Source organism: Pygocentrus nattereri, chromosome 17 (assembly GCF_015220715.1).
Source record: "Pygocentrus nattereri isolate fPygNat1 chromosome 17, fPygNat1.pri, whole genome shotgun sequence".
In the NCBI taxonomy this organism is placed as follows: domain Eukaryota; kingdom Metazoa; phylum Chordata; class Actinopteri; order Characiformes; family Serrasalmidae; genus Pygocentrus; species Pygocentrus nattereri.
This window is the reverse complement of record NC_051227.1, coordinates 26,889,195-27,177,552: the sequence shown is the minus strand read 5'-3', so window position 1 is coordinate 27,177,552 and position 288,358 is coordinate 26,889,195. Positions and strand designations below refer to the sequence as shown.

Below are 288,358 nucleotides of genomic sequence, written 5' to 3'. Positions count from 1 at the left end.
GCAAACAATGTTATTTATATTTGCATTTGTACCGGAAATGTGTTTCATCTGTTCATTTAGCCCATACAGTATGAACTTTGGATTAAAAAAGGTTAATAAAAATCAGCCATCAGGTTATTTGGTTGCATAATTGGTGCATCCCTACTTTTTATAGTTACTATTCATATATCCCTACACTATACCAATAAGGGTCCTTGGGCAAGACTCCTAACACCACCTTGGCCTACCTGTGTAAAATGATCAAATTGTAAGTCGCTCTGGATAAGAGCGTCAGCCAAATGCCATAAATGTAAATGTAAACGTATATTAACCATGATGTATTACATTCTATTTAGACTCATAGCTTATAAGAAAGTGTTATAAGTGTTATTCCTTAGATTTGCATTATAAAAATGTGTTTAAATGATAATGGTAGATGTAACACATATTACTTAGTCACAGATGTATTGTAAATATTATAGTTGAAATGGGCCATTTTTGATTTGGGGATGTTTTAATATTCTGCTTAAACTGTTTGCGCAGTACATCAAAAAAAGACTTTAAATGTTCAATAAATGCAGTATAATATCACAAATCACCCAGAGAAATACACATTAAACAATATTATTCAACACAGGATCTATAGACAAGTTTAAGATTTCTGTTTTGGTGTGATGTTTTATCAGTAGTGAGCCATTCATTTCCTCAGACACAGGAAACTGAAAATTCTGGTACCCTCGCACCTATTTTTAAAATGCTCAGGCATGTTTTAAGTGCTGAGAAACTGATGAAAATAAAGACTGGTATGTGGACCAGTGGTAAAGGGGTTTCATTTTCCTCTGCAGATGCAAAGTAAAGAAGTTGTTCTTGTTCATTCTTAATGTTTCTAATGTTTATTCTCATAAGCCCAGTGTTTTTGACAGTTTTGAACTAAAACATTAAATTGAGTATTATATACCATTGAGAAGCTGAATATAGAACTGGATTGTGATGTATATAAAAATGCAAATTAAAAAGCAGTTACAGGGGTTAAACATGCTTTTCTATGTTACTGACTACGGGTTCTTGCACTCAAATCTTTTAAGCCATAGCGAAGGATTTTAAACCTGACATGTTGAGAATAGGCTGCAAACACATTCCTTTCTGAGCATTCATCAGTCTGAGATCTTAAAAAGTTAACATACACAATAATCAATGTTTCTGAGCCACGAAGTTAAGTTTGAAAGCATCTATTTCATTTACATGTGTGCATAATTGCTATGTTGTAAATAATTACAAAAGTTTGAACAGCCCCAGTCAAACGACCAGTTTTGTTAACATTCCAAGCTAACACTTCATAAGCAACCAACTTAAATATGACACTTTCTCATTTTAGTACGCATTTTCTATTTATATGTGACTTTAACATACTCACAAAACCAAACATGAAATATAAAATGTGCCATAACTTTTGCCAAGTCCACATTTTATGTTTTAAATTTCCCCAAATATATTAAATACAGCAATTTATCACTAATTCTTCATGAAAATGTGCAGAAGTGCATTCTCTGCAGAGGATATCTTAACTCATCTTCGTTTAGAAAATCAACCTTTTTAATTTATCAACCTTTTCAATCTTTTTAATTTATTGTAATGTTCATGCAAAAATGTACACCACCTACAAAAGCAATCTAAATCCTAAAACAGGTACAGTAGAAAGCACACTTACCTGTCAAGTGCAGCAAAAGCTTGATGCTTGCATTCAAATCTGAATGAGGATTAACTCAGGGAATCTGAGTTGAAGTACAGAGCAGTGAAAGTGACGACAAGCAGCAGCTTCTCTCTTTGCTGTTAGCGGAGGCTCTGTTACATTTTCCTAGCCAAAAGCTCCACCCCATCCACTGCCCATGCCGAACCCACTGTTCAGTTGTAACATGGTAATTATACAAACAACAGCCTGAAAAATGTATTGTGACCATGTTCTACCATTCTACTGAAAACAGTGCGCATGATGTTTCCAATATAGATACATAATAAACTGTGATTTTCACTGGCCTGGGAGTGAAGTAGAATATGTCCAAAATGTAAAGTAATAAAAACTGTATTTTTAATGAGTACTAGTATGAATACTACAACAGTCCTGTCTGTAGTAATTGTTAGCTGTTACTTGCACCACGTAATTTCCTTGGAAAGAGTTTAATATTCACATCTGGTATGAGCTTTCTGTCTATAAAAGGTGCGTGAATCACACATGTTCAAGCTTGCTTAGGAATGCTTTCCACCACCTGAAGCTGTGATACTGGATCTCTCTCTCTCTCTCTCTCTCTCTCTCTCTCTAAAACAAGTCCAGAACGTTGTGACCATACATGTGCTGGTTTTGGCTCTCACTGTATGACAAATTGCACTGCTGGAGAATAATGTGGCGCTGTGTATACAAGACTTTGTTTTAAGTAGATGCATTGAGTGTACACAGTGCCTTGTAAAAAGTTTCACTCCCACATTTGTTAACATTTTCTGTATTTCAAATGAAGCTGATTGCCAATCTGTATTTTGACTGTGAACTCATGCGCTCCAGGTATGAACGGTCAAAGTCCAAAGTCAAATAAGGGACATCTAGATAAACTGGAAAAGAAAAACAGGACTGAGCTATTTACATAAGTATTCAACCCAAACAAGGATAAACAAGGATAGCCTTGATATCATTTCTACCTGCAAGCCACATTTTCTAGATGAAAATACAAAAAAAGGAGATGAAATAATTTAAAGAACATATTATAAAAGTTAGAGATAAAGTCATACAAAGGCACAAATTAGGGCACAAAGTAACATCAAATGTGATCTCCTGCACATATAATGCATAATCCAAAAGAATCTCGATAATGTTCAAGGGGTTGACTACTTTTGCATGGCACTGTAGCATATGGAGATATCTGTGTTTGTAAAAATAGAAATAATATTTATACTATGGAAAAGGGAACACTTAAAGAACACAATATATCCAAGTAAATCAAACTTCTGTGAAATCAAACTGTCCACTTAGGAAGCAACACTGATTGACAATCAATTTCACAGCTGTTGTGCAAATGGAATAGACAACAGGTGGAAATTATTGGCAATTAGCAAGACACACTCAATAAAGGAGTGGTTCTGCAGGTGGGGACCACAGACCACTTCTCAGTACCTTTCTGCTTTCTGGCTTATGTTTTGGTCACTTTTGAATGTTGGTGGTGCTTTCACACTCATGGTAGCATGACACGGACTCTACAACCCCCACAAGTGGCTCAGGTAGTGCAGCTCATCCAGGATGCCACATCAATGCGAGCTGTGGCAAGAAGGTTTGCTGTGTCTGTCAGCGTAGTGTCCAGAGGCTGGAGGAGCTACCAGAAGACAGGTCAGTACACCAGGAGACGTGGGGGAGGCCGTAGGGCAACAACCCAGCAGCAGGACCGCTACCTCCACCTTTGTGCAAGGAGGAACAGGAGGAGCACTGCCACAGCCCTGCAAAATGACCTCCAGCAGGCCACAAATGTGCATGTGTCTGCACAAGCGGTTAGACACTGACTCCATGAGGATGGTATGAGGGCCCGACGTCCACAGATGGGGGTTGTGCTCACAGCCCAACACCATGCAGGACGCTTGGCATTTGCCAGAGAACACCAGGACTGGCAAATTCGCCACTGGCGCCCTGTGCTCTTCACAGATGAAAGCAGGTTCACACTGAGCACATGTGACAGACGTGACAGAGTCTGGAGACGCCGTGGAGAGCGATCTGCTGCCTGCAACATCCTTCAGCATGACCGGTTTGGCAGTGGGTCAGTAATGGTGTGGGGTGGCATTTCTTTGGAGGGCTGCACAGCCCTCCATGTGCTCGCCAGAGGCAGCCTGACTGCCATTAGGTACCGAGATGAGATCCTCAGACCCCTTGTGAGACCATATGCTGGTGTGGTTGGCCCTGGGTTCCTCCTAATGCAGGACAATGCTGGACCTCATGTGGCTGGAGTGTGTCAGCAGTTCCTGCAAGATGAAGGCATTGAAGCTATGGACTGGCCCGCCCGTTCCCCAGACCTGAATCCGATTGAGCACATCTGGGACATCACGTCTCACTCCATCCACCAACACCACATTGCACCACAGACTGTCCAGGAGTTGGCGGACACTTTAGTCCAGGTCTGGGAGGAGATCCCTCAGGAGACCATATGCCACCTCATCAGGGGCATGCCCAGGCATTGGAGGGAGGTCATACAGGCACATGGAGGCCACACACAATACTGAGCCTCATTTTGACTTATTTTAAGGACATTACATCAAAGTTGGATCAGCCTGTAGTGTGTTTTTCCACTTTAATTTTGTGTGACTCCAAATCCAGGCCTCCATTGGTTAATACATTAGATTTCCATTGATGATTTTTGTGCGATTTTGTTGTCAGCACATTCAACTTTGTACAGAACGAAGTATTCAATGAGAATATTTCATTCATTCAGATCTAGGATGTGTTATTTGAGTGTTCCCTTTATTTTTTTGAGCAGTATATTTACTATTTGTATTTAACTGACTATTTTTCTTTTTAACTTCACTTTTCTCCAAACTGAATGCAGCCTGTAACACGAAAATATCATGAGCTTTGTGTAAAACTGGCCTGATGTGAAGGCAAGATAAAAGCTATAAACGAATGAGAATCTTTAACTCCAATCTTGATTCGTGGGAAAATCTGCTAACAGATAAGGCCAAAATAGAGTTTTTTGGCTGTGTAGCACTGTGTAGGCATAAACAGTAGGACTCAGGAATGCTATGCATCAGCAGGGACTGTGTTCAATCCTGTGCAAAAATGGGATATAAGTGGAATAAAACACAACATGAAAAACCTGTTTCAGTCTGCCAAAAAAAAGCATGGGAAAAGGTTCACCTCTCGGCATGATGATTATACCAAGCACAAGGTCAAGGCAGCATCTGGGACTGACCCCCAAAATCATGTGAATCATGTGACAGTCCCCAAAAGACTGCTGTTTCAGCACAAGAATGCTCTGTCATTCATGTTTGTGTGGTTGTATGTACAAAAATGATTGATTTTTACATGGAACGAGTTAAAATATTCTTCTCTGAGACACTGTTTTGCTGTTTGGGGGTGGAATACTTTTGCAAGGCACTGGTAGAATCTCTAATTTATTGATGTTGGAATGAGGTTAGTATTAAAAGTGGAAATGACATTTAGACTGCTACGAAATAAAAAAAATTACACATAGGCTACATTAGCTACTGAATTTGTATTCATTCTACGAATATATGAATATATGAGCTAGCTATTGAATGAATTTGTATTCACATATTGTACAAATAACTGTGCATTTACTTGATACGCTGGCAGCCTCAGCAGAGTGCCTATGATAATGATGAATCCCTCCGTCTTAAATGGTATAGCAGTAGCATTCACAGTGCCAAATCAGAGGCCAAATTCAGCCTCATACTAACGTGTATGAAAATGTAAAAATGTTAAAACTACATTTGATAAATCAAAGAGGTGCATGCAGATGCCCAAGCCAGCCTACATAAAAACCACCAACCACTAAAATGAATTTCAGAATATATTGTCATATTAAATAAATATATTTAATAAATATGTACATATATTTATTTTAAAATGTATGGGGTAATATTACACATGCAGATGTATAAGTGAATTCAGTAGGTTTTAATACTCAGGAAAAATGTAGTTTAATGATTTGATATCTTGTTTATTTGACATACATTTTGTATGAGCTCTGTTGTGCTGCATACCTACATAGTTCATGCAAGGTACAGTGCAAAACCCAGAGGTCAGTACCATTCATTGCAGTTCATGTAGATTTAGTTATGTCTGTAACCTTTGTTGGAACTACATGCAATTAAAAATATAATAAGTACAAATGCATTTTCAAAATATATTAAACAAATTCATTTTTGGCCATTTTCATCCATTGCAAAGATATATTTTATAAAGATGTTGGGAGTATATATATTTTTTTCCCATATGGGAAAAAGTGTTTTGGGCTTTGAGCCATACTTAGCAAATCCATACTTTGGTGCCTTTGCAGCGTCTTATTTTTATTTATATTTTCAATGTTGGATCGACAGATGCATTTACAGAAATGTTCTGCTGTCTGTTTGGAAAATTTACTCTTATGCTAGTCCATCTATGCGAGACCCTAAAGATACCATCAGACTGTTAGACACTGGAGTCAGTGCTGGTACATAAACACAGAGAGCACAGGAGAGCTCTTCTGCTGACACCACCGTGATGACAACATAGAGAGAGAGAGAGACTTCTTACTATATCATTGCTCATAGCCTAATTACTTTGATCCCAAAAAATAGAAAATATACAACCCCTGGCAAAAAGTATGGAATCACCAGTCTGGGATGAGCACTCATTCAGACATTTTATTCTGTAGAACAAACTCAGATCAAAAACATGATGCAATAATAAGGTCATTCCAAAGTGCAACTTGTTATCTTTCAGAAACACTAAAATAAATAAAAAAAAGACATTGTGGAAACAAAGTAAATGTTACTTTTATTGAGCAAGCACGGGAAAAAAATATGGAATCACTCAATTCTGAGGAAAAAAATATGGAATCATGAAAAACAGATAAACAAAAGAACATTTAAAATACATCACTAGTATTTAGTTGCACCACCTTTGGCTTTTATAACGGCTTGCAGTCTCTGAGGCATGGACTTGAGTGACAAACAGTATTCTTCATCAATTTGGTGCCAACTCTCTTTGATAGCAGTTGCCAGATCAGCTTTGCAGGTCGGACCATTTTTTTCAATTGGGTTGAGATCTGGACTATTTGCAGGCCATGACATCGACTGAATGTGGCGTTCTCCAAGGAATGCCTTCACTGTTTTTGCCCTATGGCACGATGCATTGTCATCTTGGAAAATTATTTCATCATCTCCAAACATCTGTTCAATTGAAGGGATGAGAAAACTGTCCAAAATGTCAATGTAAACTTGTGCATTGATAGAAGAATTAACCACAGTCATCTCCCCAGTGCCTTTGCCTGACATGCAGCCCCATATCATCAAGGACTGTGGAAATTTGGTTGCTTTCTTCAGGCAGTCCTCTTCATAAATCTCACTGGAACGGCACCAAACAAAAGTTTCAGCATCATCACCTTGTCCAATGCAGATTCTTGACTCATCACTGAAGATAACTTTCATCCAGTCATCCACAGTCCATGATTGCCTCTCCTTAGCCCATTGCAGTCTTGTTCTTTTCTGTTTAGGTGTCAGTGATGGTTTTCTTTTAGCTTTCCTGTATTGAAATCCCATTTCCTTTAGGCGATTTCTTACAGTTCGGTCACATACATTGGCTCCAGCTTCCTCCCATTTATGCTTCATCTGTTTAGTTGTACTTTTTCGGTTTTCAAGACAAATGGCCTTAAGTTCTTTGTCTTGACGCTTTGAGGTCTTTCTTGGTCTACCAGTACGCTTGGCTTTAACAACCATTCCATGCTGTTTGTATTTGGTCCATATCTTGGATACAGCTGACTGTGAACAGCCCACATCTTTAGCAACCATGCGTGAAGAGTTACCTTCTTCAAGAAGTTTCACAATCCTCTCTTTTGTTTCAAGAGACATTTCTCTTGTTGGAGCCATGGTTCTTGCCACTCCACTTCGTCCAGCAGCCCTCCAAGGTGTCATGACTGCAGGTGTTTTTAACTGCAGACTAACAAGCAGATCTAATCTGAGGCAGGTGTCCATTTAGGGAAAGGAAATTGACTGGGTGTGTCCTTATTTTCTATCTCCAATTTGAGTGATTCCATATTTTTTTCCTCAGAATTGAGTGATTCCATATTTTTTTCCCCGTGCTTGCTCAATAAAAGTAACATTTACTTTGTTTCCACAATGTCTTTTTTTATTTATTTTAGTGTTTCTGAAAGATAACAAGTTGCACTTTGGAATGACCTTATTATTGCATCATGTTTTTGATCTGAGTTTGTTCTACAGAATAAAATGTCTGAATGAGTGCTCATCCCAGACTGGTGATTCCATACTTTTTGCCAGGGGTTGTACTCTCCTGATAACTGGTGTGCTGGCTTTGTTGGAACATGTATTATACTCTTATAGGTTTAGACATCTGGCTATATGTCAAAGATATCAGTATCAGTATTATGTTAGTCTCTCAGCTATTTATTTGTACTGTTATTCAGGGTTTTTGAACCTATATAAAATTCCAATTTGAAAGGATCTATTAGGCCACAACCTCTTGCCTAATTTTTCATTAAACAGCCATATGAGACAGCAATGAGGAGCACTTGTTTCTTAATCATTGTGTAAGAAACAGAAAGATTAGTCAGCAGTTTGAGGAAAAAGTCACCTCTACCCCATGTTTTATTTCTAACAGAATTAACTTGTTCCCAGTGCTCCTTGGAAAATACCTTTAGCCCCATCATAAGTCACCAATAATGCTAAAACCATATCTTCTAAGCTGTACTACTACACTGGTCTTATCCAGTAGAATTCTATCATGACATGTGTCCTAACATGGGCACTCTGTTCTTTCTGTGGCTGTGGGGTAAAACTGCCTCAAATCTCGTCTGGTAACATAAATCTAGAGGCTTATTTGGTCTTATTTGGTTAGTAGAGGGCTACTTAGTCTTTATATGTAATGTTCAGCTTTTCTTATTATACAAAGATGTTCTAGTTTGTTTCCATCATTCTGACCAAAGCATAAAGAATGTGTATTTTATTTTAATCAGCCTCCTTATTATCTTAGCTGTGTTGTTTTTTTTTTTTTTTTTTTAATAAAACGCCATTTTGTCCAGTTTTTTAGGATTAACACGAAAACCTATTTGGACTATTTCAATTTGTACCAACTATGAAATCTTTTTGCCATTACATAGTATTACTTTTATTAATTTATTTTGTTATTTGTACGAAAATAAAGCATTGCTCATAGCCTCGAAAATTTGCATTTTTATTTTATACCCCTTTAACAAAAATGGAATGTCTCATCAGAAAATGTTTTTCGAAAAGTTAAATATGTCTTACTCTTGATCACCATTGTGACTACACGAAACAACTGGAGCTAAATGTCTTATCAGGTAAGCATTCAGACCCGATTTTGCAAGAAAAAGTAAGTCATTGATCTGATGGACAGTGAGCCATGTTACCATGCATACTGGCACTGTAATGCTGGAAATATGGCATATGCTCTTTATTGTGTGAGCATGTTTTATCATGTTTAAAACCTCATACAAAGTAAAGCTATATAAAAGAAACAATTGATTTAGGATTATCAACAGCAAAATGTAAGCTGCTGTGCTAAGCCAACAGTTTGCAAAATTATGACTGAATGCTTTACATGCACTGAATAATCCGTTGATTATCGGATTTTGGCAGTTACCTCAATTTTCAAGTGGTCTTTCTTAGATCAGATTAAGGCCTAGAAATCTGATTACAGTGAGCTGGATTGTAGCTCAGGAATTGGGTTTTTCATGTATACACTGTGATTTCTTCTATTTTTCTCAGTTTGCACATGCACAAAAACTGAGCGTTGTCCCGGAAATAGCAAGTAGCCCTTACTACAGCATCCACAAGACAGCAGCAGAACACTTTTGGAGCGACGCTGAAACTGATCACTTCCTGACAAAATGAAAAATTTTTATATTTGTCACGATTGGCCCTCCCAGTCCTGTCCATGTGCGTTTGTTTTGGTATCTGTAGTCCTGCCCCTTGTTTCGTGACTCAACCCTTGATTGTTTTCACCTGTCCCTCGTTTTCCCTTTGTTACTTAAGCCCTACGTTTGTACTTTCAATTCAAGTTTCAATTCAAGTTTATTTATATAGCGCTTTTTACAACAAGGTTGTCACAAAGCAGCTTTACAGAAAAAACAGGTCCACGCCTCTTATGAGCATCACCACAGTGAAGCCAATTTTGTGGTGACTACAGTGGTAAGGAAAAACTCCCTTTAAGAGGAAGAAACCTTAGAAGGGACCAAGGCTCAGTCCGAGGAACCCAACCCCCGTGGGTCGACCCGCACAGAAGAAACAGAACAGAAACAAGAACAACAGTACAAAGAGAGTGCAAAAAGATGGCTGGAACGCTGGAACCACGAATGGGGCACCTCCAGACAGGCCAACGGGGCATCTCGACACATGTGAGAGAGATAGAGAGAGAGAACGGAGTGGGAGGGAAGAAAGATAGGTTAGAAGGGTTGTGTTAATCCCTGTTGAGCGGGACAGGGCCGATTCCAGAGTGCTGCAAACACGAATCGGCACCTCCAGACAGGCCAACCGAACATCTCGACGCATGCGAGAGAGACAGAGAGAGAGAACAGAGTGGGAGGGAAGAAAAAGAGGTTAGAATGGTTTTATACTATGCTGAAGAGCGGGGCACGCCTGTGAAAAAGCACAGGGACCCTGGATGGACACCTCCAGACAGCAGCTCAGGACATGAGGGGAAAAAGAGAAAGATAATGATTAGAACAGGGTTTGTGTTTGGTGTGTGAGCTGTAAGAGAAATCGTTAAAGGGAGACCAACAGTACAGACTAAGTTTGTGTGCACTGGACAATAGTAGAATAGCTGCAGGCTACAGCTAGAGAGAACCGCTATGATAAATTTATCTAAAAGCTTGTTCAAAAAGAAATGTTTTGAGTCTGGATTTAAAGACTGAGAGTGTGTCTGAGTCCCGTATATTAATAGGGAGATTATTCCAAAGTTGCGGAGCTTTATAAGAGAAAGCTTTACCTAATGCGTTGTTTTTTCTAATACGCGGGACTGATAATAAGCCGGCCTCTTGCGAGCGGAGTGTACGTGGCGGGTTATAAGGGATAAGGAGTTCCGCCAGATATTGCGGGGCCAGCCCTTTAAGAGATTTATACGTCAAAAGGAGTATTTTATAGTCTATACGGAATTTAACAGGTAACCAATGTAGGGATGAGAGGATTGGTGTAATATGATCAAATTTTCTAGCTCTGGTGAGCACCCTAGCAGCTGCATTTTGAACCAGCTGGAGCTTATTCAAAGATTTACATGAACTTCCAGCCAACAAAGCATTGCAGTAGTCCAGTCTAGAGGTTATGAATGCATGCACCAGCTTCTCAGCATCTGCATGAGAGAGTATGTTGCGGAGTTTAGCTATATTACGTAGATGGAAGAATGCGGTTTTAACTATGCTGCATATATGCACATCGAATGAAAGAACTGAGTCAAAAATGACTCCTAAGTTTCGCACCGTTTTACCTGGTATGATTAGGTGACCATCTATTTCTACTACAATATTATCGATTTTATCAAGTTTGGGACCTAGTAGGAGGACCTCAGTTTTATCTGAATTTAGTAGGAGAAAATTAAGTGTCATCCACTTTCTTATTTCTCTAATACAGTCAGTTATTTGGTTTAGACAGAGGTCCTCATTGGGTTTAGCTGATATGTAAAGTTGGGTGTCATCTGCATAACAGTGAAAGTTAATACCGTGCCTACGGATTATTTTACCCAGCGGTAGCATGTAGAGTGTAAAGAGTATTGGGCCCAGAATTGACCCTTGTGGGACACCATATTTAACTCTAGACTGATAAGAGCATTTATTCTTTAAATGAACACACTGGTAGCGATCACTAAGATAGGATTTGAACCAGGTGAGGGCGGATCCTTTAATTCCTATAAGATTTTCTAATCTATTGAGCAAAATAGCGTGATCTATAGTGTCAAAGGCAGCACTGAGATCAAGGAGCACAAGAATGGCAGTGCTGCCCCTATCGAGTGCAGAAAGTAGGTCATTTGTTACTCTTAGCAAGGCGGTTTCTGTGCTGTGATTTTGTCTGAATCCTGATTGGAAAACTTCATGAATGCTGTTGTTTTGTAAATAAGAGCACAGCTGCTTAAACACTATTTTTTCAAGAATTTTGGCTATGAAGGGGAGATTGGAAATCGGTCTATAATTAGCCAGCTCACAGGGATCCAGATTTGGCTTTTTTATGATGGGCTTAATGACTGCCAATTTGAGAGAATTAGGTACATAGCCCAAGCTGAGAGATGAATTGACTATATCTAGTAATGAGTTCCCAACCTTAGGCAGTGCCTGTTTAAATAGATGTGTAGGTACAGGATCTAATAAGCATGACGTCGATTTTAATGAGCTAATTATATTAAGCAAATCCTTTTCTATAACTGGGATAAAATTCTCTAGGTGTGGCTCAGAGCTGGTGCAGCATTCATCTATGTCTATAGGTATGTTATGTGAGTGACACTGAATTTCTAGTCTAATATTATTAATTTTATCATCTAAGAACTTCATGAAATCGTTACTATTAATGGTGTCAGGGATAACGGAGCTAGTTTGTTTTTGATTTTTAGTAAGTTTAGCCACAGTACTGAACAGAAATCTCGGGTTGTCTCTGTTTTTACTTTGTCTTTGCTGGTCTTTGTATCGGTCTTTGTTTGATGTATTGGTCTATGTTGGATGTTTGTTTATATCTCTGCTGTGTTGTTTGAACCTGCTTATAGTTTGTATGTCATGTCTACCCCACGATCTGTTCGTATTGGCTCTATGACCCTGGACCGTCTTGACCCTGACTTTGGATTTGCCCTCAATAAAAGTCGCACATGCGTCCGTTACCTCGCTCCACGTCACAATATTCTACATCTTCTACATGACGTATATTCATATTTTCAGCTAAAGGGACGACGTTAAAACAAAAAGCAGAAGCATGACATTTGATTTTTACATTTGATTGTCACGTCTTATTCTGTAAGTTTATTGGCTGGTTGCAAAACAGAAATCCGATTATTGCTTGATGCATGTAGACCCAGAATTTTCCATCTTATCTGTTTACCCAAGCACACATAAACGCAAATGCATTATACATATTACTGACAAAATCAGATTTTCTGCAGTTATCAGATTATTACGTGCATGTAGATGTACACATTGATATGCCTCTCAGGCAAACATATCATCTCTAAACATCCCTTCCTTTGTCAAGAAAGGGAAAACTTTGGCAAAACTCATCAAAACAAACCTGCAGTGAGAACAGTGGTGGCAGTAAATCCATCAGAAATATTAGACTAAGAAATGATGAAAAGGTGTTACTGAGGAATGTTTAATGCCTGACATAAGCCATTCTGATCATCTTGGGGGTAGTGATGTTTTTATTTCATTCTTGAATGTTTTAGATTAACATGTGTGAAAGATCACACTCACAGTTCAGTGTCAAAACTATTACCAAGCATTACTAGTCTGGTAGTATGGTAAGCTAAACTTTATCTAGGTCACTGTATTTGCTAGAAATAATTTTAATATGAAATCTAATCATAATTAACATTAGAGAGCAATGTTAAGATCAGTTATTTAACTGGGTAGCTTTAGCCAATTAAACCGAGTGACTGAATACAGTGTAAACGTGAATATTAATGCACTTGTACACAGGCCTGTCTTTGTGTTATTTCATTAGTGTTTGCTGAAACGCCTGGTATAAAAGAAGACAAGTCTTCCTCAGCATATAACATTGCATTGACTACCTCTCATAGCTTTAGCATTGCCTCATTTAATGGGGTATCTACCACTCTCACATTGTGGGAACAGAAGCATAATTTTCAGAATTCACTTTTTGTTTGTCTTACATAAGCATACATGCATATTTTATCAGCTCACAAATGTATGCCTGCAAGAACATCTTGCAAAGCCAGTTATATTAATGGAAAAAAATACATATACCTTCTATGTGCTTTTCATGTTTCCTTTGCACTATTGAACTTTTTAGTGTTACAGGTAGCCTGAGCAGAAAGTTTCACTGACTTAGCAACAACAACTAAGGGACTTTCTCAGAATTTCGCAAAAGGTTAATTGTGATTGTTCATATATTTGCATCTACCATGTGCATGACAAACATCAGGGAAGTTCTATTGTATTAAAATATCTACATAGATCCTTTAAAGATCATATGGTGGCTCTACCTGTATTACAGCACGTGTATTTAAATGCTGTCATAGATCTCTGATAAGCATCTTCTGTCCCAGGTGCACACTTGAGGTAAATGTCTCTGGTCATTTAATCTAGTACATCACCCACATAAAAATGTTCCCATGAAGTCAAGACAACCTATTATTTAACTGAGCATAAATCATTCAGTAGAAAAAAACATTGACAACTCTTTTTTAGGGATGAACCTATTGTCTACTATTTTGCAAAAACTGTGTGCGCAAAGGTGATGTTGGGTCTCTAACAGCAAAAGCGAAAATTCATTCATTATAAAATTAAGTAACGAAAACTTAAACTTTAGCTTATACTAAAGTAAATACATTAAGTGATTTCTGCAATTCCCTCCTTTTAGAAAGGGGAGTTCCACAGATTTTTCAAAGTTTCTGCATAATTCATTGGTGAAGGTAAGTGCATTGTGAAATTGTTCAACGTGGAGAAACATATGAACTCTGATTTCTTTACAGTGGAGGTAACAGGAACCAGAGGTCACAATGTCTACAACATAAATATAGCCATTTTATTTACTATCCAAAAACACCAGTGATTCTACACATATTGAGTTTTTATATATAAAAATAATAATAGTCAAATGGGAGGTGTCACAGGCAAGGCCACCGGGGAGGAGACCCCGGGGAAGACCCAGGACACGCTGGCGTGACTATATCACCCAGCTGGCCTGGGAGCGCCTCGGAATCCCTCCCAGGGAGCTAGTGGAAGTGGCTGGGGAAAGGGAGGTCTGGGCCTCAATGCTCAGAATGCTGCCCCCGCGACCCGAACCCCGGAGAAGCGGAAGATGATGGATGGATGGATGGATGGATGGTAAATTTTGTACTATTTTGCTTTACAGCACTCTACCTCTCTGTCATTAAATGAGTTGAGATGGATTTTTAAGATGCATTTAAAGCTGAACCCTTATCAAAACTATTCTAAAACAATCTTTAAGACTTCAGGCAGCTTATCTGTAACCATTTCATGTAATAACTTCCTGTGAGGGAGCTTTTAGAGGAATTTAACACTTTGAATATCTGGCTCCTGTCATCACCATTGTGAACAATTCTAACTTGGCACGTTTCTCTAGGAAAAAGCTTTTTGCATCAAACCTCTCTGAGTAACTTTGTTTATATCTTATCATTCAATGTCAGCCTGTGACACTAGAAAAGTGAATAAGTGGTTCTGATTTAACTAACACAAGTTCATAAAACCCACATAATCACCTGAAATGCATGATTCTTGTCATCTTGAAACCAGTTGCTCATTGCATATGGCACAGTCTATTCTTACAGAAGCATATGCAGAAATTTCATCACAACAGCAAAACTTACTTTTAAGTAGCTTAAAAGTTTAAGTTGAAATGCTTAAATGAGCTTAAATGTTTTGCATAAGCATTTATGTGTCCATTTATAACATTTATAATCTGAGGCAATCTGTTTCCACAAAATATTTAAGATGCCACTTATGTAATTGTTGTATTTACTTTTAAGACTTTGATCATATTGAGTTATAGAAATAAATATTTTGAGTTTCATCAACTAAAAATATTTGTCACCTTTCTCAATAATTTACTTAATTATACAACTAAAATATTAATGTGGAACTAACCCTAACCTTCTATGTATTCTACAAACCTCTGACTTTTGATTTTATGAACTTCAACTCAGGTCATCAGTTTCCTTGATCTTTCTGACTTCTGATAACGTATGCGTGTTTACAGAGCAGAATCAAACCATGGCACAGAGAAAATTCCTCTGTGTGAATAAAGCCTGTGATAATGAGTGCACCCTTATTTACCACCTGGCTGGGGAATGAATATCTTTGGCAACCATGCTGACATTGTGAATGCCCCCCCATCATACCATTTGGAATGTTTTATCCCCCCACAACATGCAATTAGGAGTGCTTTTTTCGCACCATGCCCTTTTTTTTTTTCACCACTGAGTCACTGTAAATATTGATGAATCCATGCAACTTTTGGTACTGACAACCCATTTCTGACCATTATTCCTGGACACACTAGCATAGGAATGGACCAAGTCAAGTGACAAAGCAAGCCTCAGGATAGGAAGAACCAAGCTTTCCCAGGCCATCAGAGGCTAAGCATGCCTACTCAAAGAAAATCCACAATCATTTTCAAAACACTGCTGACACATGGCACATGTGGCAGGGCATCCAGGCCATCACCAACTACAAGTCACCTCCACCTGCTTGTGACAGTGATGCCTCCCTTCCAGATGTGCATAATAACTTCTATGCTTGGTTTGAGCAACAGAACGGCACAACGGCGAGGAAAACCACACCTCCTCCAAGTGAACAGGTACTGTGTGTGTCCACTGCTGATGTGCGGAGAACTCTACAAGAGTAAACCCACGAAAAGCACCAGGCTCTGACAGCATACCAGGCAGAGTGCTTAGAGAATGTGCTGAACAGCTGGCTGATGTTCTCACGGACATATTCAACATCTCGCTGAGCACTGCAGTTGTTCCAACATGCTTCAAGTCCACCATCATTATCCCTGTGCCGAAGAAGTCTCCAGTGCCTCAATGACTACCGTCCTGCTGCACTCACTCCCATCATCATGAAGTGCTTTGTGAGGCTTGTCATGAGGCACATTAAAGACCAGCTTCCTCCTTCATTGAACCCACTATAATTTGCATTTCGCCCCAACCACTCAACAGACGATGCCATCTCCACCACACTCCACCTGGAACTCACCCACCTGGAATCCCTCTGTAACTGGATCCTTTATTTCCTGACTGAGTGACCTCAGTTAGTCAGGACAGGTAATAACATCTCCAGAACCACCATACTGAGCACTGGTGCCCCTCAGGGCTGTGTGCTTAGTCCACTGCTGTTTACTCTGCTGACTCATGACTGTACTGCAAAGCACAGCTCAAATCACATCATCAGATTTGCTGATGACACGACTGTGGTGGGTCTGATCAGCAAGAATGATAAGTCAGCAAACGAGAGAGGAGGTGCAGCGGCTAACGGACTGGTGCAGAACCAACAACCTGTCTCTGAATGTAGACAAAACTAAGGAGATGGTTGTTGACTTCCGAAGAGTGCAAGGTGACCACCCCCCACTGAACATCACTGGCTCTGCTGTGGAAATCGTCAGATGCATCAAGTTCTTTGGTGTCCATGTCACAGAGAACCTCACCTGGTCCCTCAACACCAACTCCATAGCTAAGAGATCCCAGCAGCACCTCTACTTCCTGTGGAGACTGAAGAAGGCTCATCTCCCCCCTCCCGTGCTCACTATGTTCTACAGGGGGACTGTGGAGAGCATCCTGAGCAGCTGCATTATCACCTGGTTTGGGAATTGCACCGCCTCGGACCGCAAAACACTACAGCGTATAGTGAGGACAGCAGGAGAAGATCATTGGGGTCTCTCTCCCCTCCATCATGGACATCTACACCACATTGTATCCAGAAAGCCACTAGCATTGCGGACGACCCCATCCATCCCTCAAACAGACTTTTTTCACTGCTGCTGTCTGGCAGAAGGTACAGGAGCATCCATGCCACCACTGCCAGACTCTGTAACAGCTTTGCTCCTCAAGTGATCAGGTTTTTAAACTCATAAGGACTGAACTAAACCCCCCTCACACACATCTCTTTGGATGCTCTACCTGCACTGGATCGTTCCTGCTAACACTGTGTTTACACTGTTTTACTCAGGTTTTTCTATCCCAGTAACTGCTGTGTTTATGTATGTCATCTGACTGCGTGACTCACAGATCACAGCATGTTAAATATCTCTGCACCTTATTCTCACTACCTCATGTCCAGAAATGTGTGCTGTGTCAGTGCTGCACTGTCATGTCTGTTTACTGTGTCTAATGTCTGTTTAATTTATTGTATTTATTTTTAAGTTTTCCTTTATTATGTTGATCTGTAGGTCTCTGTTCATAAACATAAACTAGCCCAAACTAATTTACTATAAAATGAAAGTGTTTGTATGAATTCAGAAAAAAAGAAACACGTCACGACTGCATGTGTGGACATATTTCTATATTGTGGTCTATTTACACAAAGTTAGGTTAGTTCATCATTTAGGTGACGCATGTGCTCCCAAATTTTTACACTGCTGCACTGATGTTGAACCGTGTGCTGCACTGGGTCGGTATGACCAACAGGTCAAAACCAGCTCTAAACAAAATGACCGCTGTGCCCTGATTGGTGCTCTTGCTTTGCGCTTCTTTTGTTTTAACATGTTACACACAAAAATCAAAAGGAACGACAGATTTCTCAAAGTGTAGTGGAGTAAAAAGTCAGATATTAGACATTGAAATGTAGTGGAGTGAAAGTAAAAAGTCGCCCAAAATGGAAAAACTTAAGTAAAGTACAGATACACGAAAAAAAACTACTTAAGTACAGTAATGAATTACATTTACTTAGTTACTGTCCACCACTGAATAAAAATAACTACTTTCACTCACGCGCAGTGAGTTGGCAGGTTGTTCATCACTATTAATGACATGCAGGTTCAATAGAAAACTGGGCAGCTCAAGTGGAGCTGAGCGAGGGCTCTGACCACAGCCGCTGACGCAGGCGTGGTGTTTTTGTGAGGGAGAGTGGAGTGGAGTGGAGTACAAGACTTCAGCTTGTAATGAAATCACTGCTACTGTGGATAAGAGAGGATGTTGTAGGTGTTCCCTGACAGATCATCCAGGGCTCATCAACTACTGAATGCTTTTAAGAAAGGCCTGAACGTTTTTTTTCCTCCAGAAGCTGTGTAAACTTCTCCATCCTGCTACGGGCATGCAGCCAGCAGTGTGAGGAGGAAACATGCCTCTCTTCTCCTCTCCTTTCCTCCTCCGCAGTGAGATGAAGGCTTCAGCGGGCTGGAAATGACAGCAGGCGGCTAACATTAGCAAGAAAACTCGGGGCAGCTGGGCGAACCAGTTTATGTGAATGGAAACGATTTCGAGAAAAGAAACTAACGTAGCTAGACACCCTCTCGATGAAGAAGGCACTGGCGTTAATTTAATAGCACAAGGTAACGTTAACGGTTTCTTCCCTTTTTGAAAAGCACTGATGTTTGTTTACTGTTCCTAAGTGATTCACTGTAATCCTAACGAAGCCACCCGCTAACTTAGGTAGCAGCTAGCTAGCTTGGCAACTTAGCTGAAGTTACACAGTTAGCTAACCTAGTAGTAGAACTTATCCAATCTTGTAAGATAAATATTGTGCTAATAACTTGGTTTTAGGCTGATGTGACTAAAGTAGATACATTGCTGGTATCCTTATAATGACCATTATGGACGCCGCACTGTAAAACATGCTCCGGCTAGAAGCTACTTAGCTTAGCTAACTACACTACACTAGCTAGCTTAGCTAATTTAGCTGGCCAAGCTAAGATATACATCTGAGGTTAAATGCATGAAGGTTATTGCGATACATTAACGCCCAAACTGTGTGAAAAAATGTTTTCTCTCTTTGTATTATTCATGTACAGCTCTGGCTAGCTAAGACGGTAATAGGCTGCACTTTCGTCCGTCACTTGTTAGCTAGTTAGTTAACTAATTTAACTATCTCGTTTTCCATTTCTCTGCTGTCAAAGTTACGTATAAGATAGTGAATCAGATTTTATGAAAGATTGTGGTTCAAAAAACAGGAGGGTATAAGCCAAGCACATACCAGCGAGTTAAACATCAAGCGCAGCTCTGTAGCAATTAGTCTTACGAAGGCAACCCTGTACTCACAGGTGTTCACTTAAAGCACCAGCTTTCACTTCTTCCTTCTTAGATCTTATCTAGCAGACCTTTACTCCTCGTTTTGGATTGCCCACTGCTCTACACCTAACTGAACGTCTCTGAAAAAGGCAAAAAGCTCCAGGGCCAAGTGAAGATCTATTTTCCTGCGAAGTTTAGTTCCAGCCTGTGTCTATCATGCTGCCCTTTTCCTTACCTGCACTAACTTTTCAGTCAAAAACGTTTGAAGAAATATATTAGCTGGAGCAGGTGTGAAAGATTGTGGTTTGAACTACAGTCCACAGGAAGTTAGATGTCCAGGACCAGGATCCAGGATTGGTGACCACTGATGTATCTCAGTGTGATTTGCTTTTGCTGTACATGGGGGCTGGAGGAGGATGGGGAACCAATCCTGTGACCAGAAGGTCGCTGGTTTGATCCCCAGAGCCGACAGAACATAACTGATGTTGAGCGAGGCACCTAACCCCAACTGCCCCCCGGGAGCTGTGGATAGGGCTGCCCACCGCTCCGGGCAAGTGTGCTCACTGCCTCTAGTGTGTATGTGGTGTTTCACTTCACAGATAGGTTTCCCCTTTGTGGGACTAATAAGGGTCAATTAATCTAAATAGTTTTGCATATTGTGGACTCTTCACCATGATACGGTTTTTACTTAAACCGGTCTGACATGACAATTTTAATTAGCCCTTATATTCTTCCATCATCAATTTAGCTTGCAATTGAGATTTTACAATTGATCAAGACTAGATAAGGCCCAAGGTCTTTGGTGTCCACTATGTACTTCTTGCAGCTTGCATGATGATGGAAGCAGACAAGATGAGAATGAAAGGTATAAGCAATGCACCAAAATAGGACCTGTGAGTTGATACCTGTATCCAATATTTTTCATGTTCATATCTGCTAATGCTATTTTAGAAATAATTGTAAAATCAGGAAATTACTGGGAAATTCACTGCATCTATTGGAGTAGCATTACAGAGAAATAGAATATTTATTTCTGTTGCGTTATAAATATAAAATAAATACATTGCAGAAGTTTTAGCACAGGTGCACAGCGTCATTCTGCTCTTCCAGAGTACTATAAAACACAATTATCGGTCAATTCTAAACATCTGTCCGGTCATCATAGTGTAAGTGTTCAGAAGGCGTTGGTCAAATCTACTTCAACCCAAGTCTACCCTCAGAAGGCTGGTGTTGTGATCGATCTGCAGCCTTGTATCCTTTTCCCCCTGGTTGAGGAAAGCGTGTATGTCTGTTTATCCTGTTTGTTGCAGAGTAGCATGCTAGACGTGGGAAAGTGGCCAGTGTTTGCACTCCTGCCTCCTGAGGAACTGCGACTCATCCGCCAGGCCTGTGTGTTTGGCAGTGCTGCTAATGAGGCGCTTTACGTTACGGTCAACGATGAGGTAGGCTTTGCTCACTAATAGTGTGCTGTAGAACCTTATTAAAAGGAATTAGTGAATGGATCATTTGCAGTACATAATTTGTCCTAGAGAATGCAATTTGGATACAAACTCAATGGGTCATGTACTCAGTGTGTGGTCAGGAATTGGGAGGAGGGAAAGTGACACAGACTGAGGGTGATAAGAAGTAAGCTATATATAGGCCTGTAATACAACACAAGCCTTGTTTGTATCCTGAGTAGAACAGTGTGTGACTCTGGAGTCAACCCTTTTCCATGATAGGATTTTGGAGTTTCTCTGGTTGTTACTTGTCTTTGTCACATATATATGCATTTTACAGAGAAACAACTGAACTTGGTTGCATATATAATAAATAAAGTCTGTCTTCTTGATGGGATTTCTTCCATTTGTGTCTCCTGAATCTTTAAGGGGAATTCCATCAAAATGTCTGCACAACTTGGTTATTGAGATATAAGCTCTCATTCACACTCTCATTCAAAAAGTGGTCTGATGTCAAATGTTGCATTGTAGACAACTTGCTGATTACAGATTTCTGTACTGTGGTGGTAGGAGTGGGTTGCAATGTCTACTGTCTACAAAGTTTAGCCATTTTATTTATTATCGAAAACAACCAGTGAACCTACACCAGCTGGCCACTTCCTTAAGTACACCTACCTTATGTCTACAATCTTTGTCTATTTTATCAGCTCCACTTGCCATATAGGAGCACTTTGTAGTTGTACAATTACAGACAATTGTCTGTTTCTCTGCATACTTTGTTAGCCCCCTTTTGCTGTGTTCTTCAGTGGCCAGGACCCCCACAGAACAGGTATCATTTGAGTAGTGGGTCATTCTCAGCACTACATGGTAGTGGTATGTTAGTCTGTGGTGTGCTTATATAAACAGAACAAACACAGCAGCTGCTGGTGTTTTTTTCCCCCTTTAAACGGTGTCCAGTCACTGTCCACTTCTACCTTGTTGATCCACCTTGTAGATGTAAAGTCAGAGACAATAGCTTATCTGTTGCTGCATCTGTTGGTGTTGGTTATTCTTTAGTCCTTCATCACAGGTTGCTGCCTACAGGGCTGGATATTTTGTTTGGTGGACTATTTTCAGTCCAGCAGAAGCACTGAAGTGTTTTAAAACTCTGGCAGCGCTGCTATGTCTGATCCACTTGTACCAGCACAATACATGCAATATTCCTAAATTTTGGTTCCTGTCGCCACTGCTGTGAACAGTTCTGACTGAATGGAGCATTTCCCATCAAACCACTGTCACCGTGTTTATATCCTAACAATTAAGCCTGTAGTAAAAAATCAGGTTAAGGTAAAATAGGCCTATGCCAGTTTACCTTTATATTAATTTCCCATTCCCATTCTTTTGTGTTCACCCATTTGTTTTTCAAAATCACTTGCTGTGGTCACACTCAAATTCACTGTTTCGCTTTCAGATATACCTCCCACACTTTGTATAGGCTTATACTACCTAAACTTCTAATTTTCTTTATGATATTTGAAATCTTATCTTTGCTTGTTTATTCTGTTTCAATTCCAAAGAGCTCTAGGTATCCTGGACTAGGTATAATATAACCTGAACATCATTAAACATCAGCAAGTGCTGGAGAACTTCAAAACAATAGTCTGCTGTTCATTTAAGACAAAAAAAAATCCTGGTAACCACAGCACCAAGGTTCAGGACAGGCACACACTGAAATGTAAACAGTTTAAAAGTTCCTGGACTAGGTATAATATAACCTGAACATCATTAAACATCAGCAAGTGCTGGAGAACTTCAAAACAATAGTCTGCTGTTCATTTAAGACAAAAAAAAATCCTGGTAACCACAGCACCAAGGTTCAGGACAGGCACACACTGAAATGTAAACAGTTTAAAAGTTCCTGGACTAGGTATAATATAACCTGAACATCATTAAACATCAGCAAGTGCTGGAGAACTTCAAAACAATAGTCTGCTGTTCATTTAAGACAAAAAAAAAATCCTGGCAACCACAGCACCAAGGTTCAGGACAGGCACACGCTGAAATGTAAACAGTTTAAAAGTCGTTGTAACACTCCCATTCAAACATTTGGCATTGGCGTGTATATATTGTGGCTATAATGTACTGGGCTGTTATCAACAAAACTGTTGTAAAAGGCTCATTTATGGGTCAATAGAAAACAATTTGCAGGCATTCAACAGCAGGTGTGTTGCTGCCATAGGCATACACAGATGTGTTTTAATAGTGAATTGTCCTTTGCTGTACAAAGTGTTTAAGTGTAGTGCTTACAGTGGTGGTGCCAATTGTTCTTGCATCCAGTGACGCAGTCTAGCGTCTATAAATCGGCTTTAACAAGTAGTTAGACAGTTAGTCTATATATCCTTTTGGGACAAAGGGTTTTTAAGGGTTTATTAATTGTTTTCTCTTTTAATGTTCCCTAAAAACCTTTATGTATTTAATATATAATAATAAATGTATAAAATATGTTTTTCTTTTTTTAAAGTTTGTTAAAAAAAGGCTCTCAAAGATCTATTAAAACATTTGTATTAATTAACATAGAAAAATCAGATCACAAAGAAGCTCCACTGAAAAAATAGCAGTTTTGGAATACAGTGTTTTATGTATAGGTTTTATTTATTTAATTATTGGTCCCCTATTAGAATGACTTTTTTTTTTTTTTTTTTTTTTTTTTTTTTTTGGTTCTCTATAGTACAAAAGTATTAAAGCTAAATCCATTTGACTGCTGTTCAGCTGTAGCTCAACACTTTCTCTGTGTGTGTTCACAGGTTTTTGCTCTGGGAACAAACTGCAGCGGTTGCTTGGGTCTGGGGGACATGCAAAGCACCATTGAGTCAAGAAGGATTGATGTCTTATGTGGGAAAAAGATTGTATCTCTGAGCTATGGCACAGGACCACATGTGGTCATTGCAACTGCAGGTGTGAAAGAGGTTTACTAAACTTGTATTTTATAAAAATAGTTACTTATGTTATTTGAAGAGCAAAGCTATGACGAAAAGGCAAAGTGACACTTCGACAGTAATTTTTGCTTTAGGGCTAAAAAGCCAGAAATATGGCAGCAGAAAAAAGGCTCATAAGACTAATCGTTTTCTAGGTAGACTTGGTGAAGACACTTTGATTTTGACTCTGAAGTGTGAACTTTGTGTATGTCTTTTTTTTTTTTCCCTCCCATGTAGAAGGAGAGGTCTATGCCTGGGGCCACAATGGCTACAGCCAGTTGGGGAATGGCACCACAAATCATGGCCTGACACCTGCTCTGGTCTCCACTAACCTCATTAACAAGAGAGTGACTGAAGTGGCCTGTGGTTCCCATCACACCATCGCTCTCACCACTGAAGGAGAGGTGCTGTTCGTTACTAATGATATAATCAGTAGTGCTAAAAATTGTTCCCAAAAAGAGTTGATTCTCTGATTCCATGCATTTTGGGGAATTGAGAGTAAATTCTTTGGACTCGATTCCACAGAGAGACATTCACGCTTGCCTGCACCCGTGCCAACAAAGAGTGAGAAATTCTGTTGTCGGTGTCTAGACAGCCTGTCTGAAAAGATCTGTCCTACCACAGCTCACACATCATTGTATTTTGCTCTGGAAAAAGATAAACAAATAAAATGCATCTCAGTCAAGACCACTTTTTTTTTTCTTTTCTTTTCTTTTCAAGAAAATATTTTGTTTCCATCTGCAGTAAGTTGTGTTTGGCGGTATGGCTCTGTTCTGGCCCCTCTGTTTGCCCTTCATGTGCATACGTGGAAAGCTTAGGGCAGGTAGAGCAGCAGTTATTTGGCTAGCATTACTCTCCAGAATGCCCTACTAAGGTCTAATTGGTCTTAAAATTAAGCTGACATCTTGTGCTTTTGGACTGAGTGAAACCATGTTTACGTCTACAGAAAACTCACCATAAAATTGTTGAACTGAACATTTTGTGAAGAAAACTAAAATGTGAACATTGTGGTCTGTGCATATGTTTATGCTTTTTTGTTACATTAAATAAATAGGAATTATAAACAAAATTCAAATTGCAAAAGAAAATGTTTTCAGCTGTTGGATAGTGCAGTGCAAAGCTTCCTCAGGCAAAGGAGGATACTCAATTTAAAAAGAAGATATATAGATATAGAAGATATATTGATGCCTTTTTATTAATAAAAGAAATGGAAAATGGTAATAACAAAGAAAAGCCTGCTGCGGTAAAACTTTTGACTGGTAGTATAATTTTATTTGTCTCTTCTGCTGTCTGTTTACTTGATCCTTTGCCTACTACTCCAATAGTAAAAGCGTAACTGTTTCTTTTTCAGGTGTATGCCTGGGGCTACAACAACTCTGGCCAGGTGGGCTCTGGTTCCACAGCCAACCAACCAACCCCACGCAGGGTCAGCAGCTGCCTGCAGAACAAGGTTGTTGTAAACATTGCCTGCGGACAGCTCTGCTCCATGGCTGTCCTGGACAATGGGGAGGTGAATAGTCTGTCTTCTAATTTTGAATTGCATCCATCTAATTGATATGGCATATCATTGTGTAGCAGTTTGTTTGAGCTGATTTGGTTGTACCCACTTCAGGTTGTTTGAGGGTCATATGTATCAAGTGTGTGAAGGGAAATATATGGTTGTTGTAATTTTTCCCCTTCCTTCATTCTGCTGCAAATTAAAGGGTATCATTATTCTTCTCAGTGATTCTGTATAGCTGCCATGTTTTCTGACTGAGTACTGTGTTGGCAGACCTACGGCTGGGGCTATAACTGTAACGGGCAGCTGGGTTTGGGCAACAATGGCAACCAGCAAACACCCTGCCGTATCGCAGCTCTGCAGGGAGTCAACATTGTGCAGGTGAGGAAACAAAGTGCGCAAGGTGTTTCAAGCTTCTTGTTGCTTTTGTTTGTTCACATTTAAGCTCTTAAAAGGCTGTGCACATGTGCGTGACCTACGCAATGGTCTCCTTGCCAGACCACAAATGAGACACATTGCAGTAACAGGCTATATATTTCTAGTTTTTTTATTATACAGTAAAATATCATAGAATTGACAAATAATCCTGTAAATGATAAGAGAATGGGGAAAGACAAAAACAAGAAAATGTTTTCTTAAAAAATTTAACCTATTAAAAACGAACGAAAAAAATGTATTAGGGTAAGTCGGTAACCTTGGGTTAAAAAAAAAAATGTTCATTATTACTGTTTAAGACATTACAAGGCTCAAACTTACAGGCCTGACATTGGGGGAAGTCTTTTCACTGCTCAGGTGGGCTGATAAAGCATGTCTATCCAGTCAACATGCAACATTAATGGAAAAGTAAATGTTTGCTGTTTGCAGGTGGCCTGCGGCTATGCACATACACTGGCACTAACAGATGAGGGATTTGTTTACGCCTGGGGTGCCAACTCTTATGGGCAGTTGGGCACTGGAAACAAGAGCAACCAGGCATTACCAACACTCATCAACATGGACAAGGAGAGGTGACAATAAGCTTGTAATGTCACAAAGATTTCCCACTTTGTTTATTTCTGCATTCCTTTTACCTGTCAGAAGTCTAGATTTTTCAGGTGTAGCTTTGTTTTGTTTGTTTTTCTTTTTTTTTTTTTTAAATAGTGTTTGAATGTGGTGTATCTGGGCTGTGTATCTGTGGGTTTTGCTACATTGGAATGTGGAGACTGTAGTTGAGGGGTGCTTTTGTTGATGAATATGAAGTTATATATTTGCAGAGTGCAGATACATAATAAATATGTATATAGTTGCTGTCGTATCAAAATATTGTGTGTGTGTGTGTGTGTGTGTGTGTGTGTGTGTGTGCGTGTGCATATATATATATATTACACACATACATATATGTATGTATAGCACTAAGCAATATATTGTGTGGTTTTTTTTTTTTTTTTTTTTTTTTTTTTTTTTTTTGTTTTTCCCCCCTTTTCTTGACTTGAAAGTCACCATTGTATATTATTTTCTTAGCATTCTCTGTAGGCACTTTGTTTTTGGTGAGTTTACTAAAGAGAATGACTGCTCTCTGTCTGGGAAAGTCAACACTGGGCATTAAACCAGCTAATACAAATAACACTTTCAAAATAAAATGCCAGTGTTCGTTTTTCATGGAGCTGCTCCTTTCCCAAAAAAGGAAAATAGCTCATTGCTACTTAAAGCCTCTTCTGGTATGTAGAGCTGCTAAATTAGCTTGTGTTCTAAGCATTTCTCTCTGTTTCTTAGGATGGTAGAAGTGGCAGCATGTCACACCAGCCACACGTCAGCTGCCAAGACACAGAGTGGCCAGGTGCTGATGTGGGGTCAGTGTCGTGGCCAGGCGGTTCCTTACCCACACATAACGCACTTTTCCAGCACTGACGATGTGTTTGCATGCTTCGCCACTCCTGCTGTTACCTGGCGTCTTCTCACTGTGGGTAAGAAGTGTAGAAGCTTTTAGTCTCTGTCTTCACTTGCCAGTGAAAGTTGTCTGACAGCTATGCTGAAAATTCTGTTTGTTAGATGGAGATGACTATCTGACTGTGGCCCAGTCCCTCAAAAGAGAGTTTGACAGCCCAGAAATATCAGACCTGAAGTTCCTTGTTGATGGAAAATGCATCCATGTTCACAAAGCCCTGCTTAAAATCAGGTATTATGAGAGTTCCTCCAGGCAATATGGAGTCTTACAGGAAGCTTGCCAAAATAGTTTTCCAGCTGTTGCTTGCCTTAATTCCACTGAAGCATTTCCATTTCTTAAAGCAAGTATGTTGCATACTTGGTCTGGGCTTAGCATCTTAAAAGCAATCATTTCTAACCTGGTGCTTGCACTTGACAAGCTGCTTTATATAATGAGCACCGGGCATAGATATAACTTCCTCAAATTATGCAGGATTTTTTTTACCGTTGGAAACGAGGGGGCAGATGTTTGTATTTTTCTCGGATTTGTTGAAGGTGTATCTGGCATGTTGCTGGAGGCAAGACAAAACAAGGAAATAAAAGAGACATTTGCTCTGCAGTGTAGTAATTTAACAGAAACATGCCTTAGCCTGCTCAAGGAAGTAAAATGTAACAGACTACAGACAAAATATATGGTCTGTTCAGGTTGCACAATAACAGACATTCTTCATTTTGTATTTGTGAAGGATCTCAAGGCTTCATTTTCTAGTGTTGGGAACGCTGGTAAATTACCTAAGTAAATGATAAGGTCCATATGGTGAGGTCACATTGAGCCTTTAAGATTTTAGAGAAATGTTTTGAAACATTTTTTTGTTTTATAGAGAGATCCTTGTGCAGCCACTAATGTGAAGTATGTGTACAGATTAGCATGTTATCCTTTTTTAAACAGCGAAAGGATCATTTCTGGTTTGAACAGAATTCCCAGAAGGAAGTTTAAAAATTAACACTGTTTATCTAATTAGTCATTTCTATGTGTGTGTTTGAACATGTTCAAGAGAATCTTGAAAAGTGTAATCTGCCTTGTTTTCAGACATATTTCTTGTATAATTGTTTTTTCTGTTAAAAGGTGTGAGCATTTCCGAGCACTGTTGAACGAGACTGATGAGGAGGCCATAGAGATCCATCAGTTCTCCTACTTGGTTTATCGCGCCTTCCTTGAGTACCTTTATACAGACACCATCAACTTGCCACCTGAAGATGCCATTGGTAAAAAGAAATTCTGACATTTTAAATGAGACTGGAGTAATGCTGGTACTTTGTTATATTCGTAGAAGGAAGTGATCATCATTCATATTTACTTTGTGAAATTAAGCATGATTAATAGAGAATGCTAAAGCCATTACCATCTTTCTAATGAAGTTCATATTTTGATAAAATGAGATGAAGATCCATTCACTTGGATTTCTCTGGTGTGAAGGTCTTTTGGATCTTGCAACATACTACAGAGAGACCCGCCTGAAAAGGTTGTGCCAGGAGACAATCAAAAGGGGCATTTCGGAAGAGAATGCAATCACACTGTTGTCTGCTGCTGTCAAATATGAGGCACGGGTAAGCACACAGTCTCGTTCACTACTACAACTACAAGGAAAAAACTGTCTATCTTTATCCTCTACGGACAGGCATGCCAGTGTCAGAACACTCATATGTTGTTAAATTGTTTAGTGAAAGTGTTATGGATATTCTGCTGCTACTCTTCAGTTTCATAGGAATTGACTCCACACTGACTAGTATATGCAGGATCCATGTGAACAGCAAAAAAGTGTAAATGATTTGCTCTAACAATTATTTATATTCTATCTAAATGGAGGCACACTGAGTAAGATGTCATTTTGTTATTCCCCACTCATAGAGCCTACTTAGAACAAAGCGTGTCTTGACATGGTACATTCAGCAAATTGGAATGAAGCATAGTTTTCCTTTTGTTGATTTTGTGTCACAACAGGATGCATCAGACAGTGGATAAATGGATGTACTTCTGTGAAAAAGATGTGTATATTTTTCACTGTGGGGATGAGGCCTAGGCTGTTATTATAATACTGAAATGTATAGCTCTTGGGATTGTTGAGACAAAATTTCTACACCTTGGTACTTTTTTTCTTTTTCTTTTTTTTTTTTTTGCTTTTCATTTGTTTGAGCTAACCAGCTGTCTAGTTTAGTTGCTGATGCTGTGACAAAACAGTTTAAGTGAAAGTTTGGGTTCCACACTAAAAATTTTTGTGTATAATTATAACTGGTAAGCAAAAAATGACTACACACATCCTGTACAGAGAACACACTTCTGCATATTTTATTTTTGTTTAATTACTGTTTATTTACTGATTTTAACTTTTTGGGAAAGCAGATAAAACAATGTGGCTGTGCAAAAGTTATGGTGCGTTTATATTTATTATAATGTTAAACTGAATAAATATATAAATAAATATAGAAATATCTGAATAAATAAATAAAGTGAATAAATAGAAATTGTGCAGAAAATTCTAAAATAAGTGATGTGGTAACTTATTTTTACTTAGAATATCCACAAAACATGTAATTTGGGGGTGTTTAGATATTCATATATGACTGTCTACATTCTGTAAGAAGGCACCTTAGAAAATGAAAAGGGAAACTGGGCCTTCCCTCCTTTTTTGCCTTCACATGGCTTATTGCTTTATTATGAAATATCACAGGTGTGCAGTTAGTTTACATTATCAATGCCTGAACATGTATTTTTTATAGAATGTAAACTTCACTTTGACTAAAGTGTCACAAATATCACACGTGTCGCAAATCGTAATCTGAGGTGCTTCATTTGCGGAAGCTTGTGGCGCATAGGGCTCTAAAGTTGTCTCACTCGCACTCGTTACTTGCTCCTTCATTTTCAGGACCTGGAAGATTTTTGCTTCAAGTTCTGTGTCAACCACCTTACTGCTGTGACTCAGACCCAGGCCTTCGCTGACATGGACCATGATCTGCTTAAGAACTTCATTAGCAAAGCCAGTCGCTATGGGGCCTTCAAAAACTAAGTGTGGGACCAGATCATAGAGTTACTGCACTGACTGACCTGTAGGTCCCAATGCTTTGAAGCTCCACTCCCGAAATGACACCAAAATTATTTTAAAAAGGGTTTAGAGATGGAGGCCTACCAGGTAGAAAAGCCATTAGAAGTTCAAAAGGGACTTGGAAGTGGGCTTAAGATGTTCTCATAGGTATCTGATGGTGCCTATGAAAGGGATTAATATCATTATATAGACTTGTAATAAGGGAAGAACATTCCACTAGTGCAAAAGTGTAGAAAGATCTTATTCACTTATGACCTTCAGATGTTTCAAGACATGTTAATAGATGCTTGAAGGTTCGAAAATGTCTGAGTGAACTTGAAAGATATCAAAAGAGAATGAACATAATAGCACAACAGTACACTGACAGCATAGGACAGTTTTCAGTAGAAAGGTTTTCATTCTATAGATTACACATGTAGACTACTCATTTACTCAATAATTGAGTGTGTTATACTGTATGATACCTTATGAGCTATTTGTGAATAGTGGAAAGAATGCTTAAGGTTAACTTAAAATTACTTGGTAATTCTGAAAGTACTGTTCATTAAGTGTCAGTGGTTACTTGCAAGTTGTGTATCCCTCTATTACTAACTTTTGGATAGTTTTACCATAATCAGATGCATGATGCAGACAACAAATAACCATTTCACCAGCAGCATCTTAACTGTTTTAGCTGTAATACCTGTAAGGGTATTATTGTTTACTCTGAGTAAGTCAAGATTCAACCAACACTAAAAGACGTTGAAGCTTAGTGCTATTAGAGTTATATATGGTTATTTTTTACCTTTGCATTACACCATGTTATTTTTAAAAACAGAACTCGATTTGTATTTGCAATTATTCTGCCATTCTTTGGGCTTCTAGCTCTCCTTATATGATTATACTTCGCAAATGTTTGTACATTTTTCTGTTTTGCACCATTTTCTTTTTCAAAGGTCAGTATTTACATTGTGTATATTACTGTAGTTTTGCACTTATTGTTTTACATGCACCATTTAGTAAGATATAAGATTATTAAGGCTATTTGGATAGTGTTTACATAAGGAGGTAATAAGAGCCTAGTGTGCTCTTTTAGTCACTTATTAGTTTTTGTGAGCAGCTGAATGCATTGCTCACTATCTCTGAATATAAAACATTCACTGACTGGAAGGTAGTCCTTAAGAGTCGTTTGAGTGTTTGTGACCACTTTATCATGCCAATAAAACATTTACCTTGTAATAGTATCAGATAATGTTATAGAGAAATAAGTAAGTATCTTTTCAAGCTTACATCTTGCAGCATCAGACTCAACAGGGCTGTCTTTACTAATGGAACTGAAATGTTTAAATGCAGAGGTATAAATGGGTTCCATTAAGTTGTCAGCCGTCTTGTTTACAGTTAAGTTATAAATGTCACTTTGTGGGAAAGCCTGGTTACATAACTCCCTTTTATGGCTTTTTCTGACATGAGTCAACAGGATATTGGCACTGCTATCCCAATCAATTGTCAACAGAAATGTTTACTGTTACAGAAGCTCAGATTCGTAGTTGGAACTGGTCATTAAGTTGTGCTGTTGTTGTAAGTTTTAAAAAAGAAACTTGCTCCCTGTATCTATGTTGCACTCAGTGTTGAAATAAAAGTACATTTAAGTAAAAATAGCTTGTTTTTTTTCCCCCTTGACACAGGTGTTGCAAAACTTTTTTTTTCCTTTAATAAATGCAATGATAAACTAAAAGCTGCTTTGTTTCTTTGTGTTTTCCTTGTCTTACACCACATTTTGTACAAGGATCTGAAACAGTTTAATGTGACATGCAAAAATAGTTATAATGAGGAAATGCGGTATTGTGCAAAATAAAATTTAATTATATGGCTTTGAATGAGAAGTGAGGCTTGATTTGGTCTGGGATCCATTTGTTTGTTTTCTTTGTCATGCAGTGTACTCTCAACAGCCCCAGAGTAAGCATCAAGATTAGAGATGGGTATCAGACTGATATCAACAGGAAATAGTGGATTAAATATTGTAGGGAAAAAGGAATGAGTCTGATCCAATCCTACAGCAAATCTGTACTGAGTGCACGACACGTGTGATGCCGTTGTGTTGTGTATTTTTTCCCTTAGTTTGAATGTTTGTGTTGCTTCAGCATGTTAGCCTGCTTTTTGATGCTCTAGATCTTTAATGAAAAATGGGAGTGTTGTTGTTTTTAAAGACAAAATATCACACTGATACTGGTGTTTTCAACGCCTGTATAAGAAAAGAAAAAAATAGTTCCATTTGTATTTTTTATGTGGGAACCAGCCTTGTTTTGCAAGGGCTAAGAGTTCAAGCTTAGTCTTACCTCCAGATGGCAGTGTCTCACTAGAACATGTGCACAGTTTGCTTTATCTTGCCAGATTCTCAGTGAATCATTCAAGTGCTACTCTTCTGTGCTATTTCATATTAATTGAGATAAGACCATCTTTTTTTTTTTTTTAATAACTTTCTCAGGAACCTGCAGAGATGCAGATAAGTTAAAGCTGGGTGGCCTAATACAGGAAAAGGCGTCATTGGCAGCATTGAGTGTCTTGCCTATTGGTACATAGTATGATGTGACATCAGCAGTGGCCTACCTCTGTGCTCATAGACTCTGGGACCCCACTAAAAGAGATGGTTATTTCCATTAGTGGAAGGTAAAAAATAGTAACGTATCTCGTATCTTTTTATCTGTTCTCTCCAGCCGTGGTAGCAGCTAAACACTCGCGCTACCTGTCGCAGCCTTTCCCTTCTCGACTCTGTCCTGAACTGTAGTTTTGAAATTATTTTGGTGGAGAAAATGAAACTTTTCCTATACAACTTCCTATACATATTCTATCTCTGTGTTCTATCTCTATTGTTATGGTAACAATAGCTTGCAAGATAAGTTGAACACCTAAAGATACAAAATAGCGATAGTCATAAACAAGCAACACTACACAAAAAGCCTTATCTAAAGCCCCCCCCCCAAAAAAAAAACTTACATTTGTTCCTCTTAAAGGATGAACAGTGAAGAAGTCAAACTTGACGCAGTATCCATGAATGCATTTACATGCAATATTAGTCTGCAAAAAATCTGATTTTGTCTGTAATTGGATCAGTGCATACACTTGTTACTCAGACAATAGGGAAAACTCTGGGTCTTGGTCTACATTAATCAGTTATTGGATTTCTGCTCAACTCGAACTTCATGCTGCTGCTTTTTTTGTACATTAAGTCACTTTAGTGGAAAATATGAATATACATCATCTAGAAGATGAAAAATATTGAAATGATTAATTTCTTCAAGCATATAGTTGGTTTCAGCATCGTTTTCATGCTGTGTCGTGGCTGCTGTGTTAAGTGCTATTTCTGGGACAGCGCTTGGTTTTCGCACATGTGCAGACAGAAAACCGAAAGAAATCAGAGTAAGGGTGTATGTTATGTACTAAGAAATCTGATTAGTGAGCTAAAAAAAAATCAGAGTATGCTGTTCACATGACCACTTGAATAATCAGATATCCAAAATCCGATAATGAGCTGTTTATTTAGTGCATGTAAACGTTCATTGTAGCCCTCTGCAGGGGTGTTTGAAATTGTTTTACACGTATGCTCGTCTTTACTAATAAAATTATTTTCTACATATAATTGCTAAGTATTTCTTTGGTTGTTGTTTTTTTTTTTAACTTGTCATCGATTTAACCTTCTAAACGTCTAATCAGAAAAAGAGTGATTGTATTCCAATTCAATACAATATACCAGCACACATTAATGAACTTTTGTCACCTTGGCTAAGCTACACAAAGCCCAATAAGAAATGTTTCCAACAAATATAATTTCAAGCAAAATGCAATGCTAGAGACTTTTAACTTTGCTTCCAAAGCCATTTGTTTTGGAAAAGCAATGGCCTTAGACTTCAGTCATGAATCTTCTTACCACACTTTGTTATTGTCACTACAAGTAATAATTGAGTAGATGCTGGAAAACATTCATAATAATACACTGAACAGTTTTACTGTATTTAAACCCATATCACACGTTCTGAAACGATGATGTTCTTGGAGAGAGTGAAAGCATATGCAGCACTTTTGGTGGCAACTGCAAATGAAACTGCCAATCATGTGGTAGCAAATGGAAGCCTTTTACGATTTTTTGTGAACGCAAAAGATAAGGAGGTGCTTGCAAGTCACACAATCATGTAACATCTAGTACTGTGTGAGAGTCAGAGACTCTTCATTTATTTCAAGTTAAAAAGTTCTTTCAGCAGATACATTAAACAAAACCAAATACACAGAACCCTAAACTACATACACAGTATTTAGTGTATCTACCCTTTGCTCTTATTACAGCTTGTAATCTTTTCAGAAGACTTGCATTCAGTTTTTCCAAAAAATCGGAAGGGATGGTTTCAGTCTAAGTTGGTTGCTTTTCCGCTTCTCATAATGCAAGTAATCTCAAACATAGTCAGTGGTCTGGACACTGGGGTAGCCAGTCTATTGTTCTGAGCAGCTTCTTTGGCAGCTTCTTAGTTTGATTTGCAAGTTTTATTTTTTTTGTCAATTTTCTTTTACATTTATGACATTTGGCAGACACTTTTATCCAACTTACAATTTGATCTTTTTACACAGACAGACGAAGGTAGTGTTAGGACTCTTGCCCAAGGACGCTTATTGGTAAGGACTCTTATATGAGTGAATTATATGTAATCTTCTCAGAAATATCTCAAGGTTAATAACTTGAGTGCTTCGACAGGAAGATACATAATGGTCCCATCAATATAAGTAGCACGACTTCATAATTTGTCAGAGTTTAAAGGAATGCTCCCCCAAAAGAGGCTGAGACACCTTTAGATCCGAGACTTGTGAGAGACAAGATGAGGTAATTGATGAAGTTGGAAAATTGACGGAGTTACTCCACTTCCTATTAGAACTGCTTAGGAAATCACTGACAGACAAACTAAGCACAAACATACCCAACAAATAAAACACACCAGGGCCAGTTTACAGTACCAGTGTCCACAATACAATAGGTATATTATTAAAATTTCCCCCTCATCCAAACACAAGTCTTGCATATGTGGTTTCTGACACTGTATGGCATGCTGCTGTCTACGAGAATGGACAAAAGTTGGGGCAGAATATAAGCTTCAGATAGCTGCTACTGCTGTTTTTAGCCATACCAATGCACTTTTGACAGTGTTTACATTACCTGTACCTTTTTATCCTGTTTATTTGTATATTTCTTTCTTTCTTCATTCTTCCAGTTTCTGTGCTTTTTGTTTGTACAGAGTGTGAAAGTATGGTGCCTCTTTGAGTTGTGGACTGACTGAACTGTCAGGAAAAAAATCATAAAATGAGCTGTAAAGTATGCAGATTTAGAACCCGACATAATCAGGCTGTTCTATATTCATTTATTAAGATCACAATCAAGACCAGCTCATTCATGCAGTTGTGGTAGTAGCCAAAAACAAATCTGTTTAGACATAAAAAAAAGACTAACTCAGTTGGGAAAGGCCCATTGTGGATCTGCAGTGGGAACGTTCATACTTTGATGACTGTGATAAAGCACTTGCTGTAAATAAAGAAAAAAATCACGATGGGTTTATGGGACATTGAGAGTAAACTCTCTCTGGCTTTCAAGCAAACTAATGATGTGTTGTTAAATGACTGGACTGTGACAAGCAGCACTGCCTAAAATGTATTTAATTTGAAGTATCCACATTCTACACTTTGCCTGTATTTTATTTCCATGCCAAAGCCCTCCTGAGGACATATGAACAACCACTTAATTGAATAGCTTTGAATTCCTTAATAGGCTTTTGTCCTCCTGTATCTTTTTTTCTTTTGAGAGATTTTTGTGAAAGATTATCGAAAACACACCATACAAAACAACTTAAAATCTGGATTGGGTACTCATTTTAGGTCCCACTTTGCATGTAATGAGTACTGACAGCCTTTAAGGTACCTAGGAATCTTTTTACATCAGCAGAAGTACATTACAGCACATATGTGAGGCGTTAAGCAATACAATGTTGAAATGCAGCAGCTATATGAAGCACTGAAGTAAGATGCTTTGGAAATTGTTTCTCTACTAGGCTGCTCAAGCTGTTGATAACTTTTCATGTTTTTAGTGAACTGGCTTAATGTAAGCGGAACACAGGGTGGAAGTGAAGACATCTTTGAATTATTTCTGGCCTGTGGTTTGCAGAATAGGCTTCACTCACTAAAGATTTGACGTTTAACTTGGCAGCAAGTTAACTTTGGTTGAGTAGTTGACATTTAGCAGCTTTTTTTTTATGCTCTAACCAGGCAGGGTTTTCCACTGCTGATCAACATCAGCACACAGAACTGTGATGATATCAGATGTCATTTGACTGTGGTCATTATCAGTACCTCAAAAGGCTGCTCACATCTTGTGATTTCACATTGTCCATTTGAGCTCACCTCAGAGTGTGATGTCTGCAAGTGGGACTTAAAATTTAAAGGGGAATTCCAAGGTTTTTCAGTGGCTTGATTGGTAACGTTCTGTTCTAGTGAAATGTATCGAGTCAGAATTGTTCACTGTGGTGGTGATAGAAACCTGACATCTGAAGAATTTAATACCTTTAAAAACTCTGCCACAGAAAGGCATGACATTATATACTTACTAACATGCTGCCTGATGTCACGGACATTGTTTTACAAAAGTTTTACGGTAAGGATTTGGCTTAAAATATTTTTAAAAGCCATTCATGGTGGAGGGGTATTTGTATGATATTATGAGGCCAAACAGTTTCCAAATCTTATTCTTCTAGATTTACCACTGTGTTAATGTTTTCACCAACACATATATGAATCAGTACATTAGATTCCTTTGTGGTTTTAAATAGTAAACAATTTTTGCATTAAATTGTGAGCCCCAGTTTCTATTACCATCGCTGTAAATTTGGCATGTTTCTTCACAATGAAACATTTCACAGTCAAGCCACTTTGTAAGATTTTATTTACATGTCCATGACTGAATTATACAGAAATTTTGAAAAAATCTATGGAATTTCCCTTTAAGCTTTGTGAAGCCCTGGACTTAGATCTGAGACGTAATGTGTGTGTGTGTGCATGTACATATGTGATGTGTGCACATTTGCCTTGCAAATAGAAGATGAGGGTGAACAATGGCAGGCAGTAGCTGATGGCTGTTATACTACTATGGTTATATCTGCTGATATAAACTGATAGATTAAGGAGTTATTAAATGGTGCGGTACTGATAAACCAGGCGTGTACAGTACTTGCTGACAAGTTGCCCTAATAATGAACTCACTGATGCATTTTCCTTAGGTACTGTACTATATTCCTGAGTGAAATGTACTTTTTTCTAATAATTAGGGGGGTCTCTGAATTAGCTGAGCTAGGTCTGTGATAGAAGGGGTTGGTGGAGCATGACATTATTGGTTAATATTATTTTTCCCCACCTGCTTGTATGTGGCAATGATTTAATCAAAAATCAGAATACATTTAAGAGCCAGACAAAAGTCTGTACATTTTAATGGACTATGGACAAACAGCCTTTTAAATAATACAATATGATGAAACATTCTTAATATGACTAGGGGGAAAGAACTAACAGAGTCAAAAAGGTCAGCTTTGATTTCAGGATGGCTTGATCACCTCAGTGGAAAACTTAATATGAACTCTTTTTCTTCACACTGACATTCATTCTGATGGGCAAGCAGGAATAACATTGGCCCTTACAGTAAATTCCACACATTCTTGCCTCCCACCACTGGCTGACTAATGTGACCTTAGTAAAACATGCAAAACAGTCCCAAATCTGAGTGAATGAGCACATTTGAGTTTCTGGAAACACCTAGACAAATCTTTGCTTACATCTGAATTGCCAATTCAGAGGACCAGTGAAAGTTGATAATACTGTAAAAATCAACATTGACATGTACTCTAGGAAAAGTGAGAGGTCTTTTACAGTGATGCACTTAATGTATGTTAATATTAAACACAGTTAGCTGAAAAAAGTATATACATGCTGTCTCATCACATAAATAACACCAACAAAATCTGATGGCAAAAACTAGAGCAGTGTCTGGAATGATGCTGTATATTCCATTACAGTTATCAATGTAGATTACTTTCATACAGAACTTAAAGCAAACCATATAGTTTGTTCACATGAATGTAAGAGATAAAGTGCCTGTGAGTGGAACATGCCCTACAGCACCAAACACATTTTCCATTTAACACTTTTCTCAGCTAATGCGAACGTTTATTTCTTTATTCCAGCAAGGTCTTCACAGAGTAAATTCGTGACCTGGGCTGGTGTCTTGGCCTTGGCGTTTCCTGCCATTGTAGGTGGTTTAACTGATTTGGGACTTCAACCACATGTGTTGTATTTAATGGTCACGCTCAGCGATGTTGTAGGGTTTAGGGGTGACATTTCCTTGACCCTGATGGTATGTGTTGAGCGGAAAGCGTCGCGAGAAAAGGAACAATGGCTGTAAACATCTTACATGTTTCACATTGTCAGCAAAGACTTCAAAACAGCTGTTATTCTGATTTATGATGTCACCACATATGCTGGTGGCCGGAGTGTGTAAGCAACCCCCTCCTGAAAAGAAAACAAACATCTGGCGTATACAACGTTTTGAACCTTTTTTCATTGTTTGGATTTCTATGAACCTGAAGGCTACTCAGTACCCAGACAGGGAATAATATGTTTTTAAGGGTCAGTTTTGCTTTTTGCTCAGTTTTAAATTCACATCCATTTATGATAAAATGTGAGGGAAAATATTCTAAATTGACTAGCAATTTAATCTTAAAAAAAAAAAAAAGACAAATTGCACAATGAATAGATCCAAAGACGTTCTGTTTTGGAAAATAAAACAGAATTGGAGTAGCTCTTGGATTGTTATGTTGTTTGCAACAGTAATATGTTAGTGTGCCAGTAACATTTGAAGAGTTCCAAAATTCTATATCTCTATCATGTTTTAAAGCCGGTCTTAAAACCTATCTCTTCCAGCTAGCATTTGAGTGAGAATTTCTCTCGAACTTCTATTTATTTTAGCTAAGTCTTTTATTATTGTTTTATTTTTATTGTTGTTATTTTATATATTTTTTTTCTTTTTCTTAGTTTATTTTATATATTGTTATAAATCTTAATGAATTTCTGTTTTACTTTTTTTGTATTGTACAGTGTCCTTGGGTCTCTTGAAAGGCGCTTTATAAAATAAAAGTATTATTATTATTATTATATACATATATTTACATGTACAGTTACAGCATTTAGCAGATACCCTTATCCAGAGTAACTTACAAGAAGTGCTTTGTCTATCTAGAGAAAGTATCTTTGCTAGTTACCAATAGGTTAGAGAGAGCCAGTCCTGAGCTCAGATACTGCTAGAAACAAAAAAGTTACTGTAGATACCGAGAGAAAAGGAACAGACTTGAACACAGAACAGTGCAATACAATAAAACACAATACATAAGTGCAGTACAATACATTACAATCAGTACTTAATTCAGTGCTCATTTAAGAGCTGTGTAAAGAGATGTGTCTTCAGTCTGCGTTTGAAGACAGCAAGAGACTCTGCTGTACAGACAGCCAGTAGGAGTTCATACCACCACTTGGGTGCCAGTACAGAGAACAGTCTTGACACCTGTCTTCCACGCACCTTGAGGGATGTCGGCTCAAGCGAGCTGTACTCAAAGCTTGGAGGGCTTGTGGTACAGTTCGAGATTTCACCATTGTAGGCAGGGACTGCTCCATTTTTGGCTTTGTAGGCAAGCATGCTTGCAGCTACAGGAAGCCACTGAAGGGAGCGCAGCAGTAGGGTGACGTGGCTGAACTTGGGGAGGTTGAAGACGAGCTGCGCTGCCGCATTCTGGATGAGTTGAAGAGCCTTGATGGACTGCATGGGAAAACCAGCCACATATATCACTGATATTCTTAATTTTTTAAAGGCCACTCCCAAGCTATATAACAAAAACAATTTTTGAAAGTGGCCTGTGATGCATTTTGGATCCTTATTGATTTATTACATTTATAAAAGTATAAAACTCTGTGGTGAACCATGACTATTAGAGCTAGTCCTTCAGTGTCTGCCATAAATATCCAAACTCAAAGAAAAAAAAAAATAGAAAAAACAAACCTATTAGATAATGTTAACATCTGCCAGCCCCTCTAAAAGTGTGTTATTGGTAAGTTAATGGCAATTCACATGAAAATCTGGACTTTATAGAGAAGAGAAAGACATTTGCATGTTTCCATGTTTTATGACATTTTCCATGACATTTTCTTTTTGATGCTTCTGAAGTCCTAACTAGATACTGCAGAGAAGGTGATCCTAACTGGATAATTTTCTTTTGCATGCTTCAAGAACAGAACTCGTTTTCAAAACTTTACAATGAAATAAGAGTATTACTACAATACTTGCAGAGTTTAACCCATTAAAATACCAGGTTTATTACATATTAAGGGCTTATTTTTCCATAACTACAGGGACCTCAATCCATTCTTGGGGTATAGATGGATGTAATAAAACTTTGGGCTCTGGCCATTTAACAAACATGATGCTTATATTAAAATAAAATTTAAATAAAAAATTGGGACAAAATTACAGATGTGCATTTTTTGTTACATGGACGTCGTTATGCTTTCTCTGAAGACCTAGAATGCCTTATAGGGCTACCAATGGATAAAACTGGGGGCAGTTTTGTCCTCTAAGTGGCACAAATGTAAATATTTAAACTTGATTATTTCAAACTAGTTTTTTCACATGTTTGGTTTCACTTATGACCATAACCAGTTTCCAAAGAACTGCTGAAAGAGAGAGCCAACGGCCCAGACTGGCTGAATGAGCAGATGTTGGCACGGGTTCAAATTGCACTGAAAGTGAGTCTATCAAGAACAGGTAGAGACACACCCGTAACATCTGCAAGGGCAAGTCAGAGCAGTAGACTGAGCTCACTTCACTGCACTGTCATCCCATTGACACAAACAGAACTTAACTCAATAACATAGTATTACTAATACTACTACGTATCCTAATGCTTGGTGGGACTACCTGATGAGTGGCATAACAACCAAGTGGTCAAACAGCTAAAGTGTTTGACTCATGAAAGATGGTCTAAAGTCCAAATGAGGATGCGTACTGCTGAAGATTGTGCTGACGTTGCTTCTTGCTGTTCCGTTTTCTTTGGACTCAGACATGAGCAGTGACGGGTGTTAAGATGTTTGAACGTCTGTGTTGGGAGGAAGTCTTACTTTAGGTGTTTTTCAGGGGGAGATTTCAGAGCTGCAAATTTGACAACGTGCTTTTAAACATTGTTTTCTTAAGCGAATGAGGTTTTTGGAGGGGGTGTGGTGTTAAGATTAGGCTTTTATTTACAGTAAGGCTTAAGGTTTGGTTTAGAGGTTCAGGATAATAATCAGGGTTCTGCAACTCTAGATTAAACATAAATGCAGAGGATAAAAGTGTATTCGTGTCTGTCCTTGTATCTGTCTTTATAGTATGTGCCTCTGAAGGTTTGTACTTGTGCAAGCTGCAACTTGTCATAAAGTGTGTGTAATATGAGTCCAAACTTGCTAGATGCCATTTACTCGTTTACACGTCTGATGTGTTAGCATTCCCTATTGTTCTGGTGGTCCGAGAATTATAGGAAATGGATAGTGCAACAGTTTGTTTTTTTCTGCTTCAGAAAATAAGTAACATGTTTTGGAGACCTGAATTTTCTTTATCTTTTAATTATAAAGGTTTGACCTACAATGTAAATATTGTTAACTTTTCCAAACATATTGTTCAATCCCCAGTCAACACAACCCATACATGGATGGGAAGCTGCTAAAACAGCCTGTTTTCAATTCACTCTTTCTGTGATGTCATGAAAAATAATGCATTCAAAGCACAAATACACACCTACCCAGTCTACATTTTAGCCCTGCCCATTTATGCTGCCCATCAGACCAGATATAGTTTGTGTGTATCAGTCTTAAAGGCACAGCTTGCTTAATTCTAATAGAGGTTAGAAAATAGGAAAAATGTAGGAAGAAAAATAGGAAAAATGTAAGAAATGGGCTGTTGAAGATATTCCTTTGTGCATGAAGATGCTGGTGGAGTTTAATAAATGTACGTTTGTGGGATGTGCTAGCAAAATCCTCAACTCAAATACAAATAATAAGAACTAAAGTCTTCTTCAGCAAATTAAATTAAATCATATCCATGGGTTGGTTTGGCTAAAAATATTACCTCTAAACCAAACAACCTAATTTATTTTATAAATGTAGTAAAACTAAGTAAAGTTGTTAACCAACTAACTTCACAATGGCACAATTATACTTCATGATTTACAGGTGAAGTATTATACTATCCTTTTCTCCACGTTCCAGTCTTTCTTAAAGCCATTAATAACAAAAGTGGGGACTGTAGAACATCAAAGAAAGCAGCAAAGTGCCATGATAAAGGCAAGTCAGAAGACAAAGGCTTGCAAACAACTATTTACACTTCTCTCCTACAAGTCCTTAACTCTTCTTTCAGGCAGCTCAGCTCATAATCCACACCCGAGCTACAGAAGGCAATGCTGCGGTGAAGACGTTTCCGCTCTAAGCAACTCTTTTTAGTTCCATGTCCACCAGAAGGAAAGGAAAAAACTGAACTTTGCCCACTGTACCACATGCTCCTACCCTTCAGTCTGATCCTTCAGTTTCTGTTTATACTCCAAATAACTAAAGGGAAGACTGTATGAAATGTGGTGGGAGGGGCCATGATGAAACTCAAAAGCACTTGATGAGATAAAGCTCCAGCTAATGACCCCATCCCCCCCACCTTCACCCCCGCTCAATCTTTGCACCCCCACACACATACTTTCAACGTACAAACCACAGAATGCCCCTCAGGCTGTTGCAGGCGGAGATACCAAGGCAGAGAGAGAGAGAGAGAGAGAGAGAGAGAGTGAGAGAGAGAGAGAGAGAGAGAGAGAGAGAGAGAGAGGGAAAGGAGGGGGCAGGAAACAGCCTATGGAGAGAGGCTGTACCTTCACACCGTCATACAGTCAGGGAGTAGAAGTGAAGCAGCGTGTTGGATACATGCTGTGGTCACAGTGTGCTGGACTCCACAGGTGCTATGAGTGCCTGTGTTTAAATAGAATCAGCTGTGTGATTCCAAAAACAAGAGGGACTGCTTTCAGTGTTGGAATATTTCAGATGTCCACTGGGGATTGACAACTTCTGGACCATTTTGGATTACTTTCTCCAGTGATTTTTAACAGCATTGATGTTTTTCTTCACGGGGATACATTTTGAGTGGATTTCAAGTCAGTCAGACAGGAGTGACTTGTGGATCTTGGTTCTCAAAGACAGAATTAATCAGCACGGACAAGTTGTGTGAGTTTCTGAGTGAGTACGGACCTCCCTTACCTTTGGGCTGGGGTCCTCTGGGGTGGCTGGGGAAAGGGCAGGAGAAGGGGGAGGGTAGGAGGAAGCCTGAGCTTGTCTTCTGTCTCTGGGGAGGACTGCTTTCACCATCAGCTAACCCCAGTGGCTCCTCTGGACAATCCCGAAGGGAAGCGTTCAAATGCTTGCGACTAAAGAGGGGAGCACATAAAAGAGACCTCTTTGTCCCGGAGAGAGCATTTTGACAGAGACACCTTAAAGGAATGCCTGTGGTACCCTTTGTTTTATGTTGCATTGACCATTCCTGTTGGATTCAGGATCGAGGGAAATCCTTCCATTGTGTAACTTTCACATAACTTCTATGAAACACCATACTCTTGTTTACTGGAGAGATGCACAACATCACCTTGCAGATGGGCAGCAGTAATAACAGTTACAGCAATCCCATGGATTTGGTGGAATGCCAAAAGAACGACGGATTCAAGTATCCACTCTATAGCATTGTGTTCAGCATTGTCTTTGTGGTGGGACTCATTATGAACGTAACAGCCATGTACATCTTCACCTGCTCTCTGAAACTCCGCAATGAAACCACCACTTACATGATGAACCTTGTGGTGTCAGACCTGCTCTTTGTGCTCACGTTACCATTACGAGTCTTCTACTTCATCCGACAAGACTGGCCGTTCGGTCATTTGCTCTGCCAGATTTCGGTCTCCCTCTTCTACACGAACATGTACGGCAGCATCCTCTTCCTCACCTGCATCAGTGTGGACCGCTTCCTGGCTATCGTCTACCCTTTACGTTCACAGGGGCTTCGGACTAAACGCAACGCCAAGATTGTGTGCTTGGCTGTGTGGGCACTGGTGCTGTCGGGGAGTCTACCTACAGGGTTCTTGCTGAACTCCACCACATCCCACAGCAACTCCTCCGTCAAATTCTGCTTCGAGAACTTCTCCTCCAAGCAATGGAAGGCACATCTCTCCAAAGTGGTGATTTTCATAGAGACAGTTGGTTTTCTTATACCACTACTCCTCAACGTGATCTGCTCTGCCATGGTTCTCCAGACACTGAGGAGGCCCCACTCAGTCGGTCGAGGAGGGAGGCTGAACAGAACTAAGATCTTGCGAATGATAGTGGTGCACCTTTTGATCTTCTGTTTCTGTTTCATCCCTTATAATGTCAACCTCGTCTTCTACTCGCTGGTACGGACCAAAATTTTGGGAGGCTGCATGGCAGAGTCTGTGGTCAGAACCATCTATCCAATCTCCTTGTGTATAGCTGTAACTAACTGTTGTTTTGACCCTGTCGTCTACTATTTCACCTCAGAGACTATACAAAACTCCATTAGGAGGAAATCGCAGGGTGACCGTTTCTACGACACAAAGTTCTCAGAGGCTCTGCAATCAGAGACCAGCTCCAGCCTCAGTTTCAGCCTGAGGTCCCTTAAAAGCAAGATTTTCTTCAATGAGTCCAATGCGTGAAGAGACTTTAATGATGGCAGCTCACAATAATACAGTGTGCAAATCAAAAATGACATTACTTTAATAAATGTGCTGTATGTTGCTGAATTCATGCTGTAAATTCCTAAATGTTGACTGCAAGGGCAAACTGCAGTACATTGACTGAAAAGATCTAAGCTGTTGGATGTCATTGGATATTTGATACAAGAGCCATTCAATTAATGGATACTTCAAATTAGTGTTTGGAAGAATCTATGTGACTTTCTTAAGCATCGAGCAATTGATGGACTCTGCCCTGTGACAGGTGTTTGTATACCATGCAAGACATGCTTGAGATCAATACAGCATGTCTTTTTATGGATTTATCGCTAAGTGTCTCCCTTTGGAATAAAGTATTTAGCTATTGAAAACCTTCTTTTTGTCTAGATACATGAACTGTAATTATTTGACTGTGAAAATGACAAACTGTGGTTGCTTCTTGCTTGAATCCTGATATGTAAGGCTACATAACCATGTCATGGCACATGGCAATTTACATCAACCATGACATGTTTATGGCATATTTATGCCAATATTATATAGCAGGGTTCAACTAAAGTGTTACCATTATTTCTTACAATGTAAAGGTTAGTGCGCTTACTTTGCGTTCACTGTTTATTAAGTGAATGCACATGTAACATATTTATCAGTAACATATTATGGACATTTAACAAAGCTCATACCAAGAAAGAAAGAAAATGGCACCATCATCTAAGTCCTAGTCATAAATGTCTACTTGATTTTTTGACTTGTGAAACAAATGTACTAAAACATGGCACTGATTCAATCATTTTTTATGGAACCTCATCATTTTTTTTGTTTTTTTTTACTAAATATCAAAGATCACAACTTCCTGAAGTGTCATAGTGTTAATTAGTGAAAAGACTTTCAATGGCACTTTATACAACCATTTAAACTTTGCACTGATATTAGTTCACTTTTCACTGTACACTGTTTTTCTGTTACAATACCATATTTGAAAATAAAAATTTCTCTGCAGAAGTATTAGTTTCTTTTCAAACGAACTTCCTCTAATTCATACTCAAACCCTGCTATGAAGCTGAAGACAATTCCTTCAAGTTTTTTTGAATCTATCATAAAGCAATAATATTGATATGGCACCTACACAGGGATACAATTTCACCTTCCTCGAAACTTATTAGTTATGTTTTATATCTTATTTGTTATATATTATGAAATATTGAAGAGCTCAACATAAAAGCCAAAGCAAGATCACCAAATATGTAGGAAATATTTTCTAGATGAGTTTTCACAAATTATTTATTAACTGTAAATCACATGTTACTTAAAATCCAATAACTAATCACACCTGAGTATCTTCAGCAGTTCTTTAGCAGAATAATACCAGATTTACTTAGTTCATTGTTGCCCATTGTTTCTCCTCTTTTAGAGATCTGTCCTGAGCGAGGTCAATTTATCCTTCCAGTGGAGCAGTTTAGAAGCTGACAGCAGAGTGCTAGTTATGGCACCATTTTACATTTACATTTACAGCATTTAGCAGATGCTCTTATCCAGAGCGACTTACAAGAAGTGCTTTGTCAAGCTAGAGAAAGTATCTTTGCTAGTTACCAAAAGCTTAGAGAAAAAGACGGTCCTGGGCTCAGATACTGCTAGAGACAAATATGTCACTGCAGACACCAAGAGAAAAAGAAACAGAGTTTAACGCAGAACTCTGTGCCATTCAATGCAATACAATAACAATAAGATACAATACAATAAACTACAATACAGTTTTTAGCAGAGAGTGTCTTCACTGGCAGACTCAGTGCCAGTTCTTTCCTCTAAATGGTTGGGTTTAATTTCCCTAATCCTTCAGCCAGAGCAAGCATATGCATTTGGACACTTTGACATGGATGCATAGACAGTAGGGCTTCTCCATTTACTGCAAACTTTGATTGCAATATTCTATGTCTAAACATTGCTCAGACATAATGTGCAGGAAGTCTGCAAAAGAGGAAACTGAGGAAGCTGCTGCTATTTACACAACAGTAACTGTGAGGTGTATATACTGCCTGTCATTAAATTTAGCATTTATTTAACTGTCAAAAGCAGAGCTGGTGGCTCTTATGGTTGTTCACTGTGTCTAGTTGTAAAGGTTAGGGTTCGTAAATATTAGCAGCCTGAGCCAACCATAACAAGTCCCATATGAGAGTGTAGGGAGTGGCTGGGGAAGCAGAGCCATGCTATTTAAGTCCTTCATTTATTGCCCTTGCTATCTGGTTCAAATGAACTCCAGTCTGTAGGAGGTCTGGGTCAGCAGACGACCTGCCCTTTAGGAGTGATCACTTTGTAGTAGGGATCGCAATATGACTGTATTTACAGTGATAATCTGATCATTTACCTCACATTTCATCAAAATATACATTTTGGGCACATGGATATTTTCTGTTCTCTCACCAACTGCATTCCTCATTACAGTTTCAAGCAGCATTTGAAGTATTCCTGTTTTCCTGGATTTAGTGCTACACAGTATATGAAATATTGAATAAAAGTCGTTGTAATGATCTTTGTGATAGTTTGTTTTAAATTTGGTTCTGCTAAGGCTTTTATAATTTTATAATAAGATGCATCTAGTGTGTTGTTAAAATGTTTTGAAGTTTCATAATGTTATATTTTTCTATATCGTCCATCCCTACTTTGCAGCCACTTTACAGGTATTTTCCAGCTGTTTAGTACTCTGATCAATGTTTAAAGGTAAAATTTTTTTAAATGTCAGTGTGATTAGACTGTTAAGACGTAAACAGAGTCATTTAGAGTGGTTTGACGCGAAATGCGCCATTCTCGATAAACGTGTCAAATCTGAATTGTTTTACAGTGTTATGGTGATAGGATCGAAATGTGCAAAGTGTTTTTAAGAGCTAAGGTTTTGGCCTAAAACATATTTTTAAAAAGCAATTCATGTCCATTCTTGTAAAAAGAGCATTTGTTTAAAAAAATACAATAAAATTTAAAGAAAGACCTCAATAGATCAGTGGTTAGGGCTAGTAGAAACCAAAGAAAGTGATGAAAGGAAATTTGATGACATTTGATGGCTCAACATATAAATAACCCAGGGGGACATTTCCCTCTTTAACACTGGTTATCGCTTGACTCTGCAAAACCCTACTGTATAGCACACTAGAAACTCAACCCTGCAGGTCTCATGCATCACATCAGAGCCCTGTTTGCTTTCTTGGTGCTGCTCACTGTCTTATTTCCTGCTAGGTTTTGCAGAAACGTGCTATTGTTTTTTCTTCAGTAGTGCTCTGAAGTTGTTTGGCCATTCTGTCCTGTACTTTGTTGTGCTGTGGCCTTCAAAAGCTGTGGTTCCTGTTGACAGACCAGCAAGGCCATTTCTGCCACAATCACAGTTGTGAAGAATTTTCATCCAGGCACTACACTTGTCTTTACACTTTTAGTCATTACACAAGTATTGTTCAGTTTAGTTTTAGGCAATATCAGTATGAATCAGAGGATGAGGACATCAGTTCAAAGAATATGGCACAGGTGTGCAATAACTTTTAAAGCGCTGCTTTTATTATATTTATTTTATTTTTAGGATGTAGAGCCTATTTGGGTGCAGCCACAATGCATTGCACAATGGAAGATTACTTGCAGGGGTGTGGATGGATGTGTAACCAAACAAAGGGCCAGTCTGAACATGAAGGCGACCTCTGAACTTTAAGGTCATCATTGATCGTCAAAGATCAACACGAGTGTTCTGGCTACACCCTATGAAAGAAAAAACAGTCCCTCTCTAAAAGACTCGTCCATGCTGCTGAGCTGTGTTTCTTGATTTTGGCTTTCTTTAATCTTTAATAGGAGATTAGGGAGTTTATTGACATGTACTCTGTGTGAGAACATGCAGCTGAGTAAACAGCTGGATGGGCCAATAGATGCACAAGGCTGCAGAATTCAGTTTCACTGCCACCTGTGACACTGATTCAGTAATCATGTGACAGGAACTGGAGCTCAGACGAGCTCAGTGCAGACTGCAGACTGAAACTAAAGCACATCACTGAAATCCTGTTTCCTCAATCAGTGCTCTGTTCTTCTTTCTGTACCTCATGGGCTATTTTTTTCCCACAAATGCACTGGAAGCAGTATAATTTGATAACATTATACAGCAAACAAAACAGATGGTGCCAGTGTTCAGTCTGAACATGGTACAAGACTAAGTGGAATAGAAATACATATGTTAGAAAACTTTTTTCTTCTTTACTCTGATCCTACACTGGTAGAAATAAGACTACTATGCAGGTACATGTTTCATATAGATAACCCCTTGAGGTACCACCCCAGTAACAAGAGGGGTACTGTCCTAGTGACAGTTTCATACCTTTTTTTCCTGAGAATAGACACAGTTAAGGAACTTGACAGAGACCTCAATGAATGTGAACTGAAGTCAGAGGGTGAGCTGTTGTCTGGCAACCAAGTGCATGAGATGCCTTCTGACTAAAACAGACCTCAGTAAAGGGTTCAATTAAGACAAGATAGCTGTATTAACTCTTTGAGATGTGTAATTGTAACTTCATGAATAGAATGCAAACTTAGTCAGCAATATAAACTGAAGTGGTAAATTTGGACACAAAACACCATCAAAACAAAATGCATCTAAACTTTTAACATAAGACTAACTGATCTTCCTGGCCAGATATGATCTTATAACGAGTATACACATCTAGAGACAACCTGATAAACGTTAGTCCTGGAATGCAGAATAATATGCCGCTGACAAGGGTATGCAAACAGTAAATGCTCTTTTAACACACAGCCTACAATTGCTAACACAATCAAAAACAAGTCGGTAGTAACTAAAGGTGTCTGGTTTAATGTTTTAAAACAATTCTGTGTACCACCCCCCATACCTTTTGTCATGTCCAATATTCAGGCCCCTCCCAATCACAAGACTCTACAAAGCTGATGTGGTGAAGGCTGGCACACGTTTCCTCCGAGACACATGAAGAGCTCTCGCATGTTTTCGACCTGCTGCCAGTGCAACATTATAAGACAGCTCAGCATGCTCAGAGGAGAATACTAAGTGCCATTTGTGACACGTCTGCTAACAGAACACAGCTTACCGGTGCCACACTGAGTGATGGGAGAGGAAGGGCTATCCAATCTTGGAGACAGAGATCATTTGTGCTCTCTTGGGCTGCAGATGGCTATTGCAATGGAAGGTATGTTAAATGGGGCCACCCTTTGGGCAGGCCCTGACTTCTACAGTCGTATGGAAGAGTTTGGGTACGCCTTGTCAAATGACATGTTTTGTTGATTTCCTAAGTGTCTATAGGAACACATCCTCTACACACAGCACACTTTTGCACATTTTAATGCAAAATTAACTTTCATTTGCTGAAATAAACATGTTGGAAAAAAACGGTCTGTGCAAACGTTATGGCACATTTTATATTTACCTTTTTCCATTATATTAAACTTAGCAAATAAATAGACATTGTGAAATAAAATGTCTAAATGCCATATTTCAGTTTGTTCTCTGTAGAAGATGTGTTAGTTCATTCTCACTGTTTTACGTATTTCATTCAACAAAATTGTAATTTGACCTGGGGTGTTTAAACGTTTGCATATGACTGTAAAGAGTTTTTTGGGAGGACTTTTCAGTCACTACTGTGACGTACAATTTTCAGTTTGTTTCCAACCTAATAAGTGTATAGTCCCACCCTTATTTAGCCCAATATGTCTCATGGTTGTGCCCAGATGTTCTCGTTACAAGGTCACATCACAAAATTTCTATGTAGAAAACTGAAAAACAATTACCATAATTTATATGTATTTTATTATATTTAGATTTTATATTATTTGCATTATTTTATATACTATGTATTTTCTTATGTTATTTATTCAACCTAATACTACTATAATAATATCCCACCTCACCCCCAGGACTGGAGTTGGGGAACATGGAGCCATATAATGACAATACTAAATAATTCAAGCCCTATAAATGTACCTTTGCATGTAACAAAAACTAAAACACTCATAAAGAAGGTTGCATGTTGTAGGGCTGTGATGAACTGCACAGTTCGGTAAATATTCTCTTTGTTAAAATGGTATCTGTGCAACATCAGAGACATCTCACAAGAACCAAGAAGACTGCTCTGCGTACACAACTCTTGTCTTATCATCCTGATAGCGCTCCCCCAGGGCAGTGAGAATAACCAGAGCTCACGCACTTGCACACATCCACACTGGCCTAATACACAAATCACACAGGCAGAAATGAACTTAGTGTTCATCGGGGGTCTCAGGGGCAGCTAGTACGCAAACTTAGTGTGACATGAGTGGCGTGGTGGCGTATTCGATTGGTTAAATCACAGACATAATATGGTGCAATGTATCAGACTGAATTTGAATATGAAGAGTTTGAAGACATATTTGTATCAATGCTGTGGAGGCAAGTAAATCATAAGAAGAGAACATCTTGCTCCACTAGTTGGGTAATATTCCTCTGTACCTGGGGTAAGTAGCCCCACTGATAAATCTTGCCTCAAATTGGCATCCCCAACTGTCCCAGCTGTCAACAGGCGTAAGGCAGGACACACCCTGGACAGGTCGCCAGTCTATCACAGGGTCAAGTTGGCATGTTTCGCAGAATTTCAAATGTATATGTCAGTTTTAGTCTTTGCAATTTTCAAAACTTGTAAAGTTTTACTCTATCACATAGTAGTAGTAATAGCAGTTGCATTTATAGTAGTGCTTGTTTTTGTTGTAGTTATTGTAGTAATTGTTGTAGTTAGTAGTAACACAAGTAATAACAGTATTGCTGATAGTAGTTGTTTTAGTAGTATTAATAGTTGTAGGTGCAGTGGTAGTTGTGGTAGCAGTAGTTTTAGTTGTAGTTGTTGTAGTTCATGTAGTTGTTATAATAGTAGTGGTGGTAGTTATAACTGTAGTAGCAGTAGTAGTCAAAGAATTGTAGTTGAAGGTTGAAGTAGTTGTGATGGTGGTTTTAGAAATATTTCTTGTAGTTATGATAGTGACAGTGGTAGTTAATAGTAGTAGTAGTTGTAGACATTCTATTAGTTTTAATTGAAGTAGTGGTAGTGGTAATATTTGTAGTAGTAATTTACATTTATGGCATTTTGCTGACGCTCTTATCCAGAGCGACTTACAATTTGATCATTTTACACATGTGAGCGAAGGTGGTGTTAGGAGTCTTGCCCAAGGACTCTTATTGATATAGTGTATGGTGCTTGCCCTGGTTGGGGATTGAACCCCAGTCTACAGCGTAGAAGGCAGAGGTGTTAACCACTACACTAACCAACCAGTAGTTGTAATAATAGTAGTGTAGGTAGTAGTGTAGGTGGTAGCTGTTGTGGCTGTAGTAGCAGATGAAGTAATTATGGTAGTAGTCTAGTAGTACTTGTAGTAGTTGTGATAATAGTTGTTTAGTATTATTTGTAGTAGTTTTACATTAATAATAGTAATAACAATTTCAACAAAGCAATAGCATTCAACATTTAAGTACTCTTAACTTAACACTCTTAACTGTATTTCTACAGTCTGATAAAAAACTACTTTAATTAGCCCTAAAAACTTTCTTGGGAAATAAATTCTAGGAAGGTTGTCACCCAGACAAAATGTCAGAATTTGATGATAGCCATTCAGCAAATATGTTGCGATTAGGTTTGGATTATACATTTTAATAACATATTTAATTGCAACAAAGTTTATGAAATAGAGTATGTTTTATAAACACATTTAATCCTTGTGGTGGCCCATTCCTCCAGTACAGTATGAATACTCACAGCAGATCTAGAGTTGGAGGACTCTTTGTCAAATGTCTCTACACAGCTATTGCAGTTGTGTGCGATTAGCTGGTGTACTGTCTTCTATAACAGCTACTCTTGTGATTTGTTGGTAGCTCTAACTAGTGAAATACTTGTTGCCTGGCTCAGTAATTCTTTTTAACGGTCTCTAACTGAACTTCCAAAAGTTCCATGAATGCACTATATGAATGTATCACTAAATGGTTTTCTGTTGTCTTCTGGTCTCATTCTCATTCCAGTGGACCATTTTTGTTGGACGGTCCAATGAATTAAGCTTTTTTCTTCTCATCACATTCTTTAGATCATTTGATGCTTCACTACTATTAGTATAATCATGGGAAAATATCAGAAATAACAGCTAAAGTGCTGTTTTTTTAAAGAGATAAAAACCAGATATAATCTATATTTGTTTTTTTCTCTTTTTTGAAAATACTCAGTGAAGTTGCAACATCAGCTGTTGAAACATCTTTGTGGTTTGGGTGAATAAGCATGCTTCATGTTCAGAGAAGAAGTCCACTCTCTATCCTCAATAAGTTTCAAATTATTCAGTCAACTTTCTAACTCAAGTGGTTAACTACAATGACCGATGTTTATGTCGAATTGGGGTCTTTCATTTTGTGCAAAATCTCACATTATACAAGAAAGACTGAAAGTTGGGGGGGGAGTGTATATCACCACTAGCATAACCATGATACTGTATACACCAGGGCTGTATAATATCGGTTATACCGGTACTTGTTTTTATACAGGTGTACCATCCACTCTTAATATATATACAGCACATTACACTATGCAGACAGTGTGCAATAGAGAATGTTATACAAGAAATGTTGCTGGATAAACAGGCTTTCAAAGGTGAGTGGCCAACAGAACATCCGGTATCAGGCCACAGGAAATGCAAGAGACACAGGAAATGCACATCATCAGCCTGATATGAGAAAATGGCAGTACTTTTACCTCAATTTAGAAAGACTGACGAACATATCTGTGGTAGAACATCAGATAAAACATCAAAGCACCAGAGTGAAATCGAATACACACATTCTGTTTTTGGTGGGGCAGAATTCATAATTTGACATTTGCGGTAAATATCAGCTTTTCCTTCACTTGCAGCTCATTTGTTACATCACTGAGGGCTTAAAACATTTTAAGGGATGGTTTCTGGCTAGTACTACTAGATGTGTGTGTTTATGTTCAGTAGTTTCGCTGTCAAGGGGATGTGACACATCAACGTTTGCTACTTCACATTTCCCAACGCAGTTCAGTTCTTCACAAGAAGTGACTCTGTTACTATGGTGAACAAAACTGTGAAAAAGTCTCACAAACAAGAGGCTGTCACACAAGGCAAGCTTGCTATTATCTCGCAAGTATGCAAAATCTCTTTCTGTACCATCTTAATAAAAACCTTTTGATCTGAAGAGCATATAATTGAGTGAGAGAAGATGATGGGAGTTCTAGTTCACAATCTCCAAACTCGAATAATAAACCCTGCCTTATCATTACATTACACTAGTTACATAATGCAGGGCAGAACTAAAACACAAGGCTCCAGCAAAATCATGAGCTATCTCCCTGTACGGAAACACTCTAACCTACTCTCAGAGATTTATAGTAACAACTTAGCAACACTGCTGGTTTACAGGCTGTGGGAGTTAGTCTGGTGTATTCCTGCCATTTTATAACAATAAACAACAGAACATTCATTTATTATGGAATTTACAGGTCACTCTTGCCAACCATGCAGATGGTTTATGGTGCTTAGCAGTTAAGTATGGCCAAGAGACTTGGGGAGGAAGATAGTGGAAGACGGAGGAACCAAATCCATTAACTTCCAATTCAGAGCCAAGATCTCTAACCATTAATCTGCTATCAGGTATTATGCAAGCATTCAGCTCTGTGGATGACTGACAGATTGTATACTCACAAGCCTACAAATAACTTATGTTAGTTAGTGAACATACATTATAATAGAAATGTTTGATTTAAGGAGCTTGTAAAAGCTCATTGTTATTAGTTTATTTCTATTACATATGTTTCTGAGGTGCTGTTAACAGATCGCATTTTCAACTACACTAGACTGGAAAAAATGCTTAATGTATAAAAAAAATTTAAATGCACGTGCTAAGTGGAACCAAAAAGCTGTCTTTGGAGTGATGTCAAAAAAGGACCACATTTATAGTTCCACAAAGAAGCTTTGAAGGATCTTCAAAGAACCATTTTTGTTCTACAAAGAACTTTTAATGGTTTTTCACAGCACCATTTCCAAAGAGGTCCTTTACTGAAGCTCTCCTTAAAAGGTTCTTTTTTGGATCTCTAACTGTTTCCTGCAAGAACCAAAACCACCCTGTTCTGCTAATTCAGAAGGTTATTTAATAGGTGCTATGAAACCAGATTTAGAACCTGAAAGACATATAAGAATAACTAGGCTGTACAATAATTCAAGATAAACAAAGTTTAAGGTTTTTAAATTTCATCAGCTAATGCACATTATTAGTTAGCTTGGTAGCTAATGAGCCAGCTAACAGTAATAAATTAACTAACAACTTTCTAATTAGCTAGATTTAGCTGGTTAACTCACTAATATTTATTTAATTCAGAATTGTAATTTTTTCATATAAATGAACAAAGGTGTCTGGAGGCATAAACATTCTCCACATACAACGCCTGCTAAAGTTGACTAAATAATCACATGCTCAATCAGCAGGTTTGTGGCTTTCTCTAACAGGGGGTGAAGGTGCAGGAAATAGTGTAAGGTGCAAAGAGCTGAAATCAGATGACTATGGTTTTATGGCATGGTACGTTATGAACACACTTGTGTGTGAGAGGTAACCATGTTCAAACTTGTCTGTGTTTTATATGTGAGTTTCTGAAGGCTTGGCACGCACTTGTTACTGCAGCAGGAATTGACTCTCTGCTATCACATGTGAACAGAATTTCCCTGGAAAATCCACAATAATTACATCCTGTAATCCAAGGACGTTACTATCCCACTGTTATTCAAATGAATCCTAATGGATTAAATCTATATGTATGTTAAAGGTGGAAACATGGATTTATAAGCTCATGTTTATGACTATGCTTTCTCACTGTGAAGTCAAATATGAAACATTTTGTTGTCATTTCTTTTACGGACAGAGCCCGTATAAACACCATTCACAGCTTTTCAATGAGGTTCTTTGAGATAATGACTCTCAGCACTTTGCATTCAAAGACTTGATGTGTCCAATTGCTCCTACAGTGTTTCAGAAGCTTCAGATCCAGCTTGCTGATCCTGGCTTTATACACCTTGACTTCTGTATTTCACCATAGTAGTAATGAGGTGGGATGTTCCCAGACAGTTACACCTTTGGCAGGAAAAAATGACTGGAGTTTCAGTTAAGGAGTGTATAGTTACTCCCTGGAGCGGAGGTGTGTGTAGGTGTGTGTGTGTGTGGGCATTATTGATTGACCAAAGTACATAAATAGGCTGGCCAAGACAGACATGGTTGTGGAGAACACCTCACTCTTTCAGCTTGCAGTTGATCTGTCACGTGTCATATAGAAGTTTTCACTTGTAAATGACTGGGGAGGCCAAGTCAGGTCTTGTGGTTGGTTACACCAGCTCTGCATAAGTTCAAATATAGGCTAGTTGTAACAAAAGTGTTTACTAAGCTGTTAGTACCATCATTTTAAAAAGCTGCATATGTTCCTCAAGTAAATGTTAAAGAATAAGCCAACAATGGCTGATAATTAGTTTTATTCAGTTTAAGTATAATACATCATTCTCTTTTATTCTGTACAGAGCTCTCGACGGGATGGGGGTAAAAATAAAAACTAGATGTGCATTTCCTAAAGAAACTGCGAGAGTGCTTGAAAAGAGCTGAACACGTGTGTGTGTTTGAGTGTGTTTGTGTGTGGTGTGTGTGAGAGGGAGAGATTTATGTGTTTGAGGGGGGAGGGGGGAGGGGGGGGGAGAGTGATTCAGATTAACTGTCACTCTGTTATTATGCAGCTATTAGTGGGAAACCCTTGTTTGAGGCCGATTTGCACCCTCTGAACAAACAGTCATAACTTGGGAATTGTTTACTCTATCGCTTAACCGGATAGATGGTGTGAGATAAGACCCCTTGAGGATTATTTTGGTGTAATGTTGTGAGTATTGAGAAGAAAACGCCTGAGTTAGGACACGTTAAACACAGAGAAAATCTTGAAATAAGCAAATTCTGATTTTGAGAAATTTACATGGGAGTGAATGGGTGAATGTTTTTTAAACATATCTTTGTTTATGCTTACAAACACAAGTAAGACTTTATCTAGAGTGGTCCTTTGTAGATGATTAAAAAACTCTTGAAAGATTCTTAATAACAAATCAACAACATTTTGGTGATGTGGTGCAGCAGTCTGAATACATTGAATAAATATCTTGTAGATGTTCTATTGATACACTTACATTAAGTAGCTGTGTTGTTAATAAGTTACTTCCTTAACACAACCTTACCTAAAACCTAAACCTAACCCTGGCCCTAATCCTATTCCTAACCTCAACCCAAAACCTACTCCTAACTCTCATATCACAAAACCTTGTATCTCCATTTTTGTTGCTTTTCAGTTTTTGACATAATTTGAAAATGCATGTTATCCTTTATATTGTGGACCAAAATAAATGACCAAAAATGACAAAAAAGTCTGGTTCCATTGACTTACATTAAAAGTAATGTCTGTTTTTTCCTTCTCCTGTAAAGTTACCATTTTGGAGATACAAGGTTTTGTTCCGACAGCGGTGATAAGTTGTTGACACACGACTGCCTAAAGCAGACTTCATGGTATTTGTGTGTTTTCACAGCAAACCACTTTGGACTATGCACTGCATTGACTTCAAGATAAGAAAAGTGACTAATAAACACGAGTGAATAACAAACAGGAGCACTCCTAGTTCAGATTACAGCTAGCACACTTTCTTAGTGTGACACACCCTGCCATCATGGCGGCAGCACACACCCCAGCACCACTCTGAGTGACTTTAAGACATTGTTAAAAAAAAAAAAAAAAAAAAAAGAGGTGTAGCTAAGATGCTGAGTCGTCGGTTGGTTTCCGGGCAGATTCCGTGACAGTGCGGCCTGCTAGTGGAGGACAGGCCCGATAAGCAAGAGCAACATGCTGGCTCCTCTCCAAAATACACACAATATGGGAAGACAAACGTGAGCAAATTCAGCTGAAATGTCTCCTGGTGTGCTATCAAAAACAGTCAGCTATTCTTCCCTTTTAAACTGATAACATGAAGGAGAGATCAGCAAGTCTTAACAGGAGCTGGCGCCACCAGATCCCTCTCTGGGTGTGTAAAGATGCGTGACACTTCCCGAAGAAGATTTCAATAACAGGATTTAAGCTCTAAGTTTAAACATTTGTGTGTAACTGGTCGGACTCCTGTGCATGCTTTATCTCCATATTGAACATTTATGTGTAATAAATAAAGGTATCCTGTCAACCACAGGAATGTTGGCAGAGTTCACTTATTTTAATATTGCTTTCATTTCCAAGTAATAGATAAAAGGGGAGTACTGAGAAGGTACATGTATTTTGCAAAAACTTCCAACAGGAAACCACAAGCAATAAGACATTATCTCCACAAGAGAGCAAAGTTAGATTTGAAAGTACATTTTCCCATCTGCATCATTAGGCTCTGACAGACAGATGGAGCAAAATTTTCCAGACACATCATTATGATCCAACGGTGTGAAGGCACATTGAGCCAGCAAACCTTCCAAGTGAGTAGGTTGGTGTTTACTGTCATTCACTGAGGCTTTTTATTTAAACATATTACATAATGTAAGCACAAGCAATGAATGAAAAAATTGTCAGTGTAATCACCTTTTCTTCACTGATTGTGGTCTTAAAATAGGCATGGGTGACAAGTTAAAAGAAAAAAACATGAATAAATGAGCTGAAAAAATATAAAGAGTGCAGCTATCAGATACAATTTAGCAATTAACATCCCACTGTCCAGTCTGGTATGTATGAAAGAGCTGAGAAGACCCAGTTGACATAGATTTGGACCATGATGCCTCAGACCAACATGATCTGCTCAACTGGCTCAACTGCATTTAGATCTATGGGAAAGACATCAGTAAATAAGGTCGTGTCGCCACCTGATTTGATCTAGAAAACTGATTTGGGTTATTAAAGGTATGTCAATGTTCCTGTGCATACTTAGTCCAAATCAGGTTGGCTGACATATACTTTCACACATACATAGACCAAACCCAACTGGGTTTCTGGTTCAAATCGGGTAGTAACAGGTCAGAAATAGTGGCCAAAAGTGTACATTTAATGACCATGATGCCTGTTCATTAGTGTGATGCATAAGATGATTGTCAGCAAGAACCACAACCACACAGAAAGGGATGTTACAGTGGGGTAACAGTATATAAACCTCTCATTACAAAGTCAAATGCATGTTTGAAAGGTCACTGGTGCAAAAAAAAACCTTAAAAAAAAACACCTAAGCTCTGGTCTACAGAGAAATGGAAAAAGTGATATTAGTCATCCTTCACCATTTTCTTCTCAATAAAATGGCACAGGCCTCAATGCTTGACCCCTACAGTGAGGGTGTCCTGTGACTCTGTTATGCTGTGAGGGGGCATTTTTCTGCCATGGGTTGGGTCCACTCGTTCCACAGGGAAAGGTCACTGAAAATCAAAACAGCGTTATTCTGGTGGGTCACATTTATCTTATAGTGTAACATTTCTATCCTGATGTGAGAGGTCTACTCCAGGAGGGCGATGCCCTCCTCCACAACGGGAGGATCATTGAATGGTTTGATGAGTATGAAAATGATGTAACTGATGTAATCGCCTTCACAATCACCAGATGCCAACCCAACTGAACACCTATGAGAGATTTTGGACTGGCATGTTAGACAACACTCTACACCACAGCCATGAAACAGGTATTCCACATAAAACATGTTTCTTGTGCTATTTCCACTAGAGATGCTTTCAGGAATGAGGAAGGAAAGCAATCAGAAAAGGCTGAGATTGTTAAGTTCTTACAGTGATTGATCTTAGTAATAAACTCCCTTAAAAGATGAGACCTGTTTATAAAGTCACCATGATGTGATTAGCACACAGGTGTATTTTTAACAAAGCAATATTTTCATCTGTGTCAAAGAAAAGAGGGAATTAAAATCAGTGTATAAGCAGGGACGGAGGAGTAGCTAAGTAGTGTGCTACTTTTTGTAGTTAGCTACAAATAGTAGTAGTTAGTAGCTGTAGCTGCTACAGTTGTATGAAATGTAGCTAGTAGGTGTAGCGCCTACAGATTTTTGTGTAGCTATAATGAACATTTTCGTTACAGGCTTCAATCAATTGGTGCAAAATGAACCACAGAGCGCGGTCGTTCACTGGGCTGGTGGCAACTGTGCAGTAATGACTGAGCTGTGGACAGTTTGAGCACTCATGCATGTGCTCGCCCCACGCGCTGATCACCCCTAACTAGGAGGCTTAACTCAGGGGTCGCCACTGAAATGTTAAGAAGAGCCGTTTTGTCCTTTCAACAAAAACTGAAACCACCTTTGGAGCCACAACATTTTATGTCCGTTTTACCCTCTTGGCTGTAAGTATGTCTCAGTATGTGCTGATGTTCTACTGTAGGCTACTATAGAAATATAAACCCAAACTCAGACTTACTTTGCTCTGCTTTAACCTTTTACTCAGCTGAAATTTTGGTTGGTTATTTGAGTTACTGTTGCCTTTCTATCATCTGGAACCAGTCTGCCCATTCTCCTCTGACCTCTCACATCAACAAGGAATTTTCGTCCACAAAACTGACCGCTCACTAGACATTTTCTCTTTTTCTGACCGTTCTCTCTGAACCCTAGAGATGGTTGTGTGTGAAAATCCCAGTAGATCAGCCGTTTCTGAGATACTCAGGCCAGCCCGTCTGGCACCAACAACTACACCACGTTCAAAGTCACTTAAATCACCTTTCTTCTCCATTCTGATGCTCAGTTTGCACTTCAGCAAGTTGTCTTGACCACCTCTACATGCCTAAATGCATTGAGTCATGTGATTGGCTGATTAACTATTTGTGTTAACAAGCAATTGAACAGGTGCAGCTAATAAAGTGGCCTGATAAAATAGACTATGAACGTCAAAACAAAGAAGTGGTCATAATGTTATGCCTGATCAGTGTATCTTGCCAAAATGTTTAAATTGGAGCAGTTTTATTTCAACAGTAAAAAATGTTTTTGCACAAAATTCTCTGGTTTGTATTTGTTTATTTCTGTTAGTAAAAACTTGGAATGACTGACTTTGCATTTAGTCTTAATGTTTGTTGGATATCACGCCTTTGGGTGTGTAAGTTTGATTGTTGGTCACTTAAACTTACTTTTTGGTGATCTTGTATATTTTTTTCAATTGTGTGTTTCTTTCTGGCACATCATTAAATGCAGTGCCTTGTTCACACTGTCAGTTGGGCTTCTTTGGTGTGTCAAGTGGAGTTTCACTACATTCTGACAGTCACGCTTTGAAAGTAGCTAAAAAGTATCCACCACTTTTTCTGGAAAAGTAGCTAAGTTGTAGCTAGCTACACACTTTGGGAAAATAGCTACAAAGTAGCTAAATACTAATTTTTCATTAGCTATCCCAACCCTGCATATATATGTGAGGTCATACATACAAAGACCTACGCCAAGTGAAACTCTGTTTAGCTGTCAAAATGGACACGATGCATCAAATAAAACAAAATTTTAAGGGGAGAAATGCTGGCATATAATAGTAAATGTTTTGGTAAAGATGCTTTTAACATGTAAATAAGAAACAACATTTCTTTATCAGAAAATGTTATTGGTGCTAGAAATAACATATTTTAAAAATATCATTCCTGCTATATAAAATGCTATATTTTAACATACAATTTCTCATTGGTAAGAATGAAAGACTTCATTATAAATCGAGTAACAAGCTTCACTAACATAAGTTTCCTCCACTGCGTAGTTTTTTGGTTGTTTTTTCCCATGCTATGTGAAGCGACCTTGGGTTTGGGAAAAACGCTATATAAATGTAACTTTAATGTAACTTTAACTTTAACTAAAATTTAGCATGATCTTTACAAAAAATGGCACTTGTAAATATTAAATTTCTTCCTTCATAAATCTGTTGTAAACTGAAAAATAGGATTAAAAGCTAAAACAGCTTGAAATAAAATTGATTTGAACACTCAAAATCTAACCTCAGATTACTCTTGATTTATTTAGATTACAAACTAAACCTATTTTCTGTAAAAAAGGAGGGATGCAGATGTCGAAATTGGGTCATGGGGCCTGAAAAATAATATTTTGTTCCAATGCCTACAAGCTATAATAAGGAATATCAGTATAGACCACTTGACTTGATGCAATGTGGATGCCAGTTGCTGAATGCTCTTACTCTTCAACTGGAGCCTTCATAGCTCTTCCATGAGTTCATAAAGAAGACACTCTATTCTGGGTCCAGAAGAAGGAAAGCCTGAGGACAGATCCAATCTCTTCATCAGAGGTGGCAAGAGCTGTCAAAAAACAAGGGGGGCCTGATGACCACAACAGTGATCAAGCAGTCCAGCTAACCCCTTGAGCCCATAGAACCACTTTTAAGAAAGCAATTTCCGCAATGTCCATTTTTAGCCAGGCTTGACCTTTAAGCAGTGAACATGAATTATACTAGCACACAGGAAAAGTGAGGCCTAACATGTCATCCTCTATTGTTCCAGCTGATCCAAAAACAGTATTTGGAGACAATAGGGTGAGACACTGAATAATAACAATGTCAGCTCTATATAAATAGTTGCTAAATGACTTTGTCAGAAGTGCTGCTGAAGGGTTCTTTATGGGAAAAGCCACTTTCGCTTCATAATGAATATAACAAAGGGTACTAGATAAAAGTTCTGCCTTTTCAGTAACTCTATTTAAAGTACTTAATGACACACAACACTGAACTGTTTATGAGCACAATAACATTTCCAGAAAAAATTACAGTGTTGGCAGCAGATCAGCTTTTGGAACAACACAATTCACACAGTAGCCACTAATTACAGTACCATGGTGTAAACTGTGGCAGAAGACAATGTAGTAGTGTAATCTGATAATTACAGGGTTTTTCCCCATAGTATAAGAGTATTCCAGGCAGCATGGAAGTAAACAGAGAATTTTCCTCAGCTGCTCAATTACATCTAAATTCAGCTGCACTGTTCACAACTAGAAATTTGATACTTTTAGTATTTCCAACTAAATGACTTCAATACAACCTATAAGTAGAGAAGAAAAAAAAACATTTGTGCCATTATATGCCAAATTGTAATACATACATGGTCAGCATTAGTGAGCAAACACACAAAAATCATGTTTGTTTTAAAATTACACTGCTGACTGGACTTAATAGTGTAATATTATTACATTGTTATGTGCATTACATATATTACGTTATATGTTAATAACACTACCAGTACCTCGGAAGACAGCCTTACAAACTCCAGACCGCTCACTATGACAATGTGTTGTTTTGGAATTTTTTTGTAACCTGAGTTAAAAACAAGCCTTAAAATAGGGGTGGAAAACTAAGTGGGTCCACACGGTTTGGTGGTTTCGCTGCTCTAACAATCCAAATAAAGATTTAAATTAACTGATTAGCTGACAACTGAGTTGAATCATGTGTCTTTGAGCAGGAACAAAAGTGAAGGACAAGATATGCTTTAAAATAAAGAAATAAGTAAACAAACAAAGATTTGCACAAAAAGAGCACATATGTAACTGACTTTTTATTCTTTCAAACTGGATTTTTACTATAGATATAAAGAGATATGGTCTTCTTCTTCTTCTTTTGGCTGCTCCCTTTAGGGGTCGCCACAGCGGATCATCTGCCTCCATCTTGCCCTATCCACTGCCTCCTCTACTTTTACACCAACCATCTCCATGTCCACCTTCACTACATCCATAAACCTTCTGTGAGGTCTACCTCTTCTCCTTCTACCCAGCAGCTCCATCTCCAACATTCTTTGCCCAATATATCCACTATTCCTCCTCAACACATGTCCAAACCATCTCAACCTGGCCTCTCTGGCTTTATCTCCAAACTGCTCCACCTTCACTGTCCCTCTGATCTGCTCATTTCTAATCTTGTCCATCCTTGTCACTCCCAAGGAAAATCTCAGCATCTTCATCTCTGCCACCTCCAGCTCAGCCTCCTGTCTTTTAGACAGAGCCACAGTCTCCAAACCATACATCATAGCAGGACGCACTACTGTCTTGTAAACCTTCCCTTTCACTCTTGCTGCTATGCTTCTGTCACACATCAGCCCTGACACCCGTCTCCACCCACTCCATCCTGCCTGCACACTCTTCTTCATCTCTTTTCTACACTGTCCATTGCTCTGGATGGTTGACCACCTTTACAACCTCTACTCCTTGCATCTATACCTTTCCACCTGCCTCCCTCTCATTCACACACATGTATTCCGTCTTGTCTCTACTGACCTTCATTCCTCTCCTCTCCAGTGCAAACCTCCACCTCTCCAGATTCTCTTCCACCTGCTCTCTACTCTCACCACAGATTACAAAGTCATCTGCAAACATCATGGTCCATGGAGCCTCCTGCCTGACCTCATCTGTCAACCTTTCCATCACCAATGCAAACAAGAAGGGGCTCAAAGCTGATCCCTGATGTAACCCTACCTTCACATTGAAACCATTTGTCACTCCAACTGCACACCTCACCACTGTCTCACTATCCTCATACATGTCCTGCACCACCCTAACATACTTTTCAGCTACACCTGACTTCCTCATACAGTACCACATTTCCTCTCTTGGCACCCTATCATATGCCTTCTCTAGATCCACAAAGACACAATGTAGCTCCTTCTGACCTTCTCTGTACTTCTCTACCAACACTCTCAATGCAAAAATTGCATCTGTGGTACTCTTTCTGGGCATGAAACCAAACTGCTGCTCACTGATCTGAACCTCTCGCCTTAGCCTTGCTTCAACAACTCTTTCCCATACCTTCATGGTGTGGCTCATCAACTTTATACCTCTGTAGTTACTGCAGCTCTGCACATCACCCTTGTTCTTAAAAATGGGGACCAGTACACTGCTTCTCCACTCATCAGGCATCCTCTCACTCTCCAGGATTTTGTTAAACAACCTGGTTAAAAAGTCCACTGCCTTCTCTCCTAAACATCTCCATACCTCCACAGGTATGTCATCTGGACCAACTGCCTTTCCATTCTTCATTTTTTTTAAAGCTGCCCTCACTTCCACCTTACTAATTCTCTGCACTTCCTGATCTGCTACCTCTCCCCTGGTTGTCCTCCTCTCTCTCTCGTTTTCCTCATTCATTAGTTCTTCAAAGTACTCCTTCCATCTACTCAACACTCTCTGTTCACTCACTAATGCATTTCCCTCTCTATCCTTTATCAGCCTAACCTGCTGTACATCATTTCCAGCTCTATCTCTCTGTTTAGCCAAATGATACAAGTCCTTTACTCCTTCTTTACTGTCCAGCCTCTCATACAGCTCATCATAGGCCTGAGCCTTTGCCACCATTCTTTTCGCTATGCGTCTAGCCTCACGGTACTCCTGCCTACTTCCTTCATCTCTCTGGTTATCCCACTTTTTCTTAGCTGCCTTCTTCTTCTGAATACTCTCCTGGACTTCCTCATTCCACCACCAAGTTTCTTTGTCTTCTTTCCTCTGACCAGACGACACCCAACACATTTTTGCCAGTTTCTCTCACCACCTGTAGTTTCCCAGTCCTCAGGTAGCTCCTCACTGCCCCCAAGGGCCTGTTGCAATTTTTCCCTGAACTGCCTGCAACCATCCTCCTCCTTCAGCATCCACCATCTAATCTTCGGCTCTGTCTTCACTCTCTTCCTCTTCTTTGTTTCTAATCTCATTCTACAGACAACCACCCTATGTTGCCTTGCTACACTTTCCCCTGGTACCACTTTACAATCTCCAATCTCCTTTAGGTGGCATCTCCTGCTAAGGATATAATCCACCTGTGTGCACCTCCCTCCACTCTTGTATGTCACCCTGTGTTCTTCCCTCTTCTGAAAATACGTGTTCACCACAGCCATTTCCATTCTCTTTGCAAAATCTACAACCATCGGACCTTCCGCATTTCTGTCTTTCACACCATACATACCCAGCACCTCTTCATCCCGTCTGTTCCCTTCACCAACATGTCCATTGAAGTCTGCACCAATCACTAATCTCTCCTCTCTAGGGACACCATCTACCACTTCATCCATCTTACTCCAAAATTCCTCTTTCTCCTCTAACTGACAACCAACCTGTGGTGCATATGAACTGACCACATTCAAAATTACACCATCAACCTCCAACTTCAGGCTCATGATCCTGTCTGACACTCTTTTTACATCCAGAACACTTTTCACAAGCTGTTCCTTTAGGATTATCCCTACTCCATTTCTCTTCCTCTCTACACCATGATAGAACAGTTTGAATCCACCTCCAATGTTCCTGGCCTTGCTTCCTTTCCATCTGGTCTCCTGGACACACAGAATATCTACCTTCCTTCTCTCCATCATGTCTGCAAGCTCTCTGTGTTTACCAGTCATTGTCCCTATGTTCAGAGTCCCTACTCTAACCTCCACACTCCTGCCTTTCCTTCTCTCTCGCTGCCTTCTAACCTGCCTTCCTCCTCCTCTTTGATGGTCTTCGACCTACAGTAGTCCAATTTCCACCAGCACCCTGCTGGTCAACAGCCCCGGAGGCGGTTATTGTTAACCCGGGCCTCGACCAATCCGGTATGGCAATCATATTTGTGATCCACATGATAGTTTTGGCACAACTTTTACGCCGGATGCCCTTCCTGACGCAACCCTCACCATTTATCCGGGCTTGGGACCGACACCAGAAGTACACAAAGTACACCCCTAATGGCTGGTTTATATGAAGAGATATGGTAGTGTATGTAATATGTTTTGTAATTAATTGAAGCTATCAAAAAAATATTCGTTAGAAAGTGGTACTGAAGTCAAGATATCTGATAAAAGATAAACTGCAGTTCACTATGACGCATCATTCCTTAAACTCTAGAAGTGCACACATCTGGATTTGACTGAATTTGATTGTACATTAGATTAGATTTTATTGTGATTAACTGACACTGTGATACTCTAAAAACTGGCAAGAAGCTTCTATGAAGATGCCATTAATTAATTCAGTCTCAGTCATTTAATGCCAGTGGATGACTCCAGGATATAAACTGTAGACCATTTCAGAAACTGTTTTAGAAAAGTTTGGAAGTGGTGGGAAACGATATGGCTCATATCCTCTGTTTTCTGTATATTTTTTCTGGCTGTTCTGTGTTCAAAAACCAAGTCCATGCTTGAATCACTCCTTATCACTTGAATGGAGAAATGGTGAGCTAATTTGCTGTAGGCTGAATTGGAGGATATACATAGATTGATAATGAACTCAACACTGTTTATTTCAGCCTGGTTTGTATGGATTGTTTTGGCTGGGAAGTGAACAATACATTTTGAAGCTATATCAATGTTTACTATATCAAACTCTTATTTCAAAAATAGTTTTTCCATTATATGGGCCCTTTAAAAGTGTGTTCTGTCATCTCCAAAACGTCTGACAAATTCAAGCTACGAAAGAAACAACTGACAGTTTGGATTATCAACAGCAAAATGTGAACTGCTGTGTTGTCCTACCAGTCAAAAATCTGACCTCATGTCTATATCTCCTTTGAGCATAATATAAATGCAGCAGTATAATCTTATTAATATATCAATAATAGACTAAACATTATATGTACTAAATACGGTGCCTGTATCTGTATTTCATACGTTTTATTTCTAGCCTTTTTGTATAACTCTGATATTTCATAGACACATGCTTGAAATACATCACTCTCACCATGTGCCTTACACACACATAATAGTTCATATGAAATATGAATATATAATAAACATATTGGTTAACACTTTATAATACATCTACCCCTATGAAGTGCTTTTGAATGGGAAATGATTGAATTAGGTCAGAAACGCCTTAAAATCATTATAAAGCAGTTATAACAACAGTGACTATCCACTGAAGCTGACAGGGTTAATGCTGAATGATAGAGAAGAAAAAGTAAGATAAGTAGATATTCAATTTTGAGTGGTTCTTCTTTATTAAAAAACAAACAAACAACAGACACTCAGTAGCATGTTAAAACATATGAGGTTTAGGGTTAGGTTTTGAGTTGAGGTTAAGGTCAGGGTTAGGGTTAAGTGTTGGGTAAGGTTTTGCGTAATGGAAGTAACACTTCCAAGATACTTACTTCAATATTCAGACACTTCACTACTGCTACTTCACTGATATGTTGTTGATGTGTTACTAATAATCTGTTAAGAATGTATTAATCATCCACAAAGGATCACTCCAAATAAAGTTACCCCAACAATATCTGAGCTTTAACAGTATAGATGATTGTGGGCACTTCTTGGCAAGCAAAAAGTCAATGATTCCTTTTTTATTTTTGTGTCATAAGTGTTTCTGTTTTTGATAACCATTATTAATAACCATTAATAAACCATTAATAAACCACTGTAGCAGCTCTTTCAACGCTTGAACATTGCTGCAAATTCTTTCCAGTGTGGGGTGATTATGACTGAAGATACATCATTTAAAAAGGTCAAATAAATGAAGTGGGAAAGAGCGACTGCACTCTGCCAGATGTGCCAAGGATGTGGTTGACGCCAATGTACTTTCCATTATGTATGAAAACTGTGAGATACTAGCAGGGGCTCCCCTATTCACTCTAAAAATATGTTTCAAAGGATTACAATAAAATAAACCTGTTTTCAATCAGTGGTTTAATCACCTGCTCAACTCTTGCCTTTCGTGTACTGTATTCCTCTAACACAGAAAAGAAACTGGGGTGCTATGACTATAGAGGAACATGAAAGAGATAGAAAGTGCACAGTGAGGACAGGCCGAGGTGCTGTGTGGGATGGGATCGCAGGAAGACATTGGGGATGGTGCATCTCACATGTCCACAAAATATTAAAATCATGAGTATCTTTCAGTATTATCAAAGAAAACTAGACTAGACACTAACATCTACAGTATAACTTCAGTTTACAACAAGACACATTAGGTAACGGTTTCGCTGAGCAACTGTCGCTTCTGAGAAGCTGAATTGAGAGGAAATCCTTAGCACCGTGTTCATACAGAAACCCTTGCATGAGTAGTTTTGACAGTTCTAGCACAGATGCTTTAGTGGCTGCAACAGCTTATTTTAACACATGCACCTTTCAGCTGTAGTAATATCTCTTCACACCTTAAGATTCAGATAGCACTGTGGTCTGAACCTTGTACAGAAAACCTGTCAAAAAACAACATTCTGAGAACAAAGGAAGGAACTCAGCAGCACATCAGAGCACTGAGGCTCCAGTTAGAAGACACATATTGTTAGTTCACAATGTGTGTCCACTGTGCATCTAAATAATTTGTACAATGGGACATTTACAGACTGATGTTTTTGTTATTCTTGAGACATAGCAGACATGACTTCATGTCCCTTTCCTGAGAGAGGAAATGCTCTGTAGTTGCTCTGAATTGAATTTGGATTGCTGGAAATAACAGCAACACTGTAACCTATGGAAAAAACATCTCAAAACATCATGGTGTAATGATTATAGCACGAAGCGTGCATGTGATAAATATTATTGTGAAATTTTAATTAAGTCTAATTGTATCTGAGTACAGGTTTCTTTAAGGTTTTATTTATTTATTCATTCATTCCATTGTTTATTCTTATTTATAATGCGAGCACACATCACTAATTTAGCATTATGTGCAATGCCCAATTATATACCATTAATATGTATGTGGAATATTTGTTTGGTGTATAATTTCATCCATTGGTAATAATGAATGATGGCTAGTAAACTGCACAAAAAAATATTAAACATTTTTTTGCAGTGTAGAAACTAACTGATTTTTTTAGGAGAGCTGTATAAGCATTTCTAAGTGAAGCGATCCTTCGCGTTTCACTGTGAGTGTGTGACATCTTTCCTCTCCACCCAGTTGACTGAAGCTTAATCTAATGAGAATAAGGCTAGACATTTTCTGCTCTACTCTAATTTGCTTCCAGCAGACTGGACAACAGTTCGAATTAGACCCAACATGTCTGATTCATTCCAGACACTGGCGCTAACAATGTCTGATGCCTTAAAAACAGGCTTTTAATTCTTCCTTCCTGCCCTTAATTCCATCACTCCCAGTCAAGCACCAAATACAATAGCCCAAGACCACATTTACCAAAATAGGACCTTCCCTGTGAGCAAACAGGCCACTATCGTCCTAACAGCACTAGTCCTGTCTGCCATTTCATTTTTATCTCTGCTTCTCATAAGACAATGGGCTTAGACTGAGGTAAGAAAGGAAAAATAAAAAAGGCCAGGGGGCCAAGTATGAGTCCCGGGGCACTACATGTGTCTTTTAGATAAGGCCTGAATGCCAGCCCTGTGTTTCCTCAATTACACAGCTAGGGGCTATTTATCTCCAACAGACCCCGACAGTCACTGGAGACCACTTGAATGCTAGAAAGCGCTGGCAAGACTGGGCGTTAACTATTTTTGTTACAACACTGGTAAAATTCAAGGTCAAGACAGAGGCAAGGTCTGCCAGTGTTAATGAGGCTACTTCACAAGTGTTAAAATCCACTCTAATAATGACTAATGACTGTATATGCAATAAAAGTCGACAAATACTAATATTAAAATTTTGTTCATACACACACACACACACATACATACATATATATGTATATACATATATATATATATATATGTATATATATATATATATATATATATATATATATATATATATATATATATATACATATATATATACATACAGTCAGGTACATAGTATTTGGATATCAAAGAAAGTTAGATTTTTTTTTTTAGTTGTCTACCATACTACATTGTAGGTAAAGTTTTAATTTGGGGAAAATTACTTCCAAATTGGATTTATGGTGTAGGAACCTAGGCCCTCCTTGCTGTGAGGCGACAGCGCTACCCACCATGCCACCGTGCTGCCCATTTTTTTTTCATACATATGCTCCCCATTTTTGAGTTCTCAAATGTAATTAGACAAACTGACAATTACAAATTAATCAATTTTAACATTGGTTGCAAATCCTTTGCAGTAAATGACTGCCTGAAGTCTGGAACACAGACATCACTAGATGCTAAATATATTTCCTGGCTCTGACAGGACTTCACTGCAGCGGTCTTCAGTTCTTGCTTGCTCTTGGGCCATTTTACCATCAGTTTAGCCTTCAATAAGAAATTTTGGTCATGTGACTGATTTGGCAATCGCAGAACAAGTTGTTTCCTTAAAAAGTTTTGGGTTGCTTCAGAGAATTGTCCATATGTGCTGTGAAGAGACCAAAATGTTTTGAAGCTTTTGATTTAATCTGAGCAGATATATAAACCTATACTCTTCAGAATTTATCCAGCTGCTTTTGTCAGCAGTCACATCATTAATAATTACAAGGGAACCAGTTCCACTAGCAGCTATACACACCTACACTATAACACTACCTCCACCATGCTTGACAGATGAGGTGGTATACTTTGGATCATGAGCAGTTTCTATACTTCTCCGGACTTGTCTTTCCATCATTTTGGTACAAGTTGATCTTTGTTTTTGAGTCTTTACAATGGTTTAGATGTAGGGATAAACCCTCTGTATTTTCTGTATTTGACTTACTACCACCTAGAGGCTATTTTTTTACCTGCCTAACTGTAGTGAAGGGGATTTTCTTCACCAAGAAAAGAATTATTCTGTCATACACAACACAGTTGTTTTCTATAGTCTTCCAGATCTTTTGGTGTTTCTGAACTCAACAGTGCATTCTTTCTTTTTAAGAATGTTGATTTAGCCATGGTTTTTGCTGTCTTTCTGCAGGGTTTGTTTTGATTTTTCACAGTAATGGTGCAATTATAGCTCTTTGGCCTGGAGCAAAGGATTCCAAATACAAATCTGGAATCATGAAGTGAAATGCTGTAGTGCTTAACTTAACATTTAACTTGACATGTAATAACAATTCACCACTGAGTGTCTAAGTTTTGATATTTTTCTGAAGGTCTGAATTTCCCACCACCATTCTATGTATAATCATTAAAATCTGGACACCACCTAGTGGATGGACAGGTTAAGGCATCCTGACATGTCCAAAAAGTAATGTTACTACTTTCAGATGTACCTGTTAGCATATACAATTATGTTTTAATATCCATGCAAAACAACTGTTGTATGGATGGGGGTAATGCTGGACATGTTTATGTATTATTGGAAATAAAATTGGCTAATTTTGTTTTCTTGATTTCAAAGTTGACTTTGAGCTTGTGAGCGGCTCCCACTGTTTCACAGGACTCTTGTGATCTACTCCGCTTTCTATACAATTGCACAAGAGATTATAAGACCACAGTTTGATTAACTGACAGCAGAGCTTTAAATACTGTGAGGGGATAGTCAATATTTACCAAAGGAAAAAGCTAAAGGCTAAGTCATACACAAATCACAGGAGATGAGAATCATAGAAACATTTAGTTTACTGTATTTGAAAACATTTACCAACCAATTATAAATTACATTAAGGTAGTTATGAACATAGAAAACCTCTGTACTACTTAAATAAAAACATGGAATATCACTGCAGTTCCATACATTTCTAGTGCTCTTCCACCATTTTTTCCAACTCCTCTGTCCAGTCAAGAGGGCAATCATCCTCAAAATCTCTGTAAAGAAGAGAGAAGAAAAGATAAGAGAGAGAAACAGAGAAGCAAAGGTTTAAAAGAGAGGTAAAGACATTTTAGGTCACTCACGTGTCTTCATCATCTGAACGTGGCTCCAGTCTGCTGTGGTCAGTGTGGATGTCCTCTGGGCCATCTGTAGCAACATCATTCCTCTCTTCAGCCAAAGGTCCAAGCGGAGGATCATCACCTACACCACATCACACACAGGAGTACAGCCATGCTGATAATACCAGCCTTTTTATTCATAGCTAACTTCACAAACACAACATTTTCACTTTTATTCACAGCTACTTTAAACAAAATATCAGTGACCTGGGGCCTCATTCATGGTGCTCTGCTTATTGACTGACAGGCTCATTTACATACAGAAAGATGGATAGATATGGTAATCAATGATGGCTCTGATAGATAGATATGGTAATCAACTTCCCTTTTAAGGCCCCAGTAGCCTTTGAAGCAAATAAAAAGTTGAATTACACTCACTGGCCACTTTATTAGGTACACCTGTTCTATTCTGTTCAATTGCTTGTTAACACAAATAGCTAATCAGCCAATCACATGGCTGCAACTCAATGCATTTAGGCATGTAGGGGTGGTCAAGACAACTTGCTGAAGTGCAAACAGCATCAGAATGGAGAAGAAAGGTGATTTAAGTGACTTTGAATGTGGCGTGGTTGTTGGTGCCAGACAGGCTGGTCTGAGTATTTCAGAAACTGCTGATCTACTGGCACAGCTTCCCATTCTGACATAAGTTTTTAATTATAAATATTCTTAATACTACTACTACTACTACTACTACTACTACTAATAATAATAATAATAATAATAATAATAATAATAATAAGTAAATCCTAATTGCATGTCTGAACACAAATTTAATAATGATTATAATTTTTTTTCTTAAAACAGAATGGAAAATGAACGTATAAGGACAACATCAAAGACACCATGATCCTTAAGTTACTATTATTATCTGCACTCAAAAGACCTCCTCCTCTCACACAATACACTTACTGCATCTGTGGATAGTGTAGGTTTCAAAGGCTTTGCTGAGGTGAGCTTTCTCCAGGAGGCTCAACAGCCTTTCGGGTGGATCTCTGTCCCATTTCCTTCTCTCTTTCTTTCTCTGTGTCTCAATACATTCCTCCTCTGTAATATGTCATTGGTACAAAAGAAGTACATACAGAAAACACAAAGTTAATATTAATTTTGTTCATTTACATACATACATACATCTTTTCCCTATTGTTACAGATGATTTCAATCAGATATCTGCTCAGGTCTTAAGAATTCTACATTCTTATACAAATAATGCCACAGCAGGGTCACACCTTTCTGAGTCGGATACAATCTACCCTCACAATGTGAAACATTCATGAGAATAACAGGTCATTTGTAAATATACGCATGTAATTTCAGTTCAGCATATATTTTTTTTACTTGCTTTTGAGGGCTTAAATTTACATTCGGTTTCAGTTACACTGACTTGGCAAGTGTAACCATTGGTTACTAGTGCAAGAGTCACCATTAAGTGGCATGCAGGTGGGTTTTAACAAACAAGTTGAGATGGAAAGCAGAAATAGTATGGTACCTTAAAATTAGGCATATATTTATACATTTGATTAAATTAAATATCATCTGCTTAACATTTGCACAGGGACACAGGTTGTCCCTGGTTTTGCTTATGTATTTCTCTCATTCAGAACTACAACGTTGGCTTGGAGAGTTGCATAAAATAAGTAGGGAAAATGAGAATGTTGCTCAATGATTAGTCACAGGAAAAGTAAAGAAAGAAAAGAAAGGAACCTGCTGAGAAAGAAGTGAAGAAAGGGGAAGTTAAGTGCCCCCTAAAGAAGCTCAGTTAAAGAGGCTGAAGAGGGGAAAAAAGCAGAAAAGGAAATAGAAGATAGTATTAAAACTGGTGAAGGAGAGGAAATAGTGGGAAGAAGGTGAAGTTAAAGCTATAGCACTGTGAAAAAATGATGCCAATTTACAAAAGACTTTCTTTATGTTTTGATCACTGTTTTAATTATTTTTACGCATGCTGTACCTGATCTGGAGTCAGATCCCTCTGTCGCTGCCATGCCAACAGAGGAAATTATGTCAGCATTGCCAAGGACCTTCAGCACTGTGTTAGGAGGACCTTCTGCCCACTTTTTTCGACGACCAACATTACCACTCTGACTTTCTGGCAAAGATGACCCACAAGAAAGAGTGTCTGGTGGGGAAAAAAAAAAAACTCAGTCTGAACCTCGTTCTCCAGGTCAGTCTATTACCTCACAAATAAAAACAAATTCAATGGTGCAATTATAACTGAATTATACAAGTTAAAACAGTCCTACAGATCCTGTTGGTACTACATATACCTTTGGTGGTAGATATGGTTAATAAGCTCTTCTGACCCAGAAACATGGCTACTTTCTCTCCTTCCTCTTTCTTCCAGTGGTTTATTGGTTCCTCCATCAGTTCTTTGCTCTGTGTGGCAACAACATTGTTTTAAAGAACTGTGTTACTGAACAAAAAATTGCTAACATGAAAAACAGACACTGAAAGCTACTGAAAGACTGCATGACTCATCTGCTATTCACTGTGAATCATGGTAATGTTAGCATTAGTAAGAAGTAATACTTTAAATTAGTCCCTCATATGAAAATAAAAAAAGTGCTCTCTGTGGTCTAGGATGGCAATCAAAATTTAGGGATACCTTTTCAACGCTTTCATTCAAAATGCTTTCCATAAAAGAGAATGATTTGGTTTGCAGTAACTTCACATCTCAAACACTGCATAGATATACAGTACTATATAAAAGTTTGGTAACACTTTATTTGAAGGCTACCTACATAAGCGCTTCATAACACATTCATAAGCACTGAATAATGTGTTTATGACGCACTACTTGAACATTTATTAAGTGCTTATGTCGGTTCTCGCAATCTGACATAAGATGTTTTATAAAATAAATGACATTGTACTGACATAATAAGAATAAACATTGAACTTATTTACACCACTAAACACATTTAAAACACTATGCATAACTATGTCAGCATTCTTAAGATGACATTGTACTGATATCAGGTGAAATATGCCTGGAAACCACCCTTCTTCCCACAATGGCATGGATAAGATGATGGATGCAATTTTCTATCACATCAGAAGGTAGATTATGACAGAGAACAAAAAGGGATGAATACATAAAGGTTGTTTTTACAGTTTGTGTGTGAAGTATTGTTTTTGCTTCATGTCATTCTTCTCCTCTCTTAAACCACATATGATATCAATACAATTTCATAGTGGCCATGAAGGGCTTGACAGCAGTAGGTGTGTTTGGGCAGGGATCAGTTGAAAGCATGTCCATTGTATCCCTGGAGAGAAGAAAATAATGATATCTGTTTTAAAGGATGGTCTGGCAGCACTGTACCTCTTCAGGCAGGTGTTTGTGCAGCAATCTGGATGCACGGTGGGAGTTGAGGATGGTGTGTATGGAAGGCCTGTCTTTAGGGTTGGTCTTGAACATGTGTTTGATCAGGTAGTGAAGCTCATAAGGAAAGTGAGCGGGTAAAGGAGCATATGCTCCACGACACACTTTCAAAATTAGAGTCTTCCAGCTGCGGGCCTGGAACTAAAGCAGAAAGAACAGACCGAATAAGTGACCACGAGACTGGACCTTATATATTGCATGCAACATAAAAAGCCAAGAATTGTATATACTGGGTGGCGCAAGGTGCAGAGTTCATACAGGACACAGCCCAGAGACCAGACATCACTGTAAAAAAAAAAAAAAAGACATAAGCATGTTTTCTTTTATACGTTTTCTAGCTATTAGGTGGGAACAGTTTTAAATACTCTCTTAGTCAACAGTCAATTTTTTTTATGCACAGATTCATCAAAAACATATAATAGATGCCAATACAATACATTTGTTCTGTGAGACTAAACTAAGGCTCTGTACCTCTTGTTATTGTATGGTTGGTTGTCCCAGATCTCTGGAGACACATAGTACGGAGTTCCAACATAAGTCTGTGCATAAGCTCTTGCACTGCAATAAAGAACAAAGTGCATATCAGACAACACTGATTTAGGGAAATTCCACCAAAGTGATACAGCTTTACCTGTCCATCAGTATGATAATACAATGTTATTTCATACTGATAAACATTTAATACACAAATAAGTTATTTCTACAACTTATAAATGACACTCTTTGATCTCCAAATGCATAGTAAATTTACACCATCATAACATCACCTTTCTGAGTAGTGCCTGTATGCAAGATCTCAAACAGCTCACAACACAACATCTGGCTGTATAAGATTACTGGCTGGAGAGGATTCAAACCAGTTCAGATGCTTCCAGGCTAGAGTAGCAATACACAACTGCATGAAGTGCTTAAATTTTCACAATATAAATGATAGCATAGAGGATTAATGGTGCATCTAATGGTGCATCTAAAGCTGATGATGGGGACAGAACTCATTACAGTGCACAGTGGATGCATAATAATCACAGTAATTGTAATACAGAGGAATTTGATATTTAAATCAATATTTTTCCTTTGAATATGATGTGTTTCAACAGATTACCTGTTAAGAGTGCATGCTGAGCCAAAATCTCCCAGTTTGATGGTACCGTTCTCTGTGAGGAATACATTCTAAAGAAATAAAAGGGAAAAGACATGGATTTAAAGTTGAAGTGCCATCTTGGAGGACAAACAATAATTATTTAGTCTGCAGGCTTTCAGCAATGGTTAGTTTTATAACAGGTTTTATTAGAAATCTCCTTACTACACTTTCAGTAGTGTAAAGTAGAATACATCAGTAAAATGGCTTGAATGGCCAGATCCCAACATCTAGGCATATAAGATCACAAACTAGATGGTGAAGTTCTTGCTATGCAATTCAGAGCATCTGCATTAGAATATTTAGACTGAGACTCTCTACCAGCCCTAAAGGTTTAAAGTATAAGGAAATTTGCACAAGGGACTTTCAGGGCATCTACAGCCAATTTCAAGATGCGAAACTTTTATCACTTTGTAATTTAGTCAGCTGGAGAATGTTCTTCCACAAACAATAAATATACACACCAAATGAATGTCCACTGACCACAATTATTTTTTACCTTTGATTTTAAGTCTCTGTGAAGCACTCGCTTATCATGGATGTGTTTCGCACCCAGACACATCTGTGAAAACCACGTGAGTATCTGAGGAGACAGATCATGAATACACAGCAAATCTAGCACGTCAGATTAATCTTATGAGGTTGTTTTTTTTTTTTTGGTAAGAATTCATATGATTTTACCACATCCTGAGAGAACAGACAGCCCTTTTGCTGGTGTATCCTTTGGAGAAGATCACCTCTACTGCAGAACTCCATTACAATGTACAAATGGCCATCATCTGAACAGATACAGAGAACGCGTTTGTCACAAGGGAGAATATGGGGCCAGAATCGTCAGGTAGTAAAAGAGAGTTAATCTGAGAAACTGGATGGCTTGCAGACACTCTACACTTTAATCTAGATATGAATATAATCAAACGGAGGGTAGAGAGGTCAACCATCATGTAAGGTGGAATACAAACTGGCAAATGTTCAGCATTTAATATTAACATGTCCTATCTGTTGGTGCTCAAACACAGCACTATGGCATTTTAATTCCAGGGATCGTAATATGTTATGTGTGTTCATAGAGATGAATGTAAAAAAGAAACAGCCCTTTCTTTTGAGAGTACACAGACAGGATACAGACCTTCAAACGACTCCCTGAAAGCAACAATGTTTGGGTGCTTCATTTTTGCCAACAGCACAGCCTCTCTCCGCGTAGTTCTCATTCCACTTTCGGCCTGTTTGGATCGACAGTCAATCAGAAGAGGGAAGTCACCTAAACCCAGCCAAATAACTTAGGTGAAGTTAAAACACAAGTAGAATTTAATCTTTATTAGTATCTTTCCCGAAAAACAGCCTAAGCAGAAGTAAAAAGGCAACAGGTGTAAAAACGACTTCTACATAAGTCAATCACTGAGATGCCCTTTGTGTTTATGTGAAATGGTTGATTTCAGAGGAATACCAACTCAGATGTCTTTGGCCATTTTATTTACTATCCCAAACCAACAGTGAACCTGAATATGTCTTCTGAGTTTTAGACGTAATATTGATGATGCTAAAATAGTGATAAAGTTGAAACAAACACCCTGCATATACCCCTTTGGTATGAATCAGCTTTAAAAATATGTTTTAGACCAGAGTCTTGTCTTCGCATACAAAGAATTTGGTTTTGGTTACAGGAGCTCACAGTGCACAGTATCAGACAGACATTCACATGTAGAGAATAAGATGAAATAAATATTAAATAACAAGATAAAATAAATGTTAAAATAAAACATGCATTCCTACCATCACACACTCACACACACACACACACACACAGTCATACCTGTAAACCTTACAACGTGCAAAGTATGGGTCTAAAGTTAAAGTGCTGAGTGCTGCAGCAGTTAAAGGGTGTATAGTGGTGGAGAAAGGGATCAATGAGGTGAGTCAGATAGGTGGGGTAATATGGCAGGTAGGCAAGTAAACATGCAGACTCCTGGTTTCTATCAACACCACTGTAAACAGTTCAGATTATGTTTCCATAGAGCAGAGTATTTTACATCAAACCAGTCTGAGTGACTTTGTTTACATCTGAACTATTTCAAGATGCAGGAATTTTGGAAAATGGGTGGAAATCCCCTTTAAGTACTGAATAATAGGGCTTATCAAACGTTTTATTATTGACTAAATGCAGGTGTTTCCGAACATCTGAGAGCCCTTGGCGACACTCTTCAGTTATCCCCATCACACTGCTTTTATAAACGAATAACTTGATTTTAATCAGAAAAAAACTAAAAACATGTACAACGGTTTGAAAAAAGAAAACATGACCTACGGGGCCCCCTGCTGGTCGGCGGCGGTAAGCGACAACGTCTTAGAATAAGATAAATCCCTGAGTAAATGTATAATTGAACACCCGCATCTGTTTTCAGTGTTAAAAACGCCAAGCGTTATAAAACGAGAGTGCTAGTGGATATTACCTTTGGTAGTCGTATTTCTTTCATAACCCATTTCTCTTTGCTGTCTTTGCTTTGAACCAACAGAGCTCGGCCAAACGACCCTGTCCCGATCACTTTGACCACGGAGTACAGGTCCATTTGGTCAGTGTACCCGCTCGAACACACGCAGGGGGCAGGAGTTACACACACAGTATGGGACCAGCCTCTTCAGAGGGAAACGGGTCAAAGCCAGACGACCTGGTTTTATGATGGTACCGCTAAAAGTGATGAAAGGCAGAAAATCAGGTTACTCGGGTTCCTGTCCGACCGGCCCAAAGACAGTAAAAAGAGAAATGCATTAATTAGCGAACAGCCAGCGAAATTAACCAAAATAACACGTTTGTTGGCGACAAATCCACTCGTTATAACTCTAACGTTACTGAAATCATTCCGAGAGACAAAGTCCACCACCTGGGAACGTTACTTCCGTGTTATTGTGTGACGTGATGATGATGCAGCCGCTGTCAGAGCTGCGGACAGAGCGAGCCGCCTTATTTATTATATATCATCTGATCATCACAGTGAGATTAATGTGACGTTTAAGGAAAGCAGTAATCATAAACTACACATTCACACTTTGGCTTAAACGTAATCATGAACGCCGATCAGAGTGATCAGAGAGAGAGAGAGAGAGAGAGAGAGAGAGAGAGAGAGAGAGAGAGAGAGAGAGAGAGAGAGAGATCATGCGCATGCGCAGGAGAAACGAGACTCCAGTAGAAATGAGACCAGCAGCAGATGTTGCAGTGGTTTTCCATTTTAAACACAAGAAAATCCTCCTTACAGGTAATGCAGCCTATCTTGAGCTAATAAAGTACTACAGTTAGTATGGGGTTAATTTTGGGGGGCAGGTTTGAAATGCTTTGAAATTTTAGAAGCTAGGAAGTTGAATATCTTCTTGCCATAACTGTAAGTCAAGGCATCATTACACTGAACGGAATGGACCACTCAAAGTACAGAAATGATTTGTAATTTGTAATTTGACATGCAGTCAGGCCAATTGGACATGCTGAATTGCCCCTGGGTGTGAGTATGTAAGTGTGTGAGTGACTGTCTGTGTCTGTCTGTCTGTCTGCCCTGCAATGGACTGGTGACCTGTCCAGGGTATATCCTGCCCTCCGCCCAATGACTGCTGGGATAGGCCCCCAACAACCCCCCCCTACACCCCCAACCGCGACCCTGCGGGAGAAGCGACTTGGAAAATGGATGGATGGATGGGCTATAACTCTGCTATACAGATTACTATGTAACATTGAGCTCAATTTTTACCCTAGAATGGCTCTTTAAGTTAAAATTAGGACCAATGGACCTTTATCAAGATGACAAACGTAGTCTGTTTAATCTGCTCCAAGAATGTTATGATAGTCTGTTCCTGCTTCATAGAACAAACAAAGTCAATCATAAAGAAGCAGAAATCAAGTGAAGTTTATTTTGTAGGCTTAGTATGCCTATAAATGAGGTTTAGCTTCTTTATTGTCATTCAGCTAAATGGTCAGGGAAATATTTCTATAGCAGGAAAATATACGCAGTAAAAATCTGGATTTTGTACAATGAGAGGCTAGCAAAAGTTCTTTGGCTTGTGGCTACTTGAGTTATAATGGCACCCCTGGTGAAGAATCTTCAGCCTGGTAAACATGAGTGAGTTTACTGTTTCATACTTCTGTACATCTTTGATCTTGTGGGGGTATTGATTAGTTTTAACTAGCCTATATTGCTTAATTAACATGCATTTAACTAAAAAAAAACAAACAAAACAAGCAGGATGTCCATAACCTTTTACATACAATACTTAATACTCCTTCATGCAGAATTGAGTATCCTTGCGTTAACCAGGTTGTGCAGTGTAGCTTTGGAAAGTAAACTGTAGGTTTATCTGATTACATCCTGACCTGCTGGCACGGTGCCATTAAACCTGATATTAACCAAATATTCCTGCTGCATGTCCCACTGCTAAACAACCTAATCCAGTGTGTCTCTGACTTTAGACAGCCTGAAAAAAAGAGCATACACTACATGTAGAAGATATGGTTTTTCCCCAAATAAGTCATCCCCTGACCACTAGATGGCAGGACAAGCATAAGAAAATATCAATTGGTCTATTTTTCCTTATTACCTGAATTAGTTAGGATTTTCAAGGTACTTGGATGAGTTGGAGAGATGTTTGAGAACTAGTCATCCAACATCAGTACTTCACCTCACTAAATCTCTTGTGGTTGAATGCAATCAAATACTTGTTCCATCAGCAATGTTCCATCTGGTGAAAGCCTTTCCAGAAAAGTAGAAGCTGTTACTGGGGTAAAGGGGGAACAATCTATGTACTAACACCATGGACATCCGGTGTCTACAATTTTTTGGACATATAATGTAAGTTTTATTGTTACAGAGTTAATAGGTGTATAAATGATACGAGATCCATAACAACAGAAGAATATGAAAATCTTGACTGGATTGAGATTTGGATTAATAGGCATGTAAGGGATGGTAAAAAAAAAAAAAAGATTATTTTTGTATATTCATCTTAAGAGATGATATCAGGTAATGTTTAATTTGAATAAATTATTAGATTATTGGATTATTTCTAGGTTGTTAGATGATTATGCAAAGTATGTACTGAAGTGAAGTGTGGGCTCTTCAGTTAATTCAAGCAGAAGTAAATTTACTCTGCACTCTAAGAAATTTCCATGCCACATAAAAAGAATATGAGTATGAAATCTGTTCTGAAATTATGAGTGAAATGCTATGACTACTTCTTATCCAGCTTTCGCAGCCTAGCTCCATCCACTAGAGCAAAATGAATAGGTCAGGCTACCTCACTGCTTTTGGAAAACTCCATTACTTGCATCTTCTTACAGATGAATCCCATAGCCTACGTAACACATGGCTTTTTAGGTCATGGTATGTCACTGCCTTATCTACATGAATGTAATGCTGTGTGAGAGTAGATGATTGTGCTGTGACACAACCAAAAATGCTTCTGGAGCGAATAGATTGCTTCCCCTCATGCTGCTAGCTGACAGAGGGGATTGTGTAGCCGCAGCTGTGTTTGCTCAGGGATTTACCTCATTTATTAGCCTCACGTATCCATCCAGACCATGTCTGTTGATGGTAACAATCACATTGAGGTGCATAATCACTACCTGACGTTGTGAGCTAGAAGAAATGCTATATTATTCATGGAAATACTGGTCTGACCGCCTGGATGGTTGATGAGTGCCTTTTGTGTCCTTTCTGTTTGCATACAATGTGTTTCTGGCTTTCGTTTTATTTAATGAGAATCACATCAAATGACGCACAATGAAATAAAATGGAATAGAATGAATGGGGCAGGTGTGTTTTATATATGCAGTACTGTGCAGACACCATTCATCGTTTAATTAATTTCCTGTCAAAACAGCCATTAGGAACAAGTAATTCATTTTTCAGCATCAAGGAAAAAGCCAAAAATATATTTAACAGAAAATTCCTCAGAACAAAATATTATTACTATTAAATGGCATCATTTAAAATGCTATTGTGTGCAAAAAAGTTTGAACACCAGATTCCACAGATTTCCTAAATGAGAAATAAGTTAACACGTCCAGGGAACAGACTTAAAGATGGCATTGTTTTCTGCTTATTATAATTTACAAATACAATTACAATTTCCTTTTCTTTTAAGTTTAGCATGTTGGGAAAAATAAAACCAAAATATAAAATGTGCTATAACTTTTCCACAGACCATGTTTTATGTTTTATTTTTTCCCAGTATGTTAAATTCTGCATATACACATCCATCCATCCATCCATCCATCCATTTTCTAAGCTGCTTCTCCCTCAGGGTCGTGAGGGGTGCTGGAGCCTATCCCAGCGGTCATCGGGCGGAAGGCAGGATACACCCTGGACAGGTCGCCAGTCCATCGCAGTCCAAGTTAAATTCTGCATATACACAGTAATTGTGTATTAAAGAAGTGTGCTCTCCACAGAGGACGTGTAACTTATTTTCACTCTGAAAATCAATAGATGTAATTTAATCAGTGTTGCCCAAACCTTTGTATACGACTTTATCTAGTCAAGAGTAAAATGTGCGTTGGAAGAACGATTTACAATTCATGAAGCTGCACAGGTGGATGAAAATGAGTGCAAATTTACAGCTCAGAGGACAGCTTGTCCTTGAATATAAGTGCATCAGGGGTCTTTACTGGGGCGTAAAGAGGAATTGTGTAAATGACCATCACTGCAGAGGGTTTTGCATATTTCAAAGAGTGATTGTTGGCGAGGGGGCTGTCAAACGGATTCCTATATCATTATTATACTGTGAAAATAGCTAAAGGAAAATTGCATTCATTCTGTCTGTATCAGCACCCATAGTATCAGGACAGATAATGGCAGTACGGGACTGCTCCTCTACTGAGAGGTTAAGTCATATTGGTTATGACCTGGATCTCTGTGGATCCTGCTTTGTGACGATGTCTGCTGAAAAAAGCTGCTGTACATATAAACTCAAATAGAATTCCTGATGTACAGGATTTTTCTACGCATGAGAAAGTGCTGTGTCTCTAATGGAAGGCACAAAATCAAATAGCCTGTTTAATTTGAAGGCACAAAAAAGAGGTATGAAATGGTCATTTAAAAATGAATTATGTTTTTGGAACATAAGCCCACATAAATCTATTACATGGACCTAAAAAAAAAAAAAAACATTTTTCATATGTTCTTATATATATATATATATATATATATATATATAGGGCGGCACGGTGGCGTGGTGGGTAGCACTGTTGCCTCATAGCGAGGAGGGCCTGGGTTCGATTCCCCGGCCGGGTGATCTGGGTCCTCTCTGTGTGGAGTTTGCATGTTCTCCCCGTGTCTGCGTGGGTTTCCTCCAGGTTCTCCGGTTTCCTCCCACAGTCCAAAGACATGCAGTCAGGCTGATTGGACATGCTAAATTACCCCTGGGTGTGAATGTGTGTGTGGCTGTCTGTGTCTGTCTGTCTGCCCTGCGATGGACTGGCGACCTGTCCAGGGTGTATCCTGCCTTCCGCCCGAAGACTGCTGGGATAGGCTCCAGCACCCCCCGCGACCCTAACGGAGAAGCGGCTTAGAAAATGGATGGATGGATGGATGGATGGATATATATATATATATATATATATATATGGATATATATATATATATATATATATATATATATATATATATATAAGAACATATGAAAAATGTAGGATATGTGCCAAAGAAGTGAAGCTTTTTTCCTTGGCTTTTGGAGATATGGGGGGTGGATAGATGAAAGACTGGACTGAAAACACTTGGAAGGTAATACTAGGTTGAATACATCAAACCATCCGCCTGATTAATCATATTCTATTTAAAATTCTGATGAATAGTCATAAAGTTTCAAATAAGCATAAATCGTTTATTAAAATAACTGACAGAATGTGACGGATTATTTGATCACTGGGTGAGTGTTTGAAGTGTTCATAACACTGTCAACATCACTATCCATATAAAATCTCTTGCATGTCATTATCACTCACGGGAGATCTCACAGGAGCACAGCAGGCTATGAGAAGTCAGGCTGAGATAATGGGGAAGAGCCAGTAACCCTCTTCACAGACCCCAATATGTCACGCCACACTACTATTCAGATGTCTGTCTGGTGCTCAGTAACAATCACAGGCACAAAATAAAACGGAACAGAGCTAACATGACTGAAGGAGAAATAAACTCAGAGGTTCTTCAAGCATGAGTGAGGAGGAGCATCATTATGGTGGTATCAGCCTGCAGATGAAGCTGCAACTCACCATAACGGGTAGCAACCCTAGAATTCTAAATATAACAATGCTGACTATGATTATTACATGGAATTCCAGTGACATACACTGGTTTACAGAGAATGTTTGCCCACTGGATTGCTTAAGGAACACTTCCAAAAGTCAGTACATCCAGCTTACATTGCTGGTAGGACTGCAGAAAATCTTTCTCGTTAATCGTTACTGTGATAATAGCTTTGGCAATGTTGATGTTGTTGAAGGCTGCATTATGCAAAGAAGCTTCTTCAATATTGACATTCTTTCTGTTACTGTGTGCTGGAAGCATCTTGACCAATCATGATTCTTGTGTTTCAGTAGAAATTTTGATGAATGAAGGTATTCATGTAATCCAGCAAAAGTAAAAGATTTTGGTCAGTACAGCGCAGGCCAGTTTTTAATCAAGCTTCATTATTGTTTAATGTTTCTAAGGGGATGTTCCAATATTTCTGCATGATTAATATTTAAGATGAAAACGAAGTCATTCAGAGCGGTATACATACTCCATTCCAGAATTGTTTACAGTGTGAAAGGAACCAGACGTCTCACGTGTTAAATGCCTCTAAACCCCCCTCTTACAGAGAGTTTTTACATGAGACGGTTAAAAATACACTACCTGAAGCTGAGATTGTATCATAATTTTGCGATATGGTTTTGTTCTTTGGATTTAAGCTACTTGGTTATGTGCATGCATGGCCTTTTAAAAAAAGAAAAAAAAAGTTCTTAGAGAAGATTTCTCAGATGTATCACTACTTTACCATTATCAGCATTACAACTAAAAGTTTATAATACATGTGTAGATCCATTTGTCATTTTGGAAAGTAAATAAAATGGCCATGCACTGTAGACATTGTGACCCCTGGTTTCTCTCACCACAACTTTAAAGAAATGTCAGTAGTTAACTTTCTCTACAATGAGCCATTTCACACTAACTGACTGTTTATATCTCAAAAAATTCAGTCATGCAGAAATTGTGAAATATTGGTGGAATTCCCCTTTAATACACTGCAGGGCATTTGGCCTTCACAGTATGTAGTAATGTAATCTCAATACTGGTATGTTTTATAGCAGCAGTTCAACCTCTTTTGTTTAAATATCATATCTGAGTGAGAGCCAAAGGTTCCTTTTTGGCCGAGTCTTGGTTGAATGGCAGAAAAAGCTTTTTATTTATTGGGCTGTCATTTGTTCTCGTGTGTACGGTTTGCTTAGTGAGTACCTACACTCCCATTCAAAAGTTTGGAATCTCAGTCTTGGGTTTTATTAGAGGAAAGCCTTCCTTTCTTGGACATATTATAGACATATAGTCATATAGTGGTCTTAAACTAGCGTTTGTGTGTTTGTAAAAGATCTGTGTGACTATGTTTACATGTCTGTTAGCCTTTAATCAAAACATGATGTAACAGTTGGAACTGGATGTTCAAGTCCAGTATCATCAAGAATTCCTTTGAAAGAAACTTCAGGCGCATATACCGTACAGCCTGCCAGGGATCTGTATGAGATGGATGCAGGGCTGTCATACTAGCTTTAGTCCCAGGGTGCATTTGTAAAGCTAAAAACTCCCCTGAAGGATTAAGGCTACAATTCTGCATTCCATGTGCTATTTATGTGCTCTCCTCTCTTGCAGCACTGGCTGGATTTAAAGATTTGCATTTTTGTGTGGAAAGTTGATTTTTTTTCCCTCCCGCTAAGTCTCATTTAACTTGCATTTGCACTGCAAGAGTGACTTCCTGAGACGGGCTACTGTACTTGAACTGGTTACATTTAGATGCTAATAAGGGCATCAAGTGTGGTTCTATATGGACCAGAAGTTGTTGCATTACTGGAGCGTGTAATTTATATACTGCATAAACTGTAGTGCCCTTCACTTTTAAGGGAACACTTCAGTTAAAAAAAGATGAATGCCAGAAAAAGGATAAAATAGCTTTTATCTATGGGCTGTTAATGTTCAAGTGATATGAATTCATTTTTCTCATGCCAACTCTTTGCTCAGTGGGTACTTACAATACCAGTCAAAATTTGGAATCAAGTTTCATATTAGGCATTTCTAATATTTTATAGGCAATAATTTATACAATGAAGTTTCAAATACTCTAAACTAGACAACTAAAAGTACTTTTAGATGTGTCATTCAATTTTTCAAATATTTTAGCAACAATAAGCATTACTAAAGCTTAAAAGATATACTGTAATTATCTATTTATAGGATTTTTATGAAATTGTCTGCCTAGAAGTGCGTTGGTCACTTCTGAAATACAATGTATTATAGATATTATACATATTAAATCACTTCATTTTAGAATCTTCAAAGGCTTTGTTCATCATTCTGAATAATTCTTACTGGCCCCTATGGGCCATCACTTTCAAATAGGTAGCAATCTTATTACCTTGCAAATTTGAGATGAGACTCCATCTGAGCCAATTCCATATTTGATCTTTATGGCTTGCAACTGTTAACGGACTTGACCTTGGTCAGCCACCTATTACCTGAAGACACTTCTGACCCTTTCCTGGTTACTCATTTCGTTCTATTTTTTATTTAGATGGTGTTGCTACCTCACCATGAGCCAGTCAGACCAATCTAGAACACACAGAGCACTGAGAGCTATCCTGAAGAACTGTATTACAGTAGGTGGCACTGGAAACAGTACAAAATGGTCTGAAAGACACTGTATGTGTATAGATAAAAGTCAGCAAATATACTGTTTATAAACAGGTTTTATTTACAAACATAAGATGAATAAAACAATACATGGTTTGGATATTTTCCTCTTCATAAAACATGTATGTCAATGAAACATACGTTGTCCATATATTCTCCCATGTGGTATACAATGTATATACTGTATACTGATCCTATAGCATATACTGGCATTAAATTATGAAATGCATTAAGTCTTTTGAAAATGCTTTTTTGACCGTGTAGAGGGTGAATATGACAATTATTGCATTTCAAAGTGTGCTGCAAAAAATATGCTGAAATAAATGTATATGAAGCTATAAACAATCAATAACAAGAATGCATATTTTCTTTTTCTTTCTTTTTTGTAACAGACTTCACTAGCACTAACACATCACCTAACAGAGAAGAAAAAATAACACTCTCAGGATTAAGAGTAGACATAAAAAAGGGAAATTGGTCCTTCTGAGTTTTCCAGTAATCATTCTGTAGACAGACACAACACAAGTTAATAACAGTCACTGTATGTGATCAAGCTGTCAAAATTCGATCACTGGATGTCCATCAGAGCATATAGCCCACTGACTGGGCAGTGGAGGATACTGCAGGTGAAGAAGTAATAGATAAAGTGTTCACGCCTTAACTGATCGAGTGTGTCTCTGCTGTTTATATAGTCCACACTCTGGCATCTGTCCCTCTGCTGTGTGCTGTTGGCAGTAGCTCTGTGCTTGAAGCTGGATTTGAAGTGGAAGGTGAAGCAGGCTCTCTTTAATAAGGGTACTGCTTCTGTTTCTTCCCAGCAAAGCAAGCCAGCCAGGTGCACAGCAGCATGGCAGAGGCAGCGCCCGCCCCGGTGCAGTAATATGCCCAGCCAATCTCACACGAACCTGTAAAACACACACAGGTAAACCATTAGGACCAACTCTCATTCATGACTAGATGGCTGTTCACTAGAGGTGGAGACCTGGACACACCTAAAGCTGTTTCTCTGAATTAGGTCATTAAAAATTAAACAGGGCTCTGTAGTTGCTTACATCTATTTTGAGTTTTAAGTAGCTACAAGGCTACTGTTGATAAACACTAGGGGTCAATAGTCACACAAATCTTTTCTGTAAATACATCCCCAAAACTTCTCTCAACACTCTCAAACTGCACCCAGGTCCCTTAAGGTTGCATCGACTTATCTACGTGATTTAAGATACAATATGATTTACTTTTAGCTTTGAAAGTAACAAATCTTCACTGAATATCTAATTGTAGCTGTTACCCACTTAAGACAACAGTAGTGTTGTTCCATAATCTGCCTCACTATCAGATTTTTGCAGATCTTGTTCATGATGTCTTATGTTTCTTTTTATAAATAACTTTAATATTGCATTTTCAAACTGAAGATTTTTTTTAAATTAGACACAATAGAATTCCATATGCCTGTGTGATGTGCTCAAAGTGTAATCTGACTGAAGGCCTGGATGTGATTTGAGCAGATTGTGTGACCTGACTGAAGGCCTAGATGTTATTTGAGCAGATTGTGTGACCTGATTGAAGGCCTGGATGTGATTTGAACAGATTGTGTAATCTGACTGAAGGCCTGGATGTGATTTGAGCAGGTTGTGTGACCTGACTGAAGGCCTAGATGTTATTTGAGCAGATTGTGTGACCTGACTGAAGGCCTGGATGTGATTTGAACAGATTGTGTAATCTGACTGAAGGCCTGGATGTGATTTGAGCAGGTTGTGTGACCTGACTGAAGGCCTAGATGTTATTTGAGCAGATTGTGTGACCTGACTGAAGGCCTAGATGTTATTTGAGCAGATTGTGTGACCTGACTGAAGGCCTGGATGTGATTTGAGCAGATTGTGTGACCTGACTTAAGGCCTGGATGTGATTTGAGCAGATTGTGTGACCTGACTGAAGGCCTGGATGTGATTTGAGCAGATTGTGTGACCTGACTGAAGGCCTAGATGTGATTTGAGCAGATTGTGTGACCTGACTGAAGGCCTAGATGTGATTTGAGCAGATTGTGTGACCTGACTGAAGGCCTGGATGTGATTTGAGCAGATTGTGTGACCTGACTGAAGGCCTGGATGTGATTTGAGCAGACTGTGTGACCTTACTGAAGACCTGGATGTGATTTGAGCAGATTGTGTGACCTGACTGAAGGCCTGGATGTGATTTGAGCAGGTTGTGTGACCTGACTGAAGGCCTGGATGTGATTTGAGCAGATTGTGTGACCTGACTGAAGGCCTGGATGTGATTTGAGCAGGTTGTGTGACCTGACCGAAGGCCTGGATGTGGTTTAAGCAGGTTCAGAAAAGTTCTGGGGAAGAATTTGCAAAAAAGATTTTGGTGGCTATTGACTTCTAGTGCTTGTTAGCAATGTTAGCCTTATAGTTGCAGAGCTGAACTACAGAAGTAAGATTTGGACACCAAGCATGCCTTGGATTATTACATCTGTGGAAAGTGGTAAATTGTGTGTTAGATTTTCACTGAACTATTTTTTCAAGTCTTGTAATATAAATATTTAAGATGTTTTATGAAAGCAACCACTGGTCCTGGATCAGCACTCCTTGTCCAAGAAGATACATGAAAACAGGCCCTGACCTCACAATGACGAAAGACATTTTGCTTAGTATTCTTCAGGAAACTACTAAATATGTCAGGACGATTTAACAAAATCAACTGACAAAATGGAATGATGGAAGCATTTATACTGGCGTGTAATACAGACAATATAAATAACACCCCAACATTTTATTATGTTTGCCTCTATAGTCTGACAATTATATTCTAGCCAAAAAGTGAGTGCATATGTTATTTAATATTATTACAGTCAACTTAAAATCCAAACTCAAGGCACTTGAACTACCACCTTCAGATCAATACATTTGACACCCTATTATACTCCTTTATTCACACGCTCCACAATGATAATAGCATCATCATACAGCCTTCAGGGTGTTTCAAGGAAAGGAATGAAAATGAGAGGGTGTAACTATTTTTGGACAGAGATTAAAGAGACCTGCTTTCTGTCTTGGTTTAGATAACACAATGCCTTTCACACAGAGGATAAACTTTACATAAACTAACAGATAACCGAAATCTACAAAAAAAAGAATAAATGAGAAATTTGCTCTGTACAAATTAAGTTATGTACTTTTTCACATGCAGCTCATGAGCAATGTCTACTCTAATGCTTCTCGAGTTTTAGTGCAGCCAAGAAATAATAGAAACATCTGTTCAGTATCTTAAACTGTCAGTCCTCGTTGTGAAACAGGGTCGATCATGCTGAAAGCAGGGGAGCTAAAGCCCAGTGAAGCTCATTTTAAGAAGTAGAGTGGTGGAGCTGATGGATGTCACTCAGCTAAGTGTGACACTTGTTTTTTATGCTATGCCAAAGACTTCAGCTATGCCTGTCAGAAGCTTTTGAGTTCTGCGCTCTCTTACAGACAAATAAATTACTTTGAGTAAGAGCAGAAATGTTAGCAATTCATTCAGAATTCTTGAGTATTCTGAGTTCTCTAGTAAAGTTTTAAAGAAGTGCTTGATGTTGCACTATGAAGATCGTCTGAGCTCTGTAGACTTGCATCCAAGTAGAAGTAGTGCTGTTTTAAAATAGTGTCTTTTTGAACAAACAGCATAATAAGCCAGACATTGGCTGGAACAAGTTCCATTTTTACAGAGATCACTTACAGAGGAGTTCTGGCTGAATGCAAAATAGGCTGTGAAACCACATTCTTACAAGTGAACTGAACAATTTTAGCCAAGTATGCATTTCAAGAGAGATACAAAAATGTTTTCCTCTTATCCCAAGTGATACCGTATCCCAACCTGATCTGCTGTACCTCAGAAACAACAAGAACAACACATTGCTTCTCAACATAAATTATGTTAATTCTAGTGGCACCTCTTAAGGTTCTTTATGGGCACTATGAACAACAGGGCATTAACTTTATTGAGTCCACAGGCCTGAAGTCTAAAGCCTGGCCAATTTAAACAGGATTCCTGACTTTTCAGCTTTACAAAACATTTATAATGGTGTAAAGCAATGCTGTCACCATTCCTAGCCTAGTGGTGCTTATTGGAGATACAATTTGTTCATATTTTTACTATCTATACAGCAGGATTAGTTTCCTACACTGAAGCACACTATTTTTCACAAAAAAGTAAGTCACCTCTGATTGGTCAGGAACCTCGCTCTAATAAGTTCAAGAGCTGCTCATGATCTAAAATTTTGAATTTCTGAAGCAGGTTAGGCACATAGCATAGGTTTTCCAGACAATGTTGCCCTGTAAAAAGTGATCCACCATTGTGAGAGCTTATTTAGCTGGCTTAGTTAGCTGGCTTAGTTAGCTGGCTTAACTCACAAAAAAATCAGAATATCTATTACAATATTCAAATGGCTGTGTTTAATATACAGCTGTCATTTGGTGCTAATATAACGGTGCAAATCCTTACAGGGTGCTAGTGGAAATTAGTAATATGCTTGAAGGGGGTTATCGGGTGCACAAAGCCTACGTATTAAGCAAATTATGCTATGAAAATCTATTTCTTTTAAAGTATTAGATCAAATTTGTAAAGTTCATGATGACACATTGTTCCTTCTCTTTAAATTTGACCGTACTCATGACCTTCCTTTAAGTCACTATGACTGTGTCATGATAAGAGAACCTTCAGCACTTCATCAAAAAGTCAGACTTAGCCATTTGTTCCATGCTGCGCACTTGTCACTGCATGCCTTAATATGAGGAATAGCACCAGTGCTTTGGGACCAAATCCAACGTTCTCTCTAGGGAAGGTTTTATATTTATGAGGGTGTGAAAAATGAATAAAATAAAATGAGAGTCTACACCACCATCTATTATCTCCACATGCTCTGCTGAGCTTTTAGAAGTTTCAGCAACAAAGGTTCGAGTAGTGGTTCACTTTTGTACAGATGCACTGATGGACATAAATCATAGATCATAGAAATCATAGAACATTCTTAATTGAGAAAATCACTCATTAGTCAGTGACAGTATATTTCCTTTATTAATGTCGTCTCAAATTATATTAAATGCTTTAGTACCTTAATTCTCATTCAAAAACTGCTGACGAAGTATGACCATGTCACAAGGGAAAGGTCTAAATAAAATCTTAGAATAAATGCACACTGCACATTTTTGTGGTGCAGTCCAGCAGTGCTGTTTTTGCTCAGGTCTTTGTTGTGCCAGTACAAAAACCATTCCTGACAGTAAGATAGCGTGCCAATGTTGCTCATGCACAAACTGTTAGTCTTTAGTGGGTATTCTACATTAAACAGCACGTTTAATTATGAAGAGATTGGAACAAATATTCAGGGACCTTGAGTGGGGGAATATCAGAGGCTATTACCAGTTTTGAAATTCATTATATTCAACTAGGAATCTACCAAATAAATAAGAAAACTCAAACGGTGCATCATTTCTTTTCCATTGGCCCATGACATGGGGAGTTAGATGACAAGAGTGCTTCAGTAAACAGAAAAAGATGAACGAATATAAATACCAAGAAAGAAAGATATAAAACAGAAGAGAAAGCATGCCTTCACTTGTGTATTTGAATTAGCTGTTATTCCAAATGGGCCAGTAATTTGAGCTTGTAGAGCTAAGCATATACACAAATCAATCACTACCACCGCTGGGGAACTGATGATTGATGTTTAACTCAATATCTGTGAAGCCAAAACCAGAGAATGGGCTACTTGTACAAATGTATTGCTTCTCCTGACCACACTGCTGTAAATCTGTACTGACAATTTTTAGGAGAGTTCAGTAGATTCAGAAGATTTTCATGCATGACAACATTGACAGAAGCTAATGTGGATGGTGAATAATGAATGTGTTCTTTTGAATGGTTTAACTGTATAATGGTGTAATAAAGGCTTACCCAGTTGAAACTGGTCTGACCTGTTGTCACAGGTCTGTCTGACCTCCTCACTGTCCCAGCCAAGGGGGTAGAGGGCACATCCTGAGCCAATGAGCAGACCTACAGAAAGAATAATAGTGACAGTGTTTAGAGAACTATATTCTATTACACAGAAGAACAAATCTGATTCCCTGAAGAACCTTTAACAAACCTATCAGTGGATGATACATAATGGAAGGTTCTATACAATTTAGGTCTTTTCTTATAACCATACAACCATTTAGAACCTTTTATGTGTGTAAATGGGTAACACTTACTTGAACTCTGCTACATTTCACTGAATTAACATTACATTAACATGTCACACACTGTAATATAGTAGTGTCGTGTTACCATTACTGTTCATTGTCAAGATGTTTGTCATAGTGATGTCGTAACAGTAAACTAGAAAATATGACACAAGCTGTTTTGATATCAAATATTATGACATATGTCACGACAGTTACATAATGGCATCATGACCTTATTATATTAATGAACCAAACTGATCATGATGACTTATAACAGCATCGGACATCTGCCATGACATGCTTATGCAACAGTTATGTCAATGTTATTTAGCAGTGTTACAGAGGAAATTCTAATGCATTTACATTTTTCGAAATGTTACACTAGCCATCTCTTCTATTCTCCCTTTCTCTTCTACCACTGCATGATGCTCTGTCCAGTGGTCAGAAAGCTACATGTGATCTCTACCTGGAAGCCTCTCTTTAGTCCATTAAATATTTAACAATGTATATCACAAAAACTCAATCATGTATCAGAGAAGAGAGGATGGTGAGGACCTCTGAGGTTGCAGCCAAGTGTGAAGCACCAAATGCACCTGGTTTGTAACTCACTCACTCATGTTTAGCAGGCTGAAGATTTTTCACTGGGGGTGTCATTATTACTCAAGTAGCCACAAGCCAAAGAACCTTTGCTAGCCTCTCACTGTTCAAAATCCAGATGTTTACTGCACATCTTTTCCTACTGTAGAAATATTTCTTTGACCATTTAGCTGAATGACAATAAAGAAGCTAAACCTAAAAGCTAAATAGGCATACTTAGTCTACAAATAACACAATAAACACATGACAAAATAATCACCACTTCATTTTTGCTTCTTTATGATTGACTTTCTCAAAACAGTGTGTTCTATAAAGCAGTGACAGACTATCATAACATTCTTGGAGCACATTAAACAGACTACATTTGTCATCTTGATAAAGATGCAAGCTACAGTGACTGCTTTGAAAGAAAAGGAAGAGAACATAAAACAATACCACAATTCTTCAAATCAAAGCAAGTGGAAGAGGCAACAGTGACAACAGCACTGAGGGACAATTTATTTTAAATCCTGCAAATGTTCAAGGAGCACTGGTGTGTAATTGTACACTGTTAAAAACTGTTTAAAGATCAGACAGTAAAGGTTCTATTTCACAAAAAGAGTGAACCATATGTCTAAGCCAAGAACCATTTAGGAACTTGTTCATTCATTTTGTTTTCTTGATGTTAGTGTGGTGGTTAGTTTCATAGCACATGCTTCAAATGTATAATGATGCAATATCTTACACTTCTACATGAGGGCAGGTGATGCTAAAAGTAGTATAAAAGAGCTCTTTTGCCTTAGTTCTACTAGAAGCCCACTCGCTGGTGTCTCAGGAGGATACTTGCTGCTCTTTGGAATTTGCTGTTTGCCAGGTCGCAGCATTGAACTGCAAGGCCATGGCTGCTCTGCTTTAGATGGATATTAGCCCACAGACCTTCAGCTAAAGGGCTTTGCTATCACATTAGCTTAATCTCTTCCAATTTGCCTCTCGCTCGCCTATCAGTTTTGGCCCAGTTGGGGAGAGGGAGAGAGAGACACAGAGGCACAACTGCACTAACCCCGTCACATACTGGGGCAGGACGAGATAACGGGAAAAATTAATCCCCACACCAGCGCAGTGTGAGCTTCAGAAATGAGTGAGTGAAGAATTAAAGCTGAACAGATATAAACAGGGCAAAGTAGACACATTCATACAGCTAGACTCCTCTAAAGTCCTCATAAACATGCAGCTGCTTCCATACTTAGATATGTACATTACAGGAACCTGGCTGGATGGAAGAGAAAAATAATTGGCAAAATATTATCTTGTAAAAAAAAGACATGTTGATTATATCAACATTCAATGTTTTTTTCTCATTTAGGTCTTTTCGGTTATTATTGTGGAGACATTAAATTAGGTCTAGCTAGTTCTCTATCAATGTTCTTTCCCAATATGGATGATTATCAATGGGCATCAATACTGCCATATCACCAGCCCGATGAAGGAATCAATATGAGGATCAGAATGTGCCGTATTGTAAAAAATCAGAGACCAGAAATTTAAAGCTGAATTCCAGAATGTCTCCACTATAATAACTGAAAAGACCTAAATGAGAAAAAAATGTTGGATGTTGATATAATCAACATGTCTTTTTTTACAAGATAATATTTTGCCAATTATTTTTCTCTTCCATCCAGCCAGGTTCCTGTAATGTACATATCTAAGTACAGGATGCCTCCAATATAACTACAGAAAAATTCCCATTAATTTCCCATTAAGGACAATTTATTAACTTTCTAGTTTCCAAAACTGGAGCTAAAACAAATTGAGGAAATTGGATTACTAACAACCATGCATAATCTTGTAGACCGCCAAAACTGTCACCATAAGATTAACAGAATTCAACGTTCCCATCTTTGAGAGAGAGGAGAAAATCAAGCATCATTCTTGCTTCAGATCTGAAAACAATCCACAGGTATTTCTGTCCATCCTTCCACTGACAGAAGACAGCTCAACACTATGAGTCTGGAAAGATGTGCAGCTGTCAAGAAGCTTACTGAGAAAAAGAACATTTTAAAATTAAACAAAGAAGCTGCGGGTGTTCTCAGAACCCTGAGTGCCCACCAGAGGCCAGACCTCATCATCACTGAATGTGTTTAGGATTACTTGGAAGCAAAAGATACTACCAGCTTTTAAAACTGAACTGCAGGTTTTTTTGAAAACTGAAAGCAAGTGTCCAGAAGAGAAGCTGTGGTAAAAACTGAGTGGACACACTAAATATTGAAAAACCTGATATTTACTTATCGAGGCTTTTGTGTAATTCTCTGGTAATTATTTTTTTCAGATGTTGAAAAATGAGTAACTTGTACTTAATGGCTATTTTGACAGGAAAGTAAATTAATGAAGGGTGGTCTCTAAATCTTGCACAGTACTATTTATAGGGGCAAATCATCGACTTCACTGAAGGATTCATTGGTCTAATCAGAGTGGAAAAGAAATTGGTGCACAGGGAGAAACAGTCGTGAACATGTGATTTTCACAAATGTCAGCATTTATTTGCACCTAATAACGCACACACTCTTCTAGGCCTCTCCTCGCATTTTAATATAAAGAGTAATAAGTAGAATATCTTATTTAAAATTTGATGAAACATTATGAAAAATGAATATTGCCCAGGTGCCAGGTGTGCATGGTCACACAGTGAAAAGAAGGTTCATCTTAACATTTCTAAGTCCATAAACCTCTCTTTTCTCCAGATTGCCTCCAGTTTGGTGCAGCACATGACCAGAAACATGCAACAAACAAAATGAAAGAAACATGCAAAAGCCCCACATATCGCTCTTTAATCGCTAGCGCAGCTTCAAACACGCTAACCACGTCTGACTTAAAGTATGATTAAAAGAGCAGATCAGAGATGTGCTGCCTCTTCAGATGTAGCAGAGTCTTTCTCTCCAGTCTGTTCCGTCTGTAAATTGCTGCCCCACTTTTCTAGTGTGGGTGGGTCTGTGCCACACCGAACACTGAAAAGACGAGACCTAAAATATGCTAAATCAAAAGCTGCTAGTCTTCTCTTCTGGGCGCTACCAAAAACCTAGAGGCTGAAATTTCTCTGCCACAATTTGGAGATGAGATAAGCTTCTGATGCATTGCTGCAGCTGAAGCCAGGATGCATAGCTCTTAGAAACCATGTTGTGATGGTAATGTATTCATGCTGAATTTTAAACAAAATCATGAATTCTCTTTCAAGTCACAAGTAATGTCAAGAGATAAAGAGGCGTGTAATGAGCTCGCAATGCCCTGCAGTTCTTAATAAATGAAAACAATAGGAGGACAGTAACGCTTTCCTCCACAACTTGGGTGAAAAGGAGGAGGCAAGTCTTTCCCCCTGAGTTTGATTTATCTAATGGCTATTTTGGCACAAATTTAGTGCAGTATCTATTTACAGGAGAGTGAACGTAAATCCCTTCTCTGTTCTATTACAGAACTACAAGGTGGTGATCTTCGTGATTCCCTTTTAGGCAGCTTGAAGGCAAGAAACAGTCATTAGTAGTGTGAAAATGTCCTCAAGTCCTAATTGATTCATTTAAATGAACTTCATTTGTACACAATAGAAACATTCATCGTTATAGTTTTAGACTTTGATGGGACAAAACATTGCTGAACAATTAAGACACCCAAAAAATTGTCATAAGGAAGAAGTGTAACAATAATGCTTCTACAAAAAAAACGAAACAATTGCTGTATTATAAAGCATTTATTAACTGTAAATGGTATTGGCTTTTGCAATATTGATCTTGAGAAAGGCTTCCATGCTGTCAATGTCCAAAAAGTGTCTCCTTTTTAATTGTTTTACATGATTTGAGCAGAAAAACTGCCCTTTACAATATGTGAAAATTTCACAAAGAGTAGATCAATAGAAATGCTCCAAAACTGCATTAAATAAAGTCTCTTTACATTGACTTCCACTAGAAGTATGAACATATTTGCCCTGTCCTGTTAAGCTGCCATTTTGAAGATAACTGTAATGCTAGTCAGCAACTCTTGAAAAAGCTGATTAAAACTAATTTCCAATCTTGCTTGGAAAAGAGCACATTAGCTTATGAATGTGATGACATTTACAGCTACTTTGCGCATGCATCTTGAAATGAATCGACTCCCAACAGCAGTGGGAAACATGGATAACGATGTAAGACAGTCCTTTCTGTACTCTTTTCCTTCCTCACAAACAGCTGGATGAACAAAAAGCGAGGGAAGAAGGCGGCCTACTCCATCTCCATTCATCATTAACCTAATGTGCAGCTTCATTCTTTCATCTTCTCCCTGTCTTCTCTGCTCCTGCATGCTTTATTCATTAAAACTTTAGCAAAGCGTCTTATTAACTTGAATGTGGAGCGAACTTGCTGCAGATGTTGATGACATTTCTGCACATGCCTTCCTTGCAGGAATGTAATGAGGTAAGAGAACACTGCAAATCACTGCAGGTCCTGGGAAGGGAAACTGTTGCCCCAATGAAAAGGAATGCAGTGACGTAATCATAAAGCAGGCTCATTTTATGCCTTGTTATTAAGGTTGCAAAAGAACCTGAAAGACTTAAAGGCCATTCTTCTCCAAACTGTAGCTCACATCCTTCCATAATGCAAATGCCACCACAGAGCCCATTACTAGCCTACATTCTTAGCATTCTTAGTTTCTTCTTCATAGAGGCTGCACTATAGTAATAAAAGGCCTCACAATGACAATAAAAATACAAAGCAGAATATAATACTTTCCTAAAAAGCAGCATTCCTCAGGCTACATGACACTTACATAAGCCAGACGAATTTGATCACAACTGACATAAACCTATGTAGACACTTAAGGCTTATTGACCTTAACCTATTGTAGACCTTAAAGGCTTATTGCAACATGCGTCACTTATCATAATTGACAAAAGCAGCTTTTGTATCAACTGACACTTGTTGGAACACATGTGGGTTTATGTCAATTATCATTTACACTCTTAAAAAAGATGGTTCTTCACAGGTTCTGGCTGTATATGGTGCCATGAACACACAAAGAACACTTGAATTTCTGTGAATGGTGAAATGGTTCTTCAAATTGATGGAGAGTGTGAGTGTGATCGTTATATACAGAACATTTTTGAAAAGGGTCCTATATGGCATCAAAAAGTGTTCTCCAACTATTTCAACCTTGATATTGTAACAAAAGAAAAACCTTTTGGTTCTTTATGTAACCATTTTCTTTACTGAAGAACCCTTGATGAGCAACGTTTTTAAGAGTGTAGCCTTACAAATGCAGCACTACTACTTATAAAACCAAACCGTCATAACTTTGTGGACGCAACTGAATTAGAACTAAAGTGGCACACAAAAGGAGCCCCTGAAGGCCCCCTCTTTTACCAAGCATGCGTAAAAATATACAACACAGAAATAGACACATACAAACATAGTGTGCAAAGCACTTAAGCTAATTTCTACACAATGTGCTCTTTCCGTTGCATCTTTGTTTGACTGCCTTTTGCGCTGAGTGTTTTGGAAGTTAAATCCCATCCTCCACACTCCCTATGTGGGTTATTGAGTCTGAGATGGATGGAGGAGGGGGCAAGAGGGTGGGCGAAGATTACTAAGAATGGAAACTGCTACTGCACATTTTGTCTACATGCCAAGATTCCGAGAGGGAAGGCAGACTTATGAACGACAGCTTGAGGCTGGAGACAATCTCTGGTGTCATGGAGGCAGAAATGTGTTTGTGTGTTGCTAAACTACAAAGGCTATTCTGGAAGTTCCTGAAAGTGACAAGATTATTCTTTGGGTCTTATGAGCATGAATGTCAGGAACTATTAGACCCAGGCAGACAAAGCAAAACAATCAACACATGCACTGTAAAACGTTACTGTTTTAAGTTGCAGTCAGTTTCTGGGCAGCCTTAAAATTTCAGTAATTTAACAGAACAAGTATCTGTGTCTTCTGTTGTAAATAACCATTTCAAAGTCAAAGGTATTGGGCCAGATTTTATGGGAGTTTTCAGACCACATTGTACGTCTTTACATATTACCATCACATGCACAGGCTCAAAAGATCCAGCTCAATGTTTATGTCTAAAATGCAAAATCTACAGTATCTACAGTAGATAATTCACTTACATGCTTGGAAGACATGTCCTTCACCAAGTTCTGACTGAGTTCACTTTAACTGTTCTTTCAACTGTTTCTTTCAGATTCATCCACTTGAGGAAGGGGTCTGAAGCACAACCGAAATCCGAATCCCCAAAACTTACATAGTTTAGCTTTAAAAGTAATTCCAGTTTTTCAGTTTTACTTTTTTTAGATCTGAAAACATCAGCCATGCTTATCCTAGAGTAACCGTTTCATGACAAATAGATCAACGGAAAACAGCGAAAAGCATGTGAAATGAAAAGTTACATTTACGTTTACTGAAGAATGTTTTTTTTCTCCCATAAAGACGACATTTTCTTACAACAACAATGTGTATCTTTAAGAAAAGACTGCACCTCCTATATCAGCTTTTTTGCATTATTTCAAGAATTTTGAGATTTCAAAAAGGCTGACATGCCACAGACATGTCACTGAGCGAGGAAACACAAAAGTTCTCCTGGAAAAAGTAACCAGCATCCCAGGAAGGGAGCTGTCAATTCCAGGTGGAGATTTTAATGCTATGACTGACAAGGAAGTCAGCTGCCTGGATCACAGAACAGATGTCAGAATATTAATGACTGTTCTCTCTCAGCAGGGAAGCGGATGGCCTAGATGTTCAGTAACAACATGTGTGACACACTCTACTTAGCTTACTCACCTAAAGAATGCAAGCAAATAAAGCACCCTTAGATGATTTGAGGGAGACGTAAGGGTAAGACGCAAGGCAGGTTGGAAACAACAAAGATAAAATTAGCCTCATTAGCTTACCAACAATAAAACTATACAGCATGACGTTTCACACGCCTACAAAATAAGTGTCATTTTAAACTGATAACACACTCTAAATGCAGGAATATTGACAAAAACTTCAACTGTGCACTATAATTCCTCATTCTGTAAATCTTGTCCAACTTGTTAACAGTTGCTACAAAACAATGCATCTGTGAGCAGAGCATAGATAGAACTCCTCTGCTCTAGTTTTAGTCTGAAAGCTATTTGAAACTGCCAGTATCTGTTTAAATATCAGCGGTACAAAAGGCCTGAAACCAGATCCCTTATTACTGTCACATCAACATCCAGATGTATGTGTAATTACTTGACTGAAGCGAGAGAACAGCACAGCTGAAATCACTCACACCAACGCTGTAAACGTGTCATGATGAAATACTTTCGAGAGGCTCTGACAAACTGTGAAGCGGTGCTTCTGTTTTAACCATGGCCCTCATGGGAATGGAAATTGGTTAGGCCTGTTACGAGCCCACAGACACCTACTTCACAAAAACGCTGCACACTTGCTGGGTGCCTCTAAAACTGACCTAACATTTTTTACTGGAAGGCTGTAACAAAGAACACAGCGTGAATAGCCTCTTTACTGAACGACTTGATGCATAACCAAAGCACTGCAGCCCCTTATCTGAATGAATTATGCTAACAGTCTGACTAGCTAAGTGTCGTATATCAAAACTGCATTATCTTTGTTTGTTGTTTTATGATTGTAGTTTAAAAGTGCCAGCTTTACATTATATATTGAACGTTTTGTGATAAATGGGCCAAGAGAAATGTCATTTTGTTACCTTAATGTACATTAAAGGGGAATCCCACAAGGATTTTTTCAACATTTCTGCATAACTCAGTCATTGAGATGTAAACAAAGTCAATCAGAGTGATTTGATATAAGAAACTTACTGACTTTCTGAATTTTTTACAGTGGTAGTGATAAGAACCAGGACTTGCAATGTCTAAAATGCACGTATAACCCTTTACTGGCTTATTTAATGAACGAATTCATTCATTCATTCGTTCATTCATTCATCCAAAATGACCAGTGAACCTACATGCTGTTTTGAGTTTTCACATATAACAAGTTAAACACTGGTAAATTTGAAAAAAAGATTTCTTTGGGTACTGTTTTGCCTCATAAGGCCCTCAGGTACCTTCACCATGATGTATTTTTAAAAGCAGGTTTTAGGCTAAAAAGCTCCCTCAGGACTGTTGTGAAACAATGTTTCAAGCATCAGACAGTGCATTCATTGCAATTTTTATCACTTTCTGTGAGGAAGCTTTTAAATGCGATGTGCTCCAGATATCTGGTTCCTATCACCACCATCGTGAACAATTCTGACTTGCTAAGCTTCTCTAGATCTTTGCAAATCTTAAGGGTTTAATTATGTTGATTTTTTTTTAATTCAGTGGACTTTCCTTTTACAGTTAAGAATGTGTAAAGATATCATTTCAGAAATATTAGAGCACAAGCAGGAGTGGGACTTAATCCTTTTAATTAAAATCATCTACAGAAATGTTTTGTTTGAGTGTTGTACTTTTTCTGCTGCCCTATTGAGACCCAACTGAGGAACCTTGACAATGATGGTGTCAAACTATAAAGGTTGTTGGCATGGAAACCAGACAGCAGAGCTGGTGGGCAGCTATCAGCATGAACCCAAAGGCTCCTCTGCACCCCATAAGCTAAACCTCTAACTTTCAGTACCTTTGACAAACTCTGCCTGGTTATTTGGATGAGAATCATGGAGTGTAGAGCTTGTCTATTACAGACTGTTACTACTGTGCTCCATTAGGGAAGTGTTTAATATGCGGTCGTGAGTGGGTACTAATGAGCCCTCGCCTACAGTTAATACTTCCGCAGACTCTCAGTGATTACCTTTTAGCTACTTATTCAGCAAGCAAGCCTCGCATGTCCTTACACGTAATTAAAGATTTAAGCTGCTCCCCCCAAATACAGACTAGGTTTAGGAGTTCAGCAAAAAGGCCAGTGGATAAGCCCTATGAGACTGGCACACATTCAGAACCTTTAACACTAAAAGGGTACAGATTACAAACCAGGGCTAAAGCATATAGTGGGATTTACAACCATGTGGGGAATTCTGAATCTATTTTCTTCTCAGCAAATTTACATCTCATCTTTATTGGGAAGTCACGCTTAGAAAATTCTTTTAAGAAACTTCACTTGTTTGTAAAGTGCTTTGGGCTACTACATGTACAAAACATGATCCAGGCTCCTCAGCGTTTTCCACTTTATAGCACATTAAAGCACATAGAACATGAAACACACTGCTTGGCTGCTCTTTTAATATATGCTATATAGAAAGAAAAATACTGAAGCAATGTAACAACAGATGCTCGAGAGGCCATTCTGCAGGCAAAATGGAAATCAGTCAGATTTCTTTAATTTCCGCCATCAAATAAAATATTGCCTCTCTTTGTGTGAAATGTTGTGACTTTGTGTTGAGCTGCTAGTGAGCAGTGAGGGATGAAAGGGGATGAACAAGAACCCCCTGCTGTGATGACAATTCACATCTCTCTGCAAAGATGGCTGTGCTGAGATAAAATGTACATAACAACTGGAGCTTTCCTGATGTTACAAAGTCAGGTAGAACTATCACAATGAAAATCAGCATGTGAACACAATAAAATCACAATAATATCTAAATATCGATTTGCCTGCTCACCTATGAAGGCAAAACATAGTTTTGCAAATCATACACATTTATATTTTAATATATAAATGAATTATATTCCAACCTAATATATTCGAAGAAAATAACGCATAGTTCAACTGATAGAACTCCAAAGCAGGAGAAAAAAGCTTGCAGGATCATAAAGCCCATACAGAAATAGTGTGGTTGTGATTTTATGACTGATCACATTTGCGACTTTCATTCAAACCTATTGTTTCCTCCATATAATAGAAATGGCTTTTCTGATTTAACTGCCACAGATGATGCCATAAAAGTCTCCCACTCTGCCCCTCTGACAGTACATACACATTTACATATATAGTATATATTTTTTTAACATTTACATTTTTCATATATATTCATACCACCATTTATACTATTTTATACCATCTCAACAATAAGTATGCCTAGGAGCAATGACTTAGAAGTACTCAGAATCACAAAAATACCACAAGAATTAAAGATTACCTTTTGCATTGCTGGGCAGTTTGAAAGATGAAGAGCTGGCCTGTATTTAAGCATGTTAAAACTGCTGGCAGGTGAGCTCTTAATCTAGTCACTGGAGGTTTCCATAGACTATGTGAAATCCCTTCAATTCAGCAGAAGCAAAAGCAAGCCCCTCTCTTTCATCTCCCTGCCATGCTACTGTGTTGGGACCGCTCGTTTTTATGTCTCCCTTCTTGGTTTACCTTAATGGGGATTCAGAATTACTCTCTTGGCCTTCAGTGCCTTTCACGTTTAGCATTCAAAGGGTGGAGAAAGAGAGGAGAGAGCAAAAAAGAAATAAAGACTGGCTGGGTTTTTCAAAGAGAGTGGAGAATAAAATACATGAATAGGTCTGGGGCTAGTTTTAAAGGGCCGGACAATCATTCTAAGAGGAACAAGAGATGGAAAAAAGGGGAAGAACTAAAAGAAACAGTGTACCAAGGTAGACGAATGAATCTTCTGGACAGGATATGTTTCCATGATGCACTACAAAGAGAATGACTGGAATGAGAAGCAGGGCAGTGTACTCCCAAAATGAACTCTTAAATGCTTCTAAGTTTGGATGTAAAGTCTTTATCTGGTATAGATTTTTTATGTGGATTGTGAATCATAAAAATATCTTCAGGTATCATGATATTTTTGCAATATCGTCCACCTCTAATGTGGAGGTTCTTCAGAAAGGTGCTTCACACAAATATGTTTCATTTACAAAAATGGTTCTTTAATCATCCAAGGAAAGGCTGTTTAGGGGACAAAAGTGGCTCTTGCATGGAATTCCTCCAAAGGACACCTTTTTGGCGCCTTTAGTTTTAAGAACATAAAGTAAAAATGTTTAAACGACCCCTATCTTACATTTTTCATGTTTTTTTCTTTGAGGTCCAGATCAGACATTTGTGTGGTTTTATGTACCAAAAACAGTTAATTCATGTTTACATGACTGTTCCAACCACTTCACCTCTTAGAATTAAACAGCTTTTTTGATTTTGTTGCTATGCCTTTTAGGCCTTTATATGTAAACAACCTCTTTTCTGAATGGCTTCCCTGTGTTCCCTGTGTCCCGGCAGATACATAAAACTGTGCAGGTTCTCATGACATTCCAAAAAAACTAATTCAAAACATGCTAATTTTAAAGCTCAACTTCCATGTATGGATGGATGGACCCAGTAATTAATGGTATGTTTTAAAACTTTTAACAATGTTTTCATTTTACTTCCTTATTATATCAATAAGAAAAGATGGGTTTTTCATGGTCTGGGCCCTAAAACAACTGCTGATTGCTTTGAAACTCCATCTCTCTGATTCTAACACTGTCATTTGGTGAAGCAATGGTGGTGGAGTATTTGATATTTTTTTCCCATAATGTTTTCTCCTGAAAAGTAAACAGAGCATGGCTTAGTTCAGACTAGAGGAAACAACTCTGGTTTATTTTCAGAAGGCAGTTATATTTTATTGCTTGTTCTCTTTCTTCATTTTCTTCTGCGATCTGATTACTTGTGTCACAAGCACTGAGTGCTTAGCTTAGTCTCCTAGCTTTTCCTACACTGTTTCATCTTCTTTTAAAACTCTAACAGGATCAGAGCAGAATTTCTCAGAGGAGCTTTATTCCATGGTGAGCTTATCGATGGAGAACGCTTCCCTTAATCCTGTGAGGGGGCGCAGGGGACTCTAGAAAGCCAATGAAAGGATCTATAGCATAGCTGTTTGGGGGAGGAGAAACTTAACTGGGAAAGTTTGAATATTAGAGTTCAGCAACTGAAGTCCAGAGGGATAAATATCCTCTGGCATTAAGACACTGAAACATGTCAAATGGTGTGCCATTCAGATTAAAACTGCTGCCTTCAGAAACCTGGGAATAAACTTTAGGAATTCTTGACAGAGAATATCAAAGGTCAAATGGCGACAAATAGTAGGTTTCTATATAAATAGTAGGTTTTTTCCTGTCCTGGACGTCTAGGAAAAACCTTTAATTGGTATATAATATTTAATTAAGGGTTGGTTTTGGAAATATTAATTCTGAATACTGTGTAGTTGGAAGGAGTAGTAGGAGTACGCTTAATCCTTGTCCAGCGATTTGCCTCAGTGTGTAGTTCTTTGAACTTTGAAAAGGTTTTTCACACTCAGACTTCTCATTTACAAAAAAACAGTTCTTCAAAAAATCATCCATTGAAAGGTTCTTTAGAGAGCGAAACTGTTTTGTCCATGGCTCCGAGTAAACTTTTGTGGCAACTTCATGTTTATTCTCGTTCTGGGGAAAAATCCATATCTATCTTTGACTTTTCATTGTAGAGCGAATATTATCTATATGTGAGAACAAGAAAACTAAGCAGGTCTCATCTCTGGATTTAGGTGCCACTGGGTCAGGCCGAACTCCATATATCTTCACGTGCACTGACCTCAAAAAGACCATGGTCAAAGCCTAATTAGATATTCTAGATATTCTTTAACTGGAAACCTTGTTGAAATGCTCCAAAGCATCACCATAGAACTGGCCTCAAGAAAACAATGAGCTGAGTTGTGGCAGTACCACATTTTGCCTAAGGCTCAGTTTCAGAAGACAATGGTAGCTTTTCAAAAGCTGAACTAGAATTGACATGTCAAGCAAGTGCCATCTCTACTGCTTCTTTCAGCCTTTAACATCTGCTTGTCAACAGGGCTAAACTACAACTACACTGAGCTGTGCAATCTGAAGCTAGTTATGTTACATAGTACAATTTTCAAGACCCAGACTGAACCTAAGCTTAGACTAAATATAAGCTTTCATGTTGAAAAAGCAATGGCATTCCAATTTTGTCTAAGACAGGACTATTCATGTCTGAGAAACTGACTGGTACTGCTGCTGCTGTAAGAAAAATCTCCATTGTCAAAGGAAAGGAAAAAACTTTCTTAATGTCTTTTCATAGTAGCCATACAATGTGATTCTGCCCATTGTGGAGGAGGTCTCTCAGTTGAACTATGCTTTTTTTCTTCAATAATGATGATGGTATATATTTCAAAGGAAATGTGCTTGATTTTTCAAAAAACAGAGGGTCCTTAGCCCTCCCATTTCACCCCTCATTGCTCACTAGCATTCAACACAGAGTTCTCTCAAAGAGAACGGCCGGACTGGAAAGACCACAAGGGGACTTGCAGAAAGAGGATCCCTTTAATGTACGTTATTGTAATGAGATTTTAATGCAATTTTGAAGCATTTCTATTGGTCCACTGATGATGAAATGTTTTCACAACGTAGAAAGCAGCTTGAATTTTAAACTGAATAACAAATTAAAAGAATGTTTTGAAAAGACACCAGATATTAAGCTAGCTGTGATGTATTCAGCTGAGCCGTTGGGTGCTAGTGGCCAATTCCCACAAGTGAAATCTTCAGGGCTCTTTGACACAAGGTCGATTTATTCTATGTCCCAATGGCTGTCATGTCAGTCCCCCACCCCATACCCGCCACACTGCTTTTGTTCCTTGATCAGTCTTCTGTTAGTCTGATGACTTCTGTTAGCATTTCAGAGGTCTCCAGTCAACCAAAGCTTTTATCGGATTACATGCATAATAAACCATGCAATGCTATTTATTAGATATGATAATGAATTAAAACATGAGTTAATGTTGTGGAAGCAATACTGAAACATTTAGCTTGGAGAAAAGCCACCAAGTCAGCATGTGGTGTTTTGCTGTTCAAATTCTGCTAGGCTCTCTTTATCTTGGGAAAGCACTGAAACCACTTAGAACACACTGGATTCAGCATGGTCTCTCTGAAAAACTTTAAGATTAGCATCAAAAGTTCACAGGTCTGGCAGAAGCCAAACAAACAGAGTCCAAAAAAGAGCAAGGCTGAGGCATTTATCCCCAACACACATTTCTTGAGGACTATCTCTAAAAGAGTTTTCATATTGGCCGCAGCTCACTTTTCTAAAGATTACAAATTGAAAAGCTTTGCTATTTCCAGTTGAGGCTTAGAGGAGCAACCACAAGTAGAATGAGGGGAGGAGACCTTTGAGAGGAGCTGCAGAATTAAGGAATGCTCTAGTGCCTGTGAAATGTCCTGCTTTTCTAGCTGTCCCCCTTTTAAAGATGCAAGCGGTCCTTCCCAAAAACTGTTGCTAAAACTCTTGGCACAACATTTCTCAGACACCAAAGAGTTGCTGTGGACTTGTATGGCTCTTAAGTTAGTGGGGTGTTCTTTGATGCGTGAGAATTTTGAAAAGGAATATGCCCTGCGATTTTGACTGACATAATCACAACAGTGAGCAAGCAGAATGGTCAGTGCAGCACAGTGATGCACTTTCTTCAATTGCTCCTCTGAATAATTAATGACACTGAGCATGTAGTAGAACACTGTTAACAGTGTCAATGTTAAAAAGTTTCCTCCACTTTAAGGACATCATGCTCACTCAGGGATCTAGCCTACAGTGCGTCTTCTCAATTCCCATGATCCCACAGCTCTCAGGGAGTAGACTGAGTTTGAATTAGTGATGTGAAGGCCTTGGAGAAAGCAGTGCAGTCTAAGCATACATAACTAGATATGGGAAAATCTCATACTATGGAACCACACATAATTATAAGGAAATGGTTCTCGGCTTGAAGACATCCCAAAATTTAGACATTTTATATAGTTTCTAGTCCGAGATTTGGTAATTGTCACGATTGGCCCCTCCCACTCCTTCATGTGCTTAAGTTTACTTCCCAGTCTTGTCCATGTGCTTTTTGTTCTGATTCTTCCCTGTCTTGCCCGCTTGTTTCATGACTCTGCCCTTGATTGTTTCCACCCGTTTTCCACCTGTGTCTTGTGAAACCTCGTTATCCCTGTTTGTATTTAAGCCCTGTGTTTTCCTGAGTTTCTTGCTGGTCTTTGTTTGATGTGTATGTATGGTTTGTGCTGAACGTATTGTTTGATATATATTCTCATGTAGTGTGTTTACAGTCTGTGTTTATTTAAGTCATGTCTGTCCCTCCTGCTCTCCGTGTTGGCTCATTGACCTTGGGCCGTCTCGACCATGACCCTGTATTTGCCCCCAATAAATCTTGCTTTTCTCCGCATATGCGTCCGCCTCCTCATCGCTCCTCGTTACATTAATCACTGGGAGTTAACTGAATTATATAGAATCTTTACACTACGTGAAGGGTCTGTGTTTCTTCACAGTCACACATCTCATTAACAATAGTTGCTCTTTAAAGTCAACCTGAAATCAAAATGGATCTTTTTTTTACCTTCAAGTAAGTGTAAAGTCAGATGTAAGGGCTCATATCACAGAAAAACATATTTCAAGATGTGCCATTTCTCCCAAAGAAAAGTGTTGCCTAAATGACTGCCTAAATGACTATTGCCCTGTTTCACTCACCCCAATCATGATGAAGTGCTTTGAGTGAATAGTCATGACTCATATCCAGGAAACCATTCTGAACACTATAGATCCTCTCCAGTTTGCATATCGTCGGAACTGGTCCACAGATGACGCAGTCAACACTGCCCTTTACACAGCCCTCACACACCTGGAGGGCAAGGACACGTATGTATGTCAGAATGCTCTTTGTTGACTACAGCTCAGCATTTAACATTTAACACAGTCATCCCATATAAACTCTCAGAAAAGCTCCTCACCCTCAGACTGACACTCACCCTCTTCAACTGGATGCTGAACTTTCTAACAGATAGACCCAGTCAGAGTCAGCAGCCACACATCCAGCACAAGAACAGTGAGCACAGGGGTGCCCCAGGGCTGTACACGCTCTTCACTTATTACTGTGTGGCCTCCCAGAACAACACCCAGAACAACACCAGCATCATCAAGTTTGCTGATGATACTACAGTTGTTGGACTGATCACTGGTGGGGACGAGACAGCGTACAGGAAGGAGGTGGCTGAGCTGGTGGCCTGGTGTCATGACAACAGTCTTTCCTTCAATGCAGACAAGACCAAGGAAATGATTGTTGATCCAAGGAGGAAGCGAGAGCTGCACACACCCCTGTACATAGGTGAGACAGAGGTGGAGAGGGTGATAACAAATTCCTTGGCATCCACATCAGTGAGGATCTCACCTGGTATCACAACACACACCTCTTCATCAGGAAGTCCCAGCAGTGAATGTACTTTCTGAGAAGGCTGGGGAAATTTGGCATGCCAGACAAAATTCTCAGCCCCTTCTACAGGAGTGCGATCAAGAGTGTCATTACCAGCTCCATCACGGTCTGGTATGGAAACTGCACTGCTCAGGACAGAAAGGCTCTTCAGCGTGTGGTCAAAACTGCACAGCCCATTTCAGGAGCAGCCTTCCCCTCACTACAGGACACTTATCACACCAGGGTCATCAGGAAGGCCCACAACATCATCAGGGACAGTGCACACCCCCAGCACAGACTCTTCACACTCGCTGAATTCATAGCTTTAGTGATGTCATGAAAAAACAGATCATTTAAATATATTTGCTCAGTACACCTCTATCCATTTAGCCCCAGCTATTCACACTAAAGTTATAAGAAGTGTTTCAGATGACACTTCTTTTTGAATGAAGCGCAGTACAGGGAAGCCAATTAGAATGAAGCTCATTTACATGTATCACCCTTCAAGTTTAAGTCTAAAATTCAGTATCAGTCTTGGCAGTTATGTACATGAAAATATTACATATTAACAGTGACCCATAATTCCCATATCTGTGCATCTCTAATAATATTGAACAATAAAATCATGTTTCACCTCCACTTCCCATCACTCACACCAGTCATCAAGTGAAAATGCTCTACTATCTTAGAGACCCTCCCTAATACCACGTTTCACTCAGAAATACCACACAGTACAGAAAGCAAATGTGATATGATTTCCAGTTTAAAATGAACTTTAAAGAACTATTTATTAAATTATTTAGGAAACCAAATGTGGTTCTTTTATGGCATGTTAGGCACCCTTATTTAAAGGATATAATTAAAACAACATACACTATATTGACAAAAGTATTCACCCACCCATCATGGAATTCAGCTGTTCCAATCACTTCCATGGTCACAGGTGTATAAAACCAAACACCTAGGCATGCAGACTGCTTCTACAAACATTTGTGAAAGAATGGGTTGCTCTCAGGAGCTCAGTGAATTCCGGCATGGTACAGTGATAGTCCAGTTGTGAAACTTCCTCGCTACTAAACATTCCACAGTCAATTGTCAGTGGTATTATAACAAAGTGGAAATGATTGGGAACAACAGCAACTCAACCACGAAGCGTCAATCATCCAACATCAGTGTCTAACCTCTCAAATGCGCTTCTGGAAGAATGGTCAAAAATTCCCATAAACACACTCCTAAACCTCGTGGAAAGCTTTCCCAGAAGAGTTGAAGCTGTTATAGCTGCAAAGGGTGGCTCAACATCACATAAAACCCTATGCATTAAGAATGGGATTTCACTCAAGTTCATATGCGTATGAAGGCAGACGAGTGAATACTTTTGGCAATATACTGTTATGAACTGCAGAATTTTATTAAACTGTTTTCTGGGTCAATGTTCACTCAAGACTATAAGCAAATCTTGGGCCCCTATTCAAATGCCTCTTTCTTTTGTCAACCCACAGTAAGCCAGCTGTTGCATCACAACTAAACACGTTCATATCAAGCTGTGCATGAGTGGCAATTACATATTTTCTCTGGCACAAACCAGGCTGTGTTTTCCCCTGAGTTTTGTGTTTACATTGCCAGTGCATAGCACAGTTCAAAGAATTCACAATATGGTGGAATATTGTTTTTGATATTGTTCCAACTATGATGAGTAACACATTCATGTTAGTGCAGTAGCAACATATTCTGTGGCAGAACAACCATTTTTATCCATGATGCGAAATGTGTGGTAGCCTCATTATGCACAATAAAAGCTGTAATCTGTGAAAACGCTGAAATCAATGAAAATTATCTCCACAGGACCAGTCACTCAGCCTATTAGGCATTAGTCAGGAACTGCAGAAAGTTCTTCAATTATTCTATTATTTCATGAAGGCTGGACAAAAATTCTGTTGTTACAGTTTCAAAAAAGGCCTGCCACTTTCACCAACTCTGGGCTGAAGATGTAAATCTGTGGGTTCTGAATCTCCCTTCACTACAACCATTTACTTTTTGGCTTTTGCTTTTCCCTTCCAAAGTCTTTCTGGTTCCTCAACATTTGCGCAGTGCATCACACAGCGTTCTGTTCACGCTCTGAGAGAGAGGTAACAGCTAAGACCAAGTAAACTTGATCACCTCACAGCCAGTCTCCAAGGATTAAGGAATTAAAAGTGTAGTAGCAGCTTCTATTTGACCTGAGATGACTTCAACCCACTTATCATAGTGGCTGTAGATTTAAAAGGAGTATGTTCTTAATGCATAATTCATACACAGATTAGGCCACTTAGAACAAAGAAAAACGTAAAATAATAAGCAATATATATGCCAATGGATACATAAAGACAACCGTTGACTTCTCAAACCCTCTAAACCTGTCATGGTGATGAAAGCTGTCAGCTACATGCCCCTGGGCTTTCCCAAGTCAAATCTGATCCCAGTTTATTTTGGTTTCTTCTTTTTTTCTGCTGCTGTTTGATGTGCACTAGCCTCTGGGTTCATGACTGACAGCAGGTTTCTTTTGCTTTTATGAGATGTATCAATATACAGTAGCGGAACACCTTTGGGGTTGGCAAGTGATCTGTGCTCCAGCAGAGATGTCCTTTAGCCAGACTGTGGGAAAAAAAAGCTTAACCTCAAGTTTTCAAAGGCTTCAGCCAAAGAGGTATGACAGTATTAAAACTGCAGTACAAACAGAGTTAGGCGATAAGGAATACAGGGTGTTACAGAAGCTGTCAAGGATTATTTCTGGTTAAAGGTGCTTTATATTTTGCTGTATTATATGTGGTGTATTGCCAGTTCCTTTCACTAGCTTGTTGGGGAAAATGAGGTGCTGGGGAAAACAAGATTACTGTACTGTTATGGTTCTACATGTCAAGCTTCAAGCCTCAGGAATTGTTACACAGTAGTTGATTTATTATGTTATTATGCAACAGTTAGTTCCAATCACACATTATGTTTGGTAGAATAGCGTTATTTCTTGCAATCAGTCTGGCTTTTTTCACTATAAGGGCCTTCATACACCAAACTTATTTATTTGATTTTTTTTTTTTTTATTTGGGCGTCAGTAAATTAATTCAAACATGTTTAACTGCTGATTACTTGCACATCAAATGCAGTTTTTTAGGGCAAAAATGCAACACTATTTTATTCATCCTTTGTTTCCTTTTGCAAACGTTTGCAGGCTACATGAACTCTAGCCTCTCACAGTTGTCTGTGGTGTTAGCATGGTGACAACCAAGATGATGATCAGCTGTGTCTCAGCAAGCAGAACATGACATATGTATGCTGCTAGCATCTCTTTAAACAATTCAAAGTGAATGAGTAATTGTGTGGACAATTCCAGGCACAGTTAATTATGACCTTGTAATTCAGAGAATCCTGCAATGTTTAGTGGAAAAATGTACATAGGGCAAAACTTATGGACGTATGAGCACAGGGCGTGACAGATGTGGTTTTTGAGAATGCCATTCATAAAAAGACTTAGATACAAGACTAGTTGGTAAGTAGTTGGTAAGACAACACTAGTTGGTAAGTAACAACAATGTATATATATACATATATATACTATATACAGTATATAATGAATATATATATATATATATATATATATATATATATATATATATATATATATATATATATATACAGTATCTCACAAAAATGAGTATACCCCTCTTTTCATGGGACAACACTATAGAAATGAGAATAGAAACTCAACATGCAGCTGTTAATGTCTAAATAGCTGGCAATGCAAGTGAGTACACCTCACAGTGAACATGTCCAAATTGTGCCCAATTGTGTCATTGTCCCTGCCTGGTGTCATGTGACTTGTTAGAGTTACAAGGTTCCAGTTGTGAATGGGGAGCCGGGGCTGTTAAATTTGGTGTTTTGGGTACAATTCGCTCATACTGACCACTGGATATTCAACATGGTACCTCATGGCAAAGAACTCTCTGAGGATGCGAGAAATAGAATTGTGGTGTGACAAGACCGAGATAAACTTGTTTGGCTCAGATGGTGTCCAGCATGTGTGGTGGTGCCCTGGTGAGAAGTACCAAGACAACTGTCTCTTGCCTACAGTCAAGCATGGTGGTGGTAGCATCATGGTCTGGAGCTGCATGAGTGCTGCCACCACTGGGGAGCTGTGGTTCATTGAGGGAAACATGAATTCCAATATGCACTGTGACATTCTGAAGCAGAGCATGATCCCCTCCCTTCCGAAACTGCGCTGCGTGGCAGTTTTCCAACACAATAACGACCCCAAACACACCTCCAAGATGACAACCTTGCTGAAGGTAAAGGTGATGGACTGGCCAAGTATGTCTCCAGTCCTAAACCCAGTTGAGCACCTGTGGGGCATCCTTAAGTGGAAGGAGGAGGAGCGCAAGGTATCTAACATCCACCAGCTTCGGGATGTCATCATGGAGGAGTGGAAGAGGATTCCAGTAGCAACCTGTGCATCTTCGATGAATTCCATAGCCAAGAGGGTTAAGGCAGTGCTAGATAATAATGGTGGTCACACAAAATATTGACACTTTGAGCACAATTTGGACATGTTCACTGTGAGGTGTGTTGCCAGCTATTTAGACATTAATGGCTGTGTGTTGAATTATTTTCAGGGGACAGTAAATCTATGCTGCGATTCAAGCTGTACACTGACTACTTTTAAGTTATATCCAAGTTTCATTTCTATAGTGCTGTCCCACGAAAAGATATAATAAAATATTTACAGAAATGTGAGGGGTGTACTCACTTTTGTGAGATACTGTATATGCAGTATATATGCACCATCTTTCTCTCTTCCTCTCTCACTTATGCACAATTTTCAGTGTTTGCCTGCATTTCTTGCATTGAACTCCCTCTGTTCTTACTTCCCAGAAGCCCTTCGGCCTACTGCTGCTGCCTCCGCACTTCCAAGACCACCCGTCCAGAGAGTTAATTAATCCCGCTGCAGATCGACTGTAGAGCCCTCCATCTCCTCTCCCTGTCCAATACACCACTGTGTTCAGCTGCCCACAAGCCCTCTGACAAGCATTCAGCTGGGATCAGAACTTCGTTACACTACATCCTCCCAAGGTTCCTCCATCAGCTCCACACTCGCTGAGATATCTGTGTGGAGTGATGTATCCTTAAAGCTCAGCTGAACAACACCAGCATCAGAAGCAGATTTTGCTAAACCCTCCTAAGATCTTTGAAAGTCTGGTTTGTTAACTATATTTTTATTGTTTGGTCTATTTGAGAACATCAAGTACTTGAGTAATCATCAAAATAATCAGAAGATTATTCAATTTACCATTGTATGTATTATTAGCTCTGTTTTAACATACCATCTTGGATATGCTGAATTAATATAATAATTTTATTTTCAAATATTTCCCCATGACTCTGTGTTGAGCTGTTAGCAAGCAATGAGGGGCAAAATAGGAGGGGATAGAATCTGCTGCTGTGAAACAATTCACACCTCTCGAAAGACAGCTGCAGTTTTCCTCATATCAAACAACCATGTACAAATACCACTTTAAACAAAACATTTCAATAGTTCTATCATCAATACACAATTTAACCTAATGAAAAATGAATACTGGGTTTTAATGAGGAGAGGTTTAGCAAACACAATAACATTTATAAAATCACTACTTATTGTATTAATATTGTTTGTATTACAATATACAAATTCAAATACAAATAGCTTTTTAAATGTTTTTTAGCTGTACTACTAAAGAAAAAAATGCAAGGTGCAAAAACTAAAGAACACCCAAAGCAGACAGAAAATGCACTTTGTGGCAACTGTGAAACAAGCTGAATTCTCACATAATTGTGTCTCCTCAGACCAGCATTTGTAGACATTCTCATCTACATATGTTCAGATACTCACACATCTCTTTAAGCTTCTCTTACGTCGGCCCTTCTTTATTCGTTCTTATTTCCTATTCTATTTACTGTGTTCTTATTTTATTTGTCCCTTAGTTAAATATATGTAACTAGCCTGTGTGCTTGTCTGGTTTGTTCAGTATGTTACATCATACATGTGTGCACTCACCAAGATCAATTCTTTGTATGTGTAACACAGTTGGTGATTCTGATTCTGTCAGTACAGTGATCAGATCATGTTACAGAATCATAAATATTCATATCCAAGTTCTGCATAGCAGTATATCTGTCTACCCACTGACTTTCACTGACTTCACAGCATGCAGCCCCTGCTAGGGTTTGAGAAACCTTATAAAACAGGATGGAGCCGTTTGTGTTTCTCAATACGACATCTGGAACAACACTGTAATTTATTACAGTGTGCAGAAAAATTCCTCATGAAACATCTGGATGCAATTTAGCTAGCCAGAATCATGAGAAAGAAGGTATAAACACACCTAGAAACACATTGGAGTCCAAGCCTGTGAGTTTACAGGGCTCTGTGGATCACATTAAATGCCCGCATTTTCGATATGACTGTGCTAAGCTGACTTATGCTAACTGAAAGCTCAACAGAAACCCAGCGGTTGGGTAAAATCATGTCCTAAGTTTGTAGCACTATGAATAGTTAAAACAGCATTAGTTCATCTGTGAATTCAATCATTTTGCTTCAGTACGACACAGGCAGCAAATGTTAAAGCTGCAGGACTGGCTTTTTTGAAGCTACAAGCTGACGTTAGATGATGTTATTTATGCTTTGGGTAACACACCCAGTGGTTAGGTAGTGCAGTGAATTTTCCTAGATTTTATCTGTAAAACATATGCAGATTCAGGGCATTCACCACAACAGCCAAAAGCCAAAGTTGTATTAATATTAAACACACAGGCCTAATTAAGATGTGCAGGGTGTTAAGGAGGTTCTAAGCAGGCAAAGGAAATACTATTGTATGACCGATGCAGACACTGGGAGTATGTTTGTGGGGTGTTTGAGCCAGGTCAAGTGAAGAAGGCATGCTTTTTGCTTGTTTAAAGCTAATTTTTGGGTTGGGTTTGGGATGTGGCTTGTTCCAGGTTTAGTTTAATGTTTTTTTTTTTCAACACTGTTAAAGTTTAAAAATACAATACATAGAAAATAAGCAGCATAATGATCTGTTTAATATTCAATGTTTTTTGTGATTTCACACTTTGCATATATCTACTTATTCAGCCTTCAGCAGTTTAGCCCTGCTCATTAATGTTAAAGCTGTGTGTTATGGCCTAAAATGCTTTTGAATGAGGCACAATACAGAGCAGCCATTCACAACAGAGGTCATTTACCTATTTCAGTTATAAAGGTGCAGCAAAAAAACAGCCTGTTTTCATTCAATGGGATAACGAGTAGATCCAAACCTGACTGAACTCCTCACATAAGGTTCAAATGAAAATTCTTAAATATGTGCTTTGCTCTGGTTGGGTTCAAATCCCACATTTAGGTTCTCACAGCCTACTTCAAATTCTTCAAACTGATTTTATTTGACAATTTGGGTGATAATTGACTGCTTCTGGTCAGTTTTCAGGTTGGGTCAGGTGCGTACAGAGAGTTCTCAAGCTGTAACTGAGTTCAGATGACCATTTCAGGTATTATAAAGCTCTAATAGAGAGAGGTTGTAAAAATGCTTAGGTGAAAATGACTGATGACTGAATTAGCTGGATTTGAGGGTAAAGAACATTTTTAAAAATCAGAAAAAAGCAGGATACAGCCACTTTACAGGTGAAAAATGCCAAAAATTTTAAATACAGAAAATAGAGTTTAATGAAACATAAATACACAGTACGTACATCAGTGAGTACAGCTATCTGGGCCTGTTTGGTGTTTTGTCCTTATATGTGGTGGGCAGGTCTTTAGTTTCTGAGCTGATTAGTGCAGTGGTCTGTGTCATTCAGACCATGAAAGCACTTGTGCACACAGTCTCTGCCTGAGACAAAGTACATACATTAAACGGTTCATATATAATACCTAAACTATCATTGACTTGAGATTTATTTCAGTAATATGTGACACCTGACAGCATTGAAGAACTCACATCAAGTTATAAAATGCCTCCACTTAATCGCTGCTAGTTCACATTTTGTATTTTCAAAGTCATAATAAAGTGCTTAAATGCAAGCTGACTTTCCATGTCTTTCACTGAATATTTTACAGTGCTTAAAAGATAATAGATTGCAAGGAGACAAATTCCTTTAGACATTCACCGTGTGTATGTGTGAGTGTGAAAGTGTCGTGACTCCAGCCCCCTCTTTCCCACACCACTCATCAATATTCAATGCATTCATTAGCACATACCACACATCTTTGGGAATATACCACCCCCCTCACATGTGCACTCACACACACACACACACATACACACACACACTGGGAAAGCCCAGGATTGTCCACATTCACACAAGTGAGAACAATACGAGGTGCCACCATGCACACACCCACACATCCCCCATACATCTCACACACATCCCCCACCCAGCCCACAAGCTCAATGTCAGTGTGTCCTAAGCAGCTCCATCAATGTGCTGATGATTTGAGACGGAACAGTCAGGGTTCAACATATTTTACCACAGCTATAAACACGACAATGTATACGCTGTATACAGAGCATTTCAGTTTTTGCTAAACATTGTTTTACTTTTGTCAAGTCAATTTATATTCCCCAGTATAATTTGAGTTTTTGCTGTTAACCCATTAAAGAGTATTTTTCAGTAAACTGATAAGATGTAATTAAAGTCATTCAGAGTGGTTTGATGTGAAATACATCATTCTAGAGAAACCTATTGAGTCAGAATTGTGGAATTGTTCACAGTGCTGGTGATAGGAACCAGATATCTGAAACATTAAATGCCTCTAAAAGCGACATCACAGACAGTTATTACATGAAATGAGTATGAATACACTGCCTGAGGCCTGAGACATTGTTTCATAATATTTTTCCAATAAAGCATATGTTTAAAACACATTCATTATGGAGAGGTACATGCAGGTGCTATAAGGTAAAATAGCCAAAGAAAAAAAATTTTCACCATCATCAGCATTACATATGAAAACTATGAAAACGTGTAGGTTCACTAGTGGTTTTGAATAGTGATTAAAATTATATTAGTAAGATTAGATTAAATAAAATTAGTAAATGACCCATTATACATCTGTGACGTGGAGTGAGGAGGTGGATGCATAAGCTGAGATAAGCGACTTTTATTATGGGCAAATCCAGGATCATAGTCGTAACGGTCCAGGTTCATGTAGCCAACACGGAGGGAATATGGGTCAGACATGACGCAATAAACACAGACTGAAATCTACATTGGAGAAACGGACCAAACAAACCAAACAGCATGAGCATACAAACTGTACATCCAAACAATTCAAACAACAATAAACAAAGACCAACACAGACCAAGGCAAACACAGGGCTTATATACACAAGGGCTAACAAGGGATCACAAGATGGAAACATAGGTGGGAACAATCAGGGGTGGAGTAACCAAACAAGGGGGCAGGACAGAAAAACCAAAACAAATGCCAGACCAGGAAGTAAACACGAGCACATGGACAGGACAAAGGTAAACACAAGCGCATGAGGAGACTGGGATGGAGCCAATTGTGAGGAGCCAATTGTGACAACATCAAAACCTGACACAAATACTTTGAGTACATTTCAATGACTGAAGTACAGTGACATTCCGAAAGATCTGTGGAATTCCTCTTTTTTTCAAATAGATCAAAACGTGTCTAGAAAGTGAGATTTTCTAACTAGATTGTCATATTAATGTTTTCTGTCACATGGGACGGATTAAAAAAAGACCAACTATAGAAAATCCAAACTGAAAATGCAATAATATCAAATGACTACTGTTAGATCATTATTATTACATGAAATTTCATCTATTTAAACCAGTCAGAAATGCAGTGGCATTTTTTCTTATCCTGCACAATGTAGTTGTTAGACACGATTGGGTTAACTTACTATTGGAGTCCAATTAATTCAGTGTTTTAATGCAACCTGATTGCTGGTTTTAACTTTAATCATTTTAACACCAAATCATTTTTACAGTGCAGTAAGCCATTTTGGCTGGATTTATAAGCAGACGGAGTGCCTCCATTTACCACTGAATCATCCTAATGTTCACAAATCATGTGTCTACCAGGCAACATTAAAGAAAAAGAGCTTTTATGAATCACAGTGAGCCTGCAGTAGAAAGCGACTTTAAGTGGCACAGCAAAGAGCCTGTACACACAATGACTGTGAAACACATAGTTTGAGATGTTTCTGTGGTTGCTTGGTTTTATAATCCACACAAAATAAAGGGGTTAAATGCAGTTCATGGAAAAACAAAACCATTCCATCCTCAAGCAACTATGGGAACCATTTCTGCATTTTCCACTCTTTTCCCACTGCAGAGCATCGATCACCTGCCAACAATCCATCTACACTACCTTAAAAAGTGCTTTGCCTCGAAGGTCATAAAAATTATAAGTGAGATTCACAATTCTAGCCATCTAGTTCATCTATTTCTGTTCATCTAATCTTCTACAGCTACAGAAACCTTCAACTGCATCTAAAATCGATGTGGAGATTAATGAATAGCTGAAGATGAGGGGACACCTTTTCGAAAACTCCCTGGTGAACCCTCTAATGGTGCATAAGTTACACCATGAGAGTGGGCAGCTTTCTTAGCATTGACCCATCCATCATTTTCTATGAAAGACACTAATTCAAGCCAGGTTCAAAGCTTCAGGAAGAGCAATGTTTTCCTCTTGTGCATCTCACAGCCTAGTTACTATCACACTTGGAGAGGAAACAACCTCAGTGCCTGCACTGCAATACACCAGAGAGGTAACATGAGAAAGGCCTAATGATTTCTCGGAGCTGAAAACCCTTGGCTGTCATTTTAGTTCTGTTTAATTTAAGCAAATAATTGTAATTATTGTATTTAAACTTTGCTGGTATTGTAGTAATACCTTTACTTTATTGCTATGCCAAGCCATCTTTATTATCATTTCAAAGTTAAGTCAATTCCTCAGTCCTTGGTCTTCATTGTCATTCCTCAATGTAAGGTTCCTCAATGTAATAGTCTTCAAGCATTTTGTTCCAATGTACACAAGCTATATAGATGAATAACAGTAAAGACTGCTTGTCTTATGTTTTGGTTGGAAATAAAAGGGTGAAAGTCTTGGAAAGCTTAACAGTCCAATTACATTTTATTCCTGTGATGTCTAGGTGGATACAGCAAAGCTAGTTCTCCCATTGGTTGGAACTTCAGAAGCTGGACAGAAGGCCTTACACTTTAGATTAACTACTAAAAAAAATTAAGAACTGACAGTAGAATCAACCATGTTTTGATTACCAATATGTGGGACCAAGTTTGTGAGAAAAAAGTCACTCTAGGCCTTCTAGAGTGACTAGATATTTCACTGGCTGTGAATACAAGCCATAGCCTAATCAGGTTTCAGTCAATTGTTAGAAATGGAAAACAGTGGCAGCTCTATGCCAGGACTCTTAACCATAAGAGTCACTGTAGAACTGTTAAAAACTGTAGCCTTTTACAAGCTTCAAATAAAACGTGGAACATTTTTAGGAGCACAGTTGATTTTGTTTAACAGAAAAGTGCCAAAAACGTTAATGTGCACCAGCATTACGTTAGCACAAACACAGGGTGCCACTGGGGCTCCAGCAGAAATCAGCATTAAAAAAGAAGTGTTTTTTGATCAGGTTTTGAATTTTATGGCCCAGATTGAAGCTGGCCCTAAGGGTCACTGTTTACCCCTAGTACATACATGAATGGAAAGTGCTTTTGTGTGTTTCCATGGAGACATTAAGAGAAAGTCTTTACCTTAAATCAAACCACATGCTCTGTGGTTTGACAGAAAACTAAAGCATATTCCAATAAATTCTTGCTTAAAATGCTAATACATGGTAACTTTGTGATATGACTCTCTGTGTAGAGTTGATAGTGAAGGCACATGAAAGAGAGCTTCAATTCCCTCCCGTGCTGACAATGACAATGAGATGTGTTTCAGATCAAATGCATTTATGGGGCCAATTCAGTTCCATGCACCCCCTGTCTTTCTGTGCCAAGAGTGGCTAAACCAATATTGATTTTTAGTGAGGGTTATTTAAAAGCTCACTGTGCTATAGAGGAGGAAGGACAATTCAGAAGAACAACTGACCAGCAAGCTGTCTGAAAAACACGCCTTCCTGAGATATTAAGGTTCAATCCCGAAGCTTCCCTCTATATTATCCTCCATCAGGAGAAGAAAAGGTTCTTTGATCTTTCTGTGGCACTCCTCATGGGCAGAATGGAGCTTGGAGGGCAAGGAAAGGTTTCTACAGATGAAGTGGCAAACAGATGAAGAGGGAAAGAAGGTGCAGAAGGGATAGAATGTTCAGAAAAGAAGAAAATGGATTTGATCTAATCTCTCAGGATAAACTCAAAGAAAGAAAAGTCAAGTGTTTGAAATCATGTCCAGCACCAGACGGAACATGCCGTAAAAAAACACTGAGACAACAGTAAAAGCAGACTCTTAAAAGCAAAGGCAAAGAGGCACTCAATCAAGTGTTCTTGAATAAGAGAGCAAATTGAAGTCTTCAGAACAAGAGGACCATAACTGGCCTCCAAGGTCAACTGTGGCGGAAACAGGCTGTGCGATTAGGTGTCAATGGCCGGTAAATCTACCGTCTTTAATTCAGGCTTCCTCTTCTTGTGGATTCCTGTGTTCTTTTTCCAGGGCCTCGTTTTGCCTCTGTTGTTTCGCCAATGCTAAAATAGGATTCAGCTCAGTGGGGAGCAAGCTTTTCTCTTTCAAAAGCAGACATCATGTCCCTTATGATGCCAGACATGACACACAACAGAAAGGCATGAGGAATATGTAAACAAACAAATCTAGACAGCACTCTGTGGGCACGCTGGTGCATCAGGGCCAAGGCGTTTGGCCCACTTCAAACATTTCAAAGATTGAGTCTAGGGAAAAGAGAGTGGATGCATTTAAACTTGAGAAATCTAGTATTATTTTGCTATACTTTGTAAAAAACTATTTAAATATGTAAATATGTCTGCTTCCCTCTATTTCTTATTCTTCTTATAACTATATTATCCATTGCATAGTTTTGTAATGAAATACATTTTTATTTGATTTTCATTTTCTGTTGGCAGATTTGAAGGAGAGCTCCACCTTATTCTTAATTGTCTGTATAAGTCTATTGCTAAGATGCAATCAGAGTTGCTCAGAGGGGTTTGATATGATATGCTCCATTCTAGAGAAACTTACTGACTAAGCCAGAGTCGTTCATAGTGGTGGCGAAAGGAACCAGACATTTGAAGAGTTTAAATCCCCTGAAAGCTACTTTACAGGAAGCTATTACATGAAATGGTTACAAATTTGCAGCCAATTGGCTGATGCACTGGTTTACGATAGGTTTGAGAGGGTTTTAAAACATATATATTTGTAAATGCATTAATGGCAGAGAGGTACATTTAGGGTATAGGTAGGAAGTAGGAGTCCCCAATGAAAACTATTTTTCATGATTATCAGTGAAATGGCTTTACTTGCGGTGTAGACTTTGTGGCCCCTGGTTCCTATCACCACCATTGTAAAGAAATCTGTTTAGAAATTTTTCCTCTATGCTCCACTTCAAATCAAAAGACTGACTCCTCAATGATTAACATGTGCAGAAATCCGTGGAATTCCCCTTTAAGCCTGCTCTTCTGACTTTTTATACAGGTGTTTTGATTTCAAACAACAACTAAAACATGGCAAAAATGTAAACAATGTTTTCTTTTCTGCAAAACAAGACATGCGCAACAATAACGTTTTCATCAACCTTCAGTTCAAATTTCAACAGAAATTCTTGAGCAACAAATGGGAAATAATTTATACAAAAATCACATTAGACCTCTGAAGATTAAAGGAATATTTGACCCATAATTTCTAACACACTGACATGAGTAAAAGATACAGTCAAATAAAGAGCAATGTAGCACCCAGCAGAAAAGCCATGAATGTTCTCAGTATCTTTCCACAGCAGGCACAGAGGGGAACCTTAATCACTGAATTGATGCTCAAATTGAAGGCAGTGATGGAGGAAGGATGCAACACTGAGAGAGAGAGAGCCGAAAAAAGACACTGGCATGGTGCCAATGTGTGGGCACCAATTACTGTTGAGTGTGGTGGCAGAGGGATTAGAGATGCCCAGTGGGCACAGATGGCACCGGCGCCCTGCAGGTTCTACTCAAAGGTCACCCACTACACAAGGACCCCTGAGGCCCCTTGGCTCTATTAATCATTTACACTAGAAGAATCTATTTTAGCTCAGAGAAAGCTTGATGCACCTTCAATACTTTCACTTTTGAAATATTGTTACATTATGTTTTTATGTACAGCTTATCAATGCAGCAATGAACTGAGACAGAACAATAAATGTACTTAATATACTTTAAGTGAAACAAAGCAATGATAATTCAATTCTGCCTGTGTACACACACTACAGCAGTGCATCCAACAATAAAGGCAGCATCATGCTTCTTTTATATTGGGATAGAACATACTGTAGCACAGAAAAAGCTTGATTTCCACATGCTGATCCATTTTACTTTGCACAACATGGATATATGTGTCCAAACTTCTCTGGTAGCAGATTTCAATGAACTAAAATCATCACCAGTCTCTAAATGTATTGTTGATGTATCATTAGGTAACTCAAAGTTAATTTGATATTTTAAAGCAACGAGGTTACTTTTTTAACCTTAAAAACATCAGGCCACTCAGCGTTCACCCATTACATAGGAATACCTGTGGCTCATCAGTTCTATTCATAATTTACACCAAAAGATTCGATTTTGGCTCAAAGAAAGTCAACCTACTCTCTTTCATCCCTTACTCCCACTTCATCGACAGCCCTTTCACAAAGCATGTATATGTTATCTGACAACAAGGCAGTGATTTGAAAGCCTGTTATATCCGTGTGAGTCCAGCAATGTCACTTCAGAGTTGCTGGCTCAAGCACAACTCAATAAGCTGGTTGTGTGGGCTGCTGGAAAAAAGAGAAGATGCTATCGGTGTCTTTTGTCAAGACGCTTCATCAGGACTGACCTGGCCAAATGCCACACTCCGAGTGCGCTACACTATAAGGGCATCTCTTTCCGGATCCCGCCGGCCAAATGAAATGCCTGTAATTTGCTTTTAGAAGGTCATTTCTGACACCCGCTCCACTCGTCTTTCCCAAGTATGAGATGAGATTCGCTTATTTCCATTTTTTTCCATCTTAAGTAGGGGTGTAAATCTGAGTTGACAATGATTTGATCTGACTACAGTTCTTTATGTTATGTTCACAAAGCTAATGGCTTCATCTTAAGTTTCCTGCACAAAAGTTACAGTTTACAAAAACACTACCAACCTTGTTGTAGCTAAACAAAACAGAGGTTGGAAAGGAAACTACAAAAAATAGCTACCATGCAAAAAAACAACATCTGGTGTTTCCTAACTGACAATTCATATCCATTTTAAAAACATGGAAATAGGCTCTCATGTGGCGCAACTGTCTAAGTGTTGGCAACAACAGGAGATCGCAAGTTCGATTCCCAGCGTTGCTACAACCTTCCACAGACCATAGTCCACAATTGCACAATTGGCCTCGCTCTCTTGGGGTGAGCAGGATAGCCTTCCATCTTCCCCCATCACTCAGCATGATGCTACCGTTAGCAGCAGTTCAAAAAGATGTGGTGGCTGGCTTCACATGTCTTGGAGGAAGCTTGTGTTTGCCTTTGCCCTACTAATGCTGATGATGACCCCATTTCTGATGTCTGGTTTCAGTGTACAAATCACAAGAATTTCTCTTTTTACATTTGTATGCAAAAGTTTGGGCACATCTGGTCAAAGTACACTTTTTGTAAGTGAAAGTAAGTCTCCTCTCCTCAAAGAATATTAGCAGTGCTGGTGGTACTGATCTGATCCTAACTACTAATCCTAACTAATCGGATATGACTAAATTGGAGAGAAAATTGGAAAAAAATGCAGCCCCACAAAAAATGAAAATAACAATGCATTTCATATAAAATTATTTTTGAGTTGTGGGCTATAATTTCTTTACAATTTAAGCAGCAGTATGCAAGATTTTTAAGTTGAACCTGAAAGAAGTAGCATTACTAAGTCAGGAGAAGAAAAACACATTTAAATGAGTTGTGTGTTATGGTGTGCATGTGCTGCTGTGAATCACCCTCTAAAGCCTGAAATACAAATTTAGGTTAAAAAAGAAGGTGTGACTCAATGTTCAGGTCTCAAAGGCAAAATCAACATTTTACTGATGATGAAGATATGATGGCAGTCCTCTGGAGACACGTTCTTCACCAAGTGTTGACTCTTTCAACACTCAATCAACATGATTGATGAACTGGTATTGTGTGGTATGCTTTGCCTGATCAGGGAATTGAACAGTCTGCATTCAAGCATTTTTCCTCCAGGTGTTGAACCAGGGACCTTTGGTATATATACAATGATCATGATAACCACTACCCAACAGAGGCCAAAAGTTAATTAAAATAACTGTTTACACAGTAGTGTAACACGGAAAATAGCCTCCGACTTTTACACTGTCCAAAAAACGAACTGAGATGAATGTTACTAAAATTGATTATAATCAATGATAACATTCCAGCAGCTGAATCACACTGCATTTCCATCCCTATTCCTTGGTGGTTATCGCTGTTTTTTGTTAAACACTGTGCTGGCTCTGCAAGAGCTTCCTGACACCATACGGCTGACACCCCCACAGGCGCTGGCTTCCACATCATAACCATATGGCGTGGCCTGGGCCCGGGCTCCACACAAGATACCAGGGGAGTTCTCTCTCTTTCCTCTATCTCTCCTTCATCCCAACCTCCCTCGTCCCTCTCTCTCCTACTCCTCTCTTTTTGCTGTTCTTGTTTTCCACCTCCGGCTTCTCTGCCTCTTTCCAAGTACTAGAAGAGGGGACTCTGTTTTGCCAACTGGGCTCAGCTCCAGGCTTACAAAGTCCTTCTTCACACACTGTCACAATCCCTTCACACTCATCTTCACAATGCTCCCTGATCTTCACATCCAGTTTTTTGGCTTTTGTTTTCAATTCATATTCTGCACTTATATAATTGGTGTAACACAGTAGATGAGGTTTTATTGCCATTCCAAGACAGCAAATGAAAGCCAAGATCAAAGAGGAGGATGCTTCAAACGGCCAAATGCTTCCAACATCTTTCCTACCAAAAATTCATGAAAGTCAATGCTATGTCATGTGTTTTTACTAATCTTCAAACGTCTGGAACTGTTTCAAAACCAGTTCCACTGCAGATACATGCATGACATTATTCTAATCTGATGCTAGTTCTGCAAAAGATCATAAGTTTCAACTTTAACCTGAAGGAGGCCATTAAAAATGCAGACATTGTAGACAAGTTCAGATCGATGAACAGTAGATGATTCCATAATTATTGAGAAAGCTGTAGAGAACTGTGAAAATTTGTTTCATTTCCACTCAGAATGACCATTGCATTCCTGGTGTCCATTTTTCAGGAGATATTTGTGAGATAGTGGAAAGTAAAAGGAAAATAAGGGAAAAGCAGAATTTCTAAACTAGAGTTAAAGAATATAAACAAAATGTAGAAAGTGGGACACCTAAAAACCATGCAACACCTGGTAGACCACCAAAATAATCCTGGTCACCATCAAATAAACAGTACTTTCATCTTGGAGAAGATAAGAGAAAAATCAAGCTTCTCTGCTGAAAACATCCACAGGTGTTTCTGTCCATCCTTGTACTATGAGAAGACAGCTTGGGATATGTAATGATGCAAGGATGTGTAGCTGTCTTGAATTCACTACCCAGCAGATGTTGAGACTAAGTACTACATTTACTACTGCTACTAAATTTTCATTTTGACTGGAAATTAAAGAATCAAAGATCTCTCACTGTTGCACAATACTGTATAACACTGAGAATAAAATTATTTTAAAATTGACATCAAGAATTCTTCGCATTTCAAATCCTGAAGTGGATAAGGAGACAAGTAAAGTTATATGTATAGATATATTAATATGTATGAACTTAAATAGAAACTTTCTGTATCATTTAATAATTTTATGTCGTATCAAAAATGTATCAGTCTAAGGGGTGTCACGTGACCTTGTGGGAAATGGCCACTTGAACGCGAGCTCTGCTCCAGTGAAGTTTTAAGTTTGTTTCAGACCCTGTTGGAGTCGTTGTTTTCCAGATATTCTCTGTTCACCTTTGAGACAACATATCAGAGACTCAAGAAGTGCAAGATTTCCCGCTTTTCACATCCTCCAGACCCCAAAGAAGCACAAAGAAAAGGAATGTTGACCAGGAGGAGGCCGCATCGCAACCTATAGCTTCAAGCGACTTGCTTACTGAAATTCGATAGGTCGGGTCTCGCCTGAACACTACCTCAAACCGCTTGGATGCTATTGATGGCCGTTTAGACACCATTACAACTTCTCTCTCATCTATGCAAACATCTCTTGCAGGGCTGTCCGATAGAGCGGCATCGAATGAGACTCGGCTAACTGAAGCAGAAGCTAGAATCTCTATAGTCTCTGAAGACGCCACTTGGGCTCAAGAAGGGCAGCTTTCTACGATGAAAAGCCACATCACGCAGTTAGAAGCTAAGCTGGACGCTCTGGAGAACAGAAGGCTGCATAAAAACCTCAGAATAGTGGGCTTGCCCGAGAAGGCTGAGGGAACTATGACTCTCGCCAAGTTTTTGAGTTTGAAGATACCAGAAGGGCTGAACCCATCCTCCGAAGTGCACCCACCTCCCCCCACCTGGAGCGTGCTCATTCACTTTCTCTGTTACACGGATAGGGAATCAGTCTTCCAGGCAGCACTCAGGAAGCGAGATGTCTTCTACAAAGATAACCGCCTGAGGTTCTACCAGGATGTCTCATCCGAGGTGCTAAAGAGAAAGCAAGAGTTCAGTGCGGTGAGGAAGGCCCTCGTGGATCTCAAGATGTTTAGAGGATTCAGCTACCCAGCGAAGTTGCGTTGCTTGCATAAAAATGAGATGCTGGCGTTTTCATCACCAGACGAAGCACAAGCTTTCCTGAACTCTGTTAAATAGACTACCTAAACTGCCGACACGCTGATCTCACTGTTGGGGAATTTATTGACTTTTTTGTTCAACAGGAAAGTGGAATATACCAAGATGGAACAATGACAGGCTCAACGAGTTTTCCTATGTGTATACATTTGGTACGTGCAATGTCATACAAGTAATGTGTAATCAGATTTTCGTTTCTTATGGTCATTTACTTGCTCTGTTTGGGACTCAAATCGAATATGATTAGTCACCTGTTGAAATTCTGCCTATTTTTGTTACTGAATAATCTAAAATTACTTGGCCTTTGATATTATTCTCCGGACAATATGCAAATGATTGCATCTTTTCAGTTCTTCTGGAGCAAGCTGCACATAGCTCAATTTACGTCTTAATTGAAAGGTTTTTTTTTCTTCTTCTTTTGTTTCTTTTTCTTAGCTGTTTTCACAGACCACCTGTGAATTGATCAGTACTCTGATCCTGATGGTGACAGGGCACTGTGACCAGTATTACTGTTGGGTTCCTTGCTGTTCAGGGACGGGGCTAGGGTTGGGGTGGGGGGGTTGTTACTGTTCTTGTTTTTCTTATTTACATTTAAAAGCACATCAGATTTGCAATGTTGTACAGAAATATTCCCAAAGTCATTTTTGTTATTTTTATAGGAGTTTTTGATATATATGGAAAATGTTCTTAAACTTGTTACCTGGAATGTAAGAGGTTTAAGACATGATCAAAAGGAAAAGCTCTTAAGAAAGATAATGTAATGATAGCCTTTCTACAAGAGACACATTTATCAAGACAAGAACACTTAAAGCTTAACAGGGATTGGGTTGGATAAACATGTTTTTCATTATACAAACTTAAGTCTAGAAGAAGAGGTACAGCCATCTTAATGAATAAAAAACTACCATTTATTCTTGAACGTCAGACCGAAGATACTGAGGGCAGATTCATTTTAATTACTGGTCACTTGTATGAGCACCATGTTGCAATGCTTAACGTTTATGCCCCAAATGAATACACTCCTGCCTTTATGTCTGATGTCATCTTGCGATTTAATCAGTCATGTAAAGACATTGGTATATTAGCTGGGGATTTAAATTGTGTTCGCAATCAGAATTTAGGTAAGACATCTGTTTCTCCAGTGAACATCAAGTCAACCTCCACTGTTATTCAGTTGAGCAGTGAGCTTGGCCTTACAGATGTTTGGAGAGAATTAAACCCAATTGCCAAAGATTACACATTCTATTCTAACCCTCACAATTCATATTCTAGGATCGATTATATTTTTATACCAAACAGTTGTATTAATTTAATACATTTGTGTAAAATAGGTTCAATAGTGCAAATCATGCTCCAGTTTTTATGGATATTAATCTCTCTTCTTTTAAATACAGAACCAAAGGTTGGAGGTACAATTCGTCTTTGCTGTCTAACACTGGATTTGTCGACAATGTACGACAGTGGATAATTAATTATTGGGAAGACAACAAGAAATCTCCTGTGTCACCAGCTACTCTTTGGGATGCTGCAGAAGCTACGGTACATGGACATTTAATATCTTACACATCATTCCATAAGAAGCTTTTTCTACTACATTTACATTTATGGCATTTGGCTGACGCTCTTATCCAGAGCGACTTACAATTTGATCATTTTACACAGGCAGGCCAAGGCGGTGTTAGGAGTCTTGCCCAAGGACTCTTACTGGTATAGTGTAGGGTGTTTTCCCAGGTGGGGATTGAACCCCAGTTTACAGTGTAGAAGGCAGAGGTGTTAACCACTACACTATCCCAACCACTACTAAATCGTAGAAATTTGGAAACTGAGGTGAGAAAATTAGAACAATTACATAAAACAGCACCTAATCAATCCAAGTGGTTTCCTTTATGTAGAACTAGAGCTAAGATAAATTTAGACCATACTAATCATGTTAAGAAATTGTTATTTCTTTCAAAACAGAAATATTATGAAACATGGTAATAAATCAGGAAAGTTATTAGCACATCAAATAAAAAAGGAACAAATTGAGAAATCTGTGAAATTGTTAGCTGAATCTGATGGTACTAAAATTTATGAACCTGCAAGGATAAATAATCTGTTCAAAGATTTTTATAAGTCTTTGTATACATCACAGACTACAGCTTCTGATCATGAGAACCTATCCTTTCTTGATAATATACCCCTACCCACTATTTCAGACACAGAGAGAGAAAATCTTAATGCTCCTATTTCCCCTGATGAGATCTGGGGGGGCAATTCAGTCTCTGTCTTCTAATAAAGCACTGGGACCAGATGGTTTCCCAATTGAATTTTATGAAACATTCTGGCCAGAACTCCAACCTATTCTACTACTGGTTCTGCAAGATCTGTTATATCAAGGTTCCATTCCAGAGACTTGGAAAGCAGCTTCAATCTGCTTAATCTTAAAAAAAGATAAAGATCCCAAAGTCTGCTCATTGTACAGACCTATAAGTCTTCTCAATACGGACTGCAAGATATTCGCTAAAGTTTTATCAAGAAGACTTGAAAATATTTTACCTCAAATTATTCATGCTGATCAATGTGGGTTTATCAGAAAGAGATACAGGTCTGACAATATTCGCGATGAGCATAAAACATCTCTCTATGCTGATTAGACATTTATATGTCTAAACCAACCCAGTCAATCCCTGTTCTTTTAGAAGGCCTCAACCAATATGGCTGACTCTCCAGATACAAGATAAACATCTCCAAATCATCGGCAATGCCACTAAACATACATATAATGGATTGTTTTAATTCTATTTGCCCTTTTACATTAGTGCAAAATGGTTTTAAATATTTGGGCATATTTGTGTGTCCAAAACTAAAAGAACTTCATAGCAAAAATTATACCCTTCTTATAAGTTCAGTTAAGGCAGAACTTAACAACTTTTGACAAGAAAATTGAAGATGAATATTCTTGTACGATTTCTTTACCTGTTCCAGTCTATACCAAGCTATCTAGACGTTTCCTTTTTTGCAGATCTCAATACATTTTACATTTTTGGCATTTGGCTGACGCTCTTATCCAGTGCGACTTACAATTTGATCATTTTACATAGGTAGGCCAAGGTGGTGTTAGGAGTCTTGCCCAAGGACTCTTATTGGTATAGCGTAGGGTGTTTGCTCAGGTGGGGATTGAACCCCAGTCTACAGTGTAGAAGGCAAAGGTGTTAACCACTACACTAACCAACCAATCCCAATCAATAAATTATTATCCAGGTTTATCTGGAACCAGAAGAGACCCAGAGTCAAATTTGCAAATTTAATGAAACCAAGAGACAGAGGTGGAGCGGGGATACTTAACTTTCAAATATATTATTGGTCTGCTCAGATAAAGAACATGTTCACTCGGTGTAATGATATGAGGGAATCTTTATGACTAAATGTTGAGTCTGGTCTTTATTTGCCTTTACTAATTAAATTCCTGACATTTATACACAATTTCTGCAGGCTACGGTGCCTCTCAGAGAGTTCTGCAGTCTCCAATACACTTTTAGCCTGGAGAGACATTAAGTTATATCTTAAAATCCCCCCACATCTTTCAGCGTTATTGCCAATTGCTTATAATCCTGACCTTCCTCATCAGCTCTTGAATGTAGGACTTTCTAGATGGAGTTGCTCCGGTATCATCCAAATATCTGAATTTATTTTCAGGCAGCATTCTGAAATCTTTCTCACAGATTCAGGAGCAGTTTGGTATTTCAAAATCTGAATTTTTTAAATACCTACAAATTCAACATTTTTTTAAATCCCTGCAAGATGCAGGTAAACTGAGAATAGAGCTGACTGAGATAGAGGAGCTTCTGAAAGGGCACTGTGACCTGAAAGGACTCATCTCAAAAATATAAAACTTATTGTCTGGTGTATGTACATTCCTTCTACCATATCTGAGGGGTATGTGGGAGCGAGATCTGGGCCTGAACATAAGTGATGATGATTGGAAATTTGTTTGGGAAGGCTTACAACCTAGAGTATGCTCGACATCCCTTCAAGAAATGAATTTTAAGTTCATCAATAAGACTTATCTTATGCCAGTTTGCCTCCATAAGATTTCCTCAGATTACTCAAATCTTTGCTTCAAATGTAAACAGGAAAGAGGTACATATATGCACTGTTTTTGGTCATGTGATAAGATACAATTTTATTGGAAGGGGATTCACCATGAACTGGAAAAAATACTGAAGATTCGCATGGTCTTCTCTCCTGCTATGTTTCTTTTAAACCTCGGTATGGAATCTGTACTTGATTATAAAACAAAGAATCTGTTTTTTATATTAGTATCTTTGGCCAAGAAATGTATTTGACTTTTGTAGTGAACTCCTCACATTCCATCTGTTGATCTATGGCTTTCCCAATTTATAACAGTGCTTCCATTAGAGCAACTGACCTACAGCTCAAGTCAGAAAATGTATAAGTTCTGGCAAATTTGGCAATTGCTAATGTCTTATCTTGAGGCACAGAATTAATCATTTAATCTTCTCCCATTTTTCTTTCCTCCCTTTTTTTCCTTTTTTAAATTAATGTATTTTCCCCTCCCTTCTTTACTTTATCATGCCCACTGTTAAGCATGAGTATGTACATTCCAAAGTAACTGTAACTGCAAACCTGTATGTGCAAATAAATTGTTAATTGTTAAAAATGTATCAGTCTATACAGAGCCAGTTATTCTTGAAGAAAATTACAGAAAACCATTTTTTATCTGACCTGCAAATGTGTGTATGTGTGTGCTTGGGCCCCTTTGTGGGTCCCATCTCTCGTAGCATGGGGTCCATACTTGGCATGCATGAGCGATCACCTCCCTTTAATGTTCTGGTGATAAATGTTGGCACGCTAGCATGGTGATGGATAGGGCACATTTCCCCTTGAGATCTGAACCCTTCATTACATCTCTTATTACTGTTCCCTTTTTGATGGCTTAATTGATCCTCATGGCTTTTCGCCTTGGTCTTATAGTGACCAAAACCGAGGGAGGGGAGGCTTTTACACTGTGAAAAATGAGGCCCTTCATCCACAGATCCCAGCCTTTGATAAGAGACGCTGAGCAATGTTCAGGACCACCCCAATTCTACATTCAATCACCCGCCTGTCAGACAAACATAAATCCAGTGCAGATTGGATGCTGCGAGGCCACTGCTGTTTGTGTAACATGCTGTGCTACATTTCCATCCCTTTTCTTCTTCACTTTTCAACATTATTAGATTGTATCGACACAATAAATAACAATATGTATTCATGAACTACAGAATTTCATAATGGGACACCTAGTAAGAGCAGGAGTTCCAGCTTGCATTGCTGTGGTAGGAGCTGAAATAACCCGTGAGTGTTTTTTACGCTCCATCTAAAAGCAGAAACACTAAGTATGTGAAAACAGCCCTTTAAACCAGCCGCAACAGTGGGGCAGTGCTCCCGTGGTGTTGTGCGTTTTCTAGCTTTCGTGTGCTTTTCCAACATATTTATAGCGCAGCTGCTTGATTTAGACACTCCATCTGCTCTTTCAGGATGAGGATGTGTGCTGAGGCGCTTTCTTTGACTGCCTGCTCCTGTAAGTCTGGCTTTTAAGAGAGAGAGAAAGACGGCAGTGCATTATTCATCTCCCCCACATAGTCTTAAAACAGATCTGTGTGTATGCGTATGCTTGTGTGTATATGGTTAATTTGACCTAAAGCGATAATGTAGCCTGCCTCTACAGCCTTAGACGTTAATGTAAAATGTAAAGTGTGCTTTATAAGATAGCACACAGAAGACTCCCCAAACATATTTACCATTATATGTGAGAAGACTTGTCACATGAACGATCACATGGAGTGTTGAGAATGTTCTTCTTAGAGCTGTCAAATGCATTCATGAGCCAAACTACAAATTTTTTAAAATGTAGTTTACACAGCTTTCTTTGTTTGACCCTTCCAACCATCCATAGTAATGCAGGCTGAAGCCCAGCTTCTCACAGTAATGCATGTATAGTAATGTGGGTTGAAGCCCAGCTGCTTGCAGTAATCCACCCATAGTAATGCAGGTTGAAGCCCAGCTGTCTGTAGTAATGCATCTACAGTAGTGCAGACTAAAGCCCAGCTGCTTCTGCAGCCCTATCATTCAGACACAGCTTTTAAAAAAGGTTCATTGATAGTTGGCTCAATGAAAATGATCCAGCTGCTGCCATAGTTTGACACTAAAGTACATCAAGACTGAAGTATCATTTACAAGCAAATCTTTCTTTATAATGAAATTTGAACAAATAAGACAAACGTGATTGATCAAAACTAAATACACAAAATAAGGCAAAAATGTACACTTCATTGCTTGAATTCAAAAATCAGCACAAAACCTGTCATCTAAATTGGAAAGTTTTATTCATTTTTTATAGTTCTGTTATTTTTATAATTCTGTTACTGTTATAGTAATAATACTATCCTCTAAACTACATCAACAAGTCTTAATGAAGACCCGGATGCATTTCAGTGGGTTGAGAGATGCTTTGGGGATATATTTATGGAAAGATTTGGAAAGTATATTCACTTTGTTATATTTTTCTATCATAGTACATACAATTTGACATATTATTGCTATTGTTTGTTAATATTGTTATTGTGTTTTTGTTAGCTACGCAGGCCTCGTAGCCCCTGCATTAAACTAAAGAAAAAATCTGGGGTAAGTGGAAAATGGTTCAAAGTAGCTACATTGATTATTTAGAAGGCATGTCTGGGTACTTTTGGACATAATGTTTGGACATATAAACACTGACTAGGAGTGGGTGATATGGAAAAAAAATGCATCGTGATATTTTGACACACAGACAAAATACACCAGTTGGGTCACATTTAAAAACTGCTATCAAAACTATAAATACAATGATTTTTATTTATACTATTTTTATATATACTATTTTATTTATATCATACTAAACAGATCCAATTAAAGAGGACTAATTATCCTGCCATTGGAATGAAATATGCAGTTGGTGTCCTTTAAGTATGAACGTTATCCACAATATGCTCCGAAATGCGTATTGTATGTCAAGATAAAAAAAAAGGATCATGATAATGATAAAATATCATCATGTTGCCCACCCTAACACTGACACACTGTCTCTCTCTCGCTCTCTCAAACGCACACTACCCTCAGGCTCTGACACTGCAGATCCTCGCTCTGCCTCTCCTGACACTGCCCTGTGTTAAAGCCACTCCTAACTCAGATAACAGCTATGTTGAGTGTTTGAACAAGAAGAAGGTGTGAGTGTTTATTACAGCCTGTACACTCCACTGTGAGTGTAGTTTATGTAAAAGCTTATGTTTATGTAAAAGTCTCCACACTCTCTCACACATACACGACTAAGCTCAGAATCATGTTGTTGATGATTTATGGTGTGAAGTCTTGCCAGACTGGCACCCAAGTCTGCAATATTGAGATTATATATATATATCGTATGTATATGTATTCGTAAAGTGGACATGAAATCTTCTCTCTTCTAAAACACAATTTATTAACGTTGTCCAATCCCTGGAAGAGGAAAAGTCAATTTTATGAATAACACAGCTTTAACTCAAACACAACACCAGAACTCAGACATGCATTAGCATTTTTAAAAGATTACACATAAGCTTCAGAGTGCCACAATCTCCCCTCATTCCTCTTCATTAAGGAGTCCCCTCACCAAATCAACCGCAGTAGAAGCAATTTCTCTTGGATAACCACTCTCTGTGTTCAGTAGCATGAAAAATCAGATTTTTCTTTCCTTCTCTGTACTTGTGCAGTGATATGGGCTTTAGCTCCAGTAGTTGACACTTCCATCCTGCAGGAACAGACGACTAACCAAACTCCTGTCAGAAATGAAACGCCAATCAGTGTGTTACATCTGCTTTGTGTAGTAAACAGCTAAATACAGAGCTCATCTTCTAAAAAAAAAAAAACAACATGCCTTCTGTGAACCTGCCTAGCTTGAATACCATATAAAATACCATATAAGAATGGTCATCGGCTCTGCTTCTGACTTACATATGCCAATGGACATGGGGCTGTGAGTCCTTAACCCTAAATGAAACTTCCATTGTATCACACCATCGGTTAACAATACGTTCAAAACATTTCCCTGTGCTTAGAGAAGAACTAGCTCCTGTTTACTCAATGCTCACTTATAATAGAAGCTTGAGTTGCTGAATTCCTTAAATAAGCATTTGAAATAATGCTGTGCAAACATTTTAGGCTCCAGAGAAAATTAGATTTAAAAAGCCATTCACTGGGCAATAAGCATTTATTTGCTCCAAAAACAGTAACATTGGAATAAATGCAAATAATATTAACACATTAAGTTGCAATGTAACACCAACTTCCTCTCCTCGAGAAAGCCCAGTATTACTTGTAGATGCCATCCAACACCTGGTTTGGCTAATCAATGCTTCAATTCATGTTAAATCAGGTGTGCTGGTGATGAAATTTAACAAAGTCATGTGATGGCTGAGGGCGGCAAGGATCAAATCTGGAACCAAATTCAAACTAGCAACTACTTGAAAAAAATATTGTTACATTTTACCAAATTGCTTTTTTTTTGGTTTTTATTCTAATGATGTACATTGATTTTAAAAGCAAAACTCATGCATTGGCAAGACAAGTGCTTTATATAATGTACCTATGTGCCTAAACCTTTTGCACAGTACTGTATGTAAGGCTATATTATGCAAAATCTAAAATTTTCAGCATGTTATATTCTATCAACACAGGTCTTCAGAAGAGACAGCCAAAAGAATGGTCTACCTAAATTTTCAGAAAGTCTGGAGAAACACTTTTACTTTCACTTTCTCTAAGGTTTTCTGGTAGCCATGCTCAACATCTTTCCTCTGGAAAACTAGTTCCCTCAATGAAAGCAAAACTATGATTTGCAGCTACATTTACAAATACTTGATTTACAAATTTGTAAACTGGCATCGATTGTATGTGAGTTTCAAGATACATTTTATAATAAGTATGAGAAACACATCAGTTATTGTCCATCAACCACACAGTAGAAAAGGAGTGCGTCTTTAAATCTTACAATGGTGATATCTCAAAAAAGTCCTCACAGCATCACATAAGTAGTATTTCAAACCCCAACAATTTGTTCTGCCTTCTACATTTACTAAATCGTTTGCTTCAGAACCACATTATAAACCACTGACCTGTTTGACCAGTGCACTGGTCAGGGAAATATCCACACATAAACTATCTGTGCTTCCCATAAGCCTTCATTATCTAAAAACAAAGAGTAAAGAAATGGCTAAACAGAAGATAATAGGGGTCTTTGTTTTCCCAGTAGCACAGCATAATGGAGAACAAATAGGCTGATGCCTAGCTTGAATACCATATAAAATACCATATAAGAATGGTCATCGGCTCTGCTTCTGACTTACATATGCCAATGGACATGGGGCTGTGAGTCCTTAACCCTAAATGAAACTTCCATTGTATCACACCATCGGTTAACAATACGTTCAAAACATTTCCCTGTGCTTAGAGAAGAACTAGCTCCTGTTTACTCAATGCTCACTTATAATAGAAGCTTGAGTTGCTGAATTCCTTAAATAAGCATTTGAAATAATGCTGTGCAAACATTTTAGGCTCTAGAGAAAATTTGATTTAAAAAGCCATTCACTGGGCAATAAGCATTTATTTGCTCCAAAAACAGTAACATTGGAATAAATGCAAATAATATTAACACATTAAGTTGCAATGTAACACCAACTTCCTCTCCTCGAGAAAGCCCAGTATTACTTGTAGATGCCATCCAACACCTGGTTTGGCTAATCAATGCTTCAATTCATGTTAAATCAGGTGTGCTGGTGATGAAATTTAACAAAGTCATGTGATGGCTGAGGGCGGCAAGGATCAAATCTGGAACCAAATTCAAACTAGCAACTACTTGAAAAAAATATTGTTACATTTTACCAAATTGCTTTTTTTTGGTTTTTATTCTAATGATGTACATTGATTTTAAAAGCAAAACTCATGCATTGGCAAGACAAGTGCTTTATATAATGTACCTATGTGCCTAAACCTTTTGCACAGTACTGTATGTAAGGCTATATTATGCAAAATCTAAAATTTTCAGCATGTTATATTCTATCAACACAGGTCTTCAGAAGAGACAGCCAAAAGAATGGTCTACCTAAATTTTCAGAAAGTCTGGAGAAACACTTTTACTTTCACTTTCTCTAAGGTTTTCTGGTAGCCATGCTCAACATCTTTCCTCTGGAAAACTAGTTCCCTCAATGAAAGCAAAACTATGATTTGCAGCTACATTTACAAATACTTGATTTACAAATTTGTAAACTGGCATCGATTGTATGTGAGTTTCAAGATACATTTTATAATAAGTATGAGAAACACATCAGTTATTGTCCATCAACCACACAGTAGAAAAGGAGTGCGTCTTTAAATCTTACAATGGTGATATCTCAAAAAAGTCCTCACAGCATCACATAAGTAGTATTTCAAACCCCAACAATTTGTTCTGCCTTCTACATTTACTAAATCGTTTGCTTCAGAACCACATTATAAACCACTGACCTGTTTGACCAGTGCACTGGTCAGGGAAATATCCACACATAAACTATCTGTGCTTCCCATAAGCCTTCATTATCTAAAAACAAAGAGTAAAGAAATGGCTAAACAGAAGATAATAGGGGTCTTTGTTTTCCCAGTAGCACAGCATAATGGAGAACAAATAGGCTGATGAGGTTGTTTTTCATTTGGCCAGTGCCTGTGTGTGTGCTTTTGTATTTGGGACCGCATCATCATCAACAATAAATGAAATAAATACATAAATAAATAAATAGGCTAAACTCTTTCTCAGTTTATCTGTCTTGTTTCCATCAAACTGACACATAATGATTAATAAATTTGATATGATGATGTAACGACAGAATTTCTTGCAAAAAGCTGCCACAATAGTTTTGCTTTATCACATAAAAGAGACACTGACTTGCTTTTGTCATGATTTTCTTGTATATCACACATACAATTGTGTACACAATTTCTTTTGTTTGGCTTCCTTGAGTTTTCCATAGTCTATTGCTGCCAAAAAGGACAGAAAATACAAAGAAAAGTTTTTTATAACATTTCTTACGTCTCAGCTAATCAGCATAATCAGCAACACTGGCAATCAATTTATTCTCTAAAGCAAATCATGAAAAAAACATTTTGCTGAAATTTATGTTACCACTTCAAGTATATCATTTATGCTTGGCTATGCTGCAAGTTGTTTTTCACATTTAAGCATTTTTTGCATAAAATTAGATACACATCTGTCTAAGCACTGGAAACTTCTGTTTTTCATGCATATTGAATTAAATATGGCAGCATGGGATGTGCACAAATGCAGCTCAGTTCTACTGTCAGTCGCTTCAGGTAAGCAATGGTCAGCAATATTTGACAGTCTGTCCTCTAAACTCCAAGGACTCCCTTGTGTGCTGAAGATAGATGGAGTAATACAGAGCAGCCTAAGGCCACCCTGGCCCCTCCAGGGAGCACGGCCCCAGGCTGGTGGATTAGGCTTGGATCACTGCTGACAAGACCAGGAGTGGTTGAGCGTTTCAAGGGGTCTGGGTGGGGTTACTGCTGGAGCAAAATGTCCCAGTGCCCCACAAGGACAGGTTTTAGTGGAGTCTAGTTGGGGGTGTACATCTCTGACTTTATAGTGGTTCAATTCAATTGTAATCTTTAGGAAATGTTTTAATGCAAAATGCAAAAAAATAAATAAATCTATTCAAAAAGTTTCAGATGCATTGCTTTTGCACCATTTACTGGCTCTAACTTCAGGTTAGGTGCTGCTGCCACATGAACACTGAATAATGTTGCATGCACAGTGGAAAAAATTCACAATATGACATAGAACCACATATGAATCTGATTTCTAAATATCACATTTGCATGTGTACACAGCTCAAAGAAATCAGATCTGTGATTTGTGCCACTTAAGTCTGATATTGTGAAGACAGACTAAGACACACACACACATAAAAGAACTAATTAAAAAATATCCTGTAACTTTCAGTTTGTCTAAAGATGAGCATGTACATTATTGAATATTATTATTACTGCAGGCTGATGCACTGATGCATTTTTACCCTCCTATAATTCAGAAATGCTGCCATTTGCTTGCAGTGAAAAATTTTAGCAGGACCTTGTGGGAGTGAAAGCTGAAAGAATTGTTTATCCTTTCTTTTTTACAGAAACAAAAGCTGTGCCTTCTTTTCTCCCATTGAGTTCAATTCAGTATCAAACCATGCTCCTGCTACTAGAGCTGATCTACACCTCCTTGTGACAAGATCACTTTAATGCTCAGCCAGGCGTTTTTTTTTATTCTGTAATTCTGTTTCCCCTTCCCCACGCATGGGTAACTAGCCATCAGCACTGCTGTAAATCACTGCAATAACTTCTACACACGACATCCGCCCTTGGACTAAAAAGAATTAGCATTCCATGCCGAGCTGACGGAGGGCTAATTGCTGTGGACTGTGGCACTGGAAGACAGAATGGACGCCTCGTCTGCTTGACCCAGACATGGGCCAGCCTCCTATAATAGGACAGAGACACACAGCAAGAGCCATCCAATTAGGAGGCCAAGGAAGTTCATTGGTAAAAGCAAGGTGAATGGGATGAAGGTTAATTGCCATTTTGCTTGATAAAAGAGGTGGGGAGAAGTGCAAACCAACAGCCTTTCACACACATATGAGTTTGTTTTTATAGAACGGTAACTTATGGAGTCAAATTCACCTCCCATATGTATTTTATACTCATATATACAACCCCAATTCCAATGAAGTTGGGACGTAGTGGAAAACATAAATAAAAAACAGAATATGATGATTTGCAAATCCTTTTCAACCTAACAACACTCAATAAGCGTTTGGGAACTGATGGCACTAATTGTTGAAGCTTTGTAGGTGGAATTCTTTTCCATTCTTGTTTGATGTACAACTTCAGTTGCTCAACAGTCCGGGGTCTCCGTTATCGTATTTTGCGCTTCATAACGCGCCACACATTTACAATGGGAGACAGGTCTGGACTGCAGGCAGGCCAGTCTAGTACCTGCACTCTTTTACTACAAAGCCACGCTGTTGTAACACGTGCAGAATGTGGCTTGGCATTGTCTTGCTGAAATAAGCAGGACGTCCCTGAAAAAGACGTTGCTTGGATGGCAGCATATGCTGCTCCAAAACCTGTATGTACCTTTCAGCATTAATGGAGCCTTCACAGATGTGCAAGTTACCCATGCCATGGGCACTAACACACCCCCACACCATCAGAGATGCTGGCTTTTGAACTTTGCGCTGACAACAATCCAGACAGTCCTTTTCCTCTTTGGCCCGGAGGACACAACATCTATGATTTTTTTAATGCAGTGCCGCCTGAAGGATCGAAGGTCACGGGCATTCAATGTTGGTTTTCTGCCTTGCTGCCTACTTGCAGAGATTTCTCCAGGTTCTCTGAATCTTTTGATGATATTATGGACTGTAGATGATGAAATCCCTAAATTCCTTACAACTGTATGTTGAGAAATGTTGTTCTTAAACTGTTGGACTATTTGCTCACGCACTTATTCACAAAGTGGTGAACCTCACCCCACCCTTGCTTGTGAATGACTGAGCCTTTCAGGGATGCTCTCTTTATACTCAATCATGACACTGACCTGTTTCCAATTAATCTGTTCACCTGTGGAATGTTCCAAACAGGTATTTTTTGAGCATTCCTCAACGTTCCCAGTCTTTTGTTGCCCCTGTCCCAACTTCTTTGGAACTTGTCGCAGGCATCAAATTCAAAATGAGTGAATATTTGCAAAAAACAATGAAGTTTATCCATTTGAACATTAAATATCTTGTCTTTGTAGTGTATTCAACTGAATATAGATTGAAAAGGATTTGCAAATCATCGTATTCTGTTTTTATTTATGTTTTCCACAACGTCCCAACTTCATTGGAATTGGGGTTGTACACTGACTGACCACTGTAGTTAGTATACCTAACATCTACACTTATTGTCCATTTTATCAGCTCCACTTACAAAATAGGAGCATTTTGTAGTGCCACAGTTACAGACTGTGTGTCTGTTTCTCTGCATATTTTGTTATGCATAAAATCAAAAGTGTCACTGCTGGACTGAGAATATTTCACCAACCAAAAATATCCAAACAACAGCGTACTATGACTGCTGATGAAGAACTGGGGGATGAGGATGACTAACACAGACACAAGGAGATACAAAAAATGTGGGAGAGTGCATGTGTCAAGAGAATGGTACAGGCCTGAATGCTTGCCCACTTCATAAAGTCAGGATCCTGTTTTTGTCTTTTTCTCTAAAAGCAGGAGATTTTTGTCCTTCAATGTAAAAACACACACACAGACATACATTCCTCAAAGTAAATGATGGTCAGAAGTGTACATGCAGCACTCCTTTGTGAGGTAGAATGAATAACCACTTTCCCAAAGTCAAAGTTTTGCAATGTCACACCAAACAGCATGCCTGATGTGGATGGCATTTGCTGTGACTAATAGACACTGTCTCTGTCTCCAGAGAGAAGCAATGTAGGGTAGAGCACTTTTCAAAGATTATTAAGGCCTGAAAGTGACTGCATAGCAAGAGGAAAGGAGGGACCCTTAATGAAAATGCACATTTAGATTTTTCACATGAGATCACAAAAATATTATATCACAGGCATGTCTGAGATCACGTATGAAAGTCACGTGATTGAATTTGCAATTTCAGAACATAACATGTCATGTGATCATGATGTTATGTGTTGACTTGTGGCTGAAAAGAGTTCACTGAGAAGGAGAGAATGCTTCACTCCTGGAAGTGAGCACTATTCTCAGTGGAGATTCTGACTGGCAGAGGGTGAGGGCTTTGATAGTGATTACACAGCCTCAGGCCTAACACAGGTGTCTCTCTCTCTCTCTCTCTCTCTCTCTCTCGCTCTCTCTCTCTCTCTCTGAATCTCTTCTCTTTTCCACAGTAGGGCACTAGGGAAGCGCCCCATGGCTCTGCAGCATTTAGTGGGATGGGGAGAGCATTTAAAGCCTCTGACAGGAATTCTCATGACTGGCAGGCCAGTGTGGTTTCAGGGTTTCCAGTAAAGACCATTTTTTGACTGAAAAGAAATTCCAGAAATCCAGAAATTTAAAATCCCACTGGACACGATATCCACTAAAACTGTTTACACAAAGTACATACTTTCACTGTGATAACAACACATTTGAAATCTCTGAAAAGGTAACTTTAAAAGAGAAGTATACTAACTTTTAATATACTGTTGTCGTTGGGCAAAAGCCTTGTATCTCCAAAATGATAACATTTCAGTAGACTGGAAATTAGCTTCAGAGTTATTATGAAGATATTTTATTCCATTTAATTTTGGAGCATTTCTCTTCTTCCATTCTTCATCAAATTTTTTTTTTTTTTTGGTGAGTCAAACGAACATATCTTTAATGAAACAAGACAAATAATACATATATCTACAGTTTCACAAGTTTAAAAGGACAGAATTGTGACAGTGGGCAGTGGGTTATGAAGGGAGGCTGTGCAGTGTTCGCTATGCAATAGCTCTACAAGCTGGTGTCTGCACTTCAGCACACTGCAGTGTGGACTGTGGGAAGAGGCACTGGGGGGTGTTGGAGGTAATCTGGGAACAGAGAATCTATACACCATACAAGTGAGTCATTGGTAACACCAACTCTGCACCCCTTTACTGGTCACTAGTCATGTTGGAGAGTTGGGGTAAAGATGACAAGCTGGGTTCCATCAATCTCCAAACCTGTAAATCTCCTCCAAACATCACTCCGTGCCCCTCTACTATGTCCAGTCAGAGATTCTTTGGTTCAGGCTCCACCACAGTCTGCTGAGTTTCATACATCTTTCGAATGGACACCTGTCTCTGGATGATGGCCAGGCTGTCGCAAGCTTTATTCAGGAGCTGCTCCAGAGCTTTCGGGTCTTCCACGCTCCGGTTCTCCCTGAATGCGTCACGCACCCTGCGCAGGGCGTATGTCCTGTAATTATAGGGGGGGAAACTCCTGCTCTCCTTCAGGAGTCTCCGGTAAAGCGACAACACCTGAGCTCGGCTGCTTCCTTCATCAAATTTTGACACATTGATACAAGATAGCTACTGCTTCCAAATGATGTCAACAAATTAAAAGCAACAAAAAAGAGATACAAAGTTTTGCTCTGGCAGTGATGATATATTAATGTAATAAGATTTTATCCCATGTAATTTTGCCCCATTTCTAGTTCACACAGCATAAAAGGCAGCTGGGGTGATTCAAGTGGTTATTGCATGCGAAATGTGAATGTACAAATGTGCAGCTGAAAAAGAAATGTTCTAAAACCTGATGCTGATAGGGCTAGTGCTAAAATATCTTAAGGATTCTAATCAATTTTACTTGTAATCACATCATCCATCTTAATCATCATGCCTGTGGTAGCTTATGACCAGAATCTTACCTATTTGTCTGGCAAACTAAATAAAAATACAAACTAAAACAAAAACAGCAATTTGCCTGCTTAAAAGTGTATTAAAAATGGTGACCACGCTTTCTATTCATAAATATACTGCAGGGGCAGCTGGGATGCTACTTCTGAAATCCATCATTTGGATGTGGAGCATTAAGCATGAGATGAATATTTTCATAAAAAGAGAACCGAATTATAACTGAAGTCTAGACAGCAAACACACTTTATATTTACCAGCTAGTCCCTAAAGCTCCAATTATGTCCTGCTGAAAGACCAGGGATTAGATCTGTGTTTATTACAGAGAGGACAGTAATGATACACACTGCAGAGTTTCAGCAGCTGTAGTCTTGTAGTGCTGTTATTATCCTGAGGCCTCTGTCACCACAACACCAAAAACCAGTGAGTCAAAGTGAGTGCTGACTGGGACTTAAAAGTGATAGCTTGGCAAATGATCAAATTTGCACAATTTTCCCCTTACTTCACATGTAGATGATCAGCTAAGACATGTTTGTGAAGTTTGCACTGAAGCTATAAGGTTAACGTAGCTAACAAGCAATGAAAGTGCATACCCTTATAATTAGCATGAAAAGTTCATGGTTAATACATTTTTCAAACAGTGTAATTTATCTCAAACAGACTTGTTTATGTGGTTGCTAATGTGTTTTTTGTATGTCACACTGTTACTGATGTCTAAATTAACTGTCAGAAGTACAAACACAACAGGCTGTTACACTTGCTTTTAGCTATGCAGTGTACTATTGTCCGTTTTTACACGAAAATCCTCTGCAATTGGATGTTGGTTTGTCGGGCAGACAATTTGAGCACAAACCACCCCATTCAAGGACAAAGACAAATTTTTTACCCAACACTTCCACAGCAACATGCTCACCATGGCTTTACAGCGCCAAGGCCCTGAAAATTACGTACATCACTGTCAAGATGTGTTTTTCTTTACAGCCAGAATGGAGGCCTTTATATCATATTTTAGATCAATAACTTTAGGTTATATTTTAGAGCAGGAAGCTCATGCTTGCATAGCTGAAATAGCTGGTGGAAACAAATCTGTACCACACCTACAACTCCTTTTGCCACAGTGTGCCTGCTTCGCTCATCAGGGACTCTGTGGATTTCTTTTGACTTTTACTGACTGACAAAAAGCAGCACGTCCTCTGGAAAACTCATCAGGATGCTGCTATGGTATGTTGTGGCCTAGTATATATAGCATTTCAGGTACATTAGGCTGTTAAAAGACTCTACAGGGCATTCAGTTGAAAAGGTAATGCACTGAATTTACTTGACTCAATTCAAAACAAAATGAAATATTTAATCTCTGTTTGTTGTAAACAGTATCAAAATGATACATATCAAAGTTTCAGTAGGCATGGTCATTGCAATGTTATGATCCCAAGACTTCTGTTGTTGCAGTACAAAAAAGAAAAACAATTAGGCATAATTTTGCTCCTTTAGTTTTTCAAGCTAAGAGGCAAATAAAACTAATGAGTAATGGAGATTTAAAGGGACCAACTGTCATTGTGAAAACTGTAGACCTAAATTATCACACACTTGCTTCAAATTGTGTCAGGATATTAAGGAGAATAGAGGGATGTAGTTGGATACCAGCAACGATTGACAACTAACACATCAAAAACAATGTTCACTGTGTTAGGAAGCAGGACAGACACAGAACTGGAGAGCACTATTTATTTAACTTTAAACTATTTGGTAAACAATTTTACATAATATGCACATTTAATATATTATTCCTTTCACTGTTAAGACCATTAATTATTATGGGTATTAATTAGCCATTACACTGTGATTCCTTGTTGTCTCTGCTGTAGGTTTCCACAGTGTGTGACATACTTACTGTCTCTCTTTCATATTCCAAGAATATTCGTAACATTTTCTGCATAGCTTTGGTCTCCTGATGGTTCAGATGGTAGAAATGTGGAAATACAACACTTCCCAGGCTATAGTTGATCTCCTGAACACATTTTCTATAATGATGGAAATATGGAAATCACATGGCTTTGGAACTCATTCACTCACTTGTGCACATGCAATAGTCTAAAGTTTGTCCACAAGATGGAGAATGCAAGTTGCTTTTGTGTGCATCATTTAAAGAAAAGAAACAGTAATGGACCCACACCAGCACAAGCTCACTAATCCATATGTTTGAAGTGAAACAGTTTATGACAAAATGATGTTGAGTTATAGATATGGTCCAAACTGGACCATAAAATCATGTTACATTAACTTACATCAAAAGTTAAAAACCTTTTGTCCCTGTCCTGTAAATTTACTCTTTTGGACATTGTAGGCATTTGTTCTGACAGCGACGACATGGAAATTATGCATACATTCAAATAAATAAAATTCAATGTATTATGTTTTCCAGCATTGATGTACATGTGTGGAGAAGTGGCCCCACTTTAAATGAGTTTTAAGAAGTTTAAACGTCTTTTCTTTTACTTTATCTTTTGTCTCACATGACAGCCTCCTTTTGTACCGCATAACATGTGAGGTAATTCTAAACAAAAACCTGATCTTTTCCTTCTCCCAAGCATTGTTCACAAACTTATTATGGAGGGTTAACAACAAGGCTTGCGTTTCAGACACAGCAGAAGTGTGTAAGATGTCTGGCTCAGTCACTGCTCATTACATAAACACTTTCTCGAGTCGCAAGAATGATGAGAATTTGAAATCCAAACACTGCCGCGTTCAGAGATCAGGCTGGGTCCCTAAGCTGAAATAATAAGCTGCCAGACTCCTCGCTCTAAAGCCTCTGACACTTCATTCACTTTTGTTTCCATTTCCTGAAATCGCTTTCTCTCTTCTTTCTCTGCTCTGAATGTGAAAAGGCTGAAAAGGTCACATTAATACTTAACATCACTCATTATAGCGTTTTTAAGCTGTTTTTCTATAAATTAAAGGTACATGTGGTGGCCAGGATAGACATGTGGTCTGAGGAAGAACTGTGGAGAAAAAGAGCATAATATGTAATCTGACATTTCGAGGCCATGTCAAACACATAGCCTTGTTTAAGATGTCAGCATTATTGCAGCATGAAGTGCTGCTTCAGTTGTCTTGTACAGGTTGATAGACAAAGAACAAAAAAACCTCTTTGCCACCTCTCCAGCGTCCATAGTCACATTTTGCTTGCAACTTCAATAGAGTACACTGAAGTGCTTTAAGCTAGAATCTTTGCACAGATGCTGCTACTCACATTTAGAAAGTAGCAGAAGATCAGACACAATACGAGCCTTTAGCCAAGTTGTTAACTCTTTCACACCTGCTAATGGTGTCTTCTGCCTCTTTGGATTGGATTAAACCTAATCTCAGACAAAATTGCAGCACCAATGGTGAATATTCATTGAAAATTTTCTTTAGTCTAGGTTTAGGCTTAATCTGGGACTGAGAAACTGGCCTTTAGTTTAAATGTCTAGAAGTTTGCAGATTTTTGCTATACTATTCAAATACAATTATATAATCATAAACCCTCTCAAACAGTATGAGTGGAGAAAATAAATAAAATGAGTAAAATGAGAGATATTGCTTTTTTCTCCTTCAACAGCCTTAAATAATTACAGTCGTATGCAAACGTTGTCAAACGGCATGTTTTGCTGATTTTTTACTCGTTAACATGCTCTACAGAGGAGACATTTCTATACATTCTAACATACAATCACTGTTTATTGGAAGAAAACAAATATGCAAACAAATAAACAAAAAATATCTTAAATATAAAAATTTTTTCCAATAAAACAAATTGAAACCAAGCACTAAAATTTGCGGAAAATGCCATATATAAGTGTGTTCCCCGTTGATGTAACAGGATAGTGATTTAATTTAACTGGGGTATTAAAATTTTTGCATTCTGTGATACCATGATACATAAACACTGTCACAACATGGGAGTTATATATTCACAAAGTGTTCTACAGAACATAATTGATAGTGCACATCTGAGAATATCAAATGAGCCTCCATGTGCACTTCAGTAACTGCACTGATTACACCACATTGCATAATAAAACCTGCATGCCCGAGGCTCCCCCTCCCTCTGCCATCTGCAGTATTGCTTATAGATCACTGGAATAGAATAGAGTAAAAAGAAGCTATCTGACTTTATTTGTCTTGCACTAGCTCAAAGAAAAATCAACAAGCTCGGGCAATATAGCCAGAATGTGCCTGGGGAATAACATCCCACAGCGGAGTCTAAGCACATTCAATATGAATAATGCTTGTTGTACTAATAAAAGCCAAACTCTGGCCTTCCAGCCTGCTGTTTAGTGTTGACTACTGCATTGTCCAAGTACATGACATTTTTTACACAAACCTATCAGCACTAACTCACTGAAAAGCTCTGTAAGCAAACGGAGGAACCTTGATTTGTCTCAAGTAACTGGGGGCAGTCGTGGGCTGGAGGTCAGGGAACCAGCCCTGTGACCGGAAGGTTGCTGATTTGATCCCCTTGGCCGACAGTCCATGACTGAAGTGCCCTTGAGCAAGGCACCTAACCCCCAATTGCTACCCGGGCGCTGTGGATAGGACTGCCCGCTGCTCCGGGCAAATGTGCTCACTGCCCCCTAGTGTGTGTGTTCACTAGCATGCATGTATGTGGGTGTTTCACACATGTGGGTTAAAAGCAGAGGTCTAATTTCACAGTGTGCAAACACAGTGACAAATGGTTGTTAATTCTATTCTATCCACCTCAGTAATTAGCTTCCAGCTAACACTTAGTAGTTCAATGACACCTGACCAAATGTTTTTTATGTTTATTTACTCACTCTAGCAGACCTAGACATTGAGAGCAGTTGACACTGTTGGAATTACTTTGAAAGTGGAGTTAAACTAAAAATTCAGGTATTTCATTAGACAAAATGAATGAAATCAGTGCAAATCCAGCATTTTTCAGAGTAGAAGTGATAAGTGCTAAGTCTATTAGACCTTCACTTCAGACCATAAATGTGAACAAAGAGGAAAAAAACACCTCTATAACAATGGTAATTTCTGCTAGCACCTGAATGGTATTTCTCATAGTACAATAGTGCTACAATAGTGATGTACTTATCTATATCTATATAGGATTTCAATAAAGTGATGCTATCTCACAAAAACAGTCCCATCCATTGTCAAACAAAACCTGAAGACCTAACCAATGCGAGAAATTGCTTGGCTATATCGACCCACATACACCAAGAACAAACCCTATTTGCACATTTTTTGGCCATTTCAAGAATTTAACCCTTTGTTTCCAAACAGAACTTAACAATGAAGCAAGTGTTACTGGAGTACTTTCAGGGTTTAAATACAAAAAGCACAATGAGTATATTAAACAAAAATGAACAAAAACCCTAAAACTGTAGGTTTTTAGAAATCATTAGGCCTTCTCTAGGGGCCTTAAGGCATAAAATGGCATACCTGAGCAAATAGTTAGCTCTTTATGGTATACAGGAAAAAGAAGTCACTAAACTATTTAACGCTTGAAATCACTGGTGACTACAGTACCAGATGGATATAAGCTAGTGGCTAACTCTGTTGCAATGCATATTTTCTCACTTGTAATCAACGCTTATGTTTTAATGGTGGATAATGTGGCATAAAGGCAATCACGATACCACAATATTTTTATATAACACACACAATATAAATATATATATATATATATAGATACACACCCACACACACACATTTACGGCATTTGGCTGAGCGACTTACAATTTGATCATTTTTACACATGTAGGCGAAGGTGGTGTTAGGAGTCTTGCCCAAGGACTCTTGCTGGTATAGTGTAGGGTGTTTACCCAGGTGGGGGATTGAACCCTAGTCTACAGCATAGAAGGCAGAGGTCTTAACCACTACACTAACCAACCACACACCCACACACAAACACACATACACACATACATACACACACACATACATACATACATACATACATACATACATACATACATACATATGTGTGTGTGTGTGTGTGTGTGTGTGTGTGTGTGTATGTGTGTGTAGGTGTGTGTGTGTGTGTGTGTGTGTGTGTGTAGGTAGGTATACATATTTTAATGCCACATTTCAAAGTGCCAATAAAATCTATGAGCAGTTTATTTTATTCAGCATTTCAAATATTGCACATCATTACGATCAGGACCCATTGGTTGTGACATGCCTGATCCATGCTAATATGCACAAGGCTAGCAGGAAGAACAGAATGCAGATTTTTTTAAAGAGTGACAAGCACTTCAGTCAACCTCTTCTCTCCCACGCTCTTTGCAAAACTGAATAATGAATGAAAACTCACTCTTTGAGAAGTGCTTTGACAGAGTGAAGGGCTTAGGGACTGCAGGGGTGCAGGGCATGCAGGGTGTGTAGAGCGGCAGGCAGGGCTATAGCTTATGGCTGCAAATTCCCATTGGGCAAGATATAAGGTCGTCTTCCTCAGTTTTCTGTCTTTTTTTTTGTACTTGCACACTGGTTGCCATCTCAATGGTTAGACTTTGAGTGTTCTGAACAGGTGCAACAGTCTCTGGTGGGTAACAAGTCTATTTTACAACCCTGGTCACTATGCATAGTTTTGTTCAGCACAATGCTGAATCTTGCCACTGTAAAGAAAATTACAACTGACCCACTAAATGCACAAAAAACACTGCCCTGTCCACAGCCATGAAGCAAACAATTTCATATCTGCACAGTAACAGCTAATCCTTTCCTCCATCATAACATTTTATTGTGTGCAAAAATACACACATACAATGGATGGAGAGAATGGCTAAAAAAGAAAGGAGTATGGCAGATTGAAAAACGTATAATGATGGGAGATTTGCTTTCATAATGCCTCGGAGGCCAGCCCCAGGCATTATCAGTCGCTCCAGGAGCCTGAGTGTGTTCTTAGCTCTCATTATCAATCTCTTAGCACACAACTGCTCATTAAGCCATCAGTGGCCTAGTCTGATAAAGGACTCTGGATTTGAGCGCACAAAAAAAGTCTTAACCCCAGCTACCTTCTGCCTCATAATTATCACTTAGTGTATGTGGATAATGCAAACTATTATCAACAACCTCTGAATTTAGCACAACAAATGGACATTATACTGTAATAAGGGTTACAATAAAAAGTGCTTAAAATCAAATCTGGTCACTAATCTGGTCAGTAAATAATATTATTGCCATATTATTATCCCTTATGTAATTATATAGTACAGTATGCAAAGAAATTACAATTACATTTTATTCATATTCTGTATCCTCAGGTTAAAGTCTGCACAGACTTTCTTTCATCTGTTTCAGTGACAAGCAATGTGGCCCCTCCCGGTCCAACATGTGCTTTTGTTTTGTTTTGGTCTTATCCATGTGATTCCTTGTTCTGTTTCTTCCCGGTCCTGCACCCTTGTTTCCAGACCCTGCCCCTGTTTGTACCACCTGTTTTAACCACCTGTGTCTTGTTAACCCTCATTATTCCTTGTATTTAAGCCCTGTGTTTTCCCCTGTTAGTTTGCTGGTCTTTGTAGCGTCATTCTTCCGGCCTCTGTTGTGTGTTTTTCCTGTGTTCATTTTCGTCATGTCTGTCCCTCGTTCTCTCCGTGTTGGCTCATTGACCCTGGACCATTTTGACCCTGATAATGTATTTGCCCTTAATAGATCTCGCTTCTCTTTGCATTAATCTTATTAATTAATCTTAACATTACTATATTATTATTACAGTAGTCCTTTGACCAAACTGAGCTAACAGTAAATAAAAGCATTTAACAAAATAAACTTTCAACATTATTACAGTATGTAGGCCAAGGTATGTACTTCAAAATTTAATGTCCTCAACAACAGAGAACAGGTACTTATCCACTGTTGTTTGTGTTTTAAATTCAAAAACAGTGGATACAGATGCTGCTTCTGTTGTTTTGTATCATGCATATTGAGTAGGATGTTGTGTTTCCAGATGGTGTATTGATAAACCTGTATTAAAAGATTTTAATGTGTTGTTACTTGTCTGAACAGTGATTACAAATTGCTTGTCTGACGTCCCTCATAGAAACCATGTAATAGTTACACCCAACTGACATTTTCACTGTTAATCTGCCAGTGCTCACACTATTCAAACACATCTGCATTGACCAGAATCATACATGCATGGCAAACATGAAGGTAAAGAATGTTCTACCAGCATAAATCCACACTGCTGCACTGGCTCTGCAATCATATGGACCAGACTTAATGGACGTAATTGAAGAAACTAGCTCTAAGAAGAGATCAAGAATGATAACATTTGTGGACAGCAAATCATTCTGCAAGACGTCTTTATGTCAAGTCAAGCCATTAAAACTCTGCATCTTTTATTTATTGTCCAAATTAATCAGCGACATGTCCGATATCCCTCTCAATCCTGATTCCTATTGTGGAGTGTCAACCCCTTGGTCAGATGATGGATGGGCTGGTGTTCAAGCCTGCAGCAGTGGAGTGGGTGGGTGAGAATGGGCTCAAGAGGTAGCGGCTCTGAGCAGAATGCTAAGCATACTAAAACACCACTAATGAAATTCTCATCACAGTGACAGATTAGCTAATGATCCAGTCTTCAGCCATCTGAGTGGAGACAGCAAATCAAGCACAGCCACCACAGTACATGAGACAACGAGCCAGATAAATAATAATAACATAATATATCTCCTGCTCTCCTTAGCATCTTGACAAAGTATAGGAGAGGCTGATAGCACCTCACTACAAATAGTACACAGTTACATTGTTAAGAATAAAGGTGGCAAAAGGGGTTATTTGGAGTAATGCCATAGAACAGAAATGCCCAATCCTGATTCTGTAGATCCACCACCCTACAGAGTTCAGTGCCAACTCTAATCTAACACACCTGATCCAGGTAATAAACAGCCAGGTGTGTTATGAACTGTAAAGGACCATGACTGGGCACTTCTGCCACAGAAGAACCATTTTTGGTTCTCTAACAAACTGAGTGGTTTCCACAGAGAAATAAAGGGTTCTGCAGGGAGCCAAAAGTGGTTCTTCTATGGGATTGCTCCAAAGAATTGGTTTTGGCTAATTGTTAATAGTCTAAACCATTTTATCGTGTGCCAGTGGTCCAATCTTCAAACTCCACTAGCTAGGCCACACTTTTCTTCTATTCTAGCTTCAAGCACATCTAAGCCAGGTAATGAGTGATCTACAGCCCTTGATGGTCCTTAAGGAATGGGAATGAGAGTCCATGTGCTACAGCATTTTAGCAGGCTTTTCATCTGACTACTTTTGGGGAAAACACTCTGCATCAATAGAGTTGATTATAGCTGCATGTAATGGAGGATGGAGATGAAAAACAAAAGTGGATGTTTTCATCAGCAACAACACAGTGTGCCGATACGCTGGGGATTTTCTTTGTGTGTCGCACCAGGCTCCAGAACCACAAGCACTAAATTAAAACAAGGGAAAACACTTCAGCTGGAGTGAAAGCACCTGGCTGAGCTCGCTCACCAGACTTCCAAATAGCTCTCAATCTGCTCTCAATCTGACTTTCCAAACACATGTACTGTGACAACGAGAGACACTTTAACCATAGAAACAAAAGTTCTTCAACTCAGAAAGCACACTTCAAAAGAACACAACAGTTCTGCAGCAGCCATCAACTTTTTAAAGGGCTTGTTCAGTTATATAACAATAGGCATACATGAGTTTAACATTCAGTCAGGGTTAGGACTGAAGGATTTTGGGGAGACATCTCATTGTGATTTTTCTGAACAATATTGCAATTGATTTGATGATTTAAATGTGCTTATTTCTACAAATTAAGCCTATTTTTATCAAAGAAAACCAGCACACAATGCTGAATGTAGTATTCCAGACTGCCAGTTCACCAGCTGTGCATTATTGGGTTAAATGTTAAGACAAAAATGAATAATGTAGGACAGTGGATGTCAACCAGTGGACAGTGGTCTGGTTGCGAGCACTTTTGACAAATGTAGCTGACAACTTCTGTCAGTCCTGCATTGAAATTTATCCAATCATATGCATTTATGTAAACCAGTTAGCCAAAGACAATTCAACAGATCAGCTCAGAAACATATTTTCATAGGTTTCTAATTTTATTTACTTTTTCCGGTCTGAGTAGTAAAGCAACAACATGACTTAACCCCTCAAAATCTCAGCCTTTTTACATACTAAGGTATATTATTCAGTAACTACGGGGACTTCAGTGCAGTCTGGCTAAGCTATTCTTAGAATATAGAAGTGGCCACGTAAGGGGTTAAAGAAGGAAACCCAATACCAAAAGTGTTTCAAAATGAATTAAAAAAGAACTGTGTGCTTTTGTCCCAGTTTTTGAGCATTTGTGGATATCACCAGTACTTAAAGAACACTGACCAATAGCATATTTCATCAAGACCATAATTCAGAGGCATAGTCAAGGGGTGGCCAAAGGTGGCCAGTACCACCCTGGAAACAAGCATGGGCACTCTACTGGCCTCACCAATTATGGAAAGTGAGACACTGAGCCATCATTAGTCAGCTATCATTAATAAAGCATAAAATATGCTTTATAGTGAAAATCTGCCCAATCAGTTATGAGAGTCTGATGATGCAGCATATCATGCTGTGATAGGCTAATTTACTCAGTGTAACGTGGAGCGATGAGGCGGACGCATGCGCTGAGAAAAGAGAGATTTATTCTGGGCAAATCCATAATCAGGGTCGTGGTTGAAACGGTCCAGGTTCAAATAGCCAATATGAAGAGCAGGAGGGACAGACATAACGAAACAAAACACAGAAATCCAAACAATACACTTCAAACCATACAAACATACAGCACAATCAAACATATCCAACAAAGACCAACACAGACCAGGGCAAACACGGGGCTTATATGTCACAGCGATGACAAGGGACAGGTGGGAAGCAGGTGGAAACAATCAGGGGCAAAGTAGCGAAACAAGGGGGCAGGACATGAAAGAATCAAAACAAAGAGGCAGTAAACAGAAAAGCACATGGAGGAGTGGGAGGAGCCTATCATGACTCTCAGCAAACAGCAGAGTGAATGTGTCCCATCAGCAGTGCTACTCTGTCATGAAGTAGGCAAAGCGATGGTAAGATGAGTTACCTATCAAACATTTTGGAGGCTGTAGGTTACCTTAGACAGCACTGACGAGCTTTCGAATCATTTCACTTATGTGTAACCTGTAGTGAATGTAACCTAAACGAAAAAGTTAACCTTGACATCACGCACTTTGGTTTACTTTTGGCAATATTTGTCTTAATATAATATTTTAACAATGTGGCAATGATAGTGTATCAATTTCTATGTACTTCTATTACAGTAATTATATTTTCTTAGTTAGTTTTTTTCTTAGTTGTGTGCCACTTCAATAGAATCTCGGGGTCATACATGGCCACTCTATTCTAAATGTTCTAACTATGCCCCTGTCATAATTAGTCCTGTCTCATTTTGTACTGCATAATGTAGTAATAACACTCACTTCACTCACAGAAAGGAAACATCAGTCACCGTGCACTTCTATGGCTTTCTATTGTCAGCATTTAGATGGTATGGAGGAAATGTGTCAGAATTTGCATTATATCAGTGTTCTCCATGTCAGTCTCTGACTGCCAACAGAAACGCTGTAGCAGTTAGTGTAGTTAGCTTAACCACCTACAACCTGCACACCATTACCTCTCTTTGACGGAAACTGCTTCATAGGCAGTGACAGTAATTTTCTGCATGCTGTGTTTTGCTTGGGTGATAGCATTTTCCTTCACAATGCCGTAAACAGAAAGAAAACTGTCAAGGAACGATCTAGTCTGGCCTGCACTTCACTTCAGCTTGTGCCTGCATTCTCAACACAAAGTCTCAACTAGAACAATAAAGTAAAAGTGAGAAAAGTGTACTAAAGAAGCAGATATAATATGAGAGATCTGAGAGAAAAAGTGGGGCGACAGAGAAGGGAGGGAATAAACGATAGACGGGTAGAGAGAGAAAGTGAGAGAGGGACAGAGAGAAAGAGAGAAGGGGGGAGTAAGTTGGGGGACAGGTAACAAGAGACAGATGAGGAGAAAGAGAGAAAGAGAATCTGTGTTCCTTCTACTCTGATAATATCTTTCTTCTGTTATTTCAGCAATACTCAGTCAGCCTTGCAGACACTTTACAATAACTGGCGACTAGTAGTGCGGAGGGAAAAGCACACGGTTTGATGTAGTTCACAGAGAAAGGATTAGGGAAGATGAAGGGAAAAGAGTGGACAGGGGCCTATGGAAAAGGAACATTCAGCCAGAGTGAGCGGTTGCGAAAGAGAGAGAGAGGGGTGTTCGAGCTCCTGTCAGTTCTTTAGACAGGTGAAAGAGGGGAGGGAAGAAAGGCTCTGAAAGAGTCCCGGTTTCAGCTTTCACTCGAGCTAAAAATACAGCCTGTTCACAAACTCTGCTGAGGGAGAGCAGTTTGGAGCTTTGAGAGTGAAACCAAGGCTACAGTCTCAGTCCACTTATCCTTATATTCCAGTCTAAACTTCTCTTTTATATTGTGATTCCAAGTATTGATCCAATTGATCCAATAGTATTACACTTTTAAAAATAAAGGTTCCTTAATGGTTCTAGGGCTGTGCATTTGGTTGCACTTATTTCCCTTCAAAGTGTTCTTTGAGCGATGCCGTAAAAGAACCATTTTAATTCTCTAAAGCACTATGTTTGAAAAAGAGATTTTTCAGTGTGAAGAACATCACATTATGTACAGGTGCTTTACCAAATTAAGAGTTCTTTCTACACACACCTTCTAAGCCGCTTCTCCCTCAGGGTCACGGGGGTGCTGGAGCCTATCTCAGCTGTCATCAGGCAGAAGGCAGGATATACCCTGGACAGGTCACCACGCCATTACAGGGCAGAGAGACAGACACATTCACTCACACCCAGGGAAAATCTAGCACGTCCAATTGGCCTGGACTGTGAGAGGAAACTCATGCAGACACAGGGAGAACTCCACACAGAAAAGACCCTGGTCGCCTGGCCAGGGAACCGAACCCTGGCCTTTTTTACTGTGAGGTGACAGCGCTATCCACTGCGCCACCGTGTTCTTTCTAGAACCGTTATATTAAGTGGAAAAAAGGTTCAAAAAAGGTTTATCATGCTCTTACAATTCAATGATAAACAAAGAATCATCCACTTAAAGGTTCTTTAGGGAAGCTAAAAAGGTTCCACTATGGCATTGCGCAAAGAACCTTTTCTGGCACCTTTAGGAAAAATCTTTAAGTGACATGTCTTTAGGTTTTACAGTGGTTCCTAAAATTGGTGTAATTTAATATTAATTATCTCTCACTCATAGATTTCCAAGACAAGCTGAGAAATTCTGTCAAAACTGCAGACTATATTTATAACCAGTACACATTTGTGCTCACAAAAAGAAGGGGAGGTACATCCTTTACATGGGAAAAAGTAATTTTTTTTTCTGAAAATGTTGTTGCACAAGTTCTGTTTAGTTGGTGAGTTGAATTTATGGGAAAAAAAAGTTTGGATGCCCAAACTTTTGCATTCGACTGTATAGTTAATTGTGTATTGTGTATATAATTAAATGCAAAAATGCCTAAACATTTAAATTATATAGTAACATGAAAGTAATAACTCTTTACTTCTTAAAGTTAACAGTTGTGGTTTAAACATTTAAAGGTACATTGCAATCACAATGTAATCAGGATATTGTATTCTGTCTGCATTGTGCAGCCCTGCTTTGGCTATAGAGAACTAAGGAGTCATACTAATATAGTAGGTAGGCCTAGAGTTTCTGTGTGTTTACTGAGCATGCTGAGCTTCAGCTCTCATGTAGCGTTCCACAGCTCTTGTGTTACAAGTATATAGGTCCCTACAGAGGCTGAGCTTCAAGCTATTACTGCTAAGTGTCCACGTGCTCCGCCATGGTGGGTGGTCAGACCAAGGGTCAGTGACTCAGCCAGCAGTGCTGAGGATATCAATATAATCCGAGCAATGCCAGCCACATGCACATACCAGCACACATATTAACCCATATGTTAGCCAAACATATGCTCCATTAGTGGGTACAGAAGAGATGTAAGTTCAGGAGTAACTTTGCATACACTTGCCCACATCTTATTCCATGCAGAAATGAGTTTCCGCATCAAAGCACTAAATTCAGCTTAACTGATGAAGAAAGTGATGCTCTGCCATTTCACTCTGCCATCAGCTTTGCTCTTTGATGCGTTCAGTGACCAGTTTTCTAAACCCACCTGTTCTGGATCATTTTGGCACTTCAGGATTAGGTCTCCTTCTTATCAGTCAGACAGTGATATGAAGCCTCTCAATTTTTATTTATGTGTACAGATTTTTGGCCAGACACGAGCCGCTCCACCAGATTGTATCTTCAGTGTCTCCATCAGATATAAAGGCAACAATAACACAAACCAGCTGAGCGTATCAGCTTCACATTTAAAAGGGCCCATATCATGGAAAACCTAATTTTCATCACTTGTCTGGAATAAGAGTGTGATGTAGTATGTAAACACTGTGAAAGTTTCAAAACGTACCACTCACTCAGTCCATACAGTCCCTATACGAATGCTAAGATGAATGCTAAACAGCTTATTTTACGTTCTCGATGTCATAGATGAAACAACCTAGTCAAACATATCTGTCTATTTGGCATACAGCAGTATAGCAGTAAAATGAGTCTTTTAGCCCTGACTATTTTTTAATTGAGGCCCAATATCCTAATAATATATGTAACATGTAAATGACCTCTGCTCTGATTGGCTGCCCTGTATTGTGTCTCACTGAAAAAGCATTCCCAGCTGAAATATTCCATTTAACTTCACCATGAATGGGTGAATAGGAGAACATGCAGGGGCCTCAGAGAGCTAATTAGTTAGTTAAGCAAAGTTTGTAATTTAAACCTTTTGAGAAGCTTGAGCACAATTTATATAGATTGTATATAAACTATATAAACCATCAATAGGGTTCAGAAAAAAGTTACAGCAGACATGTTTAACAAGTCGTGGAGTAGTTTGGCAAACTGAATGCTAAAGTTTTGAAATGTTAAGCATTTTAATGTGTTTTATTCTTGTAATTTTTTTATTGTATTCTTTTTTATTGCAGTCTTGTATGTATTTGTATTCTGCTGATGAAGGGTACATTTATGCTGACCTGATCCCTCACCCCTCAAATGGCTCCTCTAATGCACTTCAATTGAACTAATACAGTAATGGAACGGCCCTTAAGATGATGTTGGGATTCCTCTGGGGGGAAACGCTGAGGCCAGGTCAACAAGAACACGCTCTAAGTACTGTAATAGAGGGAAGGTTTCTCAGTAGTCCTCACTATGGAGGTTTCTGTCTCTGTCTATTTCTGCAAAAGTGTCTTGGTTGATGGGGCAGTTATTGATAGTTTGTTGGACGTGGATGCAGATCTGTTCAGCTCCAACTGTTGCACACCCACTGTGGCTCAAGACCCCGTGCTGCCATGGAAACAAGATCCCATAAAACGGCAAGCCCACCCAACTGCTGTCCGACAGAGATTAAACTTTCCAGGACTGGCTGAGGAAGAAGAAGCTGAAGAGAAAAAAGAACTCACCCTACATTCCTCTCCTCCACTGCCATGCAGTTAGTTTATGGTGGGGATTTGTGAGGAGATATCCGCTTTTCAGCTTAACTCAGCCAAACTGCTGCTTCAAGAAAGTAAGCAATCAGGATTTCATGCCCAAACCTAGTTTTCTTTAGCATAGGAACAAATGAATTTGAATGATGTTTTATTCACTGAGGTATTTAAGCTATAGCTACAGTATTATGAATGATGCCCAATTAATATGAAGTTTAGATAATATAGCAGCAATTGTTACTCAAAGGGCTCTTTTAGTGTTTGGTACACAGAATTTAGCAACATAAAACATTAAAATGAATGGATAAATCAATCCATTTTCAATTATTTGCTAAAAATTTGAGTGTACAATTTGACTTATTGTGTCTTTAAAACTCTATTCCCTTTAAAAAAAATCTAAGCAGCTACTTCCAGACATTTGGTTTTACAAAGGCCATGGCTAGGTATCAAGGGGATCAGACTTTAAGCTCCATTAAGTTTCTGTACAGTTGACTGAGAACTAAGAGCAAACCCTATCCAGCATTTTCATACAGCTCCAACACTCTGTGGTCCTCTTTCAGCATCATTTAAAGTTGAACGTATAATGTATTATGAAGCAGGAGCGGGAAAGCAAGCATGCTCTGGTTTTATTAGCATGAGCTAATTCAATTGTAGAGACTCAGCAGACTAAGAATCTGCAGCATTCTGGCACTTATAGTGACTGCGTCATAGTTATGCACATGTTTAACAGTGCACTTGAGTAATACTTACTTCAAAATGTCATCCACAAGAACACTTACGCATACAAACTAGACTTTATCTGACCTACAGAAATTACAGTCGCCTGGGTTCATTCTTACGGGGATAGATGCACTGCAGTGTTAGTTTATGACAGACTTTGTTCCATTTCACAAGAAAACATCACATCTTTGCTGTCATAACAAAATCCCATATCCACAAAACAAGTAAGTACAAAACAAGCAACTTTACAGGAGAAGGAACAAGCTTTCATATTTCTTCTAGTTTTTCTCTCTACTTCAGGCATTTGTGGGGGGTTGTGTTCCAATAATTAATTTGGAATATGATCATTTTCCAACCTCTATTTATACCTTAGAATTATGCAGGCTGTTTTTGCTACTGTGCATTTGAGGCTGATTTATGTAAATGACTTCAATTCTGATTGGCTGCTCTCATTTAAATGGTCTGGGCTGAAGCACTCATAACTTTAACACAAATGGGTGCTGAATGGGAAACTGTTGTAGGCTGATTAGTAGAACTCATGTAGATGAGTTTGTTTTTGTTGCTCGACCCCACAAAAACAACACATTCAAAAGAGGCTGTATCTGCAACTAAGTTTTAACATATTTAATGGTTGGACTGGGAAGTGAACAGTATATTTGAAACAATGTTTACATCAAACTATTTCATTTTTTCCACAAAATATGCACTTTAATGTAAGTTAATTGTAAGGGAATTTTATTCTAATCAAATTTTTAATCTCTTCTCATACTCACACAAGGTAAAGCAGAGCTGGCATATTCATTATGCTCAAGCTTTGTGTTGACAGCAATGACATACTGTTTAGACTACACTGACAATAGGGATCTGGGCATATCAGCTGGATCTTGAGTGATAGTGAGTGAGTGATGATGTGGAAGTAAAACTGTGCGAGTGAGGTCACTGAGTCAGCGCTTACAGTTCAAAAACTCAAAGTTAAAACAGATGCTTGTTTAGCATAACAAAGCTGCGCAGCATTTTAAGGAACAGCTACTGTCAGGAACGACTCCATCTGGAAAGTTTTCATTTTCTTTGCATTTTCTTTGAGGCTGCTGTTCAAAGACTGTACTCCTTCACATGCTTTGTCAAACACACGCCTGTAACTCCAAAGGGCAGAAAAATAGTTGAAAGGCAGGCCTGGAAAAAACAGCTGTTTGGCAAACTTCCTGTGCAGCGGGCATAGCACACACTCCTCTGTTTACTCACCTGCCTCACACACTATCTCACCCCCAAAGCCAGGAACAATTAGCCGCACAGGCAGTGTACATTCTAACCACGCACAGGAAATAGTAGCGTTAGGTCCATTCACCACACAGACTTATCTGAATCAATCATAGTTGTTTTGTCTGGTTACAAAAATGCTTAGACAGGAAGAAAGTTGTCACAGCAGGTATGTGTCTAGCCATAGATTCACCAGCATTTTACTAGGAGTGGCCAGTATGGCAGAAAAATGATATGAAATACATAAAGTTTTCATGCTACATTTTGTGAGGGTTGACAAATTGGAATAAATCAAAAAGCTCCACTAGTGCCACTTCATGGGTAGTAATAATGGGTCTTATTTGTGTGGTTGGTAGCCAAGTGGTTGGCAAGGTCAGCAATCTGGGGGCTGTGGGTTCAAATCCCAGGACTGACTGGATATTCCTGGCTGTGCCCTTGGGAAAGGCACTTAACTCCCCACTGCCCCAGGCAGTGCTGCTCTGCTACTGATTTTGTGCTGCTCCCAGACTGGCTATGGTTAGGCAGCAAAATGACAAATTTCATCAATAACAGAAGATAATGTTATAAAAAACTATATCACAAGCTATGAATACAGTGACTTTTTCAGCATTTATCACACTGTGCTGTAGGGTGATGTCCTATTTATTGTCATAAATTACATCACATTACATTTCTGAACATATTGTGCAATCAGTGCTTAAAGAACACTAAACAAGCACCATGTTTCATTACAAAGACAGCATTATTGTTTCTTTCACGGCTGTGGCAGGTCTGATCAGCAAGAATGATAAGTCAGCATACAGAGAGGAGGTGCTGCGGCTAACAGATTGGTCCTAGCAACCTGTCTCTGAATGTGGGGGACTGTGGAGAGCATCCTGACCCTACAGCATATAATGAGGACAGCTGAGAAGATCATTGGGGTCTCTCTCCCCTCCATCATGAACATCTATACCACATGCTGCATCAGAAAAAAGCCACCAGCATTGTGGACGACCCCATCCATCCCTCACACAGACTTTTCTCACTGCTTCCGTCTGGCTAAAGTTACGGGAGAATCAATGCCATCACTGCCAGACTCTGCAACAGCTTTGTTCCTCAAGTAATCAGGTTTTTGATCTCACAGTGACTGAACTGAAATCCCCCCTCACACACACATTCTACACTCACACATTCTCCTCTTTTGATGCACTTTTGCATCCGGAATTTGCTGCAAATACAATGTTTACACTTTGTCTACTCAAATACAGTGTATATCTTACCTCAGGAACTGCTGTGGTCACGTATTCACAGATCACAGCATGTTAATTAATTTTGTACCTTATTTCACAACCCTACCTCATGCTCAGAAATGAGCGCTGTGTTGGTGCTGCACTGTCCTGTCTGTTTAGTGTGTCTGTCTGTTTTATTTATCATATTTATTGTATTGTTTCTAGTCCATTTTTTTGCACACTTATGTCTGCACATGCAGTTTGTACTGCTTATTCTGTTTCATGTTGCACTGTGTTGTTCCTTGGGGGAACGTAAATTCACTCCACTGTGTAGTTGTACATAGATGGAATGACAATAAAAGCCTCTTGACTTGACTTGACTTGTTACAACTGATCAAACCTCAGAAAAACAAAATCTTGTGGTACATATTGTAAATCATGGTGTGCTGAGGTATCATTACGTTATATTTCTGCCATCGTTCACTCAGTTTTTCAGTGTTTAAGTACTGATGATAATCACAATACACCCAGAAAAGTGTACTGTAACTTAATTTATCACTAAAATATTGTCCTATTTCCCATCCTTATAAAAGCCAGTTATAACAAAAGTGTGATGTAATTTTATATTCAGTATTTCATTCATAGGTTGAAAGTGTAGATCTGATACATTTGTTTTGTAAGTAGTTCATTATTATTTGATTTTTGCAAAAAAATACGGTTTACAGCAAGAAATAAGATTTTTTGTCTTTTCTTAACATTGAAACAAATGGACTCAAAGTTGTCCATCCAGAACATACATTTAGTTTATTTTGTAAATAATGTGTCAAGAAGTGCATTTACATTTTTATTGTTATATAATTCAAACTGAAGGCATAACAAAGTGACACTGAAAACTTAAATATATAAATAAAGCATAATATTCTAATAGATTCTACGGTAAAAATGTTATTCTGTCTCAGTTGGAAGGCAACTGAGCCAAGAGACAACACTGTGTTTTGTTTGGGGTTAGTTCGTGTTTGAACATCCTGGGATGGTGGGATTCGGTGTGTAAACGAGGGGAGCTTTACTCTGATACATGACTGACTGGTTTGGCTTTGCTGACATTTCACTGCCCCTGAGCAAAACCAGATATGAATGCAAATGTTCTAGTGTTGCTTCTGCATATGTTCTGATTCACATGCATTTAAAAAGCTCTAGCTGGTTCCAGTAAGCAGACACTTTCTTCCATAATAGTAACCATCAAAGAACAGTTACACCGGGCACCAGAATTTTCCTAAAACCCTGTGATCTTAATCCTATTCTCAACAGTCAGAATTCCTTAATGTCTGGAAACAGTCATTTTACACATAACGTGTATTTTATACGGTGGTCGAATAGTTATCAAGCCTGCGTTAACATCAATCACTGACTAGACAAAAGGTTTAATGATTATATAAAGGATTTACATCAATGCCTAAGCACTACTGTATAAGCCTATATTATGTAGTTTTGTGAAGCACAGGGATTCAATTGAATGAGGCTGAGCTGAAGTGTGTGAAACTCTGAAATCAACTTAGTTTTAATGGATTCTACCACACACACTGGCAAGATAGGAACTCCCCAGACACAATTCTTCTCCCATGGATTTTGAGTCATCCCACCTATGAACACCAGACATACGTTTCTCTGTAAATCTTCACATTTCCAACAGTTCAGTCCGCAATAGCAAAGGTAAACCCCATTACCTGCTTCACTCTCAAAATCACATGCTAGTTTCACACACTGTAAAATGTGTTTCGAAATCTAAAATGCCTTGAATGAATGACTCTTCATTCAAAGCAATTTGTTGCATTGAGTAACACTAGTTCAGGTGCTTGTTACAGCATGAAGGGACTTTTTTAGGTTGAACTATGAAACAGTCTTTACAGTGCAGTCGTTACTAAACCATTGTAGTGACTAAATAAGTCTTTGGATGACTTTACATAGAGAAATTAAATTTTGTCATGTCTGTTCCCCATTTGATCCGTGTTGGCCATCTGACCTCGGACTGTTCCGACTACGACCCTGGATTTGCCCAAAATAAAACTCGCTTATCTCAGCGCATGCGTCCGCCTCCTCGCTCCACGTCACAGTTTTACTGAAAATGATATACTTTATCAAAAAATATATATTTTTAAACCTCAATAAAACAACATATTAATCCGTATTAATATCATGTAAAACATCTATATTGTATAAAAGTTGATTTAAACATTCATTAACATGTTATGAACTGTTTATGTAAGATGTTATGACTGTGTTATATAGATAACCTTCAAGTAAACTTACTGGAATTGTCATGCAACTACCTGCACTATGAAACTCAATCTTTATGTGAACAGGCTAGAACGGTAATAACCTCATAATGTGAAAAAAGTTAAAAGCTCTATTAAACTGAATAAAAAAATAAATCAAATGTAAACATCAACATTATTGGCATAATACATTTTGTGAATCATTACTCATTACTTTACCAGCTAGGTTGATCAAAACACAGCAGGCTAACAAAGCAGACAAAACACTGGCACAACCAGCCATTCAAACAGCTGCTATGTTATCATTAACCAATTAGTTAACCAGCTAATTAATCTAACTAGTTACCAGCATACAAACAACATTATTCCAAGAGACCGCCTATTGTCTTGATTTCTTGTTTATGATATGTTGACTAGTTGAAATTACATCCTTTGATGTGATCTGCATTTTGATTGGCCGTTTCATAAGACTTGTTTCACAAATTTGAGATGGTTGCAACTGTTGTGTTCCAGTGAGTTGCAGGGGACTTTATGCAATAAAAGTTTCCTGTAAGTTTCTAACAACTAAATTTGTGTGAATGCTTTTCACCTTATAAAGCCAGCACTAACATTAATAACTGAATGACAATCTTCTTCTTTCGGCTGCTCCCTTTAGGGTCGCCACAGCGGATCATCTGCCTCCATCTTGCCCTATCCACTGCCTCCTCTACGTTCACACCAACCATCTCCATGTCCACCTTCACTACATCCATAAACCTTCTCTGAGGTCTACCTCTTCTCCTTCTACCTGGCAGCTCCATCTCCAACATTCTTTGCCCAATATATCCACTATTCCTCCTCAACACATGTCCAAACCATCTCAACCTGGCCTCTCCAAACTGCTCCACCTTCGCTGTCCCTCTGATCTGCTCATTTCTAATCTTTAATAACTGAATGACAATGCTTTTTCTTAAGGGTTAACGATTCACCTGCGTGTTGGCAGTTCTTGCTTTCTAGGCAACTTCAAGTTTGCTAACATAAGCCTTTCAGACAAAAATCACAACCACAGCTCCCACAACTATGCTCAGCTATGAAACAGTTTCCCCCACAACTGCTTCCTAATTTGAAGGTTTGCTGTGCAATAACAATCCCCTTACACTGGCACGGTTTATTTTGAGAGGATTGGTGCAGTGGCCACGCAGCTCTTGGCCCTGCACTGCTCAAAACAAGGATTTAACCTCCGAATGGGCTGAAATAACATTTCCTGTCTGTCCTTTAGTGCTCCAGACTTCCTGTTTGACTGAGACAAATCCCTGCTGAAGCTGGACATTCCGCCCCGCACTGGCTCTCCATCTGTCTGATTCACTTGCTCTTTTGGGACCCTGTCTCTTTCTCTCTCGCCTTCTCTATCTATCCCTCTCACTCATACTCATCTCCCCTCCATCTCATTTTCATTCTTTCACTGTCCATTCCATTCTCTCTCTCTCTCTCTCTCTATCTCTCTCTCTCAGTATCTCTTTCTCTCTCTCTCCTTCCATCACCTCCTCATCCAACTCATTTTCATTCTATCTGTTCATCTCATTCTCCCTCTTTCTCTCACACTTGTCCATCACATTTTCACATAATTTACTTTCAATGCCCCATCCTCTCTTCTTTCATCTCTCTCTCCTTCTCTCTCATTTACTTTCTCTCCTATTTTCTTCTCTCTTTCTCCTCTTTGCTTCTCCCTGTCTTTTTCTCTTTTTCTTCTCTCTCTCATCATTATCCTCTTTGCTGCTTCTGCTTTCTTACTCTCTCTTCTCTCTCTATCTCTTTTCTTCTGTCTCTCTTTCTTTCTCTTTTTCTTTGTCTCTTTATACCTTTCTCTCTCTCTCTCTCTCTCTCTCTCTCTCTCTCTCTCTCTCTCTCTCTCTCTATCTATCTATCTATCTATCTATCTATCTATCTATCTATCTATCTATCTACCTATCTATCTATCTCTCTTATCCTCTGGTGTTCTCTCTCTCCTTTTCTTCACCTGACAGTGTGTGGACTGAAGCAGTGAAAGTAAATTAGGTGAAAGGTGAGTTGGAACTAAAGTAGACGGCTTGAAATAAAGATGGACAGTAATAACCGCAGGCGACTGAAACTTTACACAGAGCTGAGGCAGACGGCGAATGGGTGAACGAGTGCGAGAGAGAAGCAGGTGGAAAAGTCAAATGTCAGGAGGAAAACTTAGCTTGATAATCAGCATTTTCTGGACACTATCTCAGCGTCTCGCTGTGTTTAAAGACTCAAACCTTTGTTTGTCTTCTGCTGTGCTGTCCACGTTCTGGAGGACTTGTATTTCATTCCTCACTCAGCAGACAGCTATGATGAGAAGAGGCCTTTGTACGTCTTTGTAAGTCTGCCTTCCAGAACGTTGGCCACCTTCATCTTCCCATCTGCATTACAGATCTCAGTACCACCAGAGCTGAGCCCAGTAAATGTATTCAGAAAGCACAGAATGCGCTTTCATATGAGCATCTTAATAATTCTTCAATTTTGCAGCCTGACAGCTGAAAGGTAGGAGTGTGGACAAGCAAATTAATGCCCAGCATAGAGGCAAACTTCAGCTTCACATCAGCCATAAGGCGAATCATTCAGAAGGCTGTTATAAATAGGACAGTCTTGCTGGTGACCCAGACAGGCACCCTCCATAGCAAATGCATGGCTAAAGTTTGGACTGATTTCATAGGATTTTCATATGCAATAACTAGTCTGAAACAACTCAGTGGAACCTCCAGCATCACTAAGCCCAGGCGTTCATGAGCTGGATAGATTTTACATGATTAGTTAATGAACTACTCTGCCTTCCACTACACACACTGAGATTACCACCAAGCCCATGTTTCAACAAATTCAGGCATAGAAACTGAAATCACCTGCAATTCAAATCTCATTTGTATGATACATTTAAGTCATTCAGAAAACAGGTCATAAGAGACAAACTGACATAAATGTACAATGAATATGATGCAGGGAACATGAAAGTATGAAAATTAAAAGTATATATCAAACCTGTGTGTTTGACTGTACTGAATATTGCAACCATTAAACACTGTTTAATACAATATATGTCCAAAGGTTTGTTGACACCTGCTCATAGTGTTTCTACTGAAATAAAGGATATTAATATCGAGTTCCCCCACCTTTTGCATGATATTGGAACACTGCTGTGAGGTTTTGATTGATTTAAACCACAAGATCATTAATGCGGTCAGCGACTGATGTTGGATAAATAGTTCTGGATCAAAAATGCCACTCTAACATATCCCAAAGGTGCTGGATGAAGCTCCATTACTCCAGAGAACACTATTCCACTGTTCCTCATCCTTTATATCCCTCAAGCCATTGTTTGGCATTGAGTTTGGTGACCTTTAGCTTATGTGTGGCTGCATAGGAATAAACAGCATAAACATATATTGTGAAAATATATAAATGGCCACTTTATAAATAGACTTTCCATGAGGGGACCACCCAAGACCTCCACCACAATTTGAACCCTGGGTAAAGTATTAATCTATATCACATCATCAGTATTATGTCATCATAGCATACACTGAGTAATAAAGTCAGCTGTTGCTATGTGCTATATCATTTAACCCTAAAAAGTGTGTCAACTTGACATAACAATTGACAAAAGTCTTTAAGACAGACAATACCAGTTGTTATGACAAGCTTACATACATATATAATCATGAACCCTGTCTACAGTAAAGTGTCACCTTTCAAATTAAGTCCAATTCCATGAGAACCACAGCAAAAAAATTTTAATTTAAAAAAACTTTTAGTAAAGAACTGTTGGAATAAGCTTTAATAAACATTTATGTGGGTTTATATCAGTTAGTTTGATAAGCTTATGTAGGTATCATATAACCTTATGAACCCTACAGTAAAGTGTTACCAGTCAGACTTACTCAGCTTCTATGGGAAGTTCAGCAAAAACTGTTTCACTAAACCCATTCAAAATATTTACATGGCCTATCATAACCACATAACTGTTAATAACGCAGATTCATTTTGGAAAGGTGATGAAACACATATACATGCATTTGCAGACATACAGACACATACACACAAACCCCTTTCTGGCAGTTCATCTTGGTGGAAGAGCAACATTTAGTTACAGCTATACCCCAGGGTCATAATGTGCAGGCTGTGTGAAGAAATGTTATTGCATAACTCATTTACATGTTCTGGGTTTACGTTGTCATCTCATGGCAGTTACATTCATTCCTAACCACAGCAGGAACATAAAACTGTTTTGCCTTGAAGCGATCTTGCTATATATCACACGCTCCCCCACTCCACCCCCAAACTGAAAAGCATCAGTCATTTCAGACAGAACAAAGAACGCCCTTTTAACAACAAGGGTGAGAGGATCTCATCCAGGCCATTTTTCTGATGAGACGTGGAGGAGTCATCAGTTATCGGCGAAATGAACAGCAGTTGAATAGAAGGAGAACCATGGGGAAGCTCTGTCGTTACCATTGCTGCCCAATCCACCAGACAGCCAACATTAGGAGAGGACAATAGGAACATGGAAGACACAATGGTTGAGCTTTAACATGAAGGTCACTTTCTCTCTCACTCATTTACACTTTGTTTCACTCTGTGGATCACTCTCTCTTATTCTCCATCTCTCTCTGCATCATCATCCTCTATGCTGGACACTTTAGGTACCTTACTGCCTCTATCCATACAGCATTGTTTCAGTGTTAAAGTGGTAGTTTGGTTAAAAATCAAATACACACCGTTTTCTTCTCAGTCCTATTGCAGTCAATCAGTTAAAGACATTTGCTTGTTTAGGTTGGTGCTGGAGCTTTGACTTGTAGCTAACATGTAAATGTAGCTAACAAGTAACGGAAGCTTATTAGCACTGTGCAAACCTCCTACCTATATCAACACATTTGCCTCTAAATGTTTTAAGTTGTTAAGTCATTTCAAATAACATTTATTATCTGGGTTCTGACACTGTCTGATGTTCTGATATCTATAGCAGGGAGAAAGAACATGTGTTTTAATGTAACTTCTTGTTGTCCTTTTAAGTACATTTAGTAAGTAAGCATACAGTGTTGTGTTATAAAATGTAAAAGAATCCCCCTTGAGAGAATCTCCTCAATGCAATGCAGATGTAATAACACAAACAAAGCATAACAGGTGGTGGTAAATGGACAAGAGGAGACCCAGACACCAGGGCAAAGAATATTTTTTCACTGAATTTAAAGGTAAGGCAGTATGCCTGGTATATAGGGATAATGAATTCCAACAATTCCAAATGACAGGAATCAATGGAGTCAAATACATATGTCATCTTTTTACAGTACTTTTCATGACAACATGTAACACTAAGCGCTTTAACAGGCCATGGCCCAACATTTTATTAGACTTCTACAATCTAATAAGATTGCTAAGAATCAACGAGTTTGCACTTAAGTCCCTTTAGTCTTAGTATAATAAGCTTGGGATTTTAAGAGGTTGAGTACATTTCTCATTAATATGATTGATGGAATGAATGAAAAGTTATCTGACACGTTAACTCCATGTGCTACAAGCTCTTCAAGGACACAAGATGTAAGTTTAATTATATGACCTATTTTACATTAACATGGTAGTTTGCAGAGCTAATGCTAGCCAGATTAACTTTGCTATCATGCATTGGCAAAACATGTACCTCCATGACTCTCCATGTTTCAGCACTGGTGAAGTTGTGCTTTTTTTATTACAAATTTTATTTTGTTTTCCTCTTTGTCCAGAGTAAAATATGGGTAATCAAGAAACATGTGGGTAGTGGAAAGACACAGTTTTCAGCCAGGTTGCCTACAGAATTCAGATTCCTTTATTGATCCCAGTGGGAAATTGCAGTAATGGGAGCTGCTGTAACAGGCAGCATGCACGCACGCGCATGCGCACTACAACAGAAAGCAGAATATCTCACACCCTGTGTGCATGTAGGAACTGGCAAACATGAACATCATTGTGTGGAATTGAGCTCAAAGCTTAGGAGTCAACTCTCGTGCCTGGAAGTGATGAATCAAGTTTTTTTTCTGAGATCAACTCAGTAGGTAAAGAAGCTTTTAGAGGATTTTAAGAATGCAGTTTCTCCACGTATACTGACAACATGAAAAACACATAAAGCTAAAAAACTGCTGTTTAGTGTAAACATAATTTGGTCCACCAAGTCAAAATGTTTGATCAGTCCGGATCTTTACAGATGAAAAAAGTAGACTGTCGTGTATATTACGGATGGCTAATAAACTGCAGTAACTGAATATCTTTCTGCACTTGTAAATTTTTTATAGATAAACCACATAAGAATATGTTTTTATATTACTTACAGAGCTCATGTCCTATATGTTTCTTGTATTTCCTTTTTTCTCTGAGCTGCACGTGTCATTTGTGTGGGTGTATGTGCCAAAAACAATACTTTTATTTATAAATGAACATTTCTTATATTTTTTTTATAGATTAGAATAAAACAGGCTGTTTCTGTTCCTGTGCCTTTAAGACAGATATATATCGCTGCTTTCGGAACAAAACCTTGTATCTCCATTTTTGTCATTTTTCTGTTTTTGACATAACTTGAAAGTACCCATTATCCTTCACATTGTGTGTAAATTTCATGATGAATGGACTGAAAGAAATGGACCAAAATGACTTGGAAAAAATTCTGGTTCCATTGACTTACATTAAAAGTAAAGTAGGTTTTTTCCTTCTCCTGTACAGTTACCATTTTGGAGATACGAGATTTTCTTCCAACAGTAGCGATATGTAAAATGCCATTCTGACTGTCCTGTCTTGTGCCTCATTAAAAAAGTAGTTTAGGATGAAATGGTAAAACCTCAGTGTGAATTGTAAAAAGTGGCTGGTCAAACCTACATAAAGAAAAAAAATACTTCATGTGGTAACAAGTAAATTAGAAGGGTTTTTTAAACCTAAATAAACACTGTGAATGAACATATAGTTCATTTTTGCAGTGTAGTTTCTATAAACTATATAAACTGTTGATTAAGTGGTGTGTTTTGAAACTTTAGCAGTGTTTACATACTACAACAAATACTTTTAAATCCAAAAAGTTAGGAAAATTTGGTTTGAAAGATGCTAATGATTGGCTTTTGTTACCTTCGTTAGCTTTGTATCTCCAACACAGAACTAAAGCTATAAACTTTGGACAACAAATATATCTTGCCTAATCAACCGTTTGGGGTTACATGAAAAGTGTGTAGATTTGAATTTTTAGGCAAACTAACTTTTAAGAGAATGACTTTATCTCCTCATGTTTCCTCCAAACACAGAGAGGAAAACCTCTTTTTCCATACATACTGCACAGGGTTTCCCTATTTGAAAGCCACATCATGTCAGATGGATTTCTCTGGCATTTGAGCTTTTGCATTAAGCGTAATATACTAAGCATGCACATGACCATATCTCCCTTTTTGCACGCACACCAGATATTCAAAACTATACTCATATGAACTACTGTAAAGACAAAAGTGTGCCACATTAATTCAGAAGCCACATTCTGAAGGAAGCAATGCCTAATTATCTGCTTGAACAAAGAGACTGATGAACATTTGCTTATATAAGCCGACTTGCCACATTATGTGAGTCAAGACCCCCAACAGACTTCATGATAGAAGCAGTTCTATTATTAGCATGCCATAATGATGTGTTCCGCAGTCTTCCCCTTTGTCTTTTTCTTTTATGGTGGTTCCTTTTCACTGTCAGGGAGAAATGACAGCTCACACTATGCCTGTAAGGAGGAACCAATATTATTCACTTGCTCATTTGAGTTCAGGTGCATCCTCAGCTCCAATAGACCGGCCTGTATGACAACAGTGCAATCGGAAATGAGGGCAAACTTCAAACGCCTCTTCATGGGATTAATACACAAGGCTGGCATGTCAAGCCATGAGCCGAATAATCAAGCAAATGTATGCAGCTTAAGGAGCTGGAGTGGTGGAGCAGTAAAGCAAAAGCTGTCAGTAGTCATCTGCCTCTATTTAACACAGCTGTAAAGTGACTACCTAATGGCAGGGTGGCAAACCACTATGTGTCTGCAAGCTGAGTTAGAGTGAAGCAAAGGCAGCATTGCTAAATGCGGAGAAGACATGCTAGGCACAGCAAGAAAGAGAGAGAGAGAGAGAGAGAGAGAGAGACCAGTGTAATCGGAAAGATGAGGTTGTTCTTCAGTTTTCCAGAATTGTGTTACTGTAGTGGTTCTCACATGTTTTCAATCTGTTTCAATCTGTTCAACATGTAACTTAATCAATTTAAAAATCTAGAGTTAATTTTGTTAAGTTAATGCTATTTAAATTTCTATATTTAATTAAATGTATTGCATAGTTCCATATGATTCTGTAACACTACTAGAACCTTGCTGCATAAAATTCATATAACCCTGCCATAAACGTGTCATGGCATGTCATGTCACATGCTGTCATGACACATTATGTCCAGTACCACAACAATATATGACAATGATATTACCGTTACCGGTAGTTCTCATAATGGATGTTATAATGTTTGCTGTCATTACATTAACTAGAATGCATTTAGCAACAGTTAGAACACATGCTTTCATGACATCAAACCTTTCAATACCAATTACTGGTAATGATTACATGACACTGTTATAATGTAATGGAATACATGCATTATAATGTAATACATGTAATCTTTATTGACAGATTTGAACTTCTGTCTTCTTTCCACCTGTTTCAATGTCAAGACACGCTACAGCAACCTTCTTCACATTTCTCCACACTCCGTCATATTATCACACGCAATGCATGGAGGTACAACAACAATCAAACAACAAAAACTTTGGCTGTAAATAGTTTTAAAATGTGTAGTGACAATTACAATCATCCAACAACTCAGTTATTCCAAAAATAATCAAGTAATGCTGATAAACATAAAAGGTTAGCTGCTTTGGCTGTTTCTCTGCCCATTTCCATCAATTAGATGCCTTTTTATTACAACAGTGAGTTCTATCATATGGTGACATGGTGATTTTATGGAAACGCCACTCAAAAAGTGTGTTATCAAAAATATCTGTCTACATACCTTTTTTCTGACAGCCAAAATACCAAAAACAAACATCATAAACTTTCTCAGACATGCAATTACATGATCATACCAGCCTGGGTCATAACAGGGAGAGTCCACATCTTACAGAACTGATCAAAGCCGATACCTTTCACTTTCATCACTGAGGTCACTGCCCAGCTTAGTTCTATGCAGCTATCCAGACTGCCAGACTTTATGATTAGTGCACTCTACTTTTCAGTTCTGAACCCCAGTTGTGGAAAGAGAATAGAAACAAATGTCAGCATTCCTCAAAGACACCCCACACAGTCTGTTTCAAATCTGCGATTGTGCACTAAGAATTGGCCAGGCAAGTGGAGGGGGCTAAAAATAAAAGGCTATTATGTCACGCTGTGGGCAGGACCCTAGCAAACTGAGTTTGGAATTACAGCCCTGAGCTCCCAGTCTGAAATGAATCAGGATCCCTCTGCATTGTCCTTAATATGATTTGGAGAAAAAGGCACCCTGAGCAACAGGAAAAACTGTGGAATCAATGCTCTTTGAACCAGAGTGAGAAGTAAAGGTGGAAGGGCAATGCAGAACAGCCTTTTATGCTGGATGCTGGATACCCTTTTATTACAATGCAAACAATGACTTATGAGAAATGTGATATGTTGCTTACTAAAACATGCTTTTGTGAGGTTTATAGACTAATTTTTAAGGAATACATAGGCAAAATTATCCCTAAATAAGCCAGAAAGGTCACAGGTTGTTTCAATTGTTGCTAATATCAATAATTTATACAATCAGTATAAAGTTGTGGAACTCAGTACAGTGAAAAAGCAAGGTCAGATCATATGGGGGTCAGTCTGGATGGGCCATTAGCTTACTCACCGCCAACAAACTGGATCCCCCCTGCCACACGTCCAATGGCACGAGAGATGAGCTCAGACACGCAGCAGCCCATGAGCGCTGTGAGCGCCACCAGCAGCAGCAGGCCACATCCTGTTCCCGTCACCACTGTACACACACGCCACTCCACGCTTGGGATGCCCTGGAAGGTGGCGTAGCGGCCGCACTGCTCCAGCATTACAGTGGCCTGCCTCTGCTCATCCCGTATAGGGTAGGAGCAGCGCCGGAAAGTGCCGAAGGACACCGGTTTGCCCATCTGTGATCCCAGCAGCCAGTAGGGCATGAAGAAGCCCACACAGGACGCTGCAGCACTGAGGAGAGACACCAGGGCCCAGAGTATCCCAGCACAGGTTAAACTGGAAGCCATGGTGAGTGAAGTGGGATCTGATATAATAGGGAATTCCCAAAAGACGTGTTGTAGACAAAAGCTTGTATTCCTTTTTCTTTTCTTTTGAGAATAAAGATGATGTCTATCTCCACACAGTTCTCAACATGGTCGTCCTGTTAATGCCTCCTGTTCCCTTTAAACAGACACAAGAAAAAAAGGCAGTTCAGTTCTCAGTACTTTATTAGTCCCAAAAAGGGCAATTCATTTGCAGCTTTCCCCGTCCATATGTGTAACTATACATGTATATATATATATATATATATATATATATACACATACACACGCAAACACATATGAACACGCATGTACGTACATACGCTCATATACATACATGCACATACATACACATATGTACATACAAAAAAAATGTTTAAATTGTATGCATGTCAGAGACACCAAATCCACATACATAGATAGATAGATAAATAAATAAATAAATAAATAAATAGTCAATGCAATGAGACACCAAATAGCTATAAAAGACTATAAAAGACTATAAATAGCTATAAAAGACTATTATCCACATTTAGTAGCTTGATAGCAGAAGGAATACAAGACTTAGAAGAGCATTTTGTTCTACTTAGGGGCACAATATAAGGCTGACCTGACAGCATTACAGTCATTACAGAATTCGCTGGACAAAATATGATCAGATTGAATGATAATTCCCTTTTGCTGTCTGAGTCACTTCTTGACACATTAAAAGTTGTTAATTAAAGTTTCAGTCCTCTCTTGCCTAGACTATTTATTCCTTAAAAAGACTTTTGACAGGTTACAGCTTGTACAAAACTTGCACCACTAAAAGGTCCTGCTTGTGCATCACTTTGCTTGCTGCGTCTGGAATTAACTTATTTTGCTTTCAGGCCTTTAATTAGTTGTTAAATCTATGAATGCTTTGGCACCCTCATACATTACAGAGTGCTGACAGACTGTTCCAGAATGGATCTTAAGGTCCTGAAATGCTTTTATGCTGGATAATCCTCCAGTAAAACACAAGAGAAGTGGTGAAGCAGACTTTTGCTGCTATGCTCCGACAGGCACGACAGGCACTTTCTGCTGACAGTCTTAAAGTTTACATATTCACTTCAATTCAATTTGTTTATGCTTGTCTGATTTTTTCCCGTGAAGCACTTCGAGCTGCCTCTCCATGCATGAGAGTTGCTGTAGAAATAATTGTACTATTACTCTAACCTCAGCGCGCGACTCTTCCGTAATATATTTATGCATGCAACATTCTTATATATGCAAATTAGACTGCCGACGTAATCGCTCCACACTCGAGCGCTGAAGCTGCAGAAGTCTTAAACTGCGTCTGCTGCACAAGACACGACATCTTATAGACGAAACGGAGACTCAGAACAAATGATGGGTGTCCGATTTATGACATTTCCTCCGAGAGCCACTGTCCGATGCTCGGAGCGGGAATATAAGCAGCCCTGCCTTCAGTCCAGTGTGTGGAAACAGCGATAACAACAAATATTCAGGAACTCACAGCAGAAAGAGACTCAGAGGGTAACTTACATAATAAAGGGCGCCGTTTGAAGTCTCAGGTAAAAGTCAGCAAAGCCATGTCAGCGTACAAATCCAAAGTTTCCCTCTGATGAGTCCCTCTGTGTTCGCTTCAGGACGAGCGCCCCGAAGACGGGCAAGTCCCCCAGAACGGCTTCAGTCCAGAGTGAGAGCGTCCTCTGCCTTAACATAAGCACATGGAGCTGGAGCACAGCAGACTCTCTCTCTCTCTCTCTCTCTCTCTCTCTCTCCCTCTCTCTCAGCTGCTCAGCTGTATGCTGCTCTCCCGTCCACACTCAGTGAAGGAGTGGAAGCTGAAGGGAGCAGGAGGGAGGTTCTCAGCCTGCTGGGCCATCACTCGCACACATCTCCGCCCAGTGGGGGCTGGACTAGTTCCTCAGACTCACACACAATGCTTCTCCCCACATAGTTTCAGGAAGTGTGGTCATACATTATCTGTTGTGTGCCCCATGTGTGTTTGTTACACACACACACACACACACACACACACGCACACACACACACACACACACGAACACACATACACAAAAGTACGGAGAAATATCCCATAGAAAAATGTATTATTTTTAAAATGTATTAATCAATTTACGCTTTATTAATGAGTGGAAACGAGATCCTAATGCATGGCAAGACCTCAGCAAGTCATGGGAATGAGATAATTAAGTAGTGGCCATGACTTAGTAATGCATGGGAACCAGCTCATACCTTACTAAGTCGTGGCCATGCATTTGGATTTCGTTCCCACACCTTGCTAAGTTGTGGCCATGCATTAGGATCTCATTCCTATGCCTCACCAAGTCGTGGCCACCACTTAATTATCTAGATAGATAGATAGATAGATAGATAGATAGATAGATAGATAGATAGATAGATAGATAGATAGACAATATTATATATATATATATATATATACATATATATGTCACAATTGTATCTATTTGTAATAATAAAGTATCCCATATGTGTTGCATACATACAAGTACCTATGTAATGAAAATCTGTGTCATATGTATTATATATACATATACCTATATAATAATCATATTTTTATAATAAGATTATAATATAATATTCTAATATAATAATATATTTATAATTTTTTACTTTGTCAGAACTGTATTGTAGGTTTTGACATTGAAGGTTGTCCTGAATTTGTTGGTTTTAGTTGGTTATTTATTGGTTATTTATATATTTGTTTGTTTGATTGACATATTTTAAGACATTTAGAGGCATTTTCCTCATACAGACATTTACATTACATTTACAGCATTTAGCAGACGCTCTTTTCCAGAGCGACTTACAAGAAGTGAAAAAGAAAGTATCTTTGCTAGTTACCTATATGTTAGAGAGAAAGACAGTCCTGAGCTCAGGTACTGCTAGAAACTTAAGTCACTGTAGATACAGAGAGAAAAAAGGAACAGAGTTGAACACAGAACTGCAATTCAATGCAATACAATACAATGCAGTAAACTACAATACACAGCGCAATACAATAAAATATAATATATAAGTGCAGTACAATGTATCGCAATAAATACTCAATTCAGTGCTCGTTTAAGTGCTGTGTAAAGAGATGTGTCTTCAGGCTCCGTTTGAAGACAGCAAGAGACTCTGCTGTACAGACAGCCAGTAGGAGTTCGTTCCACCACTTGGGTGCCAGTACGGAGAACATTCTCGACGCTTGTCTTCCACATGCCTTGAAGGATGGTGGGTCAAGCCGAGCTGTACTCGAAGCTCAAAGGGCTCGTTTAGACAAGTTTAATGTTCACAAAATTTTGAAACGTCATTTTATCGTCCTGGTGACTGTTGCTGTCAAGGTATAAATCATACATGCTCACACAGCTGGGTTTGTGCAAGGTAATAAGATAAGTGTAATAATGATGTGTCTAATACGTTATTATGTATGTGGAAGTACCTTTATGTGTGACAACAGATTTCTTCTCTTTATTATGCCTGGTATGTTACAGATACAGATACAGATGAGGAATGTGTGTTGGTGAGTGCACACATGCGACAGCCCGACAGACCAGACAAATACACCATATTATTAACAAATATTCCACAGAAAATATGCCATAGTGACTAGGGGGAAATCAAATAAAACCACATTAAACAGCCCATGACCTACATTTATCTTGTATTTTAGTTTTTTTACTTATAACAGTAACATTTGTGCAGGGTCTTACAATATAGTCATTTTTTTATAATACATTATATGACAACTGCTAACTTTTGTATAATCAGTATCTTGTGTAATTACCAGCATCTCCTTCTAGTCACCACATCACATCCACCTCCTAGCAGAATGTTCTCTTCATGACCAATTGCTTAGTAAACTAGTTAGTCATGCAGGCTTTGTCAGGGCTTGTGGTCAGCACTGCTGAGTGAGATGAGGAGCAGGAGTGCAGCGTGTTGCTGCAAGATGGAGACTGAAAGGGGAAAATGCTGTGCAATGTAAAGGTTATGACATCACACATCATGAGTTTATAAGCATTTGAGAGTTTGTTGAAAAGGGTAAGCTCACTAGTCTGACTCTCATCTGACTAGGCAGGGCTGCTACTCTGAGAATCAGTGTGTGTTCGGCTCATGCAGAGTGAAGTTACTTTAAAAACTCATTTTTACTCTGTTGACATATTTACTTTGGGCTTTTAAATATACTTGAGTTACTTGTTTAAATGTCAATGTTTTTTGACTTTCACTTATATATGATCAAGTATCAAGTACAAGTATTTCCATTTTGTTCTGTCCTTTTCATTGCATGAAAAATTAATGATGAGTGGACCACAAGAAATGTTCCAGTGTGGAATAAATAAGTCCTAAAATTAATAATTACATAAGTCTGCAGTTTAAGAGTGCTAGATTATCCAAATCAACAAAAATAATAATAAAAAATCTGAAAATAATTCTTGAAAATGTAACATCTGAAAAAGTAACAACAAATCGAATGCACATCATTGCTGAATAAATAATAATCATTTATTGGAGATTGAAGAATGTTTTGTATATGGTTCTATCGAGAGCCTTTTTGAAAACGGTTCTACCATTTTCTAGCACTGAAAAGGGTTTGGCTGTTGTTACGATATCAAGCTGATAATAATAGAAGAACCCTTTTTGGTGTTATATAGAACCAATTTCAAAAACGATACATTCTCCATCAGTCCGAAGAACCATTTCACCATGCACAGAACCATTTAAAAATAAAATGGTTCTATATAGAACTCAAGATTCAGTATAGAACCATTGCCTTTGCTAAAGAACCCTGGATAGGCTATCTTTTTCACCCCTTAAAATACCAAGCTTGTTACATACTAAGGCTTTTTATTCAGTAGCTACTTCAGTGCAAGAAGGCTGAGCTACTATTAGCTTAGAGAAGTGTGTAATAAAACTTTGGGCCCGCTGGTGGGTCCTGGCCATTTAAGGAGTTAAGTGTGTAAGGGTTGTGTGTGGGAGCGTTTGTGTCTGTGCATGTCAGGATAAAAGCAAAAACAAGCCAGCAAAAACAAATAAAAAACAAATCATTTCAATCGACTAAAAGACAAACTCTGTGTTTTCATTTTTATAATCGCCTTATCTCTGACCTTCCCTAGCCTCAGTTATTATGACTTTGCATGGGCCATCTGCCACGTCAGAACTGCTGCTGGCATCTACAAACGCACTGAAGTTCGGTATGGGATATGAATTCCTAATCTGAGATCAGCTGCGTGCTTCACAGTGATCAAAGTATACCATTCAGAACCGGGTAATGGCCCTAAATCAGTACAAAAGCAGTGAACAACAGGCCAGCGAGAGGGCAGGCAATCAGCTACTGGACTAGTGAGAGGCCAGAGTTTGTCAAGAACAGTAGATAAAGAATGGGGGTGCACGGCGGGACGCGGGAGTTTATAGAAAGGGCGCACTGCTGTGAATTATTCAGAGGTGCCTCACAGAGCTATATCCTTCTGTGTTTCCTTTACTTTGTATGTAACCTCTTTCTAAGATACACTTGTGGACCTACTACTGGGATTTCATTGCCTTTTATTTCACTGTAATGCAATAATAGGAATGAGCGACATTATTAAGTGTTAAAGGTATTTTCCTTTTCACTCATGCGACGTCAGGTTTACAGCTACAGGCAGGGGTGAGTTTAAAGTTAATTTAGTCAAACTAAGCCAGAAAATCTTTGCAATGGCAAAGAAACAAATTCACAAACTATTATGACAAATCATTAAAAAAAAAAAGACATACAAAAGGATGGATGGATGGATGGATGGATGGATGGATGGATAGATGGATGGATGTTTACGTGAACACACGTGGATAAAGTGCTATCACATGCAACATTAAATGATACATGCAGTTTTTTCCACATGTGAAAATGTTTTTACATGGAACTATTTTGTTTGTGTGTACACATTTTGTTTCGGATCATGGTTTTTTCATGTGGTATATGTGTGTATGTGCTTATACGTTTTTTTTTCTGTAAGTGAGAGGTTTTTGAGTGTTTATTACAGAATGAAATGAAAGAAATGAAAGAAAGAATTTTAGTTTTCTATCTCACTTTCACTATAGAATTTCTTTTGAAGTTTAAGATCATATTTATCATATTATAATGTTAGAGTTTTGATTGAGAGAGTTGTGAGAATAATTTATTACATAGTGCAAAAATAAAATTCTTTGTATTATTTAGCCTGTGCTTTAAGGCCTACATGGGTTACTCAAAGGGACAGGTTCCTACACATAAGTTAAGCATAGTCCTAAACTATAATGTAACATCAATGTTAATATACCACTAAAATGCTTTTTTCAGTCTAGGTTTTAGCTTGAAAGTCAGATCTGAAGGAGTTTTAGACTGAATCTCAAATGGCTCTTACTCCATATCCAGTACAGTCTTCTAGCTGAGTTGTACAGCTTATGGCTGAATATAAACAGCTTTTTCTTCGACATATAATGCACTTTTTGAGTGTAGAAGCCATTGTTTCATGGCCTTTGTTGGGGACTACATAGGGAAAGGAGAGCCATTTGAGATTCAGACTTAGTCTGCTTTCAATCATCGTTTCCCCTTCAGCTTTTCTTTCAAAATTGAAGACTAAATTTGTGTTGTTTTCTATTAACATTTTGTTTATAACATTATGAAAATATTGCATGTAAAGAAAATGATTGGGAGTGTCTTTTTTTCCTATAATTTTAGGCCACTGCTCTCAGGCCGGAACCGATTTGGAGTAGCGGTGTGTTGCAGTAGGACCGCATTACAGCGCTGGCGGCTGGGTGACGTGGTTTGTTTATAATGGCGGACACTAAAGCAGAAAGTTCAGTTGACAGTTCAGCTCTGATCCCGAACAGCGGGAATGTCTCCTCTCAGACAAACAATCCTCTGGCCAGGAAGCTTAATAAGATTTTGGAAACCCGGCTGGATAATGACAAAGTGAGTGAGAGTCTCATTTACAGCTCATTCAAAAGTGCTCAGCTTGCTAACGTTAGCCTAGAAGCTACTTACAACAAGAACATCAGATGCTGTTAAGATTTTTCGCGATGTCATTAAGGCAAGATTGCAGTGCCCGGGGATCAGTCATGCGATGTAATTCATAAGTAGACAAATAACTATTTAAAATATAAGTAAACTAACTCACGTTACCCCTGTGTGTAGTTAGCAGGTATCTTACATCTGATTATGGATAAATCTCAAATGGCTCACTACTCCCTATGTAGCTAACCTAGTGTACTAGCTACCTAGCTATGTGAATCATGAGCAGACGACTTCCACACCCATATAATATGCTTTATATGCTTAATAGAAAGTCCTTGCTGTTCAGCCATAAGCTGCACGAATCCCCATCTATCATTTAGTTCATTGTGTAGGTGTAGAAGCCATAGTTTCTTAACAGTTGTAGCTAGTGCTTTATATAGGAAGCAGGAAGCCATTTAAAATTCAGTATATCTTGATCTTCCTCCTGGAGATCTACTTTGTTTTATACTTCCAAGTTGCATCTGACATCCCGACCCCTTACCTAAGAATAATTCATCGGATCCAGCCAGTCCTCCTGAGGGGGAACAGGTGAAGCAGATTGTGGCTTGAACTAGGCAATACAGGAAGGTAGATCTCCAGGACCAGTGACCACTGATCTAAATGTCACATATCGTCACTGTTTTTTGACATAAATTGCAACTGGCTTTTTCAAATTATGTTGGGTCAAAATTTTGTAATGATTGGACTAACAGGAATCATCCAAAATTACTTGGAAAAATAATTACTCCATGAACTTCCATTACAGGTCAAGAATGTTTTTCCTGTATTTTTCTCCTTTTATCCTGTAAAGTTAACTTTTTGGAGATACAAGGTTTTGTTCTGATAGCAGAGTTGTGTAGTTACAAAGTGTAAAAGTCTCCACACCTCTTGCCAGGTGGATAGGTAAAAGGATATCCACCTGTCATTCACATCTTCCTATAAATATTTAATTAAGAGACTGTGCAATAAATTTAGCCACACTTGAACTTAAATGTGAAGTGTGTTGAAACTACTACTGGAAGAACAGACACAATATCTTAAGCTTCACAGCTGATAATTGTTTAATAAAGGTGTTTTAGCTATATGCCTCCTTTACTAAAATGGGTTACTAGACTGAATGATGCATGTTTGGTTTTCATCTTCATCTAGAGAGAAAGAAAATGGATACACAACAGTTTAGACTGCTGTATGTTGGCAGCGATTTATCATTTCCTGCCTTGCAATAAATAATCCAGACTAATAATGAAAATAATGAACGCATCTCATGCTACACAGTATTACTGATAGAGTTGCATCATTAAAATGGCTCATCTATAATACCCTGCCATTGTTGCAGTTTTCATTCTCCATCATTGTCTGGGGTCTGTCTGGGCTGGCCCTTTAAAAACACGGATGAGCACCAACTAAAATTAAATTTGAAATAAACCAAAATTCTACTCATTGGTATATGAAGTAAATCAAGATTATGCTAATTGGTAAAGGTGGTATTGATCAAGCCCCTGTCTATAATCTTGATTTTATTTATGATTCATCTCGTAGCTTTAATGCCGATATCTGCTGTACTAGAGCAGCACAGTGTACCTTCAACCATCACTTTGTATGCCATATGCTGAAGCATTTTACATGCATTTGTTTCTTCCAGATAGACTCATGTAGTGATCTATTATTTCATCTCCTTCCTAATAGTAAGCTTCAGTATATACAAAATACGGAAGTCAAGGTCCTAACACACAAAGTATGTTGCATTATCACTGATTGCATGCTGTGTACAAAGAGTAGGTAGGCTGCTTAAAGTTCCAAGATTTAGCTTGGACTGCCTGGGTAGTTGATAATTTCAAGGCACCATGTGAATTAAACTGATGATGATGACGATCAGAAGTCATTCTGATTACGGTGCTTACATGCCTTATTTATAAAACACAGTGAATATATTTTAGTATTACTGAAAACCTTGATAGTAATGGAATTTCTTTAAAAGGTTTTTCATACAGTAGCAGATTTAATCACTGGCTAATTGTGACCAGCCTCTCTGAAAATGTTTGCTGGTGCTGCTGCTGTATTGGTGATGCAGACGAATGCACATCTCCGTTTATGCTCTATCTTTGTTCTTATAGGAGATGCTGGAAGCTCTGAAGTCACTCTCGGTTTTCTTCACTGAGAACAGTCTACGGACACGAAGGAATCTGAGGGGCGACATCGAGAAGCGCAGTCTGGCCATCAATGAAGAATTTGTGCGGATATTCAAAGACGTGAAAGAGGTTCAGCTAATATGAAAGCTCCTTATTTTCTGATTGCTGGGACAATATGAAGGCAATACAATAGGCCATACAAGCCCATCATTTGTTTTTTATTTTGTGCACCTAGGAGCTGGAGAGTATACATGAAGATGTCCAAGCCATGAGCTCTTGTTGTGAAGAAATGACCAATAGGTTAAAGGTCTGTTTTTCTTTTGGCTCTTTCAATCTAATCTTATTCTGTGACCTATAGGACAGTTTTTCTGAACTCCAAATTGAGTCAATGCTTGTATTAAATAAGATAAGTTTAATTTACTTCAGAGAAACTGACACATAAAGCTAAAACCAAGAGTGTGCCTGAGTTATGCAATGATCTTAACATTGGCTCCATCCTTAGCAGGTTAGGTTTGATCCAAGAGAGCGTAATTACTGTCTCTTTTCCTGAAGGGGTATGGTGGTCCTCTCTCTCCAGTATCAGTATGATGCTAGCCAACGTGGGTGTTTGTTAGCTGAAGTAACAGAATTGGCTATTAGCATTCTTCTCAAAGCACACTGAGCCAACTGACGTTGTGCTAGTGGCAGCTTGAAAAGACGCAGCGGAGCTTCATGTGTCTTTGAGAAAGACATGCTTGCCTTCACCCTTACAGCTTAGTAGCATTATGTTATGGGGGAGAACTAGCAATGAAATTGGCCATGATTAAATTGGGCAGAAAACTTTATTTAAATAAAAAAAAAAAGTTAACACCAAGAAAATTGATCACGTTAATGTGTTTTTGCGGTTGTTTTATGGCTTTCTTTATCATAACTGAGGCCTCTTTGTTTTAATAGGCAGCTAAAGAACAAACCCAGGACCTGATTCTGAAAACCAACAAACTACAAGGAGAAAAGTGAGTTTAATTAAATATTACGTATTGTTACAGTATTGAGTTATAAAAGCATGATCTGCTTGCTCCACGAAAATGGGGTACAGTTTTTAACATGCTGTTATCTTTGTGCTGATTTGTCAGTTCTGTATAATAATTCAGCTTGAATGCTGAACACATTTTGTGATTTGTTTTTGTTCTGTTGGAGCTTGTGACCCAAGTCATTTTTTTTTTAATTTAGTGGTATTTGCTACATACTCGCTGAAACCTTAGCTTCAATCACAGCCACAATGTAATTTCCCGATAACACACTACCTCTCAGGTTCAGTTGCTTAAATTTAGGATGAAATTAGAAAGTTGATTGACTCTTTGCTTCTGATATGCTAAACGAGTTTGAATTATGTGCAAATATGCCATGAAGTTGATGTGCATCAAAGGGTCTAACTTTAGACACTTATCCTCTGTGTGTTGGCAAACTGAGTTTTGGATGTTTGTAAGTAAGAAAACAAACAAGCAAATCTTAAAGATATATGGATGAGTAAAGTTGGTTTACAGTCCTTTCATTTACAAGCCTATATTTCCCCTGTCTTGGCTCAAAGAGGCTTTTTGATTATTGCCCAGAGATTTACTGCCTCAAATTCTCTCATCATTCACAGTTAAATGTTCATTAAGCCTGATTGCCAGACACTTAGTCAGTCCTTAATCTTACTTCATGTGTGCTTTATAAATTGTCTATCATTTGTTTTTAACTATCGTTTCCCCTTTAAAATGTTATCATGTTGCGTAAGGTTTTAAAGTTTCTATAAGTTAAAAAAAATCTTACATAGATTTAAGTGACCTAAAAGCAGAGGTGGGTAGTACCTAGTGCCCTTTTTTCAGTTGAATGTACTCTGATGTATTTGCAACAGATAATACTTTCTACTGTATTTTTGAGGAAAGCACTGTACTTTTTCCTTGGTTCCATTTCACACATTAATGTTTAGTTTATAACTCCTAAGTTGTGCTGACATCATCTGAATTGCTTTGCGATTGTAACGAGGTATAGCTTTTTATTTTAGACTGAAAGGATCCCAAAAATTCCACTGCTGTTCTTTAAGTTACTCATTACTTAAGTACATTTTGATTTTTTTTTTTTTTTTGGAAATGTGCTTTAATTTGAATTATTATTTCTCAAAAGTAATACTACTTTTGAGTATGAGTTTAGAAAACTACCACCTCTGCCTTAAAAAGGCTGGCCTTTTATCAGAAGTTTGTTTTAGCGCTGAGCTGTTCAGATGTTCACATTCCATGCTCGTGGTCTCTAACTCTAGTCCTAATGATCTACATTCCTATGGAATGTGGTTCTAATCACTGTCACACCTGCTTCAGCTAATTAACTTCAGAAGTTCTTGATTGCCTTGATCACATTAGTATTAGGTGAGTGGGGGCAGCATAATAGTACAACAGACATTATTGGGCAGGATTTACTTTAGAATTTGTTTAAGAAATTACATTAATTATTAATGAATAAACACGGCTAGGAAGAATGATATTGACAAATTTTATTACTGTTTACCTTACATTTGTGGTGTGAAAAATGAATCAGTAATGCTGAGGAAGCTTGTAGGAACTGTTTTATTGGTGTGGGGCTGGCCAGAGGACAGATTGGGATTTCAGCTTTTTTAATCACAAAGGCAGCAGCCAGGAAGGTGTATTTTGCCACATATGCATGTGTGAGAAAGTCTAAGCCTATAAAATTATCAGTGAAGTGCAAAATATTCATCAACACATGCCACAGGTGTAGCACTTTATCACCATCTGCTTAGCATTAAACAGCATTACAAGGCAGTGCTGCTGCAAATATGTAGCCAAAATGGCAAGAGACTGCAAATACACTACAACGGAGAACTAAACGATGTCTGGAAATAAAACTAGCTCAAATACACAACTTACAAGGAGTGTATATGCCTTAGCACCTACTTCACTCATGCATGCAACAGCAAAAAATAAGCTAAGAAATAAAGTGTACTATCATGTGTTTCTTTGTGATGCACATAACGTGCCAGAGTGAAACGCCTTCATCTCTTAACACAGATATTTAAATAAGTAATCATTCTTATTACGCATTATCAATGTGATTATCAGTAAGAGCTATTTCTATTTGCTCAAGTGTGCAAACTTTAGAAACTTTAAGCTGAATTGCAGTTTTAACTGCAGATCTGCACATTACACAAATAGTAATCACTTTGATGCTTGCGTGTTCTATTTTTGTTGTTGGCAGAAATACAGAGCTGCGAAACTCTCTTGAGGATAAGTTTTCTATTTCTAGAATCTAACATGAAGTGCTATTTGATACTGATTTTGTCCTATTTTAGTCAAGCATTTTCTCATATCCTTTGTCAGCCTTTGGTCTGTTCCAGTCTTGTATTTGTTCGTGTGAGGAATATGAATAAGCGTCCATAGATTCATAGATTAGTAAGAAATTTGAGTGTTGATGAGCTCTGATGAATGATTCATAAGCCTGCGCTCGAAGTTTCATTCCCATCTTACTTCAGTGCAGAATGGGTAATTAATACTCTCATATCTCCTGTTTGCTGATCATTTTGAATTCGACTGATTATAGACTCCAGAAGATAACAAAGACAATGTAGACACTACAGCATTTTCCCCTCAGACAGCAGAGAATGGAAATGGGTCTTTGTGGCTGGGATCTGTGTTCTGTTGCGACATGAGCGGTTGAATGGCAAGCTATTAGAAGTATTCCTCTGGGGCCTGAGGACATGAGGACAGAGCACAGAAGCAGCGGGTGATGAATTGATGTCCTCAGCCAGGGCATTTCCATCACCTTTTGCCACCCACAGATCAGCTTTATGGTCCTCACTGGTGTCGCACTGTTGTTTATGACCATTGAGAGGCTGCCAATAAAACTCATTTGGGCGGAATTGATAGGAGAGTGGGGGCTGTCGAGGAGGCGACAAGAACGCTCAGCAGTGTCACACCTCATGATCCACTGTCACGCCAGCGTGAAAAAGAGAGAGAAAGAAAGATGGATTGAGTAAGAGAGAGAAATAGTGGTCTATGCAGAGAAGTAGTGACTGACAGAAAGTTGGGCAGACTAAAATAGGCAGTCTGAGTGATTAAACCAGGCCGAAAGCGATGGAGATGAGCTGAGCTGGGCATTGCGGGCCTCTCTGACCCTGTGCAACCACTTCTCCTGCTGGCTTCAATTGTGTCTGACAGCTGTGATGGTCAGCTGGTAACGCCATGCTCTGGTGCCTTGGCCTCAGACCTTGAGCATGATCCACCAAGAGTCTTTGGTATCTCCAAGCATGATATATGGTGCTTGTAGACCGATAGAATTGGAACAAGTGGTGATTTCGCAGGCTGTGCATTTCTTTCAAACTCTTTATGCTTAACTCTTCTAGGTCCCCTCTGGTGAATAAACCTTGAAACGCTTTTGCATTTTTATTTAATTCATTTGCCCTCATAGCTAGAGATTTAAACAAATTGTGACTGTTTTATTTATTTTGTTCTACTACCATTTTTTTCAAGTTAGACGTTGAGGTACTCATTTCTCAAACGTTGTAATTCAATTTTTAAGAAGTAAACAGTCATTCAGAGTGAGATTGTGTGCATTGTGTATCAGCTTTGAGTTGTTTACAGTGGTGTTGATAGGAACCAGAGGTTGTGATGACTACAATGCAATTTCTTTTTTTGGGGTCATTTATTTATATACAGGGTGGGCCATTTATATGGATACACCCAAATAAAATGGGAATGGTTGGTGATATTAACTTCCTGTTGTGGCACGTTAGTATATGGGAGGGGGAAAACTTTTCAAGATGGGTGGTGACCATGGCGGCCATTTTGGATCCAACTTTAGTTTTTTCAATGGGAAGAGGGTCGTGTGACACATCAAACTTATTGAGAATTTCACAGGAAAAACAATGGTGTGCTTGGTTGTAACGTAACTTTACTCTTTCATGAGTTATTTACAAGTTTCTGACCACTTATAAAATGTGTTCAAAGTGCTGCCCATTGTGTTGGATTGTCAATGCAACCCTCTTCTCCCGCTCTTCACACACTGATAGCAACACCGCAGAAGAAATGCTAGCACAGGCTTCCAGTGTCCGTAGTTTCAGGTGCTGCACATCTCGTATCTTCACAGCATAGACAGTTGCCTTCAGATGACCTCAAAGATAAAAGTCTAAGGGGGTCAGTTCGGGAGACCTTGGGGGCCATTCAACTGGTCCACGACGACCAATCCACTTTCCAGGAAACTGTTCATCTAGGAATGCTCAGACCTGACACCCATAATGTGGTGGTGCACCATCTTGCTGGAAAAACTCAGGGAACGTTCCAGCTTCCAAAGTGGATTAAAAAAAACTAAAGTTGGATGCAAAATGGCCGACTTCAAAATGGTCGCCATGGTCACCACCCATCTTGAAAAGTTTTCCCCCCTCCCATAAACTAATGTGCCACAAACAGGAAGTTAATATCACCAACCATTCCCATTTTATTTGGGTGTATCCATATAAATGGACCACCCTGTATATGTGGGTGGGTGGACAAAAATACTATAAAGATAGATGTAAATGTACTGTCAAAGGTACAGCAATAGTTTTGGTTTGATTGTATACTTAAATTGAATTTTAAAGGTTCACTATATTAATTTTGTCAAAGGAAAGCTGCATATTTGCACCTTTTCATAACTTAACATCTTCAAATAGAAAAACAATGTAAAAGGCTGGTGTCTAGACAGGGTGTATGGAGTCCTTCTAATTTAACATAAACATAAGTGCAATAGATGGTGTCCTAACTAAAGATACTGACAGCCACTTCTTTGACAGTTTGATGTCTTTTTCCTATGAAAATGCATGTTTTAGGTCATAACTATCAAAAAACAATGTCTCAGAGGTTAGGCAACATATTCACAACCATTTTAGTCAAATTACATGATTTTGTAACTGAAAGAATGTGCACATCCTCTACAGAGAACACATTTCTGTATGTTTTAATGTATAGTTATTGTTACTGTTTGCTGAATTATATTATTGGGAAATGAAATAAATAAAAAAAAAACTCAAAATACAAAATTTGTGCTTTAGATTTAGATTTATTTGTTGTTCAACTCAGCAAGTAATTAGAAATTGTGCAATAAAATTTAGCAGGAAAATGCTATATTCTCCTTTGTTCCCTGTAGAAGATTATTGAAGAAGTTATTTTCACTTCAACAGAACATGCAGTTTGGGGAGTTAAAACTTTTGCTTGACTATTTCCTCTTTTAATTCATTAAAACAAGCCAAGAATTCTGTTGCAAATGCAGATTCCAAACTATTAATTGATTTTGATATAATGTTTTAGTAGAATACTAGATTGTACTATGATTTTAATTGGGTAAAAGGTTTTGGTTGTGTGAATTGTCTTGTCTTGCAGAAAGAAAAACCGTCCTTTGCATTTTGCCAAGTTTTTGTTATTGTTTTTACATCAGAACTAATTGAACAAAAAAAAAACAAAAATGCACCCTTGTATTTTTAAGTCATTATGTACTTGCATACAAAGAACGTAATGCAAATCGAACACCTAGCTTACTCCCATACTGTGTATGTGGTACACACTTTCTTCTTAGTGGAAGACTTACTAATAGCTATAACAAGTAATAATTTTGGTGCAATGTCCTCTGCAAATTGAACTGGGTGTTCTATGAATATAGAGTGCATACTCTGGGTCTGTTGCCACTGTCATTTTGTCCTACAGTCCCTTTGGGAGCAGTTCTCTCTCAGTGATATTTTTGTCAGTGCCTCCACAATGCAGCGAGCCAGATGGGAGTGTTCCTGCCAGTCCGGCTGCTTTGTAACCTTCCCTGACATTTCTTGCCTCAAAGGGGGGATGCTGTGGGAGAGGCAGGACAAGGACACAGGCTACTCATTCACTTAGTAGGAAAAAAGAACCAACAGAATGTAGGATCTGAAATATTAACACCACAGGACTTTTCCAAGCTGAATCACTATTCCAGCTGACCTTTGGGCCACGCTTTGTGATGGCTCTTATGTAGGAGTTGATGATATAGACCAGCTTGCTGACCTTTTTATTTTGACCCCACTGGACACTTGCAGCTTATTTTGAAGAGCATGACATGGCATTTCCAGGACACAAAAAAAGCTGAGCAGTGGAGGTGCATGGTAAAGGCTGGCAGTGGTTGCGTCTTCTTTAGCTTGTTTCAGTGAGAGCTTTTCTTTTAGGACTGCTTCTGTTTTATTCTGGTTAATAAGAATGTGGTGAGGTGAATAAAAGTGTAAACTTTAACAGATAAAACAGAAAAAAAATTCTTTTGGAGGTATTAATTACAGTCTTTGGCAGATAATTGCTTAAAAAATGATCAGCATTGGACTGATGTTTAGGTTGATAGGTTTGACCAGTATAATCATATCATGGATGAAGTTTCTCAGCAATATCATAGTGTGCTGCAGCTAGCGACTCCCACCCCTTTTTAAGAGCATTTTAGTGATAAGAGGGAAAACACTTAACCTAGAGTTCTCCAGTCAGTGAAATTCATAACAGTAGTTGGCAGTTTGCATGGTGTTAATGAATGTTTTAATTTTCCTTTTGATGTCTCTAATAGTAAGAAAGAGAACCTGATGGACACACCTATTTGTATACCTTTTCACAAAGGCTTTATAATAGGCTTTCTAGTTTATCATCTTCTATTTAGGTGTTTTGGAATATTTGAAAGGCCAGGCATCGATTATTGTTTAGTTTAGTCCATTTTTATTGTTTGGCCATTTCCTACTGTCGTTACTCAATTGCCAAAATAATCGGTAGACTACTTTACTGCAAATATAGGTGATGGTGACAGGCCTAGTTCTCACTTTCCTTTAACTGGTTAGTTTTATTCATATAGTAATTGGTCATATCACCTATTGTCTTTATGTTATTAGAGGACTTTTGTAAGAGTACCTTGTCTGTTTCCTCCACTGTTTCATGGTATTTATGTTCAGATCGTTTCATGCTAAAAGATGTTTTTCCTCATCCTATCCAAAAGACAGCAAACATTTCAGACAGGCCTGGGCTCAGTGACAAATGAGCATATCAGTTTGATGAGAACATGTCTTGCATCCTCTGTCTGCTTCCCACCTCCCACCTTTTCCCCATCACTCAGTGCCAGTGTCATTTGTTAGCGTTTAGCGCCAATATTTCACAAAAGAACACAAAAGCTCTGGCTTGTGATGAGAAGGGGGAAAAAAGCCCTGAACAAAGAAGACAGAGGACAAGCAAATAGACAGGCACCTGATAGCATTGATTGTCTGCCGCTTCTGCTTTTGCTTCTCCTTTGAAAGAAGCTTTCATGGGGGGGTGGGGGGGTGGGATGAGTGTCTCAACTGCATACACGTGCTTGCTGATAGTGCTTTGACCTTATAGTGTGGGGTAGAAATGTGCACGGGTACTTGGGTCCTGAGTTATCTGTTTGAGGTGCCAGTATTTGAATACTATACTAACTATTCAGGTATTTTGTTATGTTTCATAATGGGAGAATGCACAAAATATACAGGCTAATAATTCAGTGAAAAGCTAATTTTATATTTTACCAGAACTGTGAAGATTTGTTCACTTTTGCAAATACATGTTCTACTTTACTACTCAAGAAACAGTGCCTTAACATGAGTGCATATTCAAGTACATATTGTTAAGGGTGTGAGAAGGCAGAGATTGCAGCCTTAATGCACATTGTGATGTTAGCTAACAGAAACAGTGAAAATATGTTCCTCCTACAAACTGACATACTGGTACATTGTCCACTGAGGAGGAAAAAATACCTGTAGAAATGGTAAGCTGTAGTACCCTAGTAGCTCATCTGATGTGACACGAAAAGCTAGCGGTTTGCCTTTGCCATTTTTTAAAAATAATAAAACATATTTTGAAATCTATCCTTCTGCCTCTGCAGGCACATAAACATAAGTTCCTGCAACCCTGGACAAATTTCGGCCAAAGTTTCTTTTCTTTTCTTTTCTTTTCTTTTCTTTTCTTTTCTTTTCTTTTCTTTTCTTTCTTTCTTTCTTTCTTTCTTTCTTTTCTTTCTTTTCTTTCTTTTCTTTCTTTTCTTTTCTTTCTTTCTTTCTTTTCTTTCTTTCTTTTCTTTCTTTTCTTTCTTTTCTTTCTTTTCTTTCTTTCTTTCTTTCTTTCTTTCTTTCCCCTTCATGTAGTTAAACACATTTTTGTTCATTTAACTCTTATCAAAATGAGTCAAAAGGCACATCCCTTGGGTGGATCCAATGCCATCTGAAGCTTTAACACTTTTCAGACCATGTCTGGAAAACAGCAGATGTTAAAGTACCCAGCTGAATCTAGCTAAGCTTTGAATTGCTCAGCAGTGGTCCTCTGGTGCCATATTTCTATACAGCAAAATCCAGAAGATCTATTTTTAAGTCTTAATCTGTTTGCAACTATCTACATTATACACTCACCGGCCACTTTATTAGGTACACCTTGCTAGTAAAAGGTTGGACCCCCTTTTGCCTTCAGAACTGCCTTAATTCTTCATGGCATACTTTCAACAAGGTGTTGGAAACATTGCTCAGAGATTTTGGTTGGTAATTTGAGTTACTGTTGCCTTTCTATCATCTCGAGTCAGTCTGCCCATTCTCCTCTGACCTCTCACATCAACAAGGCATTTTCGTCCACACAACTGCGGCTCACTGGATATTTTCTCTTTTTCTGACCATTCTCTGTGAACCCTAGAGATGGTTGTGCGTGAAAATCCCAGTAGATCAGCAGTTTCTGAAATACTCAGACCAGCCCGACTGGCACCAGCAACCACGCCACGTTCAAAGTCACTTAAATCCCCTTTCTTCCCCATTCTGATGCTGTTTGCACTTGAGTAAGTTGTCTTGACCACTTCTACATGCCTAAATGCACTGAGTTGCAGACATGAGATTGGCTAATTAGCTATTTGTGTTAAGAGGCATATGAACATAATAAAGTGGCTGTATACTGTATAGAGTGTATACTGTCAATGCTATTTTAATGCTTATTTATAGTATGATGGAACAATTATTGTTTCCGTTCACTTGATGGTGCTGAGGTTTCTTTTTTTCTTTACGATGAGAACAAAGCTTCTGTCAGTGGGGGCTTTGATAGGAATGGTTGTTTAGCATAGTTGATGAAACATGTAATGGAGGGAAAGATAAATTAATGTAAAAAATGAATCGGAACGTGTGCTTTTTATGTGAGAAACATAGGGAAAAAATATGAAAAAAAGAGAGAAATGTGCTTTTTATGTGGGGAAAAGTATAACCAAATCTTGTCTGGTCACTGTGGGGAATGCAATTTAGTCAAAAATGTAAATATCATAAATAATGTTATCACAGTTCTTAGTATATGATAAATCTTCATAATTCACCACAGAATTGTAGCAAGGAATTATTGTGAGGATATTATGTCATGGGGTGTCTAAGGACCCAGTCACCCCCGCCCCCCTTTTCCAGAGGGTACAGTGTTCTTGAGCAGAGAGGGGACATTTGAACCTGGAGTTTAACAGTCTGTGAGAATCATCAGACTAAGTTTAAAAGTGAACGGACTTGCTATTTGAAGAATGATATCTTTGTTTGGCCATGGATGACTGATCGGTATATTTCATTGCGCTGTGTCTGAGTTCCTTGTTTGATTCTGTGGCATTGTGTCCGATTGGGGATGCCTGAGCGAGCAGGTTCACTGAAGCATAGGATAGGAAATGTATTCCACACTTTTTCCATGACATGAAGCTAGACTTTTCCATTACTTCGATGGACAGAGCAAAAGAATACAAAAGATAAAAGGGAGAATAGTTTTAATCAGTTAGAGTTTTGGAATTGCAATTGATTGAAGTTGCAGCAGAATCTTTGGGTCACTGACGGTAGTTAATGAAACCATAGGATGATACAAGCAGCCAGTGAAAATTCCTGTCATATTGGTCAGAAGGACAGGTAAGTGAACATCCTTCAGGGGCATTGACGTGTGACTAACTAACTGCTTTATGACTGCCAAATTTTCCCAGGATCTCTGTGAAACAGCTGCTGATGCCATGGGTTCAGCTGGATGATGGTGTCAAAATGAGCTGGCTAGGACTCTGAACAGACACCATGAATTAATTTTGATTAAGCTATATGTCAGCCCTGCTTAATTTTAATACCTTTGGATTGACTTTGAATGTTTTATGTGTGTAAGTTCTTTTATTTGCACACTGACTTACTTGCTGGCATAGTACGAGAGTTGTGAAGAGATTAATTTACCTTTTGTGCTAGTAAAGCAAACAACATCAAACATTATGGCAAAAGGAGACACCAAGGAAAAAGTTGAGTGAATATTGAATGAAAACCTGAGAATATTGAAATCTGAAAAATTGTATACAAAAACTTTGGAATATAAAATATACTAAATGAATGGTTGGATTGAAAACAAATTTAAAATTTAATAAAATTTAAAATTTATTAAAATGTAATAATAATAAAAAAAAACACTGACGTTGATGCCATGTAGTGCCATCTTGTGTTTAAACACTGTGTATAGACCCAAATGAATAATATTCCCTAGTGGGCTGTGAATCTGAGAAATCTCAATGGAAAAATTGGCTAATGAATGTGTAGCCTAAAGTAAAATAAGCAGGAACTTTCTCAGTTTCATCATGGTAATTCTGGTCCAATCTATATAGCATTGTTTTTTATAGTTATTACTCTAATAAACAAACAAAGGCACTCTATAATGGCTTTGCAAGCACTTTACTTTGGAGTAATTTCCTGGACCTCTTGGCTGCTTGCAAAAGACTGTGTACCTAAAGAAGAAGAAGAAATATTCCAAATAACATTTTAATAATAAAAAAGAGATTGAAACTATACTTAATTTAAAATTGTCCAAGATAATCTTGAGACTCCCTTTTTAAGGAACCTCCACTAATGTCATACCAATATGACCAAAAAATGTACATTAATTGTGAATAGGCTGTTTTTTTTTCTGTTTGTTTTTTGTTTGGTTTTGGTCCCATACTTTGAGGATAATTTGATTTTCTTGAATGCTGAACGTAGTATACAGTTAGTTATGGTTGTGATGACATGTTCACAGTACATGCAATATATATTCTCTATAGTGTCAAAAGAATTCGCTGGTCTCTCTTCACATACATATGAACTTGAGTGACATGCTGATGATGATACTTCATAGGGTTTAATGATGTCAGCCCACCCTCTGCAGGTATAGCAGCTTCAACTCTTCTGGGAAGGTTTTCCACAAGGGTTAGGAATGTGTTTATGGAAATTTCTGACCATTCTTCCAAGTGCATTTGTGAAGTCAGACATTGATGTTGGACGAGGCTTGGCTCGCAGTCTCTGCTCTTCTTCTTCTTCTTCTTCTTCTTTCGGCTGCTCCCTTTAGGGGTCGCCACAGCGGATCATCTGCCTCCATCTTGCCCTATCCACTGCCTCCTCTACTTTTACACCAACCATCTCCATGTCCACCTTAACTACATTCATAAACCTTCTCTGAGGTCTACCTCTTCTCCTTCTACCCGGCAGCTCCATCTCCAACATTCTTTGACCAATATATCCACTATTCCTCCTCAACACATGTCCAAACCATCTCAACCTGTCCTCTCTGGCTTTATCTCCAAACTGCTCCACCTTCACTGTCCCTCTGATCTGCTCATTTCTAATCTTGTCCATCCTTGTCACTCCCAATGAAAATCTCAGCATCTTCATCTCCGCCACCTCCAGCTCAGCCTCCTGTCTTTTAGACAGAGCCACAGTCTCCAAACCATACATCATAGCAGGACGCACTACTGTCTTGTAAACCTTCCCTTTCACTCTTGCTGCTATCCTTCTGTCACACATCAGTCCTGACACCCATCTCCACCCACTCCATCCTGCCTGCACCCTCTTCTTCACCTCTTTTTCTACACTGTCCATTGCTCTGGATGATTGACCCAAGATGTTCGGAAGTCATCCACCTTTACGACCTCTACTTCTTGCATCTTCACCTTTCCACCTGCCTCCCTCTCATTTACACACATGTATTCCGTCTTGTCTCTACTGACCTTCATTCCTCTCCTCTCCAGTGCAAACCTCCACCTCTCCAGATTCTCTTCCACCTGCTCTCTACTCTCACCACAGATTACAATGTCATCTGCAAACATCATGGTCCATGGAGCCTCCTGCCTGACCTCATCTGTCAACCTTTCCATTACCATTGCAAACAAGAAGGGGCTCAAAGCTGATCCCTGATGTAACCCTACCTTCACCTTGAAACCATTTGTCACTCCAACTACACACCTCACCACTGTCTCTCTATCCTCATACATGTCCTGCACCACCCTAACATACTTTTCAGCTACACCTGACTTCCTCATACAGTACCACAGTTCCTGTCTTGGCACCCTATCATATGCCTTCTCTAGATCCACAAAGACACAATGTAGCTCCTTCTGACCTTCTCTGTACTTCTCTACCAACACTCTCAATGCAAAAATTGCATCTGTGGTACTCTTTCTGGGCATGAAACCAAACTGCTGCTCACTGATCTGAACCTCTCGCCTTAGCCTTGCTTCAACAACTCTTTCCCATACCTTCATGGTGTGGCTCATCAACTTTATACCTCTGTAGTTACTGCAGCTCTGCACATCACCCTTGTTCTTAAAAATGGGGACCAGTACACTGCTTCTCCACTCATCAGGCATCCTCTCACTCTCCAGGATTTTGTTAAACAACCTGGTTAAAAAGTCCACTGCCTTCTCTCCTAAACATCTCCATACCTCCACAGGTATGTCATCTGGACCAACTGCCTTTCCATTCTTCATCCTTTTTTAAAGCTGCCCTCACTTCCACCTTCTAATTCTCTGCACTTCCTGATCCACTATCTCTCCTCACTCACTAGTACATTTCCCTCTCTATCCTTTATCAGCCTAACCTGCTGTACATCCTTTCCAGCTCTATCTCTCTGTTTAGCCAAACGATACAAGTCCTTTACTCCTGTCCAGCTCCTGTCCAGCCTCTCATACAGCTCATCATAGGCCTGAGCCTTTGCCACCATTCTTTTCGCTATGCGACTAGCCTCACAGTACTCCTGCCTACTTCCTTCATCTCTCTGGTCTCTGCTCGAATTCATCCAAATCAAATCACGTTTATGGTCACGTCACATTTACGCAGATGGAAAGTAAGTGAAAATCTTAGGTGCCTAGCCCCCTTATAGAATTTAAATACAAAAAAATGGATCTATATATATATATATATATATATATATATATATATATATATATATATATATATATATATATATATATATATATTACAGCTATATAGCAAGGTTATTGCTATGGTACAAAAGAGGTTTTAGGAAGGAGAAACTCATCTGCTCGAATGTTTGGAATTAATGTCCACTTTAAACTTGTTGAATTGTGAAAATATTACATTATTAGGAGCTTTTTGTTTGAAAATTAGATAAAGGATTTGAATCTGGCATATGAAATGTCCTGTTTCTCAAGAAACTCTAAGTAGCAGTCTGCAGCATGCAAATGATCATATAAGCGATCACTGAATGGTAGATGTTCATCGGTTGTTTGGATGAATCAGGGAATTGACAATCTCTCATTAATGTGTTTTTAATGCATTGCAAGGTATATTTCAGTCACAGCATGCTTTTTATTTTACATATTGTTTGGTACATACATTGATATGCAGCTGCAAGTTTGCAAGGTTTAAACAACCTGGTCAAATTTTGTTGATTTTCTAAGTGAAAGTAAGCTAACACAGGCATTTTTATGTAAACTTTAGTGTACACTAGCTATTTATTTGTGGAGTCTAACATATTGGAAAAAAACGTGCCACAACCTTTGAACAAGTCACATTTTATGTTTTATTTTTTCCTCTAATATGTTAAATTAGGCAAATAAACAATTATGCGTTAAACTGTGCCGAAGTGTGTTCTCTGTAGGGGATGTGTATATATTTTGACTTGGAAAATCAACAAAACATAATATTGACTTGGGGGTCCAGACTTTTGCATGCAACTATATATAATATTTCCACTATAGTACTCTCATAGGTAGTAAATTTTAATTGGTCTCTATTCTTCTAATTGAATCTAATTTATTTGTAAATAAATATGTCTTGTATTTATTTGGACATGAAGAAACGAATGCAAATACAGAAGTAATAAGTGGTAAGTTTAGAAAAGGTCTCTTTAAAAGCCCCATGGAGTTTTTAATGAATATCAGCCATAAAGCAAACTTGTTGGAACCGAATTGAGTTCTGTGAGAGGGTTTATCTGTTAAGCTGTCTGAGTAGATGAGCTGATTAACCTTTTCCCTTCTTATTTTCATCATGCCCAGAATGTTGAGCTGGATAATTACTGTGTTTGATTGAGGAGGCTCAGATACACAACTCTTTAATAGGTTAGACTCAATGACTCTGCCCTCACTGATTGTAGCAAATGTATTTGGCATTTTTCCTCTGCGTAGCAATGACTTTATCTGAGACATCACACTCTCAGACACTTAAAATGAATTAATTACAAACACTGATGGCAACAGAAGGCCGTAGTTTTGCAGTGTGTAATTTAAGGAACATCTACACATGTGACTATGCTATTTTTATTACAAAATAATATCAAATGATTTGAAAACTATGCATCAACTACATAGCAGCCCAGTGCATTTTATTGCAAAGCCCTCAGTATTAAAGCCTAATCAAAGGATCAAGTCATATGCAGCAGCCTTACCAGAGCAGAAAAATAGCTTGAGGGTTGTTCAACCTTGTGCTTACAGAGCCTAGTATTACAGTTCATTTCTTTTTATAACAGGCAGTTTTCAATCTGTGAATCTCCAGAGAGGAATATGAACATAGTTATAGCTACTAAGCCATGCAGTTGAATTCAGACAAAGAGAACAGAGTATAGTTCAGGTCCCCTGGGAACCTAAATCTGTGATGCCTTTCTAAGTAGGTTAATCTTGTTTTTGTAAACATGCAGTATACATGCAAAGTATGTCTTGTGAATAACTTTCCTATACCCACTATCCACTAAATGGCCAATATATAGTGGAATTTTTCTTTTTCAATATATAGTGGTAAGTCCTAATCTTGGGCAGTGCTTACATAAGTTGTACCTTCACCAGTCACAAGGCTGATGTAGTTTGTCCCGCCAACACAGCTCTGTCAAAAAGATATTCCTCTACATTCTGTCTGTCTGAGTCAGAGAAACGAGCAGAAGCTACTGATGAGCGAAAGCTAACCTAGCATGATCATGCATGACTGAGATATCAAGCTAGCTCATCTCTCTGTTTGCTTGTCCATTCGCCTGCCTGTCCCTCAGTTTGCAATATGATGATATTCAATAGTTATTGTGATAAATTGTCTTAATGCGCTTTTCTAAGCATATTGTGGATATTGTCGGTGCATGAAGAACGTAGACTAATTTTCATAAAAAGTGGACAACTTTGATTTATGCCTAACTGACTAACAATATGACTCTGGCTGCTTAACTGACTTACAGACATCATTTCAGATAGTTTTACCCTTTTTTATTTTAAGCACTGTGTTTAGTTATGTTCTTCAGATTGAAGCTTTTTCTGTAATGAAAGGCTCGTTGTTTAAAGGCATGTCAGTCCTGACAGATGCAGCCAATAACAAAGACAATAAGACTTAGGACTCGACTTGGACTCGCATGAAGCAATTGTGAACATCTCTGTTAGGTGTTCTCAATAGATTTTTTTTCTTTTTTCTTTTTTTCATTCAGGCTTTGCTGGATATTTAACATAACAATCAACTTTAGTATCATACAAAGATTTGTGATATTTTACACTTATTTATACATGTTCTTGATGTTCAAAGAGGAGCTGCCTTCACGATATTGAAATGTTCCTGCATTTGCGAAGTGATTTATACTGTAGTTTAGGACCAAGTGCTTGTATTTTCTCCTTAATAGCAGAAAAAACAAAAGAGAATATACAAACTTTGGCAAAGTTTAAATGGAGCCACAGACTAAACAAAGTGTCTCTCTCCGTCCTGTCGTTGGCTGAGGCCTGCCTTTTAAACAGTCTAGGTGCTAGGCAGCTCATGAACCCTAGCTAACTCAGTTAGTCTGCTTAGGACTGATATACCCATCACATCACTGGAATGACCTTTACCTTGTAAGCTCCAGGCAGGTGCTGTTCCACCCAAGCATATCATTTACATTATGATTTACATCACTGGGTGCCATTTATGACTTCTTCATCCCAGACAGTTGGCGTAGTGAGCCTTTGCTATTGGAGAGTTAAAGCTATATGGCACCCTACATACATGTTCTTGTTTATACGAAAGCCTTTTTTTGTTCTCCCAGAGGTTTTTCCTCTTCTTGTATAAGTTCAGGAATGATTTGCATCTGCTCTCAGGCGAGCAAAGGATGTCATACACTCCTCTTCACGCAGGAAATGAGGGATGTTTTTCTTGAAAAAGCGTGCATGACTAAGCACATCCCTTTGTCGCCTGTATGAAACCATAGAGGCTCAGAGTGTCATGGCCAGTCATCAGGCACAAGGCAGTGTGGAGAATTAGAATGAGACTTGGGGGTTAAATCTAGCAGGAGTCAGAAGCATGAGAGGATCTGCCTCAGGCTTACTGAGCTGCGCTGCCTAATGGCATGTGAAATGTAGGCTTGATTAAGTTAGTTAGCTGTTGTACCAAAAAGCAATATAATCAAATACTCGTGTCTGATGGAACAGATACACTTCTTTTATAATAATATTTCAGTTCACACCGGCTGTGCAGCTTATGCCCATCAGAACACAAACCTGATTTTTCACTTCCACATGAGTTAAGCATAAGCTCCATGTAGGTGCCATCAAATCACACTCTTCTACTTTATAGAAGAATATATCCAAAAGAATATTAGTGGGTAAATTAGGAAACTGTGGAAATGTATCTCTGGCAAAACTGTGGATTTGTAAATATCTGAAGAAATGGTTTTGAGGGAGAAAGAAGTTGGCAACTTGCTGTTGAAAGGAGGCATTTTATTTTCAGTATATAATTCTTTAAATATCTTAATATCCAAATAGTAACAGGACCATCTGCCAGCAAAGGTAGGAAATGTAGGATGAGTCCATAATTTAAAAGAGCTTTTGACTATTTACTTTTTTACATAAACAACACTCCACTACCCCACAGAAAGAAATGAAACATTTTTTCTAGGTCATTTAGGTCTCAAGATTACAATTCTCCAGTGTGAAGCAGTATCATGAGGACCGTAGTGCATTATAAGGGAAGATGACTAAAGGCAGGAAGGCTGAAGAGGAGAGGTCTTTCTTCCATGAGTCTGTGCTGAGTTACCTCCCTGAGGAGGTTGCTTGTCAAAGCCACTATTGTTCCCCTGCAGGACAGCTCACACTTACAGATGTACTGGCCTTGCAGTGGAGCCAGAAATTGCCTACAGCTAGGTTTCTGTGCTACTTTATTCGCTCATGTACTCGCTCATCCCTTTCCTTGCAGTTTCATCTAGCAGAAATTTCAAGTGAAAGTTAGGAATAATGACACTTTTCTTTTTTCTTGTGGACAGTCACTGCTGCCATCTAGGGTTGACTTTTATTTAAGGTCACCATTGCCATCTAGTGTTGAGGAAAAAATTTTTAGTTTCCAAGCAAACCATGTATTTAAAGGTTGCATAGCATGGAAAGCTGAATTTCCCTGTCTTTAATGAAGTAAAATAGTTTGTAGTGCGTAAACACAGGGGAAAGTATCAAAATGTATGATAAACAAATCAGGGATGTCCCGTCTAATCCGCAAAGGGCCGGTGTAACTACAGGTTTTCATTCTAGTCAAGCTGACACTCACCTGATTCCACTTGTTAAATTGGTCTCAGTCTTGAAACAGTTGAGCACGTGAGCTCCTGCTTCATTGGAATGAAAACCTGCAGCTACAAGGACCGCTTGCGAATAAGAATGGACATCCCTGATGTATATCCACCTATTCAGCATACAGCAGTTTAGCTTGACCCATTCTCACTGAAGTTATAAGGAAAGTATCAGACTGGATTCATTTTTGAATATGCCACTATATGGGGCAGCCTATCAGAAGGACATTTACATATATCAGTCTTGAGGGCACAGTAACAAAACAGCCTGTTCAGTTTTAAGGAACACAGAGAGGTTGGAAAATATGAAAATCAATTATAGCTGTTTTTGGTACATGTAAAACCACACACACCTTATAAGTCGACCTCAGTGGAAACAGAAGAGTGCAAGAAGATGTAGACTGCAGCCTCTTTAATAAGCTAGTAAAATGTAAAGCTCTGTGTGTGTGAAAAGTCACAAGCTGTTATTCACTTTAATTTGATGTTTACCATTATTTTTCTCTCTCGCTCTCTCTCGCTCTCTCTCGCTCTCTAGTCATCGTCTGGAAGTGCGAGCGCAGGTGGCCCAGGCTTTCCTGTCAAAGTTTCAACTGTCCAGTGAAGAAATGGCTATTTTACGCGGTGCCCGTGACGGCCCAATAACCGAGGTAACCTTTAAGATCTAACTCTGTGGATTTGTAACTATAACCTAACAGATGGCCACAATTGGCTAGTGTCTCTCTTTACATGGAAGCCATTGGTCACCAACCCTACTCCTGAAGATCTAGATTACAACCTTTTTAGCACCACTCAGGAGCTCCAGAGGTGTGATTTCAAAAAGAAAATCCACAATGTTTTACATATAATTAACATCGCTTTACATTTTGCCATAAATAACATCTGCTGTGTTCTACACAAAACATGGGCTGAACTGTCATCCACAGTACAAGATGTTAATAGAAATCTGTTTAGGGAGTAAGGCTAAAGGAGCATTGCTGGGTGGGTCAAGGTAACCCTTTCTCTGTGGACCTTTTTGACTTGCAGGATTTCTTTAAAGCTCTGACTCGGGTGAAGAGCATACATGAGGACGTCAAGGTTTTGCTCAGGACCAACCAGCAAACAGCAGGGTGAGAAAGGAGAGAGGGAGAGGTCTCTCTGACCTTGTGCTCTTGACATGGTTACTATTTCATGCAAAGACATTGCGATATAGAGCAGACTTTTATGTGACTGTTCATAAAAGGGTACATAAAGGCCATACAATGCTGTGCAGAAGACAAAGACCACCCTTTTGATAATTTAATTTCCAGTTAAAACAACCATTAAGTTAGTTATTTATTCTTCATTATCTGGAAAAAAAACAGGAAACATTATATGTTTTACAGCAACTTACACAAAAGCACAATATCTAGTCTATCATTATTTATCATCCCAACAAACGCTGCTTCTAAAGGTGTCACCAATATGTTTTCCTTCAAAGAGATACCAACATGCACACAATCGACTACTCATAGTCACCACAGCTGCCTTCAAATTTCTCCCTCTTTTGCATCTAAAATAGCCAACAATGATATTTTTGAGGAGTTCAGATATAAGATGATCCACTTCACTTTATCCTTCCTCACCCACTCGTGAAGTCAAATGAAAATGAGTTTTCAAAACTGGAATTCAAAGAATGGTCGAAAGATACAAAGAAAATAATGGAAGCTGTAATAAAGGCAAGAGGTAATCACAGTAAATACTGAAATTTTTGATCTTGTATTTAGCTGCTATTTAGACGTCTTTGTAATTTTCTGTTACATGCGTTTTCTGCTTTTTTCTGACGCTGGAAAATGAATAGCTTGCTTAATGGCCATTTTGACTGGAAATTAAATGAAAGAGTGGAATTGCACATTACTGTAGAATGTGACAGAAATTCATATAGTTAGCAAAAAGTGTTTCAAGGTGCTTTGATGGTGTTTTAACGTAGACTGGAGATCATGGAGCAAATGGCAGTGTTGCAGGAAACATCATATGAGCAACTCTACCGCTGGGCACAGAGTAAGTGTGTGTTCAGACACATCCACATTAAAGCACATAAAATGTTGCTGGAGTAGAGGCACAGATGTTGTGAGGGAGTGTGGTGACTCAAACAAATTCTCACTAACTGTTCATTTGCTGTTCTGTTTAAAATAGTCTTTAAAATCAAGAAAAAAGAAGGGCTGTGGTTTGGTTGTTACCTGGTTTTTCAAGATTTTGAGAGAAAACTTGTTCCCTATTCTTCTACTTTTTCTTTCTTCTTGTTTCTATCACGCTCTCTCTGTCATATAGATGAGTGTCGGGGGTTGACTCAGGAGACGTGTGATGTTCCTCCAGTGCTGACTCAAGCCATGGAGGCTTTGCAGGACCGTCCTGTTCTTTATAAGTGAGTACACTTTCTCTCACACACACACACGCGCACAAACCCTTTGGCCTTGTAACACAGTAGACATTTTATTCCTGTGGTTAATGAGAGCATGCAGCCCGCCAATAGAAACCATTTGTCAGCACCATTCGCAGTCATTTGTCTGACATTAGTGATGTCCGCTGTAGTAACTTATTCTCACCACATGGTGTCACCTTTGATTCACACTGCACCGTCCATTCCATTCCATGTAAAGTATTTTTGAGTGACAGTGGAATGAAAAGAACTATACCTTGCAAAGTCAAAATAGTTGCACAAATGCGAATGTGAAATAAAAATAATTGAATCTGGGATTTTAATTAATTTGTAAAATCTTTTAGTCATAAATAACAGTGTTACAAGAGTACTTTAATAATTGACAGTTTGTGGTGTTAGGCTGGCCTGCTCACTGGTTTTCACACACTGATGTAATTCCTAGTAAACATGCTGGAAAAGATTGCAGCTGGCTGGATAAAACAAAAGCATAAATGTGGCTGTGTGCATGCAGCTAGAGCTCTGCGCGGGACAGTTTTTTTCACTCCTGCTTCTGCAAGGTTTCATCCCACACCTGCCCGCTCCCACAGAAGATCAGAATAATTTCTCCTGATCCTGCCCGCAGCCAAAATGATTTGGCCCGCTCCCGCCCAAATAGTCCCACACACATCCAGTATCTGACAGGATCCATTCCCAAATACATTATCCTCTGCTGAAATAATATGGCAGTCATGGTCATCATTTGCATTTACATGCAAAGATTTTTGCCAATCCGATTGAATACTTTCCGATTACAGAGTCAGACTGAGGTGTTTACATGCACACTCTGTTCTACAGTCTAATGGAAAATCTTCGTTTACATGCTCACTACAAGTAATCCGATCCAAAATGACACGCATTTCATGGAGTACCACTTAGAGTAAATGATACCATGACAGCGAGCATCACATGAGGTCCAGTCAGCGTGAGATGAGTTTCCAGTTGGCTCACTTGTGTTTTGAATTGCTTTAAAATGATGTCAGACTCAGAAAAATGTCCTTCACATGTACTTAGAAAGGAAGTGTCTTGTTCTGTGATACATAAGATGGACGTCCGTCCCACCACCGTCTTTTAAAGATCAGAGCATAAACTTCATCTCCTCTGCAGACCAGTTTCTGCTCCCGATGTGTTGAATGGTATAAACATTTGCTATGACTTGACGCACATACACAGAACGTACTTACACGTTCTGATCGGAATGTAATTTGATTCAGGCGTTTACATGGCTATTATTCATCTATTTAACGGATTGTTTACAGGATTACCCACCTCTTTCAATCGGCTAGAAATTGTATACAGAATGTCCTCAATTGGACTAGACTGTTCCGATTGAGGTGTTTACATGGATGTGTATTCTGATTGAGCTATTAGTCGGATTATTAACAGATTATTAGGCTGCATGTAAAACGTGGCTACGGTGAAGTAACTTCACCAAATACCATTTATTCCCAGTAAACACAAAGCAGGAATTAAACCACAGAGCAAATATTTCTGGTGTTTTGCTGGGCAGCTGTGACTGTCGGACTGAAGGCTCTTCTAACGCCTGATTCACACATGTTGCCTCTGCGTGGCGTGATTGATGCGGCACTGGCCTTTCATACATACAGCATTTGTACTGCAGAGCAGCAAGACGGTTATACAGACATTCCTGTTTCCAGATGGATAAATGGTCACATCAGTCACTCTGCTCCATAGAAATATTATTTGTAAATGTACATGGTATTTTTGTTTTTCCTGGACAGCATTGTGATTAGGCAAAAGTTTCAAGCCTGCAGACGGCCAGGAAACCGGCCAGTCTGCAGCACGGAATGTTTAACTAGTATTCCGTCATGAATTACATAAAAACACCAGTAAGTTTTTATATGGCCTTTTATTACATTTTCTTTGATTTTCATGGCTAATTTCAGTGTAATTACCTGCGCGCTGAAAAAAAATCTGCCCCGGGTCTATTCTCTAAACACCACAATGCTTCAGTGCGATGTCTGGGTCTCTGAAGCTTCCATTGAAGTGTAATGTTAAAGCTACAGTGTATAAAGACATTTTATTCCAACTTTGTGGCTACTGTTTGGGCAAAGGCCTTTTGTGTTCCAGCTGGACTGTGCCCCTGAGCACAAAGCGAGCTCCATAAAGACCTGGTCTGCACACTGTCCTGACCTCAACCCCACTAAACACCTTTGGGATGAATTGGTACTTCGTACCTGACCTTTTGGTCCAACATCAGTGCTTGATCTCACAAATGCTGCTTTGACTGAAATGGTGGAAATTTCCACACATTCCAAAATCTTGCCCTTCCCAGAGGTGTAGAGGCTGTTACAGCTGCAGAAGGGAGCCAACTCCATATTAATACTCGTGGTTTTAAAATGGGATGTACAACTAACTCATATTGGTTTGGTGGTCAAGTGTCCACATACTTTTGGCCATATAATGCATGTTATGATGCAAATTAAATAACCTCCTTTTTATTGAGACCAAGCAGCATTTAAATATTTTTATTTGTATTTTTTATTTTTAAACACAAATCTTCCCAACGTTTTGATACAAAACACAATCAGTATATTAAAGTAAGTGTTTGGAACCATGCACTATAAAATCCAAAGGGGACAAAATAGTTATGTCTGAAATATTGCTAAAGTTTCTAAAATATCATTTTGTACAGTGTAGCGTAATTAATTGTTGTGATTTTGGGCTTTAAGCCAATCAGACTCATTTAGAAATAGGATTTAGAAATATTCGATTTGAAATTACTTGTAGGTAATTTGTAACAAATGTTGCATTACTGATTTTACTTACCTGTTTGGTTTATCAGTATGTGAAGGTCAGTTAGTTGTTTGAATTGTCCTGCTAGCCTATTTGTCTATTCGTTGATCAACAGAGTAGTGTGAGAGTTTGGGTGTGATTTCTAAATTCATATTAAATATAGGCAGTATTAACACAAGGCAGCAGCATGTTTTGTGGGCATGTGTAACATACAGCTTTATGGTGGAAAATTCTGTTCATGTTATGCATTTCATTCCAGTTTATAGTGTCCTGTTTTTGTGGGAGTTTGTCAGAGATTTAGAATATCGGTTTCACTTTTTTCTTAGAAACAGTAAAAACTGAGCTGTTTCCAGTATTAATGTTCTGTGTAAGTGGATTGCTATCTCACTCTTTCCAAAGACAGAATGTAAACTTGGCCTTGTGGTGAGAGTTTCTTCTTACTGCTTTTTCCCCTCATGCACAGGCCATGGGAATATCCCTCTGTCATTTCTTTGGCTGAATTGATTTTTAATTTTCTCCCAGAAGAAGTGGGAGAAACTGTCTGAGCATCAGTGGAATGTGCACTTGTTCTCCATCTATTGGGAACACAGAGGTTCAGGTAGCATCCACTTTGTGAAACGTTTGTAATCTACAAAAAATATGATCAAAAATTTTTAGAGAATTGCAAAGTGTCCGTTTATAAAAGTGATTGTTACGCTTCAGATAAACATTGATTTTATCTCTGTCTTTCTGCCAGTGTTTTCTCTGTTTTGTTTCTCTCCCACATTCTGTGCCATGGCCGCTGATTGAGGGAAGGGATGTGGGAGTCCAAGGCCAGAGCAGAGAGAGAGCAAAAGTGTGTTCCTGCGATTTGTGCCAAGCCACTCCACCCCTTTTTCTGTGGCTGCTGTAGTGGCTACTGTTTAGTCTGCTCTGGCTCATTCTCAGCCCATAGATCAAAACACTGCCGCTTCCGCGCTACACCGGGGGCCTCCACTGTTTTCGTCTGCCTATGTGACCAAGGCACTCACTAACCTCAAGCATTTTTCTATCGCTTTGATTCTGAAGGTCATGGTAAGGGTCCAGACAGAAGAGGTTTGCTTTGCAGGGGACACTTTTCAGGCTTTTCAAAATGTTTTTAATAAATGAACATGTTTTCCTGGCCTGTGGGCAGTAACTTAAAATGGGAATTGAAAAGAAAATTGTCAAATCGCTGGACCTGTTTAGGCAAAACATGCTCTTCATATCAAGGACAATACTTTGATTATCCTGAAGTCAAGTATTGTAAAATATACTCAAAGTAATAACAAAACACCTTTTTTTTTTTATTTCCTTTTGCAGGCCTTCTTATGGGCGAATTTGCTTTTGGAATGGAAGTAGCCTTGGGTACTTTAAAGTAATGTAATCAAATTAAATATTTCTTCCATTGTCAGATTAACTAGGACACTGTTAGCTCTCTTTGTGTGAAATGTTTTGACTATTTTGAGCTGCTAGTGAGTATTGAGGGGTAAAGAGAGGAGTGAGGACTTGCTGTGAAAACTATTCGCATCTCTTAACAAAGACGGTCATGCTGATATAAAATGGACAGCACATCAGCTTTCTTGATATCAAAAATCATGTACCACTGCCACAATAAAAATAATTAGCCTTTAAACACAATAAAAACACTTGTGCTTATGTCATTGCTTTCAGAATAAAATCAGAAAAAAAGTATTGGGACATGACTGGAGCAGTGAAAACATATTCTGTGGAGTGATGAATCATGCCTCTCTATCTGTCACTCTGATGGATTAGTCTGGATTTGGCCAATGCCAGAAGAACGTTACCTGCCTGACTACATTGTGCCAACTGTAAAGTTTGGTGGAGGAGGGATAATGCTATGCCTAGGCAGCTTAGTATCAGTAAAATGGGAAAGGGAAATCTAAATGCTTCAGCACACCAAGATATTTTGTGCATTTGTGTGCTTCTAACTTTGTGGGAACAGTTTGAGGTAGGCCCTGTTTTTTAGTTCCAGCATGACTGTGCCTCAGTGCACAAAGCAAGGTAAGCTGAGTGGCTGAGTAAGTGACCTCAGCCCCATCAAATACCTTTGGGATGAAATAGAATGGAAATTGTGAGGCAGGCCCTCTCATCCAACATCAGTGTTTTGCGAATTCTCTTCTGGATGAATGGGCAACAATTCCCACAAACACACTTCGAAATCTTGTAGAAAGCTTCATAGAAGAGGGAAACCGGTTATAGCTGCAAACAGGGGACCAACTCCATATTAATGTCTATGGACTATGAACGCGTTGTCATTAAAGCTCCTGTAGGTGTCCTAATACTTTTGTCCATATAATGTATCTCCAATATGGTAATTTACATGAGACAAAAAAATGTTATTAATTTTGAATTTTGAATGGTCATTTTGCCCCATTCATGATGAAAATGTAACTGTTTATACAACAGCTGATATTTTCAGGTTTTGTTTAAAAAATATATAATAATAATAATAATAAAAAAAATCACACACAAAAAAAAATATTGAGGGAGTTTTGTTTCTGGTAGTGATGACATGCTGACTTCTTCACTTGCCTACCAAGTAATAAATTCTACATGTTTTCATCATTCAAATATATTTCATCAATGTTATTGGGGGAAAAAATTGCACAGTTCACCTGAAGGACCTCCAAAATAAAAAATTGCATTTTATTGCCACCGTGAAAAGGGATTAATGAACTGAAAAGTAACAGTGAAAATCAAACATTACATAAAACATTTTATATCTCACTCTCTTTCTCTCGCTCTCTCTCACTCTCTCTCACGCTGTCTCTGTGCTTTCATGGTTGTCAGGTATACACTGGATGAATTTGGCACAGCCAGACGTAGTGCTGTGGTCCGAGGCTTCATCGATGCACTAACGCGGGGGGGTCCAGGGGGCACCCCCAGACCAATAGAGATGCATTCTCATGACCCTATGAGGTAAATTACTCTGCTACTCTACTAAACACGCACATCCACTTTCTAACCATCCTTGTATTTCCTGTGATTAGAGTTTTGAAAAGCACATTGAACATTCCAAAAATCTAATGGGTGGCTTTTTGAGCTCTAAAAATAAAACAGTCATTTCACAGCTAATTGGAGGTCATCTTGAGGGTCTTGCTGTCATTTAGCACTAAAAGCCACTCCATATCTCATTACATCACACACAGCACTCATCTCTGTACCAACACGTTCCCCCCTTTTTTTTTTTTCTTTTTTTTTTTTTGGCTTACAGCCTCTATGTGTCTAAACTGTGTCTCCAAAGTTGCAAATCCAATTCTGCCCTCTAAATACATTAAAAACAAACTGATTCTCTTTCAGAGAATCCTCAGGCCTTCTTCAGGGAATCGGTTAGCGTGGGGGGTTCAGAGAAAGGGTGGCTATTGAGATCTATGGATTTCAGAATGTTACAAGGACCCCACGTCCTGTTTCTGTTCTAACGTCTTCAACCCTTCTCTGGAAACCCACGGAGAGAACATCAGGTTCTCTGCAGGACGTCGATAAAAGACGGGAAGAGCACTTCTCAGAACCGCCTGTCTTCTCACCTCTTTTGCTGCTTTCTGATAAAGAATATAACACTAATGTAATGATAACATGCTGTTATGGCCATGTTATGTAATGAGTATCCTGTTGCTGCATTTGAGACACTCATTCTTAACATGGTAACTAAATATTCTGTTTGTTTTGTTCAGATTCATGGGCATTGTCAGTGTTTGAGAATACAGATGCAGTTGCAGTGAACTGTTTATAGGGCGCATATTCCGTTCACTGCTTTCTTTCATACAACAATCAGATCCAGCGACCCAGTCTGATTGGTTGAGAAGTGTTCTACCCGTACTGTTATTTGTGATAACAGAATGTTTATTATTTTTCACGTTAACTGTAGCAGTCTGCCAAGCATGGATTGCCAAGTAATGATTTGCTTTACACTGCAGTTCATGCTGACATACTGGCAAAGTGGATAATGATGAAAGCGATATGTACATGTGCTGTGAAGTGTAGGAGGGCAAAAAAAAAATCCCAAAATTTGATCTGACCATTCTCAGTACATATCAGATACATATACAGCCCTGTTCTACTGAAAGTGTTTTAAATTTGATTTGATAACAAAACACAAACATATCTGTGTCATTGCTGAAATGCTTATTCTTTGTTTATTTGCGTATCAAACTCTTAGGTATGTGGGGGACATGCTGGCATGGCTGCACCAAGCTACAGCTTCAGAGAAGGAGCATCTGGAGGCTCTCCTTAAACAAGTCACAGTGCAAGGTATATTCCACTACCCCTGCTCCACTCGGCCCTACTATTCTACTACTCCAAACACTGCTGCTGAGAGCGTGTCTAGAAAACGTGTAGTGCTGACAATGACTTCTGAAATTGCAAAGATTCATGTGCAAATAATTATATTATACTATTGTTATATTTTCATCAGTATAATGTAGAATTTGCATTTAAAGGTGCCGTAAAATGGAAAATCGTATTTACTTTGGCATAGTTGAATAAGGAGAGTTTAGTAAATATAGTTGACATACCACAAACCTTAAACAATTTTGTCTCTGCCTTCAAACGCAAATCCTGCATATGCACAAAGAAGGTAAAACGGGCCAATTTCAAACTCTTAAATTGTTCCATAATGGCCTTGATGTTCATCTTTAAACGAGGCTGAAGTTGGCTTCCTATTTGCCATCTTCTTAATCAAATGTTCCATTCCATCTTTAATACTACAGGCGCCAGAATGTAACTGTGGCACCATTTAAGGTGGAACAGAAAATTCTCTCAACAAGCTGGCGAATAGGAAGCCAACTTCATCTCTCGCGTGTTTAATAGAGTGATGTTAGTTTGTTCTGCACATTTAACTCCAGACAGTTTCTCAAACCTTGGACAATGTTAAGCAGGCTTTGCTCCATATTTGAGACTGAAAAGAGGCGCAGTTCCAAGTTTATTAGCAGCACAACCCCAACAGCAACCTATAAATACCTAGCCATGCCATGTGATTTTCATCTACTTTTTGACAGTTGAAGCCAGATCATCTTAATTTGAAAGTTTTATTGTAAGCAAACAACTTTAAATTACCTTGTGTTGTTTGTCAAGATAGCAACAAAGTAGCTAGTATAGGTAACGTTAGCTACTAATAAGCTCCTGGTAACTTGCATAGCTAACTAAGTAGTATGATGACCTAGCTTATTTACATGGAGGGTAATTTCATTTTCCTGTCTATGTCTAGTGCAGCTGTAACTAACTCAAAAAAGGAGTCTCATAACAAATGAAATGTAAAGTGTAGACTAGCTGTCAGCAGCATCTGTAGATATGCTTTTTATTATTTGTTTGTTTGTTTGTTTGTTTGTTTGTTTGTTTAATTATTTTTACGAAGTTTGTAAACTGGAGAGATGTGTGATGTGTACTCTTTTGACTCTGCAGGTGTTGAGGACAGCATGCAGGAAATTGTTAGCCATATAACTGAAGGGGTTTGCAGACCACTGAAGGTAAGGGCTGGGATGCATGAGCCAAGTTAGATGAAAAGGCCAGTCCCACCACATTTTCAAACTCTGTCATTACTGAATAAAGCTCAATAGACCGAAACATACTATATTTGAACATAATTAAATTAGGAACTATAATTTTTTGATTAAGTATCTCATATTCATATAATCCACTTGGCATTTTGTGTCTGTGTGTCACTCAGGTGCGGATTGAGCAGGTTATAGTAGCAGAGCCTGGCGCTGTGCTGCTCTACAAACTATCTAACCTACTAAAGTTCTACCACCATACAATCAGGTATTGTCTTACCCTCCGATGGTTGAATGTTGGGACTCATTAAGATGATGACGTCAAACTTTTGCCATTTCTCTTTTTCTCTCTCTCTCTTGCTCCTTCTCTCATAGTGGCATCATTGGCACAAGTGTTGCATCTCTGTTGATTACTATTGAAGAGATGCATGTCCTCAGTAAGAAGATGTTTTTCAACAGCCTTAGTCTCCATGCTAGCAGACTCATGGACAAGGTAAATAAGCAGTAGATGTTGAATTATACAAAATTATATATTTAAATTTCTTCAGAGTATCCCCTTCCCTTTACATTAAAGATTATGAAAATCTTTAGGTTTCCAACTGCAAAATTTATGGCATGTGCCAGAATTAATTAGGTGCATATAGTGTGATTCATAACCAACTCTACATCGACCTTGAGAGTTCAATGGGGAGTGAGTTAAAGCTCAGATCTCAGAGTTGCACAAAACCTATATATATTTTCTTTTCTGCTATTGTGAAATCCTTGAGGTCAACAAACTCTGAAGGACTTGTACCTTGTAAACAGCAGGGGTACACGCCTCCACGTAAGCGAGTATGCTGGGCTGCAAAACAGCAGCCCCACACCAGTGCCTCTTAAATTACCGCCAAAATATCCTTGAACACGGCCGGACTTCTTCGGAAGGCTGTTTCATCGAGAGGTGGATCGATTGGAACAACAAGTTGGTCTTGCTCTCTGCTCTTCAGAGGGAATTATCGCCTTAGCAGCACGTTAATTGAATCAGCACAGGCTTAGGGACGTTACGTATCAGTGCCCGATGCTCAGTGCCAGGAACGCTGGCCAGAGCTAATAAGCTCCATTAGAGGCTGCAGGGCACTACGGCCTTCTAGCGTGAAGGGCTGGAAGGAAGAGCTGAGCATTTATTAGTAAGCAGTGAGAAGAAGCAGTGGCAGTGTCACACATAGTAGGCAGGTTATTGAGCATGTGAGGAGGGCAGGCACAGCTTTGTGAAATTTGTAGAGTATTATTAACAATATTGTAGTTTAGAATTGTTTAGATGGATAGAAATGCTAATAAATTAGAGCAGTCTTGATAAAGCAAAGTCATATACAACATTCATAGCAGTGAAATATAAACCTGTTACCAGTTATGTACTTAGTTATGTACTTTGTTCCCATTTACTCCCCAGTTTTTATAGCCACTGTTTCCCCTAAATGTTTTTTTTTTTTTAGGCTGGCTGGTGGGGCCCGGTGAAGTTACCGGTATTATTGTGTATAGGTGGTGTCATCAAATAGAGCTACTTTTGATTATAGGGCTTGAAGAATGCTTGAAACTTGTTTGCTTGTGTCTGAAAACATTTAGAAGGTGGAGTTCTTGCTGGTTGTAGTCATCGATAAAACAACAAAGATGCAGCACCTTGCTTGACGTTGACATGTTTTCAACAACATATTTTATTAATATTTCAGAAAAAAGCTGTTTCTTAAGGACCAAGAAATTCTCTGATTAGAGCCTGCTGTGATTTAGAGGCTGGGAGACTATTCCTAAATAACCAGTGCTTCTCTGACGCAAACTCATATATGAGACCGCTTAACTGAATTAGTTCAAACTGCAGTTCTGTAGTAAAAAATAAAATAAAAAACAATGATGTTTTCAGACTTTAAATAAGGATTATATATTAATTTAAGAGATCTCTTTGGATTCTTTTAAGGTGGAGTTGAAAGATTTTAATTTGAGTTTGATTTGTAATTAAACAAACAAAAAAAAAAACTCTATCTCTCTATCTATCTATCTATCTATCTATGTATATGTGTGTGTGTGTGTGTGTGTGTATAGATAGATAGATAGATAGATAGATAGATTGGGTTTATTTTATTAAAATAAATATTTGAACATTTATTTCTTCACTACACAACAGTAACACTATATATATGTATGTATGTATGTATGTATGTATATATATATATATATATATATATATATATATATATATATGTATATGTGTGTGTGTGTGTGTATGTATGTATGTATGTATGTATGTGTGTGTGTATATATATATATATATATATATATATATATATATATATATATATATATGGTTGGGATAGTGTAGTGGTTAACACCTCTGCCTTCTACACTGCAGACTGGGGTTCAATCCCCACCCTACACTATACCAATAAGAGTCCTTGGGCAAGACTCCTAACACCTAGCCTACCTGTGTAAAAAAAATTATCAAATTGTAAGTCGCTCTGGATAAGAGCGTCAGCCAAATGCCGTAAATATATATATATATATGTATTTGTATGTATAATATTTTATATATATTATATATGTGTGTGTGTGTATATATATATATATATATATATATATATATATATATATATATATATATATATATACATACATACATACAGTGGGTTGCAAAAGTATTCATACCCCTTGAACTTTTCCATATTTTGTCACATTACAACCACAAACATAAATATATTTCACTGGAATTTAATGTGAAAGACCAACACAAAGTGGTATACAATTGTGAAGTGGAAAGAAAATTATACATGAATCAAAACATTTTTTACAAATAAAAAACTAATCAGTGCGACGTGCAAAAGTATTCAGCCCCCTTTTCCCTGAGTGCAACCAATTGCATTCAGAAGTTGCCTGATGACTGCTAATGACTCAAAAGGGTCCACCTGTGTGTAATCTAATCTCAGTACAAATACAGCTGCTCCGTGACGGCCTCAGATGTTGGTTAAGAGAATATTGGGGAGCAAACAGCATCATGAAGTCCAAAGAACACACCAGACAGGTTAGGAATATGGTTTTGGAGAAGTTTAAAGCAGGCTTAGGTTATAAAAAGATTTCCCAAGCTTTGAACATCTCACGGAGCACTGTTCAATCCATCATCTGGAAATGGAAAGAGTATGGCACCACAGTAAACCTGCCAAGACAAGGCCGTCCACCTAAACTTACAGGCCGAACAAGGAGATCACTGATCAGAGAGGCAGCCAAGAGGCCCATGGTGACTCTGGATGAAATGCAGAGAGCCACAGCTCAGGTGGGGGAAACTGTCCACAGGACAACAATTAGTCGTGCACTACACAAATGTGGTCTTTATGGAAGAGTGGCAAGGAGAAAGCCATTGTTAAAAGAAAACCATAAGAAGTCCTGTTTGCAGTTTGCCAGAAGCCATGTTGAGGACACAGCAAACATGTGGAAGAAGGTGCTTTGGTCAGACGAGACCAAAATAGAACTTTTTGGCCACAATGCAAAACGCTATGCGTGGCGGAGAAATAACACTGCACATCACTCTGAAAACACCATCCCCACTGTCAAATATGGTGGTGGCAGCATCATGCTCTGGGGGTGCTTCTCTTCAGCAGGGACCGAGAAGTTGGTCAAAGTTGATGGGAAGATGGATGGAGCCAAATACAGGGCAATCTTGGAAGAAAACCTGTTGGAGTCAGCAAAAGATTTGAGACTGGGGCGGAGGTTCACCTTCCAGCAGGACAACGACCCTAAACATAAAGTCAGAGCTACAATGGAGTGGTTTAAAAAAAAGAATATTCATGTGTTAGAATGGCCCAGACAGAGTCCAGACCTAAACCCAATTGAGAATTTGTGGCAAGATCTCAAAACTGCTGTTCACAAACGCTCTCCATCCAATCTGACTGAGCTTGAGCTGTTTTGCAAGGAGGAATGGGCAAGAATTTCAGTCACTAGATGTGCAAAGCTGGTGGAGACATACCCTAAAAGACTTGCAGCTGTAATTGCAGCAAAAGGTGGCTCCACAAAGTATTGACTCAGGGGGGCTGAATACTTTTGCACGTCGCACTTATTAGTTTTTTATTTGTAAAAAATGTTTTGATTCATGTATAATTTTCTTTCCACTTCACAATTGTATACCACTTTGTGTTGGTCTTTCACATTAAATTCCAGTGAAATATATTTATGTTTGTGGTTGTAATGTGACAAAATATGGAAAAGTTCAAGGGGTATGAATACTTTTGCAACCCACTGTATATATGTGTATATGTGTATGTATATATATGTATATATATATATATATATATATATATATATATATATATATATATATATGTGTGTGTGTGTGTGTGTGTGTGTGTGTGTGTGTGTGTATATATACATACATACATACACACACACACACACACACACATATATATATATATATATATATATATATATATATATATATATATATATATATATATATATATATATATATATATATATATATATAAAAAATCCTATAGATAATCCTTTATTTATTGTCCTGATAGTATATAATTTTGGCAGATGTCAAATTCATCGTTGTTGTGATGTCACTGGCATGATTGCATGTACAAATGACTGCCCAGTCAGCCTTCAGCAGTTTATCTGCCAATTCCCTTTGAACTGAAGAAGTGTGTTTTCTGCAGACAGTCTGTAGCACTACTGGAGTGGAAAATGTGGATGAAAATGATTAACTGTTGTGCTGTTCCTGGCTGTTGGGAAGCATATGTATTATTACATAACCTTCCAAATGACCCAGACATCAAGCAGTAGTAGCTTCCCAGCATCTTAGTCTGCACTAAACAGTTTGTTCTGTACATTTCAGTTGAATGAGACACCGTACAGGGCAGCCAATCAGGATAGAGGTCATTCACAAATTACATGCAAAACATGGTTCAATAACAGAAAAGGCCTGTTTAATAAAAGGATAAAGAGAGGTTGGAAAATGGTTGAAATGAATTATGATTGTTTTTTGGTACAAAAACCCACACATGTCAAAATGGGTCTTGGGGTTTAAAAAAAAAACTACAAAAAAGTACAGTGTGTGCATACTATGCATATATTGTTTTGAGCTTTTAAGTTGTTTTCTGTCGCTCTCTCTCGCTCTCTCTCACTCTCACTCACTCGCATAGGTGGAACTGCCTCCTCCTGATTTGGGCCCCACAGCCTCCCTCACTCAGACACTTTCTCTCCTTAGAGAGGTTCTTGCCTCCCATGACTCCTCTGTTCTCCCCCTGGATGCCCGCCAGGCTGACTTTGCTCAGGTAAAGAATGTGTTGTGGTTACCAAACCTAAAGGATATTGTAGATACTATATTTTACAGTTTTGCATCTTTACTCAATGTTTACTATAGTTTAATGAAGCCTTGTGTTGCTCTTTTGTCTGTCCTTCCTATATGTAAAAATACAATATAATATATTATTTTGATGTTTTTCAGTTTTTGGCATAATTTGAAAAAACCTGTTGTCCTTCACATTGTGTGTAAAGTTCATGATGAATGGACCAAGAGAAATGACCAAAAATGACTTGGAAAAAAAAATCTGGTTCCATTGACTTCCATTAAAAGTAGAATAGGTTTTTTTCCTTCTCCTGTAAAGTTACCATTTTGGAGATACATACATACATACATACATACATACATACACACACACATATATATATATATATATATATATATATATATACACACAGTATACAGTATCCCCCGAGCCATACGGTGTCCTTCAAAACCGCTTTGCAGTCTCTTCAGGGGAAAAAAAAAAAAGAAAGTCAGACAAACAGGTCTGCTGAAGAAAAGCATTGCAGCTGAGGATAGAAAAACTACTAAGACTGTAAGACTAAAAACATGAAATCACCAACAGCCTCCAGATTACAGGAACAATCCACTGTTTACTGTTTTAAGATTTCAACAACAGAATTATAAAGGCTGCACCGCAAGACATAAACCTCTCATCATTCTCCAAAACAGAATGCCGGATTACAAAATGTGCAAAGTGGTGGAACAAAGTTTTACAGACAGAAGAGATTACAGTAAACACATTGTAGAAAGGTCAGTGAGTGGAGAAAAGAAGATTTAGACAACCAATGCCAGGCTTGCTTGCTCATTTTATGAAACATAGAGGTTTTTGATTAATTGAGTATGACTTGCAGCCTCTGGAGGTGGCACACACAACATTACTGATAAAGAATGTCACTTTTCAAGTGCATAGTATGTCTGTTTCCTAGAAGTTGTATCAAAAACAAAAGGTGGAAAGTTCTGGACTGACCATGATAGTGTGCCATTTTGAAACCAATGTTTCACTTGGTGAAAAGTGTAGGCCCTCAACCCAAAGAAGAACAAAGTTATTTTGTCTCATCATCTCTACCTACCTTAGTGTAATTTTCCTCCAGTTTATCTGCTGTTGCCTCATTTTTGGTCTAATTTTAACTGCTTGAGCAAATTACAAAAGTAACTGTTTGGACTTTACTGTTCCTGCACTTTCCTGAAGGTGAGAATGCATATCAAACAGCACACACATCTCAAATACTAGTCTTCTGTGTTGTGTTCAGGTGTTGTCATGCATCCTGGATCCTCTGCTACAGCTCTGCACTGTGTCTGCCAGCAATTTGGGCACTGCAGACATGGCCACATACATGGTGAACTCTCTCTACATGATGAAAACTACTTTGGCATTGTTTGAGTTTACGGACAAACGGCTAGAGATGCTTGAGTTCCAGGTAAAGCATGTCAGCATTGTATTTTGAAGAGAAGTTTGTCTAACCTTTGCAACTCAGGAAATTTCCTGTTATGATGTTGGCGTTCTCAATTTTTACAGTTTTTCAGTATTCTTGCAGTATTATTAACATTTACTGTAACTGTAACTAATTTGCACAGATATTAAAGTGTCAGTCATTGAATCACCTGTGTTTCTTTTAACACTAGATGTAAACAACCTTGTAAATCATATATATGTAAGCATCTTGGTAAATGTGTGTTTAATTCCACTGTGACTTTTTAATGGGCCCCTGTCCTGCATTTATTATGATTTATTATTTCCTCCAAATTCTGCTTATGTGTGGTTTTATGTACCAAAAACAGTCATTAATAATTCATATACAGGGAGTCCCAAAAAAAAATTACATCATTTGAAATGTTCAAACTTAACTTCATGTTAAACAATACTAGATTTATTTCTCAAAATTCAAACAAGAAATTCAGAGGGATGTAGATTTTATAACCAGTTTCAAAAGCTTCACAAATGTTCTGTTTGACGATATCTGATACTGGTAGTCGTCCAGGTCCATTTGCCCTGCAGACTGCTTCCTCTTTTAATTATTTGTGCCTTGTCTAAATCTGCTTTCCAGTTGGTGCATTTTTATTTAATTTTCTCAAAAATGCACTCGTTTGACTGTGTTTGAGCATATTCTAACACACAAAATGACTTTTCATTACTATTAAAAATTAAACGTGGTTAGTTTTTACAAATTTTGTTAAAATTTGATATAATTTGAGGGAGAATTGGCTATGTTATTAGACTACAAAATTATGTCAATTTTTTGGGACACCCGGTATTTCTTTTTTTTATTTATTTTTTATCAGTTTTACCATTTTGACTAGCCTCTTTTTTTACTGTGCCTTTAAGACTGACAGATGTAAATAATATGTAAATTGGCTGTTCTGGTTGACTGTGCTGTGTTGTGACTCATTCAGAAAGCAGTAAGCTGAATAAGAAGACATATATACATATAAATGAGTTGGCTGTAAAGACATCACTGAAACAGTACATTTAAAAAGGGCTGTTTTTACAGCTTAGCATCCATTTGTGGACTGTATGGACTGGGGAGTGAATAATACATTTTGAAACTTTAACTGTGTTCACAGGCTAGGTAAAATTTCCAAGATATGGGCTCTTTTAAAAGGATATTATTCGCACATAGTTACATTAACAAACCAAACCCTTTGCAAATCGGATCCTGCCCTTCTCAAGCCCTCTATGTGCTTCTGTCTTATTGCTTTCCATCACGAAAGCAGTTGTAATTAACCCCATTTAGGTTCTGGCTGTAATTGAGCTGAACACCAGCTCTTCTAGTGAAAGAAAATGGCAGAGAACTTTTTTGTTTTTCTTGACTTTCTTTTCATTGTGTATTAGATTGAGGCTCACTTGGACACTCTGATCAACGAGCAGGCGTCCTATGTGCTGACCCGAGCTGGACTCGGCTACATCTACAACTGTGTTCAGCAGTACAGCACGGAGCAGGTAGGACTGCTGATTCCAGATCAGCTGTGGCTTTTTTTAATGTTATACCTCTGGCCTTGACTGTTGAAGGTAAGCTAAATTTTAATTAGCACAAAATAGCAACTTGCTACTGTCCTGGTCAATTTTTGTCAAGCACACATCCTCTACAGTGAGTGCACTTTTGGGCATTTTAGTGCACAAGTACTGTTTATTTGCTAAATTTAATATAATGGAAAAATGTATTAAAAAAATTAATAAATACTCTATTATTGCCTAAAGTATTTGGTCATTTGCCTTCACATGCATATGAAATTGAGTGGCATTCCATTCTTAATCCATGGGGTTTAATATGATGTCAGCCCACTCTTTGCAGCTATAACAGCTTCAACTCTTCTGGGAAAGCTTTCCACAAGGTTTAGGACTGTGTTTTTGGGAATTTTTGACCATTCTTCCAGAAGCACATTTGTGAGGTCAGACACTGATGTTGGATAAGAAGGCCTGGTTCGCAGTCTCCGCTCTAATTAATCCCAAAGCTGTTCTATCGGGTTGAGGTCAGGACTCTGTGCAGGCCAGTCAAGTTTTTCCACACCAAACTCGCTTATCCATGTCTTTATGGACCTTGCTTTGTGCACTGGTGCACAGTCATTTGGAACAGGAAGGGGCCATCCCCAAACTGTTCCCACAAAGTTGGGAGCATGAAATTGTCAAAAATCTCTTGGTCTGCTGAAGCATTAAGAGTTCCTTTCACTGGAAGTAAGGCACCGAGCCCAACTGATGATAAACAACCCCACACCATAATCCCCCTCCCGCCAAACTTTACACTTGACACAATGGTCAGACAAGTACCGTTCTCCTGGCAACCGCCAAACCCAGAGTCATCTATCGGATTGCCAGACGGAGAAGCATGGTTCGTCACTCCAGAGAACACATCTCCATTGCTCTAGAGTCCAATGGCGGCATTGCATTTGATGCTTTGCACTGTGCTTGGTGATGTAAGGCTTGGATGCATCTGCTCGGCCATGAAAGCCCATTCCATGAAGCTCTCTACACACTGTTCTTGAGCTGATCTGAAGGCCACATGAAGTTTGTAGGTTTGTAGTGATTGAGTCTGCAGAAAGTTGGTGACATCTGCACTCTATGTGTCTCAGCATCTGCTGACTCTGTGCTGTCATTTTACTTGGCCTCCTGCTGTCATTCCCAATCACTTCCACTTTGTTATAATACCACTGACAGTTGACTGTGGAATATTTAGTAGCGAGGAAATTTTATGAATGAACTTTTTGCACACATGGCATTCTATTACGGTTCCTGAGAGCGACCCATTTTTCACTAATGTTTGTAGAAGGAGTCTGTGTGCCTGGGTGCTTGGTTTTATACACCTGTGTCCATGGAAGTGATTGGAAGACCTGAATTCAATTATTCTGATGGATGAGTGAATACTTTTTGAAATATAGTGTATGTAAAATTTGGCCTAAACAAAAGTTATGGTACATTTTATATGTTATGTTTTCATTTTTTCAGTATGGCAAACAAATAACATGCATATAAATATATACTGCACAGTAAAATTTACAGTGGTTTGTTCCCTGTAACTGTAATAGCTGTAATACTAAGTTCATGTACACATTTTATTTGATCACCGAATATTTGTAGTGGGTTAATGAAATTAATTAAACTTTGTCTTTTAGCTTCAGAATTTGACACATGAGACAGAAGTAGCTAGAAATCATTTGAATTGCGTTCAAGGTCGTGGCACCTTTCTTGCAGCGTACTAAAAAAAAAAAAGAAACAACAACACATGGGCCGGCATTCTGTGAGAATTGGGCCTTTTTTTTGTGACTATGCCATATAGGTGTCGAAATTTGAGCTCGCATCTCAGTCTGCCACTCTCAGGTCTTGAATTTCAGATATTAGTGCAGTTTATAGAGACAGTGTTTGTTTAATGGGTTTCTTTCATCATAGTCCATCCCCAGATAGGAATGATTGTAGTCCAAAATAGACACAAGTAGAAATTATAAGCAACAGCACTTCTCTTACCATGTTTGACACGGAGCACATTTTGCCTGATTACTTCTGGTGGAAATGTTGCTTGGTCCAGTCCAGGACAGAACATGATCAATATATAATTAGATAGTAACAAGTAATTGTAGTATTCAGGCATTTCAGCACAGCAAGAAAGGCCAGATATGACACACAAAATAACCTTAAAAATATATAAAAATAACCTTATAAATATTTTTTGGTATCAGCTCCACAGTACTCAAATCCTGTCTCAGTTCTGACCGATCAAATAGCTGATTTTTCATATACTTTCATACTGGAGTCCTCTAGCCACTGCGGGCTCTGGACTGTAATGGCCCAGCAAGATGTTTTAATGATAACAGTTAATTCTTGGTTATCAACGGTGCACGTACAGGGGTGCATGAGAAAACATTGCTCTATATTTTGGCTTTATAATAGGTTGGAGTAGGCCACGTGAAGATATTGTTATATTGATAAATTATGCCATATTACATCAAAATGTCCTGAATATGAATGGTACTTAAAGAGAACTGAACAGCTATATGTTTGATTACAAAGGATTCATTCATTGGAGTCATAGCAGTGTACTGCGCAACACCTGAATAAAAATCTTTTTTTTTTTTTGGTTTTGTTATTTGACACACTCTGTACTTCTTCTAGCAGTACTGTATGCGTAATCTGCCTCTTTTAATATTTGGCTCCTGATAGATAATCAGAATGTTCTTGCTGCGCCAGCTTCTGCTAACAATGGCCTGATGAGCAATAAAATAATGGCAAAGTAGTGATTTGATTTTGGCACATGGAACGTGGGAAGTATTTGGCCAAGCGTCAGTAACACAATTGGTTGAATTTGAATTGATAAACTTTTTGGTCAAGTATGGTTTATTTGTATTATTTTGACCTTAATACACAGTAGGCTTAGGAGGTTAGTAGGTTATATGTGGTGATATACCTGGATTTTATACAGTGATGGGCTAGAAAAGTTTAAAAAATGGTCTTTTATTTTATTTTTTATTATTATTTGTTTTGCTCCATTGTAAATGTAACAGAGTGCTAGTCTAAAGACTAGAGAAACTAGTCTAAGTTAACTATACAGTACATTACACTGTAACTTACATTCAAGTTGCATCGTACAGTGTAAGTGCTACTGCAATAAACACACTTATCCTTTTCATCATGGGCATCATCATTCTTTTTCTTCATTTTCAAACAAATTCAATAATTTCTCCAAATTATTTCTAAACCAAGAATCTAAATATATTGGCTTATCTGAAAAAAGAAAAGAAAATAGCTGATAGTAATTTTTGTAAAAGTGTTCTTTGTCTTTCTGATCATGTATACCACAGAGGTATAAACTAAAAAAGCTTTCTGGAGTCTTTATGTGTCTGTATGTCATAACAGAAGCTTTGTTAAGCTCTTCTCTGCGTATATTTAAAGCAGCATTTAGGGCCGTTTTATTGCCTGTAATGAGTGCTCTGTCCGCCTGCTGCTCATCCTCATCACTGATGGCTCACTTTGCTCTTTTTTCCCCCTTTCTTCTTCACATTTTACAGGAATAGACTGCTTTGTTTACATAGCCTCTCTTTAGACCCTGTTGCCATGGTTACGCCATGGTAAAGCTCTCGTCAATAGATCTGTGCGCACAGCTTTTTGCACAAGTTTTTCAGACACCAGGAAATGACCTGAGATTGAAAAGGCCTTGGGGGATCTAATTTATCATGTGTCTGATCACATATCTTTTAAAGTCCTCTGTTCCCCACTCATTTTGATGTTTTTACTGTTTCATTATAGAAAGTCTTTATTTAGCACAAAAGTGAAGTGTATGCAATCCATACATTGTAATTTGTGATATTTGGGGTCTGAGAGGTCTTTGGAGTACTTCTGCATTTTTCTGTTTTATTTGATTTTCTAACGCTCATCCAAGCAGTATATTAAGTATACCCATTTAAAAAAAATTGAGGTAAGGTTTTATTCCAAGGTAACACTGTTTCCCCATGAAAAGAACCACAGTAGATCATTTTGAATTGGGACTTCAAGTACCTCAATTCATTTCCATGTTTCACTGTGTGTTCACTGCCCTGTAATGCAAGTTTCAATAAGCAGCTTCATGTCAGCCTAAACCCATTAAGAAATGCAAGTGATGCAAAACTGGCATGTTCTTTGAGCTGCTCATGACTCCTTCTGTTACAACGTCACTTTCTATTGTCACCTATATGAATGGACACTTCAGAGCAGCAAGAATACAAGGTAAGGAAAAAGTCAGAGAGAAAAAAAGAGAGAGAGTAATGCATTGGCATCATTCTGCAGTCTGGTCATTCCTTTGCCAGTCCTCCCTCATGAAAGGCTGCAGGGTGACTAACAAGACACCTGCTGTCCACAAGTGCACAACTGTCTCGCCTCCTGCTCCTCTGCCTTCTCTCTCTACATTCAGCATTAATTATGCGCTCTTCTTGCACTTAATTACTTTGACAATAAAATGATTGGGTCTCAACCAGTGTATTTTTGGGTTTTCAGGTTTTTGTGTGAACCGTTTTAATGTTTTTGTTGCAAGTTTGAGTGCTGCTTCTTTTTTCTTCTTTTTTTTTTTTTACATAATTCTTTTCTCTCACACTGTTTCAAAGCTTGCTCCTTCATTATGGGATGCGTCGCTGTGGCTTTGCAGCTTTTTCTTCATTACAGAATGTGTAGTTGCATTCAAAATACTTGAATCTCAAGGACAGTCTAGGTTAATCTTGACTAGTTAGCAAAGTCTCATGTGTAACTGGTCTCTTCTGTCTGTGATGCTGGCTTGTTTGGGGTCAGTTTTCCTTTCAATGGTCTCTTCTGCTTCTGGAATGTCTATGTTGATGTAGACGTGGCCACAGCATCATGACTTCTTATATTGTTTGAAATGTTGCCCTCCTGCTTACAGTGCAGCCTGTAGCTTATATCCAATTGTGTGTCAAATGTATCTTTTACAGCACATCATTCTTTCTCTCCTGTTGTTGGTTTTCTAAGTGAAAATAAGTTAACATATCCTCCACATAGAGCATACTTCTGCCATTTTAATGAACAATTGCTGTTTATTTTCTGAGTTTAACACATTGGAGAGAAAAAAAAACAAAAAGTGCCCAGTACAAGTATTAAGAAGGTACATTTGAGATTTTATGTTTTCCCCCAAATATATTAAACTCTGCAAATAAATGGGAACTGTTCACTAAAATTTGCAGAAAACACTTTGGTATCGGTGCCGGTCCTGGCACTTAAATGCAGTATCAGTATCGGCAATGGGGATACCAGTATACTACAAAGCAGTTCTGATGCACGTGCGTGTTGACATACCTAGACAGTACTTAACAGTACATTAGCAGTGTGGGTTGACAAGCAGGTGTGAAAGTGTTAATGGCAAAATCTGTAATGCCAGAGTTTCTTGGGAAAGCAATAGTAGTGGGCTATGTACTGTTTGGAGTTCACAAATACACTAGATAATGCAACACACATACGGTGTAAAACATGCTAGTTGGAGCTCCTTACCTGAATGGCTGAGCCATAATCATTCTTTCACTGGTTACTCATCTCCCTCTGTGTAGTCAGTAACAGACTGAGTTAATGTTAGTCCAGGTTGTTATTAAGAAAGTAAACATTAGAGAGACTTAAGGAAGGAACCACCAGTCTTTTAGTGTAACTATAGTCTTCAGCATATCAGCCCACTTGCAGGGCCTGTGAGTGCACCAGCCCCTCCAGTGGTGAGCCTCCGTCATTCAGTTGCATCACACAGCAGTGTGGTCTTGCAGCCTTCTGCATCAACCAAGCTGAGAAATACATGGCTCAAGCGCTGCTAATGACCGCATAAAGGACTTTTACTCAACTCCAGCAGAGACTGTTGCTTGGAGATGTTCGGGACACACATATGTACCTCACATGACTCACATGTGCCTTGAGGAATTCAGAGAAGTTGTTATGTGCTAATATGTGCAGACCATGGGTTTATTTATTTATAGTTCAGTTTGTTTTTACTAGTAAGTAAATAATAATTACTTAGTCTTGTTATATTAAAATAAGACTAAAATGGTGTGTGTATATGTGTGTATGTATATATGTATGTATGTATGTATATGTATGTATGTGTATATATATGTATATGTATGTATGTATGTATGTGAGAGAGAGAGAGAGATGCTATATAAATAAAACCTGTTTTTGTTGTTGTTGTTGTTGTTATTATTGTTATTATTATTATTATTATTATTATTATTATTATTATTATTATTATTACAGGGAAGTATACATATCATTGAGTGATATTTATCTCTTTTTCCGTTGCCCTCACATCCCCCAGGGTCCTCTATCCAACCTCCCAAGCATGGACAGTTCATCTCTAAAAGCAGCTATGGTGAATCTCTTTTTACACATAAACACTCTATTGTTACTTTTCAGTTCATTCATTTTGCTCTTCTCTTTCTTTTAACTGTCATCCACCAACAAGCATGTACATTTGTCTTACTGGCCATCCTTTCTTTATGCCCAGGTCCAGTTTGACCGCTACTTGTCATCTCCTGATGCTTTCATGATGCCTCAGCTCAACTTTCTCCTCAGTGCAGCTATCAAGTGAGCCCATTTTTGTCCCTCCAAGGCATTATATAGAAGTAGTAGCATTTTTGAAGATTCCTAATTTTTGAGTTCACGTCGACTTTACTGAAACAATGGCATCCCATACAAATAATGTTATTTCCATGATGCGTCCTTTGTACTGCATTCTTTCAGCACTATGAGATGATACTAAGACTTTCTGTTTTAGTGATGTTAATGATAATGACACAATGCAGTACAAGTAAAACACTGAAGCTAAAAACTAAGTGGATATACATGGAATTACAGCACATTTAAAAACAGCATCCCAATACACTAGGTGTATGCTAACCTAAATCAATTTTCAATCTAGATGTAAAAACACCTATTAAGCTTGCATTACTGATATTCTGTGGAAAACTATTCCAGAGTTAAGGAGCATATATATATATATATATATAAATATATATATATATAAATATAAAATCTTTCATCATCTCATGAAGTGAAGTGATCCTAGGATTATTTTACAGTTAATTCTAAGGTTACAAACAACACAAATAGGCTTATCTGAAGAATAACACATTTTCCACAGTTTTTCAAAGATTTGAAAGTATTAGATTGGAATAAGGAAAAAAGGAAGCTGAAGATATATAATACTGTATGGATGGCACTGTGCAACAATGATGCAGTAAAACCATTTTATTGTTTAAAAAAATGTATCTCTTTTGAGCTGGTGAGATGAACACACCACCACCAGCACACTTGATTTAACATAATGAAGTATTGATTAGTCAAGGTATTTGATGATAATAACAAATAATACTTGTCTGCAACAAGAAGTGGTTTGGAAATGGTTATATGAGCATATATGAAATCACTACTTATTGTACTAACATTATACTTATTTAAACCTTTTAATGGCCAGGACCCACTGGCAGGCCCAAAGATTTATTGCACACACCTATACCCCAAGAATAGCTCAGCCAGTTTGCAATGAAGTCCATGTAGTTACTGAATAATAAACCTTAATATCATATCATGCGATGGACTGGCGACCTGTCCAGGGTGTATCCTGCCTTCCGCCCGATGACTGCTGGGATAGGCTCCAGCATCCCCCGCGACCCTGACGGAGAAGCGGCTTAGAAAATGGATGGATGGAATATCATATATATATATAAGTCTGGTTTTTTTATGGGGTAGTCTAGTAGTAGTATTTTTCTGAGCAAAAATTTTTACTACCTAGATGAATAGCTTTTTAAAACTACATTTTCCAGATTCCTTTTGCACTGTGTAGATTAGCTGACTAATCGAGCCTGTTTAGGTGTGACTGTTTAGCCCTGTTTCTTACTGTAAGGCCACTAGAAGAATTTAAACTATATATTATCAAAGTGCAGGTTACATGTAATCATTGCCAGTTTATAGAGAACATGTATATTTTTTTGGTCCAGTAATCATGACAGCCTTGTGGGATACATAAACCATTCAGAAATGTACTGTTTTTGTTGTTCTTACTGTGGAGAGCAAGTGGAACGGCAAGCATGAGACTACATGTGCATTTGTTATGTTTATTTTTTTCCTCCTCCCTCCTTTTTCACTGCAGGAGTATGCTTTTAGCATGAGTGTGGTGTTGCTGTTTGAGAGAGAAAGAGAGAGACTCACTGAGTCACATTGTTACTGGGAAATGCAACAGGGCTCGAGGAGCACTCAGTGTCCCTTAGGTTAATGTTCTCTATTAATGGAGATGGAATCACGGATGGGCCGGCCACAGCTAATTATCTACCGGTCCATTTCTCTCTCGCATTCTCTTTTTCCCCTCTCTCGCCCACCCCTTCCAAGCTCCACTTCTCTCTCGCCTACACATAACCGCTAAACATGGCTTGACTCTACGTGGCTTTCAGAGTGGGGCAAATAGCTGGAATGGTTTATTGGAAACCTTGTCCACACACATTCATATATTACGCACTTTGCTATACACACTTCATGTTAAAACCAAGCTGGTTGTTGAAATCAGGCATATTTACGTGCAGAGATAAATGTTTGCGTGCTTTGCAGGTACCCTTTTACTGCTAGAGCCCATATTGTCATTGTATGTTTACTACAGCAGATGAGATTTTGTGCAGCTGTAGGTGGCACTGTTAGCCTCTTGTCCTGACTGTGGAGTGGTGGTGTCTAAGAGACCTACTGTATGTGTTTAATCAACTAGCAACATGAAGCAGTACTTCATGTAGTTATCAGTTTGAACAGCTGGTACAGTCATGTGCAAAAGTTTAGACATATACAGTATATACGGTAACACAACCTCTACAGAGAACATACATTTTAATGTGCAGTTACTCTTTATTTGCTGAATTTAATATTTCGGAAGACAAGAACATAAACTGTAGTCTATAGTTATGGCACATTTAAAATAAAAAAATTTGATATGCTAAACTCACCAAATAAATAGAAAATGCACACTAAAATTAGCAAGAAATGCCATATTTAAGTTTGCTCGCTGTAGAGGATGTGTTTTTGTATGTTCATGTTACAAATCAACAAAACAGTTGATTTTCATTTGGCTAGGGTCAATATACACATAAAGTTATGTAGAGTTTAAATCAAGTTCTTAAAAATGTATTTTATTACATTATTACAGTGTTATAACACTATATTGCGCTACTAAACACCATTGAAAAAGAGATGTAAGGAATAAGAGGTTGGGGGGGTAGGGTTACTTTCTGGCAGGCCAAATCATATGTCCTCACAGGTTTACCCAGATCTCAGTTTGCTTTGAAGTGTAGACTGTAATAAATATGCTTTTTATTTAGTCTGAATGCAGTATTTAGTAACTGAATTGAATTGAGCTCCAGATGAAATGCAGTGTAACCTGACCTTCTCTTTCCAAACATTTCAAAATTGTAAAGCACATCTTTGCATTGATTATTTTTCTAATGCTGCTTATAAGTACATAATAGATGACATTTTAAGTCTATAAAGATGAGTCAAATCAGTTAAAACATTGGGTAACTTATTCCTTAAAGTCAGACAGAAAGATTGTGAAAGAATGTGAAAAAGGAGTTATCTCAGAGTTCTTTGACGTTTGCATCACAAGGCTGTGGAAACAAGTGGCTGTAGTGAGTAGAACTTTCCTTTTACCATCAGAATAGTAGATTAGACACTGATGTCAAGTGATCCCTCAAGAAGCTTTAGTTGTGCCTAACCAGCTACCAGAATTTAAAAAGAACCCTTATCTGTGGTAAAATAAATGTAAACAAACTTTTTGCGAAAACTTCAGTTCCACAATTTCACAAAAGTGAAACTGAGCTTTGAAGAAACTTTTTTTTTTTTTTTTTTTTTCCCCCCCTCTGTTTCTAACTCTACTGCCCATAGCTGTCTGAGCTGTTAGGCAGTGTGTACAGGTGCATAGTTTGTTTACTAGTCTAGTCTGACAAATGTTAGACTCTTACCTGACAAATGTTGCCTGTCGCCGCCCTCCGATTATTTTTTTTAAGGCAAATTGTAACATTGTTTACTAGAGCATTATACTGTTTCTGTTAATCATAACATTTACCACTGCAGCTGCTGTGGTCACTACCAGTCAGTTTACCTCAATAATTCGATATCTCACACAGATTTAAAATTCGACCTCTGCCAGAAAATAAAAGCCTTTAAAAAAAACAAATAATGAAGTGGTTTAAGTTGCGGTTTGAAAGGCCCACACAGTCCTAATCAGACAGAGAAGTGGACCTTTTCACTTCATTTCTTTGTTGTCCCCTAGATCTGACTTTGGTTAATGAAGTCACAAATCTTTATGGTCAGTGAGATGGAGTCGAGTTGCCAGCCCCTTATAATGTGTTTTGAAAATATCCATCCCCAGGTTGTCCCTTGTCCTTGAGAAAGTGTTGTAAAAACAAAAACATAAATCCTTTTTAATAAAAATATGTAAACTGGACCAAATTAGAACTTGAATGTTCCCCCCACTCTCTCTCTTCTACAGAGACCAGATTTTCAAGCAGTCCACAGAGCTGGTGTGCCGTGCATATGGAGAGATGTATACAGCTGTAACCAACCCGACCAACAACTACAAAGAGCCTGAGAGTGTGTTGCACAGATCTCCACAGCAGGTACAGACCCTGCTGTCCTGAGCTCCAGCACACACTCCCACACATCTTTACTGCGTCTGAACCAGTATAACTGACTTTGACGTCCGGAAGATCGGGTGCCATACACTGGCTGGGCGGCAATATGAGCCAATCAGTCAGAGGTGGACATAAGGTGGATTCTAGTGGTGTGGCTAGGGTAGACATGGGTGGTGATGGTGTGTTTTAAACTTTTAAGCCACTTGGTGTCCTTCTCTTCAGCTCCCACATTGTTATGGGTAAAAGGCTCTGTTTAAGGAAGAGAGAGAACAGCTCGCACTCTGAAAAAACAAAACATATTTTTCTTCTCCACATGAACGGATTCCCACTGGCAGGCCTGGGAGAACAAACTAAAGACCTTTCAGCACCAGACACATACATTCACGCACAGACACACAGTGCATACAGATACAGATGTACAAACCCATCTACTCTATTAGGGCTGCACGATATATTGTTTCTTCATTGTTATTGCGATGTCTGCTTTTGCAGTGCTGATGTTTATTAACTAATTGCTGTGTTAGCATTTTGACCAAACAACTTTTTGTTCAAAGTATGCCTGTGCCCCGTGACAGTTAACTGAGTTACCTTGTTAACAGCTCTGAATAATGCTTAAAAATTCATTTACCAGCAGTCAAAAAATGTGTTGACATTTGCATTGCAGATCATATCAAGACAGTTAACTTTTATACATGCTGAGTAATGTATCCTACAGTAATACCACATCTGTGTACCTAACATGCTGTAGATGAGTGTCATCAAAACACTGCTGCTAGTTGAACATGCTCAGTGCTGCAGGCAGATATCATGCCTGTACAAAAAGCTGTATATGCGACGGTGTGCATTTTAGCATATCCTCAGAGCGCATATGTCAAACAAAACGTCTTGTCTCACAAGAAAAATACTGCCCTGTCCCAGCTCTCATACAATCAGGCTAAGCTAAGTGACTTCAGAGACCACAGCATTGGACTGTAAACTTTGTGTGGTATTCACAGCGCCCTTCTTTATTACTAGATAAATTATACTTCTGTGGCTGCTTTAAAGATCAACTGACTACAACCACATCTTTTATTGAACTGCACGTGCCATGTTCATTTTTTTTTAAACTCACATTGTATTACTGTGCTTGCTCCTGTGTTCAGAGTTATGAGCTGTCTAAAAATTGAAATTGAATAGTGATAATAGTAATAATAATTATAGAAACACTTTCTTCTGGTCATTTTTAGGCATACATGAACACAGCATACCGGTTTTATACTATACGGTTATTCTGGCCTTGACACAAGCCTAGCTCAAAAATGCTGCAGTCAATATTCAATCATGTCACATTATTGATACTAGCTATATTTAAAAATTAATATAATAAGGCATATCACATGACGTAGTTAGAGGTACGCAATGTGGCAAAAATACAATATTACAATACACAGTACGTCACAAGACTTTTCCAGACATCTGGTTAGTTGGTAGAGATGAAGTAATGCCACATTTGCATTAAATAAATTGCATCTAAAACTGAATATAGTTATTTCTATTAAAAAAATTAATATCCTGTACTGCACTAAATCCTCCTAAACAGGACTAATTCTGCTCTATTTGTAATCAAACATACAGGTGGTCAGTGTTCTTGGAGTGTGGGCGATAGCAATGACATGGCCTTAAGAGCATATTATGCTATGCCGTCATCATATTGTAATTTATCACAGTAATGCTATATATTTTCATATTGCCTAGCCCTAATCGCTGTACTTGTATTTTGTCTATATTGTGCAGTCCTATACATGATCTTAAACACAGTGGTTCATTTTTCAACCATATGCACACAGATACGAACACACTCACGTAGAGCCCAGTCTGACTCAGTTCCAGGCTGTAATAAGAAACAGTTCTGCCTTTCTTCTCATTAAATCTTCTTTTTTTCTCCCGAACTGCATTAAAATACACCCAAATGTGCACATGCTGGAGTCTTGCTGTTTTTTTTTCCACCTCTCCGCCTCTTTTGAAAGAGATAGTTAAATGAAATTTTGCGGCTGCCCAACCAAAGCGTCGACCAATGGCGAGCTGGCTGGATAGATGCTCTGAGACAATGGCGCTTTTATGTTGGCGACCTGATCGCTAGTCACGCCATCCTTTAATTGCAGGCAAAATGCCTGCCAGTGCTCATTCATCAACTATATTTAGCCGAACGATGAAAAGCAAAAAAAAAAAAACACCACATTACTCTCAGTCTAATAATAGAACTTTGTGCTATTTTTTTGTAATGGAAGACGACCAAGTATTGAACCCTGGCAGGCATACAGGGCAGGAGGGTGAGAGAATGTACCAGGGTGAGAAGACCATATTGAGATGACTGCAGAAAAGCTGTTAAGGACACATAGGCTTTCATCTGGAGAGTATTTGCAGAGGGTCACATGGCTGCAGTAAGGGAACTCTCCCCACACCGCCTGGGGCCAGCAGGACTGCTGAGAGCTTCACATGCCTCACATTCAGCTCCAGGCTTTCAACTCCTTGAAAAACCAAGTCAAGCAAAAGTCAGGCAAAGTACAGCAAGTGTGACCATGTTGCCAAAAGTGGTGTTCCTCTGCAAAATGGGTCATTGAGTTGAAGTTCTATTTTCAACTTCTGACATGGTGCAGAGGGGCGTGCAAAGCTATAACGTTTTCACTTCACATGCCATTCTGTATTTCTTTTTTAAAATCTCTTTTCTGCAATTTTGTTTTTAAATTTAGATTTCATATAATCGTCCTAAGATTGATATCTATATACAGGACATCTTTTGATACTTTATTGTAAGTTACTTAAATATTTTTTTTCTATCCAAAGATGTACATGAAGCAAAGACAGATATCATAGCAGCTGGGACATCCAGCACTCCTCACATTCAGAGTCTTAGCAGTTTCCAGACATCACTCTTCATTCCCATATTCTACAGCTTCATACTTTGAGGTGTTATTTAAGCCGGGTTGGCGCTGAAGTGTTGGAGGCTACAAGTGTGATGTCATTACTGGAGTATGCTGGATCTTCTGGTTTTAGACCCATATGGTCTCTCAGTTTTGTCCCCACGTCCACTCAGCTCACTTAGCCCAGCAAGCTGTGCAATAAAATGATAAGGAACCAATCAAATGAAGGTGAGGCATTGTTCTTTTCCAAGTTTTTTTTTCTTAAACAAATCCATTGTATCACGAATATGAATTTCTACTTAAAGCAAAAAGATTGAAGGTGTTTTGAAAGGCTTATATGATTTTTTGTGTTATGTGTGTTATGTACCAAAAACAGCTATAATTTGTCTCCATGACAATTGTCCTCTTTTAAATGGGTTGTTTTTGTAACTTTAATAATCTGTTTTGATTGGCCATATTTTGTATCTTGTTCAAAAAGAAGTTCAGACTTACTCTTTTCAACACTAATGTCAACACTACCTTCAACACGGCTGAACTCCTGTAAGCGGAATAGGCAGATATATATTTAAATGTATTATTTTTATCACATCATAAACAAAATGCAAAGTAGGCCCTTTTTACATTTTAGTTATGAGCTTATGAGTGAACAATACATTTTAAATTTTATTAATGTTTATTTATTACATTGTTTTTGTGAGGGGAAAATTCCATTTTCCATGTAACTGGCCCTTTAAAGTAATGGTTTAGTGAAAAAATGCATTTTTCCCATTTATCCCAAATGTAGTAGGTCAGCCAAGAAATTGGCTTCTTTTGTTTTGCACTGGAACTTTAAAGCCAATTGAAGTCACCCAAAATCTTTTTTAGCCTCATAGCTCCATTGCAAACTTCAGACACCAAGCATGTCTTGGCTGATTGACTGTGTTTGAGGTGAAGGGGTTGGGCGATATGGCAGAAATATAACATTTGCAATATTTAGATATGCATCACAATACTTCATTAAAATAGTGCCACATTTAAAAGAAATCTTTATGAATAAAAAAAATGAATATAATGATTTTTAACATTTTTTTTTCACACTGTACAGCACTAAAAATAGGCTTAATTATGCTGTCTTTGTAATGAAACATGCAGCTCAGTGTTATTCTAGTTGATCCATGTTCTTTAAGTACCTGTGATATCTGCAGTGGCCCCTAATAGTCTTTAGACACTTGCTGACTTCTTATATTTGTTGTTTGTTTCAGAGAAAAGAACACTTTTAGCACAACATTAAACTGATCGTAGACTCTTAGTGTGGAAAAAGGATGTAAAAGCCTGGGGCAGACTTACTTACAGTGGTGTCAGTGAACTTATGTTCCTTAGGATCATGACTTCAAAAGTGTACAAAGGCATTTTTGATGTAAACCTGCAGACATTTGCAAAGAAGCTGCTCAAAAGACAACAGTCTAAAACATACCAGCCGTGTTTGGATAGATATTGGAATGGTTGGTTTAAAATAAATGGGTAAACTTAACTCATCTAAGTATGGAACAAATATCTAAATATTTTTGGGAGCCACTGTACGATATGTTCAGGAAAACATACTGTGGCGTAATTTTTCACAATAACTATACATTTTGTGTTGAATGCCCCTAGTGTGGATTAGATTTTTCACCGAACCGTTCCTTCGAAAGGATCGGAGAAACTTTCTTAGAGCTTTACGTGTCAATATGTGATAGGATTTCTCCCTGCAGTCTAAACAAAGCAGTTATAGATTCAGAACATGTTCAGTCTGGTTATTGACTTTTCTTCACATCTAGAGGTCTGTCAGATTTCAGCATCTAGATTTCAGCACTTGCCATGTCAGCATGCATAATGCATTTCTAGATGAACAATCTGACATGATTGTCTGCATGCCAAACATTTTTACCTGTAAAAACTTATTGAGAAAATTCTAATACACACAGATTATCTATGGCCAACACATGTTTCAAGTTGCAGGAGCCCTGGAGTACTCTTGAGTTTAAAAAAATTTATATTTTGCTTCAAAATAACTTGATAGAACCTTGGTAGGGGTCAGTTAATACCATTCAACTGAGATCAAGCTGATTACACCATTTTTGATTTCAGCATTCCTTTCAGTGCTCCAGCACTGCAAAGCAGTATTCAGTGTGAAAGTGGAGACCTTTTGGAGTTTTTTTTGTACAGATTTCCTTTAGTGCCTTGTAGGAAAGCAAAGTTCCTGCGGTCGTAGACACTCACTTAGCCGTAATACCATGAATAACAACTCTACCTTTAATGTCATCACTCTTTTTCCCTCCCTACAGCATAATACTATACATCTGAACAAAGGTCAAGGTGTTTTTATTCATGGTGTGAAAAAGGTCAGAGCACTGCACTTGGAAAGATCACATATGCATTCATCAGTTCAACTCAAACGGTGTCTTTTACAGCAGTTTTACAATATTCAATAACTGAATGATGCTTGTTCTTACTTTCAGCAGAAGAGCTTTTATTTCTTTTGGCTTGTTTAATTGTAACTTGTAACTGTGGCTGTAAAACGTAGTCATGTTGCTACAACACTGACACAATTGGCTCAAAAGGTTTTACTCTGGGGTTTAATAACTGACTACACATTACTCAGCCTTCAATAAACATTCATACCGCCTCCCCAAATCTATGCACGTTGCCATGTTGACCCAGTTTATGAACACATCGATTCCAGTAGGCTTTCTTACGGAGTTACAAACTATTTGTAACTGTGCTGTGAACATTCATAGCTTGCGTTTATTGTGATGTAGGACGTGGTTGTTGCGCTGTCAGAATAATTTTTTAATTTCATATGCAATATCAATATTATGAACTTGACACTAAAGGATATATTTAGATGTTTTATTCCATATTAGTTATTTTTACTGGCTTTAAGATCTTTTTACCAGTCATTTTAGAATCTAAGCCTCTCTTCATTATTCTGGATAAGAGCAAAGATTTCTACATACAGAATGTTAGAATAATTTTAGGCATTTATCTGCAAACAAACTGGTTTTATATAATTGTATACAGCGCTGGGCAAAAGCCAAAGACCTTTTTAATTGATTTTGTTTCATTTCTGGTCAAAACTTCCATTGACTAAAGTTATTTGTATTTGAGCATCAAGAAAATGGCAGAAGATATATTTAACAGAAAATTATACAAAAGCTTCAGCAACTAAATATAATGTGATTATACGAAGAAATCGATAGAAGTTCAGTCTTAGAAGTCGGTTGCATTTTCTGCTTTTCACGACCAAATAATCCCAAACCCATTTAGTGATGTGGAAGAGTGGACTCTGGGTTGGTCAGTCTATTGTTCTGAGAACACCAGCAGCTTCTTTGATTGATGTTGAGATTTGTATTTTTTTATTTTTTGTGTTGTCTATTTCCTTTGCTCAGTAAGGGCTTCTTGACAGCAACAGATTCAGACCCACAGTGTTGTTGCTTTCTTGCAGTGAAAGGATGGATTTATGGAAGTATTTGTGATTTGTTTTTAAATCTGAAGTAATAGAGGAGCTTGATTTCCTCCTCTGTCTCTCTCTCTCTCTCTCTCTCTCTCTCTCAAAGATGAGAGCTTTAAGCACTGTTTATCTGGTGGTGACAGTTTTGGTGGTCTGCCAACTCATACATGATTGTTAGGAGTCCCAATTTTTTTCCTGTATCTTTTACTAATCCTTAAAACTCCAGTATTTTCAATTTCTTTGACTTTCACCATTCTTAGATATGCAAGTGGGGAGTGAGCGTTACGCTTCGTAACAATGTTTATGTCCTACGTCTAACTGTTTTCTTTAAAAGAAGTATGGAAAAAAATGTTTTCTATTATATGGGCCTTTTTACAACTGACCAACCATTCCCTTTAGCGCTAATATTTGTGCTTCATGGCTGTTTTGACTGGAAATAAAAGAAATTGAATTGAATTTTTCTACAGAACTGTAATTCTATAAAATTATTTCTATTTTATAATTATTAAGAAAGACATTGAATGCAATTCCAAACTTTAGCGCTTTAGTGTAACCGTTACTGGAATGTGCCTGGTCCGCTGTGCAGCAGAGCGCAAATCCATGCTTAACCCTGTACGCACGTACACCCTGGCCATTTAGCACGTGCTGCATGCCCAGCTAGCTGCTGTGCAACAGGTGGTCAGGCGCATAAACAGGCGTACAAGGGACCATTAGGATCACCACTTGCACAAACAAAGCCGATGCACTCCTCTATCCATCCTGTCGTCTGTCCATCCATCCATTCATTCACCTCTCCGCCCCATCGCTCTTAGTTAACTAGTGCGGAAACGTCCTGCGTTTGCCCTTTGACCTACTGAGTGTGATAAAGCAGGCATGGGTAGACGGTGACTTTTCTGCTGAGGTCTGCAGTTTCCTATGTTACGGTTAAGACTGGCATATGGGTCCATCAAGCTGCTCTTAAATGAGAGCTAATGGATAACAGATATACAAGACCTGATTTCTCAGAAGTGTTGTAGCAGAAGGATTGTAATAAGAGGTCATCACATTCATCTAACAGTGAACAGAAGCTCTTAAACCTTCAGCTGTTACTCGGTTAACTTAATCTATTCAGTAATCACTGCAAAGTGTTCAGTAAATGCTATTACACTAATGTGGTGTTCAGATGGAAATCATTTTACATGGGAAGGTGCTGTACTGTAATTATTACCAGAGTATTTTTGTGATTTAATCCTGTCTGAATCCGTCATGCAACCTGTGCAGACTACACATTTCTGAAGTTGTAAATGGAGCTACAAAATGAGCTGGATAAATAAACCTATTTAAAGGCTTTATGAATTGCGTGCAAATTCTGTTCTGTTACATCCTGACATTCCAATAGAAGTTTTTCTACTTTTTCTTAATTGTGGAAGCACTTGAAACATTTACTTGTACACTGTGTGGTCCAACGCAAGCTAAGTGTATGATGCAAATAAATACCCCCCACCCCCCGCCCCCCACGTTGTAGATTGAAGTTATGTGATTTTGATGGTTGGCTGCAAGCTTTCTAGCTAATGACACATTGCATTCTATAAAGGCAACAGAGTAGATAGATGGGTAGCATACAAGAAATTACATTGAACTTTAGGACAACATTGTAATTCTGAGCAGTTGATATATAGTGTTTTTGGTGCGGCAATGGTATATAAATTGAGTAAACACTAGGCACGTTTGGCAGATTTGTGCTCCAAACATGCAATCAGCATTATTATTTTGATTTTCGCCAGTCTGTGTAGCAATTCTATGATGTAAATAATGTAGGCAGGTAAATGCACTCCTACTTTATTTAGCTTTTTCAGCTACTTCTATAAAAAAATGTTGTAGGGTAATTATATATGACTCACTGAGCTAAACAACAGTTGGCTCTTACTTTTGAAGTAGCATTTTATTTAATTCATGTTATTTAAATAATGGAAGTGATTGTTCATTTAACATAAATGCCTGTTGTTTGGCCTGTTAAAGATCAAATAATGGTATTTATGTTGTGGCAACAGGAAGTAGTAGAAATGTTTTCAAGGTGAGCTTTGGGGTAAAGAAAAAAAGGGCTAAAGGAAATCTGCCACTGACCAATTTGGCTATGAAGAAATCAGAATCTGAATACAAATTGTATTACAACTGTAATGCATCCATGGTAAGCATTAGTGAATCATTAAAGATGTCCTCTAGTAGCTTTGCTTCACAGACATGCATACGAGTGTAAAAGGGTAAAGAGAGTGGCTGACCAATTGTTCAAAGTCCCATTTCATAGAAAAAACTTAAATTTCCTGCCTTCTTTTAAATGAACGTGTTGTAGTATGTGAACGTTATTAAAGGTTTTAAAGCATAGCGTTCTTTCCAAGTCCAAACATTCCATATATGAAAAACTTCATTTTTTTTTTTTTAATGTCATGAAAACCAGCTCATTTAGATATATCCACTTAATCAGCCTACAGAGGTTTAGCTTTGCCCATTCACACTGAAGTTCTAAGGAGTGTTTCAGCCAGGGTAGCCAGTCAGAACTAGGATGTGCAGGGGTATTTGGGTACTCAAGTACTCAGTTAATGGTTTGAGGTGTCAGTTTTTAAATGATGAAATCACTGTATGGGTTAACAGTTCAAGGAGATGCCAATTTTATGTTAAACATGACTAAAATATCCCCTTTGCCAAGGACAGGACTGAATAGGCAGAGAGAGCGCAGCCAGCTCCAATGCTGCTTTTTCACTAGCTAATGGCTAACAACTCTACTTCAGCTAGATCTAGAAACAGTGAAAATATACACTGCTCACAAAAAGTCAGGGATATTTGGCTTTTGGGTGAAATTTCAGGATGAAAATAATAAATGCACTCAAACCTTTACAGGTGAACTTAATGTGACCTTCTCTAAACTTTTGAATGTCCAACTGTTCAATGTTCGTGTACTTTTTGCACAACTTGCTGTTCTTTAACACGGAGCGTAATGGCAAGGTGGTGGTGGTGGTGGTGGTGGTGTTACAGTGTAGGCAGGTGTGTCTACTCAATACAGAACTACCCTACACTTTGTGAATGGTACAGTGACAAGCCCATACTACTTGAATAACATCAGTCATCCAGTCGTTGTGCCTCTGCATGAACAACACAGGCCTAATTTCATCTTCATGGACGACAACGCTCCAGCTCATCAAGGTTGCATCATTAGGGAACGGCTGCTGGAGACTGGGGTACCTCAAATAGAGTGGCCTGCACTTTCTCCAGACCTGAATCTCATAGAAAACCTATGGGATCAGCTGAGTCACCATGTAGAGGCTCGTAACTCTGTACCCCAGAACCTCAATGACCTGAGGGCCACCCTTCAAGAAGAGTGGGATGCCATGCCTCAGCAGACAATGAGTTGACTTGTGAACAGCATGAGACGTCGTTGTCGAGCTGTAATTGATGCTCAAGGGCACGTGACAAGTTATTGAGACATTGACATTTTTTGTTGGGGTGTACCCACCACTGTTGTTGGCTTTTGTTTCAATAAATTGTTTGAGATGAGGACTGTATAGTGAACTTTTTACGTTTTCCATAAATTTCACCCGAAAGCCAAATATCCCTAACTTTTTGTGAGTAGTATATACATAGCTGTCCAAAGAAAAAACATTATCTTCATAATTGTAGTTTTACAGGAGAAGGCAAAAACATTCTTTAATTTTAATGCAAGTTAATGTAAAAAGTCTTTATCGTAAGAGTTGTAGACACCTGCTTGTTCAGTGTTTCTACTGAAATTAAAGTTAATAATAAAGAGTTTGGCCCTACTTTGCGGTACTCTTCTAAGAAGGTTTTATACTAATTGGAGTATTGCCTTGAGGAAATGTATTGCTGTGAATTCAGCCACAAGAGCATAAGTGATGTTAGCTACTGATGTTGATGACTGATACTCATAGCGCTCCAACTTATCCCACAGGCATTGGTTATAGCTCCACTGAACACAGTTCCACTGCCCTACAGCCCAATGATGGAGTTCTTTATGCACCTTTAGCTTATGCTTACCATTGCACATGGTGACATTAGACTCATATGCAGTTGCTCCAGAGCATCCCATTCTGTTGTCGGTGCTTTTCTATCAATATTATGTAAACTTTCTATCAAGCTTATATAACTATGTTAGTAATGGGTGCAGCTTAAAGTAGCCAATTCTCTAATTAGAAGGGATATCTGGATACTTTTGAATATATAGTCTACCTCTGACAAAATAACGTTGGCACATCATCCAGTAACTAGTTTTAACTCATTAGCTGCTCTGAAAAGGCCGCTTTTATTATTTGACACAAGCCTACCAATTTTCCAAGGCTTTTTTGAGTATATTTCATATGTATTGCCCTTTGAGCCCTTTGCTCTTTTTGACTGTAGCCTGTTCATTAATAGAAATCCAATCAAATCTCAAATGATTCAGTGATACTTAGAATAGAGCTCATTTACATATCATTTTATGTGAACTTTTCAGTCAGCACTGAAGCACAGAATTCTAACTGCTAGGACAGGAAGTGGTACAAGAAACAATCAGTGTTGGACTTTAAACGGCCCTTCCACATGCTGAAGATGATGCCAGACACCCTCTTAAGACACTGACCTACTTTTTTTTTTATTGACCTCTCTCTCTGTCTCTTACACACTTGTCACACGTTGCTCCCTTTAAAGTGAAACCCAGCTCAACAATCAATGCAGTCCTGTACACTTAACACACGTGCTGATATGAGGGGAAGGTACAGATAGAGGCATTCCTCTCTGGCCTCTCGGTTTCTCTGCTCTTTCTCTTTCTTGTGAGCTCTTTTTTCTGCAGGAATTCACTACCACAGCCAAATTCTTAGGTACCTATTGTGTGGTTAATCTTGGCGCCTGGGTCCCCACTCTCAGCATTAATCCTATCAGAATAAAAGCGGCTGTTGCGCAACGCTCACACTCCAGTGACTGCCTGCCACAGCTAATGGGGAAAGCAATGAGTCTCATTCACAAAAGCCATATCTCATTCCACATTAATTAGAGTTCATTTACAGTGCAGTGCATTAAATTAATTTTAATTATGCTAATAATTCTGGTATTGTGACAAAGATGAAAGTTACAGTGGAACAGGTTGAAAGTTTTTTTTATACTCTTGAGAAAAGAAATGAAAACCATGCAGTTTGAATGAGGCCTCAGAGTTATTTAAGATTTGAAAGTCCAAAGGTTTTCAAAATATTTCACCTTTTGACATAAATGGTTGCGTGGTTATTTATTGAGTTTATCGAGATTGTCTCTAATCAAGTATACTCTTAAAAATAAAGGTGCTGAATGAAACCAAAAAAGATTTTTGGAACATTGTTGTAGAAGATCCATGTTTGGTTTTCAAAGTTCTTTCAGGAACTATATTTGTGAACAAGAGGTGCAAGCGTGAAGAACCTTTTTAAACATGCTACAAGAAGTATTGGTGATACTACAGTACATTAACCCAGGCTCTAGATATTGATGCACATAGTTGCATGCAAAGGTTTTGGGCATCCCTGGCCAAATTATATAGTTTATTGATTTTTGGAAAAGAAGTAATCACAAATTCTGCACTCTGCATGCCTGTATAATATTATTCTTATTCATATTTTATTTATTTATTTATTTGCTTTTTTTTATTTCTCTTTATCTACTTTTAGGAAATTCTAATTATGCTTTAGGTATATATTTATGCTTTAGGTATTATATTTATGCTAAAATATAGAAAATTCTGAAATTCGCAAACTTTCAAGCACCAGAGTATATGTGCAAAATGACATTTATGTTTAGTATATACCCAGAGCTTCCCATTTCAGAGCTTCCTCAGGCAAGGATTCTGTCTGATGACCCTTCCATGCAGATTATGTTTGCACAATAGAATGCTTCACACCACTCCGGTGTCAGTTTTTCTGCAGGTCCTTTGCTGTCACGTGGGGATTTTGCTTTGCTTTTCTAGACAGCATTCAAACAGTTCTATTAGGGAGTTTCCTTGGTCTTTCAGACCTTGCTTTGGTATTTCAGATTTCCCCTGAAGTTCCAATTTCTTAACATTTTGGGCAATGGAAACGGAGTTGGAAACACTTATTTATTTTCTAACCTTCAAGGCATCAGTTAGCTTAATTTTCAGATCTTCACACAGCTTGTTGTTGAACCTTATCAGAAATTCTGAGAATTCGTCTCAGATTCTGACTTGCCTAACCAGTCCCAACAAGTCAATTAAGGTCAAAAGAGTTGATTAAATTAAAAAGTAAAAACTTGAAGGATTTTTAAACATTCACAAATCAACTAAGTATCTCATTTGGCTGGGGTGCCCAAACTACTTCTGCTCACAGCTGTATAATACAGCGTTAGAGAGTCGTACTTTGTGTTCAAATTGAGACACAGGGAATAACATTAAGCTTCTGTAATGGTTTAAAGCCCCTTGCATGAGTCATGCTAACAAAAAGCAATAGGCTTTTTCAGTAGAAGCATAAAAGTACAGTGCTAATGCTGTTTTTTCATGTAGGCTGAGTGCTCAGGAATAGACAGTGAAGCTTGAAGAGTAGAGGAGTAAGATTATCTAATGTGATATAAAGCGGAGGGACATAGTGTGCCTGTGACAGTGGAACATGAATAAAGAATGGGCGTTATTGGCCCAGTGGAGCGCAGTTCTTTTTGACTTCAGCGTTTGACTATTCATCGTTTTGTCAGAAGGCCAGACGCCCAGTACTGGACCAACTCTGAAGAGCAGTGGAAACACTCTCTGTGTGCTTGACACTATTTCAGAGTAAACAGGAGTGTATTAATAGCTTGACACTATGTAATGCTTTTGGCAGGTCTAATACCACACCATTAGCTCAACATTAGCTTTTAAGTTTGCTTTTATTTTGAGGAGAAATAAGTAGATCTTTATTTAAAGTCCATACTAAATATATAAACGTGTACCTGTGCTGTTGTAATTAGTTGTTACTAGTCATCAGGTACTGTGACATCTGTGATAGTTGTTATTCCATTATGCAAGAATCATGCAGTCATACACATGTTAACACACATTTTTTTCAGGTTTGTGTCAGTGTTCAAAATGTCATAGTATCATTTTGAAGCTTTGGAGAAAAACAGTAATGAAGAAAACAACTTGGGAGCCTTTTTGAATAGGCGGCCACATTTTACATGGGCCCAGCTTCATAACATTGACATAATCATGTCATAAACATGCCATGAAAGATGCCGTATACTGTCATGAGTTGTCAGTGACAGAGCAGGGTCAGCGGATTCTGAGGCGCATAGTACGAAGACGTCACCAACTTTCTGAGTCAATCGCTACAGACCTCCAAACTTCATGTGGCATTCAGATTAGCTCAAGAACAGCGTAGAGATCTTCAATGTTTTATAGCAAAATTCAAGTGTTGCATCTGATATCAAATCTAATTCTGCTGACACTGAGCACGTCTCCTCAGCTCAACACAGTTATTAGTATCATAGAGCTGTTTCCCAGCCAGCTGAGCTGACACTTGGCCTGGTTTTATGGATTCCAGGTTTTGTAATTACTGCATTTTATGTGGATTATATCACATTATGGTCCATGAGTGAGTCCTTTTGGCAACACTTTATGTATTGCCAAATACGTTCCTTCAAGCCAAGGTGCTTATTTTAGAAATGAATATCTATGACAGCATATTCTCCTACAGGTGCTCGCCATCTCAAGATACTCCCACAGATTTATCCGAAGCTTCATTTGAAGGTTTTAAAGGACATGTAATAAGCACAGTTGCGTTTTCCTTACTAGTTCATATTTGCATTGTCGCTATGTTTACTATTCAAGAAACTATGAAATGTAAAGTCTTTGTCATTTTTTCCTTATTTGTCTTTTACATTCTACAGGCAATTAAGATTTGCTGCATAATGCTGCATCACATTGACCAAACATCCCACCATATCAAACAAATAACCACTTGCAAGGATGTAATGTCACATTTTGTAAACAGTACAATAATGTCTGTGTTAGGAAGCAACTTAAAAGGCTTTCTGTGGGCACATTGGAACATATTTTGTTTTCAAGTTGGGCAATAAGCTAAGCTAACTGACTCCAGTAATATTCAGAGACATTCATAAAGAAATTGTTACTTGAATGCCAGTTATGAGCTTTAAAATCTGCATTTAATGTAGAGAACTGCTATAAAAATTCACCACTGTTAGTTTGGTGCTAGCATAATATTGAAAAGCTTATTACCAAGCTAGCTAAAATGAGCTGTGACAACTGTTAAAATAAGCAAATAGCTTCCTAAGCAGAAGCTTCTTTTAAAAAATGTGCAATGTTTCTGCATTAAGCATTGCTTTGTAAATGCATGCCTGACTGGTACATGCTGATGATGTGGTGGTTGTATCTGGCTCTCATTGTAACTTAACATTGTAAGTTAACTGTTGACTACAGGCTACAGGGTTGTGAAAGACTATTAGCTATTGACGGAAGGACATCAGTAGGTAAGATGTAAATCCTTTGTTAATTTTCCGACAGTTAACTGTAAATGTTCAGTTTGTGTACCTTCAAGCTCATTATTACCCGTTTTATCTTTTGAACCTATCAGGTGCTGCAGCAACTGCAGGAATTCTTTTAATCCTATATGATCTGATTGACTAACCCTTTTTACAGAGAATGGAAGCAGATTAGGTATTGTGTTGCCTTTAGTTTTATTCAGGCCCTTGATGGACCAAGTTTAGAACCACTGTTCTCAAACATATCTTCAAAGAGCTTAATGAGCTCTTCAGTGCTTTTGGATGTGAGATAGCCTAATAAAAACTTCAATGCAGTATTAAAATCAAGAATACAATTTAATGAGATTAACGATAATAACAATAGTTATATATTGCCAATAATAACCACAGCAGAAGAAATAAGCTGAAACTTTGCCATCCGCTCTTTGTCTCCTCCCTGCAGTCTCATTTGTGGGGCATGGAATGTTGGCAAGGCCTCTCTTATTCGCTAGAACGAATCCAAAAGCCCCTTACAGTGCCTCTGAAAGCTTGTACAGTATTGCGTGTGTCGGTGATGCCCTATTGTGCAAGCCCTTTTCCTCCCGACCCCGCAGAAATGTGTTTGCTTTGCTAATGTGAACACTTTGTCCAGATCCTGGAACATAAACAAAAATGGTTACATAATTTCCAAATCGTGCCACTTTAGAACCTGGGCTGCTTCGGGCTGCTGTTGGCCGCATTACGGTTTCATTGTTTTCTTTCTGTGGTGGTGTTGTTGACGTTATTGTTGTGGAGTACTGATGTGCTGTGATGAAGTTGGAAACGTTAATATTCAAGGTGGACAACTCCCACGCAAGCAGATTGGCTAGCCAGATTACACCCCATGTTACACACAAGGTGTGACAACACTGCTGGGCGGATTCACTGTTTTCATTCATGAGTTCATGTCTAGCTCAGTTAACTACAGCTTAGGTGGCAGGGTCATGCCTCTCTGTCCACATTTCGTTGTAACACTACAATAAGACTTCTGTAGATGTTAATGTCCCAGTGTGAGCAATCATATCATGGTAAAAACATCCCATTCAGAAAACATTACAATTGCATTTATGAATATTGTTTTTTACTTCACCAACACATGAACTATAATCATGTCGGCATATTTGAGTAATGAAATATGTATGAAATATAGAAAGCAGCTAGTAAAAGTAGTTGTAAAAATAAGCAAAAGGTAAAAGTGATTGTAGCAGCTACACTCTAAAAAGTAATGGTGCCAGAATTATTCTTTAGAATGATGCAATAAAAGTGGTTTCCTGAGGAAACTTTCAATAGATGTTTTTTAAAGGGTCCATATGCTATTTTTCCCCTTAAATTCCACTTCTAGTGTTTGTGTGCTTTTATGTACCCAAAACACTCATTATTAATTTTTATCTTTTATTATCCCATAGAATCCTGCAACCCAGAAGGATAAGCAATTTAGATGATGTGTGTATTCCTTAGATTTTGCTCCTGTACCTTTAAGAGTGATACATGTAGATGAGCCCTTATCGGATTGGCTGCCCTCTATAGTGACTCATCTAAAAAGAAGTTCTGGCCTCCTAACACTCCTAATAACTTCAGTGTGAGTGGGTGGAGCTAAATGGCAATAGGCTGAATAAGTATTAATATGCAAGTTAACTAGTTTTCATGACATCACAGAAACAGTTCATTCACAATGGATGTTTGCAGCTTAGATTTAGTATATGGACCAGATGGACTGTGGGGTATGATTGGAAATTTTAACAATGTTTATATACTACACCTAACTTTTTCAACATTCAACACAGTGTCACAAATGTGGCTGCTTGCCATGACACTTCTTTGTTTTAAATTCCTGATTCAAGTTCTAATTTAAAATTCTAAAATGTTTTAAATGTTTTAAAAATATTTTCAGGTTCAAATGGAAAGAAAAAAACAATTTTTGGGAAAAAAATCCCAGATTTTCTCTGTGGCTAGTGTCCAGCACAGTCTGGTGTTCAAACACACCAAGTTATTTTTAAGCGTACAGTAATAGTGATAGAAGCACTACTTTTGATTATGATAGGGACCTGTGTACAAACAGGCCAGAAACTCACTGATAAACCAGATCATGAAGGCTAAAAGTGGCTACACCGAAAAGCTGAAAATAGGTTCAGCTAATGACCCTACATCAAGGCCTTCAAGATATCATAAACTACAGAAAACCACCCACCCCCCTGCCAAGGCGAAAAAAGACCTGGCTGATGACCTGAATGACTTCTACTGCTAGGTTTGAGAGGGACAAATTCACACCCCTCAATCACTTGAGCTCAGTGACATCAGCCCTCATCACACCTCTGGCAACCTCCTTATCCCTGCCCCGACACTCAGGCTACACTTAAGCTATCTGAAGTGGATTTGAGCCAGCTTTTACAGAAGACCAGGAAAGCACCAGACAGTGTTTCCCCCTCTTGTCTTGAAGCCTGTGCTGACCAACTGGCTCTAATCATCAGAGATATTCAACAGATCACTGGAGTCTGTGTGAAGTCTTCTGCTGCTTTAAACGCTTCACCACCATCCCAGTCCCCAAGAAACCCTCCATCACAGGAATGAATGACTACAGGCCCATCTCTCTGTCTGTCTGTCCGTCTGTGGTCATAAAGTCCTTTGAACAACTGGTGGTGTAGAGCCGTTAAGCCAGTTCTGTACCGTAGTCACTACATGTCCATCATGGTTTGGTTCAGAGCAGGCACGAAGCAGGAAAGGAACAGATTGCAGCAAACAGTAAAGTCAGCTGAAAAAAATCATGCATGCTCCCCTGCCCACCCTCCAGGACTTGTACTCTTCAAGAACCTGCAAACCATCTGTTCCATCATTCATGGAGGAATAGTTCCATCATTTATGTATGAATAGACACTCCCAAAATTTTACTCTGCTGCACAGACGTTGAACTGTGTGCTTTCATTGGGTCGGTATGTCCAACAGGTGAAAACAAACTCAAAATGAAGAGCACGCTGTGCCCTGATTGGTGTTCTTGCTTCACGCTCCTTTCTTTTTGATGTGTTATATTTTTATACACACATAAGCCAAAAGGAACAACAGATTTTGCATAATGTAGTGTAGTGAAAAGTTATTTGACTTGTTATTAGACTTATTTGACTAGTGGCGTGAAAAGTAAAAAGTCACCCAAAATGGAAATACTGCAGAAAAGATACACAAAAAACTTCTTTAGTACAGTAACAAATTACATTGACTTAATTACTGTCCACCTCTGTTACTGTGTATATTGTGTATGTTGTGTGTTGTCTGTACAATATATATATATATATATATATATATATATATATATATATATACATTATCTGTTTATTGCATAAAATACTAGACAGGCACCAAATTCATTGTGTGTCAACTTACCTGCCCCAATTATTCTGATTCTAATTCTGATTAATAATATCTCCAAATGGTAAGTTTTCAGAAGAGGGCAAAAACTTTCTTTACTTTTGGTTTAAGTTAATATAAGGAGATTTTATTCAAAGCATTTTTGGAGCATTTGATCCAAACATCATGAAATTGTCCCGCAAGCTGCCGAGCTCCAATTATGTGGAAAACTAGACACTTGGCTCCACCCCTAATCAAACACACATAATACAGTTAATGAAGGCTTAAGTTGGCATCTGAATATTAGAGACTAACATGTTGAAGCCAAGGTCTCCAGAGTTTTAGATCTCAAGGACTAAGACTGAGTTCCCCTGCCTCATAGCTTCAGATTGAGAAAGTGGTCCCGTGTATCTACATAGCTCTACACATACAGAGGGTGCATGGTGGTGAGCTCTTGTTGTGGCCAGTTGTGGTACGTCTCAGGGTCATATTGAGGAGTCCTGCTCAGTTTGTTTTGGTGGCTCTCAGGCACTCAAGGTCAATATACAAAACTTCTGATAGCCTGCACATAGTGATCTGAGGGTGGTTTGGCACATGAGCTGTTTATTATTACACTTCCACATGACTTCCACATAGAGAGAGCGCGAAAAAACACATCTAGCATCTTAATACTGAGCCCAGTGTTACATTAAGTAAATCGTGTTAACACTGTATGCTTAAAAACAAAAGGGTTCTTTGGAGTCAAGAACCACTTTTGGTTACCCAGAGAATCTTTTAGTCGAATGAGTGAGTGAGAAGAACTTATTTAACCTACACTACATCTTTATTGGTTCTTCCCATTTTCATGTCATTTATGAAAATGGTGCTTTAACCTTTACTGAAAGGTTGCTTGTGAAACTAAAAGCAGTTCTTCCTCATTTCTGCATCACTCCAGAGAGCCCTTTTTGGCACATTTATTCGCATTTACCTCCACTAAAAAAGAGAAAACCTTGCAACACTCTTACTCTGTAAGAGTTCAATTTTTCTGCTCCATTTAAAATGCCCCTTGTGTGAATATTATGGTGAATGTACCTACAAATATTTTGAAAAGCAAACCCATTCACCTTACAAGTAGAGAACCTTTTTTTCTTTTAAAATTACCATGCCATCAATACTAGGTTTTCTCATGACAGCAACAATAACCTTTTTGACATTTGAATAGTATTTAACTAATTTAATTTTTTGAGAAAATACAGCTGTATCTCCATAATGTGTATTGTTATTGTCAGCAGACATGGTGAACTTGGATAATGGGTCACTGGGTAGCACTCACTGCACAGTATTTTCTTCCATGCATTATTATCAATCATGGCAAAGTTTCTTGTGTATCTGCATTCAAGAAATGCATAGAGGTCAAGCTATGCATCTGTTTATGAAGGAAATAGTATCAATATCAGGAAAAAGCAGACATACTTACTTATCTGAAAACTACACAAAAGCCTGAACTCATAATGTGTCCACTATTTGCCCGGCTATATTACGGCTTCTGTTCTTTCCAGGAGGTTTGTTTTCATTTTTTTCAAAGAAATCTGCAGATGTATTTTGCCACACCTCCAAAATTCACTCTTAGATGTATTTTTTCCAAGTAATCCCAAACACATTCATTGAGGTCTGGACTCTAATGTGGTTATTCAGCAGTAGCTTTTTTGTTTAATTTGCAACTTTTTTCCCGAAGCCTTTAAATAGTGTATATCTGATGCTGATAGTTTTGGTGGTCTGCCAGGTCTTGCGTGGTTGTTAGGAGTCCCATCATCTCTGCATCTTTTCATCGTTTTATGAAACTGCAGTTTTGGAAGCTCCTATTTTTCTTCCTTTTTTCCTTTCTTAATTCTTCCCCCTTCTTAATTCAAGTGCATTATCTTATATTTAATTTACCCAGAAATCCCCCCTTAACAATAAATAACTTTTAATAAATTAATAACTTATTTTAGCTTAATACCTGTTTTGACTTAAATGAAATGAAATGAAAACTGGTCTCTGACTTTTCCACAGTATTGTACCTAATAATAACAATGCCAGCCTCTCTCTCTGACAGTACAGTGTCTAAAGAGGGAGAATCTTCTGAACAGTCCATATTCTTAAATGTTTTAATGTATATTGTCATTCTGAAGTTAATGGAAATTTTATTGTCCGTTTTTTATCTAAAATTTGAGTTGGTTGAAGAGCTGATAGTCTGTGATTAAACAGTACATTTGCCAAGATTAAAACGCATGCAGTGAAGAGCACTTTATGTAGTGGAGATTACGGGTTTCTTAATAATCTGTTCGCTTATGCCATAATTAAATGTACTTTCATGTAGCAGACTCAGCACTGCGTGGAGGCTGGTGGATGTGGAGCTGGAGGGTAGTCTGAGAGGCCTCTAAGAGGGAGGCAATCGTCCTGGTTACTTAGTAACCCGGGGCAACAGTTGTTGCTCACCTCTCCCCTAATACCCTCTCACCCTTTGGCCCACGTGAAGAAGAACTGCTCTGAGCTACCCTGTTCTTGTACACACACTGCAGCAGAACAAACTCAGCTAGAAATATGGAAGACCACGCAGAAGAAAGTCAGGCCAGTGGCCTATGTGAGAGTGTATGAGTGCTGAAGTAGAACTGTTCTGTTTGCTTGTTTACATCAGTTACATTAGTCTAACAAATGTACGTCAAAGTGCTGTTTGATCAGTTACACTGTGGTAATTGGGAATAATGGCTAATGTAATGCATCATCACTGTTTATTTGCAGAATGTAACATAAAAAAAAAGAACGTAAATTGTGCCCTGTCCAAAAGTTATGGCACATTTCCTAATTTATATTGAACTTTTTCCAATATGTTAAAATAGAAATACAAACACAAATAAATAGACATTTTACATTAAGATCTTATGTTACATTAAGATGTTAATGTTACATTAACATCTGTTAAGAGAAGAAACCTGCCTGACCCTCAGTCCAGTCATGTTGGATAATTATAAGGTTTAACTGAATCCGTGTATGACACATTGCAAGTGAAGTGAAAGAATTTCTACCACCAGTCAGTGTAATCAGTGCAACCCTGCTGTACTTCTTACATATTGTCGGTGTTGGAACAAAACCTTGTATCTTACATTGTGATAAAAGTTCATGATAAACACACCAGTAAAAGTTCTCCAAAGTTACTTTTCCAATAAACTTCTATTAGAAGTTAAGAATCACTGGAATAGGCTCCAGCTCCCCCGCAACCAAGAAGGATAAGCAGCTTAGATAATGTGTGTGTGTGTGTGTGTGTGTGTGTGTGTGTGTGTGTGTGTGTGTGTGTGTGTGTGTGAGTGTGTGTGTGCGTGTGGTTTGTCAGTTCAACCTAAAAACTACTTCATGTGGTAACAAGTAAATTAACTGATTTGTTCAACCTAAATAAATACTTTGAATCTTGGTCTTGAACTTTCAGTCAAAGTAGTTCAATAACTTGTTACTATATAATTAATTACTATATAATTATAATTAAATAAATATATATATATATATATATTTTTTTTTTTAATTATATATATATATATACACTGCTCAAAAAAATAAAGGGAACACTTAAAGAACACAATATAACTCCAAGTAAATCAAACTTCTGTGAAATCAAACTGTCCACTTAGGAAACATCACTGACTGACAATCAATTTCACAGCTGTTGTGCAAATGGAATAGACAACAGGTGGAAATTATTGGCAATTAGCAAGACACACTCAATAAAGGAGTGGTTCTGCAGGTGGGGACCACAGACCACTTCTCAGTACCTTTCTGCTTTCTGGCTGATGTTTTGGTCACTTTTGAATGTTGTTGGTGCTTTCACACTCATGGTAGCATGAGATGGACTCTACAACCCACACAAGTGGCTCAGGTAGTGCAGCTCTTCCAGGATGGCACATCACAGCGAGCTGTGGCAAGAAGGTTTGCTGTGTCTGTCAGCGTAGTGTCCAGAGGCTGGAGGAGCTACCAGGAGACAGGCCAGTACACCAGGAGACGTGGAGGAGGCCGTAGGAGGGCAACAACCCAGCAGCAGGACCGCTACCTCCGCCTTTGTGCAAGGAGGAACAGGAGGAGCACTGCCAGAGCCCTGCAAAATGACCTCCAGCAGGCCACAAATGTGCATGTGTCTCCACAAACGGTTAGAAACCGACTGCATAAGGAAGGTATGAGGGCCCAACGTCCACAGATGGGGGTTGTGCTCACAGCCCAACACCGTGCTGGACACTTGGCATTTGCCAGAGAACACCAGGATTGGCAAATTCACCACTGGCGCCCTGTGCTCTTCACAGATGAAAGCAGGTTCACACTGAGCACATGTGACAGATGTGACAGAGTCGCCGTGGAGAGCGATCTGCTGCCTGCAACATCCTTCAGCATGACCGGTTTGGCAGTGGGTCAGTAATGGTGTGGGGTGGCATTTCTTTGGAGGGCCACACAGCCCTCTATGTGCTTGCCAGAGGTAGCCTGACTCCCATTAGGTACCAAGATGAGATCCTCAGACCCCTTGTGAGACCACATGCTGGTGCGGTTGGCCCTGGGTTCCTCCTAATGCAGGACAATGCTAGACCTCATGTGGCTGGAGTGTGTCAGCAGTTCCTGCAAGATGAAGGCATTGAAGCTATGGACTGGCCCGCCTGTTCCCCAGACCTGAATCCGATTGAGAACATCTGGGACATCATGTCTCCCTCCATCCACCAACGTCACGTTGCACCACAAACTGTCCAGGGGTTGGCAGATGCTTTAGTCCAGGTCTGGGAGGAGATCCCTCAGGAGACCATCCACCACCTCATCAGGAGCATGCCCAAGCATTGTAGGGAGGTCATACAGGCACGTGGAGGCCACACACAATACTGAGCCTCATTTTGACTTGTTTTAAGGACATTACATCAAAGTTGGATCAGCCTGTAGTGTGTTTTTCCACTTTAATTTTGTGTGTGACTCCAAATCCAGGCCTCCATTGGTTAATAAATTTGATTTCCATTGATGATTTTTGTGCAATTTTGTTTTCAGCACTAATTAAGTAAATTTTAAAAGTGTGTAAAGTTACCATTTTGGAGATGTGGTTTTTTTTCACAACAGCAGCGGTATGCAGAAGTAAAAAGAAAAACTGGAAAAGGTTTGTCAGCATGAAATTTGAAGAAATAGCATGCTGGTGGAAGTCACAAATAATTGGTACATTTTAATTCTTCTTCTTCTTCTTCTTCTTCTTCTTCTTCTTTTGGCTGCTCCCTTTAGGGGTCGCCACAGCGGATCATGTGCCTCCATCTTACCCTATCCACTGCCTCCTCTACTTTTACACCAACCATCTCCATGTCCACCTTCACTACATCCATAAACCTTCTCTGAGGTCTATCTCTTCTCCTTCTACCCAGCAGCTTCATCTCCAACGTTCTTTGACCAATATATCCACTATTCCTCCTCAACACATGTCCAAACCATCTCAACCTGGCCTCTCTGGCTTTATCTCCAAACTGCTCCACCTTCACTGTCCCTCTGATTTGCTCATTTCTAATCTTGTCCATCCTTGTCACTCCCAATGAAAATCTCAGCATCTTCATCTCTGCCACCTCCAGCTCAGCCTCCTGTCTTTTAGACAGAGCCACAGTCTCCAAACCATACATCATAGCAGGACACACTACTGTCTTGTAAACCTTCCCTTTCACTCTTGCTGCTATCCTTCTGTCACACATCAGTCCTGACACCTTTTTTTGCACTGTCCATTGCTCTGGATGGTTGACCCAAGATATTTGAAGTCATCTACCTTTATGACCTCTACTCCTTGCATCTTCACCTTTCCGCATGCCTCCCTCTCATTCACACACATGTATTCCGTCTTGTCTCTACTGACCTTCATTCCTCTACTCTCCAGTACAAACCTCCACCTCTCCAGATTCTCTTCCATCTGCTCTCTACTCTCACCACAGATTACAATGTCATCTGCAAACATCATGGTCCATGGAGCCTCCTGCCAGACCTCATCTGTCAACCTGTCCATCACCATTGCAAACAAGAAGGGGTTCAAAGCTGATCCCTGATGTAACCCTACCTTCACCTTGGAACCATTTGTCACTCCAACTGCACACCTCACCACTGTCTCACTATCCTCATACATGTCCTGCACCACCCTAATACTTTTCAGCTACACCTGACTTCCTCATACAGTACCACAGTTCCTCTCTTGGCATCCTATCATATGCCTTCTCTAGATCCACAAAGACACAATGTAGCTCCTTCTGACCTTCTCTGTACTTCTCTACCAACACTCTCAATGCAAAAATTGCATCTGTGGTACTCTTTCTGGGCATGAAACCAAACTGCTGCTCACTGATCTGAACCTCTCGCCTTAGTTTTGCTTCAACAACTCTTTCCCATACCTTCATGATGGGGCTCATCAACTTTATACCTCTGTAGTTACTGCAGCTCTGCACATCACCCTTGTTCTTAAAAATGGGGACCAGTACACTGCTTCCCCACTCATCAGGCATCCTCTCACTCTCCAGGATTTTGTTAAACCACCTGGTTAAAAACTCCACTGCCTTCTCTCCTAAACATCTCCATACCTCCACAGGTATGTCATCTGGACCAACTGCCTTGCCATTCTTCATCCTTTTTAAAGCTGCCCTCACTTCCACTTCCAACTCTAAACAGTTTACATCATGTAGTAAGAAATAAATTAACTAGGTTTTTCAACCTAAATAAGTAATTTGAATGAAACTAGCTCAATTGCTTGTTGCCAGATGAAGTATTTTTTTAAGCCATTTTTTACAGAGTTTGCTCCTATTAACTGTTGACACTATGAACCCTGCTCAGTTTATGCCCAAAAGAAGGAGAAGGAAAAATTAGTATTCATAGGAAAATTACTTCAGAATTTGTTGTGATCAGTTTAAAATGATTGAATTTGATATAAATATACACTGGATGAATAACAAACAGCACATTTCCATACTTTATTTACAAATAATTGTGGCTTTTATTTTGTTAAAACATGATACTGCATAGTCTGGGGAATGAACATTATGTTTTGAAAGTTCAGCAGTGAATTTATGCAACATCAATGCCTTTTATTAAAAAAAAAATAGGAAAATTGAATTTTCCATAAGCTTTCCTGGGCACTTTACAAGTATATAAGCAAGCATATAAACCTCAGTCTTAATTTGTAGTCGGCATATATTCGATCGGATTGGCGGAAACCTTCACATGTAAACATAGCCATTGTTTGAAAAACTATTAATTAAAGAATGGTAGCTAGCTTGACCTGAAGAAGCCTCTGGTTCCAACATCTGTAGCTCTGGCAGCTCTCTTCATTATTTAAAAGTAGGTTCTTGGAAATTTTTTTTTCCCTGTGCTCTGAGTAGCCTTGGTTACATAATTTCTTTTCATTGCTTCTCAAGTGCACTAAGTACACTAAGGCCTTCACATTTGAAATGCTGGGGTTTGGTCATGGGTGAGGTTGATGATCACTGAGAAATTGAGTCACTAAATTGTAAAGATGAATGTGGGGCTCATTCTTTTTGTTTGTTTTGCACTCAAAAGGCCTTGAGCAAAAGAAATGTTTATAGGAAATCTGTCTATGGCACAGTGTGATAAGTAAAGTGTACATCACTGCCTGTGTTATCAATGAATTTATTTATTTTTGAAAAATCAGTGAAATTCCTGTTTAATTTAAAATTATACAATGCTTTAGTTTTTGCCAGCTGTGACTTCTTAAGGTTAGAAGGTATATTGGAAACACCTGCATTTGTCCCACGCAAAAATGACACATTGGGGGCGAAAATAAGATCATTACAATACTGCATGGAGCACAATACTGAGGGTTTAGCCAGCAAATCTGAATTGTATGTTGGGTGGCGCTGGGCCTTCTTTTATCTTTTGTTAAATCAAACGTGTTTCTGTAATTTGTACATGTACTGAGTTGTACATGTGAGAAAGGGCAGTAAAGTTTTAACATATCAGCTTCATTTATCCACAGAGAACAATGTGGCTGAAGTCAGCTTCCAATTAGCCAGCTTCCAGCTCACTCCTATGCCCTTGGAAGTGACCTTGGTTACTGAATGCATGTAAGGATTCTCTTTCTTTGCCTCTCTCCTCTCTCTCACATGCAGTTAAATCCATCCTGATGAGGAGATCCAGACCAAACCAGTTGAGAGAGCCACCCATCTAATGATGACTAGGGAGAACATCACTGTGGCCCTTCACTTAGCCAAGAGGCTGCTTATATGCAGGAGCGATGTTTAAAAGAGATAACAGTGCAGTGCTTGCTTGGTGATTGAATTTTGGCAAAGGTTAATACATATTTGTGTCATCACACATCATAATATTCCCTTCCATGTGTTCATGTTGAGCCATATGCCACAATTTCATTATGTTCATTATGCAGAGAGTCTGAAAAATATCAGAACGTCCTTTGGTGAAACTGTCCACATTACAGTCTTATCGGTACATTGCAGAGCACAACTGTAACAACAATGAATTATGCAACGCCAGAAACTGAGTTATTCAACAAAATTTCATTTGATGTTTTGTAGGTCCTGACCGTTTCTGGAAAATTTGTCAGAATTTCAAGAAAGACAGAAAGACAAACAAACTTTTGGTAGTGTCACAGAGGGTCGCACAGCTCTCCACAGAGCACAGAGCTCATTATTGTTAATTGAAAGTGAAACATGAACTTTTTCTCCCCTTGCTAACTGGGCTGTCTAGATAATGATTCACTGAGTTAGGTTTGTACAGTAAGTGACTTTGAAATAATAATTTAAAAAACCTGAGGAAAGTCCTCCAGACTTGAAGTTTTGAACAAAACATATGACATGAAGATTGTCCTTCATGAGTTCCAGATAGTGTTATGCAGAGGTTGCTTTAGTGAGTTGCTGTTTACCTGAATATGGTAATATTCTTCAGTGATATAGAAATATCGTTGGTGGTGTTTCTGTATAAAAGCTGGTGGGAAAGCAAGCCCACTGTAATAGTGTAACACTAGTTATATGAAACCACATATAGTTATATGATCAGTCTCAGTGAGAATTACAGAGGACCTTGGGGAGGTATGACCTCCTGATTAAGTTTACAATACCCATAATTAGTAAAGATGTTCTACAGTGCTGTGCAAAAGTCAGAGACCACCCTTCATTTATTTGATTTCCAGTCAAAACAGCCATTAAGTACAAATTATGCTTTTTAAGAAAAAAAAAACAAACTGAAGACATATATTTAACATTTGAGATAAAATTATACACAAGTCTCAACAACTAAATGCGGTACCAGTTTATTAGTATGGAGTGTGTCTACCCTTTGCCTTTGTCACAGCTTCCATTCTTTTCAATGGCTTTCAAAGTTTTCAGAGATAATCTACAGGGATATTTTTCCACAGCTCCAAAGTTTAGTCTTTTAAGTTGATTGTGTTTTCTGCTTTTCACGATGCAAGTTATTTCTTTTTATTAACAAAAGTTTCTTAATAGCTACGTATCCTTTCAGACCCATTGCGCTGAGTTATCTTCTCACAGTGGAAGGCTGGACAGAAACGCTTTTTTTCTGATCTGAAGTAGTAGTGGAGCTTGATTTTCTCCTCTCTCTCAGAGATGAAAGCTTTAAGCACTGTTTATCTGATAGTTTTGGTGGTCTACCAGGTCTCGCGTGGTTGTTAGGGATTCCAGTTTTTCTCTATCTTTTACAACGCCATTTCCAAAGAAGTTGGGATACTGTGCAAGATGTAAATAAAACAAAATGTAATAATGTGCAAATCATTTACACCCTATATTTCATTGAAAATAGTACAAGGATAACATATTAAATGTTGAAACCGAGAATTTGTATTCAGTCAAATTCAAAATTGGCATATATTTTTCAAAAAAATAATACAATTTACAGTTTCAACACTTGAATTGTTGTCTTTGTAGTATTTTCCTTTTTTTGTTAATTTTATTGTTGATTTGCATATGATTGAATTCTATTTTTATTTACATTCTGCACAGCACCCCAATTTTTGTTTCTGGAAAAGGGGTTGTAATATTTTTTGAGCTCCAGTATTGGAAACTGTTTTTTTCACTTATTTTCCTTTAACTTTCTTTAGTGAATTATCATATACCCACTATGTTCAGAAAAATCTCATGCATAACTGAGTGGTCATTTTGACTGGAAATTCAATAGGTGTGTGCATCATTTCTTAATTGTTGACACTTTCTGCAAGCTTACCTCCCTCAATACTTAATAACTCATTATGAAGAGAAAGAGTTTATAGCTCTTGAATAAGATCTAGCTTAGTCTTGTAAATTTTTATCACTACTGAAGTACAGATGTTTGGTCAGTTCAGGAAAACCATCTCATACACCAGATGACTCCATTTTGCTTTTTTAGCTATGTGTCCTAGGACATACATGCACAGCTAACTGAATGGTGGTCAGTGAATCATATATGGGATACCATTGAGGTCCAAGTCCTGACTCAGAAGATGAGTCAGACAGCCTGTCGTGAGTCGAAGTCAGGAGAGCAGCTGTCTCAACACTAAGGTTACATTTCTCCATCATTCCAACGGGGGGCTTGTTTTCCCTCCTCTGTGGGCGTTTTATAGACTACGTTTTTCATTCAATTGGACTGCACTTCACAATTTAAGCAGCGGCCCCTTAAAAAACAGGTTCAAAAATAAACACGCGAGAGCTCGAGTGACTGCGAGGAATAACAAAGGCTTTCACAAGCAAAAAAATGCCTCATATTGTTTCAAGTTACTCTAGTGCCCGGGCCAAACTCTTAAGGTCATTTCCCGTCATTCAACTCTGAATGGTATCCACTCACTTTTGCAAGATGTTGGCTGCCAACAAGGCTCTGGATCTGGTTTTAAAAATCTGTGAGGAAATAACAGTAATAGTACTAGTGAGCTGCCTCAAGCTAATAAGGGGAGATCATAATAGGAAATTAGATAATGGTAATGCGTGAAAAGGCCTCGGTGAAATTAGTAAACAGGTCTTTTCCATTTTCCATAATGAGGGAATCATGTACTATATAATGTTCCCTCATCCAGTGTCTGGATCTTATGAAACTACTGGACCATTGTCAGATTACAGTTCCTTGTATTGTTGGCAGATTGCCTTCTAGAGAGCTTTCTGTCCAACAAAGCTATTAATGTCTCTATGGTGCCAATGGAGAGATTCATCTTTTTCAGCTATAACAACCTCTAAATCCTAATGATACACAGTATACTGATAATTGTCAGGAGATTTAGCATCATTTTGATGTATTTTTGGCTTTCACTCAACTGTGTCATATTCAGTTCCTAATGTTTACAGGATAGACGTAAAGTGGTAAAATGGTTAGCTATAAACAAAATCTTAGACATCTAGTGCCACTTGGAAAGCAGAATAACCTTTTAGTAATAGCTATATGCTGTACCGCACATGGCACAACTCAGGTTCAATGTGCCTCTAAATCTGCACTTTCATAGCATATCAGTGGGCTGTGCACTGAGCAGTCATAAGGTGTAAGACATTTAAACTAAGTATATTTCACTGACAACATGAGGTATGCATTCTGAGGTGATGGACCCAAAAATATGAATAATATTATAGCCATTAATGGCAGTGCAAGAGCGCAATAGAGAAGGTCTTTTGCTGGTCGTTATAGAAACTGTTCATCTGATGGCTATCCAAATATATGAGTCATCCAATTAGACTTCTGAGATCTCATCTGCTGTCACGATATGTGAGGATATTTAGGACTGGTTGCATAATCGTTATCACGACTCATGCCTATGTGAATTGGATAGCTGGAAAATATAGAATCTTTCCACTGTGGGAAGACAGCTCAAAATGAAGGGTCTGAAAGGATATGGAGCTGTCAAAGAAGCATTTATGAGAAAAAAAAGAGGACAAATTTCAAATCATACAAAAATGCTTCTGGTGTGCACAGAACCAGGGATGGACACCACGGAGCTAAAGTTTAATATCAAACTAAGCATTACCTTAACCCATCGGCCTAAACAACTTAACATTTTAACATTTAAATTCAGTCAGAAAACAGTTTCTAATGCAGAACATAAATCGTAATCTTAACCCTCGATGTACATCTCACTAGTCTATTGCTGAGCTGAACTGTCAGATGCAGAGTCATTGAATTAATTTCCAGTCAAAACAGCCACTAACAAGAATCTATTCATTTTCAGCATCTGAAACAAATGCAAAAGACATATTTCACAGAAATTAGACAGAAACTTCAACAACTAAATATAATACAGACTTTCTTTACTATTTAGTGTGTCCTCTCTTTCCCTTTATTACAGCTGCATTTCTTTTCAGGTGATTTGCTTTCAGTTTTCCAAAGGAAACTGCAAAGATATTTTTCCACACCTCCATAGTTCCATAGAAATTGGTTGCATTTACTGCGTCTCACGATGCAACTGCTCCCAAGCATGTTCAATAATGTTGAGGTCTGGACTCTGGGGTGGTCCTCCCATGGTTCTGTGCACACCAGAAGCATTTTTGTATGATTTGAAACTGGTCTTCTTTTTTGGCTTTTTTTTTGCATAAATGCTTCTTTGACAGCTCCAAATCCTTTCAGACCCTTCATTTTGAGCTGTCTTCTCACAGTGGAAAGATTCTATTCTTTCCACCTATCCAATTCACATAGGCATGAGTTGTGATTAACGATTATGCAACCAGTCCTAAATATCCTCACATATCGTGACAGCAGATGAGATCTCAGAAGTCTAATTGGATGATTGAAAACAGTTAGTGATGTTCAGCTAAAGTAAATGGGTGCCCAACCCTTTCCTGGTGGTCCACCACCCTGCAGATTTTAGCTCCAGCTCTAATTTAAAACACCTGACCCAGTTAATGAGGGCCTTCTGAACAACTATTTTGAATGTGAATGTCATAGCCAGGCGTGTTGAAGCTAAACTTTTCAGGGTGGTGGACCACCCGGAAAGGGTTGGGCACCCATTTACTTTAGCTGAACATCACTGTTTGCAGTGGTCTATCTATAAAATTAACTATTAAAGGAATTAGATTAGTCATAGCTGTAGTACCCTCAAGAAACTCTCAGAAACTCCTCATGTCTGGTATAAAAGTGATACTTGGCCCATTTTGTGTAGGTGTAGACATGAACTAGGCCTGCGTCAAGGACTCGGTGTGCTTAGAGGATCACTGCCCTTGCTTCGGTCATTGTTTTCTCCACATCTGCCATTCGGGCTCTTTTCAGGCACACTTGACAATGCAGAATTTAACCAATCACACAGAATTTGTCCATTAAATAAAAGAGAAAAGAAACCCAGGGCAAAAAAAACAGAAGCAGTGGGTATGGTGTCATCCTGTGAGTCACCTACCTGTTTCGCTAACTTGAGCACACAGAGGTCTACCAGTTCTCTGTAAATCCCAACTGAAGCACTGAATCCTGTTCAGGCTTGTCTTTGCACAGTAAACCCAACTCCCACTGGTACCAGTCAGGCCTGTTTTTATGTAGAACAGATTTAGCAAGACTCTCAAACAATGTAATTAACAGAGTCTGTCTGACTTCAACTCATCCAGTTAGTGTAAGGTGTGGATAATGTGTGGCATCTGTGGCATTATTCACTGATTAGCTCATTATTGCTCAAGTCAGTTGGAGGTTCCCTTGTAATGGCTAATTTCCTGTCAGCATTTTTGCCAGAGATGACTGACTGCGATGGGGAGTTTGTAAGTTACTTTCTGGGAATGTTTGAGTATTATTGTATGGATAGAGAAGTGTGCATCTGTGTATCCATGATGGTGACTAATATTGGATTTTTATCTGTGGTGAAGTATATGACAAACTCAGTCTGTTTCAGAAAACATTGCTTAACATAGCAACAAAAATGACCGTTGAAGGTAGGTAGGTAAGTAGAAAGAAAAAAAAAGAAAGAAAGAAGGAAAACAATTAAAAACAGGTCCCCTTGAAATGGGACCCCTTACAGCTATAAGACTTGGTACATGAGTAAAACATCACCATCAGAGTCTCTTAAGCAGAATCGAAGCAGTTATGAAGTTAAAGAGTGGAAAACAAAATATGGAACACTTTAAATATTAGATTTAATTTTGAGGATTTGATAGGACATTAAGTAAATGAAGGGTGGTCTCTGATGTCTGGTTCTTCAAGGGTTCTTTAATAAAGGCAATGGAACCATGTGCTCTATGTAAATCCTTTTCATGCTTAAATAGTCCTTTGCAAGGTGTGATGGTTCTTTGGATTGATGGAGAATGTGTTGTATAAAAAAAGATTCTTCTATTGTACAATGACAAACTCCATATAGCACCAGAAATGGTTTTCCAAACCATTTTCAAAAAGCATATACAAAACCATATATAACACATGTTCCATCAATCCATTCCACTATGCAAAGAACCATTTAAGCAAGAAATAGCCCTATAGAGAACACATGGTTCTGAATAGAGCCATTGTTTTTACTAAAAAAACCTTTGAAGAACCATCATTTTTAAGATTGCAGTACTGTATGTTTTAGGCTGTCTTGACTATACTTTTACTATAATTATTGAAAGTAAACTTGATTTGTCTTAAAACAGGCTAATCTATTAGCCTGTCTGGTAGCACTCAAGACAGCTGTCTAGCTAAATCTGTGACTAGAACTTTAAAACTGAGCAGATTTGTGATCTGGTGCATTAATTGTTAATAAAAGCACTGTAATCCTGGCAAGGCCTTGTTAGCTTACAGATCTGTCAAAACAACATTTAAAAATTGTATTAACATTCTCTGCACATGGTAATCACAAGAAATCTTACCAGTATTGAAATCTTCAACATTTGTTGTACATTTGATTCTGTTTTGGGACTGATGAGTGTGATGTGTTGTTGATTCTATTTGTCTGATCATTGTGCCTTTATTAAAAGCAGGACATGGAAATATTACCCAAAACAATTCCACTGATTTTAAGTGCCATCAACATCTATTTTAATTTTAGACTGATGAGGGATTTGCCATCGCACTAGAGTGTGACAAAAACCCACCTTTTCTCGCTATCGTTAACCAACATCAGCATGTGTGGCATTTAACTGCCATGCACACCACAGCAAAACTGACAAATAAATGACGGCTGTGACGGGTCAAACTTGAAATAGCTGCAAAAATGCCAGCATCATTGATCAGAACTTTTATAGAGATCTGCTTTTTGGTTGAACCTTTTTTTTCCCTACCATTTCATTTTAAGGCCTGTCCATGCTTAGCATATCATAATGACACAGGAGTCATCAACTTCATTTTTCCTCACTTTCTTACATTAAAGAGAGACACTCACAAATATGCAATCCATGTAATGTAGAAATGTCTAGGTTTAGGTGGTGATAAAGACTTTTCATTAACACTGCTACATAGCATTGACATAACTATAGCAAACATGTCATGGCAGATGTAACATGTTGTTAGAAACTGTCACAACAGATTTAGTTCAGCAATATACGAGTGCAATGTTACTTGTGATTGTTGATGTTTGATGTCATAATATGATAATTGATGAATGATAATTGTTCACGTAGCAACAATTTGTCATAATCATGTGACATAAGCTGTTATGACGTCAAACATTGTGTCACCTGTCATGACAATTACTGGTAATTACAGGCTTTTTACCTTCTAAGGTTTATTGTTAATTAATTATATGGAAAACAAAGGAACAATAAAACAACAAAATTACAATACAATATTTTATTATTATTATTAGTAGTAGTAGTAGTAGTAGTAGTAATAGTAGTAGTAGTATTTCTTTTTAGACTTTAACTACATTTCACATTGTCGCTGCTGCAGAAGTAACATAAGCCACAATGTAAGCTCAGTTGGACATTTTTCTGCTGTGGATTTAATGAGGGGTTTGCATTTTTACAACTCAGGAGCATAAAGACTGTTTTAATTAAAACTGAAGCACTCTCCAGAGAAAGAGAGAGAGAGCAGTCCCAGAAGACGACAGGAAAAAAAACGGAAATGAGATACTTCAATCATCACTCTGAACTCTGAGCGCAGTCATTTTGGACTACTGTGATAATAAGTGCATGATGGGTTTTTTGGTATGCTGTTGTGCTTGTAATGGGCAGTGGTACATAATGTAGCACTGAAGTTACTTCACATCAGGTTGTGCCTGGTTCTTGCTGATGCTGCTTGTTATCCATCCATTTTGTTCCAGTCTTTGTAAATGTTTCATTTTTAATGCTTCATTTTTTAAATGACCTACATCATGGATAACAAATTTTTTCTCACCTTCTTAGTGTATGTATGTATTGTTCGTGCTCCAGTCCATCCAGTCCATATACATTGTGAGTTCCCTGTTTCTGTGATGTCATGAAAACCATTACATGTTTCCATCTCTTCCAACGATTCCATCTCTTTAGCCTACAGCCGTGTAACTACATGCTGAACTTCTAAGTCGTGTTTCAGCTCAAACTACTTTTTGAACAAAGAATAATACTGGTAGATGTCATTTACATATGCATTTACACATACAGTAACAAAAACAACCTAAACAATTGTAAAGGATAAAGACAAGTTAGATTAAAGAATGACTATAACTACATCAGAACAAAACCTTGTATCTCTAAAAATGATAATGGAAATACAAGGTTTTGTCCCAACAACAACAACAACATGCTGCAAATATCATGCTGTTATATCAATACTTGTAATTTTTCAGTCTATATTGAACTTGGCACATGAGGTCAAATTGTCTGCTTTCACTAGTCTGCGCGCTGTGCACCTTTAATAAATAGCATCATTTTAGCTCAACTGCAGGTTCATTTGTCTCATTACAGTCCTTCATGGCTACAAAAGGGAATTAATGCTTTGATGGCTTTAAGCATCAGGGACAGCTAAAGTGACTCCAACAGCAAGCACAATGATTGAGATTGAATTTCAGTCAACTTCCATTCATTTCTGTAATTTACTCACAAAGTGCTTATAAACTACCAGAAACATTGAGAGATGAAGTAGATAGTGTGATTGCTTTGCACTTCTGCCATTACCTGTAATATTTTGAGCAGATTATGTAGCATGGGGAATGGGGAAATGAATTAGCCCTATGTCTGTGAAAAGCATATATGACAATTTTATGATCATTTTAAGAATGATAACTTTATTCAAATTTTCTATTTTATTTTTCATTCAACTTTGTTGAGTTAAAAATTTTATTCTACTGTAAAATACAACACTAAGTCAGCTAACCCTCATGCTTTACCAATGTTCCTGCCTGCCTTAGAAGACCAGCACTGCCAGGCTATGGGCACATGACCAGAATCAAAAATGCACATGTGAAAAACAGCACAGTTTTCTGTTTGCTGTAGTGTCCCTGCAAGTTTCAAATCCCTATTTTCCAATGTTGTGTGCACTTTCACTATTTGCCGCTATTTTCAGATTGTTCTGTTCAGGTGGGTCATTGCCCTCCAGCTTTGGTCCTTAGCTTTAGTGTTTAGATAGATAAGCAGATAAAGACGGGAAAAAGCTAGATAAGTAGATAGAGATTGAGAAAAAGGTCCTTTTTGGGTTTTTTTTATTTTCCTGTACCATTTGAGTACAGCAGCTGTCCTTACACTGTGTCATTTCATGATAGAGTCAAAAATGATGATGATTTTTTTCTTTGGAGAGAAACGATATGTATGATCCCATGTCCTGATCTTGTATGTATATGTGTGTGAGTTTGCTCATGCAGTGTGGGGCTGGACAGTATAAAGGCTGGAGATCGCCTGGCAGGTTGTGATGTCTGTGTGATGACGGATGGGTCTGGAATGGCTCATGGAGAAAGGGGGAGAGCACATGTGCAGCACGACTTGGCAGGTGGCAAGCGCCGACTTGACAGCAATTAGATGTACAAATCTTTGATTAGGCTCTGGGGAATGGAGTCATTAGCGAAGCAGAGTACCTCTCTCTCTCTCTCTCTCTCTCTCTCTCTCTCTCTCTTGCTGTTTTTCCTCCACACTCACTCTGTCTTGCTGTCATTTCTTTAACAGACTCATCAAATTACGCTAGCACCTTTTAACATTATTTAGAGTGCTCTGTGTTAGAGAGAGAGAGAGAGAGAGAGAAAGAAAGAAAGAAAGAAAGAAAGAAAGAAAGAAAGAAAGAAAGAAAGCAACATGGTATGTGATTATGTTCAATTTACATTAGGGGGTAACCGAATATGTCTCATGTGGCTTAAACCACATCCACAGAGCTATGCTGAGATCTTGTCATTTCTGGTCATGAAAATTGGTGTCATTCTTTCCTAATGTGCTCATTCCCCATGAAGGGAAAAAAAGTTTTGTAAAATCAGACCTTCAGACTACATCTCAGACCGAGTACATGCTGAAAACTAAAAGCAGTCTGTCTGAGTTATCACAGGTTTGAGAATCTTTACTTATCTTGTTTACTTTGACCTCTCAAAAGGCCCACCCAGGCCTCTGTTCCTCACTACACTGCTGTAACATAAATAGGAATTAGACCAAATTTTCTTAATTTCTGCATAATTAGTTGATAAAGACATAAACTGTCACTTATAGTGGTTTGATGTGAAATGCTTCAATCTAAAGAAACGTACAGAGTCAGGATTGCTGCCGTGGTGGTGATAGGAACCAAGCGTCTTCAGAATGTAATGCTTCTAAAAGATACATCACAAAGTTACTACATGAAATGGTTACGAAAACACTGATACCTGAGCTCAGATTTAGCACTATATCATCATCAACACTGCATATAGCAACTCAGAAGACATGTGTTGGCTTACTAGTTGCTTTGCATAGTAAATAACTTGTCTGTATTTGTGACCCCTGGTTCCTGTTGCCACCACTGTAAAGAAATCTGAGTTTCTCTCTTTTTCTCCACGGTGAACTATAAGACATCTCAACTCTCTGAGTGACTCATGTTTATATTGTAACCACTGTATAGACATATAAAAAGAAATGGTGGAATTCCTCTTTAAGAATAATGTTTGCATGTAATTACTGAATAATAAACTGAATAAAAAGTAAAATGAGGGTGTAATAAGCCAAAGACTTTAATGGCTTAAAATGTCTTCATACTCACATACCTCATTTAGAAGAATGTTCCCTTACTAGCCATCCAGTGATAAGATCATTTCTTTAGGCAATCAAAAGTGATTCTTCTATTATGTTGCTCCAAAGAACCCTTTTGTCCGCTCTTCTTTAAGAGTATACATATAATAAGCTTGAGATTTTAAGGCAGGGGTGTCCCAATTATTTTCAAAGAGGGCCAGAATATACTGTGTTAAAATACCTGAGAGTCAACATATTATTCGCAAATGATTCAAAATATTACATTTTCAAAATATCACAAATAGAATCTGAGATTTCTGTGAGCTACCATGTTTCCTATCACTGTATAAAAGATGCACAAGCCTTCTTTTATTGTTGGATTGTTCATTCAGAGCAGTCTGGATCGATTCGCACTTATAATAAACAATTTTAAGATTAACAATACAGCATGTCTAATGAATAAATCCCATTCCTATTCAAGTGTTTACTTGTTGAAAAATATATTTTGTGAGGCAAACTAAAAAAATCTATACATTTTTGGTTTTGTTAGGTAATATTCTTTACATATCAAATAAACACAGCACATCCACATTTTTGTTCGACCTTAAAGGGTTCATATTTACTGAACTAATAAATTTGCTGTGATAAGTTACTCATCTCATGAAAACGGGTAGTTTTCAGTGTTTAGTTTAAACTTTATGTCTGTAGTTTTGATTAAATGTCATTCACTAAATGAAGCTGCAAGTCTGGTCAGCTGCCACCATCAGGGGAAAGGAAGAACTGCAATGTACTGGCTGGCGGGCCACTTATATTACTATGTAAAACAGAGGCCAGGGGCCAATTAAAATCTGTCCATCATCAAGAAATTATTGTGTTTGACAGTACAGGCTACTCTGATTAATTGAGTTATTGATTGAGTTAATATTTAACTGTAATGGGTTTACGCGCACCTGTCCAGTGTGTAACCTCCTGCCCAATGACCACTGGGAGAGGCTGGTGGATGCATGGATGGATGAATGGATAGATGAATGGTTGCATGGATGGATGGATGGATAGATGGGTTTAAGTGCTGTAAAAATGTCACCATTTTTACAGATGCTTAAAAGGGAAAGTAAAAGCCAACTGAGAGCTCTACACTAACTCCATTTTCATCTGTGCTATAGTTATTTGATTTGGACTGTTTGGCGCTGGTTCATGATCAAGCATGTCTCTCCCTTGTTTGCTAATTAAGACAGAAGGTCTTTCCCTCTTCTCTCTTCTCCTCTCGTGTCTTCTCTCCTCCTCTCGTGTGGGCCTGACTGTGGAGAGCTCTCACCATGGAAACTTTGGCTCAGGAATACCCAAAGGCTGCCATATCTCTTCTTTGTCACTGAAGACAAGACAGTATAGGGATTAGAGAAGCATGAAGGAGCGCTTTTAGAGCAGATCCTTTCATGCTTATTAACTGAAACTGTCCATATTAAACATATAAAATATCATAGAAACTAATAATAAGTTATGAATAATAAATAATGTTAAAAATAAAAGTACACAACGGTTGTTTCTTATGATGCCATAAGGACCACTTTAGGTTCCCTAAAGAACCTAAAGATGATTTTCTTGAGAATCTTATAATTTTTGGTTATTTATTAATAAATGTGCGAGTGTGAAGAAACTTTTTAAAATTTAAAGACCCTCCAACACAATGCAAAGGTTCTAGGAAGAACCCATTAATTGATATAGAACCTTTACATTATGTCAGAGTTGTTTAAACTATTTAAAAGATCTTCAGAACTCTGGTTCTTGGTTCCCTCTTTCCAAATATGGTTCAGGGTATATGATAATTCTTTTGTACATGAAATGTGTGAGTGTGAAGAACCTTTTTCAAAGTTTAAAGAACCTCCAAACAATGTAAATGTTCCAAGAAGAGCCCTTAAATGGATATACTGCCTTTACATGATGTGAAGGTTTTTATACTATTAAAAGGTTCTTCACACTCCCAAATCTCATTTCTCATGGCATTGCTCAAAGAACCATTTATGGCACCTTTTATGAAGAGTGTAGGTCATATTATTATATTACATTATTGTTCTTATATACTTTACACTCTTAATAATGCATCAAAAAGGGTTATTTGTGTGATGCTACAGTAGAACCACTCTTGGTTTCCCTAAAAAAAACTTTTAAGGGATCGTCTGTTTATAAATGAAATGTGTGATTCTGAAGAACAGTTTTAAAGTTTAAAGAAACTCTGCAAATGTTTTAGGAAGAACTGAAATTGATGTAGAACCTTTACATTATGTGGGTTTTAAATTATTAAAAGTTCTTCACAGCCACAAATCACTTTTTTTCAAACATGGTTCTTTATGGAACCAAAAGTGTTTCCTGTATGACATTGATCAAAAAAACTTTTCTTTTTTTTTTTAGAACGGAGGTTGTGTTATTCTATATTTTTACTCTAAACTTGAATACTTCACACTCTTTGTCCGTTGTTTGGAGCGATATCATAGAAGATCCACTCTATGGTTCCTTAAAGAACCTTTCAGTGGATTGTCTTTTTGAAAATCATTGTTGAAAATGAGATGTTTGACTGTGAAGAATCTCTTCAAAGTTTAAAGAGCTAGAATCCTACATCCATTCAGGATCTTCTATTTTCAGGATGTAGTGCTCATGATGAAAGCATAGGTCTCTCTTTTCTCACTGAACTGAATTCAACCTCTCCAGGAATCACTGCGTCTTGACTTCCTCCTCATAACTACATAACTTACATAGAAATGACATAGTGGTTACCACACAATTCATAGTAATTACTGGATAATAAGCTTTAAGATTAGTAACTAAAGAATAAGTTTTTGGTTTAAGGAGTTGATCCTTTTTTTTTAAATCTACAGTAGAAGTGTTGGGGAGCTTTTCAGGCCTTAGTGCTGTGAATACTGGAGGGTCTGCTCCCATCTGAGCTCTTCTTTCTCTGCAGACCACAGTCTACTGAGCTCGTCTCGCTTGCTTTCAAGGGAATCTGTCACCGTAGCAATATGGCTGTATGCCCAACCACAGTCTGACTGATCCAGTGCTTACTCTGCGTATTGAGACAAGATACACATATATAACACATAGCTTTCTTCCTGCAGTTTGCTTTCATTTCACATGCACATGCATTCGTCACATTTAACTGGCATCTAATTAACTACTTTTCCACACACTGTCCTCTTGTTTTCGTGAAACAGATCAACAAAAAATATTTCAATAAGGCCACAGCTCAGTGATTAATTGCCTTGATTGTTCTGAAGTCATTTCCTGTTCTCCGCTGTTTTGCTCAATTTCCTCGCACGCCACCTAAATCAACTTCCCTTTTCTTATGCTGGCACAACAGAAAAGGCTCCCAGCTGTGGCGGATTATTGACCGTTATCGAGTAGTAGAGAGTTGCTTCTAGTGTGTTTTATATATATGGCTAACATGCAAACCCACTGACCTCATTCACAAATATAAACAGGGAGTCATAAAAGCAGTATGAATGGATGTTTGGACTGCATGCTGATATGATGTATTGTATCCTGTTGTCAGGACACTTGCCAAATGCCAGGTTTTTTGACATTGGTTGAATACAAGGTCATATTTGTTAGACAAGCATTTAATCTTTAGTTACAGTTAATGGTCAATAACATGCACTTTTTTTGTAAAAAAAAAAAGTGTCGTGTTTTTGGGAGTGATGCTATAAAAGAACCACTTTTAATTTCCTTTTCTCAATGGATGATGGATGCTTCTTTATAGAATCATTTTTCTAGTTGAGATGTGTGAGTGAGAAGAACCTTTTTAAAGAACCTCATAGTATACAGGTTCTATACCAATTCAAGTTTTTTTTCACTGAACCACATGTAGAAACCAAACATTATTTAGGAACCAGAAAGGTCTTTGCTAGAAAAGGTTGTTGGGGTGATGCCATAAACGTTTTGCTTCCCTGAAGAGCTTTTCAGCGGAATCCCTTTTCTAAATGAGATATGAATGTGAAGAACCTTTTTTAAAAAATGTACACTTTTAAACATAAAGGGTTCTTGGGGGTGCTCCATTAAATAACTAGTTTTAGTTCCTTACAGTGGAAGGATCTTCATTACCAGATGTGTGAGGCTGAAGAAGCTTTTTAAAGCTTAAAGATCTTGGAGTTTAGAGACTATTTTTATATAAAATTCCCACTAATCTTTACAATTGTAAGCTAATTAGATAACTCTCATCCCTCGCCATGTTGCCCTGTTGATCCAAATCCCACTTTGTACGCTGTCTTGATCTAGTCTGTTGCTGTTCTACCAAGCTGAGCCAACTAATCAGGGAAGCAGGCTGAGAGGGGTGCATGCCTTTGCACATGGCAGCGCAAATTAGAGTATCTCCAGCCGTTAGGGCTCCTTAATTCACTGGCACCAGGCCTCTGTCTGTGCTACGAATTACAGCCCAGTGCCTCCTTCTGCACAGCCTGTTGCCATGACCCTGCCCATTCACATGGCCTGCAATCAATGAAACAGGCTGTAAAACTGCCTTTGGTATTAAAGATTGTTCATTTTAAAAGGTGAAATGGTTATAATCAGCATTACAGAGCATATGGAGGCACATACGTGATTAATTCTACTGAGATGGGAAAAAATTGATTTATTACAAGGGTGCATATTAGAATTCACAAATGGACACATCTTTAAATTTCTGCAATGTCTGAATTTCAAAAATATTTAACAGATCAGTAAATAAGTTAAGGCTGAGTGTTTCAACTATACATGCATTTCAAAGGCAACAATTTATTGATTACAGATTCAATTCTGCTGATGGAATTTGAAATGTGGTGGGTAACACATCAACATAATATTAAAGCAAGACTCAGTCACAGCGTGCAACTGCATCTCAGTGACAACATAATGCCACGTAGTTACAAGCATACAAAACATTAAAGGAACAGTTTGTCAAAATTCATCCAATGTACACAATTTTTCTTGTGTAATTCAAGTCTTGCTACATCATGGTTAGTGACTGAAATTTGCTTCTTCAGTTTTGCACTGGTTCTACAAGGCATTAGCTAACAACTACAGAAGTCAATTTGCACTATGTACAAGAGAAAAGTATGCCACAATGTTGATTTAGTATCTTAAAATAATGACATTTTATACAAAATATTGACTTGCTATCTCAAAGTAATGACATATCAACTCAAACTATGGACCTAAACATTAATTCAGAATCTTGAAACTATGAATTATTTCTCAAAATATTGACTTACTATCTCAAGACAATAAACTATGGACTTAATATCTCAAAATGAATGATGAATGTTGATTTAGTATCTCCAAATCATGACTTATTTTGTCACAGTTCTGAGATACTATGTCAAAATAATGAGTTATTACACTACAGGAAAATTATTATTTCAGAATAATATTTATTATGAGATACTATGTCATTGCATTGACAGACTAAGTATGTATTTTCTGAAAATAAGTCACTATTTTGAGATACTAAATCAAGATAATATTTTCACTGCTGCCAGAAACAGAAAAAGAGAAAAGAGGTGATTTGCTCTTCTCCACTTGGCAGGAATGGAGCATGAACAAGTAAACAAAGCTTATAATCACCAATTAGAGTCTGCCATCTCTATAAAGTATGTGTCTAAATCATCACTCACTCGCTTAAAACCATGTCTGGTTGTGCTCTTAAATAGACTTGTTTCTGTGATTTCTGAACAATGTCTTTGTATTGTCAACACAGTTTGGTGAGTGTGTGGTGATTTAGGCACGTTTTAACCAGTGTAATATAAAGGGGATGAGATGTGTTAATTAAAGATGTTTAAGGAGGGAAAGTAGGTAAGAAAAAGCATTAAACTGCCCTTGAATGGGAATGATAATGGATGCCAGATGTGCTGATTTAAAAGTGTGAAGAGCTCCAACACTGCTGGGGTTTTGGGTTGTTCAAGCTCAGAAGTGGCTTGTATGCATTTGGGAATGTCCACCACCCACAAAAACATCTAGCCAGTGGCACACCCGTTGTCTGAATATCTTTCATGTCATTATTTATAACTTACCAAATCCAAATGCCACCAGTGCTTTTGTGTTGCAATAAAAGAATCTTAAAAATGACTTAAAAATAAAGGTCCCTAAAGGGTTCTTAGATATATGGTACTAGGAAAAGTGAGACATAGAGGGAAGGCAACCAAAAGTAGTTCTTTTATGGCAACACTCTAGTGAACCTTCTGGTACCTTTATAGTGCATTTAGAGTGCATGATTGAATATATAGAAGACAGTTGACGTGAGTTACTCGGCTCAGGAGACAAACTCGAGATTTTGTCTTCAGTCTCAACACACTTTGTCTTATACACACTTTTCCTAAGACTCTTCCTCAGGTGAGTGAAAGGCTATTCCTGTCTTTCTCACCTGAGTCTCTGAGTGTGATCTCAGCTTAGTAATGATGCCCAGAGTGCTTATCTACTGCTGCAGTCTACAGGGAAGTAAACAGCCCTCAGGAGATCAGAGAGTCAGGTAAGCTAGTTTGGAGGAAGAGACATGCTTCACTGTTTGCTCTGTAGCAAGAGTAAGCTGTATCTTTCCTAATGCAGATTGACTGTCCTTCATTTAAAGGGAACTCGTTCATACTTATCATTGCTGTTGGAACAAAAGCTTGTGAGGGAGACCAGGGAGGGTTTTAATCAGAAATATACTACATCACTATTACTTCTGTAGCACTACTTGTGCTCACCCACCACTCTTCTGAGCTGACAGGAGAGGTTTGAAGTTTATGTTTATGAAAGAAAATCTGATTTTAGCTTGGTTAGTGCTCATATTAAGTCCAAGTCAAGACCAAGACTTTGTAGTGGTTAAATCTGAGTCAAAACCAAGACCAGAAGTGGCAAGACAGACTTTGCCTCTGTTTATCATGATCTAACATTGTTGAAACTAACTCTACCATGTGGAGGCTGTACTTTCGCCTGGCTAGCTCTTGCTGTGGAATATTTATATGTTGGTGCCAAACTCCTAACATCAAGAAGGTGAATAAAGGAGTATAGGTGTGAATTCTGCTGTTAATACACACAACTCAGCTTCTTATAGCACAATCACTCTCCAGCACTATCTATCAGATTACTGTCCAAATAGCCAGATGAGGTTGATACAAGAAAATAACCAAAAATATGTCATCTATTGAAGTGCAATATTCATGTTACACTTTACCTAATGTTAGTTTGAGCCCCACTGTCCCCAATAAGCTTCCATTACTGTGCAAAGCTAAAAACTCTATTCACCAAACATGTCTTGGCTGATTGACTCCATTAACTCTTAAGGAAATAAGAAAATTTCAGTAAATTTCTTTTTCACCAAATTATTACTTTTGTAATAGAGTGAAATGAAAGAGCTGCAGCTTTTCAGAGTTCATACAAGTAATGAACCTTACTACTGAAAAGAAAAACAGCAAAAAACATGTTTGGGTCTTTACACATCCTTGCGTGAAGGAGAACAGCATGTGGTGAAAGTTATATCCTTTACAGAGCAGCAAATATCGCTGTTGTTGCACAGTGTATGAGTTATGGGTCAATGTTGTTATTCCATGTCCAGAGTGTTCTGTCTTTCTGAATGGAAGAAAGCAGAGTGGGGCAACAGGACTGAGGAAGGAAACACTGGCCCAAACACAAACACACATGAACATACACGCGTAAACCTGCACGCTCTGCTGTTGTTTTGCAGCGCTACGAGGTGTTGTTGTCAATCCTCCACCACCCACGTGGCGCCAAGAATTTTGTGGCCAGGGTTCAGGTAACCGCCATGTGTTCCTGATTAATACAAAACACAGCAGCAGTGTGATGGAAACAGCATCTAATACACTCATTAATACCCGAATGCACTTTTTTACGGGATTAATAAGCAACTAATGCAGATCATACAGATCTTGTTATGCAAATGAAAATTATATTGAAATATATTGAATTTTCAGTTTGACAGATATAAATATATACAGTCTGTTTAACCCAGTTCATAGTCAACGAAAGCTTATCAAAAGAGTAGATGCCAATTAGTTATAAGCAATAGGAGTAATTGGAGCAGACAGGTCTTTGTAGAGTGAAGCAGCTGAAGATATGAAGGTAAAGAAAAGTGACCAGTAATGCCCAAGGCTACACAATGGAGCCAAAATGATATAATAAATTGGTTGATGGACAGAATTAATGGGCCTAATGCTTAAGTACTAGTTAGTTCTCATCTTACTTCTCTATGTTAAAACACTTATCAGTTCATTGTCAGTGTAATAAGTAGCAGGTATTGCACAGTTAATGAGTAAATAAGCTTTGAGCTAATGATAAACTAACCTATCAGTTAACAGAGTACTAACTAATTACTAAGTACTTAACTGACTAATTAAGCAACTAATGCTTAATTAATAGTTATGTAATACTACTTAATAATTAATGTGTAACACTTGCAAAGCTTTTAAAATAAGGGATAAAAAGGTTTAGATGCTTAATAGTGTAAGCAGGAACAGCTGCTATAGATGATCACAAAACTGACTGACGTTCACACTGGAGATTTTCTTTGAGATTTACTGAGTTAGCACATATTGTTTGGTTCTCACTGTTGATTGTGCTTTCTGTTTTTGCTGTCATCCTGTTACTCTGCTGCACCAGTTTGTTTTGATTGTGCTCCATTCATTCTCCACTGTTGGTAATGTTCCAGCATGACCTGACCCAAACCCTCTCCTCATTTCTCTTTTATAGCTCCTAAACTCTGCAACAGTGGAATATTAGAGATGTTTAGGAAGTTGAGTAGGTGTTTTTAAATCCAGTTTAAAAACATATTTGTTTATGCTAGCATCTATTTTTTTTCCTGTTATATTGTTATACTGTATACTGTGCTGTTATATTATTTAGACTGTAGTCTTTGTGTTATGTTTTGCTTCTCTTCCTCTGTACAGTACTTTGGGATTTTTTAACTATAATGAAAGGGGCTGCATAAATAAAAATCATCATTGTCATTATTATCATTATTATGATTATGATTATTATTATTATACATACATTGCCATGCCTGAACTGTTAAACCCAACTTGTTTTTATAGCATTATTGCTACTCAGTTTTTATTTTTTTCCTGAAAATACAAATATTGGACTAACTAGCAACTCTGGATCATTTCCTTCTGTCATTAATCTACCATGTATCTTTGGAGAAAAACAACAGTGCTGCTACCTCATGTTACTTATGTATACAAATCATTTTTCAGCTTTTCATCTTTGGTGGTTGATTTTTCTCTCAGAGCTTTGCAGTGTTTTTTTTTTTTTAATATTATTGCTGTCAAAAAAAAGAAATCCAAAATACTTTACAGAAGAATAAAAAAATGTATTTTTAAAGCAATAATATTTAGACCATGACTGTTTTCCCTGATGTCTACTTTTTTACATGACTTTTAAAAATATCTCTTATCCTTTAAACATGTTATTTTGTTACTGTGTCTTTAAGACTGGTATATTGAATTAGCTCTATTCTGATCGATTGGCTTGTATTGTGCATATCATTCACAGAGCAATGTTATCTAAAATACTCCTTGTAACATCAGTTATTTCTGTTCCTTATAGCTAAAACTGCTGTTGGCTGAATAGCTGCATCTTTGGAAATGCATTTGGTTTCATGACATGATAAGAGCAATGTATACAAAACAGGCAGCATAGTTTCCTTATATGGAAAATTTTGATTCAGTGTTTACAATATACATTGAACTCTTTTATTTCAAAAAAGCGTGCCCTTTAAAATCAACCAACAGCAGAAGATGTGATAAAATTAATTCAGACTTCATATTTCTCTGTAGCTGAGGGAGCAGAGCAGTGCCAGTGCTTTGTGCTCAAAAATAGAGGACAGTTCAGTCACAGGACTCGTGCTGGGCACCAGCATGGCACCACCCATGAGTGCGAGTGTTGCTTTGCCCAATCCCCCACGCCTGCACATATAATCATCATAGCCCGCTGATCAGTCATCGCCACTCAAGCAGAACACACTTCCTCCTCAGCCTCCTAATTGCATGCAGCTTGCTGTCAGGCTCATGTTAAAACCTTATTCTGAAGTGACAATTACCGTTGGAGCTTTTCAGGAAAGAAACAGAGGGCTTTGAGAAGTTGGAAAGTGTTTGAGTTCATTTGTTCAAAGTTGTATGGTGCGTGTATGGGTCATAATCTAGTGAAGGTCTTACTCTCTTACTCACACACATGCACACTCATTCAGGCTGAAAGTATTTATTCCACTGAGCTGCTAGTGCATCGTGCCATCCAGTGCGAAAGAACTTTAAAAACATGTTCTCCCTCCTGGACGCACATCCAGATGGTGTTGTCATATGATATTGGGCCTGCACAGCATAAATGGACTTAGGAAAAGATGAGGACTTTCACTTCCCCTCTGTAAACTCCACGAGCTATTTCTGAAGCACCATCTCAGATACATTATAGAGAATTTCCTTGCTAATCACTGAGGAATGACAATGTACTACAAACACATGCAAAATGGGCTTATCCTGAGTTTGGTTTCTTCCCAAATCTTCTAAAGCGGTCTTAAGAAAGAAGAGAAACCCCTTTCTTTGATTCACCACCCTGAGTTTAGTGCATCATATGTGGTCTTGTGCATTTTTTTTAGAATGTCTACAAACAAGCTTTTCAAATCTGTCTTCTGGTAAAAGTACGGTGCTGGTGATATCCCTGCTTAATAAAATGAAGGCATGGCCCCAATTTACTAAAGCATAGGCACAGGATCCAAAAGTATGGTAGGATGAAGATGTGGGAACAAGATAAGCCTGACTTTTTTATCTTGTTCTCACAACATAATCATCACAACTTAATTCTTTTGTTCCTGTGCTTTCCTGTAGGCCCATTCACACAAACCAAATCTTCTCTATGTCTCTAACTGACAAACTTCTTGATTTTAATCAGAGCCAGCTCAGTTTACTGTATTGTACAGATGTATTAAAAATTAGACTGACCAATCAGAGCCCGTCGTCAAGGTTCAGTCCAAACAAAGGGCGTCAGAGCTCAAAACTCATCCAACAATCAACATGCTGACTATAAAAATGCTGAAGTCAGAACAAAAGCTCACATCTTCAAAATGGTAACTTTCGGGAGAAAGAAATAAACATTATTTTAATGTAAATTAATGGAACAATTTTTTTTCCCCAGTAATTTTTGGATGTTTATCTTTGTCTGTTCCTCGTGAATTTTTTTGTACAATTTAAAAAAGTGTTCCAATAGTGTTGATGTATCTAGGACCACAGCTGAAAGACTGGGAATGTTGGTGAGACCTCAGTACAAAACAGCAGCTGTTTACAGCTTTTTTATAGAATGCTGTTTACCCAGTCTGCACTTTTCAGCACTTAAAAGAAAAATAGTAAATTCATCTGTGCTACAACTCAATGAATCCGTTTTACTTTGCACATTCTCTTAGTGTTAAAAAACTAAAAACATTTAATATATTGAGAAGGTTTGTGTTATAAATCAGTCCTTTTTTTGGCTGTAATTTGTGGCCATGCAATATGATCCTGCTCCCACTACTTATAAGTTGTGGCTATGCCTGTGGAAATGTGTTTTCAGTATAATAATAGCTCAAATCAAAGTAAAAGTATGAAAACCAGCTTGAAAAAGTAATTTAAAATATTACTGAAGTACTGAGCTACCTGTGGAAATGTTGTGGTATTTCTGAGTACATCCAGCACATTTGTTAAGGACTTTCTAGAATGAAGAAGTTATGAAATTCAATTGAAGGAGCTCATTAGGAGCTCAGTGAGAATGACTAACATGGGATAGATATAAACCGCTTCTTATAATTAGTGAATTCAGCTGACGCAGCCATTTCATTGTGCACGTGCATGTGCAGCTTATACAGTGAAAAGCATTGGCAATAGAATGGGATGCTCTGGAACAGCCATACATGAGCCCAAGCTTTGACTGCAGGGGTATATATACACAGCACTGGGCTGTGAAGCAGTGGAGCTGCATCCCCTGGAGTTCTCTAGAGAACCATCCGTTACCTTTGGGATGAGTTGGAGAGTCATACCTGACCTCACAAATGCTCTTGTGTCTGAATGCAATCAAATTCTCACAGCAGTGTTCCAACGTCTGGCGTAAAGTCTTCTCAGAAGAAAAGATGCTGTAACTGCACTAAAGAGGGGGGACAACTTCCCTATTAATATCCCTTGATTTTGAAAGAAGCACTGGACATGTAGGCATCTGCAAATTTTTGGACATATAATGTACTTGAGAAGTAAAAGTATTATGTAAGAAAATGCTCAGAAATGCACAGCTCTGTTTACACTGTAAACGCGTACGTAGAATTGAGTTGAATCCACTTAAAAAGAGGAAGTTGTCGGTAATAGTGGCAGTGAAGTATAGCAAAATAACACATGCCATGATTCAGCACGAGACACGCTACTGCTTCCTCATCATCTCACTGCCCGCAGAGAAACATCGTGCTGCGCGTGGTCCGCCACAAGCGCCTTTAGGAAGTCACAATGGTGGCATTTTTTAAGGCATAGAAATAATGTGATGTCTGATATTATGAAACAGTGTTAAATCTGGGATGCTTTCATCAGGAAAATAATACAACACATGAATCACTAAAGCTCCCCATGCTCATACTGTCAATGGTCAAATTTTCCTAGGACAAGGAAAGTCCCAGTAGTGTTAAATCACTTGCAGAACTGAAATAGAACTAGGCCTACAGATCAAGCCTTCAATCAATTAGGTGTGCTTTCAGGTCTAAATTCAATACTGTAGAGGAAAACACTCAGAGAGGAACGTTCTGTTATAACCAGTTTGCATTGAAGTCCCTGTGGTTACTCAATAATAAGCCTTAGTATGTACTAAGCCTGTGAATTTAAGGGGTTAAAATACCACAACACGCTACTATTAAGCCTGGTGTGTTGAGAGCAAATTATGTATCCCCTCCAAATACTAAAGAAAATAAGTCCCCTCACCCCCCAAAATCTATTTCTGTGGTAAAACTCATCACAGGGAACTACAGTGGTGAGCAGGAAATATATGTTTGGTGGGAGGAGCTTCAGGCATGATTTTTCCCCCAAACTTCAGTCATTGCGTAACTCCACTTGTGGTTGACTGTCCTGGTGGAAGAAAATAACAGTGACCCAGTTTTGGCCTCCTGGCAAAGTGATCAGCTTTTGTTATTGTTTATGATGTTTTTCTCATGAGCCATGTATCCTAACCAGGTTCCCTTTAGAAGTGAAACCATCTTCCTGCGGTAGGTTAGGTTCTTTTCTACATGAGCATCCTTCTTTTCACACCAAACCAACCTCTAGCAGCTGAGCTGAGAAAAGCTCCATTTTGATCTCATCTGATCATAGAACTTGACTCCAACTGAAACCAGCTTTTGCAAATAGCTTGTTGACGTGCTATGTCATCATAGTTTTGGAAAGTTGGTGACCCTAAGATGCACATCCACATCTGCAGATTCTCCAGCTGTGGCCAAGGCAGAGATTCTTGCCTCTTGACCTGTCCACTGTGCGTGGGCGGTAATACATGTGTTATTATCTAGACGGGTTCTTTGTGTCACAGCTTTTTACAACTTCAAATTACTGTTATAAAGGAGATGAGTATTTTCAAACAGGTCACGCTGGATGTTTTACAACCATTAGCTTATTGTGTCCTCTGCCTTTTATCATTCTGAGATGAGTACGTCTTTACACTCTTAATAAGAGGGTTCTTCTCTGATTATGATATTATGATACGAGCGGGCCCAAAGTTTTATTACACACTTCTATAACCTAAGAATTGCTCAACCATTTGCACTTAAGTCCCTGTAGTTACTGAATAATAAAGTATAGTGTGTAACAAGCCTGAGATTTTAAGGATTTAAGCATGAAATGGTTATAGAGCTCATGGTTCTTAATAGAACCATTCTCTTTCAAGAGTGTAGAGGTGCGAACAATTGCATCACATGCTTTACACTCATGTTTCTGTGAAATATTTCCTTTGTATTAAAGATTTTCATTTTTATCTATGATATTAGAGTGTGAGATTAAACAGGTAACAAAACAACAACATTTTGGTCTTCTTGCAGTGTCAGTGCAGAAGACCTGGACAACATTGTGAGAATGGTCAAATCTGCTTTTATTTTCCACAAACACTTCAAAAAGAGGTAGCGGAACGCCCAGTCCAGCACTACCCTAACACAAATATAGGGAGAGGGGCAACACGGAAGGACATAACACATGAGGAAGGGAGACAAGCACACACAAAACCTGCCTCCTCTGACTCAGTTTACACTAAGCAATACAACTGCACTAATAACAATATCAGCAACAACAACTACAACAGATCTCATTTTTAACTGGGAGTGTGACGCCTTCCAAGAGCCACTTTGCACAACCATGCCTCCTAAGCTCCCCTCAGCAGAGTGGACACAACACTCATGACCAAAGATAGCTGTAACATCAGAGGATGGTGTTGTATTTGGTCCTATCCAAAGTCAGAGACTATATATCCAGGAGATCCTTTTGAGGAGATCAGATTTAAGATACTCAGAAAGTCAGAAGATTCCAAAACTGAGTTCAAAAACATACAGAATGCTAACAACCATGCAAGACCTGGTAGACCACCAAAACTGTCACTATCAGAAAAACAATACATAAAGTTTTATTTTTTGCAAAAGAGAAGATCTGAAAAAAATCCAGAGGTGTCTCTGTCCGTCCTTCCACTGTGAGAAGAAAACGCTATGAGTCTGAGAGGATGTGTAGCTGTCTGGAAGCTGTTATTGAGGAAATTAAATAGACAAAAAGGTAGAGAATTTGCAAATTAAACAACAAAGCTGGTGTTCTCAGAACAATGGAGTGACCACCCTGGTTTCCAGACTTCAACATCATTAAATGTGCTTGAGATTAACTTGGATGGTAAGACGCAGAAAATGCAACAAAATTTTTTAAAACTGAGCTTTGGAGAACACCCCTGCAAATTTCTTGAGGATTTCTTAAGGGTTGTAATTTCCTGTTTAATCATTTTTCTGACATTTTCAGATGCTGAAAACAGAATAAGCTTTGCTTAATTACCATTTTGACCAGACATTAAATAAATTAAACATTAAATAAAGATGGTGTCTGACTTTTGCAAATTATACAATATTTGTAAATATCTCTCTTCTTCAGTGTTTCAGTCTTGCTTATCTCTGTGTATTTGCTGAGGTTTAGGCTTGGGAGGATGAGAGAGAGGTAAGAGACGGCCTGTTTTCCCTAAAACCCCTTTTCTCTCGCATGCTTAAAGCTTTGCAGCATGACATAAGGCTATGCTAATGAAATCCATTTGCGGGGAGCAGGAGGGCCACAAAGGCTCAAATGCCTTTGAGTCAGAATCATATGTGTGATGACAACGCAACTATTTGGGATTTCTTTTTATAT

The 288,358-nt window shown here is 38.4% G+C and overlaps 6 protein-coding genes and 2 long non-coding RNA genes across 15 annotated transcripts in view; 4 read left to right on the top strand and 4 right to left on the bottom strand.

Annotated features, from left to right (window-relative positions):
• cysltr2b (cysteinyl leukotriene receptor 2b) overlaps positions 1 to 1,908 on the bottom strand; it is a 5,832-nt gene extending 3,924 nt beyond the window's left edge. The window contains exon 1 of one of the 2 annotated variants that reach the window (XM_017696802.2): positions 1,688 to 1,908. The gene's annotated coding sequence lies outside the window, so the exon portion shown is untranslated. The remainder of the gene's footprint in view (positions 1 to 1,687) is intronic. The other variant, XM_017696801.2, reaches the window with a different exon arrangement.
• A 16,736-nt stretch (positions 1,909 to 18,644) lies between these two features.
• Positions 18,645 to 19,629, bottom strand: LOC119265775. The gene is made up of 2 exons (XR_005131733.1): positions 19,563 to 19,629; positions 18,645 to 18,766 (listed from the first exon to the last, which is right to left on the bottom strand). It is a non-coding gene; the product is annotated as an uncharacterized LOC119265775 (long non-coding RNA).
• Positions 18,761 to 32,126, top strand: rcbtb2 (regulator of chromosome condensation (RCC1) and BTB (POZ) domain containing protein 2). Of its 4 annotated transcripts, none has more exons than XM_017696805.2 (12): positions 18,761 to 18,921; positions 20,913 to 21,039; positions 23,820 to 23,970; positions 24,228 to 24,394; positions 25,342 to 25,500; positions 25,762 to 25,869; positions 26,353 to 26,495; positions 27,241 to 27,431; positions 27,517 to 27,643; positions 28,517 to 28,656; positions 28,868 to 28,998; positions 30,315 to 32,126. In XM_017696805.2, the coding sequence occupies exons 2-12, from the start codon at positions 20,914 to 20,916 to the stop codon at positions 30,453 to 30,455; spliced, it is 1,584 nt and encodes a 527-aa protein (XP_017552294.1). In that variant the 5' UTR covers positions 18,761 to 18,921; position 20,913; the 3' UTR covers positions 30,456 to 32,126. The 4 variants fall into 4 exon arrangements, 3 of the variants coding, with proteins under 3 accessions (XP_017552294.1, XP_017552292.1, XP_017552295.1); XM_017696803.2 differs by having other exon boundaries at positions 20,908 to 21,039; XM_017696806.2 differs by lacking the exon at positions 30,315 to 32,126 and adding an exon at positions 29,393 to 29,816 and having other exon boundaries at positions 20,908 to 21,039.
• Positions 32,127 to 43,447: 11,321 nt separating this feature from the next.
• Positions 43,448 to 46,339, top strand: lpar6a (lysophosphatidic acid receptor 6a). The gene has a single exon (XM_017696807.2). It carries the CDS (start codon positions 44,228 to 44,230, stop codon positions 45,317 to 45,319), a length of 1,092 nt encoding a protein of 363 aa, XP_017552296.1. The 5' UTR covers positions 43,448 to 44,227; the 3' UTR covers positions 45,320 to 46,339.
• Positions 46,340 to 50,300: 3,961 nt separating this feature from the next.
• On the top strand, positions 50,301 to 61,332 carry LOC119265796. Its single transcript, XR_005131737.1, has 3 exons — positions 50,301 to 50,517; positions 59,974 to 60,052; positions 60,460 to 61,332. It is a non-coding gene; the product is annotated as an uncharacterized LOC119265796 (long non-coding RNA).
• Positions 61,333 to 72,705: 11,373 nt separating this feature from the next.
• nek3 (NIMA related kinase 3) lies at positions 72,706 to 80,561 on the bottom strand. 4 transcript variants are annotated; one of them, XM_017696715.2, is made up of 14 exons: positions 80,432 to 80,561; positions 80,003 to 80,238; positions 78,682 to 78,775; positions 78,234 to 78,331; positions 78,052 to 78,135; positions 77,517 to 77,584; positions 76,886 to 76,972; positions 76,645 to 76,699; positions 76,355 to 76,555; positions 75,300 to 75,408; positions 74,984 to 75,151; positions 73,948 to 74,082; positions 73,003 to 73,120; positions 72,706 to 72,915 (listed from the first exon to the last, which is right to left on the bottom strand). In XM_017696715.2, exons 2-14 carry the CDS (start codon positions 80,117 to 80,119, stop codon positions 72,849 to 72,851), a joined length of 1,401 nt encoding a protein of 466 aa, XP_017552204.1. In that variant the 5' UTR covers positions 80,120 to 80,238; positions 80,432 to 80,561; the 3' UTR covers positions 72,706 to 72,848. The 4 variants fall into 4 exon arrangements, with proteins under 4 accessions (XP_017552204.1, XP_017552207.1, XP_037402358.1 ...); XM_017696718.2 differs by lacking the exon at positions 80,432 to 80,561 and having other exon boundaries at positions 78,682 to 78,813; positions 80,003 to 80,425; XM_037546461.1 differs by lacking the exon at positions 80,432 to 80,561 and having other exon boundaries at positions 80,003 to 80,425.
• Positions 80,562 to 88,500: 7,939 nt separating this feature from the next.
• Positions 88,501 to 180,126, bottom strand: LOC108426961 (LHFPL tetraspan subfamily member 6 protein). The gene is made up of 4 exons (XM_017696808.2): positions 179,794 to 180,126; positions 177,867 to 178,405; positions 94,385 to 94,483; positions 88,501 to 89,367 (listed from the first exon to the last, which is right to left on the bottom strand). Exons 2-4 carry the CDS (start codon positions 178,249 to 178,251, stop codon positions 89,249 to 89,251), a joined length of 603 nt encoding a protein of 200 aa, XP_017552297.1. The 5' UTR covers positions 178,252 to 178,405; positions 179,794 to 180,126; the 3' UTR covers positions 88,501 to 89,248.
• Positions 180,127 to 185,047: 4,921 nt separating this feature from the next.
• cog6 (component of oligomeric golgi complex 6) lies at positions 185,048 to 237,788 on the top strand. Its single transcript, XM_017696809.2, has 19 exons — positions 185,048 to 185,203; positions 187,399 to 187,542; positions 187,649 to 187,720; positions 188,347 to 188,405; positions 206,737 to 206,848; positions 207,225 to 207,307; positions 208,147 to 208,217; positions 208,488 to 208,581; positions 214,201 to 214,329; positions 215,567 to 215,658; positions 216,808 to 216,872; positions 217,073 to 217,164; positions 217,272 to 217,389; positions 222,059 to 222,190; positions 223,476 to 223,643; positions 225,056 to 225,163; positions 231,483 to 231,536; positions 231,672 to 231,751; positions 235,692 to 237,788. The coding sequence occupies exons 1-19, from the start codon at positions 185,066 to 185,068 to the stop codon at positions 235,837 to 235,839; spliced, it is 1,959 nt and encodes a 652-aa protein (XP_017552298.1). The 5' UTR covers positions 185,048 to 185,065; the 3' UTR covers positions 235,840 to 237,788.
• Positions 237,789 to 288,358: the final 50,570 nt, after the last annotated feature.

Coding starts and splice junctions, on each gene's coding strand:
- rcbtb2 (XM_017696805.2), top strand. CDS start 20,914: ATGCTAGACGTGGGAAAGTGGCCAGTGTTTGCACTCCTGCCTCCTGAG. Junction 24,395..25,341: donor CTCTCACCACTGAAGGAGAG/GTGCTGTTCGTT, acceptor TTTCTTTTTCAG/GTGTATGCCTGGGGCTACAA. Junction 27,432..27,516: donor CTGGCGTCTTCTCACTGTGG/GTAAGAAGTGTA, acceptor TCTGTTTGTTAG/ATGGAGATGACTATCTGACT.
- lpar6a (XM_017696807.2), top strand. CDS start 44,228: ATGCACAACATCACCTTGCAGATGGGCAGCAGTAATAACAGTTACAGC.
- nek3 (XM_017696715.2), bottom strand. CDS start 80,119: ATGGACCTGTACTCCGTGGTCAAAGTGATCGGGACAGGGTCGTTTGGC. Junction 75,409..76,354: donor ACAAACACCTGCCTGAAGAG/GTACAGTGCTGC, acceptor GTTGCCACACAG/AGCAAAGAACTGATGGAGGA. Junction 75,152..75,299: donor AACCATATCTACCACCAAAG/GTATATGTAGTA, acceptor TTTCCCCACCAG/ACACTCTTTCTTGTGGGTCA.
- LOC108426961 (XM_017696808.2), bottom strand. CDS start 178,251: ATGGCTTCCAGTTTAACCTGTGCTGGGATACTCTGGGCCCTGGTGTCT. Junction 94,484..177,866: donor GGGGATCCAGTTTGTTGGCG/GTGAGTAAGCTA, acceptor TTCTTTCTGTAG/GTCTGCTCATTGGCTCAGGA. Junction 89,368..94,384: donor GTCAGACCAGTTTCAACTGG/GTAAGCCTTTAT, acceptor TGTGTTTTACAG/GTTCGTGTGAGATTGGCTGG.
- cog6 (XM_017696809.2), top strand. CDS start 185,066: ATGGCGGACACTAAAGCAGAAAGTTCAGTTGACAGTTCAGCTCTGATC. Junction 185,204..187,398: donor CCCGGCTGGATAATGACAAA/GTGAGTGAGAGT, acceptor TTGTTCTTATAG/GAGATGCTGGAAGCTCTGAA. Junction 225,164..231,482: donor AGCAGTACAGCACGGAGCAG/GTAGGACTGCTG, acceptor CACATCCCCCAG/GGTCCTCTATCCAACCTCCC.